General features: G+C 38.6%; 7 protein-coding genes, 4 long non-coding RNA genes and 1 other non-coding gene across 19 annotated transcripts; 8 read left to right on the forward strand and 4 right to left on the reverse strand.

Moving 5' to 3' along the window:
* The first annotated feature begins 5,461 nt into the window (after positions 1-5,461).
* Positions 5,462-13,520, forward strand: LOC117291969 (cell division control protein 42 homolog). The gene is made up of 3 exons (XM_033773990.1): positions 5,462-6,193; positions 9,101-9,159; positions 12,732-13,520. Exons 1-3 carry the CDS (start codon positions 5,842-5,844, stop codon positions 13,227-13,229), a joined length of 909 nt encoding a protein of 302 aa, XP_033629881.1. The 5' UTR covers positions 5,462-5,841; the 3' UTR covers positions 13,230-13,520.
* Positions 13,521-104,536: 91,016 nt separating this feature from the next.
* On the reverse strand, positions 104,537-148,896 carry LOC117294469 (RNA polymerase II-associated protein 1-like). 3 transcript variants are annotated; one of them, XM_033776898.1, is made up of 28 exons: positions 148,810-148,896; positions 146,882-147,095; positions 145,830-145,912; positions 144,761-144,827; positions 144,358-144,398; positions 143,886-143,981; positions 142,696-143,014; positions 141,828-142,058; positions 141,021-141,229; positions 140,372-140,473; positions 139,396-139,563; positions 137,994-138,155; positions 119,500-119,707; positions 118,770-118,873; positions 117,964-118,121; positions 117,384-117,584; positions 116,683-116,902; positions 116,010-116,119; positions 115,243-115,438; positions 114,422-114,571; positions 113,539-113,681; positions 112,699-112,905; positions 110,198-110,323; positions 108,504-108,667; positions 107,740-107,872; positions 106,762-106,927; positions 105,679-105,915; positions 104,537-104,693 (listed from the first exon to the last, which is right to left on the reverse strand). In XM_033776898.1, the coding sequence occupies exons 2-28, from the start codon at positions 147,066-147,068 to the stop codon at positions 104,571-104,573; spliced, it is 4,311 nt and encodes a 1,436-aa protein (XP_033632789.1). In that variant the 5' UTR covers positions 147,069-147,095; positions 148,810-148,896; the 3' UTR covers positions 104,537-104,570. The 3 variants fall into 3 exon arrangements, with proteins under 3 accessions (XP_033632789.1, XP_033632797.1, XP_033632781.1); XM_033776906.1 differs by lacking the exon at positions 148,810-148,896 and adding an exon at positions 148,317-148,396 and having other exon boundaries at positions 118,770-118,867; XM_033776890.1 differs by lacking the exon at positions 148,810-148,896 and adding an exon at positions 148,317-148,396.
* On the reverse strand, positions 126,052-126,908 carry LOC117294487 (echinoidin-like). Its single transcript, XM_033776918.1, has one exon. It carries the CDS (start codon positions 126,797-126,799, stop codon positions 126,290-126,292), a length of 510 nt encoding a protein of 169 aa, XP_033632809.1. The 5' UTR covers positions 126,800-126,908; the 3' UTR covers positions 126,052-126,289.
* Positions 148,897-156,306: 7,410 nt separating the features above from the next.
* LOC117295008 (echinoidin-like) lies at positions 156,307-156,810 on the forward strand. Its single transcript, XM_033777606.1, has one exon. It carries the CDS (start codon positions 156,307-156,309, stop codon positions 156,808-156,810), a length of 504 nt encoding a protein of 167 aa, XP_033633497.1.
* A 3,403-nt stretch (positions 156,811-160,213) lies between these two features.
* On the forward strand, positions 160,214-160,720 carry LOC117295105 (alpha-N-acetylgalactosamine-specific lectin-like). The gene has a single exon (XM_033777707.1). It carries the CDS (start codon positions 160,214-160,216, stop codon positions 160,718-160,720), a length of 507 nt encoding a protein of 168 aa, XP_033633598.1.
* A 2,942-nt stretch (positions 160,721-163,662) lies between these two features.
* LOC117298812 lies at positions 163,663-176,119 on the forward strand. Of its 2 annotated transcripts, XR_004520000.1 has the most exons (4): positions 163,663-164,624; positions 174,877-174,958; positions 175,064-175,119; positions 176,041-176,089. It is a non-coding gene; the product is annotated as an uncharacterized LOC117298812 (long non-coding RNA). The 2 variants fall into 2 exon arrangements; XR_004519999.1 differs by lacking the exon at positions 175,064-175,119 and having other exon boundaries at positions 176,041-176,119.
* On the forward strand, positions 166,357-166,429 carry Trnan-auu. The gene has a single exon. It is a non-coding gene; the product is annotated as a tRNA-Asn (tRNA).
* A 1,062-nt stretch (positions 176,120-177,181) lies between the features above and the next one.
* On the forward strand, positions 177,182-180,639 carry LOC117298803. 2 transcript variants are annotated; one of them, XR_004519997.1, is made up of 4 exons: positions 177,182-177,491; positions 178,183-178,309; positions 179,538-179,598; positions 180,553-180,639. It is a non-coding gene; the product is annotated as an uncharacterized LOC117298803 (long non-coding RNA). The 2 variants fall into 2 exon arrangements; XR_004519998.1 differs by having other exon boundaries at positions 178,183-178,304.
* Positions 180,640-181,327: 688 nt separating this feature from the next.
* Positions 181,328-186,167, forward strand: LOC117298820. The gene is made up of 5 exons (XR_004520003.1): positions 181,328-181,407; positions 182,215-182,279; positions 183,054-183,142; positions 184,375-184,660; positions 186,077-186,167. It is a non-coding gene; the product is annotated as an uncharacterized LOC117298820 (long non-coding RNA).
* An 18,367-nt stretch (positions 186,168-204,534) lies between these two features.
* LOC117299276 lies at positions 204,535-226,298 on the reverse strand. Of its 3 annotated transcripts, none has more exons than XR_004520056.1 (9): positions 226,215-226,298; positions 212,999-213,116; positions 211,729-211,837; positions 210,199-210,364; positions 209,227-209,335; positions 208,352-208,476; positions 207,242-207,342; positions 206,424-206,518; positions 204,535-205,967 (listed from the first exon to the last, which is right to left on the reverse strand). It is a non-coding gene; the product is annotated as an uncharacterized LOC117299276 (long non-coding RNA). The 3 variants fall into 3 exon arrangements; XR_004520057.1 differs by lacking the exon at positions 226,215-226,298 and adding an exon at positions 214,654-214,945; XR_004520055.1 differs by lacking the exon at positions 226,215-226,298 and adding an exon at positions 214,557-214,945.
* Positions 215,172-226,546, forward strand: LOC117299267 (dynein regulatory complex subunit 5-like). Its single transcript, XM_033782754.1, has 5 exons — positions 215,172-215,255; positions 215,822-216,163; positions 216,676-217,533; positions 218,862-219,025; positions 226,219-226,546. Exons 2-5 carry the CDS (start codon positions 215,899-215,901, stop codon positions 226,399-226,401), a joined length of 1,470 nt encoding a protein of 489 aa, XP_033638645.1. The 5' UTR covers positions 215,172-215,255; positions 215,822-215,898; the 3' UTR covers positions 226,402-226,546.
* A 32,907-nt stretch (positions 226,547-259,453) lies between these two features.
* On the reverse strand, positions 259,454-267,751 carry LOC117298110 (transmembrane protein 151B-like). 2 transcript variants are annotated; one of them, XM_033781338.1, is made up of 2 exons: positions 267,292-267,751; positions 259,454-261,711 (listed from the first exon to the last, which is right to left on the reverse strand). In XM_033781338.1, exons 1-2 carry the CDS (start codon positions 267,406-267,408, stop codon positions 259,873-259,875), a joined length of 1,956 nt encoding a protein of 651 aa, XP_033637229.1. In that variant the 5' UTR covers positions 267,409-267,751; the 3' UTR covers positions 259,454-259,872. The 2 variants fall into 2 exon arrangements, with proteins under 2 accessions (XP_033637229.1, XP_033637228.1); XM_033781337.1 differs by having other exon boundaries at positions 267,283-267,751.
* Between the last annotated feature and the right edge of the window lie 20,607 nt (positions 267,752-288,358).

Consider the following 288,358-nt stretch of genomic DNA (forward strand, 5'->3'; position numbering starts at 1 on the left):
TCTTACATACAGAAAGCTTCTCTTGTCTTGTCTTATTTTGTCTTTACTGCACAAACCGCTGCCACTCTGGGCTATAACTGTGCAGACCCTCATGCATGCATGCTCCTACTCAAATTTTATGCTAACAAGGAGGGAACTACGGCTTTGTAAGAATGTTACACATTGTTTTTGTAAGGCTACATTTTTGGGGTTTTACTTCCCCCATTCACAAGTCAGGCCTTGAAACAGTCAAAAGTAATTAACGATTTATCATCTTAAAGTTGTTGTTCTTTCTATTCAATAAGTTTTTTTAATTATTCAAGCAGCCCATCCCTAAAACCATCTCTTACACGGGTAGCCCTTTTATAAACAAAGGTAAAAGAAATAAATTGACAGAATGAGAATGCTCGTACAAATCGGCTTAAGTGACACATTATTAACATTTACAAGAACTCTTATCTTCTTCTTTGTTGAGTCTTGCAAGATACAATCAGCTAAACAACCAAAGAAACTTTCAGTTGAACGCCTTTATCTGTCTGTCTTTCCACAAAAAGAAACCAAAGTAAAAGCATCCCTGTGGCTGAAAATAACCCCATGTCCGCCGGAACCAGCCGGATCTCATTGTTTTGCCGTTTTTGCTTGGAGGCGTTTTCCTCTTTAGACGTAAGATAAACAAAGCTTTGAAATACTAGTTATATAATGGGATAAGAAAGATCAATGATGCGCCGTGCGTTGTCTTCCTCTTCAGAACATTTCAAGACTCTTATGATTTAGGGTAAAGATAAACAATGCAAAGTATAGGCCTATTAAACTCTGTATGGCCACAGACACTTAAAATAAATGAACTTTCAAAAGAAAAGTCCCTTTTCCCCACCAGTGTATACATGTTCTTTGAAGACATTTTACTTCATTCTTATTGAATCGAAGAAGTAAAAAGAGAAGCTCCAGTAAGAAGTCTCAAGGCTAAAACCTTAGACGGTGTTGGAGAAAGTGACACCCCTTTGTTTGTTGCGCTACCAACGTCTTTTATCCATCTAATCAATAGGGATTTTAGGGGAGGACTCAATGCATTGCAGAGAGTAACTAGAGAGAAATCTTTGCCCTCGCTTTCTCTTTATACGTGTAGATAATGTTGTTATTTATTTAGGACCATGTAGGTATTTGTTTTGTGTGTAGGATAATGTGTTCCGATAAAACAATATATATTTATTATGCCTATGTTGTCTGTAATAATATAAACAAAACTTTATTTACTGTATAGTACAAACGCTTTTGATAACATTTTAAATACCTTTTTGTTTTGAATTAAATATAATACCAAATTATTATAAATTACAATGAAAACTGACTGGGTAGATTTTAAACGGTTTGGGGTTGAACAAAGACAAATTGACTAGAGTGTAACTCGAACGAAAGACCTCCGAATTAATGTGCTGGTGTCGCATGCAATTATGTCCTCTATTGCATATGCAATATTGTCCGCCGGAAGGTTTGGCATATGCAATCGTGTCCGCCCGGACGCTGCTGCATAATGCAATTGTGTCCGCCCGGACACATTTGCATATGCAGTTGTGTCCGCCCCGTGCAAAACCGTCCTTGCAGTAAATTAAACGCACTTGGTCAACGCATGGATGTAGAAATGTCGACGGAACACGTTCGCCATTTTTTTTACAAGCTAAGTACATATCATGAATGACATGGGAAATGTTCGGCCGTTGGGTATTTGCTGATCATAATACGTGAATATTCATGTTGGATACGTGAGTTCAGTCATGCACGCTCGCTTACGCGCGCACGTACAGTCATGTGTTGTCCGCCGGACGGTTTTTGCATAGCCCGGACACGTTTACATATGCAAAAGTGTCCGGAGCGGACAGTATTGCATGGCGGACACAGTTGCATCCGACACCGGCGCTCTACGAATTGAGCTATCTAGCCCTACTAATGGTGGTCTCCCCACTTGTTTTCTATTTTGATACTGAAAACAAAACAAAAGCCCCATCAGAAATACATGGTGTTCAAGATTGAACAGTATGCGACCATGGAACAGAAAAGGCTGGACTTCCGTCTCTGATCCTTTAAGTATGGGTTAACTGTTCCCCAAATATAGGGGTTAACTCCTTTGTCAATGCCCCTGTCCTTTCACAAGAAAAACCTACTGGAACTGGTTTGGATGTTACATACAATACCAAGATCACCAATTAGGCCTATCCCCATAATATAGCGAACTGGCGATCTATTCTGGTCTATGCTGTGAACCATGAACCTATTGTTTACACTGTTCTACTTTTGCCAAAATAAGTTCATTGTTTTCATTATAGGTTTTCAAAACCGTTAAGCTTCAGAGCTCACTGATGAATGTGATGTTTTGCCCGTGATACCGGGGGGGGGGGGGGGGGGTCGGCTAAAGCCCAAAACCTTTAATTGTCCCCCACAAAATGAAGTCAGCCCTGAAGTGGTTTTCATGTTGTAAACATCACCGGAATTACTGCAACTACAACATTATGGTCGTAAATGAATTGGCGATTACGTTTCGACACAATTGCTAGGGCTATATCTTCAACTCAAATTGTAAGATGGAGAGCTAAACAGGACACCCCGTTCTCAGACCGATTATGACAATATTACAACGTTTTGGGCCGAAGGTCACAAACAATAAAATGGCTCTCCTGGTACAAAAGGGTTGGAGCTACCAAAGACAAGGCAATCCCTTCCGAAGTATGGGCTTGATTTCACAAAACAATTAAAAAATTCATCTAAAGGTGAGTTGTCGATATCAAAATGATTTGTAGTGTGACATCACACTTTGCTTAGCAATTAAAAAGATGAATTTGCATCAATAATAGATCAATAATATTAACTATTTCTAAAACCGCATTCCTCCAATCATAATGCCTGCAATGACCTCAAATAATGTCAGAATAACGACCAAACTTTCACATAATAACTTGAAACACATAATCTTTGCTGGTTACACTTTCATTGCGTCCTTCAACTAAACAAATGTAAACTTTTAAAATAAAAACAAACTTTGAAGGAGTTTATAAGGAAGTTCAAACTTAAAAGGCCTTAAAACAACGGGCAGTTTTTGCTAAAAACCAAACCCTAAACAAAGACGTCGAGGGAAACACAATCTAGAAATGAACAACGTGGATGCCACGTTGGTTCTTTCATGGAGGTTCCATGGTTTATTTTACAGAATTTTGTTTTTCGTTTTCGATACGATCCTGCCAAAAATACACACTCCGTAAAAAACCCGGACCACCCTCTTCGTTTAATCCTTTAAAATTCTAAACTTTGCCAAGACGGAGCAAAGTTTTGACAAGACGAGGTAAAGTGGTGCGCACAATAGAGGCTTAAGACCTCGCCTTGAGATTATCTATTTATTCTGCAGTTCTTTCCCCTTGTAGGATGCGATTAAGCACCCATCGATCCCTGGACGTAATCCCCGTGGTAATCTTATAGAAAGCTTCCTATTTATGACCTCTTTTAGCTTCCTTGTGAAAGCGGAAATCACCTAATCTGCTTCTATCTGGACCGTTTGAATAAATCAAACCGTACTGGCAAATCAACATGTTTAGGCAGTCCTATCATAGAGTAAGTGGTCCTATATAGTATTATCATAGAGCAAGGACCTCCTCTATGATCACTTTCGAGAAACTCATTGACAATTTCATACCTAGATATAAATAGACGCCCTTTTCACACGACAGCAATTATAGCAGGTGTCCCTTGCTTAATTTTTTTAATGAATGGGCTGCAAGAAAGTGAAATCTCAAATTTGCCGTCCTAAAAGTATTGTAATAATATTTCTTTTAGTATCATTTGGATTCAAGTGCTTTGCCGAAGTCCCAGTTAAAAAAAGGAGTTCAAACAGTGTAAACATAATATGTGGGTGTTGACAATTTTTTACTTTAGGATAATGAGTGATGCAATTTCCTAAAAAAACTCCACCAATTTCTAACATAAAAAAAACTATAGGACCATAGCCGATCCCAGTCAAAGATCGAAACAAAAGTTTAAGAGTCCCCCAAACCAACACTAATTCACGATCATTCATGTGTTCCCTCGTGGCTAACGATAGACACTTATTAATTGCGGAATTACATTCGGAGGCTGAGGGCAAAACCAAGTTTGTTTGGGAGGAAATTTATGCTGCACCAAGAGAGACCATAATGCAAGAAGTGCAAGACATCTGTCTGCAAGTTGATGCACTAAACCACAGATAAAACACAAACATTTTCCAAAGCAGATGTTTGAATTTCGAAAAACATAACAAATTTTGATGTTTTCAATCTACTTTGTGTGTGGGTGGTGGTGGGGAGGGGGGGGGGGGGGGGGGCAAGGGTTCTAAAGCCCCCCCCCCCCCCGGTTATGCCTCTTGCTAAACACTAATGGTATAATGGAATCCGATTAAAAGGTAAGCTAATCACACGAATGCAATGGAGAAAGTTTGAAATAAGTGCTTGTTATTTCAAGTCGGCACGCACAGATAAAAGTAGGCCCTATTCGATTAGTTTCGATCGCTGTTTTAGACCAAAAGTAAAAAGGTGGTCTTCTTCACTCCTCCATAATCCACAAACATTGTCTCAGCGATTAAGAAGTAGTCTTGCCCTCAAGGCATGAAGACGAGAAATGTCCACCTACTCAGGATGTAGATATCCGGTAGGCGTCTTCAAATGCGGATGTTCATCCTGCTGAATGGGGAGGGGAGGTGACTCATGACACCCTTAGGTTATGGAGTGAAGTCCACAGCGAACGAAATAGGGATCGATAAATAACGGTTTATTTTGTCAACCATTCCTCCTTCCATTGGTCAACATCATATGCGAAATACTGGAATGTATGGTATTGAACTAAAACTAATCAAATACAGCAGTGGTGTCGTATGAGGCTAGCAGGGCACTCATACAGAACATCAAAGAACCTGCGTCTCAGCTTATCACCAGGTCACCAAAACATGGAAGGAGAAATTGAATGAAATCTTTAGCAAACGAAAGCAAGATCGATAACTAACGGTTTATTTTGTCATGTCAACCACTTGTGGCACTGGACCCTGGTGGAGTCAACATATATTAATACTAAAACTGTCCACTTAAATACAACAGACAATTTTTTAACGTCTCGCAATATTTATGAAACAAATAAGGCGACCTGCTTCATCACACACAACAAGAATAAAACAACTTGCTGTCATTTAGCACTAGAGGGCGCTTAGTCTCGCCGTTTTCTAGTCGCTTCACATGCGCGCATACCTACACTGAAATGGATCATCCCAATACTTAATGTAGCTTGCATGCAAATACAGCATAATTTCTCATTAGCATAATGCAGTGACATGACGCTGTTAACACACGACGGCCGATCGATGACGTGCACAGTATGCTATACGTCACTGGTGTGTCAGTGATGTGGCCTCCATCATGAATATCATGCATATTGATGATGTATTGAACACATACACTTTTTCATCAGCAGCACACGGCTGTTTTTTTGAAAGCTATTGTGATCACTTCTTCTGAAGGCTCGCGTGGGTGATGTTGAAGCATCTGACGAGAGCAAATCCACATCTCAGTAAAATCAGCACATTTCAGGAAACACTTTCCTTTTCTACATCTCTGTGGAATTATTTCAACAGAACTATTCTGGATACTACACTCAAGCCGGTAGAACAAACATGATTTCAAGTTTTATATGGAGAGAAAGTTACTAAACTTTCAAGGAAGCTAGCTGACTCAGTGATTGTGGTCTTCAAGTTTCTAAACTAGAGGCCAGCAAAATACACCAATGTGATCATCGTTGTGGAACTATTATTAGTTACATCTCTTCAGTGAAAACTGGTTTCTTTATCCTGATTTGCAAATGGTTCTCGCCGGGTTTACGAAGGAATATCGCGATCTGGAGTCTTACCATCCGTACAGTCCGACTATAACATCCAGTGCAATGCCGCCCCAAGCGCAATCGGCTAACGACCACCACCACCACCAGCCCGCCGTCCCAGTCGGCGTGGTGACGGCATCGTCTCGGTCGCGTGCACCCACCACAACATCCAATATCTCGAGAACTGAGTCTGCCAACGAAGAGGACATTGAAACCAAAGTGAAATGTGTGCTAATAGGTGACGGTGCGGTAGGAAAGACTAGCCTAGTCGTGAGCTACACAACGAATGGATACCCATTGCAATATGTGCCAACAGCATTCGATAATTATTCAGGTTTGTGAAATTTCTAACATACATAAGAATGCTGTTATATTTGTTATATTAACAAAATATTAATTTAAATTTGTCTAATATTTATTGTTGTTGTATGATAAACCATTTGTTTTGTTAAATCGTTTACTATGTTTAACTTCACATATACCATTGACGTTGTTGTTGGGCTACATTTATTTAAATCATCATTGATGTAAATATTTTATTTTCACCTTTTTAAATTTATTTGATTTCATAGAATTTGAGATTCAAATCGGTTAAAAACAAATTTACTGTAAGAACAGCTGTTTTTCCCATCCATGCTGATGCAGAGCAAATTTACAAACGTACTTTTTTTTTTTTTTAGAGATGCACATGGTGGCTTGGATTATAACTTGAAATGGTACATTTAAATATTTACTTAAGTACTAATTAATTGGAATGGTACTTGAAGTTTGTAGATTGTGATGGTGAATTGAACTTTCAATTGTGTCCAACAATGGTTGTGGGAACATTAAAAACCATCTTCTAAATCGCATCCTTGTAATTTGTTGGATCTTCAACCTCTTGAACATTTAATTTGATGTGAACTAAACCATGTCCTGTTCCAATTCTAGTGTGATTGACCTCTTCAGATCTTCACTGATCTCTTTCAAAATCCTCATTGAAGTCACTTGAGCCTACCAAGGCCTATCCTGTGTAGCCCCTGAACCCATGGTCAATTGTTCACCATTGCATAAGCTTAGCATTGTCCGCAGCTAATTTAGGGACAGTAAGCACAATGGTTTGAATAGGGAGGCAAGTCCTTTGATGTGGGCAGCGCTTCTGGTGTTTAGAAGCTTCTAATCTGGGAGGTAGAAATTGTTATGAAAACTCATCATAGTAGAAAACTCAACACACCAGCATTGTGAGTCACTACATTGTATATGGGAGGGGAGCCCATCACAAACCACTAGCTGGGTTAATCATCAATGTGGTTTCTGTCACAAACAGTTTTTTTCTGACCCTTGTTGACTTTGAGCTTGAGTCATTTTTAAAGATGTTGAAAAGCAGTTACACAAGACAGAAATCAAGTAACCACACTGCTGGTCATGTTGTGGTTACTGGTTTACTACAAATGTTGATACAATGTCAAAATCTCTGGTAAGGATGGGCTAGTGGTAACCACAGCTACATAGGACCTATAAGATAAATATACAGCACCATGGTCAAATTTTTACATTATTCTAAAATCTTGCAAGACAGTGTGACCATTACTAGTCAAAGGGTCTTGGGGGGGGGGATCCTTACACACTGTATAGGGTTACACCATGCCTGCACCATCCTGCACTAAGGAATGGTTGCTGATGATTGTAAATTTGTATTATCCCCCGCACTTACGCATACGTCAGCAATAAGAGTATTTGTTACACTTTTTATCACAAAAGCCATTCCCACTGTGTCTGCGTCCGTGCTTTTCACACATTTGTACTCATGTTCCTTGCTCTATATTCTACTTTGCCTTCCCCACCCTGCTGAGCACAGATAAAATATTGTAATTTACTCTTCAAAGTTCGTTGGCATATTGTCCTCAAGCCCCGACACCTTTTACCATTAGCTGATTCACTACTCCAATGTGAATCCTACACCTTGTAGTTTTTACACATAATTGGACCCAATTGGTGGCCTGTAGCCATTTGGTTCAATCCTGTAGTGAACACCATGCAATTCGAGTAGAGCTCTACATGTACTTGTGCTCGTATTTTACCAGACGCTATCATTAGTAAACAAGACAAAAAAAAACACTTGGGAGTTGACCCAGGAGAAAGAAGTATGGAAGCTTAAAGTGGCCAGCCATGACATTTATTCCTGTAACTGTATTCCATCGCCGAGTGTGGCCCTGTATTCTAAAGTTACTCCACAAGAGTGGTCATTTAAGGGGTCCATACAGATTAATACTGAATACAGGGAGTCCAAAGATAACCTAAAGCAATAATTGTATAGCTATCACTCACTGCTGCAGGCAGTACACAGTACGCTACCAAAGATATGCCTGCTATTTTAATGCACACCAATTTCAATCATGAAAATTTGCAGGAATCTTTATTTCCCAGCTGTGGTTCGTAAATGGTTTACCAGATGAATTGCCAAAGTACAGTACACACAACACATCATGAGGAAATTACACATGAGTTAGCAGTGAATTAGTGATTAAATACCATAAATTGTAACTCAAACAGTAAAATTTGTTTTCACACAACACTGCAGATCTTTTCATTAACAGAGTTGTAAAAACTGAATTTCTGTTTATAACAAAATCATGTACTAGGGTTGGTTGTTATGATTGCGTACAATATGTTTGTTATTGTATGCACACCCATTGGGGGGCCCCTTAGATATTGTTGTCAATTGCAATGCAATGGAGCACAGCCTTGTTATATATTGATTAGTCTAGCGATACCTAATGTTCTGTAGGAAGCCAAACAAGAATAAAATCATGTTTTAGATTGATTGAATACACAATTTCATCAAATGCGCATTAGGTTTGGAAATCCAAAGTTTTTATTTCTGTATGTTTTTGTTTAAGTACGACTACTGTATTAGATCCAGCTTGACACTTCACTTATTTATCAAGGAAGCAAATTCCTATAGGCCCCTGATTACTGCCTTGGTGCCCCTTGAATGAAATATTCCAAAACAAGTATGAATAATCCTATGGCCTACTGTGCCCTTCACAGTTGCCCTGCCCTTACAGGAACAAAGTGCATCAACTGATTCAACTGCAAGCTACGGAGCATTGTAACCACAGAAACTATACAGCAATTTGAATGTTCATTTATTTACAGAAACCAATTTGTAAGTTTGTCATTGACATTTTGTGAATCCACAGCCATAAATAAATACATTATTTATTATTGTACATTCCTTTTTTTCTTTTCATTTCTACAGTTGTGGTGAGAGTAGACAGGAATCCCATCAAAATCCAAATATGCGATACAGCTGGCCAAGTAAGTAATATAAACGTCAAAATAAATTCCCTCCTTTCTTTTAAAAGTCAAGGTTTGCCTTTTTATTAAATAAATTCTTCCGTTGGCGACAGGGCTGCCAAATGTAAACCTGATTAGCCTTGAGGTTCTGTGGACTGCATGCCAGAAAATGGAATGCTAGGCTCCAGACTACATGTTCAACCATAGAGCCTTTCTTTATGGTTGAATGGTTGAACTGAGCACGCATTTAATTACATTCAAGTATTAGAATTCAATGACTCTGCTTGGATTTATTTTTGTGTGGTTCACCCTTACCCCAGAATGATAGCAAAGGGCATTACAAACCGATAATAACCAATGATCCTTTTGCTAATCCGACAATCGTAGCGATAAAACAGATCAAATCGTAATCACTTTTGTCTATCTGCAGAATTAGTTGACAACAAAAATCTTCTTTGTCTGCGACCTCATAGGATGAACTTTGACCTAGAATGGTTTTCCGAGCTGAACAATTTTGACAAAATGTTACCAAATGCAACAATTGTTGAATCCAATTGATAAAGCAGTTAATCTCGGATTGTAATTTTTCCCATGACACATATCTCCACTACTTAAACCTTTAGGCTAATTGAAAGATATGCATCACCAGTGCCATTACGTACATCACATGTGGGTGGAGTGGATAGTAATTTTTAAGCATTGCATAGATGGGGGTGTGGGTTGAACTTTGGACTAACTCGTGAAGAGTGGAGTTTCTGACATTTGTATCTGAACTAGAGCTTCAACTACAGTGTGATAACTACACGAATAGTAATAATAACAGTTGTTATTATAATTGATGATAAAGATTAACATAGTGCATTAAAGAAGTTGCTTTGATGCATTCAGCGGAAGCAAGATCTTTTATACAATATTTCAAACCACAGAACATTATTGTGAAGTGCACAAAAAAGAAGGAGAAACCAGTTAAACTCAGCGACTACATTTCATTTGTACATTTCAATAAAAATTATCCGGTTTACAGAGACCCTGGTTCTGTTGCCTCAAGTGGTATTGGCCATATTTGTGCCCCTTCAAAAGTTTCACGTTTAAGCTTTTAAAAGACTTTGCAAGGGAAGTGTTCTCTTTGCAAAATGAAAATGGTCCTGCCCTCTCAAAGATGAAATTCCAGGTCTGTTAGTGGTTATCGTTGAGTAATAAGTAGTTTTCTGCTGTATGATTTTATTAAACCATGCTGTACAGTGTCGATGTACATGTATGGGGTCTACGGTGGTTGGGGGGGGGGGGATGGGTGCTTTCAGCATTTGCAACCCTAGTAGTAAGTGATCACCGTGCAATCATTCTTAGTACAGCCCTTTCACTTTCGGCCCGCTTCAAATAAAACACCCCAGCGAAAAGACACTGCAAATTGCCCCGAGGCGAAATGGTAGCCTAGCCTGTCCAGTTGACAATAATACCCAACGCCTAGCATTAACAACGTCCGACAATAGCGACTGCTTAACGCTGCTTGTCACTGTAGAGGATTTCATGTGAGGGTATTGTTGACCAGTTTTTCAATCAATGGTCCGGAGTTTTGGCCAGAGTCGTTTGGACATCGATCAATAGATCTGAGGTGAAAGCATCTCCTTGATCAGATCATAGTGGATCTGTATAGAGACAGGACAGAGACCTCGGGAGGGGGGGGGGGGGGGGTTGGAGGGAGGAGGCGAGTGACTAGTGGAGGTTAAACTCTCAGTGAAGGATTCTTATGAAAAGCTTCCTTCTAAAGTAACGAGATGAATGAAAATCATCACAGCAAGTTATTTTTTTGGACATACCTTAACACCAATTTGCACTTTATCATGAAGGTTTTATTCTCAGAAAAGAATTCTGATAAAACGCTTCCTTTTAAAGTAAAGAGATGAGTGAAAATCATCACCTAGCCAGTTTGACAGTTATTCTGTACCCCTTCACATCAATTCAATTATTGCTATCATGGCTTGATTGAAAATGCCTATATTCAACCCTTGTCATAAAGAGCACTGTTATAAAAGAGGTTCTGCTTATAAACAAAAGTACATTCTGAAGTCCTCAATCTCATTTTGTACTTTGTGTTTCTTTCTTTTGCTGTCCTTTTATAACAATGTCAAGCTCGTAATTTGGCCAATCCAAGTGACCGGCGCAATTTCATAGAGCTATTTAAGCAGAAAATATTGCTTAATGGTTTCCTGCTAAGCAAAAATGAGGAGGATGCCAGTTACAAATGATTGCATTTCGGCCGGTAACCTTATTCTACTCGGCACAATTTGTTGTGCGCTAAGCTACCTCTAGGTCCCACATCCAATGATCATTAAATAGAATTAATAATACTGGTGGGGTTTTCAAGGGAGTGTCTTACTATAACTGTTTATGGTCAGTAGCTAAGCCAAACAATATTGAGTTTATATACCAATGACCTTAGTGTTATCTTAACATCAAAGTGACCTGGAAAAAAATAACAGTGTACAATCAGAAGCAGACATCCACCAATAAATTACTTGAGTCTTCAATTGTTAACTGACCATGAGTCGTGGCGGTGTTGCTGATACCAAATTGAGAAGAGCATTTCTCAATATCAGTTGGTCCTCGTTAATCAACAAATATTATGGCTTTACAATATTTGTTCAGTGTTGCATACAGAATCCATATCAAAACCATGATAAGATTCTAATCTTAACATCAATTGTCCTGATAGTGGACCATAAGGCCTTGATGCTTTTGCCAGGGATGGAGGTTGCACAGCCTCTGTCCCAGGGGGAAGTGTGTTGCCCTGTGGTGTCAACTCTGTAATTGTGTAGTGAGAAAACATGTGTTTGTTCTGCTGGAGTGGAGCATAGACAGTTGTGGCTGGCTCTAATGAGTTATCCAGACAAATGACCTTAGGGAAAAGGTCAATGTAGTTTTGTAAAGCAGTCCAACTCCAAAACCAATGAGCTTGGAGGAACATTACTGAATGCAGTGAATTATTTCCCTTGTATAGCAGAACTGGACTTAAAAGAATCTGGTTTCCTTTCTGTTTCTGCAAATAAGGATTCCGAAGAAACTCATAATGTTGTGTCCTGCCACATCGTAATTTATGTTACTGTCATTTAGAATACCCCCCTCAATAACTCATCTTAATGAAACACTTAGTACCAGACTACATCCTGATTAAGGTGAAAATTATTGCACAGGGAGTTTGTCACATTTACAGCTCCATGGTGACACTTTGGAGCTTACATGTTCACTCCTGGCTACATTGGCTGGAGCCTTGCCAAGAGTGGCTTATTAAAAGCCAGTCTTGCAGCCAGTGGGCGTCATGGTAATCAAGTTCAGAAAGTTGTCAAAAAAGTTTTAGGATGAAATCTCAGGCCTGATATTTCACGGAGGCTGCAACGAAGGCGATTGCCTCCATGCCCCCTGGTCATTGCCTTGGTGCCCTTGCAATGCTACAGTTGAAATTTACAATTTCCTCATCTAGAAGGCCTTTACTGAGGAGAAAATGTCTTGGTGCCCTTGCCCTTTGAAAATAAAAAAAAACAGGCCTGTTCGTATTTTACTAAAGATGGAACTTTTGTTATGTTTTTCTTCTCCAGGATGATTTTGACTCCTTGAGGCCGCTCTGCTACCCCCAGACAGATGTCTTCCTGCTATGTTTCAGTGTAGTCTCACCAACATCGTTTCACAACACACTAGAGAAGTGGTTGCCGGAGGTACGAAGACACAACCCCAAGACTCCTATAATCCTAGTAGGCACTCAGTGTGACTTACGGACTGACGTCAATGTCTTGATTGATCTTGCTAAGTATCATGAGAGGCCGATAACGGAAGAGGAGGCCATTTACCGTGCGGAGCGTATCAATGCTGTCAGTTATGTTGAATGTTCAGCGTTGACACAACATAACTTAAAGGACGTTTTTGACACGGTTATTTTAACTGCGCTGCAGTTTACTGGGCCTCCTAAGGGCAAGAGTAAAAACAGCTCCAAATCCAAGAAACCTAAAAGTATAAAGCCAACAAAAGTCAAGAAGGATAAGCCATTGCCGTCTAAACCTAAATCTTCAATCTGGAAGAAGCTTTGTTGCATCGTTTGAGTTCCTGAATGTTTCTTCATCCTGCACTTCGCACATCCCCCCCTCCGTGTCTTTCCGTAATCTTGTGGAATTGTGCCATAAATGTTCAGCTACTTGTGTCCACATAAACTTAACTCTGGATTATGGACAGGAGAACAGACTTTGGTGAACCTTATTACCATCATGGCAGTGTTGTGTTCGGCTGTAATGCCAGATTCTTGGAGACTAGTTGTTCTCATATATACTGTCGGCGGAAGAGTTATTTTTGACTACGTATCGAGACTGCATCATGTGACTGTTGAATAGCTGATAAAATCACTCATAAGGAATTACACAAAAAACAATGAGGTTAACAATGGGCTTTTGCATTTAGAACTCAATAACAGTTGACCAATTGAATGATGATGACACTGAGGAAAATAAAAGACATTTTCAAGTTTTCCCCAAAAGTCCGCCATAATGCATTGTACTAACTAGTTCTTCCCTGGTGTATCATATTAAAACAATTAAATGTATATTGTATTTCCATTATAATTTATTGTTTAAAAACCATATTAAGTACTTACTGGAAATACTACAAAAGAACTTAGGAATTTGTTTTCCAATCAATGATTAATAGAGGAGTGTTACTGAATTCCATTGAATTTACCAAATTATCAACAGAGGGTAGTAAACATTCTACAGGAAAATGGAAAGAAATTCCTTTAGCCCCTTTCACACTTTAAGAACTTTCCCCGGGATAATTCCCAGGTTGATATTTCATACTTGAACTGCCAACCCTGGCTAACTCCTGGGGAATATCTAGCCCTGCTTGTGAGTAGGGTTGATAACCCACGGGTAGGAATACCCGAAACTCATTTTGTATCAAAAGTAAACAATCACAGGGGTTAAGATACCCCAGGAGTTTCCTGAGGTTTTATCTCCTAGGTATTGGATTTGTATAGTGTGAACAGGGCTTCTGTTAAGCCCTGCCTAATGTTGAACCGGGTTATGGAGTTTTATATAATACTTCTCTAAAAGAATTTTGCCAAATAGAGTATGTTAAGAAATAAAAAATATGTAAATCAAATATTTGGCAGACACTAATTCTATGAAGTCTCACAAGTTTTAAATGTTTGGTGAACCATTATTGCCTTTTAAGTTAAAATCTGTTACTTGAAGTTATTTGTTCTTTTTAAAAGTATACTTTTTCCAAGCTTGGTTCTCCTGAATGTTAATTACCTAAAAGCAATCAATGTGTTATGTTATGGGCCTGTTTGTTCCGATCTCCTTCTTACTTTGGGATAAAACTGAGAACCAAAATTTCAGGTCTGTATTTTTTTCTTCGAGAGGACAGGGCCATCATCCTTTTTCAAAGGGCACTTTCATTGGGAAACTTTTCAAGGGCGAAAGGCCAAGACCAGGGGCAAGCAACTGAGGCTGTAACAAATATTAAAAAATTAAAAATACAAGTTGTATCTGCCACCAAGATTTTGGAAAGCTAAAATTTTCAAATCATTTTACTTTTTATCTTCTATTTTTTGTGTGATATTTATTTATTTAAATAAAGCTTTAACTCAAAATCAAAATCATTGGTGTATACATTGGTCATCTTTTTAAAGAATTAAATATTTACTGGATTTTAGATTAAAATATCTAAGAACAAGTTTAATATTTGTGATGACATAAAAATACCGAAGAAATCAGACAAGTTTTATGGGCACATTTTTGATATTATAAATGAAATTTGAACAGAATGGAACTAATGTGTGACTAAGCATGTATGTTAAAATAATCAACTGAAGGTGATTTACATTGTGAACGTTGTGAATGTGAATTTGGTTAACAAAATTCTTTGTAAAAACATGCAACTTGCTAAGCTAACAAATATTGCTAAGCAGAATCAGGCTTTTTGATATGTAGCTTTCGAAAGTTGGTCAAGGTCAATGTACCTAAGTAAAATTTATTTTTGATTTGATTTTAATTGATCTAAATTTATTTGATTTTTTTATTTTCTTCTAAGTTTTTCAATTTTTTTATATTTTTTAATTATGTTTTATCAATATTATTTATTTATTATTTATTATTAATATTATTTTTTTGGGAGACATGTTATTCTTGTTTGCCTCGCCTTGGCAAGTTAATTCCAACCTTCCGTTAAAAAGTTGCACATAAATTAGTTCATTTCATAATATGCAAATGTCTGTCAGTAACCCAGTGAAATTTGTGCTTCCAAACCGAAGAAGCTGAAAATGTGTAAAAAATATTGTGAAGTATAAAAAACGTGTCCCTTAAGGTTAAAAAGATTCCAGTTATATGTATATCGGCAAATCGCTGTAAGTATTCTTTATTTTATAAAAGCCATAAATGGAAGATGGAACTTGGTGACGTTTGTTTTTTCTCTATTTGTGTTAATAATTTTGTAATATTGTGAAATAAAACAGAGCAAACTATTGAAGTAAAGAATAACATGTTGTTGAGTTTCTTCATTTAAAACTAGAAGTGTCAAATATGAAAACTAGAATTATGAATCCAAAATTCAGTTAACATATAGTGTTTCAGAAGAGCGATATGTTTGGAAACTGAATTTCATTAAACAGAATTATAAAGTGCAATGCATTTGTTACTGAATCATCCAGATCAATAACTACATTCATGAATTGCTGAAAATTTATCCAACTATCAGTTACTATAAAATTATTTGAATCATCCAAAGGTCTTAAAAGACCTTTGGATCCCCCTCCTCCAAAAAGAACCCCTCTATATTCACTATATAAGAAAAACATCCTTTTAAATATTAAATCAAACCAATAATAATAAGACTTGTAATGCGCACATATCCACCCTGCTGGGTGTTCAAGGCGCATTAAAACCAAAACACAACGAAACGAAAGAAAACGGATGCAACAAAATTAGTCCTTGAAAACCTTGGACATAAGATTTGGTTTTGAGAAGAGACTTTGAATTACAAAGACACGATTAAAGATTAAGTGGTAGAGAGTTCCAGATGCGTGGTGCAGCTGAAGAAAAAGACCTGTCACCACAGGAGTGTCAAGACTTTGGTTCGTTAAGGAGAAGCATGGGATTTTATTAATGTTATAAACACACCTCCACCCTCTCATATCATGGAGGAAACCAGTGCAATTGAAGTCATTGGTTGAGCTACACACACATCTTATTGGGGATTGATCTGCACTTCTTAATGTGTCATTTTCATGATGCTATCAACACAGTGTTGATGCCACTAGGGTACTTTACTAGCTTGTGATAAACTCAACAGAAAAGCACAACATGAAATCCCAAATCCTCATTGTTTGGGTTTTGCAAGGATAAGTCAAAATGACAATGGTGTGACAGGAAGAGGACTCTGAAATCACTAGGGCAGTGTGGGGGTCTTTAATCTGTCCTTAGAGATGGCAGGCAAGGTGTTATCAGCATTATCACAGCCTAGATCCAACAATATGGGATTATCTTTCTGTACAAAGATGTGGCTTACAAGGAACAGAGCTTCTTATTTTAGTTTGGGTTATTGAAAGGGTCTGGGTGGAGCTTTTTTGGGGGTCAAGACAGTAGTTGAAGAAGATGATTCACTGGTGGCATAATCATGAATGAATTGAGGGTGGGGTTATTTTGTTTATATCTAATTTGTGTCAATCTCTCAGATGTCCGTCACTTCATTACAAAAGTATCTTGAAGCACCTTGGACATTGGACAAAATAATGTATGCTTTTTGAGTATTGATCGTGTTGGCACTTAGATACATCAGTTCTAAGTAAAACTTATGTTTGAATAACTTTTTACAAGTGCTTCAAGGCACAGACAAATGATTACAATTTCAAAGAGTGCACATGGTTACAATTGTCCGCACGGCACAATCAAAGTTAAACTACAAAACATTCTACACTTGACTCTCGTTATAACAAGATCGCAGGGACCAGCCAAGTTACCTCTTTAAAATATTATAATATAGAAAGGTAACACCATGTAATGGTAACCTGTAATTGAGTTGGGGTGGTTCTGAAATGAACCATAGGTTTCAACTCAACGTTTCAATCAGTATGCTCTGATCCATGCATAGTTTCAAATCCTACTTAACAGGAATATTGTTCTAAGAGGACAGCAAAAAAAGAAACACAAAGCAGAAATGAGATTCAGAACTTCAGAATGTACTCTTCCTATAAGCAAAACCTCTTTATAACGTACTCTTTATAACAAGGGTTGACTGTTTAACCCACATCACATCAGGGCATTCTTTTGTACAGCAACCTCCAGATTAGAATAGACTGGTGTCATTGTGCCCCAACAAATTGGGTACAGTATGTTTTTCTATATGAAACTATGCAAAAGCTTGCCCCAGACAATGTGGCATAGCAACACTAGATTTAGTCAGAGGAAATTTCCAGTTGAGCATTCACTTTGAGACCAAACAAGGCTTTGTGCCAGACATCATTCAAACCAAACTCGTAAGTGGCTTATTTTTGTAGGCTTTCATCCAGAAACTGTTTTGCATGTCTCTTCTGAAACTGCAACACACTCAATATGAAACAACTCCGTCCACCCATCATCAATGAAAAGACAAACTGTGTACAGAATCAACACCTCCAACATGAAACAAGCCGCCATGTACCCCAATGCTGGCCATAAGCAAACACTTCAACCCTAAGAATATAGTCACCTAAGAATGCAAGGTTAAAAAAAAAACCAACTGTGTATCTTCCAGCAACATCTTTGGTAAATACGCCCGGTTCTAGGCGTAAACTCCCCAAGCTTAGCGGGTACACTGGGTTAATTGAAAAGTCAATAAGGTGAAGGGATCTGGCGGGCGTAAGAGCATCCAATGGTGATATCTTAATGAGACTCGTCAAGTTGGATGGTAAATAGTGAGGTGGTGTGAAGATCTATTGACAAGACAAGGGCTTTTTAAATAGTTTGTGCAAGCTATTGTGCGACATTGTTGCATTGACATGAGATGGGGGGAGGATAATGCAGAGGATACCTCACTGGCGCCAGATAAGAATTTGACAAGTAACAACCAGACGAAGACAAACAAGGAAACGACAAGCGGGAAAGTGTCAAGGATTAATAATTTCTGGATTATATCAAGAAGATTAAAAACAACTTCATGATGTGGCAGTAAAACTCACAATGAAGTGTTGGTTTGTCGGGAAACATGAAAGCTAGTAACAAATGTTGTTTATGTAACATGATGGGGATGGGTAATAAAAAGATAAGTAAGCTGAATAATATCTCCTTTAAAACTCTGCAGTGAGAGCCTGCTGTCAACAAATGCCGACGTATTTTAATATTTCCAGCACAGCGTGGTTATACGCCATGATATCCTAAGCTGGACTATACCACACATCCTAGAGGGGGTACATTCAACAGGAGTCTGTGATTTGGTTAAGAGTAAGGACAAAACTCTGCCAGCATCCTTTGAGTACAAACTCTGTATTTCAATTGTCAATGGTAGATTAAACCAAATTATAAAACATAATTAATTAAGCACAAAAATAAGCTTAAAATTAACCCAGGCAATACCTGGAAATGTAAACAATAGTAGAAAAAGAAAAAAAATTGAAAAAATACAAAACAAACCTTCCTAACATTTGTTTAGAACCACAGTGCCATTTAACCAAACAGGCCTTGCAGCAGGGGTAGTGGTGGCTCTTAGAGCTGGTTTGTACTTGTTGTTTTGACCAGAATGCTCTGGTCCTCTTCTTGAAACAAATATAGGTCTTAACATAGAGAAAGGACCAGCCTTGCTCTATGGTCTAGACAAGTACACTACATAACCTAGTATACTGCACACACTACATTTAGTATACTACACAAGTACACCAACTAAGTACACTAGACACTACCTAGTCTTGGCCCAAGACTATGGTGCTTGATATTGGATAGTGTACTACGCGCAGTTGTAAATTGCCAAAGCGCGCCCGCCACGGTATGATTTAGTTTACTGGACGGCTTGAAGTCTAGACTATACTGGCAAAGTCTAGACTTCAAGCCGTCCAGTAAACTAAATCATACCGTTGCGGGCACGCTTTGGCGATTAACAACTGCGCGTAGTACACTATCAAATATGAGGCACCAAAGTCTTGGGCCAAGACTACACACTACCCGGTACTAGGTATACATACTACACGAGTACACTACATAACATAGTAAACTACACACACTACATAAGTATTCTACATGGTGCATACTACACAAGTGCACTACATAATTCAATACTCCAAATCAACAACACTGGATCAATAAATAGACTGTAAGACACACTCGTTGCATTTCAATTCCAGTCAGTTTATTTAGCCTGCATAAATCTATAATTTTTCTCTAAATGAAACAAACAATATTTATTAAGTTCAGTTCCAAGAACCACTTGTCCCATATGATATTTAACAAAAACAAAACAGACTGATTGTAAATAAAAAAAACACAGACAGTTTCGTATTAACATTTGCAACAGCATTTTATGTTGCAAGAGTTTATTTTGCATATATGATGAAACACATGTGTATATTTGATTGTAGCTTGAAATATAAAATTATGAAAATAGAGGCTGAAAAAAAATGATTCTCGCAAAAGGCCAATGGCAAAGAGATACTAACGGAATTAAACATGCTCCTTAAATTGTATGCAATGATTGTTTATCAAGTAATAAACCCGTAGGGAAACTGACTGGGTGAATTTTAAATAATTTTGGGCTGAAATAACTTGACTAGAGTGAGTTGGACCTGTGACTTTCGGATTAACTTGCTGGCTCTCAATTACCGACATATAAATAAATTTGAAACTTCTTTCCAATGCTGTTGTAGATTTTTTCCCCTAAATAATTACTTACAAAATACAGTTCAGTTTCTCCTTTGATACTCTCTCTATGAGAGGAGTATTCAATTTCATTTTAAAATTGGAACAAATTTGACCTCAGTCCAGAACTAGGGTGAGGAACACTTGATTGCTCATCCGAATCTCCTTGCTGAATGAAGGAGCAGTAAAAACGCAGTGCTATCACCAACGATAATGCATTGATGTATTACGCCCTTTGTAACCTGGAAGTGCTATGGTCATGCTTGGTCACAGCTTTTGAGAACTCCACATATTTGTACTGTGTCAATTTCAAACCGGTATGGGAATTTTGCTGTAGGGGTAGTGTGGGTTGTGAATGAGTTTTTTTTAGATGAAAGAAAGAATTGTATGAACTTGTTCTTTTCGGTTGGCGGGCTAATGGGTTGGGTACTTTTTAAATCAGGAAAGAAAAGAAATAGTAAAAGGATAGTAAATTATTTTTTATTATGTTGGTGAAAAGAAGTAATGTGGCAACGTGAAATGGAGGTACAACGACTAAGTTCATGGTTATGGATATTAAAAAGTAAAGTGCTCCCTTCAAAATTGGAAGAAGAGAAAGAAAAATAGCAATATAGTAAAGTTAAATGGCTCTGGCGATATTTTAATGACAGTTTTATGTAGTCATATAACGTACACAAGGTTTTACGACACTACCAGTTGTGCAAGCTGAATGGCAAATGTTGCTCGGCACTGAGTCAAAAGTGGGGCACATATTGATTACCAATTTACCATGGTGATAAAATAAATGGTTTGTAAAGAAGAAGGGCGGGGTGCTGAGTATATATTTCTTTGGTATGAGTCAATTTTGTAAAAGAAAATTGTACAAAAACTAATTGTGTATAAGTATTGTTTTGAATTGTGTATGGAAGGGGGGAAATGGGGCCCAGAGCAGGGCCCTGCCACCTCTGGTTATGCCATTGGAATACACTGGAGCTTGTTATTTCTTTTTGTGGATTTAGGTATGAAATAAAGCTTTCAGACTTGTATTCCAGCTTTGGAGACATAAGTAGCATACCCCTTGAGAATACAACAGATGTGCTCATATGTGATGTACTGACTAACCACCTAAGCCAAATTTCATAGAGCTGTTTAAAATACTTTCTGCTTAGCAGAAATGAGCATGAGACCAGTCACAAGGTGTACATGTGATATAGCAGTTTGCCTGTATCCTTATTCTGGTAAGCAATTGTGCTTAGCAATTTTTTTATGCTTAAGCAGCTCTATGAAATTATAATAATAATAATAATAATTTGGGGGGTTAATCATCCTTACTCGCAGCTAAGAGCTGAATTGCGAAGGACGCGGCTACAACGTGTTCGAGAAGCAGGCATGCAAGGGCGCATTCAGCTGCCAGCCACATCAACCCATTATGACCACGGAGCACAGCCAAGATCGAAAGTGTTTGATTTTTCCTGAGGGAGGAAAACCGGATAGTCTGGAAAACCCTCGTGGCACAGCAGAGAACCAACGCACAACTCAACTCACATATGGGCCCCGACCGGGAATCGAATCGGGGTCACCTTGGTGAGAGGCGAGCGCTTTACGCACAAGCCAACCGTGCCACCCAAAACTGAAATTGAACCTATGATACTGACCATGAGTTTTCACTGCCTCAGCCACCAAGGAAAAAACCATCAACCTATCAAGGACCAAGTAATGACAGAGTTGATATTAATGACCACAGTTGATATTGACATGAGCTATGCCCAGATACCCTTAGCGTCTTCCCAGAATATGATAAGACTGAACTAGAGTTGTCAGATGGAGTCTGCTATCTTCATCTATGCTTTGATGACCTTCAAGCTGAGATAACTGCTTCTCGATAAAATCATTTCAGATATGTATCCCTGATATATTTACCATCCGATGATGTGACATTACCAACTATTGATAATCCCTACCAACCACTCGCTGACTGATGAAAGTTCAAAGTGTGATGTTCATTTGACATGTTTTTTCTTTCTGGAATTGTAAAAAACAATTCTAATGCCTAGTTCATTATCCCTGGGTACGCAAACATGTCAGGAATCTGTGGTGGATTGGCTACTTGCCAGTAATATTCACCCAAGAGGAAGGTTACATTTTAAAGTTTATCTACTGCTACGGGCTGGAGCTTTGCAGACCTTTTCCTAGAAATTGTCGGTAAATATTTACTTTGGAAAGCTTGACACTTTTAAAACAATCAAGAGGGTCACTTTTCATGATGCAAAACCAAACTTAATGTGAGTGATTAATGTTAGTTTTGATCTATACTGACGGGTAACTTTACATGCGCCCCTTTCACACTGAAGAAATTCCCTAGGAAATTCCTGAGTTCATTTACTTGCTCACCCTATAACATGGTAAGCTTAATGTCTCATTTGAAAGACTGGAGCAATTATTAAAGGACACAAGCATCATGACCAGCAAGGCCAGGATTCGAACCCACACTCTGTGAATGACAGAACTTGAGTATGGTGCACTAGACCACTCGGCCATGATGATACACAACTAAATATACGTCTGGTCAAATTGTCTTTGTTCAACACTATAATTTAATTATTAAAAAAACTAACCATTCAGTTTCCCATGTGGTTTATAACTTGACATTGTAAATCTCAGTCATGATATTCTAGCCAAAAAAACACTGGTTAGATGTTGGGTTATATATTAGACAAGTAGAGAAAGCCGATTTAAGGTTCTACAAATGCCTTATTATGAGAACAATCTTAAACTGCAGTGTACATGGAGTGCATTGACCCTAACTTCTCCCAAACTCTTCAAGGAGAATGCGTCACAATTCCACACTGTGAAATCCTTCATCGGACACCGTCTTTGCTAATTTTCTTAACTAAAGACAACTAGTTGAGGAAACAACCTTGTCGGTCTCAGCACCTGCTCAAGTATGCTGGTGTCCGACTACCGGGTACCTGTGGAGACTCCCATCTCATAGTCTTCAGATGTTTGTGAATTATTTCCGCCATTGGCCTTCCCGGGGGTAAGTCAACCTTCAGTACTTCAGTCCCCCCCTGTGGAGGGACAATGGCCAGAAGTCCTCATCAAGTAGCAGGGAATTTGAACTTTAATTTGAATCCTGCATAAATGAAAAAAAATAACAAACACTTTGAGATATATCATTAAGGCGTGTATGCTTCGTTTTTGAAAGGGCATGGACACCAAGGCATTTTCTCCTTGGTAAAGGGCACCCTGTAAGGAAATAATACATTTCTACAGGAGCCATTTCAAGGGCACCAAGGCAATGACCAGGGGGCATGGAGGCAATCACCTCCGTTGCCTCAGTGAAGTATCAGGCCTGATCTTTAGCAAGTATTGGCTACTAGAACATTCAGGTATGCTTGATAACGCTCGGAAGAATGTTAGTTTATTGAAAAGTCAATCTTGGTGCGATTTGTTTTTCTAGTATGTCGGAACGATTGAAAACCAAAACCCTGAGGGAGATATAATATAACAATTACAGCCAGCTAATCAGTACAAAAAACACACACACCTACTCTCTAATTGGACTTGCCTCGTAGTGTACTGGCCATCAGTCTAGAAACAAGCACGCAGCGTATCGGCCATTATTCTCACAGTAAACATGCCGAGTACTGGCCATTAACCTACAGAGAGGCACGTTCGTCCACTTTTGGATCAGCCTGGCTCTACTCCCTGTGGGCTGTTGATGAAACGGGATCAGCCGCGTGGTATATTTCCTCCTAGAATCGGAATCCTCTTTAATGAAACCTCCCCTGGACTATGACTACCAGGTGCGTTGTCCGTCCAGCCGGTTTGTCCTTATTTTGGAGGCAGAATGTTAAACCTTGGATCACGGTCAGTGGTTTGACGTCCAGTTTGACCATCATGGTCAGTGGAAACTTGAAAAACATTGACTTCTCATAAGAGAATGACCAATGAAGACGATCAGAGCATACTGATTGAAAGGTTGAGCTCACAGCCACAGGGTCTTTTCAGAACCAACATAACACTTAAGAGATGTTCACATGGTGTTACCGCAAACCTTTCCGAATTGTGAGAAATAAACAACTACAGTCACCAAGTCCCTACATTTCTTGCAACTCCAATAACAAGAGATTGAAGAAGTACTACTTTCCCCTCTTTCTTTTCAACTTTTTTAATATGCAGAATGCAGAAACTGACAACAATTTTGTATGGGGCACCTGGATATAATGTACTTAGTGTCACTTCTAATATACTATTCACTTGTCCTATTGGACTTTCTGAGTCAGTACTTGTTACAACAGCGGCTCGTGGTCAGATGTGAATTCAAGTTGTCACATTCGGCCTGCTTCATATCCAACTACAATCCTGTACTTGACAGACCATAGGTCTAACCATAGATTGACAGCTTTGTGTTCTAACATGGTGTAAGCATAGGAGGGTTGTTTTTAAGCATCCCAGGTCATCATCACCAATCATGACAAAAACATGTTCACCAAACTACTTAGACTTGAAGTAAGTGTCAGTTGTTTAAATAAGTTTATGTGAAAACCAAAATCGACAGTTTAAGCAGCATCTAGCAACAGAGTCCAGCATTCTCCTGAAGACGACCATAGCATACTGATCGAAACGTTGAGTTATCAAACTCTTCTAAGAACCAACACTACTACTGCAAACCTCCCGGTCTAATTATTATACTCCCACCATGCAAAGCTTCAAATCCTACTTAAGATAAATTCTTGCAGTACCCTCTGCTAAAATGTAGGATTTTCTATACTTTTCATGAGCTTACTTTTTTTTCATTTCAAGGCGAGAGAAATTGCATCAACTTATAACTTGATGTGTCTCAAAAATAGAACATTTCAGATGGTTATAATTACACGATAATTGGTAACCAGTACAAAATGTACATCAAGTAAGCATTAAGATTAAATATCACTATGAATTCAAGATGGTCGCACGAATAATGTTAAATGTATCAGTTACAGACAGGAGTCATACATGACACAGTATGATGAGACATTCCATGAGGAGACATGCAGTTGCTTCAGTTATCACACTTATATAGCTGGCATGACACTGCTCTAGAATTTGCAAAGGTCGTTGGTTCGAATCCCACCCGAGTAATATCCTGTGTTTTGTTTTCACAGAACTCGGGAAGAACTCGGGAGTATACAGTGCTAACACACGTACAAAGAAACTCAGCAACTGTAAATTATTGAAAGATGATCAAACCATAAATCAAGGACAAAAGCCCTGTTCACACTGCACAACTTCCCCAGGTATACTTGACATTTTCACGGTTGAATTTTAACCCTTGTAATACTCCTGGGGAAAAGGCTATTGCCTGGGAAATAGCTACCCTTGCTTGGGAGTAGGTTTAAGCCAGATAACAACAGGGTAAGCATCTTGAGTCTGCCCTAAAAAAAGGCTTCAGGTCTGCAGTCTTTTTATACTTCTTTCTCAAAAACTACATCACTTCAGAAGAAGTCTATACTATCTACAGCTCTCCATTGCTCATTACCAAGTAAGTTTTATGCCTTAAATTGGAACATTCCATCTTTCAAGTCATATTCTCACTAACACTAATTATTGGTATCCTATTTATAGGGATACAACTTATTTCAGTCCTAAATAAGAAATCAACAAAATCCCAGCATCTTTTCTAGGAAGGTCAAAGTGAAGTAGACATCTCCAGCAACTAAACCCTATAGGCAGCTATTAGTAGCAACCGCATACTCCACAGACTGTGTCCCCATGGGGCTTACATAAATAACAGAGGATGCATCATGCTGGGTAGACCATTCCTCCACAGCCAAACTTTATATGGCTTTGCTAATAAGCTGATACGTGGGCATGCCTTGAAGACAGCAGGAGGATAGAAGCATAGAGGAAGGATAGAACCATGTATTCACAGCATTACATGAAGGCACTGTTGGAAGTATCTGTAAAAGGGTTTTTAAAATGTCACCTGAAATTTATTTATCTGGACCAATGGTCTGTTTATAAGAATGTTTCAGTTATCTCAAAATGTAGCTAAGTACAACAAAGATACTTAATACGAGAATAAGCCTTACCAGCCAAAATACCATCATGTCACGTGTACATATTGTGACGGGTATCCTGCTAATTTTTGCTAAGCACCAAAATTGTAAGCATGATTCTGTTTGATAAGAATGCTTCAGAGGCAATTGTTAGCTCCAAACTTTATATGGCTTTGCTAATAAGATGATACATGGTCATGCCTTCTAGAGCAAGAAGATAGAAGCATACTAGAGAAGTAGGATTTGAAACTTTGCATGGTGGAAATACGATATAGAAAGGTTTGCGGTAACACCATGTAATGACTATCTCTAATGAGTTGGGGTGGTTCTGAAAGGAACCGTTGGTTTCAACTCGACGTTTCAATCAGTATGCTCTGATCATCTTCTGGAGAAAGCAAACCTTTCTATATCATACTAGAGAAAGCAATACAACCAATGGGACCTTGAATTAATAAAGGCTCTGTTGGAATTATCTCGAAAGGATTTTTAAAATGTCATCCAAAATTTATTTATCTGGACCTTGAGTCTGTTAATAAGAATGCTTCAGGGGCAGATGTTAGCACACAATGTTGCTAAGTACAACACAATTATGCTTACCAGAATATTATTTTTCAGTTTTTGTAAGCGCTGTGATATAGTTTTCTATGGGGAGCGTTTCTAAATACCTGTTATTATTATTATTATTATTATTATTATTATTACCAGCCAAAATACCATATCACAAGTACTGTACCCTGAAAAGCCTCAAATTTGCAAGCAAAATTATCTGCTTAAGCAGCTCTATGAAATCGGGCTTGCTTGAAAGAAACAGGTGACCAGACCAAATTGCATTAAGTTTACATTGTTGTGACTGTGGCTCCACTCAGCTTAAAACAGCTTCATGAAATTATGCCCTGGTGGCCATTCTGATATTGAACTAAATTTCTGCCCTTTATCAAATAATTCGGTCTGAACAGAGTTGAAACTGTGTCATTTCCGAGAAGACTGCATTTAGGTAGTGATGGTGTGAAAGCTTTATCATTTTATGTGCAGGCAGCGGCTCGTTTGAGATCACTACTATTGTACGACCATGGAGCATACTCAATCATTCCCTCCCATCATGGCAGACTGTTTCAAACTATGGTGATTTGGGTCTTTCTTCATCAAAACAACTTCAGAATTCACCGACAATGAGAGACGGTACAAAACAGGGAACAACAAAGTTGTTTGAATCTGGGACTGATCTTATACAGCAACAGATGAGAGTCAGGGGAATGACTTTACAATGATGTCGTTTAGATCTTTTGGGAATGGTAGATATCCTGTATACAGGATCCTTTCTCCGCCCTTTCAGGTTTGTTTCCTGCCACAATACAATGAGAATCACCTGCCTGAATAACATGTGGCCATTTGAAGTATTTAGAGGTGTAATTAACGTCAAAAGGTAACCTTTGTAGAGAAAGCACAATTGGGATGGATGTTAAGAATAGAAAGCACCCTGAAGGTTTGAAAACTGTGTGGTCTGAAAAGCAAAGACCAGCATTTCAGGTGTTAGCAGTGGTACCAGTAGATGATTCATGGAGGCAATGAAGGCGAATGCCTCCATGCCCCCTGGTCATTGCCTTGGTGCCCTTGAAATGCTCCAGTAGAAATTTAAAATATGGATGCCCTTTACCAAGAACAAAATGCCATGGTGCCCTTGCCCTTTCAAAAACGAAGCATACAGGCCAGTGTATTCTTTTCACCATCAAACGCCAAGGAGTCAGGCCTAGCTGATACTTCACGGAGGCAACGAAGGCGACTGCCTCCCTGCCCCCTGGTCATTGCCTTGGTGCCCTTAAAATGCTACAGTAGAAATTTACAGTAACCTCATAGGGTGCCCTTTACTAAGGAGAGAAAATGCCTCGGTGCCCTTTCAAAGATGAAGCATACAGGCCAGTGTTTACTTCAGTGCCTAAATTGGGTCATACAGAAATCTACGGGCTTCAAAACCAAGCTACACTGCAACAACATCTGCGATGGGCACGTAGTTTTGTTGTGGAGGTGTTAGGTAGATCTATAGATGCTAAGACTTGTATATATCAAATGGACTCTGAACAACCGCAATATAAACAGAGTATTTCCGAGGTCAGAAGCGGGGTCAACGTTATTTGACTGGAGCCTTGGTTATATTTACACTCAACAGACATTGTAAGGGGTGTGAAGTTATACTAGCAGTAGTTATGTAGTCTGTATATGCCTAGATGGAATAATTGACGACTATTCTTGAAACTCAAGCTAGAATCAGAATGGTTGTTGAAGAAGACAGAAGTCAGCATTTATAAGGGCTTTTTATAGTAGTATGCCATTCTTGTTTTATTTACTTGTTTATTTATTTGATGACATATCCAACAGCACAACTAGCCTAATAACAAGCTGAATAGGGAACAAACAGAAATGTTCAGTTTTAGATGTGGGAGGAAAACCCCAAGGGGGGAAAACCCACACAATCAGGTAGGAACTAAAAACCCAATCCACATGCAAGGTTCCGGTCTGTGGGATTCGTACCAGGGCCCAGAGACAGAAAAGGCAGAGAAAGAAACCACTGAGTCAACTTGGGGTGGATTTCAAAAAGAGTTAGGACTAGTCTTATCTTGAGTTAGGACCAGTTACTTGTCCTAACTTAGGACTATCCATGCAATTTGTGTATCTCCTAAGAATAGTCCTAAGTTAGGACTAGTCCTAACTCTTTGTGAAATCGACCCCTGTTCCCCTTTATTCTGTATCTCTCTCCTGGCCTGTCTGGCCATTGGCATAAATCTAGCTTATTGTTTTCTATTTCTCTAATTCATCAATTAACTTCTCGTTTATAGTCAAATATTTGAATTAATTGTTGTTCATTTGCACTGCCTGGATGATAACAAGTTTACAAAATAGAGTCTAGTATAAGCCCAATTGGTTTGCGATATTTTAATGATGGCTAAAATATGAGAAACAAATGCTACAATGATTGCAACGAGTAATACATTTAATGGTAACATTGCCATTGTATCATACACAGAGCTGTCAACATTTAAGCATCTTGCAATCTGTGAGATTGTGTACATCTATCAGAGGGACTTTAAGAACTACTTTCAACAAAATCGGAAAACATTTCCATAATCAGGAAGATTTTCAAATTTGTCCATCAGAACATAGAAAGATATTCAGAGACTTTCTGCAGAACCAAGGAGAGTTTGCAGCTCTGCGCACATCACACCAGGTCTTGATTTTACTCAACTTCCGTGTAAATTGTATTGTCTTGACTAATCTGTGGTTTGCCATTATTCATTCATTATCATGTATATTAACTTTAATGATGTACCGGTACACAAATGCAACTTTATGGCAACATTGAAATCATTGTATTGAAAAAAAAAAATGTAAATAATTCTCAATATTGAAGGTGCACGGCAACTTTTCTCTGGTACTTTGTGAGGAAAATTTAAATTTGTATTGGAACTTTGCAAAGGGCTCCACAGCAAAATGCACAACGGGAATTACTGTGGGTGCATTGGGTTAATTCGAGGCCTGTCACAGCGCTAGAAACTCTACACAGAAACCCTTAGCGCTCAGCCTGAGACAGCCTGCATAAAAAACCCTGGGACAGAACCTTGTACAAGAGCCAATTGAAATCAATACAGTCTACCTCCAATGCCTTCTGATTGCTTCCCCTGGAGAGACACAAACACAGACCTGGCTGGGTGCCAAGGACCCGGGCCTTCAGTGTTGTTTCAATGCTCTTTTGATCTGGTACCTGCACTATATACCACGTATAAAGGCTAATGTTTATTTTTCTGATCCGTCAATGGAAAGGCATAACATTAGTTTTGGGGCAGCGTGGTTTATTCCTATCCTGTTTTTGTTTGTCATGCCGAATGTCGTAAAAGTTGTTTGTGTTATTAGAAAATGTCATGGTGTATGGAACTTCAAGTTTTGACAGTTATTAACAAAAAATTGTACAGGCACATCAAAGCAGAGTTTCTTTGCTGGATTGTTGAGTAAACTTTAAATAAACTGACGGAGCAGAAGTAGAAATGAAATATGTATTGGATGGAGTTGTATTTTCCCAGGGTAGTCTAGCAGGCTTATCGAGAATGTCCTAAGGATACCAGACCATCATTTTAAAAGGGAGTGCAATCACTTTCCTCTCAACTACTTCACCTTTTCTAAGGACTGCGAAATATAGTGTGCCTTAAAATAAATAAAATAAAAATATATATATATATATAATCTGGGAAAAAACTATCCAAAGCAGAAAATTAACTTTTCTCAATAATGTGGAGCAGTTGCTGGTTATCCTTGTATTTCACAAAAGAAATGTCATCTTTAAGTAATAGGTTACCAAAAAGAACCAACAAACAAATGATTCTTTCTTTTTATCTATTATTCATAAATACCCCAGACATTTTTTTTTACTCCTATTGGTGGAGAGCGCGTCATGTGGGGGGTGTTTAAACGGTTGATAATGACAAGTGTTTATACCGGCTGGCTTCCGCGTGTCAGGCACGCAAGATTATCACGCGCAACGCAATTCATAGCTATTAGTAACAGCGCGTAACCTACTTCTAAGCTCGCGCACATAATCTATTTCTGAGCGCGGGCGCGTACACACAACCCACGCGCAACAGACTCTCCACAAAGTTTTTGAAAAATATATTTCAAACCTCGAATTTTCAACTGTCAAAGTGTCTGTAATTGTATTTTTGTATGAATGGGAATAAAAGAGTAGTGACTCATTCTTAAACGTTCGTTTAAAACCTTGCAGGGTCGTTGCCGTGCGCTAAAGGCCCTAGCCTTCGGCTTGGGCCTTTATCAAACGGCAACTCGACCCTGCTGGCTTTAAACGGCCGTGTAAGAAATCGTCACTACACTTTTATTCCCTTATTATCATCTGTTCATAAAGGTGACTTGCATCATACAAACGACTTAGAGCAGAAAAGAATGGGTATCTGAAGCTAATCCCAATTTGTTTTTGTTCCTCAACGGTCTACCTGAGGAATTTGCAACATCATACATTGTTAGGGACCTCGCTCCTTCGGTTTGACTATCTGATAAAAGATGAGCCTGGCTGGAACAGTGTGTCACAACAGCTTCATAAAGATAAGCTGTGAGATTGTTTCTATGGCGTAATGAAAACATGACGTTAACTTCTGATGGGGATGATGTGGCAGCCAGGATGATATTGCATCACATTGATATTGCAAAACATTACCTTTAAATGTCATAATGTGTTTTTATGTTTTCCTGGCGTTGCGTGCACAGTATAAATATAATGGTTTGCGGTGACAATTGACTTCCAAAGCATTCAAAGTCACACATTGAGAGCTGTTATGGTGATCAAATTGACAGAGACGAGAGTTATTACTGACGCAAAAGTCGCAAACTGAGATCAAGATCCGAGTAGCTACTTAAATGATAGAAATTGCACCTTTTGATCACCCCTGGAGTTTTAGATGTCAATCAGATTTTAAGAACAATATCCTCAGTATGTTTGAGGTATTGCATGGTGAGGTATCAATATATGTTTGGTTTGCAGTAATACCATGTGTAAATCTACTTGCTGGGTATATTATGTTCTTTTCAAAACAGGGCTAAATAGCTCAATTTGAAAAGTGCTGACACTTTAATCTGAGGTTGTTGGTTCAAATCCCGCTCTAGTCAATTTTCTTTGTTCATCCCCCAATCAATGAAGTAATTAAAGACACTGGACACTATTGGTTGTTGTCATAGACCAGTCTTCTCTCTTGGTGTATCTCAACATATGCATAACATTGTTCTACAACAAAACAAACTATGCATAGAGCTCACATCATCAAACAAGTAAAATATTATTAATTTGAAACTTTGGAAGAAATCTAATTGCTTCTTTTCACCCAGGGGTATAAATGGGTACCTGTTAGGGTAGAGATTGAAATTGTTTGAAAAAGCCTTCTGAGCGTCACAAAGCTCGGGGATGTATACCCCACAGGGAGCTGAGAAAGATTAAAGGAATGTTATTGGCCCAATGACCAAGGCACTTATGTGAAGCGCCTTGAGACGTTATTGTGAAATGTAAGAACTAGTTATTATTAAAAATATGAATTTGAAACTAAGGAAGAAATCTTGTTTAAAGGCCTTCAAACTGACCCGATATCAAGTCAGATTTCAAACAGCAATCTCACTAATAATGCAAGATTGTAAGAACCAACCCTTTTTATCGGGCATTAGTACTAACAAGTCAACTCGATTGTTCTTTCAAAGAATAGCGGCGGAAACAGCTGATGTAAAGGCTGCCGCATTACTAATCCCTTGTTGGGTCACCCTACCACAAAGGCACGGGAAATTGGCAAAGCTTCATAAAACAAATTTCCTAACACCTTCGGGGAAAGACAAATAGGTAGAAAACTGTCGATAGGCCTGGGGGTTGGAAGTTTCTGCTTAGGGTAAGCATGTTAGTTTGCATGACTGCACTGGTTTGAGGAAACAACAAATTTCACGGATTCACTGTTATTTTGACTGAGGTCATTGCACTGGGTCTGATCTGATCGTACTTAATTGGGCAACCAGGGCCGAATTTCAGGGAGATACTTGAGCAGAAAATATTGCTCAACATTATTATGCTAAACAAATATGAGCAGGATATCAGTCACAAATTGTACTAGTGACATGGTAGTTTGGCTGGTAACCTTATTCTGGTAAGTACAATTTTGTTATGCTAAGCTACTTGTTGTGCTTATAAGCAGCTCTATGAAACATGGCCCAGGTTCTATGCTTATGACAGTTTCTCACTGAATTTAATCTAAAAGCTGACCAGGGCCCAATTTCATAGAGCTGCTTATAAGCATAAAAAGTAGCTAACACAAAATTAAGCTTACCAGAATAAGGTCACCAGCCAAACTATCATTTCACACGTACAATCTGTGATTGGTATCCTGCTTATTTCTGCATAGCAGACAATTGTCAAGCATTATTCCCTGCTTAAGCAGCTGTATGAAATTGGGCCCAGAAATTAACCAGAAAAATGTGAAATATTTGTATAAGAAGATCAGAAAGATAGCACACATGTGTTAAGCAACATTCTCTGCTTAGGTATGCAGCTTTATGAAATTTTGCCCAGAAATTAACAAGTTATAGCCTTGTTCTTGTTTCACTTTAAATTTGTGTAAATCCAGGGGAAAAATGTGGACTATTTGTATAAGAAGATCAGAAAATTTCCTATCGAATAGGATGGCCCACCCACTTTATTTGTTTCAAAGCTAAACAAACAGATCACACTTAAATCCGATAACTCCAGATCAGTGGATGGCAAATAAGAGTCCACTGGCAAGGTTCGATCGCTTAAACAAAACTTTGTAGCTCTGCAAACAATCCTCAAAATCAGAAGGGCAGTAGGTGCTACGATTATCACAAAACCTAATAAAATAACACCTTAAAAATATTTCTGAGTTATAAAGCTCTTAAAATAGCACAGGTTATTGCGTTGGCGGCTGTAATGCTCTAACTCTCTGACGTAGTTTATTTCTTTATTTGGAATCTTATTTGCTATTAACAACCCACAGTATCAGTTGGACATTCCTCAGCGTGGTAAAACTGTTGGAGTCACACCTTTGAGTACTGCGCTTGCATGACAATTATAACTGTTTATAGTTGATGATATAACTTTGAATTTAAGGCACTGGACACCTCTGGTATTTGTCAAAGACCAGTATTCTCACGTTGTGTATCCCAACATATGCATTAACAAATCTGTGGAAATTTGGGCTCAATTAGTAATCAAAAATGCAAGAGAGTAATAAAAGAAAAAACACCCTTGTCGCACAAGTTCAAGTGTTTTTAGATGCTTGAATTCGAGACCTCAGCTGAGGTGAGAAATTACTTCTTTCTCAAAAACCATGTTAATTCATCAGAGGGAGCCGTTTCTCACAATGTTTTCTACTACCAACATTTCTCCATTGCTTCTTACCAAGTAAGTTGTTATGCTAACAACTATTTTAAGTAATTACCAATAGTGTCCAGTGCTTTAACGATGGATGAAGAAGCCAGATATAATGGAATGTCCAGCTTCGAACACACCTGGGGAAGGTCTTGTGATTCGCCATACAAAGTTCCTCTTCCTTATGGTTCCCCGCTTCCTCCCAAAACCCTTGAGAAACGTTTCTTTCCCCAAACCTCTTTGTCTCATTTGACATTTTTCAGTCATCTGTCTGACTCTACACTGTGGTTTTTTTTTCTATAAGGACTCAATACACCGAACCCACATAAACTACTAACAACATTAGGAATTCAATATGCAGGATCATGCACAGTGCATGATGGCAGAGCTTTTGGCTGCTGGCTGGGTTTCATTTCAATGTATAGCTCTGTATTTTGCTTTAGTTGTATTCATTTCTTGTTAGTCTACTGAGTGTCACGACCTTACAATAATCACCTGGGACAGATTTCCTCAATGGAGAATGCTAAGCACAAAATCAGGTACCAGTTACACACAAACATCACTGTCTCTTGAAATGGCTGGTAACCTGTTTTCATAAGCAATTTGTTTCATTGCTTAGCAGATTTATTTGAACAAAAGCAGTCCACAGCGAAAAAGGCTGCAGGTCATTGCTAGAAGGAAATTTGGATTCTTTCAATAAATAGACTGAAATCAAAGAAATTCCTCCAGAAATCAGAGCACAATGATCTGTTGATATCAGTTACAGATTGTCAACACAACAACAATTAGGTCAAGCCAGCCCTGGCCCACAGTGGACAATAATTCCCCACCAAACTTTCTCTAGAATCGCAGGACATCAAAGCCACAAAACAATTTGCGCCTGCATTGAATCCGATGTATAGCCCTCCCTCTTTCCGCCTATTCTATTGTTGGATCAAGATTGGAGGAAATTGACCCTTTTTTTTTTTTTTTTTTTTTAGTCTTTAGGGGTCTGTCTAAAGGTGAGAAGGGCAAGGGGTCAATGGTATGAGATGATGGAGTGTTTGGTTGTCAAGGTTGAAGGAAAGGTAGAAGATTTAGGGGGAACTGACACATTCTCAATCCACCTGAAAATAAAAACTTCTTTCAAAGAAGTTTTAGAATAGTTGTGATGATTGATAAATGCTGATTGTTGAAGAAATAAAACTATTGATTACAAACCATTGGCTAGAACAGACATTACAAATTGTCACAAATTTCTACAGAGCAATTTAAGTTTTCAAAACCAGTTATTCTTTGTACAAAATGTTCAAACATTGACTAGAACTATCACTATTATTTTGAAGGCCTTGGACAAAGTACTCCTTTCAGAAAAAAAAAAAAATGAGATCGCGATCTCAATTCTTGCGACCTTGCAAGGACAATTAATCCAAAATGAGTAAAATATGACCCTTTTGAAATTTCATTTCCGTTTGCAGTCGGCAAACAATGAAATGAAATTGGGCTAAATACACCATTCATATCGAACCAATTGAAAATTCATATAAAGTGTTATGTCTACACTTGAGGACTGTTGGTTGGCGCTCAACAAATGGCAGTATAGTCAGTAATGGCATCCCATTATGTGGCATCCTTTCACTGCATCCAGAAAGTGATTAAACTTCAGCAGGACAAAACACGAGAGAAAAAGCTTCTTTTTTTTTCTCTCAAAAGGTTCCGATTGTGGCTCTTTCAGATTGAGGAACAATCTGGGTTTTTTTTTCTTTTTTGGAACTTGTGGTTTTTATTAAGTAGTTGTTAACAATGACTTCAAGTTTAATATAAACCAACTAAACCCAGTCTGTAGAGGTAGACAATTAAAGGGAAGGTATATGTTTGGTAATCACTCTTAGAAATGGCAATACTAACTATTGGTTAGAGGTCTACATGTATAATAACTATAAATAACTTTCGATTTATATAGCGCCTAATAACTAACACTTAATTCTCTAAGCGCTTTACATGTATAGCAGCTTTCGATAGTACAAAGCATTTTGAGATACAGTTAACATCAAAGTAATGTGATTATGTGAAAATATATCAGTTTATATAGCCCCAAAGTGTGAGTCTGAGAACGATTCCCAGATTGTATATTATACACATAATGAATGTTTATGAGTGCAATGGTGCGAATATGTTCATGAGTTGAGAGATGGAATGTTCTATTCAACGAGGCGGAGCCGAGTTGAATGGAACATTCAAGCTTTCAACGAATGAACATTTCGCACCATTGCACGAATGAAAAAAATTCATTATTTGTTTTATACAACATCCAAGTAGATCTTTGTCATTTTGATTAAAAGATACAACTTTCAAAACAAACAACACGTAGGCCTACAATTTTTAGTTGTAGAAGCCGAATGTTAAGTAATTTTACTACCTTGCAGTAACACTGCTGCGTTATCAAAGACACGCGCACGCAGTGATATGTGTTTACTCAGCTTTTTCGTTCCATCCGAAAAGTACTATTCGGATGGAACGAAAAAGCACGGTGAGTGACTCAGCGTGCAATGGCACTTTTATTTGCTATCACGTGACGGACAATCCTCCAATCAAATGGCAAGGATCTGCTTGGGTGTTATATAAAAGGGATTATTCTTATGCATGGACATATTCGCTCTGGATTTTCAGCAATATCTCAAAAGCGTGACCATCAAATGAAATTTTCAGATGCTACATGCTAGTTTTATTGCATACATCTAAATGTATATATAGCATTATTAGCATTAAACCGATTGAACAGTTCCAGAAACCAAATGTACACTTTGCCTTTAACATTTATCTAACCTCAACCCTCAGTTCATTGTGGTTGTCTGACCAGATTCTCAAACCCACAAACTACTATCACAGATGGCGGTACTTTCCAGTGGCTGATAACACTGGTTGATAACACCGTAAACTCAAAAGAACCAGTTATGGTTTCAGTTCAAAGGTTAATAGGTGGTCAAAGTCAAACCATGGATGTTTTGGTTGGTGGAGGGTGAGGCAAAGTTCACTGTTTATTACTTTCTTAATAAATCTACAATTCAGGGACTCAGAAGTGGGGGACAATATCGGATGAACATCTGAAGGGGCTATTTGTTGAAATTATTTTGTAAATTGAATTAGCCCATAAAAACTATTTTAAAATCAAATTAACAGATGGCGGTGATGTATGATTTCAAATTAAAATGCAGACAGGCACAGAACCACTGTACTTAATATTTATTAAGGATTTTGTTTTCAGTGAGGGCATTTACCTTCTGTCCAAATAGTCAGTATTAAAACAAACTTAAAATACAGTCACTTCCAACAATATATGGTTCCATTACTAGTACTTCATCAGCTGTGGGTCTTCGCTGCAACCTCCACCACTGTAAACCTAGACTTGTAAACAAGTCTTTGAAGTTACGAGTAAGGATGATTGCACTCCTACTCTCTCTCTGCGATTCTCACGACACTGGCGATGTTCTCGCGAGACTGCTGGCTTCTGTGAGACTACTGCTCTCGCGACTGTAGCAGTCGGGAGCCAGCAGCTCCACATGAGAACAGTGATCTCGCGAGAGCAGTCTTTGATCGCAGAGAGCTTAACAGAGTGTATTACGCTATAACAGCGACTCGACTATCACGCGACAAACATTAACAACTTGTCCACAAGTCTATTGTAAACCCTACAACAAATCTATTCAGACTAGAAAAACAAAAACTAACCGTAGAAAAATGTCATGGCTGAATTGCCTTAAGCACCGAACTCAAGTGTAGGTCTTGTCAGAGTGCGAGTTCAGGTCTCGGACATAACACTTCAGCAAAGCATTTAACAATAGTTGCTTTGTCCTTTAGACGAGACATAAAGCCATAGGTCCCAAGTGTTGTGAACCCAGTACACTCATCATTAAAAGAAGCGGTTTGTCTCTGTGTTTCTAGCCTATTTGGCTGCAGATTGCGCCAAATCACCTTGTAAACTCTTATCTTACACAAGGCGCTATATTAATGGGTCTCATAATTCATACCTAACTCTGCATACATGTCGTAAAAATAACCAGCGCTTTGAGATTGGCCAGATGGGTGTGATGAAACTCTGTATAAGAACTATGTGATATTATTGTAATAAAATACTTAAAGCCTCCCCTAGATTAAAATGATCCAAATGATTTAACTTAGATGATTATTATTGTTATTATTAGGTGTTCCGCTATAGTCGAAAACCTATTGTTATTGTACTGTTTTGTTCCCCCCTGTCCTTCTCCTTCCCCCTGAACCTTGTCATCAAGCCAATGTAGGAAGCTCAGTTTTAGATGTGGGAGGAAAACCCTAACTAGGGAAAACCCAGGCAGTCAGACTGGGACTGATAACCCAAACTGATCCATGTGTGAGGCTCCCGTCTGAGGTGGGATTCAAACTGAGAACCACAGAGGTGAAAGGCAGGGCAAGAAACCATTACACCAACTTGACAGTGCAATTGTACCACTGTATGGACACAACTAACAAGTTAAATAGGAGTCACGTAAAATTATAGGTGGGACTCTGAAAGGTAAGAAACCACTGAGCCAATCTGACAGTGCAGTTGAAGCACTGCATGGACACAACTAACAAGTTAAATAGGAGTCAGGTATAGGTGGGATTCGAACCCAGGACCTTAGAGGTGAAAGGCAGAGTAAGAAACCACTGAGCCAATCTGACAGTGCAGTTGAAGCACTGTATGGACACAACTAACAACAAGTTAAAAACAGATTCGGATTGATGTGGAAGTTCACTGCAAGGCCCTTTTGGGGGTTGGAACCTAGGACCACAGGCGTGAAACAGTGCAGAAACACAAATCACTGAGCCAACCAGACATTGCCGGTTAATATTTCCAAACCCCCCAAAATATCATGTTGACTAAAATATGCCAAATATAGATCGATCGACACATTAACAACAAACATGAGGATATTTCTCTCAACCCCTGACCCAATTGAATCGAACTTTGGACTAAATACAAAACACAAACCATTGAATTCAAGATATCAGATCAATAACTCAAACCACAGTCACACCAATATTCTTTACAAGATCGCCATCTAACTGCATGCCAATTCAATGCTATAAAACTACACACTAAAAGCCACTTGATCTATGCACTTCGTATCAATGTATACACAGTCACTGAGCTCTACCTGTCCCCTCAGAAGGAAAACAATACGATAAATGATCACACTGAAGGCGGTAAACTACAAACGAGCCGAGTAAAGGTTCCAAGGTTGGAATTTTGATGAGTTGATTTCCTCTTGAATAAACATTGTAAGATGACATTAGGATGTTTAAATACAAGAACAATTGTCATAATTATTATTGATTGCGAGATCCGGAATGTAATCTGCTATTAATATCAAACAAATAGTTTTCAATTGATTAATTTTTGAGAGATTTTTATTGGAAAAGAAAAGTCACTTTATTATCCCAAAGTCATGATAAAAATGGATGTAGTAAACAAGAGTGTCCTCTATCATGGGAACTTGCATGAACTATTTTTTGGCTTTGAGAAATTTGTTTGAATATGATCTGTCCAATCGGGACCCAATTTCATGAAGTGCAAAATAAATGCTTACCAAATACAAAAAGGCTTAGCAGAAGTAAGTTACCAGCTAAAAGACCATAATATGATTGTTGTTTGTGATTGGTTTCTTGCTAATTTTTGCTCTGCTACACACCATTTTCTGGTTACAGCTTTTTGAAAGAAACTGATATCAAAATGCATAGCTTTTATTGTCTTGATAGCACTGTTGGTACACGTAGAGCCCAAGCATGTTAATCCGGAGGTTGCAGCTTCAAATCCTGCTCTAGTCAAGTTTTTCTCTGTTCAACCCCAAATTATTGACAATTTACCCAGTCAGTTTCTTGCGTTTTTTTTCTGTTTCAACTTCCAGGAGTTTCACAAATTTCATATTGAATTTTTTATTAGATGTTAAATTTGCATCGGGGATAAGAAATATTATTTATTTTGTGGTTTTTACCCATACACCGATGTGTGTTAGCACTGTATACTCAGTAACTTTCCCGAGTCCTGTGCAAAAATGTCACAGGCATGTTACTCGGGTTGGGATTCGAACCCATGACCCTTGCAATTCTAGAGCAATGTCTTACCAACTAGACTACCGAGATTGCCCGGTAGCTAGAGGCAGTTCGAATCCTATGTTTTGGCAGCGGGTACTGCAACGATATAATAGATGGTAATTTTTTTATTCTTATACAATGCCACCTTTCTATTCTTAGTGTACAATCATACTCGAACGACGCCCCAATATTGTTTGCTTTTGATGACAAAATAAAAGAGATCGGAAATGGCTGAATCTTTGCACAACTCGGGTCACACTTGATCAAATATTTGAGAAAGAGAAAATCTCCGATGGTGCCTGTCAGTGGAGCATTTGGCTAAATCCTAAATCAAATACGTGATCTTTTCAATCAGAACCAGGCACGTTACACAATGAGCAGGAAGCTACTAATCTTTGAAAAAGAAAATAAAAGTTTTACGAGGTCCATTTGGCTTGAACAGCTATTGAAGAATCACGACTGAGATTTTTCTATTGATTGGAGTGCAGCTGGTGCAAATCAACTTGTGATGACTTTGAAGTTCAGATAAATAGTTCACAACATTTTTTAAATTATCTATTAATTCTGGTTGTGAAGCCAGCAAGGACTCTAAGAAAAACAAATTTCATCACTTATCCAAAGGAGAGAAGACAAGGAAGGAAGTTTAAATTTTACACGTGAGAGGAAAACCAAGAGAATTATTCCAGGGGAAACACAGGCAATTAGGTAGGGACTTACCCAATCCATATAGTGCCGTGAGATTTGAACATGGGTCCCAGGGGTGAGAGGCGAGGCAAGACACCACTTCGCAAACCTGACCGCCAAAAATCAAACTCAATAACCAAAGAGTGAATGGCAAATTGTAAGTTGTAAAATGGAAGAAAAATGAAACGTTATAATTGGAGTGTGTTATCCCTGGCTACACGGCATTAAACAGTTGTGTAGGTTTTGTCTGGCACCGCCAACAGAGATATTTACAAAATAGGGTGACCGCCTACAATCCCCCAGATAGCACAGTTGGTAGAGCGCCAGTATGTTAATTCAAAGGTCGTTGGTTCATCCCACTCTGTTCAGTTGTTCTCTGTTCAACCCCAAATCAAATTAAATGTAGGTCAGGCTCGTATGCTTCGTTTTGAAAGGGCAAGGGCACCAAGGCATTTTCTTCTTGGTAAAGGGCACGCTATGAGGAAATTGTTAATTTCTACTGGAGCATTTCAAGGGCACCAAGGACCAGGGGGGCATGTGTTGCCTCTGTGAAGTAAAACTGTGAAGCTGGAATCAAACTATTAGGTAAAGTTTTGGAGTTTCATGAAATCTTAGTCTGAGCTCCTACAAAGTGATTATTATTAACTCATAGAATAATAACAATAGCTCAAAGTAACCCACTGACTATGCACAGCATCCAAAGAGCAATTGTTCCTCTATTGTATTCTGAATCCATGGTGGTAAGAGTCCATCCTGATCATCTTAATTGTCAATACACACAACACTATGGTCCACACTAACATCCTCACACTGAGCCGCTTCAAAACCACCCAAGGTGCAATACAAGCCCCCAGTGGTCCGTCTTGGGTCTTTAAAGAGAGCTTCATCAATGAGAGCAAACAGAGCATCTTAGTGGTTACCAGGAGAGGTCTTATACAACTGGCCTCCTTACCTTGTATTGGTCCCCTGCTTTGAACTATTATTACTCCCATTGTAACTGGGTTAATCTGCAATGCAATTATGCTGTGAGGCACAAAGGTACCAACCCATAGCTAACAGAGGCTGGCTGACATGATAAAGGAAACCAAGGGGAGTTGTGAAGCAGGGATAAATGAATATAACAGGAGGCACACAAACCACATGAATAATGAATCCTTCTGTAAAGTGGGGGATTGGCTTGAGTGATAATGGAATGAATTAAGGCCCAAGGGGGTGAAGCTGAGAGGTTATCAGAGGTCAGGTTATCGATTGGGGTTTTCCTTAATGAATAACCTACTTGATATTATCAAGGTTGGTGAACAAGATAAGAGACCCTAGTTAATAGACAACAGCATATTCTTTAATAATAATATATACTAACACTCATATCTGTCACTCAGTGACGCTGCTCAAGGCACTTCAACATTTAGTATTTTCTTGGAAGGTATTGTAGATTCTAGGTTTATGAAGTACAAGACTTTTTTCCCCTTGACATATCACCATGTTATGGTTTACAAAGTACTGTGGCGTATATGCTGCCAATCAAACCATGAACACCAGGGCAAACCCCTTCTCTTTACTTCAGTTTAAAAAAAACTATTTCTTGATTTCAATAACAGTAAAACCCAGACCTGGGGTGGATCTCACATAGAGTTAGGACTAGTCTTATCTTGAGTTAGGACGAGTTACTCGGACTAGCTATACGTTTTTGATATCTCTTAGGACTAGTCCTAAGTTAAGACTGGTCCTAACTCTTTCCTAAATCGATCCTAAGTCCTAAATCGACCCCTGGATACTTAGCACCAGGGCTCTAATTTGGGGGAAAACCCACAAGACTGCAGGCCGTGTTCCTCAGAGTCTTTACTGGGCCGGGATTTTATTTACAAGACCAGAATCAAAATGAGAAGAGACTAAAATCAAAAATCAGTAAAACTGTTTCGTTTGAAGGAAACACTTAGAGAAGAATTATCTCTTTTTTATGGGTAATACTCAGCGGGATTGAAAGATATTTTTGCGACTCAAACTCAACAACATCGTTCTTTTGAGACAAAGATGTTGAAGGTAACCATTCCCCAGACTTGACTTCAACCCCTTTCCCAACAGTTGTTCGGATTTGAAACAGGCTACCAGTGGCTGCAGTTACTGCAACAAATCTGGAAGGGTTCCAGGGAGAGAAATGGAGCTCTCTCCAAGACAAATTGACAACATCACCATCTCATAAGCAAAATCTTAATGTCAGCACAAGCACAGAGCACAATGGGATTTGCAACCCACCCTCTCCAGGACAGCAGCAACTCTTTAAGGAGAGTACACCGATGCAAGATGAAAATATTCCAGGTGTACAAGCAGATACTCTGTAGTGACACTTGATACACAGCTAGGATACACTGGGTATACACTGGGGGTATGCATTGAGTATACATTGGTTCCACTTAGGGTATAAGCCAACACTTGATAAGACACTGGGTATACAGTGATAATACACTTGATGAAAAACTGGTACCTACCACATAACTGGATAACACATTGGGTATAAGACACTGGGGATATACCACATCAAATAATGTACACCAGCTATACACACCGATATATCGTACAGCACTGCATACATCGTATTACTCCAGAAACACCAAATTAAATTCCAGATTTATACCACACCCTAAATCAAACACAAATGATCTTTAGAAATTGAAATCAGCAGAAAATTGGAAACATTCTAACAGAATGTCTGCATGAACAGTGTTTGAAAAGAGCATAATTCCCAAAGCTGCAACCTAATGGATGTGGCATCCCTTGGACTTGACGTTTGTGCTGACATAGCATGTGCCTTGCCTCTGATTTCCCCGGAGAACTACTTGACAATTCAGCAGGAGCCAGACTGGAGATTCTCATCATATTGGGTTCATAACTCTTAAGTGTGGCAAATTGCTTGACATATTTGCAATACTGGAAAGAGCTTTTCCTCTAAGAAAAAAGTAATTCACTTCGCAGATAGGTTGGGGTGGAAGTATAAAATGAAAACAAGCCTGCAGATATTTGAAACGGCACAACTTTGTAACATCAAAACATATGCGTGTATGTCATCGCAGCATTTTTGAGCTTGAGGTGTTTGAACTAGTTTCCAAGGCTCAATTTCATAGAGCTGCAAATGTTGCTTAACAATTCCCTGCTTAGCACAAATTAGCAGGATACCAGTTACAAATTGTACATGTGACATGGTATTTGGGCTGGTAAACTTAGTCTGGTAAGCATAACATTGATGTGCTTAGGTACTTGTTGTGCTGAAGCAGCTCTACCACTTAATCCAAGATCTTGTCTTTGTACCACAAAATTCAAATCTCTTCTCAAAACTTATCTTATGTCACAGGTTTTCAAGGACTAATTTTGTTGTGTCTGTTTTCCTTTGTTTTGTTTGTATGTTTTACTGCGCCTTGAACACCCAGCAGGGTGGATTCTGCGAATGACAAGTCTTTATAATTTGTTATTATTATTATGAAACTGGGCCCAGAGGCACAGCTTCTATCATGACCTTGCCTACCAGGTCATTAATCCCACAGATATATACAACTTTCTACACAGTTGAAAACATACACAATCTAACCTCAGTCAATTTCTCGATTTCTTTATACATTAGGTCATATCTGCATGGACAAAGCAACAATTATTAATTAGCGGTTGCATTGTGATCGTATAGGAAGATCCAAGAAGATTAAAGACTCTCTCAGGTAACAAAACTGAAAGTCTTTTGTAACCTTCTTTGATGGATCAATTTGTTGCTCATTCATTAGGAAGTGTTATGTTGGAAAAGCTTAAGATTATTGGCAACCAGGATACAATAAAATAAGGAGACTCAGTGATAAAGCATTGGACATGCATTGTGCATGGTTGAAATGATCAATGCATCTTCTTCAGATTAAAGAGCTCACAGTAACAATTGAGGTTGTAAAAACTGATCTAATACGTTCAATCGCTACTCAGGAAAGTCAAATGAAGAAATAAACAACACATAAATCTTTCTGGTTTCATTGAGCTGATATTCGGTCATTAGACGGTAACAAGCAGTTTGCGAATTAGGTTTGAATACTGTCTGGTACAATGACTTGCTCAGTCACAAGTTAGCACTTTAACTTGAACTCCTCAGACCATGGAGAGCTCCATGATCAGACTATAGAGACAGTTGCTTGATTTGGGTTTCTAAAAATGACATCTATGAATATATCTTCTATACATTGAAAAGTCTATTTAAACAAACTCCAGGCCTGGAAATAAATTGACGCCATGAAGGCTGGCCCCCACTGTTGCCAAGGGCCCTTGGTGCCCCTTCAAAAGTTTCTCACAGACATAACCATTTTCCGACGGGAGTGCCCTTTGCAAAATGGAATAGCCTAGCCTTCTCAAAGAAGTTTGGACGAGTTACTTGCCTAACTTAGGACTAGCCTTATGTTTTTAACATCTCCTAGACCAACTCTTTGTGAAATCGACCCTAGGCCTGAAAGAAAATGAAAAAGGGAACTTAGAGTTTATGTTTGGTGTACTCATCAATGTATGCAGAGGGTGTACTGTCTCCACCATTTCAACAGCTCAAAATATCTTTCCAAATTTACCCACCCATAAATCAATCCAGACACAATGCAGAGGGCTACATCAAACCATACCGTCCCTACACAACCTCCCGCCATACAAAAGATTCAGTTAGCGCCACCCACTTATAGCAAACAGTTATAAGCAGTTAATCCCTTGCTGGAATACAAACTTAATATCAAGATACAATATTTTAAGTCGAACGACAAACTCCTACAGTCACCTTGTCATTCCCTGGGACATGTCTTTGATGATGCAAGACTTAGCTTAGGCTCTATCTACTATAGCAAGAGTAGATGTATAACTCGTCTCTGTGATTTCATGAACTCTTTATGAACTTTGATTTGTTAAAGTCCATTATACTAAACAGCTTAGCTCTCAAACCCTTGCCATCTTTCTCATTACAATATTTGTGATGTTTGAAAATTTGCATGGTGTTGCTCTAAAAACAAAAAACTTTAACTAGTAATCTTGCGGGTACAACCATGTGTATACAACTCTTTTGGGAGGAGTGTTGGCTCTGAGAAGAGCTGATGTGGTCTCAACATTTCAAACAGTACACTCTTCATCTTCATTCCCCTGAAGGAACACCTTTTTAAAGGCACCTGACACCTTTGGTATTTGTCAAAGACCAGTATTCTCACTTGGTGTATCCTGACATATGCATAAAATAACAAATCTCTGACAATTTAAAACTCAATTGGAAAATTGTGATTCCTGTGAACTTATAGCAACCCCTGCTTGGGAATAGGGTTAAGCGATAGAACCCTACAGTTAGTATTTCCCTTTTCTCCAGGAAAACAGCATCAAGTGCGAATGGAACATGGGGTTGGGGTGGGGAACTGGCTTCTGGTAGCGTGAATGGGCTATACATACAGGCTTTAATAGGCCTCTCTAATCAACCACTTACACACTACCTACATGTACAATCAAAACTTGATAACTCTATAAAACTGACTTGTAAATAAGTTGACTGAATACATTCCCTAGAACACACACAAAAAAAAACAATTAAAAAAGAAATTCATCACACAATTCGAAAATTCTTGAACTGTCTCATTATTACACATGCTCCCAGCAAGAAAAAACACTTGATGTTTATCTAGATTATTATTGCTGCCTTTCAGCGCAGCGTTGTTGACCATCGAGGCCCCAAGGATGATGGTATAGCCTCCCTGTGGGGAGCCGACATTGTACCCTCCATCAACAACCATTACTGTTACATTTTCGGCACAAAACAATCCAAATATTGGCGACTAACACGCCCTAGGGTTCCTCCGAGGGGAAGGTAAGGGGCCAATAGATGTCACCGATCACCCCAAGGGGTTGCTTTCACACCTTGTATGTGTTAGACGTTTCTGTAGGCTTGAAGTTACCACTCTCATAAGTCACTATCACTAGATGGTTTAAATTCATCAAATTTTGAGTGAAATTTGAATATATTCTTTGGATGATGGTACTTTTATAATCATATGTTATGACAGTGGTCCGCTGGTCACAAAATTCACTCCAAGTGGTCTGAAAGGCTAGTTCAGTTTGATATTAGTTTGATTCCATTTGAAATATGGACCAGTGAAAAAGGTGATGGACTAGTGAAATATGCAGCTAACTGCTCCTGCTGGCCAGTCACTGACAAATTTTTAGTACAATCTGAATATTCTTTAGAAGATGGTACTTTGATGATCATATTAGTGTTCTCTTTTAACAGTGGTCCCCTTGGCCACAAGTTTGTTATAACACCAAGGGACCAGTTAAAATTCACTCCAAGTGGTTTGAATGGCTAGTTTTCAAGCTTCCCTATTTCATTTGAAATATGGACCATTGAAAGAGTGATGGACTAGGGAAATATTCAGCTAAATGGTCTTGCTGGCCAGTCTAAAAAAAGAAGTAAAGGGCAAGACCTGCATATAAATGGTAGCGCAAACAATGTTCTGGGTACAAATGCGGCCCTTGTAGCTATAGACCAATGGTTTGGAACAATCTTCCTCAGCTGTCATTAGGAACTCTGTTAGTTATAATTTTGGGGCATCAAAACTGACATCATTTTACGCAACCACATTTGCTTTGAAGTTGAATGTTTCTCAAAATTCTTTAATCAAGCAAAAGCTACTGTATGCTTCTAACCAATAGTGTTTGTTGCCATCGATTTTAAGAGAGATTACCAAATGTATACCTTCCCTTTAATACTCACCTCTATCCATGTTAATTTCAATGTGCGCTAAGATCTTGATGAAATAGCTCAATATAGATTGTTATTGTTATATTATGTAGTTTTGTAAACATTAGTATCATAAACGAAACATAATGAACCCTAGAACATTTCAGGACCATTAAGAAACAATTTGTGTCTGACACTGGAAACCATTAATCACTCTGCCCTACGTCCTACCAGGGCTCTTTAACCTCTGTGTAATTATTCCACCATCCAGACCCTAAACACTGTCACAAAGGCTTCACTTTCCACCACCAGGGTGCCAGGCAGGTTGAACCCTCAACCACTCCACCAATCGCAAGCTGTCACTGCCTAACCATTATTCAAATATCCAGCCAGAATTCTCCTTAGAGGCACTGGACACCTTTGGTAATTGTCAAAGACCAGTATTCTCAATTGGTGTATCTCAATATATGCATTAAATAAGAAACCTGTGAGAATTTGGGCTCAATTGGTCATCAAATTTGCAAGAGATTCAATGAAAGAAAAAACACCCTTCTTGCTTTACTTTTGTGTGCTTTCGGATCCATAATAAAAGGCTTCAGCTGAAGTCTTATCGTTATTTGAGAGAGAAATTACCTCTTTCTCAAAAACTGTGTTTCTTTAGAGAGAGCCATTTCTCACAATGTTTTATACATCAACATCTCTCCATTGGTCGTTACCAAGTAAGTTTTTATGCTAACAATTATTTTGAGTAATTACCAATAATGTCCAGTGCCTTTAAAATAGCAATGATGTCATTCAAAGCTCCATGTTCATAGCAACCTTGTACCAACAAAGAGAGTCACTTTTCACGGCCTTTTATTAAAATATTTTCAGCTGCTCCGACGAGAAGCTTGCTCTAATTTGAACAATACAGTTTGCAAACAAAGGCTTTATTACTACACTTGGAGCACTTGCCCAGGAATAAAACCAACACTCGGACAAAAACAATCCATTTTCAAAAATCAATAGCTGGCCTGACCAACAGCACCTGACCAATCAGCCTACATCAGCGATTGTTCACAATATTCAAAAATTCATATTTTTCCAGTGGCACACCAAAGGATGTGCCACTGTTGTACTTCCACAAGCCTGGAAGCGGGCTGGATATTACCAACAAAAAAACCACCTGCACATTCAAGCTGCTGCTTGTCAGCGTGCTAAGTAACAATATCACAACAGGAAATACACAAGTGTCAAGAGGAATTGATGCACCGTCACACCTAGAACCATGTAGCCTCATAACATGAAAGAATTGTCTAAGCCATAAGCCCCTAATAAATTATCTAGACACACCCAACATTCATAAATAACTTCATCTTTGTAATTTGCTATTAACTCAAGTACTGCTGGTCCAGCCAGGGGCTACAGTGGTCTGAGCACAATGGATAAAAGTAACAGTCAGGGAGACCATGTAAATGGCCAGTTACACTCTAAAAACTCCTGAGTCAGACTTGACCTGGATTCCTGGTCGTCCCAAGAGGCCTGACCCACTTCTGGGTCAGACTGACCTGGAAACTGGTTAAAAGATCCAATTAGCCGTTTGTGAGTTAGATTTAAATAATGTCTGGTACAATGACTTGCTTCGTCACAAATTACCGCTTACATTTGAATTCCTCAGACTATAGAGATAGTTACTATGTCAAATGGTTCGGCGCAAGCCTTTGCAAAGCAACTTCCAGATGAGCAGACCCTGGTACTATTGTGACATACACATTCATTCAGAATTGTGTATGGGTGTTTGCTGTCTCTTACGTTACTACGCAAAATATCGCCCTGAATCATTTGACATAGCAACTGTCTCTATAGTCTAAGGAATTCAAATTTAAGGGGGAACTTGTAACAAAGCAAGTCATTGTACCAGACATTATTCAAATCTAACTCGCAAATGGCTTATTCTGGGTCATATTGATCCAAACATGGGTTGGGTCTCACAGGACTAATCAGGGTAATTTCTGACCCATATAGAGTGTATGAAATTGAATCCTTGAGCATACTCATCAAAATATGGTTTTTGTTTTCAACCCAGATCAACGGGTGAGGGGCTGAGATGGTAGTTTGTGGTTGATAAATCCCTGAGGTCTAATTAGTTTCTGAGGTTGTATGTTTTGAGGGAGTTCCGAAAGGTTCAGGAATGAACTCAGTATGCCTAGTGACCAAGCCGTTAGGAATGTAACCATTTTTAGGTATTTACAAGTGAGTAATCTCAGTTTTAGCCAATGAATTTTGATGGCACTGAACAAGAACTGTGGGCCAGATTTCATAATAACACAAAAGTTGCCCAGCATTGATTGAAACATTTTTGCTGCTCAGACTTAGCAACCAGCCAAAATACCACATAATTTGTATGGTTTGAGGCCATTTTCCCACCCATAAAAATTAATTAGATACCTATTTTGCTTAAAGGCAGGGTATACTTTTGGTAATTGTCAAAGACCAGTATCCTCACTTGGTGTATCCCAACATATAATGTATAAAATAACAAATCTGTGAAATATTGGCTCAATTGGTAATAGAAGTTACATGAAAACATGGCTAAGAAAGGTGTCATGCCTGAAGCCTTTCTAAGATTCAATTTTGTTTCTGAAAATAACCTCATTCTACTTACCTACATTCGATCAAATGGTTTCATTCCTAACAAAGTTGTCTTACATCAACAGCTCTCCAGTGCTCAGAGCATGCTCAGAGTAAGTCAGTTTGGGGGTAGTACCAATGGTAAACCCTCCCTCCCAAACAATGCAATACTTTGCCCTGGTGTGGGTGTGGTATGATGTCGGGGAGTGATTGGTTAGTCACTGGATAGGTGTATGACCAGACAGCTTACCCGACTGATTAACTAAGCAATGTGCTTAAATTTAATTTGGTTAATTGAACTAACTAGATGTGAAGTGATGAGCTGATGAATTGCAGAAAGACAGACAATAGTGGATTGCTCTTAACACTTCTTCAAGAGTGGCACAAATTAGCTTCCATAATTAACCGCGTTGTGACCTCTTTAGAAACACCTAGAGTGCCATGACCAGCTGTTTCAAAAACATCCACCCACAACGGAATAATGACATTATCTGTTCAACGATCACTCATCAAACATTAGAGGAAAATAATGACATATTCTGAGGTCATGAGAGGACATTCCTAGCATATAATTGGTAAATCGCTGGATGGTACATTCATAAACTAACCCCTTCCCAATTATATCAATTTCCAAATAACAAATGAGGCCTAAAGTGTCAATGGATTTGTCGTTTATTCACACCAGTTGGTGTGGTCGAGTCGTTAACACAAAGGATTCTGGGTAACACCTGGTAACTACCAAGGCTAAGTACACGCAGCTATTGAATTCTAGTTTAATGGCGTACATTTACATGTCATCAATACAATACAAGGGCATGTTGCCTTGCAGTTTAGTTCCTTTGTGAGTAACAAAGAACAATAATGCACTACATGCTATGTTTAGATGCTAGATTCATAATACTTAATAAAAAATATATGGGTACCGTAATATTTATTTAAAAATGTCGTAGCAACGTCCATTGTGGCATAGTTTACAGTTATTAAAAATATTACAATAAAAATAACATTATGAAGTGCCAAAACAAAAAAGCCTATGGGATAAAAAAATTGACTAAGAATACACAATTAAAAACCAGAATTAGAAAAATTTCAATATTAGTACAAACATGGTTTTAGGCTTGTAGGCCTACCTTAAAGTATTGTTGATGCTCTCAAAGAGAAAACAGAAAAACACAGGCAACTCAGGAAAAGCCTAAGTCAAGTGTACTAAGGTATGATATCAGTGTACTGGTGGTACAAACAAAAGTTATGTTAGATTTAGTGTTCAGTCTCATTATAGCATACACCAAAATCAACTCCGTGATAGTAGAATATATAGCAAGACAGTTCTTTAAAGAACAAACCCTACTTGGCAAGTAGATACACACATGGTGTTACCGCAAACCAAATATATATACACCAAAAGGTTATAAAGGACAACTTTATCCGGGATGAGATTTGACAGATGTGAATATTACTGAAAAGTATTTAATTTGAGTCGTAATTGGGATTGGAATCTCAAACTTGGTGACCAAGTCATCTCTTGTAATTTAGCTAGGAATAGAAATGTGTCTTACCATGGAGGTAGAATTAACCTCCATGGTCCTACTTACTTTATTTATCTTAATATTTTTTTTTCAATAAAAAGTTATTTTTCTTAGCTGTATCTTCTAGGAAAATAGCTGACCACTAAAAAGCGCAATTTCTCTGAAACCTGATGAATCACTCTAAAACTATCTAGGCCAATTTAACATCTGTTTCAAATGGCCTGAAGGTAAATAACATGATGCAGACAGAGCCTCATCAAAACATGAATGTATATCAAAACAAATAAACCAGGGGAAAACAAGGTGACAAGACCCTTGGGCCCCTTTGGCATGAATTTGACCCTCCGCTTCAGGGTCGCAAGGTCATCATAAGTCACTTACACCATGCTTAGACCATGATGTAATGACCAAGCTATGTTGATTGATAGAGACCCAGGAGTTCCTATTGGTTCTAAGTTTGGCACTTAAGTCCCAGAAGGCATGCATCAAAAGTACTTTTGAGGTTGGGGTTAGGGTTAAAGGTCAAACTAGGTCAAGTGTAATGACCACATCTGCCAGTTTTGTTCGGGTATCTTTTCACTGTAAACTGTTTATCACAATACATTAAGCAGAGAAATAAATCTGATATACTGTACTGTCCTCAATTCATCAAGTAGTAGGTAGGGCCTGTGTTATTGTTGCTGCAAAAGTGTACTGGTCATTGATACAGAGGTTATCTATTCCTGGTTTTAGTGACTAGACAGAAGGAACGGTCTTTCAGTAGCATGCCAGTTATTAAGGTACTGGCTCTCCTATTGGTTCTAAGTTTTGACAATTTAGTCCCAGAAGGCATGCATTAAAATACTTTTGAGGTTGAGGTTAGGGTTAAAGGTCAGTTGAGGTCAAGTGTAATGACCATTTAGCTGCCACATTTTCATTGGGTATCTTTTCACTGTAAACTGTTTATCACAATGATTTAACCAGAGAAACCAAAATCTGATTTACACTGACTGTCATCAGTTCATCAATAGTAGGGCCTGCATTATTGTTGCTGCAAAGTGTACTGGTCATCCTTACAGAGGCTACCTATTACCAGGACCCTGGACCAGTCTTTCTCTAGCCTGCCAGCTCGTTTCACAGCTCCATATTTCATATTCAATGGGGTTGCTGTTAACAATGAACAAAAGTCTCAACACTTTAAACCATTGAGACTTTTTACAGGTCCTTGGGTGTTTAAACATAGCATTTGGCCATCAGACCACAACAGAGAAATTAATCGCTCTTGGTATTAGACTTTTGTTTAGAAGCCTACAGCAGCGTTTGATAGTACAAAGCAATATGACTCGAGTAACATTTTTCTCCGAAGTAATGTGGTTATGTAAAAAGATAACAGTTTTTATCCAGTTTTTATATTTTAAAATTTGACCCTGTAATGCTTCTCAGATTGTGAAGACCTATTAGGGAATTATCCTCTGGCATGGACATGTTCGCCGTTGGGTGGATTTCACAAAGGTAGTCCTAACTTAGGACTAGTCCTAGGCAATGCTAAGAGATAGGACCAGTCCCAAGTTAGGACCAGTAACCCATCCTAACTTAGGACTGGTCCTTTCTCTTAGCATTGCCTAGGACTAGTCCTAAGTTAGGACTACCTTTGTGAAATCCACCCCTGGATTTTCTGTGATATCTCGAAAATGCCACCTTTAGAAATGTAATTTTTCTGATGGTAGTTTAAATGTGTCCATCTACATTTATAGGATTAAAACAAACAAACCATTCTAAAAACCAAAGGTATACTTTGCTTTTAAAGGAAATAATTGACTCTTTTCCATGAAGATACCAGCTGTTGTTCAGATTATTTATTCTGAATCCAGCTCCCAATCTTCCATATTCAGACAAATTATCACAACTGCCTACAAGTCATTTTGTAGCTCAAACAGTACACAGTAAATCTATTCCAGGTATCAAACTCCAATTACCTGTTCATTTCACACACAAGTCAATGCTTTACTTTAATTACTTAGTCCCTGGAGCTGGGCAAGGAAATCCTCAAACCTCTGGTAGACTTTTTTCCTGGAAACTTTGTTCTGAACTTTGAAGTGGATGTATTCCCCCTTAACATAGGTTTTGTGTTTCAGCCTTCAGAGCTGTAACCATCATAACTCAAGTTGTTTTTACCAAAAATAGCAGTAGTGGTGATGTGAATATGGACAATAAAAAGCTTCATTGCCAAGGGAACTATTAAATCTTCTTGTTGTAGGAGTTTAGCGAAAGGAGGTCAGACTAGGTGCTTGTCAACTCTCATGGTCACCATCATCTCAAGGTTCTAATACTCTACTATTATTAGAAATTAGTCATGGCATTTGAAATGAACTTTCAGTCACTTATAAGTCTGCAAAGTTTTCAAGAGTTGTTATTCTCTCGATTAAAATGAGACACTATTTCATAGAGAGCCCTTTTGTGATTCACAGGTTTTGTAAGGCTGTCTGACTTCAGCTATGGCTATAACCATGCTGCAGCGGCCAGGCTTCAGTGAAAATGCTGAAGAATGTGCCTTTTCAGCGATCCAGCGATCAGTTGTCCATTTGGTCATGGCCTATAATTGAGACTATGGCAATTTTTAAAAACCATCTTGAGCTATGGCTTGTGGATTGCTAACCTGTTTGAACTCTTTTGTCTCGAAAGCACACAGCAGAACTTTTGGGATGTAGGTGGCAGCAGACTTACCAGGTAAAACCATTGTTCTAGGTAATGTGCAACTGAGTAAACAATGGAAAATGCTGTCACCTTGCGTTCCAAAGTCTCCAATTATAAATAACTAAGCGGGAGCCAAAGCCGAAGCCGAAGCCATGGGCTTTATCCAAACCTTTGCTTCTGCCTCCTACTGAAGGCTCCGTTTGATGTTGGAAACACCATAGAATATGTAAACTGTACAAGGGTACCCATCCGATCTGGTATCCTTCTATTTGCCTGTCTAGATTTACAAGGGGAGTGGTGAGGTTTACCAGGAATGCTACTGCATTTCCTGCAACAATGTTTGCCTTAAGCCAAACATTTAGGTTACTCCTTCATGTTAGGGTGATTTATACCCCGTTTCAACCACCAGGGGAACTTTGTGAATCTCCTGTTACTTATGGACAACTGCAGTGTAAAATCCACTCACTTTAGCAAACCAATTACCATACTGTATAAACTTTGTAATGGCATATGAATACAATAGTTTTCCATCAAGTTGTAGATGCAGACTGTGATGCACACATGCAATCATACGTATATTACCCACATCCGATACAGCTTTTGAGGTAAGATCTGCTAGAACGCATCCAAGCTCATTCTTAATTCAAACAAGAAAGGTAGTGGTAGCACTTCAAGACTAACTAATTAAAAAAAAACCTGCATGGGTTCTCGTATCAAAAACTACATCATCAGATGCAAACAGTATATGTACACTCCTTTAAACCATGTAACACACACACTGGCAATCATATAATGTACGTTACCCACATCCGATACAGTTTTGAGGTAAGATATTCCAATGCATCCAAGCTCATTCTTAATTCAAAAAGCACACTCCTTTAAACGCCATGCAATACAAACCATGATCTAAGGATCATAGGCTAATCCACCCCCACCCACTAATCCAACCCCCCACAGCCCATTGCCTGGACGAGTGATTATCTCACTTCACCAGTCTAACAAGTTCACAACTGTAAAACAAATCAATCCCAACTCCCCAGGGATCAAAATATTGCAGAGAAAAACAAAGTTTGGAGTGACTCATACAACAAGCACCAAGGCTTTCTTATGGCCTCAAGTTGAGAAGACTCCTTCATTACATTCATGTTACATTCTGGTTGAGTGCCAATGTGATGTCAATATAAGTAAGATTCTGACAATTACTGGTTTAAGCAGATAATGGATTTTTAAAGATCAGTCAAGATCCTTAAAAATGATCAGGGTATTCAGGTTGGCTTGGTGGTTTCGTCCCTGCCTTTCACTTGGACCCTGGTTCGAATCCTGGACCGGGGCCTAGCATGTGGATTGGACTTTCCGTCCCTGAATGCCCCAAACTGATTGTGTGGCTTGATATTTTCCTCACACATCTAAAACTGAGATGTTTTCATCATTTGTATGTTACAAGGGATGGTGCTATCAAATTTTGATTACCAGTTTTCTTCAGATATTCTAGAAACTACCTTCAAAATCACCTGCCAGTGCCACCGTTTCAAATTCATATCATAATTGTGGTCTAATAAGTTACAAAGTCTAACAGATTTCAAATCACTGTAATTCTGTCAAGGGAAGATGAACTTTACAAGAGAAAAGAGACTCCATGGATAAGATACTTTTTGTTTAAATGGGGAGACTTTGATCACATGGCCCTCTAACAGGCCACTCGAGTTGAGAGCTAAAAAGGGGGAAGGAGATAAAAATCAAGGGAATCCAAAAGTAAAGATGAATGAATTCACTGCATTTGACTTGAGACGGGTTATAAGAGGCAGGGAAGCAGAATACAGGAAGTGAATTCTAAAGTAAGGCAGTACGTGGGAAGAAGTTTGATGAGAACCACTGAGTATTGGGAGAGCTACAATATAGGGATTTGAAAGGGCAGAAAAACGTGTGGTGCGGCCTAAGGTACAGTTAAAGGGATGCTGCAGTGAATTAAAATAAAACAGTTAATTTTGCTGTCATTTATTTCTGATATATGTATTGAACCTCAATAAAATGTGTTTTGTTTTTTCCTCAACATACCTCACCTGCGTAATTAGCGAATAAGTCAAGCCCCCCCTTTTGTGGATTGTTACCACCCCCATACCATCGACGTCACGTCGGGAATTCAAACATGTCGGCGGCAAAAAGAGTCTGGTCCCTAACTACACGTGCCTAGGTACCAGGCCACACAGTGCACACGTCTCTATATGCACACAGCCAGGGGGCCCGACGGCTCGGGTTCCCGACATGACATCACGTTTTTGCCCCTTTTGGGGGCAGGGTGGGTTCCCCTAATCTCTTGAAAACCATTTTTAAAATACTTGCGCATTTAATACAAAATAATAAAAAATATTTTAGGTTTAAAAAGTCATGTTTAATCGTTTAACTTATTTAAATAAACACTGCAGCCACCCTTTAAAGTGCAACAAGCAGTGAAAGCAATGTGGTTATGGAAAAAGATATAATTCCCCTTGAATCTGAGAAACATTACTGTCAAAAGGTTTCTCAGATTGTGTATTCCTATTACGGATTATTCTTCTTGCCTGGACATATTCACTCTGGATCTAAAAAAAAAAAAAAAGACTACCAGCACTACCTTTTGAAACATTGTATAGTAATAAAACAATTGAACGGTTGCAAAAACCAAAGGTATACATTCCCTTTAAGAAGGTTACAGAGCGACAGAGTATGAGGGTTCCAGGGATGAAGCCTAGTCAAGTCCAACTATTCCGAAGTCTGAACCGCGCCAGTTATTATGCATTTCTGCATGCAATAACCTCACAATAAGCGATCAATCATAGAGGTTCCCAGATGTCAGGCAGTGGCCCCACTGTAATGAAGACAGTCTGAAACTTCTACAGAGGGTCATAAATAACCAATGGGATTCATAAACACACAACAATATGAGAGGAGATTCAAAATTCATACTTAGCAAGGTTGATGAACTGGGGGGATAGCTAAGTTATGCATTAAAGGATAAGTCTCAGTGAAATCTTAGAATAATATCTTCATTGTTTAATTTATCTACCTTGTTAGGCACCTTGAGCATCCCTTGGGGTGGATATGTGTGCATTATGAATTTTGATATTATTTTTTCTTGTGACAATATCTTCATAAGACCACAGCCTAATATAAACAGATTGCCCGAGGTACATAGTTCTACTTCAAGTTGGGTTACAAGTCTGGATCGCTGATCATGGAAACTTATGCTTATAGTTAGTCTTGGTTCCAAGACCATTGTGCGGTCACACACACAACCAACGTTCCGATCTATGTACGGCAACAAACTGTACACGCTTGTTATGAACGAACGTTAGCGGGCGCTCTTTTTCTGTGATTTCCCGCAGAGAAACAGAGCGCCCACTACGTTCGTTCATTACATTCGTGTACAGTTTTTGCCGTGCGTAGATCAGAACGTTGGTTGTTTGTGACTGCACAACACCAACGGTCTTGGAACCAAGACTAATGGTTGGACCATTCACAACAGGACTCCTATAATATATGGCCATATATTAAACAGGAATTTTCTGTAATGTGCATATTATAGAGAATCTGTCAAATCAAAAGAAGTGCATTTCCACCCCAGTTTGAAAAAAAACACACCTCTGATGGTCATAAGGGAACCAGCCCATAGGCATACTACTTGAGTGGGCAAGTCTATGCGCCTCAGCGTCACAGCAGGATTCTAAAATGAAACAGTGCAGATCACAGATCGAATGGTACAGTGTAAACCCCATACAAGATAAGATATTTAAAAAAGTAAAGTTCAAGACCAGGTTTTGATTTATAGAACTCATGCATACAATGAACATTTGTTTTTGTAGGAACACATGTTTAAAAAAACTAACAAATTATAAAGACGAACCTTCTCGGTGGAAATCCTAAACTGACTAAAAAGTCCTCTCAAAAAGTGGTCCCTAAAGGGGGTGAGAGGGGGGGGGGCAGATCTTCTGTGGTGTCAGGTGCAACAGGATTTAACAGAAATTGCAATCTGAGAATGTCATCAATTAATGTCAGAATACCTCAGGGCCTTCAGAGTTTCACATCAAGACAAACAAGGCCATTTCCAACCTAACTTTAATTGGTATTTTATACCAGCAAGACTTCCTGGTAGTGGTAACAAAGGTGTCAAACTCTGATAAGAATTGGAAACAGGGTGCGGTTGAAAACTCTCAGAAAACACAAGAGATTAAAAGGTTTGAAATTTGAATTCATTGATTTTAGTTTTGCATTTATTGCAAACTGATCGCTCATTTGATTTGATATCATGTATTAATTCTGCTTGTGAAGCCAAGGACTCTCATAAAATCAAACTTAATCACTGCTGCCAGTCAAAAACCACAGGGAGGCCTATAGAAGACAATGAGATAAGTTGTTGTTTCAGATGTGTGATTATTTCAGGAAAAAACATAAGCAATCAGGTAGGGACTGAAAATCCTATCAATATTGTACCCCTAGTGGGATTCGAACAGGGGTCCCGGAAGTGGAAAATTCTTACAAAATGTACTTTGGTGAAGTACTTTAATAATATTAAATAGAATGAGGGTCTGTTGTGGGCATGCTAGTCTTTCTTAAAATAATTGAGACCTTTTTTTTAGTTGGCCGACTCGCTTTCACACAGTCTTCCAAAAGGATTGCCAGTCAGCAAAGTGGCTTCCAAATATACCACCCCTGACCCCCAAAATTATGCTCTTGCACACGCCTAAAAGTAAGATTTTAAAGTATGACGATCATTAATGCCTATTTGAATATAACTATTGTATAGATTATAGATGGAAGCATGTAACAACATCAGCAACACCTGTAGAGGAATGTACTCTTTGATGTTGACATAATAAGTTAAAGTTAATAAATAAAAAGGTATAGGCCTAGACTTTAGACTCCCAAAAGATGACAACCCTTCTAATATAATGATTGAGCGAAGAACTTGGAGTTAATGACCCACCCGTCCTGGGTATCTTCAAGTTCTTGATGGGTATGATGAGACTTGATAATAAAAGCCAGCATCTCAAAAGGTTTGTGTCATCTCACAGCCACAATGTGAAGATGGTATTAAACAAACTAAAGCAGTCTCTGTGGATTTAATGAAATCTTCTCCCTGAAGTGAAACTTGATAGTCTTCAATTTCTAATCAGACAGCCTCCTATTTCAAATAAGATAGTCTTTTATTTGTAAGGGGATAGCTTTCTTTCCAAAGATGGGTTTCAATAGCCCTATGTTGCTGATGAACTCTCTTTGATTACAAAAGGTTGTACTAAGTCATTTAATATGGAATGTTAATGTGGGAGTTAAATAATAACAAACAGTGCTTATATATAGCGCTATTCCAAAGAGCATGATCATTATAGAGCTTTACAAAATGAAATCATTACGAAAAATATACAGACAAATTGTGTAAATAAACGAAGCAAGTCAATTATAAATAAATATTACCAAAGCAATCATAGATTGTTATAGAATTATAGGCAATAGTGTCGGTTGGTTTACATAGCAAGCCTTGATCTATGACTAGAGCAGCTAAGCACTAAATAATTATGCTTACCGGAATATGGTACCAGCAAAAGCACCAGATCGCATGTACAATTTGTGACTGGTATCTTGCTTATTTATGCTTTGCAGACAATTGTCAAAGCAATGTTCTGCTTAAGTAGCTCTAGGAAACTGGGCCCTATATCTGCCTAGCAGAAAATTAAGCAAATTTTCTGTTTAATAAGCAGCTCTCTATGATATTAGGCCCAGGCATGCAAACATTTCTAAGCATTTCGACCAGGGTTATTAGTTTCCCAGGCCATTACTGAGCTGATTTGTAGCTAATACTGGTTCCCAGCATGAGCCCAGTCTGCCCCAACCCCTAGGCCTTGTTTACCATGGTAACTAGCACAGCTCCATTGTCTCATGATTATGATGATTTGATAGCAATTGACTGACAAATTGGCGTGGATGTATCCTTGCTGTCATCTATCAATAATCTCAGTGGGTTTAGACTGGGGGGAGATTCCCTCAAGGTTAAAACCATACCCCATGGGTCTGTGGGTGATTTGTGTTGCTACTGTTAGAACAATGTGAAAATAAACACAAGTATCAACTTCAAGTAGGAGGAATGCCATCAATAAAGTAACTTTTGTTTCTGTACTTGATAATACTTTTTTGGGGGGAGGGGGGGGATTGAGGGGCGGAGTATGGGGCGGAGCAGGGGTAGAGGGGAAGGGATAGAGGGAGAAGAGGAGGTAGCAGAGAGGAAGGGGTAGAGGGGGAGGGGAACAGAGAGAAATGAGTGAAGGAAGGAGAACCCCGAGGAATGAGAAGAGGAAGGGTCAGAAGAAGGGCAAAGGGGGAGGGGCAGAGGAAGGGGGAAGGGGGAGGGGCAGAGGAAGGGGGAAGGGGCAGAAAGAAGGGGAGGAGTGGAGGGGGAAGAGGACATATAAAGGAATTGCACAAATAGTGGGCAGAGGAAGGTGTACTGGCAGGAGAAAGTAATACATACAAACTTAATACATGTATTGCTTAATTTATTTGTGCATTTTCTAGAATCACTACAGCTTTGTATGCCAATCGCATTCGCAGGAAGTATGAACCAGGCTTCAGTTTTGAATAGTTTTGGTTTGAACAAAAACAAATGGACTGGAGCAGGACTTGAACCAACAACCTCTGGATTATCAGACTAATTCACACATGGGGTAGAACATTTGAGAAGCTGTTGTCTTCCAACTCAAGGAGTAACCAAGCCCTCCCCAATCTTCCCATGGAGTTGATTAAGGATCTCTGATCCAATTATGTATTCAACCCTGAATCCCAAGGAATTTCTAGCTACCAAACCTAGCGACCTTCATGCCAACATGTCACTCCAACCAACTGACGTCATTTCATTTCAACGAATCTTCAATATATGCTGACATAAAAACAACTGCAACAAATGACATAATAGATTGAGAATGTTGCAACAGGAGAAAATATGTTTAGAATCGGATGCGGTTGAAAGGTTTCTTAAAAATTCTATTGATGCTTTTCAATCAAGAAGGAAATGATCGATGAAGAATGAGCTAAATGAATCGTGAGAATTCTCCCCAGATGATGGTGAACTTTCATGCAAAATGTCAAAGCGATTAATACTGGAATACTTCTTTTATTAGAATACCAATTACTGTGGTTAACCAGACACTGAGTTTCAGTTAATCCCTGACTTTTTATTTCACTCCCGGGATTTGCTTCCCTGACTTCACCTTCACGGACGTGATTTGCAATTTCTCAAAAAAAGTCTGTATGATATTGTCCGTCTTTGTTCCGGGACAATAGAACTACAAGGTGAACCGGAATATTCATCACGTTTTCTTGATTTGAATACAGTAACTGTAGCGACAAACAATATCTGCCTATGTCACTGTACTGGTTGTTGGATCATCATCAAAAATAGCAGGTATTGTATTTGCCAACCTTGCTAATAGATATTTAGCTGCACTATTGTGGGGAATACAGGGGGTATATATATGTCACTAATTGAATAGGGTTGCAGGAGGGTTCAGGACAGACGGGGTGATGAAAATCTCTCGGCCGTTGAACCCGGGGTCTGTGACAGTTTCTATGATTGCACTATCTAGGGGCATGGGAGTGACCACAGGGTTATCAACTTCATAGGTGTTGCTTACTTAGGCTATATGATGAATTAACACTAAAGCAGAGTGTATTCAGGGTGTTGAGCAAGGAAAATCAGGTAGTTGGGTGTTGTTTCTACCTTAGGATTCCTTTCTCTTGTAGAGTGTTGTCAGAGTGTTGAGCAAAGGATATTTGGCTAGTTAGAGGATACCTCTATCTTCTACCTTGTATAGTAGATATATAACTAAAATAGCTACTTTAACCCCCCCCCCCCCCAAAAAAAAAAATAAATAAACAACCAAAAAACAAAAACAAAACTAAAAAATTAACTGTTCATAACTTTGTCGCGAGAATTACTCCTAAGACATGTTTTTCCATTCCCAGGCAGAATTTCCCTTTCATACATTGACTTGAATAGCTGAAAACCGGCATACATTCACACTCAGTTTTTTTTTTAACACAAGTTGCTCATAATTTTCTTTTGGTCTTTTGCTTTACACACTTTCGTACCTACTTCCATCAGTCACAGGTGACAATTAATCATAACCATCAAGTCACATGATGAACCTCTCAAACTTTGACTGACAGTCCAAGGAGCAACGACTTGTTGCCCTTACTATGAGACACGCATCACCATTGAGCCGGTTCATTAATATCAGCAAATCTAGAAACACTTTCACAAAACAAATCGAAAGACAGCGAAAGGAATAATGGATGTCTGCAGCAGTCTGGGAAATTCCATTCAATGGAATTGATTATAGGAAGGAACCCCATTGGGTCTTTAAGGTACGGATTCCTGGGTTTTTGTTATTACATCTCAGTGATTGATACTAGTGGTAGACATATGCAAAGGCTCATCCATGTAGACAGTCAATAACCAGTGACCTCACGATGACCTCAAGCCAAGGTCAGTGACCCCTTCCCCTTGGTATGTTTACCTTGTAATGGTTACACACAAACACCAGCTGTTATACAAGTGTATATTTACAGTGCCACTCACATCATGGTCTTCAGTTTCCTTGTATGTGATCATGATACAGGAAATATAAATGAAACAAACCAAAGAAAAAACACGGATGCATGATGGAACCCTGAAATACAATCCTCAATATTAATAAGTGATACGTGAGATTTACAAAATATTGTTTTCCTCACTGCATGCCCAAAGAAATGTTTCTGAATGTTTCTGAAATCGCAAAGGGTTCGATACGTGAGATTTACAAAATGTTGTTTTCCTCACTCAAAAAGAGCTTTGAACGTGTCTGACATTGCAAATGGTTCGTTCATGGAGGACTCACTGCATGTTCTGAAAAATGGCTTCACAGTTGTTTAAACCACTTGATGACTAATGAGGCTGAAACTTCTACAGGTAAATTAGATTCCATACAGCTTCAAACCAATGATTAAAGATGCAACTCATGGCCAAAAAAACAGAAGTATAGCTTCCTTTAGAGGTTCTTGAAAATAAAGAAATGCTTTGAACGTGTATGGCATTGCAAATGTTTTGATCATTGAGTTCAAAGCATGTTCTGAAAAATGGCTTCACCGTTTTCAAAAATGTTTGACGACTAATGAGGCTGAAACTTCTACAAGTAAATCATAATTCCATACATCTTCATTCAAAGTGAGTATGGAGGCAATTCATGGCCAAAACAACAATTTAAGTAAAGCATCCTTTAGAGCTTCTTGAAAAGAAAGAAATGCTTTGAACGTTTCTGACATTGCAAAGGGTTCGTTCATGGAGGGTTTACTGCATGCTCTGAAAAATTACTTCACAGTTTAATAAAACACTCAACGACTAATGAGGCTGAAACTAAAATTATACTCCATACAATTTCATTTAAAGTGATTAAGGGGCAATTCATGGCCAAAAAAACAGATCAAGTAAATCACTTTTTGGAGCTTCTTGAAAAGAAAGAAATACTTTGATTGTTTCTGACTTTGCAAAGCATTCGTTCATGGAAAAAAAACTGAAAAATGGCTTCACAGTTTATTAAAACACTTGACGACTAATGAGGCTGAAACTTCTACAGTTAAATTTATTCCATGTAGCTTCATTGTAAGTGATTAGGGGGGCAATTCATGGCCACAAAACAGATGTACATCACCCTTTAGAGCCTCTTGAAAAGAAATAATTGCTTTGAGAATGTTTCTGATATTGCAAAGGGTTCGCTCATGGAGTGTTCACAGGATGTTCTCTAAAATGGCTTCACAGTTTATTAAAACACTCACGACTAATGAGGTATATTATACTTTAAAGTCCCTGGTAAGCACACAATTCTGCGGTAAGCAGCCCCAATAAATTAGGCTATGGGGTACAACTAAAAACTCAAAGACTACATTTCCACAAAATATAGATCTGGACCCATTTTGATAAAGCCTGTCAAGCACTAAAACCCACTAATACGGAAAAGTCATTGCTTATCAGAATCAGATTACCAGCCCAAATTACATTAGGTTTGCATGGTTGTGGCTGTGCCCCACTCAATTTCTGCTGAGCAACGAAATTTGTCAAGCAGTATTTTCTGCTTGAGAGCTTTATGAAATTGGGCCATGCAACCTATGTTCTGAAGCCAATATGCTGCAACACATTCAAGCTAATGTGTACAGGGACAAATGCCATCATACATGCACCGTATGGCTCTTAATGTCTTACGGTTTATTAGTCAAAATGCCATAAATTCTGGGAAATCCTATTATCATGTCAATTTTTTTTTTAAAGAGCTTTTATGCCAGTAGATGATACCAGTAACCATGAAGTAATTTAATTGTTTTTATAAGAATGATTCATCAGCGAGAATTAGGTCACACTGAATAGGGTCGATTCTAAATGCTTCAATGAGGTTGAAGCAGTTACAACCAATAGGGTAAAAAAGGAACTAACGTCATTAAAGGTTATCTAAATAATAAGGTCTTTCTTGAGTTGTGTATGTAGACTCTCTTAAGCTTTGACTTCCACGAAGTACCTAGGCCATGCTGGTATGTTCATCTGGTTGGCCTTTTTGTTTGATTTTAACCAACATGTTTTTCACAGTAACAAAAAGTACAGCAGTTACAGGTTGAATGGCTTTTGAATGGCACATTGGAACAAACGTCTTGACAACATGGGGAGACCGCAAAACAGGGCTAGATAGATGGTTGGTAGAGCGTCGACACGTCAATCTGGGGGCAAATCTAGCAAAATATCTTTGCTCAAATTTAGTAACAAAATATACATAAATTTTCTTAAAGGACAACACTACATAATATGATTTCTTTGCTTTAAATTTAAAAAGTACCTACGGAAGTCTCAACTCTTCATCAAACATTGATATAAGCATTGGCCTAACACGGTCTTCAAACTTACTAACTTGACAATATTTCTCTTTTAAAAGAAATAAAATAACCAGCAAAAAAATTACAGTCCTGTGCTATGCTCGATCGTGGCTTCTAATGCCAAGTCAGACAACCTCCATAAAACTAAGTTCAAATAATGTTTTTTAAAGCAATATTTCAGACATAAATGTTTTCAATGGTACCAGTACAAATAATATCTATACTATCCTTTTACACCAAAAAGAATAGGTTTGTGGTGCCACCGAGTGAAGTTAATCTCTTTTGAGTATCAAATAATAAACCACAAGGGAAACTGACTGGGTAAATGAGGGAGACTGCCAACATAGGGCTAGACAGCTCAGTTGGTACGTTAACACCTGGACAAGCCCAAAGTTCTCTTAACGATACATGTGGGTTATTTTCTATGCATTACAGAATGCATCAGACTAACAGCTTTCCAGCCAATCTGAGAGTAGCCCCCCCTTCAGAACCCCCAAATCGAGACTTAAAAAATACGCAAATGAACAGTAACCCCCCCCCCCCCACCCCCAACACCCACATCAAGGTCTGGGTGACACCACTGTTGAAGCACCCACACATCAAATAAACTTTCACCAACTTGTGTCCATTATATATAAACAAAACATATAAATTTCCTATAACACAGGAAGGAAATAACGTCCATTTATCATAATGTACATTTTGAGTGAGTTAAAACAGAGAACCAGTGAATTTATAAATAACAACCTGTTTCATGTCTGTCTTGAGATGCACTTTAAAGCCTTTCAAGTCTAAACATCAGCCCCATATTAAAAATGTAATAAAGCATAAGTGCTTAGCACAAATAGATCTTGCTTACCAGAAGCAGGCATCAAGCCAACATTCCATAAAGTTAATATTGTATTGTTTTGTTCCGCTTAGCAAAGAAATTTGTAAAGCAGTAAGTTTTGCTAAACAGTTTTATGAAACTGGGCCTTGGTCCAAGTTCATAGAGACGCTCAACAGCCAATTTTATGCTTACTACTGTGCAATTTCCATTTTATAGCATTGCTAACCATAAGCACACAAAAAGGCATGCTAACTTTCTTGAGCTTACTGTATGAAAATAAATGACGTAACAATGTAAATCCATGCTGAATGCGCAAGCTGGCTGTCTAATTTTCTTGCTAATCTGTGAAATACACCTGCGCTTCAGTAAATATTTCTGCTATAGTTAGCAACAAAATTTACTTGCCGTTAAGCTGCGCTATGAAATTTTCATAAAATTTCATAATGCACAAAAACTTGCTAAGCACAGAAAAGTTTTGCTTAACAGAAATAAGTTACCAGCCAAAGTTCTACCTCCACGGTTGCGCCAATGTCACTTTTTTTTGCTTAGCTAAGAAGTTTGTCAAGCAGTATTTTCTGCTTAACACCTTTATGAAATTGGCCCTAGAACTCCAGAAGGAATCTGGCAATCATCAGCGGAATCAGACCACCATATTCACAACTCCTTGACCCTCACCAAGGGATATCCTAATCCTCACCTTCAAGAACCTTTTATGATGTCACCCATGAGAGTAAATAAACACTTTCATCCATCTTAATGCTATTTGTACAGCAACCTGGCGATTCTAATCCAATATATCATTTTCAAAGCTATCTGGAACCCATTGTTCCCTCGCCTCCTAACTTCTTAAGATCCTTTTCCTGATTGTGTCGGGATAGGTGGATAATGTGAATCCTGAGTGAGCTAAGACAGACAGATATTTCCCTCGTAAATCCCAAGAGTGCAGTTTGTCTCTGGATTTGTTGATCTTCTGACTTGAACTAAGTTCAAGTTTATCATTACAGGATGCTATCTTTCCTGTGTCAGCCACAGATTACCATGGGTATTTTTTTGCAAGTTAACCAATTTTACTTTTAAGGTGTAGTCATACATTGGTAAGTACTCAAATGGTTAATAACCACAAAAGCTTACTCGGTAAGATGCACATTCAGCTGTTGAAAGAATAAAATGAATTTGGGACAGGTTTCTTTTTGAAATTATATGGTTGATATTTTTTCACCCCAAAACATCTGAATCTGAGAAAAGATTCATGCACGATTCCATAAAATAAAATAAAATAAAAATAAAAATTCTGTGGAGTCTGTTTGGGAATACTACGTCAAGAGATGCGATTGGTATCCGCTGACCTCGCTAAACTTGGATGTAGGCACTGTTATCAGCTAAAACTTTCACATAAATCGGTGTTTGTTGACAAAACACAAAATATGACCCTACCTTTAAAAGAAGTAGACTGAAGAAAGTTTATCCAAGGTGGTTAAAATAGGTGAAGATAAAGTTGTACGCAGGGACAAACTGAGAGGCAGATGGCACAGTATTACCGACAACCTACTTTCGCATTGTCAAATAATTGGCTAATAATTGGTTAATAATTTCTGTCGAGTGAAAAGAACTTGTTTCACTAAGGGTAAAGTTGCATTAATCCCCTGAGTAAATAACCATTTGGAGTTGGAATGAGTTTTCTTGCAAGTTCAAATCTAACTCGCAAATGGCTTATTCAACCCAAAGATTTAGGCCTATTGGTTGCAAACACCAAAATACACCCCATAATGATTCCAATAGACTAGAAAGATGGCCGCCCACACAAGCAAAACATGAGCTGATCTTCATCATGTATATGAACCATATAGGCTATCAGTCATCATAAAGAAAGCAAGTCAAAATTATGATGATTAATGAAATGACAATGTCCAAATCAGTAACGAAGGTGGCCAATTAGCGTGAAAAAGGTTTGAGAATCAACACACAACTGTGACAAATTATGATAAACATGTGTAAAGTCCATGAATGATGGCCCACTTCACAATGCAATGGGGTGATGGTGTAAGCAACAACCAGAAACCCCACCCACCACCAAATAAAAATACAGCCTTGTCACACAGTGCATTTTTTTCAGGCAGCTTGGAGGCAACCAACTGCACTGCGTGCATTAAGGAACTCGGCGGCACAAGAGAAAAATACCTTTCAAAGAAAATGACAACAAAATTAACTGTGAATGATTTTTCTTCTTGGCGATTGCCTGGAACTGGTTACCTTTGGATTGCCTCATTTGAAATGACCTTTAGATTCTGATACCACATCTTTTAAAAATACACAGTCACACCAGTACGATAAAAAACACTACCCTTTGTTCGTCAAATGATAAATAATCATACATCAAAACAAGTAGGTATTGTTTACATGAAATATCCACAACAGCTTTCTCCTTGTTACTTGGTCACATTGAACATTTTCTTTGCTTTGACGAAAGGGTCAATCAAAAGCTTCAATAACCTTAAAGGCACTGGACACTGTTGGTAATTACTCAAATAATTGTTACTAAATTACTTAGTATTGGGCAATGGAGAGCTGTTGATAGTATAAAACATGTTGAGAAACGGCTCCCACTGAAGAAACATACTTTTTGAGACAGAGGTAATTTCTCACTCAAATATTAAAAGACTTTAGGCCTGAAGTCTGTTTTAAACATCTGAAAGCACACAAATTTGTGTAACAGTGGTGTTTTTTCTTTCATTGTTCTCTTGCAAATTCAATGACTGATTGAGTCAAAATTTTCACAGATTTGTTATTTTATGCATATTTTGGAATACACCAAGTGAGGATACTGGTCTTTGATAATTAACAAAGGTGTCCAGTGCCTTTAACTTAAATTTACTTAACATTCCAAAGAAGGTTGTAAGAGATTTTCAGATAAATATTTGAGATATTTGTTTGTTGTTGTGGAAGAAACAATGGAAAGGTCCAGGGTACAAAAACAAGCCGCTGTTCCTCCCAGAGTGTGGTCAACATTTTTCATCATTTATATTAGAAAGCTACTACTACCCTGGATGCTTCAATTCAATCTGCCATTAACATGTCTGTCATTATAGAATGACACAGGTCTTAAGAATCTACCACTAAACCACAACGAGCTGTGTGTGGTCCATGATAAAAAGCAAAAAACAAGCTCACTTTCTTACAAGACTGGTCATGATATCTTCACACCTTCTGTAAGTGATCGGCGTAATAAGTAAAACTTTATGATTTATAAATCCTTCATTTCACTTACTTGTTTTGAAGTAAGCAATCTCCAACCAGGTGGATGGAACTTATCACAACATGGGAATTTGTTGACGCATTAACTAACGATGCAAGGGAGGGGATAGACAGTTTGACCTTAGTCCTCAGGTATGCTCTGATTTAGTACTTTGTCAAATTAATGTTCTACAATCTTTCCTGCAGGTGCACAATCAACTTTTTTTCTTTCTTTAAATCTTGTCTGTTTAGGCAGAGTGGTCAAGTACACTGGACTCAAGCTCTGGTGTTTCTGATCAGCAGGGTGGGGGTTCGAGTCCCAGTCTTGACACTTGTGTCCTTAAGCAAGACACTAAACCTAATATTGCAGTGTCCTTAAGATTGGACCTAAAGCTGTAGGTCCCTGTAGGCCCTATGTGTTTTGTAATGCACATAAAATAACACTTTTTGTGAAGAGAACGAGTTGGCCCCAATACAGTGTTTCTAGCAGTGGCTGCTTAGTGGTAGAGTGCTGGCATGGTTATCCGGACGCAGTTGATGCAAATCCCATTCTGGTAAATTTGTCTTTGCTCAAACCCCAAACCATTTAAAATTGACCTAGATAGTTTCCCTTGTGGTTAATTATTTTGATTACAAAATAATAAGCGTTTTTTTACCGCCCCCAGATAAAGCTGTAAAATGTTGACAATTAACAGAGGGTAGACTTTTCAGGATTTTTTTATCTTCTAAATTGTTCATCAAATAGGCCCAGGCCTGATGCTTCACAAAGGCATTTGCCTCTGTGCCCCATGGTCATTGCCATTGTGCTATTTAAGTTTAAATGCTCCAGTATTATTTCACAATTTCCACATAAGGTGCCCTTTACCAAGGAGAATGCCTTGGTGCCCTTGCCCTTTCAACAACGAAGCAAAGGCCTGTAGCCCTAACCAACAGTACTCACAAACAATGTACAAAGCTCGCTATACCCTACACCTGCCCCAATAACATGATGCAGACCACATTTATTAATAAATGTATGATTTATGATCTTTCATGGAACCGAAAATATACAAATAAGGTCCTCTGTGCCATTTTGTTGTGACCTGTCAGGATCTTGCCAAAAAAGGTGAAGCAGTTAAATAAACAAGTGATTAAGAAATGACAGGAGTGGTATTTATTTTCTAAAGTAATGGTCTGATAAGCAGTGTATACATGTATGCCAACCTGGCCTGGTGTTCTATTTAGAGGTTCCTGGCCACACACAGTCAGTCACTTCTCATGACATTGATACAAATTGTCATCATTGTCTGAGGGAAGCTGCGTGCCATTAAAGGCACTACACCTTTGGTAATTGTCAAAGACCAGTGTTCTCACTTGGTGTATCCCAACATATGCATACAATAACAAATCTGTGAAGCTTTGGACTCAATTGGTCATTACAGTTTCTAGAAAATAATGAAAGAAAAAACACCCTTTCAGATGCCTAATAAAGTACTTCAGGCCTGAAGTCTATTATTATTTGAGTGAGAAATTACCTCTTTCTTAACAACTATGTTACTTCAGAGGTAGCCGTTTCTCATAATGTTTCATACTATCAACATCTCTCCATTGCTCGTTACCAAGTAAGTTTCTATGCTAACAATCATTTTGATTGTTTACCAATAGTGTCAAGTGCCTTTAAGATGCAGGCAAGTTTCTGTGTTGATGTTAGGAGGAGATAAGAGGTGTGAAAGAGAGGATACCATCAAAGGTCTCTTTAATTGGGATAACAAGATGACCCTTGACTAGGGCATCTTGACGCCTGAAAGACAAACAAACTGTCATCATCAGGGCCCAATTTAAGCCTGCTAAGCACAGAAAAGTATAGCCTAAAAGAAACAGGTAACCAGCCACTAGGTTTACATTGTTGTGGCTGGTGTCCAACGTAATTTTTGCTTAGTGAAGAATTTTGTCAAGCAGTATTTTCTGCTTAACAGCTTTATGAATTCTGGCCCTGGGCTCTACCACTATGTCCATTTAAGGATATTTGAACCTTCTACTTTAGCTCTTTTGTAGAGTCAACACTTTGGATTGTTATCATGAAGTATTGGTTTAATTGTTGTGATTTGAAGTATTCAAGAGGGTTGTACATCAAACAGTGATTTGAGGGCAATACAGAAGTGAGTGTTATCTTGTGGTTTCCTTATCACTGATGGGATATTTAAAAAATTGTGTTTACTCCTACAGGGCTTCCAGCATATTCATCATGCAATCAGGGAGGTTTTGTACAACAATCATGGAGGTATTTACTATTAGAATGACATTCAACATTGGCCTAATATGGAAAAAGGTGTTCATAATTAAGGAGGTATTCAAACTGTTCACCAGAACATGATTGGTTTAATTCCAGTGACTGTTCCTTAAATGGGAGAGAGCAAAACAAGATAGAAACTGTCTTTCAAAGATAATAAAAAAAGGGTAGTCAGCATTTAGGAAGCGAGATGGGTTGAAATGTAAATTGCAGCCATCTAGTACAGATGTAGGTAGATGTATAGGGCTTTGGATAAAAATCACTGTTATGCCACATTTGCTTTCATCATGCAGCAGTGGATTGTGAATAGTTGAAATTATCAACTGTAGTTAGTTGTTCTTGATCTTCTTGATCTTGTTCTTCATATCAACACTTCTAAATATTATGGGGGTCATGGGTTTGAATCTCACTTTCTGTATTCTGTGTATAGTTTGCAGGATGGTTTCTAATTTTGTATGATCCAGGAAAGAACGGCATATCCATATCAGTGGTCATCAGTTTGAGTGTGAGGATAACAGAAAAATATTAACACTTCCCAGCTTATTTTAAATGCTGGCTGTTCCTTTGTTTTCTTTTAAACACTTCCTCTTAACTAATCAATGGTAACAATCTGGGCAACTTTTGTCAATTCATAATAACATCGGAATTTGTCAAAGACAAAGCCAAGACTTCTGTAACTAACACTGCAACCAACTCAAATATCTCTAAGAGTCTCGGCTTGTTAGAAAACATGTTTTTTCGATTCAGCTGCCCCAGTTTTTCCCAATGTTTTGACGAACCTCGCAGACAAACAAGAGCTTACCATTCAGCAGGGCAGTAAAACCAAGCCCTAATTTAACCTTATGTCTCGACAAAAACAAACAAACATACATCTGCAGTAAGAAGGGAGACTAGGACAGTTCAAAAGGAATAAACCCTTGTTGAGGCATTTATGTTGTGCAACGCATAAACACAGATGTGGTCCATTTAGAACCGAACCCTCTCGTTTCATCTAACTCTCTACTTTGATTTACCGCATAATTGGGCAAGTCTTAGGGTGCAGGTAAACTAATCATAAATCTATCACATCCTACCACCCAAGCATACAACAAGAAAACATGGAATGCAGATGAGAACAAATAAATAGTAGAACCTAAAACATTTGCAAGGCTCTAATGAAATAATGTGGGTCCTGTCAAAGGCACTAACACTACAAGTCAACCAGGTGGTTAACTTTCATAGGTCATTTAAGTAGCAGATAGAAACTTTGGATAAAAAAACATGGATTGTGGTATTTTTGACCCAAAAATCAATAAATCTTAGTTACACCATCTTAGGAGTAAGATTTCCCTGCAGTAAGCGCAAGTGTTAAAGTGGGCAACAGATATTTTAAGTGCAATTTGAATTTAAGTGCAATATGGCCAGACTACCAGCAGACAGCAAATGACGTCAGTGCAAGGGTCTATACTCAATGCTTCATCAATTATTCAAAACGATATCTAATGCTTAAATTTTAATAGATTGAGACCAAAGGGCCAGACAGGCGCCTTGAATTGTGGATTGGGTTTTTCAGTCCTTGCTAGATTGAAGAGGTTTTCTCTATGATTTGAGGTTATCCTCTCTGTAAATATACCTTCACTATCTTCTCTTCCTGGGCATCTTCATATTTACAGGTTATTATTTTAAAAAGTTAGCAGCAATTTTGATGATATATGATTCTTTACTAAATGAAATCTAATGATAGAAGGACCTATGCGCCTTGAAGGCTTAAAGGGAAGGTACACGTTTGGTAATTACTCAAAACAAATATTAACTTGACTTCTAGCCAGAAGTCTTTTATTCCTATCTGAAAGCACACAAATTCATCCAACAAGGGTGTTTTTCTCTCTTCATTTTCTCGCAACTCTGATGACCAATTTAGCTCAAATTTTCACAGGCTTGTTATTGTATGCTTATGTTGGGATACACCAAGTGAGAAGACTGGTCTTTGACAATTACCAAACATGTACCTTCCCTTTAAAATTGACTTCATCAAGTTCATCTTCATGTCTATGGGTTAACAGTGCCAGCAAGTGTTGAGGATCTCTGGGTTTCTTAAATAAAATAAAACAATACTAGAAGGATCCTAACAAAAACATTCTGAAACTACAAACTACCGTACATTTTAGGAGGCATCTCGAATGATGGCATTTCCACCTTTTGGTAACCCTGGAGTTAAAGATTCCAAGGATCTTCTGGGAGCAGTGTCCTTAGTGCTAAAGAAGTAGATCAAAGAGCAGGATTTATTTATATTTATTTTAGAAAATAACAATGATTTTTGTCACACCAAGCAGACACATAAAATCTTCCAGTTCATCTTCCAGTTAGACAATGTCATTCCAAAGAATAAATATATATCCTGACATTGCTGAAGTAAACAAACATATTTGACCTAAATAGAGAAAGGAGATTAGACTTGTTTTTGATTGAAGCAACTTGGGACCAATTACCCTCTTTAGGTCAAGGAGAGACATTTAAAACTGGGTTTGGCTGTCAGGCAATGTCAAGGAGACAGATACAGGAGTTGTCACAAACCCTGAAAAACTTCATATCAAATTTGTGCTGAGTAAAACTGAGCAGCAGACCAGTCACAAATGGTACATGTGACATTACATTTTGAATGATAACCTATAGTCTGGTAAGCTGAGGTGTTTTGTGCTTAGTTCCTTTTTGTGGTTAAGCAGCTCTATATGATATTTGTCAAAGTTGGCACCAGATGTATGGCGATGCTTACCAAAAAGTTCTGTGTTAACATCGCCCTGTAAAGTATCTATGTGCAGTAAGCGCTGAATTCATGGTAAGCAGCACTATGAAGTTGGGACAGGTTAAGATTTATCACTGAGATACTTTGTGGAGATTCACAGCTGATTGGGACACACTATGAGGTGATTCAAGGGAGTATAGTTTGAAAGACAAAAGAAGGAGCAAGCACCTTCTTAGCAGAACTGCCAACCAATGCATCTTGCAACAGGAAGATTTTGTACAACAATCACAGAGATATTTGAAATTACATTCAACTGAAAGTAATATTCTTTATAAAATTAATATTCTTTATCCCCGGTGCAAATTTAACATCTATACTTTCACCATAATAGAGAAAAGGTTCACACAGTCTCAGGGAGTTGTTCAAGTTTGTTCATCAGAACATAAGATTGGTGATCAGAATAGAGAGGCACTTTCTATACGGTCTTAGGCAGAGGGTGATGTAGCTTGCTTGTAGAAGGTTGTATGTAACATTGCAATATATTGGCTAGGATTGGAGAGTTAAAGCATAAAGTGCAATAGTTATAGAAAGGCCTTGGACCAACGCTGGTAAGACAACACTTCCGCTTCTAAACACACATCACAAACGCAACCCAAATAACAACAAGACCATCCCTGAACTTTAATCCAAATGCAAACATGACAAGTTTCTTCTGGACGTAGTCATTTAGAAGTAAGCACATATGCTGTTTGATGATGCGCATAATTTATATGTTCCCTCTGAGTGGAGGACTCTTTTTGAAATCAGTCGAGTGAAAAATGGATTCTGAATAGAGATCACTGTGACGGCAGACGGCTGGAGCCACGATACATCACAACATAAATCAAACAGGACAACAAATATCACCAGCTTTCCCTGCTACTTAAGATAAACTTTTAAAGGTTATATTAAATAGAATTAGGTAGTGCAACCTGCTTACCAACCAAAAGGACCTATTGGTAAACATGCAAAGAATTGATTATGTCCCTGCGTTTTGACCCAAGCAAAGTCTTTCTCAAAGGCTAAATGAGGAAATAGACTGTTGTGTTACAAACTGCTTACCAAAAGGACCTATGAAATACATGCAAAGAATTTTTAGCCTGGCGTTTTGACCCTAGTAGTAGTCTTTTTCAAAGGCAAAACGAGAAAATAGACTTAGGCCTTGGTGTTGAAACTGCTTACCAACCTAATAAAATTAATAAAATGCAAAGAATTATTAGTGGCCTGACGCTTTGACCCTAGCAGAGTCTTTCTCAAAGGCTAAATGATGAAATAGTGTTTAGATGTTGCAAACTATTACCAACCAGAAGGACCTATTGTTAGTGGCCCGATGTTTCGACCCTGACAGAGTCTTTCTCTGAGCCTTCGAGAAAGACTCTGCTACGGTCAGGCCACTAACTTTGTTTTGCAAGGTTATATTTACATACAAAACTGATTGTCTCATTTCTGTGTGGGTGATAGCAAATTGTAAACAAAACCTTTCAGAAGAATACAAATCTGAGTTGGCTGTAGATTATGCAGTGGAAATTGATCGCCTTTGATTTGGTTCTGTTTTGGTGGGATTGGAATCAATAGTAGAGAATCGCCTAAGGTTGTAAGTTACAATGATTAACTGGGCAAACACAAGGTGATTAGGCAACCACAATACTGTACCATGAAGTGGTGATGAGTCACTGAGGAGAATAACCTGAGGTGGACTCACACTTCCACAACAATGCACCCATTCTAAAAGGAAGACTGCATCAATGACTGGAATTAGAGTCAGTCCGGTTTGTCATTGCTCAGTCATTATGTGCATTCATTAAAGCATTATGATTATCATTGGGTTGGTTAGACACTTGAGATGAGATAAATGTGTGGTTATTTAGACCATAGAGAAAAGAACCACTAAGATCACTCTAAAGTTGTGAGTCACTGTGCGGATCCTTGATCGGGTGAAAAGGGCTGAAAATTGGTGTGGCTTTTTCAAGACATTTTAGATTCACTACATGATCAAGTCAGGCCAGAGGTCGATTTCACAAAGAGTTTGGACTCGTCTTATCTCGAGTTAGGACGAGTAACTCTTCCGAACTTAGGATTAATCTTAAGGTCTGCATGCTACAGTGCAGGGTTGGGACTCGTCCTAAGTCCTAAGATTAGTCTTAAGTTAGGAAGAGTTTTGTGAAATCGACGGCTGGTACTTCTGTTTTGTCAGGGCAAGGGAGTGAAAGGGCAACTCTATGAGAGAAATTTGAATCACTACCTGGAACATTTCAAGGGGCACCAAGTCAATGATGGCAGCCTCCATCGCTTCCATGATCACTGGCCTGATGAAGGGATGTCTCATGGTTGTATACAGTTTACACCTTGATAATATTTATGAATTATTGCCCTACATTTCAATGTTTATTGAAATGTAGGCCTAATGACTTGTATTACAGTTCTGTGGGTCTGCTACAGTCGGCCACTTTCCTTTGGAAATGTTCAATAAAGTGATTAAAATATTACTATTACCAAACATAGACCTATTCTTTAAAAAACAAAGCACCAGTGAAGAAAATCAACCTTCGATGACTTAAATATTGTCAAGTCTTTGTAACAATAATCTTGAAACATGGAAAGACAAGTGTTTGTTGTCTTTCTTTAATTTTTTGTTGCCTTTTTACTCAAACTTGCTATCTAGGATAACATACAAGGAAATCATCTTAATAAGCCTAGCTGCAATGACATTAGAATTGTTTAAAACAATATTTCTCTCATTTCTTAAAGATTACAGAATTTATGTGGTTGATAATTTCCTTTAAGAACCCAATACATTTTGTTTATGATTCAATCCATGACTAACAGTCTCAAACTCTCTGAAACCCCCAAACATCCCAAAGATTCCTCTACCGTTCACCCTGTCACTGATACTGGCTTTCAATAAGCTCCTCAAATCCCACAGATTCATTCACATAACACATAAGTTTTTAAACAGAAGCCAGAGAGCTTTGTTATTGTTTTCACTTCTCAAGTTCATATGGTATGATTGGACAGGACGTTAACCACAAGTTGACAGTAGAGGGCTGGCCCATACCTTATGAATGAGTAACCCATAGAAACCAACAGTGAAGATCAACAGACATGAGTTCATCTCTTCATAGACTCGGTTCGACAACAACTTGGCAACCAAAAGAATGTTGCACCTTTTATGCAGTCATATCACCTTGAATCACGAGTTGGGTCAACATTCCCTAAAAATCAGTCACAACTGACGAAGGTCATAGATCTTGATCATGTTCAAAGAAGAATTGGTTAAATTACATTTCATTGTCATCCAGTTACATTTTACTTTTTAAAGGGAAGCTTGGCATTTGGTAGTATAAAGCATTTTGAGGGACATTTCACTTCAAATTAATGTGATGTAGAAAGAAGGTTTACTTTGCCTTAAAAAAAACAAAAAGATTTCTTGGATTATAAAATAACTAAGTTTAAATGTTTTTGAAAATCCATCAACCTTGACAGGACTTGTCACCCCAGACAGGACTTAATGATGAATTAAGAACAAGGTGTCTACTCATAATGAGAACTCAGTACTGTAATTACTAAGTTAATCAATTTCTGAATTAGGACAATTAAATGGTGTCAAAATAATTAAGATACAAATGGTTTATTCAGGGGCTGATTTCACAAAGAAGATTGATCTTAATTGTGTATTGATCTTAACTGCTAAGCAAAGTGTGATGTCACTATACAAATCACTATGTTATTGTGAACTCATTTTGGGGATCAGGTTAGTATTCCCTGCCTTTCACCTCTGTGGACCCTGGTTCAAATCTCACCTCAGACCGGAGCCTTGCATGTGGATTGAGTTTTCAGTTCCTACCTGATTGTGTGGGGTTTCCCCCCTTGGGGTTTTCCTCCCACATCTAAAACTGAACATTTCTGTTTGTTTTCTATTCATCCTGTTACTGGCGCTAATTATAATGTTGGATGTGTTATCAAATAAATATCAAAGATGGATGTAAGTGCGGGGCCTAGATTTTTTCCAATCCTCATGAACTAGCGATACATTTCTATAGGCTGCCCAAATTGAGAAAAAAAGATCAATACAAACACAGATGTGTTATGTGTGTACGTGCCACGCACAACTCTTAGCCAATGGTAACTTTTTATTGACCTCAGTGAGGGGAATGTTTGAGCTTATGAGGTCATATTATGCAAAGGGTCTACAAGACAAATGCACGTACTTTGAAATTCAAGACAATGTATCAAACTCAAATCATCTCCATGTTGCAAAGAATACACGTCTAAACCATTGAGCATGGCATATCAAATAAGGCCATGCCTAAATTTGCGCCTGTGGCTCAGCTAAAAATTATGATTTCACACAAGTCCCTGCCTCTGTTGGAAGATTTTGTTGACGGCTCGGACCTCTGACAAAATTTAGCAATGTTTGAGAGGATTTCACTTTTAAAAGATCTTGGACAGTCCGATAATGTTGCCTTTTCACACAAAGTGCGACTTGTAAGACTTTACAACCAAGTTAAAACAAAGCAAGTGACCTGTGCTAAGTTGCTCTTGTGTGAAAAGGGTTTATGAGCCTCATATGCTTGACCACATGCTTGTTTTGATTGATTGAGCTGAGCTTCCAGGGTAAGCATGGGGTCTTTACTTCAAAAGAATCCATATGTCTGGTTAGGCACAAACACCAAATTCCCTGAAATGTCGGAATTGTTACTTTCATCGCTGCTGAGGCTTACATCTTTAAGTGTGCTCTCTTGGGCAATGAATTGTCAAACAGTTGGTTTATGCATAAAGGTTGCTCTATGGATTCTGTTATAAGAATGGGAGTGTGGTAGTTCTAATTAACATACAACTGGTGCAGTTAAGCTGCAATAATAGTGGTGTTGATCCTAGATGTAGGTTGAATACACAGTGTAGGTATAACTGTAAAATCAATCAATATGGAGTGTCTATATAAACCCTTTTGAATGGTACAATGACTTGTGTAGTCACAGTCAACATTTAAATTTGGATTCATCACAACTATAGAGACAGTTGTTTTGGCAGTTTTATACGATGCCGAGTATGGGCAGAGGGTTCACTAAATGCACATTATTTTCCTCTTGCAGAAAAATTCTTGCTGAGGAATTCAAATTTCAGCAGTAACTTGTGATTGTGACCAAGCAAGTCATTGTACCTGCCCTAATTTGAACTTTACTTGCAACTGGCTCTCTTTTGCATTTCTTACGCTTACCACTGAATTCATTGCTAACAGCCTCTTGCTTCCTGTAAAATCTGACATTTCACAGGGTGCTGTAAGCTTGGCATTCAGTGCTATTAGCAGTAGTGAGCCCTGCTTATAGACTTTATGAAATATTTAGACTTGACTTCTAAACCATTCTGATGTATAAACCGTATGTTAACTCACAGAAGAGTGTGGATGGTTGACAGCAGTTGTTATCCACTGTGTCAATCTTCCCATCATGTGATAGATCTGTTCAACCCTTAGAAATCAAAAACAAATGTTCAACGCTGAACTTGGTTTTATGTCGTTTTCCAAATGGGGTAACCATATGGGTGTGAAAGATGACATTTGGAAAAGCTGTGTATGGTTCTAACAAACTGGAACATATGGCGTTTGGCAATGAGATGTATTGAAGCATAGAGTAACAAAATATCAAAGAATCTCTTTGTGTACAAACATCAAAGGGCACCGGTTACCTCCCACTCAAAAGAGAAAATGGTAACGCATGAATGGCGTGCATACAAACTCGGAGTAACAACTTTCTTTGGCGCACTTTTACGTGGTTCAATTGGCATCTGAAGCAATATGAGTCAAACTGAAGGCAATGAATTTCATGGAAGTTTGTGACAAATTCTGACAGTCTTAATAAAAATTTAGGCTATTCACAACGTTTATCTGTTTGGGTATCCTTTCAAACAGATAATTGACCTATTTATGATTTACGACCACAAAATAAGGATATAATCTGCATAAAAAGGGGGGGTTTTAATGTCTTTGGTTAAGTTTGAAACAACCATTCAAGTGGTATCCATAACTGAGAGATGCAAATATCACTGAAATGTGCCAAAACTACTGACAAATTTTTGTTTTGGGGTCAGGCGAAAAGACTTTCATTGTTTGAAACTTTTAATCATATTCCTCGAATATCACCTGAAAGTTAAGCTGTATTATGCTTATATTTATACAGGAGATCAGAAACGTTCCATACAGTTAATAGATGTTAAATTTGCATCGGGATGCTAGTTTAACATCTATTATCAATGCGGTACCCTCTCCCAAACATAGGATTCAAACTGCCTCCAGCTACCGGGCAATGGGTCATGGTGCAAAACTTCCATTGAAGTATTTATGCTTGAAGTGCTATAGTTTTTGATAAATGAGTGAAACAATTAGTTCTTATCTTGTGAGTCCGAAATCCAATGTTTGAAAACGGTAACGGTAAAAAAAAACAACTATTTTCTTGTGACTCCAACGACTGATTCAACTTTCACAGGTTTGTTATTCATGTGTGTTGGGTCACATAAAGTGCAGATACTGTTCTTTGACAACTGCTGTTCATGTACTTTGAAGGGACTGGACACTATTGGTTATTGCTCAAAACAATTGAAAGCGCACAACTTTGTGTAACAAGGGTGGTTTTTCTTCCATTATTATCTCGCAACTCCGCAAAACCAATTGAGTTCAAACTTTCACAAGTTTGTTATTTTGTGCATATGTTGAGATACACCAAGTGAGAAGACTGGTCTTTAACAATTACCAAAGGTGTCTAGTGTCTTTAAGGGAATTTTACAACAACAGTATGAAATGGCAATAGTGAATACTATAGTTAAATTCAATTGAAATAATGTGCAGGAAGTCTAGCAGGATTTATGGTAATCCCTTCATCTGTCATTCTGACAACCACAAAAATTCCAACATTTGTCCATCAGAAATCTTTTATTTGAAAAGTTTTATCATTTTCCTCACATATCACCTGAAACTTATGCAGTATTATGCTTGGGCTGTCTTGTGTAACGTGGGTAGTCTGTGTCCAAACTCAACAGGAAATGTATAGAGCCAAAACTAGAGCCTTGGGCATGATAGTTAAAGTTTTGAATGCAAGTGAAATTTTTGGGGATGTTTAGCACTTTTGGGGATTATTTAGGGTCATGAGTCGTTAAATCATATAATGTTTTTTTTTTGGTTTTTATGGGGTGGATACCAAGGGTGGTTATAGTGCCGTGGGGCTCACAGTTTGCATCAGGTATTTTTCAAGCTATTAAACTAGACCTGATGGTTTCATTGGTATTTTATTGGGTTTATTTGGCTTAAAATTGATCTGAGGTGTGGTAGATTAATGTGGTATTGAAAGCAGACGCTATAATACAGTGAGGTTAAATCACAGGCAATGAAAATGCCATGCTGTGATGGTTAAATGATACAAATTCAATCTGATTATTGAAAGTAACTGTTAGAGGGTCATGTTACATGTGGAAATTTCACTAGCAACCAGTTTCAGGCAATCTCTAAGAAGACCAAACAGTCACATTCTTATTAAGTTTTCTAGTTGGTAAGACACTGCTCTAGAATGACAAAGGTTGTTGGTTCGAATACCACCCGAGTTATATGCCTGTGATTTGTTTCCACAGAGCCGGGAAAGTATTGAGAATACAGTGCTAACACACATCAGTGTATACAGGTAAAACCAAAAAGAATAATCTTCATCCCCAATGCAAACTTCCATCTACGTCTTAGATAGTATAGTAAAATATAGTGATATTTTTCTCTGGTGCTGCCTTATACATGCAGTGCCATTGGTTTTATATAAAAACTTAAAGACAAGTCACAATAACCAATATCAATGTGGTTTCTCATTTGAGCTATTGACTCTGTTTGAAAAGGAAAACCCTTATTTTTTCACCTTTTCAGTCTCATTATACGCTTTTATTTTTTCAATATAAGTCAACAAATGTTTTTCTTGTTTGTAAATTTGTTATGTATTGCTTAATCCTGATTGTAAAAGTGTGCGGTTTGATTGATCTTTTTATCGCAAGAAGAGTAAATAAAAGGTGGGATTTATCGCTCGGTTTGAACGACTGGAAACAACAAACAAGCAATCAGGAACACCTCCTGGGTAGAGAATTGGAATTATTTATCAGCTCTTCAACTGGACAGGGGGTAGGATTGTCAATAATAGGACCAAAGTCAAGTTGGTAATTACACATCAAGTACTTGTATTATGTGTAATATTTCAATTGTTCCGACACTCAATAAAGGCTTTGGTGTCAGTAATAGCATGACCATTAGTGATTATTGTTCTGAGCATCATTTGAAATACTGTGATTTATGGCTTGAATAATGACAACTGTATCCAAATATAGAAACTTACATCATCCTAACGAGAGCTGATATGATCACATGGTTTAAACGCAAGCATGATGACATGCAGTAACTATTGGTACACTTTGTTGACAGAAATAATTTTACTACAGAAAAAAAAACATTCTGAATTTTGTTCAAGTTTGAGTTCATACAAAAGCCAAATATTTTAAAGTAATAATAAATTTAAACTTACTGTGTCTGATTTACAAGTTTGCAATCAAGTAAGGTTTGCAGTGAGGCTATTACATAACACTAGCCCTGTTTGTTTGCCAATTCAACCATTCGTTCAGTATGCTCTGATTGTCTTCAGGAGAATGCTGAAGGACTATGTTGCTGTATGCTGCTTTATACCATGATTAATGTACACTATAATTTTTCCTTTATCAGACTAACACAGCAATTTTTGTTGTATTTGTTGGTTAGTATTATTTTCTCCTTGTACAGAAGTACTCCCTAAAGCCCTCTGAATTTTTTTAAAGATTCCAAACACACAATGAAGACACAAAAGAGGGGGGGGGAACAGAGCCGTGCCCTCAGACCACCATGCCGATATTGAGCTAAAAAGCGCTGTTTAGTCTTGCAGGCCTATAATTCCGTCTTTGGACACCTTTGAAAGGGCAAGACCATTTTCATTTTGCAAAGGGCACTTCCATTGACAAATCTTAAAATCAATGGAAATATTGTGAAGGGCACCAAGGGGCAACGGATGCCATAGCCTTCATGGACTGTGTGGAATTCCAGGCCTGGTCTTGGAGGCATCACACTGGAGACAATCAGGGCATACAGATCAAAACGTCAAGTTGTCAAACCACCAATTATTTCAGAACTACCACAACCCATACACAGTGTCTCCACAAACCTCACTAAATATATTGTTCTCCCACCATGCAGAGTTTAAATCTGACTTAAAATTTGGCAGGGATTATGTTGAAGTCATTTGGGGAGTGGGGGGAGATGATGAAATTATTAGTGTTATCACAATGTCCAGTGTCAGTCATAGATCATTCCTGCTTAGTGCTAAAGAACTCAGCCCATAGAGAGATTTATTGCTAGTGTGTATGATACTATGACCCTGTTGTTTTATCAGCCTTAGGGCAGTCGTAGCTGGTAGCTAGACCTGGGCTACTTTTTTTGTTATCCCAGTGAACTTTGGCAAGGTTGAAACCTATCCATCATCAAATCATATGGTTCCCGAGTACTCAGGTTGCAATAGCCAACCGTTTTTCTTCTGAAATCCTGATATGTTTGTCTAATCTTTGATAAATGATCTTTGAAACCTGGAAGTTTGAACTTTACTGTATAACACAAGCACAGTCCTGAATACAACATAGCAACAGACCCACACATTCTTAATCCTTCTACTTGCAAAAACACAGAGGGTGCACCACCAAAGATAACAATCTCTTCTTTTAAAACTTTTCTGAAACTTGGTTGATTGAAAATCTTTCTGAAAAACGTAGATTGGTTTTGAGTGTAAAGTTTGTCAAAGCTACAGAATTGTTAGCTTCTATTTAAGTCTGAACCCTGATACTTTTAATCAATATTCACTCTCTCACAAATACTTCCACATAACTATGTTAAATCTCTAGGAGCCAAATTTGCAAAACAGAATGAGAATACCGACCAAACTTTTGACTGGCTCCCTTCAAAATTCTTCTAGGTTTATAAACTTTTTACAGAAGCTTTATGCACCATAAAATTAGCCCAATAAGTGTATAGATTATCAAAAACATTTAGTTGATTTTGTATCAATTTTCGTTTGACCAGAGACCAGAGGTCTCATGATCAGAATTAGTTTTGCAAGCCAGTCTAACCTTTTTCTGTTTTCCATTGCAAAAAAGAAAGGAAAAAAGGGACGTCAAGAGGTGTTCGTGCATGTATTGCAGGACCACTTAATAATAGCTGACCCAGGTCTAGAAAGAGCCCACAGCACCCAAACCAACTGCACCCACAGCACTCGCCATGGTGCCCTATGCTTTTGCTGTGGTGCCCATAAAGGTGCCCCTTACCAGAGGGGCATTGCTGTGCCCTTCAAAAGCAAAGTTCAAGGCCTGCTGATCCATTGAAAACTTGCGTGCTTGATAAATATTGCAGTAAACAACATAAAATACTTTCTGCTGAAGTGTTTGACACCAGCCAGTGAAGGGCTTTATTTTGATTCAGTAAGAAACCTTCAGACTGTCATAATAGACCCATTTCATATGACGTCACACTCTCAAAAAGGAAGCAGATCATTGGACAATAGCTGTTCTCTATGTGTAAAAACGTACGTGTGACCTCAAACGTACCTGTAGCGTTTTGCGTTATGCAAGGGGGAGCTATTGATTTCTAACACAATACCGAACGCGCCTCCGAACAATGCGCGTAATTTTGGGTGTCAACTCTCTTTTGTGCGCGTTTGTATACAATTTTGACACCCACAATGACACCCAGGATAGGCACATATAATGAGTACGCTGCGCGTATTGCAAGGGGTCTATACACAACCTTGTTAAATCTCTCTTTGATCCTTCCTGTGCAGTGTGTTATACCATGGGTTAATACAGCCCAAAACGGAAAGTACATACAAACAAGTCGGTGTGGATTTTCACACTAGATTCCTAATATCCTAAGCTGGACAGCTGATATCCCATAAAGTGTTTACCCACTCAGCATTACACCATTGTAGAGCAACCAAATAACATCCGTATTTGACAATATGAAACCTTGGGTTATTTCCCAAGTTGGCGCTGCAAGGAAAGTCAAAGCAAAGGAAATTTCTGGTGAATGTTAACACACCACTCAGTGGCGTAACCAGGGAGTTGGGAGGAGAACTCCTGCTCAGAATCCTAGCACCCCAATCCAACCCTTCCTCCAAATGAGATTTAAAAAATAATAAAAATGATTGGACCCATACATCAAAAGTTTCTCAGAATTATGTCTTTGCCCCCGCTCAACCCCCGCCCCCCCCCCAAAAAAAAAAAACCCCATAATAGTAATGAAAGTGTCTGGTTAAACTACTGCCACCACTTTGTGTGGCAATCTGTAATGATAACATTGACTAAGTTACAATATTGAAAGCTGAGAGAGAATGGACCTCACCTAACCCTATCGTCAAAATTGTAGATTGTCCCCCTTTTTTTTGGGGGGGGGGGGGTTTAAGTTAAATAAAAATGTTGTATTTAAAAAGGGCAATATAAAATTACTTTACCCATTTATTGGATCAGTCAGAGTTGATTGTCTAAAAGTGTAGGACAAATGTTGTACTTCAAATTGGTTACCTGAAAGAATTATCATTTAGTGGCTTAAAGTTGATTGCCTAAAAAGTGTTTTCCATTGCATAATAGTGTCATTTCCTTGTGGCGCAATGGGAGTTCCTGGGATTTTCCAGGGCTGGCAGTTCAAGATGAAATAGCAAACCAACATGTTATAAGATATTCCCCAGGAGGGTTGTTGCATTATCGATTATGGAAAACACAACATTGATTTCCTTCTTAGTGTATCAGAAAAACAGGATACAGATACATGACGTCTGTTGCATCCTACAAGCTGCTATTTTAAAAACTGACTCTTTAGATTGTAACACCAACAAAAAAAACCTTATTCTTCCTTCATGGACATTATTACTGCTCTGAGAAAGAGTTGTGGGACTGAAAGAGTTGTATTTAATTCATTGATTTTTGTAATCAGTAACATAATCAGCCTATCAGAATGCATGAAACTGCAGCTTTTTCCAAACCTCTTTTTAGGCTGCATTTCCGGGCTTCGTTTGGTGCTGAGAGACACTGTGAAAAATATACACTGCTCCAAAATTGATAGCGGAGCCCAAGCCAAAGTCAGAGCCCGAGCCAAAGTTTGGGAAAGGCCCCCAAGTCACTGAAGCTGCCTAAAAACAGGATTTCCAGGTGCCTTGCCATTTACAGCTCAACCCCACCTGTTTCCCATGACATCCCCCAGACTGTCCAAGTCAAGTAAAAACCCCTGGTGTGTTTTGACGTAGTCTAAAGTCTCACACCCATAATGCTGATTTGAAAACTTCTGCACTTTTGGGAAAAACGCAACAACAAGCCAAGCCCTGTCATCTCCCCAATGCAGGCCCTACCCCACCTGTTCCAGAGAAATGTCACTTGCTGTGTGATGACGTGAGGTTCCATAGACAGGGCTCATAGGTTAAGGGGATAATTCTTGTTTTCAGGCTAAAAAGAGAAAAGAACTAGAACAAGTCTGTTTTATCTACGGGACCCCAATGTGGTCTCGTCCTTGCGTAAGAAATTGACAGTAACCTTGAGCTATTAGCAGATATTTTGAAAAGAAATGAACTTCCTGCTGGGATTTCAGGCCCAGCCTGGGGGATTTTACCACGAGACAGCTGGGAAGGATGTGAAAATATCTCGTCTGTGGTAAACCACGTCAATGTGAACATTCATGTTCACATTCATATTCTTATTGACGTAAACACCCTACCAGATGCGGAAAGTGACAACGTGGATGAAGAGCGGTGGGAAAATGGGATCTGGGTGAATATGGAAATAGGTGGTGCTAGAAAAGGGGGTTTAATGCTGTAAAATCAATGCGTAAGAAACAAACAGTCTGAACTCAAGAAATACAGAGGGTTGTGATAAGGAATTACTCCGATAGCAAAGTCAATGAAAGATCAGATGTCCAACCAAAGATTGCATCGCTTAAAAAATCAAGTTAAACTAACGCTGTGATAAGAAACTTGCGAGAAGATTAAATTATTGAGACATGGAGAAGGGGAGACATGGCGACTTAATGAAAGGGAAATATGAAACTGCATACAGAGAAGGAAGATGACAAAATTAACGTTTAATGTTTCAATGTTTATTAGTTTCCATGCAGACAATCTCAGTAACGTTTCGTACAAACATTATTATCAGGTATCCCGAGTTAATATCAAATACTGCTGCAGTGCTAGACAAATTTGGAATCATCAGGGGTTTGGAAGATCAAATGTGAGCCTGATGTCTGCCTTTGGAGATGGCATTCCGTATTGATTTGAACCTTTATTGGATTGCATACATGCACGCATGCAGGGCTCATCCACGCATGCATGCCAGCGTAACAACAATCCTCCAGTGACCAAATTAAAGCAAACACATCCTTCAAATTTAAACTAAACATGAGTGGATTTCTGTCCACTTTGTGGCGGAATACAGAGATCTTTCAGGTGTCAAAAACACCTGTTGTTAGTAAATTGCTAGCAGTGGGCGACTTCAAGTATTTCATCCATGCTCCATTCTAAAAGACCTCCTAGGTGTCCATCTTTTTTTATTAAGACACCTCCCTAGACCTCCTCAGTGACCATTTTCTGTATAAAGACATCTTCACTGGACCTCCCCTGTGTCCATCTTCAGTTTTAAGTAATCTCCATGAGACCTCCTCAGTGTTGAATTTATATTTACTCACAAAGCTTTCTAAAAGCAACAAGGTCCCTCCTTGACTAAGGTCAGAGTTCTTATTAAACTGGTTATTATGAACACACAAACTTGCTGATGCAAAATGGTTTTGTTTTTGGTATCTTGTATCTGTAACTCACCAATGACCAATTTTAGCCATTAGCTTGTAGCACACAATAACAATTAGCCATGTAAGCTTATAACCTACATGTATGTGTTTCAAGATCAAACCTAGTCACCTTATCACATTGTTTTCCTGTGTTACTTGTGGGGGTTATTGAGAAATAAACAGACCAAAAAGAAAGCTGTAACGCTGTTATTTTTCATCTGACTGATCCAGAACTTGATCTTCACTCTTGAAGGGGCACAAGCAATGTTCCTCTCTAGTAAGACACAGACACTCTATGAGGAAAATGTAAAGTTGTGTTGGAACTTTGCAAAGGGCACCACAGCAAAAGCACAGGGCATCATGGCAATTGCTGTGGGTGCCTTGGGTTATTTTGAGGCCTGCACTTTCGACCAAGATTGTGGTACACAGTCTACAGCATAGAGAATGAATCAAGATTGGTTTGAGGCTAGGATAACAGTAAGACGGAAGGTGATAGGGTGACTGATTGGGATAATACAGGATCTACACCTCCGTCAAACGACTACAATATATCCTAAAAGTCACCGGGAAGTCAACCCTAAGGTGTGTTGTTCTTTCTCCAAAGCTCAAAATGGAAAAACTTCAAAGGATTCTTCCCCCCTATGAATGGATTACTGTATTCTTTATTCTAATAACAATCGAAAGTAGAAAGAGAAAAGTCCTGGCTCGGATTCCATGAAGGGAAGCTTAGGAAAGTAAAAAGGAATTTCAATGGGTCAGTAAAATGAGTACATACTATGATTAGCTCACTGTAATCCCTTTTCTATAGGAGTATGGTGAAGCCATATCAGTGAACTTCAGACTATTGTTCCCACTGTCTTGGTCGTGTTCCTTGTATCCAATAACAGTAAAGGATGCTAGATTGTGCAAAAGGAACCTGACTATTTGTCCTTCCAGCCTCAGTTCAGTTACATTGAATTAAATCAAGATGGACGCACCATGATGAAGGTAAAAAGACCGGTGTTCCAAATTAGTTGAAATTGTAGATTTATTAACTGTTCTACCCCTTTGTGCAGACTGCTTGCAGTTATGTTAGAATCTACTAAAACACACGATGTCTAATTTTCTTTTGATTTAAGGAAACAAATACGTACCTAAACATTTGTTTGACCAAGTAAAGTTCATGAAAAGACCTATAGGGCCTAGTTACCCTTGAGTATTAAACAAATACTATGTGAAAATCTCTTGTAAAATCATCTTTTAACATACAAAAAAATGTAGGCGGGCGTTTTTACCCCGAGACCCGGTGTGGCGGTTTCAGTTATCCGCCGTGTTCAGTTTTCCGGGTGACGTAGTCGGACATATCAACACGTTGTTCGAACGGTTTTAGCTTTCCGGCGTGTTCAGTTTTCCGGGTGACCTGTCAGATACCGCCGCGAGTACCCTGGCGAGTACTGTAGTTCTCTCAGCAGTGACCCCCAAATTGTTTATATTACGATTCTTTTCTGTGTAGTCACATAATCTCTTGCCCCATCTTTACATGTATTCATGGGTACAACTTTAGGCAGGTCACACTCTGCTTGCATAAAAAACAACTCATACGATCCACGCGTTTGCCGCTAGTTGTACTCGACTCGTGGACGCCGCCATGACAGCTACCGGAGGGTAATGGATGACTCAATACGGCACTAAAAATGGACTACTTTCGCTTGCTGTGCGCAGGCATCGCATGACGTAATGCTACCGTATTTGGTCATTCGGAAAACTCAACACAGCGGAAAGTTGAAACTGCCACACCGGGTAAAAACGCCCGCCAAACTTCCTTCCCAAAAGGGTGGAAAATTTCCCCTGATCAGCATGATTACAATAAGTTTATATTTGCACACATTAGAGGAGATATGTAGCGGAAAAAACAACATGTTTGTTTCCTAGTTTCTCCTAGCAATGCTTAGTTATTTTGCAAAAACTAGAAAAACAGGCGTTTTTACCCCAGTTTACCCTTAGTAATGGTTTATTTATGGATAGCTTGGCTTTATAGGCTCATATTACTTGTAAATAGTCAAATTCACATGATGGGTATTAGAGTTTATTATGACTGATGTATATAGTTGCGCTGCACTACATGCCAACGTGAATAGATGTTATTCAAATAAAACCAAAATAACCTTGATCCACAAAATCTGACTGGGTCCAAATCAAGAGTGCACTATAATTAAAGAAAGGGAGTATAGTGGGTCCAAGCAAAGCCATTCCTATACAGACCCGGACATTAAACAAAAGCTAACACCCTTTGAAATACGTCATTCAGTAGTTACGGAGTGGTTATGGTATCGGTAGTCCAGCGTCAGGCAACTGCTTTATAACCACTCATGCAAATCACTCCCAATTGTGACTTTGAGATAAAAGGGAACCGGTGGATGGTTTGAACCGTGAGCCTGGGTGGGCCTGCGGCGTGAGAAAAACAAACAGTGTTTATTTAACACAATCCACTGCTGCCTACTGCGCAGAGGATGGCAGACTTATGGTGCCACTTTCAAAAAGTTAGATTTACTCTAACGTACTTTCTCTGATTCTTGCTCTATGTATTTCTATGCTTCGCTTCACATTTTTGACAGTTGACGAGGACATGGTATGGTCCACTGCTTAATTTTTCTACAAGTGGTTTACATTCTGGCGACTGGACTTGTGTGAAACGTGCCAAAGGCGGAAGGAAACATGTGAAACTGTCAACTAAGAATTGGGAAGTTGGTCTCCACATCAACAATCCGATCTTGAATGATATCTTAATCAGTAGAGTGCACTTAACAATTGTCCACTGTGCATGTATACCTCGATTCATAGGCTTCCTATACACAGTGCCACTTAAGAGTTTCAAATGGTCGTCAACAATCTTACTTTGGAAGAGCTTTTCTTCCATGAGGGTCTGGTCATTAAAACTGTCACTGTCATTTGTTGAGGGCTAACAACTATATAGAGGGTTTTAGTGAGGATAAAAGGGAGTACAACTTTCCTCAACTCAAACTACGATTCCTTGAACTTCAAGAAGATCTTGCTACAAATGAAGAGGATTGTAACTGTCCTAATATTTGCTGAACTACAATCTTACTTTGGAAGGGCTTTTCATCCATGAGGGTCTCTGTTCATTAAAACTGTCACTGTCATTTGTTGAGGGCTAATATATAACAACTATATAGAGGGTTTTAGTAAGGATAAAGGGAGTACAACTTTAGCTACAGAAAGGCTTACCTTAACCTCAACTCAAACTAAAATTCCTTGAACTTCACGAGGATTTCTCTACAAATGAAGAGGATTTAAACTGTCCTAATACTTGCTGAATGTTAATTCAAAGAATATTTGTACTTTTGCTAATCCTGTTGGCAGGGTCATGGGTTTGGAAAGTTTCACCTTGTTCAGATGGGACAAAGGAGTTGATTGCTTTACGGCTCCTAACTATACGGATCTTAACTAACGACAACAAAACCAAAGCCAGTCTTTCATGACTCCCAAGTCAAGGTTGCTAACTTGGCTTTGTTTGTAATAATCGTCTGATCAAGTTTACGCTAACTATCTCTGACTAATCGTAAACAACTGTCTGACTGGAATTCTTCTCACAAACAGGACATGACATCATCATGATGACATCATTGATTATAATACTAAAAATCACAATGATTCATACTGCTGACACAAAACATTGAGAAGAAGAATTATTTCACCAATTGTTTGGTTTTAAAGTTTTAACATTAAATGTGGAATGTTCCCATGTATTAATCAATCAGGCTTTGGTTGCCATGTGATTGTTCAATGTTGGCTCTCATTGCGCAGTCTGGGTTCCTATCAACATTTAGTAAGGGAGCAGGGGAACTGGGGAGGATTTGTTTAATGGCACCGTGCGCAAGCATTTTGGTCGGGATTGTAAAAATGGAGAAGACCACAGTGCAAAACATCTTAGCAGATGATAAAGGAGAAAATGAAACAGAGCTAGACACATCGGTTGTACTTAGTACAGATGACTCTTGGAGAACAAACATACCACACTGGACACTGGACACCACTTAAGGGAAAATGGAATAGGGGATTCCAGTGAAAGAGATGGACAGATAATAATAAAGACATTTGTTAAGTGCCTAATGCAAAAAGCCTTTAATCGTATAAAGAAAACTATAAAATATACAATATGATAAAGATACAATTACAAATAAGCAGATTACAAATTAGCAGCTTCAAACAAATGAGTTTTTAACAGAGACTAAGAACTAGCCTGGCGAATATGCACAGCAATACTATTCCAAAGTAAACGAGATGAGCTGCAAAGGTACAGTGACAATGTATTTTGGTACCCAATTGTTGACATCATGCCTAGGCTTTCATTCTACAGTGGAATTGCAACGGCTAAAACACAAATATATCTAGAGTTACTGCAGTGAATGAATGCATACCACTTTGTAAATTTGTAAGCATACAGCTGCAGAGGTCTAGTAATGAAGAAGCTGGCGGTAGCAATTCATGCTCATTACCCTCAATGAACCAAATCTGTAAGAATGGACATCTTTTGTTGAGTGATCCCAGCAAGGGGTCGCAGTGAACTCTGCATAAAGTACACCTCGATTGTAAGTAACCAGTCAGTGGTATCCAGTATGGTTGTCCGGTTACCCATCGGACTGTAATTACAGACGATGGTGAATGGCTTCATTTAGACCATGATCCTCATTCTAACAGCATCTTTAAAATTAGTGTCATTCAAGTTCAAAACATCGCGTGAGTTGGGCTGAGAGATAAATGACGACCCTAAGAACTTGAGCTTTTTAAGCATGGCAATGAGCTAAATGGATGGTTCTGATATTTGGCAGTGGAGAGAAAGGGGCAAGGGACTCCTGCTTAGACCAGATTTGAATACATATGTAATCTTCCTAGAAATGACCTACAAAATTACCTCACTTGGTGTATCCCATCATAACCATAAAAGAACAAGCCTGTGAAATTTTGGGCTCAATTGGTCATCGAAGTCGCGAGAAAATGATGAAAGAAAAAACACCCTTGTTGGACAAATTTGTGTGCTTTCAGATTCTAGCCAGAAGTCTTTTGTTATTTTAGTGAGAAATTACCTCTTTCTCAAAAACTACTTTATTTCAGAGGGAGTCTTTTACCACAATGTTTTATACTATCAACAGCTCCCCAATGCTCATTACAAAATCAGTTTTTAAGTTAATATTTGTTTTAAGTAATTACCAAACGTGTACCTTCCCTTTAAATTATTATACATCTGATCTCCAAAATGAAGTGTCTTAAATCCAAGCCTAACGATTTGTTGCATTTGTGGCTATTAACTTATCAAAAAACAAGTTTGTCTGATCAAGTTGAAGTAGACCCCTTGCATTGGCCGCCATTGCTGAGGTAAAAAAATGGAAATGTTCATGCATAAAGGCACCGCGCATTACACAAGCCAACGACAGGTATTCATTGACATCAGAGAGGGGGCTGTTTGGGTCTTGTGGCCTATCAATACATTTCACACAAAATCACTTCTCTAAAACATCACAAGAAAGCAAAATATCTACCAATACAAAATAGGAAAAAATAGGTTGACAAATCGGTGCCAAGGGGGCAATTTTGTAACGAGCTAAATGTACACACAAATGATTACCTAATGTAGGAGATATCATCTTTCAAATGAATGTTTGTTGTTTTTGTCAAAAGTTAATAAATAAATAAATACCCTTGACTCCAACTTTAAACATGTACTCATATTCCCACATGAAATAGCATAAAGCAGTCACAACAAAAACTGCGAAACTACCTTATAGCCAGAGGGTTATTTCTTCTAACCTAGAAAGTGTCGTAATTCTAAACACGGATTACGCCAAACAAGAAACAGAAAATAGAACTTGGTCAAATCCCCCTCAGAGCTAGATATTTATATTGTACCTTCTACACAACAACACTACATTGAATTCTTGGAGCCAGACATTCTATTCTACCTCCCTCACAACAACACCTATACACCCAGTCTACATTCAACATTGACAACACATCGCCTTGAGTTTAGAACTTGCATCAAGTTGTCCCTCCCACCCCGAGCGACAAATGTTCAACGATTGTGATGTGAAGATTAAGTCCAATGTTCTTAATGAGATTGGGCAGTTCCCTTTCATCCTGTGTAAGAATTGGGGCCAATAACACGGAGTGATAGAGTTGTAGGACACAGTTTGTGATGGTAAAGATAGAGTTTGTTTGTTCCGAGTGTACAGTGTTACACCGTCTAGTTCATCCTTTCTCTTAGGTTACTCCTGTTACGCCAAGATGCTGCAGGCAATGGCTTATTACATTACATCATGCGCTTATGGGATCCAGGATATGGAATGCTGCGCAATAACTTAACAATTTCATAGCAGTTTTGGAAATATCAATTAGATTGAGAAAGCGTAGAATTAGAAAGTTAAGGATGCAATACCGATATCAGATCTCAGAGTAGTCTTTCAAGACACCATATTTCTGATTTCTGTTGTTACAGCAGAATCACTCAACCATTGGTTGTTAACAAAAAAATCCACATTCATTCATACTTTTTATAAAAAAGCAATAGAAAACAATCCAGACCTGCAACATGGAGGCAAAAGAGACAATTGTCTCCATACCCCTGGTCATTGCATTGACACCCCTTGAAACGGGCAAGTAGACATTTTAACTTCCCCATAGAGCTTGAGTGCCCTCATAAACACAAAGTATCATGCCTGACAATCAAAAGGAGACTTTCTAATACAGTGAAATCAATTAGGAGCTAAATTGGAGTCTGTTGTGTTATCTTAACTTAAACTCTAACAAAACTTTCTTTCAATCACTCCTTGCCATTATTGAATTTTCCTTTTAAAAAAACACATGCTCAAAAATCCATTACAAAAAGAGATTATTATTGATAAGATGTTCCTTTTTGAATCCAGAGTTCGTTGAAGAGAGGGTAAAAGGCTTACAGTCAGTAATGTAATACCCAAACGATCCCAACATACAGCACCCAGTTCCTGTAATTCATTATGTTCAGTCGACGTCAACTACTTCTTACTTAACTCTGTATTGCACAGCTTCAGGAAGTCTCATCACGTTTAAAGATTGACTTGTCAATATTCTAGATGTTTCAAGTCATGCATTAATGGATGGAGCATTAAGAAAACTTAGTTCTGAGGACAACTTGTTCCGGGTGATCTCAACAGAAAAACCATCACTTTTAAATTTACGCTACAATTTTTTTGGAGGGGGGGGGGGGGGGGATTGTGAGAGACTGTTAATATAATATATTTCGAGCTACTGAAGTGTTCCTTTTGCATGTTCTGGAGTTGATCGCCTTCAAGTTTACTGTGCAAATTGCCTTTTGTGACAAGAACTTAGAACATCAGAGCTTGATGTTGAACTTAACATGGAGTGTTTGCCATTACTCCTACTAGGAGCCTCCTAGTTGCCTATTTCTTATGCTTCATCATGTTGTTTATTCACCTGTACATTTCCAAGTGTCACTTTTGAGTGTACTTTCTTCATTTTGTTAACAATCGTAGTTGGACAAATTTATGAGTTGGCTATAAATTCAGCTCAGTTCAGTTTATTATTACAGGCTATATAAATTATTTTAACAGGAGATTAACAAGAGGAATACATTGGTGTATTTCCTTCCAATATGCCAACATTAGCTGCAATTTACATATGATGTAAACCCTGTATAAAATGCTACATAAATGGGTCTCATATTTCAAAAATTTCAAAAATCTTGACTGATAAATAATAAGTGCTTCGAGATCGCCATATTTAAAGTGCTATTTAAAAACTAGTTATTCACTATATTATCTGGCAAACATGATGGTTTTGAAATAAAATTCTTTTCAAAACCGCTCTCTTATGTATGAGAAAGTGCAATCCTTGAGCTCTTTTACCTCAGCCTAGACAGCTGCTCACAGCATTGATCACTTTATAGTGCATCATGGAGCAAGCCCATACTCCAGTTCAGTATTGACAAACAAAACACAAGATTTAATTGCATTGCTCTTTATGAATTCTTGATATCCTAGATGTCTCAAGGCAAACCTCCACCGCCAAAGACAATATCAGACGTAATCTAAGACGTTAACGATGAAGCGTCTTATTTACTGACATTAACATTGATGTTATGTATTCAAGCCTTGGGCTCATTGGGTTGCATAAGTTCTTATCATATCACAGATGAACTTGCTTGACTGCAACAACAATGTTGGGTTACTGAATTTTCATGATACTCATTCAGGATCACTGGATAATGGCGCCTAATTGGTTGATGATATTAGGTTATTCATGAGATCTCTGTTGTTGGGTTACTGAATATTATGATTATACTCCTTCAGGATCGATAAATAGTTTAAAGATATTCATGAGATCTCTCATGCTCCTTATTATTTGCTCATTATTGTGATAATGATTGTTATTGAATGAAACACCACTGTTGGGTGTTTGAACAAACCAAGATGTGGATAACTGAATATTTATGACACTCCTTTGGGATAACTGGGAATCATGGTTCCTGATTGGTTGATTGTATTAAGATATTCATGAGATTTCTCATGCTCCTCATTCTGTGATCATGATGGGTTTGTTATTAAATACATTTTACCACTGGAGGCTGATTGCACAAATTAAGATGTAGGCTACTGATAATCGACAAGGCAACCGGATAGCATTATGCACTGACATCATTTCAAATTAAGATCTCATTTTTTTTTATGAGTTCAGAGACAGCCAAAAGCAACTTCATGCTCAAGAACTTCTAATCAATTGCATTACGTGTTTTAAAACAAATTTGCAAAAAAAGAATTGACAAATATTTGTCAAAAATAGTGTGCGTTTGATACAGCTTCAAATATGAGTAACCTTATAATAAACTTTATAATCCTAAGTCACTACATTGGAAACATCCAAAGAGAGAAATTCCTTTTACAACAAAAAAGAACTCCACATTTTTATGATTTTACTGTATTGCCAAAGACGCAGTTTTGATCATTCCTAGCAGTAGAGAGTAACCAACATTTGCATCTTGCATACAGGGAGATATACAACAATCAGGGAGATAAGTAGAACGTTCACCATAACAGCAAACAAGTTTCCATAATCAGGGAGTTTCTCAAATTTGTTCATCAGAACACGGAAAGATTGATTAATTTTCAGGGAACTTTCTGTAAAATCAGAGAGTTTTGGCAGCTCTGCTAGTACAGGGTCGAGAGTCACTGTTGACAAAAATCTAAAACTGAAATCAAGAACTCCACCTTTTTATAACCCCTGGAAATATAGATTTGAGATGCTTTTGGGAACAGTATCCACAGTGTGAGAGATGTAGGTTAAAGAGCCTGTCCCATTTAATTTTGAGAAAAATACAGCAATTTTTTACAGGCAGACTTCAAAAAGTCTGAATTCAGATAAAATTCATCCCTGCTATTAAGACAATTTAGACTAATCTCTATGAATTTATATTGACGTGTGTGAACCCTGTTGACTCAGAGATATTCTGAGGGTTAATTGCAATATGTTTTCTTGTCAAAGTCAAGATGACCATGGGAGATATTTTGATTGGTTTGAGAGTTTCACGATGCAGAGAAACAATCTCCTTAACTCATCTTCTCAAGATCTCATTAGAGCAATACCTTGACCTTAGTGAAAGTACAACACTTGAGATGCATAGAGAGTCTTTGATGCGTCAAAGTGCAATGGTTGAGTTAAGATACCTTCACAGTCCTTGACGGATGCATATCCCATTATGATCAAAGTACAATGCTTGATTTCAGGTACACATCAACCTTGGCTAATAAGTAGTCTTGATTCAAGACCCTCCTGTCAAGTATTTCAATATCCTTTGTCAATAGAGGGCGCTGTCTCACTTGACTAGCTCAAAGTCCCAAACTGCAAACACAGGATACAGTTTGTGAATGACTGCAGTTAACAACTACAACCTAGGTGTGCAAATAGCACCATCATTCAGTGATGGATTTCAAAATACCTTGAACCAAAACTAACGTGCTTCCTATAAATCTGACATTTTAAATTAAATTTAAAAAGAAAGTATACTTCTGGATATATAGTGCAATGTTCAACTAGTATTGCTGAAGAAATGGTAACAAACAGAAGCTTCGATATTCAAACTAAATAATAACCAAACAAAGACATTGACAAAATAGGGAGACCACCAATATTTGGTAAACGCCGGTACATTAATCCAGAGGTTGTTGGTTCGAGTCACACTCTAGTAAACTTGTCTTTGTTCAACCTCAAATAATTTAAAATTTACCCAGTCATTTTCCATTGTGGTTTATATTAAATAATAAATGATAACAGACCAGGTGCACACACAATCTGTGGGAAAAACTTCAATGTTTCATTGTAACGTCAGAGGTTTAATTGTCTATTACACCGCCTATCACACATTGATGTTGTGAGCGATTAAATCACATTATCTCATTTATGTAAAGCTCAGGCCTTAACAATCTTAAGAATGTCTTTAAGATGTCAAATATTTTTATTGGAGGAGGATGAAAGGTCAGGTTTGAATACAGCAGCCTTAACAGCAGGAAATTGAGATAATTACTGCAGAGTGTTGTGATGATTTGTAATTAAGGAAGGCAAGAGATAGCATCAGTGATTAAAGATGACTTTAATTAGTGGCCTCTGCAATGACGAGTGATGATGTCAAACATGTGGTATGATGCAGTAGTATTTGGTTCGCTCTTTACTCAGATAAAAAGTACCCTGATCATCCACGCATAAAAGAGCATCACAAAACATGTCTCAGCTTGGAAGAGGGGATAGCACAAATTTGATTCGAGCAGTGTTGGGAAAGGGTAGGGAAATACTTTTAGAAGGAATATCTCTGTATTTTAAAACAGGGAAGTGTATAGTTAGCAGACGTCTTCTGCAGACAACAATGTCACCTTTAGACAGATCAATCAAGGACATCAAAGGTCAATGAATACTCTTATGTATGTGTCTTTAGGGTGAGAGCGCACTGGTTTTTCACATTAAAATTGATTTAGTGAGGTGGTACCTCAGGTTCTCAGATGATCCATGGAGGTAGAGAACCTTCAAAGCAGTTAGGGATGAGGCAAGTGTGAGGGTAGACCAATATAGGTCCAGCCAGGGGTGGGATGGGGGTGAATTGATAAGCATACATGTTTGTGAGAGGTTTGCTACTGTTGCCTCTGGAGAAACTACAACATTACTATCTCATAAACTACAACATTAAATTAGTTCAATTTAGAAGTAATTTTCAATATCATGCCCCCACTCCCACAATACCATTTTACAGGATGTTGCGATAAGTTGAGCTAGGGGACATTTCCAATTCACCCTCCTCCCCCAGACTAGAGTAACTTAGTTATCACTAATAAAATATCACCCTGACAATCAGTCTTCGATACATTATTAAATTAATGTCAATCTTACGTTATTACATTAATGTCAATCTTAATGCCAACGTAACAAAATATCTATGACAAAATGTTCTATTGAGGCTAATTTGATTTGGAGTTAAAAGCATTTACCTCCAATGTCACTCACTCATTAATGGACATACAACATTCTAAATATGTTTCAAATGAATTTTCACCCAACCTCTCTTGAAAAGACATCAACTACCCTTGGAACTTAATCTAGGTAGATGTAGTGGCCCTAACAGTCTTTCAACAAGACACTCTTTGAATATTAAAATTCACAGACAGGTAAATCTCTACAAGTGTTTCAGCATCGACAACGGCGTTAGGAGACGGAAGTCAACCTTTCAGACAGCTCCACTTCCTGACATTTCAATAATTTAACTTAATGAGTACCCTTGGAGCAAGGAGTTAGAATAAGACTTGGAGGCACAGTAGATGAAATCTTGGTTACTAAATATTCATAGGTTACTGAGTATTCATAGGTTACTGAATATTCATGACCCTCCTTTTGGATCATTGGACATCCTGATGCATGATTGGTTGATGGTATTAAGATATTAATGAGATCTCTCATGTTCCTCCTAGGAGGTAGAATTAGACTCGGAGGCACAGTAGATGAAATCTTGGTCATCTTGTGCTAAGTTGTTTGTGGGGGTGGGTTGGGTTGGATGAGTCATCCAGTGCTAGGGGGGGGTTGTGTTTTCCTCTCCCGGCTGCTTCGTCTTAACTTACACCTTCAATCTCATCTTGAATCTCGGCTTTCCGTCCCGAATAATAAGACAGACTTGAGACCCTGGATGTATTGATACTCATGTACTGCTGATAACAGATATTACATTATTCGGCGAGGCATGTAATGTTATCTTCAAGTTGTCTGTCCAGACATGCATGCCATCACTCAGAAATTGTTTGCTGCATTTTTCAATACTTAATGAAGCAAGCTCAAAGTTGTTGCAAAAACATGCCAACACTATAAAATGCGTTTTGATGTAATATGCTGACGAAGGTCCGGTTTGGATCGAAAGCGAATACACTCACTTGTATTTTTTGTTAAATGTATGTGAAAAACCTCTAGCTAGGCTTTATGATCTACAATAATCTAGAATGGTTTGTGGTAAACATCCACGGATATAAATTATCTCCCTATGACTTGTGGTGGTTCTGAAAAGAACCGCTGATTGTAACAACTCAATGGTTTGATCAGTATGCTCTGATCATCATGCTCTTCAGGAAAAAGCTAGCATTTCTGTAAATAACCAATGATACCACATCTCAATGTTTCGATCAGAATTTCTGATTGTCTTCAGGAATTAACTGGATTCATGACCATTAACTTCACCTTTAAAACAACTCTAAATTTCCCTACATATCTTAATTTGGTTTTCGTGAAAAATTGTTGAAAGTTCACAAAAGTGCTGTGAACCTATACTATTTCTGGAATCTCTCTACACTTTGCTGAATTAAAATAAGTGAAATACAATTGGGATGAGAACCAATGCATCCGGATTTTAAACTAAACCACACCTGGGAAATAAATAGAAAAGAATACATTCCAGAAGTCAGACTTAATAATGGAAGAATATGAAGGCGACCTATGTACAGAACAAGGCTGTTAGAATAATTATGGACCAAAAAAAATATGACCAGACATCAAAGGAAGAATTACGTGTAACAATATCAGACTTTCGAACTTATAGTATTTTTTAAATCACTCTTTTTGTTACTCGACAATCCATCCCAAAGTTTCTTAGACCTATCCCCCAACATCTCTGGGGGAAATAAACAATATTAGACTTATAAACTTAAAGTATTTTTGAAAACAATTGTTTTTTTTTACCCGACCATCCATCCCAATGTTATATATTTTGTTCTTGTTTAATTAATTTTTTGTTTAATGTTTCCAAGACCTATCCCCCTACATCTCTGAGGGGGAAATAAACAAATAAAAATGTTAAAACACTTCCGACTTCAGAAGAGCCTCTAAGCATGGAATGTTGTTAAGTATGAAATATAAATATCTGGAATGACATTCATGACACTGTGTGCAGAATATTTGTGTCTCATTTGATGTGGGAATTAACCAAGCCGAAAGAGAATGTTGTGCAGCATATGGACTCTGGATTAATTCAGTATTGGGGCTAAGAATTATCAAGTTCCGGATTGCCCAGTTCCGGATTGCCTGAATCCTGATTGGAATACCAAATCAGCTGTTGACGTCACTGAACTGAATAATCACTGTAGTCTGGATTCTAAATGCGACATGTTCCGCTACTCCAAAGTACAGCAAACACCATAATGGATGGGAAACTCTACAATAACTGATTGGGTGTACAAGATCAATCAAGGAGGGTATACAAGGCTAATGATCCCTCACTGTGTATTTATACTATGAGTATAAAATCCTTAATCCTGGTGCGCCATTTCGATTTTTCTCCCTTTTCAAATCAATGTAACCAAACCGAGGCTGAGAGGAGAAATAGTCTGGTTCCTTTTTGTAAAATGAATAATAGCATACATTACTTTTATTGGATACAAGGAACATGACCAAGATGTTGGTGGCAAGATCCACCAAGGCCAAGGATACCTAGCTTAGGTCACACAGAGAAAACTTCTCAGACCTTAAGAGATTTAATGAACTATAAATACACTGGACTGATGATCTGAACAGATGATTTTGTACTTGGGCTTCATCACAACAGACTTCCAAGGCAATGGTTTATGTCATTATTAGATTGGTCGGCCAGATTAATCTAAATATTGATGGATTCGGCAAAGTCGCTTGAGGATATAGCTTGCCAGAAATAGATCTTTTCATTATGAATAGGATGTAAACTGTGAATGAAATAACACCGGTTTGGAAAGTGATAAAAAACTGTTTGTGATGAACCGGGTTATAAAGTACAATGTTTTGGCTAGGTAATCCTGACTTCCTAAGGAAGAAAAGCCCTCACACAACTGAAACTTTGATAGAGCAAACAGGGAGGGTAGTTTTTTCCTTAGTAAAAGGCAACTCAATGCCAGAAATTTAAAATTGTTACAAAACATTTCAAGGGGCACCAAGGCACTGACTAGGGAACATTACCTCTATGAAGTATCAGACCTACATGTAATGACCTAGGTAAGTTCTTATTTTTATGGTCGTATATCTTTTATACCTCAATAACAATTAAGAATTTTAATTTTGGCCTACATTTAAACACTTTTTATTTTTACATTATAACTGAAACTGGCATGCTAGACAGCATTTAGATTGCAATGCAGCATCTTGTAAACTGTCATTGGGTGTTAAAAGCACAAACATGTAAAATGGGTTTATAATTCCAAACACAGCTCTGCATACTGGTCGAAATAATATTGAGCGCTTTGGGATACCCTTTGGGTGTGAGAAATACACTATAAGAGCTGATGATTAACATTATTATTATAATGCAGGCAATGCCTCCATGGGAACACGACTGCATTCATCATGGGTAAATGTTTCAAAATTATCAACAGTTTGTCTGATATTAAAAAAACTTTGTTTGTGATGTAACAAATTACAACGCTTTAATGGCTGGGTAATCCTGACTTCCTAAGGAAGAAAAGCATTTACACAACTGAAACTTAAGGGCATTACGGGCAAGTCTGTTTTTCCTTAGTAACACACCTGGATATGATTCTAGGGGCAATGGCATCAAGGGCAAGTCTGTTTTCCCTTAGTAACACACCTCGTTATATTAGGGGCATTAAGGGCAAGTCTGTTTTTCCTTAGTAACACACCTCGATATGATATTAGGGGCATTAAGGGCAAGTCTGTTTTTCCTTAGTAACACACCTCGATATGATATTAGGGGCATTAAGGGCAAGTCTGTTTTTCCTTAGTAACACACCTCGATATGATATTAGGGGCATTAAGGGCAAGTCTGTTTTTCCTTAGTAACACACCTCGATATGATATTAGGGGCATTAAGGGCAAGTATGTTTTTCCTTAGTAACACACCTCGATATGATTCTAGGGGCATCAAGGGCAAGTCTGTTTTTCCTTAGTAACACACCTCGATATGATATTAGCTACCATATCAATAATTAAAATGAATGATTCTGTCGACACAACAATGCATACCTACAGAATACCACCTTCTTACTAAGACCAAAGCCCAAATCATTGAATAACTGAGATGTAATAAAAACGATCCTTAAAAAACTTAAGATGACGATCAATCCAAAAGCATTCTGAAGGCTAATACTAACTTATAAGGCAACAATGTCAATAAGATTAAAAAGGAACTTGAAGTTTAAAGTGAGGCACAATCTCAGATATCCCTTCTCACATAAGATTGATAATTATAAAATTGATCACCTCATAATAAAGTTAATCACCATATATAAAAGAAAAGAGTAAAGTATTTCAACCTTCATGAGGTTGCACATAGCATTACAGATCTTATATAACATGAAATCATCACATGAACAATATCAACCAATTAGGAATAATTACTGATTCCTTTATGAATAATAACCAAGAATAATGACCAAACAAAAAGGTACTTTTTAAAGGGCACCTCTATGCCCCAAGGTAGTGTCATAAGGCAACGGAGGCTATTGGTTGCGTTGCCTCCTTTAAAGGGAATGTACACGTTTGGTAATTGCCAAAGACCAGTCTTCTCACTTCATGTATCCCATCATAACCATAAAATAACAAGCCTGTGAAAATTTGGGCTCAATTGGCATCGAAGTTGCGAGGAAATGATGAAAGAAAAAACACCCTTGTTGGACAAATTTGTGTGCTTTCGGATAAGAATAAAATACTTCTAGCTAGAAGTCTTTTCTTATTTTAGTGAGAAATTACCTCTTTCTCAAAAGCTAAGTTACTTCAGAGGGAGTCATTGCCCACAATGTTTTATACTGTCAACAGCTCTCCAATGCTCGTTACCAAGTCAGTTTTGAAGTTAATATTTGTTTTGTGTAATTACCAAACGTGTACCTTCCCTTTAAGTATCAGGCCCAACACTTTCTTGTTTTATTCCAACTATCAGGTAGGATAAGAATGAGAGCAGAACTTACCAGAATAGTGACAGTTGCTCGCTATCTCTTCTGAGCTGCTTGTAAGATGGAAGATCGATCTGAAGGAATGGATGGATACAGACTGAAGCCAAGAGGGGATGAAAGATCTACTCCTTGGTAACATGTTATGTGGTGTAGTAACACCTGATGGAAAGGGAAACGTTGAAACACAGATTAGAATTAGAAATGTTATTGTCCGTATCGTAGAAAAACATAAACAGAGTTCCTTTTGCTGCATTAAGAATTGACAAATTAATTGAGATAAACACATTGATTTCCCATCAAAATTACAAAGATTAATAATAGTAAAGCTATACACACTTCAACAAATAACTATTTACACATTAAAGTTTTTTTTACCATGGACAAGGAAACTTGAAGTGAACATACAAATAAATTCCCATTTTTATGTACAGCTGATGTGTTAAATAAATGAATGGAGATGGGGACAAAGAATTGCCTGTATCGCATAAGGTTTGTACGAGGAACACAAAGTCTAAGACCAGATCTATTAAAACTGTAAAAGCAAAGCAATCAAAAAGGTTAAATTCAATTCAGTACTTAGCCAATGGCTACCACTTTCATTTCATTTCGGATTTAACCACTAAAGATAAAGTCAAAGAACTTAAACTATTTGGTTTAAACAACTCTAACAATTGTGCTGAAAATATAGCTTCATAGACATCTTACAATATTGGGAAAATAGAAAAGACACAAACGTAATTATTACAACTTTTGTGTAAACATTAAACAATGAAACAAAGAAAATATGAATGACCATAGTTTTTTGTGTTATAATTTTCTACTTGATGCCGACGGTTCCGCCATAGCCCCGGCCAATTGCCGGTAAACCCGAGGATGACTTGAAATAGCTTGTGACTTAACTATTGATAGCTTTGAAAATTGGGAAAAGACTTGAGAATTCATCACTACCTGTGGTTCTGATCAACAAGAAACTTATGACATTTTGTTAGAATGCATTGACATTAAGATTCTTTCCCTTCCTACCCAATTTAAAAAATTCAGTTCATCCGATCGCAAAGACAAATTTATAATGAGCAAGCCAGAGAAACGCTGCCTTATTTTGCAATTTATCCTCATTGCAATCTTCACACTGACATCTACGTACCTGATCTTTGCAAGCCATAACAAGCCTGAGTAGCCTCAATCTGGTTCGAACCGCTTCAATCTGGTCTGAACCGGTTTGGCTGAAGAGGAATACGTTGAGATGATGCAGTGCCACAAGGTACATGATTGGGGACCATGTTTGTTTGATCACACCACTGATTAGAGAGCTCATGTAGATGCTGAGAAGATCCGGGTTGGTTTCTTCAGGATGAAGAAAGTTATCTATCGGCAAGATGAGCTGGAAGATTAAATGGAAGACAAACAAGTTATGTTGGATGTTATCTGGGCTGCTTTACCTTTGTAAAGCCCCCTGCCAAAATCGGGCACTTCTCAAAAATAGTTAAATGGCATTGAAGGGATGGGGTACTTTTTGTAACACAAAACACAATGTCCACAGATTTACATTTAACTTACACAGGTAGAAGATAATGGTGGTAGAAAGCTTCCCTTAAGCTTCCCTTGTTTTACTCATTTCTCAAAAACTGCAACATCTCAGCAAGTAATATTGGAAGGGAAGCTTTCTACCATCATTATCTTCAAACCATGTCAAGTTTAATGTAAATCTGTCAACATTGTGTTTTGTGTCCTACAAAATACCCAAACCCTTTTAAAGAGAAGACAACTGAAACATCATCTTTGTTATTAATGTGATGTGATGTTTTAAACATTCTATATGTTGAGAAATACTTACCTTATAAGTCTTATTTAGATTTATTTGAAAGTGCGTATTCTGATCTATTTGATGAGCAACAAAACTCTGTTTTAAGTTTTTGCAGGAAGTGCTTTGTTTTGGAGTCACAAAAATATATTATTTGTAAAAGAATAAAGCCTTTAGTTTTATAGGTTGAATGGATGTATAACTGCTCATGAAAGTTTAAAAATTAAAACCAAAAAGTTGTTTTTATGTAAAGTGTGGTACAATAGGAGACTTTTGAGACGCTGGCGGCAGCAAACATACTGGTCTTTTTTTGCTGCTCCGAGCGTGCGCGCGCCTGCTCAGTACTTCGCGCGTAGGTCTGAGCAAGTGCAATACTGTGAAAAAAAAACTGACTAAAACTCTCCCCTTTGATATGATAAGAATTACCTGTGCTATTGGTAGGCCCAGAGAGCGGAGTACAGCAGCGTGTTCACCCCACAGACCCTTACGTATCCCTAGGTCGAATCTCTGCTGTAGTGGGAGTAGTATGTAATGGGCAAATAGTGCATCTCCAAATGACACAGCTTCATATTGCGTCAGTAACTCCATAAAGCTGCATGGAAACAAAATTTGTCAAGTGTCAACCCATTTGGTTAAAATACAAGAATATCGAGGAAAGATCAAGAAAACACATTCACATGTAAACAAACCCAGGGAACTTTGCACTTTGAAAACTCAGTGTAAAAATAATTGTATTTATTCTTTGTTTTGTATACGTAAACTTCTTGATAAGGACAACAGTCAGTCCAAGCCAATTTCTGAACAGACCGTCCTACAAAAAATATCAAAACAAAGGTGATGCCTTTGCTGCCGCTTCCCAGGTTGTATTATGAACTTGAGTGTGATCCCTGGCTACACAGCAATTACAGGTAAAATGGCTTCTGACTGGTACTTTGAATAAAGATATTGATAAAATGGGGAGACCACCAACATCAGGGCTAATTTAAATAGCTGAGTTGGTAAGCAAATCCACGGACAACAAAACTACCCGGTATGTCAGTCATATTATGGTTATAAATCAGCGTTAGATTGTGAAAAGTCATGAATTCAAATCCCATGTAACGTGTCTCTCCGACTATACATGACAATCATAGCTCTGGCTGTGATGGGCAAATCTGTCATAATGATCTCGCGTCAAGTGAACTCAGCAAACTCCCACAAGGTGATATAAACACAAAGCTGGCAACAGGCAATCTCCTTCATACAAACATTGGTTTAACGTCTATGATTATGAGTTGCACAAATCAAGAAGTTGTGATTTCGCAACTAGACACGTCATTGTGAAGTTAATGGTCAGCTTGGTAGCATTCAAATCAAACAAATCTAACATGAATCTATAAGATGGAGACTAGGACTAAAACTTACAGATCATAGAAGGATGTTACTCCAGGCACAGGAGCATCAAAGTCAAGAAGTTTGAGATACTCTGGCTTTGTGTAGAGTCTCAGCAGTGGGTTAAGATACTGACGCACTGTGTCTTCCAGAAACAGGTCACTCCCTACAAGTAATAAAGGATTAAGATCAGTTAGCAAAAGTAGAGAGGTTTTGAGAGCAAACCAAATCGATCAAGTTCTATGCTTCTCCTCATTGAACCCAAGTCTCGACACTCATGGGGTGACAGGTCTTTTTCTTCAGCCGCGCCACGCATCTGGAACTCTTTACCACTTAATCTTCGATCTTGTCTTTGTACCGCAAAATTCAAGTCTTTTCTCAAAACTTATCTTATGTCACAGGTTTTTCAATGACTAATTTTGTTGTGTGTTTTTTTTCTTTGTGTTGTGTTTAGTTTTTGGTTTTACTGCGCCTTGAACACCCAGCAGGGTGGATATGTGCGCATTACAAGTCTTATTATTATTGATTATTATCTAAATGGTAGTGTCAAGTCTTAATAAAGTAGCATCCCCTTAAAGTGATCCCTCTGTTTTTATTTGTCCCTTTTTAAAAACTGTTTTAGTGTTTTTAATGTGATGTTGCCCAACATCACAATGACAGAAGACTCTGCCCCATTCGAAACGTCGGGCCATTAACTGTTTTTTTTTTGTGTGCATATAACCCTAGTTCCCTTGGGTTGGTAAGAAGTTTGCAACAGCTAATTATATTTTCTCATTTTAATTATTGTCATATCCTACCTATGAGGAAGACACAAAAGATGCGAGCAATCTTGGCTGTCTGAGGTACCATCTTTAGACATTTAGGTCTCCATGTTTCCACCATGAAGATCCATCTAAGAGTATCCACTAAAGCACTCAGGATATGTGAAGGAAGAGCCTTGACTGATTTTCCATGAAGCTCACTATTTAAAATATAAACAAACACAAGAAAATTAAGCTGTTTTTTTCCCCCCGCTTTGAAACAAACCTATATATACTTATAGCTCTGTGGTTAGGGTAACAAACAGAAAGTTATTACAGGCCTTTAATTTCGCTCATGAAGGGGCACAGAAATTTTCCTCTGGTAAGGGGCACTCCTTTGAGAAAATGTTTAACTTGTATTTTAACTTTGCAAAGGGCACCACAGCAGTTGCTGTTGGTGCTGTTGGTTATTTGAAGGCCTGTATGAAATTATTGCATGACCCGATGCTATTTACAGGCATAGAGCTGGCCTCTAATCAGCGACCAGGTTGGTGGTCTAGTGGTAGGATATATTTTCTAGAATGGCGGGTGTGGTGAATCCATTAATAATAATAACGCGCCTTTTGCAAAAGGATACAAAGCACCAGGTATTTTTACTGAAAGATGAATGTGACAAAGTTTTGAATTATGAGACCTAATCCTTAGCACCATGTAATGGTTTACAAGTTGCTGTGGCGTAATATGCTGCCAATCCAGCCAGGAACACTGGGGCGAACCCCTTCTCTTTTCGACAAGTGCACTGTGTTCTTTTACATGCCTTTACGTCCCATCAGAAGGACGAAGCAATGGCGTGTCATGGCCGAGTGGTTAAGAGCAGCGAGTTCAAGCTCTGGTGTTTGATCAGCAGAGTGTGGGTTCGAATCCCAGTCAGGACACTCGCTAGGTAAAATTGGGGAGGTAGTGCTTTCTGCTCTACCAGCCAGGCGTCGGATTGGTGATACCCAAGCCTACATCCGTATGGACTGTAAAAGGGGTAACCCTGTTTCAGCCCTAGGAGTAGGTGGCAATGGCCTCTGGGAAAAAAGTAATTGTAGCCCACACCTTGAAGTGGCCTTCAGGCCTTGTGTGTCTGGCGAATTGCATAAAAAAATAAATAAAAAAAAAAATAAAAAATGGTTAAGTGTCTTGCTTAACGGCTGGGGATTCGAACCCACACTCTGCTGATCAGAAACACCAGAGTTTGAATTAGGTGTACTAAGCCTGTGGATTTGTTTCTGCAAACTCTGAAAAGCACATCAGTGTATGGTTAACAAAAATAAAACGAACAAACTAAAAAATAAAAAATCATTATACTGTCTGAATTCTTTTTCAATTCCTTATCATTTTTTAACATCCGATATGGAGTGGTTTTGAAAATTGTCAACTGGTAACAGTTTCAGTTTTGGGAAAATTAACAATAAAATATTCAGATAACCATGCTGATAAGTGACCTCAAACAATACAGGAACTAATTTACAGCTTCAACTATGAAGCCAAATGCATTTTTGGTACTTCAACACTTCTCCAAAAGATATCGCGAGATTCAAGGTTCCTCTCAAGAAGTACATTTTCCCACCTGGGTGAAGAGAAGCAAGTTATGGTGAACTAACCCGATGGTCAATACTGACCTTAGAGACTTTATTTTGTATTATGCGCTATATAAGAACTGTTTATTATTATTATTATTATTATTATTATTATTATTTACTTACGCTTTCTGTGCTTCTGTATGCAAATGAAGGAGTGGTAGAAACATCCAATCAACTGGTAGCAGGGGACCAGTGAATGCAGGCTGAATGTATGTATCAATCTCATGGGGCTGATGTATACATTTGGATCTGAGTACCATTGATAAGTCAGAACATATTAAAACAATGAAATACGAAAGAAATTGGTTAATGGCACATGAAGAAGTTTTAGCAAAATAACAGAACAATTTGGGTGACCTTTTATTATTTTAGTTGCTCAATGTAAGACAAGAAATTCATTCACAGATATAAGCAAAATAGAATAGAAAGAATACACACCATAGATAGAAAGCAAGTTATTCAGTCACAACAGTTATGCACAAATTGAAGAAAACAGGTAATTCAATCAGAGATACACGTATATATAAGTAAAATAGATAGAAAACAAGTTATAAATTCAGAGCTATGCACACACTGTTGGAAAACAAGTTATTCAATCACAGATATATATTGAAAGCTATATACATTGAAAGAAAACAAGTTATTCGTTCAGAGATATAAACAAAATAGAATAGATAGAAAACAAGTTTTTCATTCACAGATAATATAAGCAGAATAGATAGAAAACAAGTTATCAGTCACAGTTTTGCACACATTTTTTGTAAACAAGTAATTCATTTACATTTTTATGAGCAAAAAAAGATAGAGAACAAGTTATTGATTCACATATATGTAGGCAAAATAGATAGAAAACAAGTTATCTATTCACAGCTATGCACACATAGTTTCGAAATCAAGTTATTCAATCATAGATGTTCATTGAAAGAAAACAAGTTATATTCATTCACAGTTATACACACAATTAAGGAAAACGTGTTAATCATTCGCACACAGTTGTATATTTCATTGTTGGAAAACAAGTTATTCAATCATGGATATAAATTGGAGGAAAACAATTTGTTCATTCACAGTTACATACCATTGAAAAAGAAAAAAAAGCTATTCATTCACTTAAACACCTCGATAGAAAACAAGTTACATATTCATTCACAGATATGAGCAAAAAAGATAGAAACAAGATATTCATTCACAGATATGAGCAAACTAGATAGAAAACAAGTTATTTATTCACAGATATGAGCAAAATAGATAGAAAACAAGTTATTCTTTCACGGATATAAGGAAAATAGATAGGAGAAAAGTTATTCATTCACAGATATAAGGAAAATAGATAGAAAACAAGTTATTCTTTCACAGATATAAGGAAAATAGATTGAAAACAAGTTATTCTTTCACGGATACAAGGAAAATAGATATGAAAAAAAGTTATTTATTCACAGCTATGAGCAAAATAGATAGAAACAAGTTATTCAATCACAGATATAATCAGAATAGATAGAAAACAAGTAATATATTTACAGATTTTAAGCAAAATAGAACAGACAGAAAACAAGTTATTTATTCACAGATATGAGCAAAATAGAAAGAAAGCAAGATATCAGTTTACAATATGCACAAGTTATTCATTCACAGATATGAGAAAAATAGATTAAAAACAGTATTCAGTCACAGATAAGAGCATAATAGAAAGAAACAACTTATAAGTCCACAGTCATGCACACATTGTTGGAAAACAAGTAATTAAATCACAGATAATCAGAATAGATAGAAAACAAGTAATATATTCACAGATAAGCAACATAGAATAGATAGAAAACATGTTATTCATTCAGAGATTTGAGCAAAATAGAAAGAAAACAAGTTAAATACATTCACAGTAAAGCAAAAATTGATGGAAAACAAGTTATTCAATCATAGATACTTTGAAAGCAAACAAGTTGTTCTTGCACAGTTATATACAAATTGAAAGAAAATAATTTGCTCATTTACAGTTAAGCACACATTGATAGAAATCAAGTTATTCAATCACAGATACATGTACATTGAAAGAAAACAAGTTATTCAGTCACAATTAAACAGGCATTGATAGAAAACAAGTTATTAATTCATGGTTATACATATATTAATAGAAAACAAGAATAATAAAACACGGTTTTTAAAAAAATGATTGAAAAGGAGGTTTAACAGCAATATTTAAATATGTATTGTCACTAAGTTTCCACAAATTTATCTGACTCCTAGTAATTCACTTTGCATCCACAACATCTGACATTTACTCATCTTTTCACTCAACTTGATGTAGTTGCCTATTGAGGATGATAACAGTTTTTTTTAAATTTAATTGAACTTTTTGGTGGTTGGGTTGCATAGTAGTATCTTTCTCCACCTTCCACCTCTAGGACCCCTGGTTTAGGACCTCTGGTTTGACTCAAACCAGGAACACTATGTGGATTGGGTTTTCAATCCCTACCTGACTGCTTGGGTTTTTCTCTGGAAAAATTCTTTGCGATTTTCCTCCCATGTCTAAAACTGAAACTTCTTTCCCTGTCTTCTCTCCATTGTGAATAAGTTTGCTTTTCTGAGAGTCAATGGCTTCACATACAGAAATATGAAATGAAACTTACTTTGATTTAAGGATTGTGTCCTGCCCGGACCCAAAGAACACCATGTACAGGTTCCGTATGCTTGGTAAATGCTTATATGCATCCTCAAGAAGCTCCCCACGGGTTGGTCCAGCCTGAAGAAGGCTTGGGATTTGGGAATCTTTAGATGAGGTCATCTGAAGACGCTCAGCTAGATCAACAGCGATAGGATCTCCAATCCTTCCCTCGCTGGAATGAAGATTGTCAAAAGAAAAGGATGAAGAAGTTAGTTTTAGAAAATGAGTGGTAAAGGTTTGCTCATAGAATGGTAAATACTCAAAATATTTATGAGCATAAAAAAATTACTTGGTGGGAAGCACTGCAGCTGTTGATAGTAATTCCTATTTTGAGAAAGGATTCCCTTTGAATTAAGATGGTTTGGATAATTTTTCACCTCAAAACATTTGAATAACAGAAACAATTCATGCACGAACCGTTTCTCAGATTTCTGAGGGTTGGTGTCCAATCGTGAATGCTGCGCCAAGAGATGCAGTTAGTATCTGCTGTCACCTCGCTTAGCTTAGCATGGATTTGACATTCTTGTAAAAACACCACTGCATTTTTTAAAATGTTTTCTCAGCGACTAGAAACCGCATTCAGCTTAAATTTGCACATGACTTTAAATAATGTACCTTTCTTTGTAATTTCACCAAGAAATCAGAATTACAATGAAGAGAAAAACAGTCAATGATCCTACCTTTAAATTTGCAGTCGAAGTGAATGTAGTGGGACTTTGGTAATCGGAACCAGTAATATGTTTGGTCACTTGAGTAGCATTTTCCAAAGTTTGTAAACTATCTCGTAAAAACACTAGTTACTCACGCGATGAAGTCTGTGTTGAACAAGATGCTTGACATAAGCTCCTGGACATAATATTCATCCCCTGGCAGTAAACGAGCAAACACGGTTAGTGCAGCACTGTGGTATACATTGCTGAACTGATGACAGCTTTCTGCTTGTTGAGCCTGAACATTAAACAGTAAAGTAATGGTCAAGATTAAAAGCGGACCTGGAATTACATGGGGGCAATGGCAACTGTTGCACCTGGCCTTGATTCCCCTGTTTGCCAAGGAATTTAGGATTTTCCAAAGAAAGTGCCCTTTAAAAATGAAATTTCATGCCTGAAAGCTGTAACTGAATCAACCGACTTTGCAGCAACATTGACAAATGGACCTTTTCTCAATTCCAGACATAGCCACTGCCAAAGCAGCTAAACTAAAAACGGCCTCCAAAATAGATGAAGGAATACCTAAAATTTCAGGCACCATGGAGTAAAATATTTTTCAGGTATGGTCCCAACTTCATTTAGTACTGAAAGGTTTAGCTTAGCAGAACTGGGTTGCCAGCCAAATTACTGTAGGTTATACACTGAGTATCACATGCTCCCTGCTTAGCACGTTCAATTGTTAAGCAAGTTTCTGCTTCAACACTTATTTAAATTGGGCCCTAGTGCATGTTCGTAGAGTAGGAGAAAGTATAGATACAAGTTATGGTTCCAACATTTGAAAACTCTCTCTTATGATTTCCTCCAACATCTATAACTGATTTTTCCATCATCTTCTCGACACAGGTATCTTCAATATCCTAGGGGTCACAGAGCCAGGTAATTTGAGAGTCCCTAGGTCTCATAAGATTAAAATATAATAACTTAATGAAAAGAATCATCTGTCAGTCAGTTGATCAGACTGTCTCTTTGCTTTCTTACCACACTATGGTAGAGTCTCAAGAGATAATGCAGAGCCTGATGTTCAAATCTTGCAAAGTTGAAACACAGTCTTGACGAGGGCTTGTTAGAACTCTTGCAGATTGCTTTCAGATATGCTGTGACATACGTGTTCTCAACAATGGGACAAAACTGCAATAAAGAATAATCATAAAAGTGAAAGGGTTAAATGAATTTAAATAAGACATACTCGTAACAGAAATCGAGATCCAAGATCTGCCTAAACACTGGCGTCTTGGTTTTTAAGGAACTATTATATTAGCATGGCGGTATTTATAAATGTGTATTTTTCTATTGTATGTATCAAGGGTCCCAACTCCCAAGGGAGAACAGTTAATTCAAAACTGCTTGGGCTACCTTGGTGAAACAAATCAAAATAATTAAATAAATAGCCAAATAAACACAATCTACCATGCTGTTAATACAGACTAGGGAGTCTCTTTTGGCGCCATCTCGTTTTTCCGGAGACTGATCTTATTCAACATGGCTTTTGCCGGACTTGTTTTGGACCAATGCTGCTGGCCTGGTCATGGTTTCCCACTTGGTTTGTGATTTCTTTCCCATTGTTGTTGTTGCTTTTAGATGGTGTTATTGTTATCATTATTATTTATTATTTTCAATAGATATGTACATGTACCGTTTTGTTTACATTGTCCCTGCTGCGCCTTGAACATCTGTTAAGATTGATTTGGCGTATTACAAATGCCTATTATTATTATATAGTAATTCAAATCAACGTATCATCTATTTCAACTTGGTGTGTTGTTAAAATCGAGCCCAGAGTAGTGAGACAAAGTTCCTACCTTAACAGCTACACCTTTATGAATCTTAAGAAGGATATGCACCAATCTCAGCAGACCAATCGCTAACCCACACGTTGAATCAATCCGCACTGATGGATAATTACTATCTGCATCAGACGGATCACAACCAAAGTCGGGTAACGATGATGGATATATCGATTTCTTATTGTCTTCATATCGCAGCGATGACTGAAACCTACAAATGAGGTGAAAAGGCAAGTTTTAAAAGTTGAAACACAATGATACCAAAGACTGTTGGACAACTTATTGGAATGGTAAAGACTGTGCAATGGTGTGCTCAATGGCCAGTGATCAACCAATGGAAAGCTCAACTGAAACAGTCATTGGTTACCACAGCATAAGCACACCCAAGTATTGGAGCATGTGAGACTAGACCTTTAACTGTGTGCAATTCTGTTTCTTCATATACTTTGGTTTAACAGAGTGTATGGCCATATAACATATTGTTGGGAAATATAATGTATCCATGGAATATATACAAGTAAAATATATTCAACCAATCAACAGAGAAAACCAGAGAATAGGACTTAACTTTTTAGGCGTGAAAAATTTAAATTGTATTTATATAAATTGATGTAGGTCATTTTATTTTCAAAGCCTCTGTATGAATAGAATTTTAAAGATTTGATTTCTCTGATTCAAGCAAGACTTGCAGAGTCTATGGTGAAATTGATCTGTATTAACAATAATATGACAAACATTTATTTTGTGAAAGGTTAAAATATTAGGAGACTAGGAAGACTTACTTGAGGTTCACCATGACTGAGTAAAACGTTGCTGACGTCATGAAGGGAACCAGTGAAGTATGAACCAGCTTCTCTATAGTCTGCAAACAATCTACTGGCCGGTAACAAGCCTATAAGGAATAAGCGAGTTGAGGAATAGTTACTTTGGAGAATGGAAAATTACATAAGTAAGATCGACAGAAACATGTATAATTGACCATGATTGATCAATAGATTAATCTTAATAGATTTGCTTTGAGATAAAGTAAAATTAATTTAGATTTTATCCATATATACCGATTTGTGTTAGCACTGTAAACTAGGTACTTTCCCGAGCTCAGTGAACAAAATTACAGGCATTTTACTTGGGTGGGATCCGAATAATATGCCTGTGTTTTTCTTCACAGAGCTCAGGAAAGTATACAGTGTATATGGGTAAAAACAAAATTGTTATGCTTGTACTTTTTAACAATAGACCGATCCAGTAGGCTCTGCCCACGACACACGTGTGAGCAAGAACACGTGGGGCTCTCCCATGCCTTTCTGCACAACTCTGCCGTGCGCACCAAGCATACGCGCACGCATGTCGGACCTTCGTTGCGTTGTGATTGGTCAATACGCAATGGGGCGGAGCTTAATGGATCGGTCTATTGAAGAATTTATTTTAATAGCAGTCTCAAGGCTGACAGCTTACCTGTTGAGTGTATTTATCGTAGAATGACGCCAAGAGGTTCATGAGGCAAGACACCATGTCCATCACCTCAGGATTTAAAGTCCGAGTTATGCTCGTCAATTCAACCAACCACCTGAAGACACAAAGCTCAACTGGTGACTGAAGACCACTCACATGACTCCAACTGATGCAAGGAGGTACAGGCTGGGCATCAGAAGATGCAGTCTCTGTCTTATCGTTACTAGGAAGGAAACGTAAGACATCATTAATTACACACACCATAGTGACCAAACTTTAACATACTGGACACCATTGACTCTTTTTTTTTATGAGAGATCGCCTTACATAAAAGCCTGGACAGCCACTTCAAGGTGAGGGCTACACTTAACTGATTCAGGTGGTCAACCAAAATCAACTGTCACCAAGGGCACGTTGCAACACTTCTGGGGCTGCAACAGTCTATAGAGCAGGGATGTGATAGGCTGTTGAAACAAAAGACTGAACTATGAGCGCAAAGAGTGAAAGCTTGCCAGTGAAAAGTTTGCGGGTATGAAGCCTGCTTACATACATTTGTCTTTGGTTTTGAAAGCCCTTCTCTGCAATCTGGGGACCACACCAAAGCTAGGGTCTTGTGAACTAGACCACAACATGCCACAAAGAATAATGGTAGAATAATGCACTACCAAAATGCATTATACTATGACCTCATTAGAAACACTCACCTCATTTTCAATTTAGCCTGCAACTCAGTGGCTGTTCCAGCAACATTCACTACTCCCTCCAATAGACCAAAGAGGGCACAGGCTCTGGTCATCTGCAATCTATGTACAGCAACATCGGATTCTTCTTCAGTAGATGCCAAAGGGTGGACAGATAATCTCTGGAACAGCTGAAGTTGTTGCATTAACAATGGATAAAGCTCCCTGTAGAAACAATATAAATGTCATTGTTTGATTAACTTATTTAGTATTGTTTGAAGCATTCTCCTGAAGACGAGCAGAGTATACTGTTCGAAACGTCGAGACCAAACACATGGTTGTACCAGCAATTTTACTATTTATTTATAGTTTCTCGGTATAACTTATTTAGGTAGTGTTGCCAAGGATTCTAAGAAAATTGAACTTAATAACTACATGTATACCATGTATACTAGCCAAGAACCCTATGTACAGAAGACAAGGCAGAAATTTTCAGTTGTAGATATGGAAGGAAACTTCAGAGAAATATTCCACAGAATTCAATACACAATTGGGTAGGGACTGCAATTTAATAGTGCCCCTGTTAGTACACAAAAGACCTTACCTGTATTCATCGCATGCCAATCCATAAGACACACATATCCTCCATGTATGAAGACTGATTGTACTGAGATGATATGCCTCAGCGATGTTCAGTTGCATATCAGCTGGCTCTATGGTGATATAACGCATAATCACAGACATCAACTTACCACCTGAAAGCTAAACACAATTAAACCATTTTCATTAAAAACAATTCTTTGAATACCCTTAATTACATATACCTTTTGTATCAAAATGGGTGATTTACAATACAGCAATAGTTCACCCAAGTGAGGTATTTTACCTAAGAGGGCAACGACACAAATCACAATCCTAACTCACCACTGTGCGGCAGTTTGGGACCTTCAAGCAAGCAGCCAAGATGAATGCAGTTAAACCTACGTATATAAACTGGCCTCAAAACAAAATCTTATTCATTACAGCAGAGATATTCCATCTAACCTCAAAAAACAAACAGTCATAAACAACTGGGTTTTAAAGTCTGCTTGTTGAGAAAACACAATAAAAACTGTAAGCTCTATGATAAAAATTACCCTTTTTTCATCCTTGTTTTTGGGGGTTTCTTTTTTTTTTGGGGGGGGGGTGGGAGAAGGGGTCATTAACAAAGTATAATACCCTGCTCTTAAGAACAAAAAAAACTATGATAACCTGTAGCATTGGTTCCAAATAGTTTAAAAGAAAAACAATGATGGGTGACCAGACACTATTCAAGTCAAGTTAGTCCAACAAAAGTCTTTGGTAGTCAAAATTGTTGAACTAGTGAACCAAAAAGAATAAGAATTTTATATGCAGCGATTTTTTACTTACTAATGAGGCAGTAATATTCCTTCCAGACAAGCAGAGTACATGAATTAACTTCATTGCTGAAACCACTGGATAGCCATACACATCACTGATGACATCATCTAAGATTAAATAATACCAAAAATTGTGTAAAAACAACAACCAAAATTATGAGACCTACTCTATTTACAAAGCACCATGTAATGGTTTACAAGGTGTGGTGGTGCAGTATGCTGCCAATCAAACCAGGAATACCGGGGCGAACCCCTTCTCTTTATGATAAGTACACTGGATTCTTTCTTTTTTTCGTTACACAACAAACAGGACAAGCGGCTTTACATCCTATCTGCAAGACTATTATGGTTTTAAAGTGTCTTGCTTAAGGACACAGGTGTTATGACTAGGACTTGAACCCACACTCTGCTGATCAAAAACACCAGAACTTGAGTCCGGTGCTCTTAACTACTAATCCATGACACGCCACTAAGGATTACAGATGTTACTTTTCAGAAACAAAGGCAAGTTTTGTTGTAGAGCAAAAAAGATGGTGATCATAAATGGGTTTTCTTTGTTTTATGGTTTTCCTGAGAATTGTTTGTATTTTATTTCAATTTCTACTGGAACATTTCACAGGGCATCAAGGCAATGACTAAGGCCATCTGGTGGCAATTTCCTCTGCCGCCTCCATGGAGTATCAGGCATGTGTTTATTTTAGATAATCACAAAGTGATAGCCTCGTATGATTTGTACCCACCTTGTTGTTTCCAAGATGACATGGGAAGGAACTCAGTAAAGATGGTTTGAAGAAGACGAGGACATCTCATTACTTGATGAGATGCTTCTTGAGAATGACGACATATCCTTATCAAGATTGCTAAGGTGTGCAAGACGACAGGGGCTGGGGGTCGGACTACTTCAAGAATGTAGCGAAGCCTGGGAAGAAGTGTCATTCGTAACAAACCCTGCAAAGAGAAAATATGACAGGTTTAACAATCACTGCAAACATTTTTCTTTGAGATTGTTGTTCAAAACATACTTAGGCGTGTCGTGGCCTAGCGGTTAAGAGCACTGAACTCAAGCTCTGGTGTTTCTTATCAGCAGGGTGTGGGTTCAAGTCCCAGTCGTGACACCTGTGTCCTTAAGGGAGACACTTAACCATGATGCTTCATCCTTTGGATGAGACGTAAAGCCGTAGGTCCTGTGTGTTGTGTAACGCACATTAAAGAACCCAGTGCACTTATCGAAAAGAGAAGGGGTTTGCCCCGGTGTTCCTGGCTTGATTGGCAGCATACTGCACCACAGCACATTGAAAACCATTACATGGTGTTATTTAAAAGGAGAAGCGCCTTGAGCATCACTGAGTGAATGTGTGCTTTATAAGAAGCCACTGTTATTATTTTGTATTATTATATTGAAATTGTTAACTTTTTGTCAAGCTGCAGGGGTAGACTAGGCCTGGAATTACACGCAGGGCACAGAGACCATGGCCTCTGGCCTTGGCCTTGGTGCCCCTTCAAAAGTTTCCAATTGACTTTAAGATTTGCCTATGGAAGTGGCCTTTGTAAAATAAAAATGGCCTTGCCCTTTCAAAGGTATAATTCAAGGCCTGATAGACTGTCTGAACCATGGTCTGATACTTGGACTTTCAGAATTAAAATATTGAGTTGCAGATTTTATCATTAATGTTATTTTTTATTAACAATACAACAACCACTTTTTAATTTTTGTGTGGACAATTGTAAAAAATCAGACTTAATTTGATGCGATCAAACAAAATGAGTCATTTGTCGACCCAGAAATTTTTTCATTTTTATATACATCTGAAAAGAGATGCTTAAATACTTTTAAAACCCCATGTTGGTACCACGATTGATTCAAAAGTAGAAGCACCAATTGAAACGCGAAGGAATAAAACTGCGCATAAGAGGTTTCCAAGTCGAGTGTTTATTTCAAACACATTCAGCATTTTTCTTCCAATGTCAATTTGTTTCCTGCTAATTATCAGGAAGGAAGTTGCCAATTTAAATAAAAAACAAAGATTGTCATTTAATTTTTTTCTATTTTTTTTAATATTTTTATTTCACCCCTGTTGGTCTGTTTTGGCTTGTTTCCTCACACTGATATTTTCGACCAAAAACACAGACTCATTAAGCAAGATCGCATCCCATGCATTGGTCAACCCTCTAGTCCCTGAACCGCTCTAGTTTGCTGAAAGGTAACTTGTTTTCAAGACTCTTGCAGTGAATTACTAGAATCGTGGTTAAAATTAAAAGAGAAAGCCAAGGCTTATTACTGATGTTTAATTTGTGTCCTTTTTGGTAATATTTGTTCAGAAGTAATAAGTCCCTAAGGAACAATTAATGCCTCTCACTAATGGCAACCGGTAATTTTGTTGGCGATTAATTCTTTATAAGGTTAAAATGAACATGAATAGCTTTGCAAGGCTTTTATCTGGCTATCATAAATTTTTATGGTGATTATTTTTTCATAAGGTTAAAATTAACACAAAAGGCTTTCATCTGGCTCAATGCTCATATTAATTAATTAATTGCTAAAGAGCAATTTCATTTTTGTTCACAAATGAGCGTTTCGTTGGGTAAGAGCTAAATTATTTCATAACCACTAGCGTCGACATTTTACAAGTAAACTCAAGGCCTAATACTTTACAGAGGCAATGAAGGCGTTCGCCTCCATGCCCCCTGGTCATTGCCTTGGTGCCCTTGAAATGCTACAGTAGAAGTTTAGTTTTCTCCATTAATGGGGTGCCCTTTACCAAGGAGAAATTGCCTTGCTGTATAGATCTGTCAGAATATAGGGTTATTGGAACATCATATCATGGGTGTTTAAAAAAAACAGGGATTTGTATCTCAAATGCAAGCCAACAGAGCATCATGCCTGTGTAAAATGAAAAGCAGGTTCAATAACAAACCTGTGAAAATTTGGGCTCAATTGGTCATCGACTTTGCAAGAGAATAAGTAAAGAAAAAACACCCTTATTGCATTACTTTTTATGCTAACAATTATTTTGAGTGATTACCAATAGTGTCTAGTGCCTGTAAGTTTTTATTATTATGTTGATTTAATTAGGAAAATTTAAGACAACTTTTTTAACAAACATTATGATCATACTAATCACACCAATGTTTCTAGAAAATACTTGACATACACGATCAAAATGATTTTCCAATTTTAATCTAGAGTCAACAAACTGTACCACATTTTTACAGCAATTACAATCAGTTTTCATAATAATGTTTTACTTCAATTAACAAGCCACAAGGTAATTAGAAATCATGAGATCATGCCCAGTTTAAGACAAAACCAGGGACCAATTTCATTGGGCTGCGAGCGGTAAGCACATTTTCTATTGCAGAAATATTTTCTCAAGCGTTACAATATTTAACAGGTTAGCAAGTATACAGTAAGCACCGGAAGGTTGGCATACCTTTCATGTCCTTACAGTTATCAGCGATATGAAATGGAATCTCGCACAGTAGCACAAATAAGCTGCTTAGAAATTGGGCACTGGTTGTATTGTATATACTGGGCATGATCGCTGGCTATACAGCTGTAAATGAATACGGTTGTATGACTTGTGACCCTATTATTAAAACATCAAAAAAAGAGCTTAAAATCCAAAATGCGATTTTGACAAAGTCTTAAGTCTATCTACAAATTGAAAAATATGAAATGTTGTCTATGATGGTTGATTCTAACAGATAGGATCATCCTTTTCAAAGACAGAAACTACTTTTGCAATTTACTACAACAACTGACATCCAAAAGTATGTGCCAGTGGTTTACAAACAAATGTTGTTGAGTTTTATTATACATATACCTCTTTCTCAAAAACTATGTTACTTTAGAGGGAGCTGTTTCTTACAATGTTAAACTATCAACAGCTCTCCATAGCTCGTTAACAAGTAACTTTTCATGTTAACAATTATTTTGAGTAATTACCAATAGTGTCTGGTGCCATTAAGTATGCTAATAACGTTCTATTTATCAAATTGGTGAACAATAATGAATTTTTAATAGGATTAGTCAGGTAGTCTGTAAAACTAGAAGCGTTTTGAAATGAAAGAATATTACTAGCAAGATCTGTGCAAATTTTGGCAAAACAATCGTTGAAAAAAAAGTAATTTCCTCAGTTGAAACTACGTTGCCATCAAGTTTTTGCAAATCTGTGTTTGTTCAAAACTGAGGTAAATACCTTCAAATTGTTTTGAAGGTATGGTGAGCATAAACCATTTTCTCAGCTGTCATAAAAGTCTAGCTTGGGTTTCTGTATTTAGCTGACTTATTTAATATGAGACCGTAGGATTAGATAACTATTGGCAATAACATTTTTCTCCTTACCACAGTCCCAAATCTTTCTATATTCAAATGCCAGAGTAAAGGATTCAGAAGGACTGGGACGGGTAGGCCCAAACAATTACTTACTACTGGATCTGGCATTCCAATCATATTTAAAGTTTAAACAAATTATCACAAATGCCTTGAACTGACACACACCTACCATTCTAGTAAAAGTTAGCAATTAAAGACAACACTTTTTAAAACACAACTAATTTTTTTTTTTTTGGGGGGGGGGGGGTTTAGTATTTTCAACTAGTTTTCTTAGAGTGGACACTTGATGCTTCAATCTTCATAAAAATATTGTTTGTTTGCCTAAAATAATAAGCAATAAAGTAAGAAAGGTTTGTGTTTGATCGAGAAACTGCAATAAAAACAGACAACTTCCGTTTTCACAAAGTGATTATTTCAAATGTATGACCTGTGTGTCACTTTGTAAAATGGAGGTCCACGCATGCACTCTACACATAGGGTTTGTGTCAATTTTCGAAAACGCATCGTACAAATAGTTAAACTTTCCAATCAAGGTGTTACCAGGTGTTACCTTGTCTATCAGAGTTGCAGAAATATCAGCAATATGGACAGGCTTACCAATTCAATTAATACGGGACATTTGGGTCGTTAATACACCAATAAAGAACAAGGAACTAGCATTTAAATAATTAAATAAGTAAAATGATGATGAAGTCACCCAAGAGTAATATACAACATTTACTAGCTTATGTTCAGCAAAAATGTTTAAAGTGGTCATAAACTAACCATAAACAAAAAAATGTGCTCTGCAACAACACCTGCAATAACAGTTTCAGCTTTTGGGAAAAATTTTTGACAAATGATGATTTAAGATAGTCATCTAGATTAAACGGTTCTGTGTAGCTCTACATTAAATAAAGTGCAAGTACACGTCCAGCTTTATAACACCCGGTCTGTCAAAAAAATTATCTTTTCCTTTCTAGTAAGACAATGTACAGCCCTTGAAACAGTGACATCAAACTGAAGACATTAACAAACAACTAGTCAATCACAGTTTCACTAATAACCTAACTACTCTTTTACAAACAGAACGTTTGAGTCTGTTACACGACAAAGTCATTCAACCCTTTTCAAGTATTATTGTGCAGTTTTCGGATATCCTCAGACCAAGTTGGTGTAGCCCATCGGACCAAAAAGTTAAGGCGAGGGAAAGCTCCCCTCAAACAAGAAATACCAGTTTTCATGATGCCTTGCCCAGAAGTGGATGCATAGGCCTACATCTTTTTTTAAATTCATCGCAAAAGAACTTTCAACAAATTCTGAATAAAGTGAAATAAAATGTTTAAATCCTCTCTTTTTCTACAACATTAAAACCATTGGAGGTACACAGTGCATAATGAAACCCATATCCTGCTTTAAAGCACTCTGGTAAACAGCACTCTGTCTGTTGTTCGTAAGTAATGCAAAGTTGTTTGTTCCTTTACCATGAGACACTGCACAACGCTTAAAGCTATGATATCAAACTGAATGCATTGAGCTATCGTCGATGAGTTATCACAGTTTCACTTAGAACCTGGCTGCTATTTTACAGACGGAACTCCTTGGTTTACTACATGTCAGATCATTCCAAAAGCTTGTATTAGTTGCAGGTTTCTGAACTATCAAGCCGCACTGACCATTGCCGCTGGGGTTGCCAGATCCCCAGTTGTTGTAGCCCACGAAAGGGTTGCCATCAATAAAATACCAGGTTGAAGAGCCATTGGATCTGTCCTCGCGGTAGCCAAACCAGGATTTCGTCTCGTCTTGGTTTGAAATGGATCTTGAGAGAAGGATGAGGAAGTCATTTTCCTCTTGGCTCATAATGGATGCCAGATGAGATGGTCTGCCAAGGCGTGACAAACTCTGACAGTACTGTTCAGCTTCATTAAAGGTTTTTTCTTCCATCACGCTAAGGTAGCAATGATTCCCAAAACTTGTCCATGGCCTGATGCAGGACATGCAGGGAGATACGATCAGGAAATGCGACTGAAGGAGAGCTACAAGAATACTGAAAGTGATGACACTGAAAGAACTCGCCATACTCAGGAACCAAATGCAGTCCACTTTCAAAGACTAGAGGAACTGATAACTTAAGCAAAGACGTAGGTGACTAAAAGAATTCTTGCTTTTAAAAGGTTTATAAATATAACGATAAAGACATAACGATAAAGACAAGGCTTTGCTGTTGCTGGCTTGAAAACTTTGTACCCAATGTTACATGTAGCTGGTTAATGACAGACAACACCAATGATGGCTAATTATTGTGAGATGGTTTCATTGGCATGGTGCTTGTGATGACACCATTAATTCATTTTTTTACCTGGTTGCCAGACACATCAGTTTAGATTTATTGTTTTTAGAAGGCATCTTCCGTTCCAGTCAATAAACCAATGCACACAAGGTACCAACAAACTACATCAATTAAACCAAATTGATGAGACTCGTTTGATTAAAAAAAATCCCCTTTGTTCAGCAGAATTGAAAGCTAATTGGTGTATGGATTGTCAAATTAAATTAGAAAACAATTACGAACAACCAAAGCTTTGCCTTAATCAGTTGTTGTTAATGAATTATTCAGGTATAATCTTTTGTCAGTATCATTACGGAGAATTTGTAAACTATTTATCTTTCTACCGGTACTTGCTTTTGGGGCCTTGTTTCATTTTTGCTAGGTTTTGCATAGAGTTATTGCGCGAGTGTGTATTTTGAATTGGTTTTTTTTTTTAACCGCGCATAAAAGGTCTTTACATTGCACTTACTGTTCATTGCATTTTTTCTATTTGCGTGGCAAAACAATGCAACAACTGAGGTAAAGCAACATCTTTAAGTTTTTGGTTTACAAATTTTATAGCAAGATATGTATCATAGGAAAAGTCCTCCATATTAGCAAGAAATACCAATTTGCATGATGCCTTGCCCAGAAGTGGATGAATCGGAAAAGAACTTTCAACGAATCATGATTCAATTGAGATGAAATGTTAAAGTCCTCCATTGCTATTACGTTGAATCCACTGGAGATACACAGTGCCTGATGAAACCCACATCCTGATTAACTGTTGTTCTGTCTGCTGTTCGTAATTAATGCAAAGTTGTTTGTTTACTGCACAACGCTTGAAGCTAAGATACCAAAATGAATGCATTACTTTACAGTGTCAATGAGTTTGCCACAGTTTCACTTAGAACCTGGCTGCTATTTTACAGACGGAATTTTTGTTGTTTTCAGTACATGGCAGGTCATTCCAAAAGCCAGTTGTCGCAGTTTGAACCAACTCGGCGCAGTATCCATCGCCGCTGGGGGAGTCAGATCTCCAGTTGGTGTAACCCATGAAAAGGTTGCCATCAATAAACTGCCAGGTTGAAGAGGCATTGAATCTGTCATTGTGGTAGCCAAACCAGGATTTCGTATCGACTTGGTTGAAAGTGGATCTGATAAGAAGGACAAGGAAATCATTTTCCTCTTGGCTCATAATGGATGCCAGATGAGATGGTCTGCCATGGCGTGACAAACTCTGACAGTACTGTTCAGCTTCATTAAAGGTCTTCTTATCCGCCACGATAAGGTAGCAATGATTCCCAAAACTTGTCCATGGACTGATGCAGGACATGCAGGGAGATACGATCAGGAAATGTGACTGAAGGAGAGCTACAAGAATACTGAAAGTGATGACACTGAAAGAACTTGCCATACTCAGGAACCAAAAGCAGTTCACTATCAAAGACTAAAGGAACTGACAAATTGAGCAAGGCCGTAGTTGACGTTACAGGATTCTTGGTTATGATGGTGACATATAACGAAAGGGCAATTTAAGCATGAATGTTGCTGGCTTCAATGTAGCTTGAAACGACAGACTACACCATTGATGGCTTTTGTGAAGATAGTTTTGTTGTCATGGTGTTTGTGATGACACATTTAATTTGTATTTTTAAACCTGGTTGCCAGCCACATTTAATTAGATCTATCTGCTTCTTCCGTCCCTGTCAGGGAACCAATTTGGTATAAAAATTAACATTAAGTTGACGTTGATGATTGATGATAGTCGTTCGATTTGACAATGGCTCCTATGTTCAGCAGAATTGCTTATCGTTAAGAGGCATTATGGTGTATTGCTTGTCATTTAAACCAGTATACAACTATGAACATGCAAAGTGGTGCCTTGATTAGATGTTCATAATGAGAAATTGTTCAGGTATAATCTCTTGTCAGTATCATTAAGAAGAATTTTTTAAAATTATTTATCCTTTTTTGAGTGCAAGGAATGAAAAACACTACAGTAGTTTTAATAACAATCAATTAGTCGTAATTAAACAAATTTCCACTAAAACCATACTACAGTATCGAATGCGCAGGGAGTCTAGTTTATTTTGTTTGAAACTGTAGTCTTACAGACGGAACAGTTGTGTTGATTACATGACAAGTCATTCCACTCTTTTCAAGTAACATTGTGCAGTTTCCATCGCCTCCGGGATATCCGCAGACCAAGTAGGTGTAGCCCACTGGGCCAAAAAGTGAGGCTGAGAGAAAGTCCCCCGTATTAGCAGGAAATACAAATTTGCATGATGCCTTGCCCAGAAGTGGATGAATTGGAAAAGAACTTTCAACAAATATTGATTCAATTGAGATGAAATGTTAAAGTCCTTCATTGCTATGACTTTGAATCCACTGGAGATACACAGTGCATGATGAAACCCACATCCTGATTAACTGTTGTTCTGTCTGTTGTTCATAATAAATGCAAAGTTGCTTGTTCACTGCACAACGCTTGAAGCTAAGATACCAAAATGAATGCATCAAGTTACTGTTGATGAGTTTGTCACAGTTTCACTTAGAACCTGGCTGCTATTTTACAGACGGAACTCCTACGGTTACGACATTTCTGGTCATTCCAAAAGTCTGTTTTAGCAGTCTGAACCATTGCGGCGCAGCATCCATCCCCCTTGCAATTGGGTTGGCCAGATCCCCAGTTGGTGTAACCCATGAAAAGGTTGCCATCAATAAACTGCCAGGCTGAAGAGCCACTGGATCTGTCATTGTGGTAGCCAAACCAGGATTTCTTCTTGCCTTGGTTGAAAGTGGATCTGATAAGAAGGACCAGAAAATCATTTTCCTCTTGGCTCATAATGGATGCCAGATGAGATGGTCTGCCATGGCGTGACAAACTCTGACAGTACTGTTCAGCTTCATCAAAGGTCTTCTCATCCGCCACGATAAGGTAGCAATGATTCCCAAAACTTGTCCATGGACTGATGCAGGACATGCAGGGAGATACGATCAGGAAATGCGACTGAAGGAGAGCTACAAGAATACTGAAAGTGATAACACTGAAAGAACTCGCCATACTCAGGAACCAAATGCACTCCACTAGCAAAGACTAGAGTAACTGACAAATTTACTAATGAGAAATGTTGGCTATGATGGTTAAATTTAACGATAGAGCTAAGATATAACAGTTGCTGGCTTCAAAATTCCTTACTAAATGTAGCTTGTTAAATGACAAACTACACCAATGATGGCTAATTATAGGGAGATTGTTCAATTAATATTACCATGGATGCTAGCTGGATTATGATTGCATTGCTTAATTTAGTTACCTTCCCTCCCTGTCTTTAAACCAATGCACACACAGTACTAACTACCTACCTATCTCAATAAAACCAACATTAAGCTAATGAGAATCCTTTGATTGACAAATAGCATACACTTTTGAACAACCAACCCCTTGCCTTGATTTGTTATCATGAAGAATTTTTATAACTTTTGTTTTTATGAGCACAAGGACAAAAAGAGCCATCAGCAGTTTAATAGATTGCAATTTTGGTTGATGTTTAGGCAATAATATTAATGGAGCGGTCCCTTAACAATGACCAGCAACCAACCACGGTCTTTTACACGCAATGAAGATCATCTCCTTACACTGTTATTGCCATAAAAATACCTATGCCTATTAAAACAATTGAACTCATACTCAAATTCAAAGCAATTCTTATTAAGGCTGCTCAGCTTGCATGGGGCCTATAATCTCAAACACATACTCAAATCCAAAGCATATTCTCAAGAACCAGACTATGAGCTTTGAAAATTAACGGTTGACAATTAGAGAATAACAGTGCGAGTACCCGGTCTTCACTGCGTGGTAATGACCGGGTTGGTGGCTGGCGCTGTTAACGGACCGAGCCGGAGACGAGGTCCGTTAACAGCGCCAGCCACCAACCAAGGTCATTACCACGCAGTGAAGACCGGGTACGAACACTGTTATTCCCATTAATAAATACCTTTTTTAGCAAATTAATGGGCTAAAATTTTCCAAATTTTGTGATTTTTCTCTCAGCGGTACTTCCAGACATGTTCAGGGGCCGTATTTGAGCTTTTGATGGTTCCCATCTCTTTCATGCGTTAATCACGTTACTGATCTTTGAGACCAGTGACTCTTTTAAATAATGATCTGTACAGCGCCTTCACTGGGTTCAAAGGAGGCAAATGATTGGACGATAGCTGTTCTTTGTGCATTAAAACGCGCACACGATCAGGAAATGCGACTGAAGGAGAGCTACAAGAATACTGATAGTGATGACACTGAAAGAACTCGCCATACTCAGGAACCAAACACAGTCCGCTATCAAAGGCTAGAGGAACTGACAATTTAAGCGAGGACTAAGAATAATAATAGGCACGTTTTGGTATAGTTCACTATAAAGCAAAGGCTGAGGCCTTAACTTGCGCTGACTTAGTACCCTACTCAGTGTAGCTTTTCTTCAACAATAATGGCTAGTGCTGTGGTTACTTTTTCAGTTCCACTGCAGAGGCAACTGTGCTGATGTCAATTACAATCAATATTGTTTTCCCTTTTTTTGCAAATACAAATATACACCCGCCACATCATTGGTATCGATCTATTTGCTGATGAGACAATAACTTTCATCAGTGTCCATACCAATGCACACAAGATACCAGCTACTTGTACCAGCTACTTGCGACAGCAAACTGAATTATGTTAAGTTGCTTTCACATGAAATAACTTCAAATAAGCATGGTGTAAGATATACTTGGCTCCGGTCAGATCTTGTGTTTGATGTCTGTCGATCCGGGAGCTTCCAATTTTTTTTTTTGTGCCAGCCCCCCTCCCCCCCCAAAAAAATGTAACTCAAAACCAGAAACTCAACCCAAAATAAAAAAAATGCGTTAAATATCAAATCATAAAAAGCCACACCGAAAAAAATAAAGAAACAAAAGGCCTTCTGAGGCGCCTTACGAAAACTGAGCATTACTACGCTTTCTTTACCACTCGCTAAAAAACGAGTATCAAATTCATTATTTAAAAACTCTGTAAATTGGAGTGCTTAATAATTAAGTAACTCATTTTTTCGATATCAGAGACTAGAGGAACTGACAATAATATGACGACACAGCAAGGGCATTCACTATCGCTAATTTAATGGTAATGAAAACTGTTTCAGTGCGTGCCAAGGTGTGACAATCTCAACACTATTGTCAATGCAACCCCCCCCCTTTTTTTTTTGCTTTTGCAACTAACCTGTTCACCAGCAATCAATGTTCAATGGTTACTTTCATCTCTGTCTGTCCGTAGACCAAATCATACAAGGTACGAGCTACATTTGTTTTGCATCGCTTTTTGGCTGTCATATTTTTGTTTTGGGGTTAATTTTCATGTTGCATTGCGCCTGATTTTCATTTTGCTTGGCTTCTTTGGTTTTATGTCTTATATGTCATACTTGATGTTCATTGCACCTTTTCTTTTTTTCTTTGCTTTAACAGATGCAAAAATAATATCCCCAAATCGAGGTCAAAACAAACTTTAAGTTTTTGATTTACAACTTTTACAGCAATATAAGGCACATGCTGTGTTGAAGAAGGTCACAAGGCTGTTACGTCCTTTTTGAGGCACACAAAGAAGGCTACAAGTTTTTGCTGCAGCAAAAGGTCTTTTTATAAGCAGTAACTCTTTTAAACAAAATTAGTTCATGACGGTTAGAATGTTAAAAAGGCTCAAAGAATTATTTTTCCTTCCCCATGTGGATTTTAAGTTTTCTGTAAAGACTTATGAAGGGCAGGACAACCACAACACTTTGACGTTCAGTGTCTTTGAGACTCAGTTTTCTTCATGACACATTTTTGGACTACAGTACTTCCTTGCAACCTGTTCCCAGTAACATTTTCTATATGACATTCATCCAGGCACATGATGATAAATAAATCACAAAGTATCTCTTTCTCTCCTAATAGTCACCCATGAAGCCAGTACCGGTAGGTAAGTTAGTCACAGTTTCACTCAGAACCTGGCTGCTATTTTACAAGCAGAACGCCTGAGGAAATTACATGACAGGTCATTCCACAAGTTGGTTTCACTCGTAGCAGTTTCAAAGATCTCGGTGCAGGGTCCATCGCCACTGGGTTCAGCAGGGTACCAGTTGTTGTACCCTCCGGATGGACTGCCGTCGAGCCAGGCAAAGCTACCGGACCAGTCCTTGCGGTAGCCGAACCAGGTTTTCATGCCGCTTTTTCCGTAAACGGATTTGATAAGCAGGACGAGGAAGTCATGTTCCTCTTGGCTCATAATTGACGCCAGATGAGATGGTCTGCCAAAGCGTGACAAACTCTGACAGTACTGTTCAGCTTCATCAAAGGTCTTGGCATCCGTCACAAGAAGGTAGCAATGATTCCCAAAACTTGTCCATGGACTGATGCAGGACATGCAGGGAGATACAATCAGGAAATGTGACTGAAGGAGAGCTACAAGAATACTGAAAGTGGTGACACTGAAAGAACTCGCCATACTCAGGAACCAAACACAGTCCGCTATCAAAAGCTAGAGGAACTGACAATTTAAGCGAGGACTAAGAATAATAATAGGCACGTTTTGGTATAGTTCACTATAAAGCAAAAGCTGAGGCCTTAACTTGCGCTGACTTAGTACCCTACTCAGTGTAGCTTTTCTTCAACAATAATGGCTAGTGCTGTGGTTACTTTTTCAGTTCCACTGCAGAGGCAACTGTGCTGATGTCAATAACAATCAATATTGTTTTCCCTTTTTTTGCAAATATACAAATATACACCCGCCACATCATTGGTATCGATCTATTTGCTGATGAGACAATAACTTTCATCAGTGTCCATACCAATGCACACAAGATACCAGCTACATGTACCAGCTACTTGCGACAGCAAACTGAATTATGTTAAGTTGCTTTCACATGAAATAACTTCAAATAAGCATGGTGTAAGATATACTTGGCTCCGGTCAGATCTTGTGTTTGATGTCTGTCGATCCGGGAGCTTCCAATTTTTGTTTTTTGTGCCAGCCCCCCCCAAAAAAAAAAAATGTAACTCAAAACCAGAAACTCAACCCAAAATAAAAAAAATGCATTAAATATCAAATCATAAAAAGCCACACCGAAAAAAATAAAGAAACAAAAGGCCTTACGAGGCGCCTTACGAAAACTGAGCATTACCACGCTTTCTTTACCACTCGCTAAAAAACGAGTATCAAATTCATTATTTAAAAACTCTGTAAATTGGAGTGCTTAATAATTAAGTAACTCATTTTTTCGATATCAGAGACTAGAGGAACTGACAATAATATGACGACACAGCAAGGGCATTCACTATCGCTAACTTAATGGTAATGAAAACTGTTTCAGTGCGTGCCAAGGTGTGACAATCTCAACACTATTGTCAATGTAACCCCCCCCCCTTTTTTTTTTTGCTTTTGCAACTAACCTGTTCACCAGCAATCAATGTTCAATGGTTACTTTCATCTCTGTCTGTCCATAGATCAAATCATACAAGGTACGAGCTACATTTGTTTTGCATTCTTGTTTTGGGGTTAATTTTCATTTTTCATTGCGCCTGATTTTCATTTTGCTTGGCTTCTTTGGTTTTATGTCTTATGTCATACTTGATGTTCATTGCACCTTTTCTTTTTTTCTTTGCTTTAACAGATGCAAAAATAATATCCCCAAATCGAGGTCAAAACAAACTTGAAGTTTTTGATTTACAACTTCTAGAGCAATATAAGGCACACGCTGTGTTGAAGAAGGTCACAAGGCTGTTACGTCCTTTTTCAGGCAAACAAAGAAGGCTACAAGTTTTTGCTGCAGCAAAAGGTCTTTTTATAAGCAGTAACTCTTGTAAACAAAATTAGTTCATGACGGTTAGAATGTTAAAAAGGCTCAAAGAAATATTTTTCCTTCCCCATGTGGATTTTAAGTTTTCTGTAAAGACTTATGAAGGGCAGGACAACCACAAAACTTTGACGTTCAGTGTCTTTGAGACTCAGTTTTCTTCATGACACATTTTTGGACTACAGTACTTCCTTGCAACCTGTTCCCAGTCACATTTTCGATATGACATTCATCCAGGCACATGATGATAAATAAATCACAAAGTATCTCTTTCTCTCCTAATAGTCACCCATGAAGCCAGTACCGGTAGGTAAGTTAGTCACAGTTTCACTCAGAACCTGGCTGCTATTTTACAAGCAGAACGCCTGAGGGAATTACATGACAGGTCATTCCACAAGTTGGTTTCACTCGTAGCAGTTTTAAAGATCTCGGTGCAGGGTCCATCGCCACTGGGTTGAGCAGGGTACCAGTTGGTGTACCCTCCGGATGGACTGCCGTCGAGCCAGGCAAAGCTACCGGACCAGTCCTTGCGGTAGCCGAACCAGGTTTTCATGCCGCTTTTTCCGTAAACGGATTTGATAAGCAGGACGAGGAAGTCATGTTCCTCTTGGCTCATAATTGACGCCAGATGAGATGGTCTGCCAAAGCGTGACAAACTCTGACAGTACTGTTCAGCTTCATCAAAGGTCTTCTCATCCGTCACAAGAAGGTAGCAATGATTCCCAAAACTTGTCCATGGACTGATGCAGGACATGCATGGAGATACGATCAGGAAATGTGACTGAAGGAGAGCTACAAGAATACTGAAAGTGATGACACTGAAAGAACTCGCCATACTCAGGAACCAAATGCAGTCCACTTTCAAAGACTAGGAGGAACTGATACTGCAAAGATGTAGGTGACTAAAAGAATTCTTGCTTAAGGTTTGTAAATACAACGATAGAGCAAAGTCATTATTGTTCCATGCTTCAATGTAGCTTGTTAAATGACAGACTGCACCAATTATAGCAAGTATGGGGTGATGGTTTCATCGGCATGGTTAAGTTCATAATACCTTAGTTGCCAGCGATTTAGTTCGATTTGCTCATTAAGGTCCCTGTCTGTAAACCAATGCACACAAAACCAATTAAAGGCAGTGGACACTATTGGTAATTACTCAAAATAATTATTAGCATAAAACCTATCTTGGTGACGAGTAATGGGGAGACGTTGATGGTATAAAACAATGTGAGAAACGGCTCCCTCTGAAGTGCCATAGCTTTCAAGAAAGAAGCAATTTTCCACGAATTTGATTTCAAGACCTCAAGTTTAGAACTTGAGGTCTCGAAATCAACCATCTAAACGCACACAACTTCGTGTGACAAGTGTGATTTTTTCTTTCATTATTATCTCGCAACTTTGATGACCGATTGAGCTCAAATTTTCACAGGTTAGTTATTTTATGCATATGTTGAGATACACAAACTGTGAAGGGCAGTCTTTGACAATTACCATTAGTGTCCACTGCCTTTAAGGTGATGAGAGTCCTCACTTGTTCAGCACAAATGCTTCTCAGCTTATTAATTTATTGAATAGTATTGAAATTGCAATTTTGAATAACCAAGGCCTTGCCTTGACCAGTTAAAGGGGGAGCTACAAGAACCTTGCCTTGACTCGGTTTTTTACTCTCGTCAAAATCTTTAAAGAGAATTTTAAAAAATTGTTTTATGGAAAGAAAGACATGGCCATAGTTAATTGTATTGCTATTTTGATTAGGCTTACGAGAGGTCCATTAACAATGGCCAGCAACCAACCATGGTCATTAACATGCATTCATAAATACCTGGGACAGTTTCTCCATTTTGATTGGTTGAGAGGAAATCACACCAAGAAGTATTTAAACACAGTTAGCCTATGTGTGGTAACTGAATCAGCATAAGAATTGTACAATTTGGATTTCTGACATAATAACCTTGTTCATCTCTTTGTATTTTAACAAAGCAAGCTGAATTTATCCCAAGAAGTTTTAGGGTTCTGAAGCTTGGTGAAAATTAACAGCACCCACAATTACAAAACAAAATTGGATGGTGTTGAGCCTTATGTTTTGCATGAAGTTGCTTCAGACGAGTATGAGTTAGTGTAAACTGAAACATTGTCTGTGTGATCATAAATAGGTATGCATGGGATACTGCTTCATTCAATGTTGATTACAACTTCCTCTTTTAGAAAAAAATAACATCATTGGAATGCTATCCAGCAGTATTTTTTCACCACATTTAAAAAAATGTTGATTGCAACTCTTCAAAAACAGAAAAGAGCTTGAGCTGTCAACTTATTTTCAGTTTTTCTGTTGAAAAAAAATGGCATGGTTTAAAGTAGAATTTTGTTTAATTGAACCCCCCTCCCCCCACACATTTGAATTAAATCTTATTCTTCAAAGGAATCAAATTGGCAGTCGAAAGATAGAAGACTTTCATAATATTATAAGGGGGATGACAGCTTTTTTTGGATTTGACAAATGAAAAATATTACTTCTTACTTTGTCTTACTTTAGCTGGCAACAACAACCAAGGGACAAAATCTCACCTCAAAAAGTCTATGAATTATTATACAGATATTGTGTCCATGTGGAAGGTAACTGACTGTATTTGTGTTTGCATGCAAGTTAACATAATATAGATGAAATGTGGAAGTCATTTGTAAGCACAAAATAAAAATAAAATGCAGTGTAAACAGGGTCTCTATTTCACCATGTTGTTTTAAACTTTAGACATTCATATAATATGCGTTAACCCCATGGTCCAAAATTGAACAGCTACAAAATTCTTCAACAGCAAGAAAGTAAACAAAATTGTCATAATATTTTGTTTTGCATGCAACACTTATGAAATGAAAACTGATGCACATCCAACATGAACAAATTCAGCATTTTATCTGTATCAGTGTGCTTGCAAAACCATTCTATTTTATGTATCATTTTATATTTCTTATGTCCTTTCTGTATACTGTCTGAAAACAAGTTGTTGGTGAAGCTCCTAGACTGTGTGCGCACAAAATTAAAGGTCACAAAATTTATCAAGTTAATTGCTTAGCCAACCATTATATGCTATTCAATTTCTCCCTAGTGGTTATCGATTGAAGACCAAATAACTGAAACGCACCATAATGGCGGTTTAAGTAAGATTTCTATATCAGGTCTGCATCAAATTATAAAATTTCTATATTGCAACTTTGTTGCAAGTTAACTGCACTTGGAAAAAATTATGAAGGTATAAACTTGTCCAGCATTCACATTACAAGCTCCAATAAACCTTTATTCCATTCCATACGGTGAACTTTCGAGCTATCAAGCTACGTATCAAAGAAAACTTGTTTTAAACAAAAAACAAACAAAAAAACAGCTCAGTTTTACCTGAAGACTTTTCAGGAAAGAAATTAACCTAATTTTTTCCAAGGGTTATTTAACACAAGACCTGAAAAAGCGCTATATAAACTCAAAATATTATTATATTATGTTAATATTAAGACCTGGCCAGCCCATTCAGACATCAAGTTAATTGATTCAATATTGCGTGACTAGTTGCCACTGTGCAAGAGCCATTAAGGATGAAAAAGGTCTCGTTATTTAGCAAATTGGATACAACCACAAATAATTCCCCAAATAACTCATGTGTAAACATTTGTGTAGTCAACCATAAAAAGGATATTTTCCCGTAGATTAAATTTTTTACATGCTGACTACTCTTCCCATCATGTAACTAGTAAAACATGTTGAGTATAATGCCCGGTTCGGAAATTATTTCCTGAAAATTAGTAGCGTGATGTTTTGATGCGCGTCTAGTTCACAATGGCACAAATTTCATGTAGTAGCCATATTATTGAACCCAATGTGACCATGTTTCAGCAGGATAGAAAACCTGTTATAATTCACCCTTAACTTATGCCCTAAATTTGTGTTGTACCTTTATATATCACCTTGTGGTGCACTTTCATAATGCGGACCTTGGCATCGGATGACAATACACACACAGTGGCAATGCACATTCCTTACTATTTTTCTCTAGCATGCTTCACTCAGCAGTCTTCCAAAAGAAGTCATGCAAAAAGCAACAATAAACCTTGACGGTGTTTTCAATATGACGAAGGAGGAATATCTAGAGATTTGTCCAACGTAATAGGACATGAAGGTACCTAAGTTTGTCTGCCAACCGACATTATGTTCCTAGAACTACGTCACCAATTCAAGTTTTTTGCAATATACACCTCCAATAAATTCTGAAAGAAAAAAGCCTTAATTGGAAATAATTTCGAATTCATAGGATGGGCATTATGTTCTGTCCAGTCGTTCTATCGTTTTAAGACGTTGAGCTCTATGTGCTCTTGTAGCTTATTTTTAGTAGCTGCTTTTGTATTGTATTATTGTGTTCTTTATTACATGTATCCAGGGCCCCCAGGAAGAACAGTTCATTGACAACTGATGGGGCTACCCTGGTTAAATAAGACAATTTTGTTTATTAATGGAATGAGACTGTGATACAATAATAATAACAAATAATAACAGTGGCTTCTAATATAGCATGCTATCCATCACTCAGTGACGCTCCTGGCACTGTATAATAACATACAGTATTTTCTGCAAGGTATAATGGGACTAAGTTTGATTTATAAGACCTAATCCTTAGCACCATGTAATGGTTTACAAGGTGCTGTAGCGCAATGTGCTCCAATATTATTAAAGCAAATCTTCTCCAGCCACTCACTTACCTTGATAGCATCTTTCTCCGCAATGTGAGGATCCGATCGATCTTTCTCCTGAATCTCTTCTCCTTCTTCAGTTACATCTTCAGTATCATCATCTGATGAAATTGGAAGCATTGGAGGAACCTCCATACCACGATGCCAACTAAATACACGATCCAATGTACCCTGAAAAAAAATAAACATTGGGCTATTTAGCATTATTTAGTTTTAGTGATAGATGTTCGCGCTACATAATTGGGTCTCAGTGTTCATCACTTCATTAACCAACCTTTCTGAGAGTTTGTATATATAATTCTAAGCTACCCAGTTAGGTAGATATGTGCGCTATATATACATAAGACTTTGATATTATTATTATTATTGTTATTATTATTATTAATGCTTCAAAACTGTGTAGCACTGAGATATTTATAAACCTAACCTCCAGCATTCTGACTTGACTTTCATGTTATCAGGGTTCTCAGTGCCTCGGTTTAGGCATGTCACTCACTGACTTGTGAGCATTTAGTACTAAGGAGAACTCCCTTCTCAAAATGAGTTTCCTTAGCTTATATCCAGCTTGCACAGCAGGGCCCTATTTCATAAAACCTGTAATCACAAAAACTTGCTAAGCACAGAAAACTCTTTCTTAGCAAAATTAGGTTACCAGATAAAATACTGTACATTTACCATTGCTGTAAGTGATACACACTCATTTCTTGCTAAATAAAGCAAAGGAATTTGCAGAGCAGAATTTTCTGCAAAACAGCTTTATGAAATTGGGCCCAGCACTATTAAGGCCTTAATGAAAGATGATATAATTCCATCATTGACTCATGAGTATCTCTTACTCAGGAGAACTCTTTTTTTTTCAATATGAGTTTTCCTTACTTCATCTCCAGGCTGTATGAAAAGCACACATAAGGACTCAATGGAGGATGCTATAGTTTCATCATTGACTCTTAATGAGTAATTTCCTACTCATGAGAACTTCTTTTTCAATATGAGTTTCCTTACTTTCTCTACAGGCTGTATGAGTAAAAAGGCCACAAAGGAGGATGCTTTAATTTCAATATTGACTCATGAGTATAGTATTGACTCATGAGTACTCCCTAACTCCCTAAGTTTCCTTATTTCATCTCAAGGCTAGCGGTAAGATCCAAAGGCCCCAATGGAGGATGTTAGTTGTAATTCAGTCATAGACTCATGAGTATTGCTTACTCATGAAAACTCCCTAAAGCCTGGTTCATACTTCCTGCAAATGCGAATGCGATACAAATTTCAACGTCACAAACTCGCAACGAATAAATTGCAACAGTTGAAATGTGCTCAACTCCGGCGAAACATTTCCTGCAGGGGCTGTCAAAATTTGATTCGCATTCGCAGGAAGTATGAACTGGGCTTAACTCATCATACGTTTCCTTACCTCATCTCCAGGCTGTATAAGTAGTGCTGCTAAGGCCTCCATGGTTGAAGCTATAACTCCTTCATTGACGCTGTCCAACGACCATCTTAAGAGAAATAGTATACCAGACTTCAAGAGCTGGGGAAGCAAGGGCTCCAAGAGTTCTCCCCCTAGTTGCTTCAGTCGACACTAAACAAAAAACAATCAAATTAATCATGATAAACTCATTAAAATAGTGATTTTAATATGGACTTATATGATGCGCTTATCAAAAACCCAACCAAGGCATCTACACAAAACAAGCAGTGTTTAAACTAAACTCATGCTCAAGTCTATGGGAGAAAATAACAAAGCAAATGAGATTTCATTTACCTCTTGAAGATTTTTGAAGATGATGTGTACAACCAAATAACTATTAAAAACAATGGTTATTTTTCCATGAAAACAAACTACATTTTATCAACAATACTCACTTTTTTGTGGGACCTGGGGCCGATTTCACAAAGAGCTATGATTATCGTAATTCAAATCAATCGTAGTTGCTTAGTAAGTGCAAATCACTATGGTGATACTGATAATTTGTCTTACAATGGATTTTATTGCTTTGTTAAATCCAGCCAAGGTTGGCTTAGGGTCTTCTTTGCCTGCCTTTCACACCTGTGAACCCTGTTTCAAATCCTATCTTTAGACCAGAGCTTAATGTGGATTGAGTTTTCAGTCACTCCCTTCCCAATTTCATGTTATTGCGTGGGTTTTCCCTACCTGGGGTTTTATCCCACATCTAAAACCCTTCTTTTTTTTCATCTCACTGTCAGATGTGCAACAAAATAGATACATCTATCTGAAAGGAACAAATTCAACCTTTCAAGCACCTTAAAGGATTACTTAGTTGCAGACAACTATCTTCTCATAGTTTAAATGTAATACTTTTTTCTTTGATGCTGTCAGTGTTTGTTAGTTTGATCAAAAACAAAACATTATCAGTATTTTTTCTTACATTGTAGATAATTCTTGCTAGAGTCTGCAATGCAAGAACTTGTTGCTGAGTGACGGCACTGCGTGATAATGTAAACAATTCCTCCAGAGAATAACCTGGTACCTGGAAAATATACAGAAAGCCAGTTGAAGTATAATCAGTTCACTTTAAGAAGGTGGGCGGTCAGAAAGAGAGAGAAAGAGACAGTGGGGAGAAGGATGGAGGATGTGGATGTAAGAGGCAATACTTAAAGACATTGTGCACCTTTAAATTTTGTCATGGTCGAAAAGAAAAGGGGTTCGCCCCGATGTTCCTGGCTGTGGCTGCTAAATGTGCAGTAGCACCTTGTAAACCCTTATAAGGTGCTACGTAATTGGGTCTCAGAATTCATTACTTTCAATAACCTCTCTGTATAATTGTTATTATTATTATAGTGGTACAAATTTTATGAAGCTGCTTAGCTGACAAAAGTAAACTAAATGCTTACAAGAATAAAGTTGCCAGCCAACATACCATGTCATGTGTACCATCTGTGACTGGTATCCTGCCCATTTCTTCCAAGCAGGAAATTGTTGAGCAATATTTTCTGCTTAAGTCTTAACTATAAATTTACTTCTGTCCACCCAGGAATAAATGGGTACCTGTGAGGAGAGAGATGTTTCTAATCTACCTCTTGTTCATCACCATGATGATGTAATCCTGTCCTAACTGATATATCAGCATCTCTAGCTATCAGACGTCCATTGAAGTCAAATCTAGCTTGGGATCCTTCTTTGGATTTTGCAGATGGCTTTGGTAGATCCTTCATCCATTCCAGTTTCTCTGGCTCAGTCTTATCCATGTGGACCCAGTCTTCCTTGATGGTGACGCGGGCTTTCACTAAAGAATCAAGAAGATTTCATTTTAACTGCAACATTCAAGTACAAGTACAATAACTCCTAACCAGCATTCTTAAAGTCTTTTCGCACAGGGCAACTTTTACATGCAACTTCAAGGCAACAACTTACTGTATTCACAAGGAACACTTTGGCGGCACAAGATACAATGATCTAGCTGTTACTCATTATCCCCAAGAAAATAATGAGAAAACTGACATGTGAATGAATTTTCTTATCGGAAATAGTCTGGAGCTGGCTGCCTGTCAATTGCTGCATGTTGCACAGCCTTTAGGGTTATAATCTCTAAGAAGAAAACATATCACGCTTCAATCTTCCATAGTTTTTTTGGAGAGCAAACTGAACAGGATTGAACAACATATTACTAAAGGTGGTGTCGCCATGACCAAAGCAGGCCTCTGGCCTTACAGGCTTTATGAACTCTCACCAAGTTACTGCATGAGTGTGCATAAGTCCGTGATTCCACAGCCACATGCCTCTTTTGATCATGACGACACTGCTCCTTTAACCAGTGAAAGTTTAATTCAATTGAAAAAGAACAACCTAGAATTTGATGGGGGATAGCATTAATGTAAACTTACCACTCTGCCCTGAACTTGCTTCCATTCTATCAGAGTCCTTGATGTCAGAAACTGGTTCAGATACAACTTTTCTATCTGCAGATCCTTGGCTTCCACAGTTTTCTTGGTTTGTCGGTTCGATGTCCATAGGTTCTGATGTGTCACACATGTCAGTGTAATTTTTCTGGTCTGGTTTTGATGCAACTGATTTGGGAGTATTTCTTGACTGCATGAATGATAGCAAGCTAGGATCTGCAATCAACCAATGTACTCTCTTAAGGCTCGGTCACACAGGCCCCGATAACGAGAAACAAAAAGAGAACGATAAAAATGCACGCCCTCGATTGATTGAATAAGTGTGTGCATATTCTGCGAGGAGAAATTCAACCAACCGAGGGCGTGCATTTTTATCGTTCTCGTTTTCTTCTCGTTATCAGGGCCTGTGTGACCAGCCCTTGAGACTCTTTCTAGAATTTAAAAGGATTACCAAGTGACACTTTCAACTATATTCATAATGATACAGATAAATTTAATACTAATATTGTCAGGTGCCAGTATCCTTAAAACCTAATAACTTGTTGTCCCAATAGAAGAACATAAGGATGAAATGAGCTTATTTAAAAGAGAAAAGATCAAAGCAAATAAAAACACACTCCAACTTTCACACACATTGCTATTGAAAGACAAATCTGGTCACTTAATGGTGTAAAGATCTCCATAGTCACTTTCGTTCAATATTGTTTAATAATACAACGATTACAAACATTTGTCCAGAAGGCAAATAATTTGACCATCCTGCATGTTTGCTTATTTTTTTGAAAAATAAAACAGAAACAACTCAAATTTTAAAATCAAAACTGGACTAACTCTATTAAAGAAAATTTCTTACCAAGCATTGCTTTTAATTTCTTCTGTTCTTCAAGTATATCTGCCTCCGTCATTTCTGAAAGTTTGCTCAAATTCTCTTGATGAATCCCTATCCTATCATCAGTGAGACTGCTTGATGGTTGACTTGACTCTACAGACTCTTCAACTGAATCAGCTTCACTGATGCCTTGAGGATCGTGTTTACTCCTGGTGTCTGGTCCCATGGATGGAGTTAATAGACTAGGGGTATTAACACCAAAGCTAGACGGAGATGAGCTCTCAAATTGCTGGGCGAATAAACTCTGTTTCTTGTTTGCTTTTGTACCACCCTGAGATGCTGGCTGTAACATATTCAAAGAGTTCAAAGAAACTATTATAGTACAAAGTGTTTCGATTTTGCCCTCACACTGATGTGTGATAGAGAGGTTCTCACAGGTCAGGTATATTCTAGGCGTAAAGGAACATGTCGGGCTACTGGATTGCAGGTGATGCCTGCAATCCAGTAGCCCGACAGAATTCTCAAGATTGTGTCAAACTACAGTAAACCATACACAAAGGAATGTGCACATACGCATTTTGAAAGTCCCAGCGGAATGTTCCAGCAGTCCAAAGGACCGAGCTGGAATACATGTACTTAACCGATCCATTTAGAACTCATATTGTTCAGACTTTAGCGGCATTCTCTAAGCACTGTATACTCAGTACTTTCCGAGTCCTGCCAATCCAAACTGAGACAGAGCTTTGCAATAGGAAAGAGTTTTCACTCTGATTACGTGGTTTTCCAACTGCATCTCTGAAGCTATGTACCGGTAATAATAATAGTGGCTTTTTACATAGCGCTCAAACCAGTCACTCAGTGATGCTGAATGAGCTTTAGCATTCAGTATTTTTCCTGCAAGGTATGTGGAGCTACGTTTTGAAGAATGAGACCTATTGACCCAATTCACCTGACATCATCATCAGAGTAATCTTGGATGCGCAATTTGGTGGGCAGTGTCACTGTGCGTTATTCAGTAAATTGCGCATTTTGAGTGACGCGACATTTACACGTAAACCTATTGCCCACCAAAATGGTGAGTGTGGCACAGTCGCCGTGTGTGACGGATATGCTTGCAAAGGGTCAACTCCTTTACAAGTAGTACCGTGTACTGGTTAAGAAGGTGCTGTGGCACAGTATGCAGCCAACCAGATTACAAATAGATGCTGACATACCTGTTGTCGGGGAGTCGTACCCCTGTGCGGCGCAGTGGGAAACCCCTGATTTGTAGTTTTAGGAAGAAATCTCGGGGATGGATTTGCTTCACGTTCCTTTGACAAAAACAACAAATAAAGTAACAGTTGTAAACAGTTAAAATATTTGAATTCTTCTGACAATGTTTTTAGATAATAATCTTAATAATTCGCCAATTTTAAAATGCATTCTGTTCATTCATTTCATTCTTGAAACAATCTCAGCTCCCTGAGTATATAATGCAACAAGCTAAATCAAACACAAAAACCATCTCTGCACAGGTACTCATTTACTCCAGGGTGTAGAGAAGCAATTTAAGCTCATGGATACAAGTGTCATTGTCGGTTACTTTGCTACCAGAACTAAAGTCCAGTGCATTAAACCACAAGCTACAATACTTTCAAATGTTTTCATGGAAAATAAGAGAAGAGAGCGCTTTTTTCAAAAACTTACCATGATTTTAGATAAGACAGATGTTACGTGAGTATCACGCCCTGTACAGAAAAAACACAGAATTAAAAGACTGATTGACATAAAACAATTACATTTTCAGACCTCGATTTCAGTGTTGAAGGGCCACAGCAATTCTCCTCTGGCAAGGGGTTTAAATTTAAAATTGTGTTGGAACTTTGCAATGGGCACCACAGCAAAAGCATGCCACGACAATTGCTGTGGGTGCCATACAGGTTCTTTTGAGGCCTGCATTTTATTCAAAATATTCTATCAACAATAAGAAAGTCTAAACATATTACATTCTACAAACAGTAAATCTTGGAATCAGACATGTTCAATGACCTAGTGAAATAAATAATTGCTTTACTTAAATTCCAGAGGAACAAACCAAAAATGCACTTACTGTCCATTGCTTCTTCTGGGTCTTCATCATCCTCAAGGTCAAAGGTCACTCTCTGAGAACCTCCAGTCTATAGTAAAACATGCAATGAAAGGCAATGCCATAAATTTAATTGTTTGTTTGGGCATTTGGTGGGGTTGCTCAAGATATGTGGATGAATAGTTTATACTTAAGATTGGAGCTCAGCTACATGTAGAAGAGGAGTAAGCCATTGTGAGTTAGGCTTCATCAGTCACAAGGAAGCACTCAAATTTATTTCTCTAGACTAAAGACAGCGCTGCTACGTTACCAGGTTGTAGCAAGCTTGGGGAAAGATGGTAAAGCCTGGTAACATTGTGCCACACATGTTCTTTCAGAATTGTGTGTGCAGGCCTGATACTGTACAAAGACATTTGAGGCAATAAACCATGGTCATTGCAGGCCTGATACTGTACAAAGACATTGGAGGCAATAAACCATGGTCATTGCCTTGATGCCCCTTGAAATGTTCCAATAAAATTTAAAATAATGCTCTCATACAGAGTCCCTTCACAAAGGAGAAAATGCAATGATGTTCAAAAGTGAGGCATCCGCCTTGGTGCTGTTGTCCCTTAAAAAGTGAAGCATTCGCCTTGGTGCCCTAGTCCTTTCAAAAACGAAGCATCAGGTCTGGTGTGGCTGTGGGTTTTCCCCATGTCTCACATTTAACTATGCAAAAACTTGCCCTGAATCACAAGAAATAGCAACTTTCTATAGACTGATTAAATTAAGCATTCACACGTGACTGAGCAAGTCATTGTGTACCAAACATTATTCAAATCTTTAAAAGGATAAAAAAAAACTTCTGAGCAGAGATGTACAGAGCTGTGCTAGTGTCGGCTTCCCTAGATGTAAAAGTCGCAGGAATACCACATACCGAGAACATTTATTTCAAGATGTCTGCATTCTTAGGTAAATTATCTGTGACGTCATCATACAACTTTCAAGTTTGCATTGTACTAAGATAAACATTTCAGGATCTCAACAAGTCGGATGGCACTTCCAGAGCTCCGGGAGAAATGAAAGACATTATAAGATAGTTTTTGAGACTCACCGTTGCTGTTTGTTCTTTAAATCGTGATTTTTTCTTCTGAGGATGAATTGATGGTTCAAACATCGTAGACGTCATCGACAATCCTGAAAAGCAGCAAACAATCCATAAAGTAGTGAAAGCTTTGTTTTGAGAAGTATGGAGTGAGTGTCATGGGTGAGTTTTAGTGCACTTGACTTGAGACTCTGCCCTCCTACTTGGTGATTTCTACATAAATTCCTTCAGCTCAAGTAACTTACTGTTTCGGGGCCACACAAATTAAAAACGTTTGAAATTCCTGCCCATTGGCCACATAACATTACCAGAACTATGGTGTTGTCAGCATGTGGACTTGGTTCCCGATCAGAACAAGGCACATGTCTCTAACCGTTTGAACAGGACATAAGTAGTAGGCCTATGTCCCATGTGTTGTAGTGTAAACAAGTGAAAGAACTAAGTACGCTTATCATTGAGAGAAGGGGTCTTGCTGTGGTGTTTCTGATCTTTGGCTAAACCACATCACAAGGTACTGCATAAATCTGTATCATAATTAGTTGAAACATACCTCTGCATATCACTGCATGCTTTGAAATGCCAATTGGATGTGATAAAACACTACATAGGAACTGCATAAAATCATTTTGGCTTGTCATACACTAACTTAAAGAGAATAATAAGACAACACTAAGAGAAGTCTGATCAATCAGATTGCAAAAAGAAAGAAAAAAAAACATTTGAGAGCTATGTCTGGAACAATGACCTGCTTGATCACAAGTTACTGCTTATACTTGAATTCCTCAAGACAGTTGCTACAATGATACGCTTTGCGTAGTTTATAAAGAGATGGCAAACACCAATACACAACTCTCAATTAATGTGAATGGCACAATCAGGGTTTGCTCATCTGGAGGTTGCTTTACAAAAGCTTACCCCCAAACCATTTTACATAGCAACTGTATCTATAGTCTGAGGAACTCAAACTTTAAAGCAGTAACTTGTGACCAAGCAAGTTTTTGCACCATACATTATTCATCATAACTTTCCAATGGTTCATTGGCAAGAGATGTTTTTTGTACCTGGAAGTTGCACCACATCCTTCTCCACTGTGACCTTCTTGGTGTCTCCCCGTCCTTTCTCTGTGGTCGTCTTACGTTTATCCCCTCGCTTGACAACAGTGGCTGACGCAGTCTGCTGACGTGAAATGAAATCTTCCTGCTGTCTCAGCAAATCATCTTCAGTTTCTCCTGGTTTAGGGCGCTTCATCTTGGATTAGCTGACAAAAGTCACCCCCTAACATAAACAGTTTAAAGGAAAGGGACAAATGAAACCTTTAACAATCTGACCTAAAATTCAATCTAAATTTTCTCCTTAATTTCAATTGCAGCCACCCCCTTTGGTAGCTTGGAGGGGGGGGGGGTATTTTGCGGGAAAAATTGGAAAATCATTGGTTTATAATCAAACCACATTACAAAAAAATTACCAATATTGTGAATAACCCGACGCTTTGATTCTAGTAAGTAGTGAGTAACAAGTATGGTTTTTTTCAAAGGCTAAAATGGAGAAGTTCAGAGGGTGATCCCTGTACACAGATAGGTTGAGTGTCTGTCGACTGGCACCCCAAACAAATATACATTGACAAAAAAAAAGGAGCCCCAAACATACATAGGGCTAGATAGGCCAGTTAGCAAAATTGCTGTGCTGCCCTTACGGCTTCAGTAAGTTCGAGACATGTACGTTTAATATGGTTGCATGGCATGGCATGTGTGCTTAAATTTATAAAATGACGGCGGTGTTTGGTACTTCATTGTAAAGGTCAAGTTAATTAAAATTAAAATATTGCTACCAATCAATCAAGTCTGAGAACAATTGAACAAGATATTGATAACATTGTTTTATCATGTTCTTTTGTATTTTTACATGATGTTGACCACACTGTTCAACAAAAAAGTAGTATTTAACTATTATTAAACACAAATTTATTTGAAAAACATGAAACAGGGAGTGCATTTGTAGTGTTTGATACGTTTTCTATTCATTTTCAAAAAAAGACGAAGTCCAAATCCAGCTCATACAAACATGACTGCCAAAAATGATTAATTATTAAATTAATGAGGATGAAGCTCTTGAGTTGAAGACTTGAACATGTTGAACAATAATTTACAAGTCACCCTTTTGATGAGGACGAACGGACACCATTACCAGCATTTTATGAAAATGAGAGCCAGTCATAGTATAATATAATAATTGATAAACGAGCCTTACGGCAAGCCAACGTCCACGGGACAAGCCCGCAAAACGTCACAAAAACACCCACAACAAAACTGCTGTACCACACGGTCGGTGACGGTCAAAACTTCCTCGAACGCGAAAGACAAAACACGCACAAAAATCTTCTTTTTCGCACTAATTGTCGCAAAATAATCAATAATTTCTTGAAAAGAATTTGTCAGTGATTCATAAAATGCTAAAATAAACACAAATTAAGGTCATTTCGAGGAAGAATTTACTTACTGAATACTTCAAGTGGAAATACTCCGTGTCTTTGCAAATGTGAATGTCGTCTGCTCGCAAAACTGCCAAATTTGTCCGCCATGCTTGAGGCTCTGCGCATGTGCATGGCAATATAAAACCGACTGCTGTTTGATGAAAGGTGTATAATTCACGATCGCTTTTTTCACAGTTAAATTTTAGTCGCTCGTCTTTTTGGATTGAATCGCATAAAAATAGCGACTTCTTCTGGCGGAAATACATTTCCTGACCTACTGGATCATGGAAACATCAACTTGACTGTTCCTTTGGCAAATACCAGCACATAGCCGAAGCAAAATAAGCCGAAGAAGTTGAGACTGTGAGTGGGAGGGTTCAGATTTTTCAGGTAAGCTAGTGTAGTGTTGAAAAAAAAAAATTCATCACTAATAAAGTTTTTATTTTCTGTTTTTCTTGACTATTGTTGAATAGTATGTAAGTTTATAGTGTCACAACAACAAATAATTATTGCATTTACCTGTGTACTGCGAGTTTTTACTTTTGAGTTTCTCCGTGTTGTTGCTACCGAAAGGTTCTGTTTGTCGTACAAAAATCAGACGAAAACGCGTGTGCGCAAAAAGTAGTTACTTAGTCAAACGCCCTCTCTTGGCCAAAACTGTTTAGGTAAATTTTCAATGCAACTTTCTCATAGAGCCCTAGGTAGCCCTGGAAGTGCCATCCAATATCGTAGCGTCATACGTTATCGACCCTCATATGTTTTCGAACCCCAACTTTGATTCCCGTTCACCGCGAGATTGTGCAAGCTGCACCGGTCTGTATTTTCATCAGGCGCAATCATGCTGAGAATAAAGTTTCCTGTCGTTGGTTATGCTCAAACATTTATAAAATGATTTATTTTTGGTACAAATCACAAGTGCATTATTATGCCAACATTCAAATGAGTCAAAGAAACATCATCCAACCTCGAAAGTTAAAAACTATCTGCTAGATTGATTTTTTTTTTTAAATTCCGATAAGCGTAATAAATATTAAGTCTACATTAAAGAGAAAATATCTTAGATTGGTTTCTTATCTCCCGAAACCAAACATTACTGGTCTGATGGGGGATAACGGATTGTTTTGAAATTTGTGTGCTTCAAGGGGGGTGGCGTGTGTTACTTTCATGCCTTATGATATCTCTGGATTCTAATATAGAAGCCATAATGCCTTAGGACAAAAATGTAATTAAATTTGTTAAGTAATAATTGAATAATATTTTTGATTTATTTTGCACGCCATACTAGATTCTGAATATTCAATAAAATACCAACCAATGAAAGGTGTGAAAACATATGACGTTGCTCCAATGTCGTGCATGCATAAGCACTGTCAATGGCGGACTGTCTCTCGCAACGTAAAACCAAAACTTTAAAAATTTCAACACACCATGAAGTGTAAGTGTTATTGTTAAAAAAATTGGATAGATGATTTGAAAAAAAAACATTCAGTTTTTTTATTGTGAAAAATTTTCCTGTTATCCTAATGTCACTGTTTCACCCTCATGGGCGTGTCAGCCTCTAAGATCGACACAAACAATTGTGTGTGCATTTAAAAAAAAAAAAGTTAGCTCTTGTCCAGTATGATTATCTTGAGCCCCTTATTCTTGTGTGTTTTTAGTATAAGGAGCAAACAGAAGACTTTGGTAATTTTTATTTCGCCTTCCATCTCTTCAATTTGGATAAACATGAGTGACGTGTCTTTTGCCATATCAGACCACACAGTTTGTAGATGGCATTTGGAGTGGGGTGTTGAACCACACTCTTTCATAAGCATAGGCCTAAAAACCAAGGCGATGTTTTATATTCAGTGGGTTATATTTTCTGTGTTTGACATGTGATATGTGTGCAGTATAGTTTTCTACCCTTCAAAAAGAAAACATCTCTGAGACCCAACCCCACCCCTTATTTATATTATTATTATTATTATTATTATTATTATTATTTACTTTTTTGATAATTTGAATAGCCAAGTCTAGTAGGTTGATGAATATGCATTATACGTGAATCTCCCATTAACTAAAACCTCTGAATTTAGGGGCCTACTCACCTGTTTATTACTTACATTATTGCCTTCACGTGAACAGATACCGAGATAGTTCATCATAAAAACGTGATTTAATAAACCATTTTTATTTTATAAATACCAATATCAAGGGCATCGAAACCTCATGGTTATACTTTGCATTGTAACAAAAAAACGGGTAAACTACAGGAAAGAAAATGAGACCTTGTCTATAAAGCCTTGATAAAAGGGCCACAAGCTAATTAAATTAATAGGGCCACATTGGATCTTCAAGTGCTTGCCAAGTTGTGTACTTTTACCAATAAGTTTGAAAAAAATGTATAGTGAAACAAAATTAGCTACCATGGCTGCTTTATAGTCACTCAATGGTGGGTAATGATGAGAGCACCCTATAACAAATTAATCTCTGCAGACTGAAAGCAGATTAATTGAAAGGCAAATAACTAAAATTCCTCAAATTAAGAATGGGTAAAAATAACTAGCGAAACGATTCTGAAAAAATATCCTGATAAAAAAAGCTCATTAAAGGCCATGGACATATATTGTTAAAGACTAGTATTCTCACTTGGTGTATCCCAACATAATGCATCTAATTACTAATCTGTGAATCTTTTTACTCAATTTGGTCATTGACATTGCAAGAGAATAAAATATAAAAAATTAAGAAAAAAACCGTAGTTGCACAAATTTAAAATTGAATGAGAAATAACCTCTTTCTCAAAAAAACTATGCTACTTCAGAGGGAGCCGTTTCTATGTTTATATTCTATCAACAGCTCTCCATTGCTCAGAGTGTCCAGTGCCTGCATTAACATCACATAATATGGATACTGTCTGCATGGATGCCACCCTTGTCATGATCTTTTCGAGTTATACAGCAAATGAAGTACTAGTCTTGGTTCCAAGACCGTTGGTGTTGCGCGGTCACACACAACCAACGTTCCGATTATGCACGGCAAAAACTGTACACGCTTGTAATGAACGAACGCTAGCGGGCGCTCTGTTTCTCTGATTTCCGGATCTCACCAATAGAGCTATATAATATATTGACTAGAGCGCTAACACCCCGTTATACTAGTCTTGGTTCAGGACTCTCCTGGATTTGTAACAAGAAAGCGCGCTATCACCCCCAACGCGCTATCAACCACGAACCGCTATCACAGGAGAGTCTTGGAACATTCGTTAAATCTCCCCCCAAAATCGGGGGGAAACATAATGCGCGTGCGTAGGTTTCCCGCAGAGCCCGCCCCTTTTTGGGGGGGAGATTTAACGAATGTGCCAAGACTCTCCTGTGATAGCGGTTCTCGGGTGATAGCGGTTCGTGGTTGATAGCGCGTTGGGGGTGATTGCGCGCCCTGTTGTGACAAATCCAGGAGAGTCTTGAACCAAGACTACGTTATACACGCACTAAGGTTTTGAAGCCGTGTGGGCGCATCCATGTTTATGTACAAACCAATACAAAAGCTTGAAATTTTGTAAGGCAATTGTACGGCTATTTGCATGATCGTGCGTCTGTTCTTTTTTATGTGCCATCCGGGAAGCAAAAAATGCAGCAAACGTGAACGCACAATCTGCTGATCAGCGCACAAACTGCGAGCGTCATGTGCGTCATGATTAAAAGGTGCGTTTACCTTTTTTTTAGTACGGCAACCAAGTCAAAGTTACGGTTTTCGTAGCGCGGACGTACGCGAGTGGACAGTTGCGTACGTAAGCGCACACGCTGAATGTAAAATAATCGCGGCAATGTGTGTTCTCTTAAAATTCCGAGTTCACGCAACACATCAAACATGTCTGCGCCCAGGGTGGTTTCAAAACGCAGAACAAGTTAGCGCTCTAGTCAATATATTTAGCTCTATGATCTCACCATGTCTGTGCTCACCAATGTGTTTGCGTTTCCATGGCAACCTGAGACTACTACAGTCACCAATAATTGGCACTTGCCGTAAGGTTGATTCTATGTATGTCCCTTACACTGGAATGATTGTCACGACTCTCATAATCAATCGATAGGCATACTATTATTATAATATGCAATTCAATTCGACCAAAATTTATTTCCATATTGGTCAAAAAAGAGAATAATATTTTTATTTAACAAATTTGTTTGTACAATTATTAAAAGGAACGTTACAGAATTGGTAAGAAACAAAAATCGTGAAGATCACAGATTTTCATAAAACTTACACGGTCTAATTGATGATGATAGTAGAAAACATCCCTTGAAATATTTCTCTCTGAAATTTTATTTTTTATGAAAAATAAATAATCTAATTTCGCGTTTGGAGTTTATCGCTCAGTGAGCGTTTTATTCACTTTTGTTTTGGCATCGATGCAATGCAAAATTCGTAATCGGTTTTTCACTATTCTTTCGTGACCCAGATGGCCGATCTATCTCGAACTTCTGGAGGTTTGTCAGTTTATTTATTATTTGGTGGTTACATAAAGTGCTTACACTGCCAGCACAGCAAAACCAATTCTGTAATGTTCCTTTAAGTCAAAGACAGATCAAGAAAATAATGAACGAAAGTTAAATGAAAAAGTATAATATATGGATACAGAGCAAACTTTGGAGCATTTACAGAAGCTAGAAAGGTTGGATCTTGAGAACCATAATAAAAACATGATCTAATATCGTACATCATGTTTGCACATCATTACCCCCATTCGACTTCTGATCGAAACCGAACTCAAGATAAAAGTCCCTTTTAGGTAGGCGATATCGGCGGTAAAGCGCTCAAGGTTCAGGCACTGAACACTATTGGTAATTACTCAAAATTATTGGTAAGCATAAAAGCTCATTTGCTTGTTACAAGCAATGGGAGCTGTTGATAGTATGACACGTTGTGAGAAACGTTGTATTGGAAATAGAAATAATTTCCACGATTTTCATTTCGAGACATCATTCCTAAATTTTGGGGTCCCGGAACAAGTATATGAAACCACACAAACCTCGTGCGATAAGGGTGTTTCCTTTTTAAATTATTATCTCGCAATTTCGATGACCGTTTGGGCTTCAATAATCACAGGTTTGTTATAACACATGTTGAACTATCCAAAGTAACTGGTCTTTGATAATTATCAAAGGTCCAATGTCTTTTAAAGAGTGCCAATTACCAATAGTGTCTTCACCTGTCTTTAGCTTCTTTAGGGGGCCACTTTGTTCTTCATGGCTCCCGGGGATGGATGTATTTTCAACATGAAGTATTTATCCGCAATTATTAAAGATCCATATTGAAATTTGGCAAGGTGGTCTTTTGGGTACGTACTTAAAGTCATGGTGCCCAAGTAAGAAATCGGGCGTATAATAAACGTTTTAAACTAGAGAGAATTTGCCATTGTGGTAACTATTCTAGACATAATTGTTATGTGGAATAGGGACAGGTTTGACGGACCGAAGCCTAACATTGACTCTGCAACAGCAGAAGTTAGTTTCGTCGAAGGCAGGCAGTTTGAACAGTCAATAAAAAGCCCTGAGCCTGACAAAACCAACCGGCTCTACTTTTCGGAGCCAACACTGCTTCTCAGAAGAGATTATTTACAAAGTTTGCTCGCAAGAAATTTGTTGTCACTTAAAGCCATATACAGTTTCGGTAAACAGTATTGTCCAAGTCCCACACTTCGGGTATCACAACTTATATAACATAACAAACCTGTGAAAATTTAAGCTCAATCGGTCATTGGAGTCGGGAGAAAATAACGGGAAAACCCACTCTTGTTTCCGCGCGTTTCGACGTGTCATGACATGTGTTTACTATAAATCCGTAATTCTCGCTATCGAAATTGATATTGTTGTAATGTTTTCTCAAAAAGTAAAGCATTTCATGAAATAATATTTCAAGAGAAGTCTTTCACCATTACCTTCTGTAAACCCTTGTAAATTATTTGTACCGAAAGTGTATAATGGCTTTAACAGTCCAAGAAGGGGGAGTAGTTTGAGTAACTACTTTACAAATTATTTTCCGAACTCACTTGATTTGCATGTCGCACGTGCTACAGAATGTCGCATACCAAATTTCACGTATTAATTTTTGTTCAACCTTGAGCTAACCAATGGGGCTATTTATAGCTCCATTGTTGAAATAGCTCCGTTGTTAAACTGTACCATAATTATTTGTCACTTTGTTTTTTGTTTTATTTTTTATAGGGGTTGTGATTTTGGACACAAATAAAAGTGCTTTAATTTGTTATTGGTAATTGTCAAAGATCAGTGTTCTCTTTCTCTGGTGTATCTAAACAAATTTTGCTTAATTTGTTATCGGAGTTGGGAGAAAATGATGAAAGAAAAAAACACCTTTGTTGGACGAATTTGTGAGCTTTTAGATAGGAATAAAACACATTCTGACATAAAAGTATTTTATTATTTTAGTGAGAAACTACCTCTATTTCGAAATCTATGCTACTTCAGGGAGCCGTTTCTCACGATGTTTTATACTATCAACAGCTCTCCAATGCTCGTTAGTCAGTTGTTAAGTTAATATTTATTTTGAGTAATTTCCAAACGTGCACCTTCCCATTTAAGGCATTTACGAGCATCTTGGTATGATTTTTTTTTAATTATTTAAAGGCAGTGGACACTATTGGTAATTGTCAAAGACCAGATCTCCACTTGTTATATCTAAACTTATGCATAATAAACAAACCTGTGAAAATTTGAGCTCAATCGGTCGTTCGGAGTTGCGAGATAATCATGAAAGAAATAATCACCCTTGTCATACGAAGATGTGTGCTTTCAGATGCTTGATTTCGAGACCTCAAATTCTAAATTCTCGAAATCAAATTCGTGGAAAATTACTTCTTTCTCGGAAACTACGTTACTTTAGAGGGAGCCGTTTCTCACAATGTTTTATACTATCAATAGCTCCCCATTACTCGTTACCAAGTAAGATTTTATGCTAACAATTATTTTGAGTAATTACCAATAGTGTCCACTGCCTTTAAGAGCTTCATATAAATTGGAGTTCTTCATTGATATTCCCTATAATAGGGACTGTAGGAACTGACCTCAGTATAACGACTGAACAAAGGCAACGACCACTGACCTGAAAGTGGGTACTGCCATTAATTTGAAGAGAGATTGTCAAGCATAATTATAACCTTTCCTTTAAACGGTCGATACAACTAAGAGTGCTTAATTAAATAACTTAGTAATAATTTAGTATTCCCGTCCACAACCGTGCCTCCACTCACTGGACTCATTTAAAACCGCTCTCAAAACACACTTATTTGAATCCATCTAAGCTGTTCAGTTTTTGATATTCCATCCAACTTTAATTGTAATTTTTCTGTTATCGTATAAACTTCTTGTTGCAGCGCGTAGAAACCTGGTACTAAGCTCTCTCTCTCTATATATATATGCTATTGTTACTATTATACCATTAGTATTATTATTGCATTGTATTGTATTATGTTTTATTCCAAACTATATAGAACACACCCCATAACCATGGGGAGGGTAACACTGTTATAAAAACAAAATACAGTTAGTGAATAAGTCATTCGGAAAGGAATTTAAAGGGAAAAAAAACAAATAATCACACAGTTTGGATGCTTTTTGTTTGTAACTTCCTTTTGTATTATACGTATACCAATAGAAAAAGGGCACCAGCTACATGCTACAAGCTACCTGCGTTAGCAAAAACAATTAAGCATAGTTCACTTTAGCTGACGTAGCTGGTACCTTGCGTTGGTCCAGCGAACGCATGTATATAGATCAATACCGATGATGTAGCCGGTATCGCAACTAATATTAATAATCAAATATATTGCGGTGAGACAATTTTATACACCACTGACCTCCATTGGTGATCAAGGCTGCATTGAGTATACGGTATCTAAATCAGCGCTACAGTGCCTCTGCTCTGTACCATTAGTAATCCAATAAGTCTTTAAGTCAACTAATTCCTTGCTCAATTTGTCAGTGGACTTTGATAGTGAGCTTCTTTTGGTTCCTGAGTATGGCGAGTTCTTTCAGTGTCGTCACTTTCAGTATTCTTGTAGCTCTCCTTCAGTCACATTTCCTGATTGTATCTCCCTGCATGTCCTGCATCAGTCCATGGACAAGTTTTGGGAATCATTGCTACCGTCTTGTGACAGATGCCAAGACCTTTGTTGAAGCTGAGCAGTATTGCCAGAGTCTGTCACGCCTTGGCAAACCATCTTATCTGGCGTCCATTTTGAGCCAAGAGGAATACGATTTCCTCGTCCTGCTCATAAAATCCGTTTACGGGGAAAGCGGCATGAAAACCTGGTTCGGCTACCGCAAGGACGGATCCGGTAGCTTTGCCTGGCTCGACGGCAGTCCATCCGGAGGGTACACCAACTGGTACGCGGCTCAACCCAGTGGCGACGGAGATTGTGTTGAGTTTCTAGATACTACAGGTGATTTCAACTTCTTGTGGAATGACATGCCATGTTACGAACGCAGAAGATCCGTCTGTAAAATAGCAACCAGGTTCTGAGTGGAACTGTAACTATAGCTGCCAGGTTCTAAGTAGAACTGTGACTATAACTGCCTGTCAGGACGTTATAAGTTTAACTGTGACTAAAAACTACCAGGTACTAATTGGAACTGTGACTATAACTGCCAGGTTCTGAGCAAAACTGTGAATAACTGCCAGGTTCTAAGTGGAACTGTGACTATAACTGACAGGTTCTAAGTAGAACTGTGACTATAACTGCCTGCCAGGTTCTGAGTGGAACTGTAACTATAACTGCTAGGTTCTGAGTGGAACTGTGATTATAACTGCCAGGTTCTGAGTAGAACTGTGACTATAACTGCCAGGTTCTGAGTGGAACTTTGACTATAACTGCAAGGTTCTAATTGGAACTGTGATTATAACTGCCAGGTTCTAAGTGAAACTGTGACTATAACTGCCAGGTTCTATGGAACTGTGACTATAACTGTCAGGTTCTGAGCAGAACTGTGAATAACTGCCAGAATCTAAGTGGAACTGTGACTATAACTGCCAGGTTCTATATGGAACTGTGACTTTAACTGCCAGGTTCTAAGTAGAACTGTGACTTTAGCTGTCAGGTTCTAAGTGGAACTGTGACTATAACTGCCAGGTTTTAAGTGGAACTTTGCCTAACTGCTAGTAGCTTCTGAGTGGAACTGTGACTACAACTGCAGTAACTAACATCATTTTGTCTTATAGGCGAGAGAAAACCAGTTAGTGGTTTAAAGTTATCACCATGTGTCCGGAAGAAATTTTTGACCGGCAAAGAGGTTGCAAGAAAGTTCTTTCCATAAAATGAGATTTAAGGAAACTAAGTGTGAATATTGTTTGGTTGTTTTTCATCATTATAAGTCGTTGCAGGAAAGTTACATTCCGATTGGAAATTGAAAACATATTCTTTGTGAGTACTTCTTGCGTAAAATAACAGCCAGAGATCGCTTGTGACTAAGTTTATGTTGCAACAAAATTGTGTTTTGTGTTCCCAGGACGGATATACATCGTTGCGACCTGGGCCCAATTTCATGGCTCTGCTTACCGTAAGCACAGAATCGGCGCTTACGGAAGCAGGGAATTCTGTGCCTACAGCAAGCGTATTTCACGGGTTAGCGGCGAATTTTGGCTTCTGCGCGTGCGTACTCCACGTTACTGGGCATTTTGCGCTTACAAGGCTAGCGCAGAAATTCGGCGCTTGCACGTAAGCGGGGAATCGTGATCGTAATTCAGCGCAGAATTCGGCGGTAAGCAGAGCCATGAAATTGGGCCCTGCAGCACCACTTGACGTGAAAATAACAATGGCGGCGCCCTTGCGATTTAAGCGCTATTATAGGATGCCGTCGTTTAGCTTCCCTGGGTCTACCCCGTGGTGCTCACTCAGGTGAGCCCCTGAAAAGAGCTAAAAAAACGACCACTCACCGCTCTCGTTGTGACGTCGTTTACCTAGGGCCAGCCCCCAAGTGACCCACTCCGCAAGCAGGGCACCGGGGGCTGACCTGGGTGAGCCCCTGGAATGACGTCAAAAGCTATTGGAACGCACTGGGGCAGACCGGGGATGACCCAGGGAAGCTAAACGAACGCACCCATAGTATAGATGTGTATGTTTATCACCCAGTTAAATGTAGTTTTATATTTGCATAGTTTTTAATTGTTTGTACTTGTATAGATCTATAAAAAAAAAATAAGGCCCCGACCTCAAGGTTTTGAAAAAACAGAAACACTGCCATTGACGGCGGGTGTCAGATGCAATTGTCAGATGCAATTGTGTCCGCCATGCAATACTGTCCGCTCCAGACACGTTTGCCCATGCAATCGTGTCCGGGGCTATGCAAAAACCGTCCGGCGGACACAGCATGACTGCAGGCTACATGTATGTGCGCGCGTAAGCGAGCGTGCATGCACTGAACCTACGTATATGCAGCATGAATGTTCACGTATTTTTAATTGCAGCGAATACCCAACGGCCGAACATTTCCCACGTCATTCATGACATGCACTTAGCCTCTTGTTAAAAAAAAATGGCGAACGTGTTCCGTCGACCAAGGGCGTTTAATTTACTGCAAGGACGGTTTTGCACGGGGGCGCACACGACTGCATATGCGAATGTTTCCGGGCGGACACAATGCATTATGCAGCAGCGTCCGGGCGGACACGATTTCATATGCAAAATCGTCCGGCGGACATTACTGCATATGCAATTATGTCATCCAGATGGTATTGCAAAGAGACACAACTTTGACATCGTGTGTGGTGTTTTGAATGTTATAGTTTGCATCGGGGATTCAGTATTTTTTCGAGCTCTATGAAAAACAAAATGCATAGACAAATCACTCAGTTGGGATTCGAACACAAGACATTTGCATTGATATATAGCAAACCCACCCCCCCCCCCCCGAGAAAAAAATACTCGTTGCAAATACACTGATTTGCGTGCGAAACATGGTTGGGGAATGCAGAGCATCACAAAACAATAGTTTACTTGCCATGGCACAGGATTTGGACTTGAGTCAAGTCTAACTTTCAGCCGAGCCAATGTGCCCTATATCTTTAAATAACCATTCCAGACTTTAAATCAACTGTAATGTAATTGATTTTTGCTGACATAGAGATATAGCTGGTACCTTGTGTGCATTGGTCAACTACAGACACGAATACAAGTTACCACAAGCAAATCGGTGATACAGGTGCCGCTGGAGGTATTATTGAAAAGAAACTGGGGTACATATTATATTTATTTACAATAATTGACATCGTCACATTCATCTTGCTGTGACAGTTGGCGCTATAGTGAATGCCTCTGCTCTCTGCTCTATCGTCAAAATAGTATAAATTATTTCATGTCATTTCATTGTATTTGCCAGCACACATTAAAAATCACATTAAAAAATTGGACATCAATTACTGGCAAGGACAAGCAATACGATAGTTTTAAGAAGAAAACAAATATGTAAAACAACTACAATAAGCAAAGTACTGAGAAACTTGGCCTGGCAGTTGGCAGAAACATGTACCGAGAAACCATTACAACATTTTGTCTCGTCACCTACGTCTTTGCAAGTGTTGGCCTACGGACACGGATAAAGGTGACCTCAAGAAAATCGACTGATACAGGTATCGCTGGTATACCAAAAGAATTGTGATGAATATTATAATTATTCACACTAATTGACTCGTCACAATCGATTTACAGTGACAACGAAACGGTGTCCCCAATTAAGCCAAGAAGGTCTCCCCAATTAAACGCGTTGATATTTGGTGAACAAAGGCTAAACTGAAATCGACACCAAGTCGGCGCTACAATGCCTCTGCTCTATAGTAGTATACATTATAAACGTTTCTAAAGTCTCCTATACGCCTTTGCTTATTGTGAGTTCATCTAGTCTAATCTTTAGACTTCTTTTGGTTCCTGAGTATGGCGAGTTCTTTCAGTGTCATCACTTTCAGTATTCTTGTAGCTCTCCTTCAGTCACATTTCCTGATCGTATCTCCCTGCATGTCTTGCATCAGTCCATGGACAAGTTTTGGGAATCATTGCTACCTTCTTGTGACGGATGAGAAGACCTTTGATGAAGCTGAACAGAACTGTCAGAGTTTGTCACGCCTTGGCAGACCATCTCATCTGGCGTCCATTATGAGCCAAGAGGATTCCGACTTCCTCCTCCTGCTTATAAAATCCGTTTACGGAGAAAGCGGCATGGCAACTTGGTTCGGCTTCCGCAAGGATACATCGAGTGGCTCTCCAACTTGGCGCTTTATTGACGACAGTTCTTCACAGGGCTACACCAACTGGCATACGGGACAACCCAGCGGCGATGGACCCTGCGCTGAGATACATGGATCGGGTGGTACCATCTTGTGGAATGACCTGCCATGTAATTCCCTCAGGCGTTCTGTTTGTAAAATAACAGCCAGGTTCTGAGTGAAACTGTGACCAACTATACCTATATGGCTTCATGGGTGACTTGCATAAGAAGAGAAAGAAAAAAAACTTTGTAAAACGTAATCATTCTGTGCCCGGAAGGTCGCAAAGAACGTGCAACTGGGAAAAAGACTTAAGACTAAACATGCGACGCAAAACCAAACAAAATGCCACCAATAGCTATACAGCACTCTCTCAATAATATAGCTTCATGAAAAAAAAGAAAAAAACAATTGGACGCAAAACAAACATTTTGTCCAAAAGGCGCAAGTGACGCAAAGCAAATGCAGCGCAGTACAATAATCGAACCGGACTTATCGCGCGCGTTTCATAGCGTGGATCGAGGTACATGCTGGTCTATAGCTATAGCGATATCATCAGCATGTATAACGTATTTTCGTTGTTTTACTCATTTCTGGAAAATTGTAGCACCTCAGCAAGTAATATTTTAAGGCAGCTTAAGCTTTTTTTACCATCTTCAAACGGTGTAGGTTCAATGTGGACATCGTGTTTTGTGCTACAAAAAGTAACCAAACTCCACACGAAAAATTGAACGCAATGAAGAGTTAAAAGTGATCTCAAGTGCAAATATATCTCAATTGCAAAATGTGAAGTCACAATACAAACTACTATGGCGGTTAATGACAATAAAGTCAACTTAATATGAATATTATTGCCTTTTGAATGCTAGCCCTGACAGGGGAATAGGAATAAAACGTTCCTCAAGATGCTGACATCGATTGGCCAGGCCTCGAACCAAAGAATAATGGAAGAATAATAAATATGAAACAAAAAACCTTGTCGCACAAGCTGTGTGCTTTCAGATGCTTGATTTCGAGACCTCGAATGAGGTCGCGAAATCAGTTCAAAATTATTTTAGTGAGATTTTTTTGTTTAACTTATACGTTACTTCAGAGGGAGCCGTTTTTCACAATGTTTTATTCCAGGGTGGATAATATGTGCACATTACAAGTCTTATTAGTAGTATTATTATTATTAAAGTAGGACGTTCAACTTATTTATGAATCTTATAGCGTGAGTCAGTAGCGTTTCACAGACTGTGTGTTCCTATTAGAGGATCATTCCCGTAGACACAATATACTCAAGATTGTTAGCGGTTTATAAAAAAACGCGACCTTAGGGCCGCTTTGGGATTAAAACAATCGAACGGTTTAAAGACAACACAATTAAAGGCACTGGACACCTTTTGTATTATTTTGTCCAAAAAAAAAAACAAGTGTCCTCACTTGGTGTATTCCAACATGCATACAATAACAAACCTGTAAAAAGTTGAACTCAATAATTGGTCGTCGATGTTGCGAGAGAATAATGAAAGAAAACCCTCGTCTCGCAATTAGTTGTGTGCTTTCATGCCTTGAGTTCAAGACCTCAGCTGAGGTCTCGAAATCAATTCAAATATTTAAGTGGGAAATTACTTCTTTCGAAAAGACTACGGTACTTCAGATGGAGCCGTTTCTCACAATGTTTTGTGCTAGCTACTAGCAGATTTTCACTGCTCGTTATACCAAGTAAAATCAATATGTGCCTTTAAATGTAAAGGCATTCTTTGCCTTTATCTATAGCCATAGAGAAAACACACAGATACTCGTTTTCAAGATGCTGTGTACTAGTTTAATTAGTTTAAAGACGATATAGTATTATATTAACCCTCTAGTCCCTGCAACGCCCGAGTTTGCCGAAATGATTTTTCAAGATTCTTGCAGTAAATTACTGGAATCATAGTTCAACATTTACCAAGGCTGATTATTTATAAATAAATGCATTTTTGACCCTTTCGGTGATATTTGTACAAGTCCTTATGGGTGGGGGGGGGGGGGGCACACAATAAACCCCCTCGTTAATCGCCTACGGTAGTATTTGTGGCGATTATTTGTGTATAATGATAAAATGGACAAAATAGCTTCTCAAGGCTTTTATCTGGCTCAGTGCTGATTATTTGCGGAGGCGTTACTTTTCGACAATATCACCATAAAAATGATAAATACCGTTTCCTTTGTGTTTACTAATGGTCGTTTTGTTGGGTAGGAGCTAAAATTATTTCATCATCGTTAGCTTCGACAAGTCAACTGTGAAGGGATGAATCAATAATGATCTATACAAAACTAGATGGATTCACCAATGCGTAGACCTACTAATGACTATCTAGTTTTATTTTGATGTTTCTTTTTATTCTACAAACAAAAGCTATAGCGAGGTTTCCTCCTACCGCATAATACAGTATATCGCTTTAGGTGGCCGGGCGGTCCAGTGGCTAAATGGTTAATAAGGCCTAATTGATTGTGTTTTTAAAATATCGCTATTGTAAGTATATGCATCAAAACAGTGCGGTGGACGTTACTTTGATTTGTAATTGTAACTTTTGTAATGAGATGTGGCTATAATAATACTAATTTGTATTTTGCACATTCGTTCAATCTTAGAATTAGATTTTAAGTGGTTTGCACTGAAAATTGAAGAAGGTTGACAATTGCTGTCTGCCCAGATAGTGGCTTACTTCATAGAAACTGAAAGAAATTACTTGTGCAAAATTCATAATTAGATTAAAAAAATTGCCTTAAAGACACTGGACACCTTTGATAATTTTCAAAGACTAGTCTTTTCACTTGGTGTATCTCAACATTTATGCACAAAATAACAAACCTTTGAAAAGTTTAACTCAATTGGTCGTCAAAGTTGCGAGAGAATAATGGAAGAAAAAACACCCTTGTCACACGAAGTTGTGTGCTTTCAGATGCTTGATTTCGGGACCTCAAAATCTAATTCTGAGGTCTCAAGATCAAATTCAAATATTTTAGTGGAAAATTACTTCTTTCTCAAAAACTATGTTACTTCAGAGGGAGCCGTTTCTTACAATGTTTTTTAATATCAACAGCTCCTCTCCGTTACTTGTTTAGTAAGTTTTGATGCTAATAATTATTTTTAGTAATTACCAATAGTGTCCAGTGCCTTTAATAAGGATAAATCATAATTTGCAATAAAAACTCAGAAAATAGAATAAGCTGATGCAAACTGCTTACGATTCCAACTGAGGAACTATAAAGTTGATAAATGCTAACAAATAAATGGCGTGACGTTTCAACCCTAACTGATTTTTTCAAAGACTAAAAATTAAAAAGACTCTGCTAGGGTCGAAAAGTCATGCCACAACATTGTTTTTGTTCATAATAAAACTCAACAACAACGGCACCATACTTTCGATCAAAATGTTGCAATAATGGAAAAGGGAATTCTTATTGTCAGATAACCAGCTGGGCCCAGTCTCATAAACCTGTTAAGCAGAATAATTCTTAGCTAAAGCAAGCAATGACCGAGGTACCAGTTGAAAGCAATGGTGCTGTATCAGACTGGTAACCGATTTTTGCTAAGCAAAGGTTAGTTTTGTGCTTACAAGGTTTATAAAATTGGAGCCTACTAACTGAGAAGTCTAATTATTTTTTTAATTTGAAAAAGATCTTGTTGCTTGAAGTGATACTTAATTTTGTGTTATGTAAATTTGTTAATAAAAAAGCTTATTATTAATTGTTAAAGTTGACATTTTTTGCCAATAGTCTCAAACGAAAGTAATAACTATAAGCCATGTTACTTTGATTGATACAACTTTGTGACGATCGTGAGGATTTGGTTATATAAAATATCCACTGAAAAGGGGTACTCAATATTGCTTAATGTTTAGTTGACCCTTTTCGAATACAGGGTTTAAACTTTCAGGCTTTGGCTTATGCTCATTAAAAACCGACACTTTCATTATGGGAATTCGGTGCCCATAGGCCGAAGCAGTTACCCGCAATTTCGAAAACGGCCACAATTAAAGGCCCCTTGGCCGAACAGCGCCCTCATGTTCTTTAAACGGCCTCTTCCCAAAGCAGCATGGTTCGAGCAAAAAGTAAGTGACAAGTTCTTGCCGGAAAAAAGACCTCATTCTACCTGAATAAGAACCCAATTTGCTGCAAAGAGCACATATTTTCAAAGGTACGTACTCTTACATTATGCACGTAGGTGAAATTCTGACATTTCAGCTTGAAGTTTTGCAAAAATAGTGAAACAAAATCGGTCAACTGAGTCATGGTTGCATGCACAAGCCCGGACCGGATGACAAAAGATGGCGCGGGTTTTAAAAATCTTTGGTGAGCTTTTGTAAATAAAACGGCAATTACAAAAAAAAGATATCCAGTGATTTGAGCTGCTTAGGGTGTGTTTCTGTCCAAGAATTGTACAATTCTCGCCTAATGAATGGATTAGTATTAAATCCCCTCTTTTTCTTCTGATTTGTGCTTTTTGTGGGCGTGTCAGCCTCCCACTTAATCCGGACCCTCGCTCTCAGCCTCGGCTTAGCCCTGTGTAATTTACTTCCTGGAAATGCATTTTTTTTTTTTGACATAGGATATTTATATGCTAACTATTCTTACTCCAAATTTTTTGTTTTTAACTAAAAAATATATAGAGTGCAAATTTACTCAAAAAAAAATATTGGATAACTTTCTGTATGGCGCCACCACTTTTTCACTCATTTTTACAAAAGGGGATATCTCATTGAGGTAAATTAGATACTATATTATTTCATATTGAATGAAAAAGTGGTGGCGCCATACAGAAACTTTTCCAAAATATCCGAGACCCGACCCCCAACCTATGTGGAATGGCGCAGTTGAAAATTTTGATTGATATTTAACTTTGTAATTGTATTTATTAAAACTATTAATCTTAAGTACGTCATTTTTCTTGTATATATATGTTTCAAAATAATAAAAACAGGTTTCTGACAATCTTTGTGACTGAAGTATCAATTGAATAGTCTGTTTGACAGAAATTATAATTTAGTAAAACGTTCACTACAGACACAGTATTTTACATAGCCCCACTTGTGTAGCCAAGGCTAGCTGAATCCTTAGCCACACGTCCACACCATTTCCTCATGCAGCTAAGAAATAAAAACATTCTGGCGCCTTATCTACGAGCCACCCGGCAGTATAAACCGGCTGAATGTGTTCACCTAACTCTTAGATTGCTTTGTGTGTATTTAAATAAAATTTTAAAAAGAAATTTTTAACGATAACTTTGCTAACTTTCGCCGACTCTAATTTCATTGATTCGTACACGGCGCAGCCATCTTGGAATTTTCGAATCAGCATGACGTCATCGGCCTGCCGAGCTGTGAGGGCGTGTACAAATCAATGGCTGTTTTGTGTGAATTAAGCTTGGGTATTTTTCGTGAATTACGTAGCATGTGCACCCCCACACTCTGTCGTTCTTTATTTAAAAGTGTGACCCATAATTTCTCGAACCCATTGGTTCATGAAATGTTTCTCGAAAAGGCTGAAGGTGAATTGTCAGCAACAACACAAACATAGTTGGTGGACTTGGATTTGTTAGGCGAGTTTGCAATGACTAATATCATAAAGGATCTTTCAAATGGGATACGGTGGTATTATTATACAGGATTGGTAAGGATAAAAACATTTGACTGAAACCCAGTCAGCTTCCCTTGTGGTTTATATTGATATCGTAAATTTTGTTTGTATCGTAAATTGGGTGTGATCCCTGGCTACACGACACTCGGTTAGTGACTGGCACCCCCAAACAAAGATAATGCCAAAATAGGGACACTACCAACACAGGGCTAGATAACTCAGTTGGTAGAGCGCCAGAACATTAATCTGGAGGTCGTTGGTTCAAATCCCACTCTAGTCAATTCTTTGTTCAACCCCCAAAATCATTTTAAAATTTATCCAGTCAGTTTCCCTTGTAGTTTATATTGGTAATTAAAAAAAACCCAGTTATTAATGACTGATTAAGTAAGCTCATTCTACAACATAAATTGTATTTTTCTTCGAAATATTTTATTCTGAAACAAAGTCATATTTAAGAAAACCGGTCTGAGAACCTGAAAATAAATGTAACAGCTAATTTTTGTTGTTACAACCAATATTAAAAGCGTTATGTTTACATGCTGAAAAATGATTACCACACTTTGCTTCTGGCTAACACAACAGATTAAGCCCAAACGTTCACAGGTTTGTTGATCATTAAAACATAAATACTACTGTGTGTGACAATATCAGGGCTGTATGCTTCATTTTTCAAAGCGCAGGGACACCAAAGCATTTTCATTGGTAAAGGGCATCCTTTGAGGAAATTGTTTATTTCTTCTGGAGTATTTCCAGGGCACCAAGGCAATGACTAGAGGGCACCAAGGCAATGACTAGAGGGCATGGATTCAATCGCCTTCGTTCGTTGCCTCCTTGAAGTAGGCCTATCAGGCCGTAATATTATCAGCTTTATCAATCCTGTATAATATACGTAGGTTTTCTCGGTCAAATTCGGCAAATGAGCAGTCAATTTCATTTTCATGCGTTTGAATTAAAACTGCTTTTTCTCTCCAGTTGTTACTGCGTTACAAATTCAGAATTCGGCCGTTCAATTTCGTTTTGAGTCGAGTCAAATTCCTTTAGCACTCTGTTCAATTAAGCGTATCGTCATTCTTTTTCGTGACACACACGCCTCAAGAAGCGTCTGTGAATTTGAATGCTGCTTTGATGATTTGTTCAATCGAATAACGTAAAAGTACATTTGACTAGTCTTAAAACGAAATCGAATGACCCTTTTCAGTATCATTCAATTTCGTGTCAAATAGAATAAGCTGGTGGTTAATTTGGCTGCTCATTTTCCGAAATTGACCGAGAAAACCTATACTTTGATTTTTACTTAAAATAAATTGTGGCTTTCAGGCACTGATCATCCTCATCTTGTGTTGTAACAAATATATCAAGTATTAAAGCCATTGGACACTTTCTGAACAGAACGAAACTCAAAAGTTCACAGATTTACAAATAACTTAGAGGGTGTACAGATTCAGAAGGTAATGGTGAAAGACTTCCCTTGAAATATTATGCCATGAAATGCTTTACTTTTTGAGAAAACATTAAAACAATGATCAATTCTCGATATCGAGACTGACAGATTTATTTTATAGACATGTCATGACACGGCGAAATGTGCGGAAACAAGGGTGGGTTTTCCCATTATTTTCTCCCGACTTTGATGACTGATTGTGATACACGAAGTGTGGGCCTTTAGACAATACTGTTTACTTAAAGAATGATATTGACAAAAAAGGGAGACAACCAACAGAGGGCTAGAGCCCATGGCATGTTGATCCAGAGGTGGCATGTTCAAGCCCCGCTCTAGTTAAGTTTTCTTTGTTCGACTGAAAATTAACAATATATTTATACTTCAAGACACTATTGGTAAGCCTCACTATTCTCACTTGGTGTATCCTATTGTATAAAATAACAAGCCTGTGAAAACTTTGACTCAATTGGTCATTGAAGTTGCAAGAAAATGATGAAAGAAAAAATACCCTTGTTGTACAAAATAGTGTGCTTTCAGATGGGAATAAAAGGCTTCTAGCCAGACATCTTTTATTATTTTAGTGAGAAATTATCTCTTTCTCAAAAACTACGTTACTTCAGAGGGAACCGTTTTTTTCACAATGTTTTATACTGTTAGTTTTTATGCTAAAAATTATTTTGAGTAATTACCAATAGTTTCTTTAATATGTATTTTTTTTAAGAGTTAAAGAGATTAATGTGAGTTTATGACATTGCTCTACAATATAGTCCCTACGTTCATTTTGTCATGGTCAAAACTTGCTGTTTAAGGTATAGTTACTGTAACGCTTGTAATTTTCAATTGTGGTTATGTTTGAATTTGTTATTGTCCCTTCATATGTTTTTTTTATAGTGCAATTTCACAATAGAGAACAAATAAACTTTCCCAGATAATCTTTATGTGTCTAAAATGTCTCTTTCATTGTTTTTTTCCAAAGTTATGTTAATTTTCCTTGACAGCCCTAAGTGAACATGGTTCATGGTGCAACAAAGTGGTGCTGCACTTCGATGCCTTCAACTTAGCTGACCAGGAGCTACTCAAGACCATTGAAGTTGCTCAAGAGAGTTTCAATCCTATCATTCATTATGGGCTTGGAAGAGATGTCAAAGTTCGGGAGGTCTTCCCTGGAAAGCAGTCAGTGATATGAAGAATATCTGGACCTTCAACCACTCCCGATGACTCGAGAAGCTTCAAGCATCTTCATTGCAGCAATAGAGATATTTCCTCCTTACGAGGGAGAAACTTTGATTTTTTGGCCTAATCCCATGCTGGCTGCTGGGCTTGAATACTCAAGATGACCAATGATCTATGGCAACCTCCCCAAATAAACCAAGATGATAGGACAATCTCCACAAGTTAACCAACAATTATAGTAGGAGAAGGTCTACATGTATGGCTGCAACATACAGGGCGCTGCAACACAAATGATGGCTGCAACACGTCAGGCACCGTCTGCAACACCAAGAGTTGTGCGAGCCATCTAAGTCAACATCAGGGTACCAACCCAGGAGAGGATGAACTGTGGGTGTCTTTCTAGAACCATGGCCTAGACCCTGATGCAGGACAGTAGCACCTCGAATGCTGATGAACTCTACTATCCCAGCCATATCTCGTTGGGCCCCCGGCCCCCCTTTCAATTTTGGTTCTGATTGTACGGATTGCATGGTCGTCTGCATTCCAGTCAACGTTGAGCGGGGGGATGGGGGAGATAATTTTTTTTGTCAAGGCGAAGTGGACATGGAGTGGTTTTATGTAACGTTTGGAATGGGTGGCCCAAGCATTTTGTCTGATTGTAAACACTGCCGACATCCAACGGGTTACATGTGGTGCATCCAACATCATGCTAAGCTTATAAACAGAAAATACTGCTTAGCAAATTTCTACTCTAAGCAAAAACATTTTTGCGCACCAGTCACAACAATGTAAACTTGATGAACTTTCAGCTGTTACCAGTTTCTGCTAATAAATAATTGTCTGTGCTTCTAAAGTTTTTTTGTGCTTCAGGCTTTTTGAAATTTAATTGGGCCTAGATTGGTAATGATGATGATTACAGGGACCAATTTCATGGCTCTGCTTACCGCAGAAATCTGCGCTTACTATCACCATTCTCTGATTACTTTGCAAATGCCAAGTTTATGCAAATGCTCTGTTAAGCAGCTCTGTAAAATTGGGCCCAGTTTGGCTAAGATTTTCAAAGACAACGTTAACGATGAGGCACCATTCTTAAAGTAGCGCCATGAGCCTAATGGACCCTTCCCATGAAATATGCTAATTACATTCACGCATGCGTACAGACCCTGATGGTTGGCAACGCCATAGAGTTGTGCACTACACTCAGAAAAAGAATGGTAAAAAAAAGTTATGTTAAATGTGTTAAGTGAAAAAATACTTAACATAAGTAAAAATTAATGAAAAATTTAAACAAAATGTTTGTGTAAATAAAAAACTACTCAAATAGTTAGTAAAACTAATAGTTTACATAACTTAGCAACTTTAAACACATATTATGCAAATTTTACTGAACTGGTTGTAAAAGTTTACATGGTGTTTAGTAAACCACGATATTTTACTCAAGTATTGTGCAAAATACGCAGCGTGTGACTTGTCTGCTGGGGTCGCGCTCTGCAGTACCACAGTGTAACCACACACAACGTAACGAAATGGATCTCATGAAAAAAAAACCTTCTTGAGTGGAACTTCCCTCATTTAGTTGAGACGTTTGAAGGTAAGTACTATAACATATTTCTGTATTGATGTTATTATCTGTAGTGATAGACTATACACGACTCGTTAGCACGAGTTAGCACAGATAAAGGGACAGTTGAACGTCATATTTTGACTGACAACACTTTTGAACAGTGACTTGAATATCACAAATACATACGTAGGTCTGATCAATGGTCCCCGTATTGTGCACATAGTACACGTACAGCATGCATCGTTGAAGACCATTGTACACATGTACATCGCCACTGTGTTAAAGCACCACCACTGCATACAGCCACGGTGCATCAGGCCAATGATTGGGCTAACTTTAATCTCTCATTTGTTCAGAAGAACAATCAAATAACTTTTCAACATTTTGTCTTTACAAGATACTGACAAATGATACAACTGACTTAAAATGCAAATTCTGGGAGAGGGGAATCGCACAAACACATCTACCCTTTGTTTATTTTAACCTGTTAAAGGAATTATTCAAGAAATCTCACCCCCCCCCCCCCCCCCACACAAAAAAAAAGGACGAACGAAAAAGAACAAAAAGAAAAATCAGATAAAGATCAAGAAAAATCAAAGTTTTCAGGTAGCCTACTGTTATGTGGGATTGCATATATAGCACCAAAATTATCTCTCCTCCTGGGATCCTATCGCCTTATTCCAGAACTGCAAGTCTCCATCATTGAACCTTTTGTTGATTTGTTTATTTTTTAAGCCCCTATGTATTTGTTTATTTATTTTATTTTATTTCAATTTGTATTTGTACTTTTTTAAATTTATGTGCATGTACATCATGTACAAATTGTATTGCACATACATTGCAGTACTGGAACGTTGTCTCTATTGATCTATAAGTGTTGTAATATGATAATTAAACCACTATTGATATAAAATAATGGTTTAATCTGACATTGTGTGTACCCCATCCTTAAGACAATCAGATTAAATCATTATTTTACAGCAAAATTGGTTTAATTGTAATATTACAATACTTTAAGTTCATTACAGACAATATACACGTGTCATACAATTTGTACTGCACCCCCATTGAAATTTAACCTATTGTGTTTAATATTATTCCCCTTTATGCAGGAAAACACAAGTTTGGACCAGTATTTGAAAGACATCAACAGGGACACCAGATCGCAACCATGCTGATATTAGGTGGGTCTGCACTGGCTCCACAGCAAGTGTTCGTAATTTTTGAGCAAATGCATTTGAACAGTCATCCCTTGTGAAAGCACTGGATGTGTGTTTCAAAACACATTTTGTCTTCGACTTGAGCTACCAGGAGGAGTGTTCTGGCGTTTGGGAGTTCATTGAATTGGTTGTGTTTGAACTCAAAGGCGGTGTGAAGAGCAGCACTATTCGAGAGTTCAGGGCTTACTAGTTCATCTCATGATGCATCTGATTAATGTTGACCATTCCATAAGCATTGTAGTTAAAGAAGTTCTTGCACAAAATGTTTGCAAATACGTATCAAAATCATAAGAGATGTGATAGTTGTGATAGTTTGGATTTATGGAACAACCTTACAGTTTAAATAGGAACTCAAAGGTCAAATTCAAATTTGTATTCAACACCCTTCCAGTTTTGTCAAATTTGTCAAAATGTCAAATTCAACGCCGTTTTGATTGCTTAGCGACAATGAGGATAAACCAATAATTCCCCATACAAATTGTTCAAACCCAAAATTGAATTTTTACCTTGGAGTTCTTCTTTAAGCTGTGTTAGCCTGGAAGTATTTATTCTGACCTTGCCAATTAATGTAATTTGACCATTCCAGAAGCATTGTAGTTAACCCTCTAGTCCCTGCTCCGCCCGAGTTTCTGAAAACCAATTTTTCAAGATTCTTGCAGTAAATAACTGGAATCGTAGTTCAATTTTTAAAAGATAGCTTAATATTTATGCACAATTTTTTACCCTTCGGTAATGTTTGTATAAAAGTCAAGCTCCCATTGGGAAAAATAATCGGCTCTCGAATATTTTTTTGGAAGGATAAAAGACACAATAGTTTTTCAAGGCTTTAATCTGACTCAATGCTCAAACTAATTAAATGCGAAGGCGTTAGTTTTCGACAATATCAATATTAATGATGAATAAATACAGTTTCCTTTGTGTTTACTAATTGGTATGAGCTAAATTATTTCATCGTCATTAGCTTCGATGAAATAATTTAGCTCATACTAATTAGTAAGCACAAAGGAAACTGTATTTATTCATCATTAATGATTGATGATATTGTCGAAAACTAACGCCTTCGCATTTAATTAGTATGAGCATTGAGCCAGATGAAAGCTATTGTGTCCATTTTATCCTTACAAAAAAATATTCGAGAGCTGATTATTGTTCCCAATGGGAGCTTGTACTTTTATACAAACATTACCAAAAGGGTAAAAAATTGTGCATAAATATTAAGCTATCTGTTAAAAATTGAACTACGATTCCAGTTGTTTACTGCAAGAATCTTGAAAAATTGGTTTTCAGAAACTCGGGCGGTGCAGTGAAAGTTCTTGCACAAAATGTTTGCAAATACGTATCAAAATCATAAGAGATGTGATAGTTGTGATAGTTTGGATTCATGGAACAACCTTACAGTTTAAATAGGAACTCAAAGGTCAAATTCAAATTTGTATTCAATACCCTTCCAGTTTTTGTCAAATTTGTCAAAATGTCAAATTCAACACCGTTTTGATTGCTTAGCGACAATTAGGATAAACCAATAATTCCCCATACAAATTGTTCAAACCCAAAATTGAATTTGACCTTGGAGTTCTTCTTTAAGCTGTGTTAGCCTGGAAGTATTTATTCTGACCTTGCCAATTAATGTAATTTGACCATTCCAGAAGCATTGTAGTTAAAGAAGTTCTTGCACAAATTGTTTGCAATAAAGTATCAAAATCATAAGAGATGTGATAGTTGTGATAGTTTTGATTTATGGAACAACCTTACAGTTTAAACTGTGTTAGCCTGGAAGTATTTATTCTGACCTTGCCAATTAGGTAGATTTTTTGTAATTTTTTAAATTCACTGAAATTGTTGACTGATTATGAAACATACAGAAAACCCCATTTTGCACATGTGATGTTTTGGATTGTTAATATTATTACCATTAAATTTTTATTAAAAAGTTGTTATCTTGAAATTCATGTTGTAGTCGCCAAGTCTCAGTATTTATGATGTGTCCATTTATTACAGCCCTAAACTCCATGAAATAACACTTTGCTAGTATTCAACACAAGCATTGTGTATATTATTACCAGTTTTAAAGGCACACAGTTTACATTAAAAATCGGTAAAATCTATACTTCAAAATTGAGTAATTATTTTACATGAGTGGATTTATACCCAGCAATTCAGTAAAAAAAAATACCCAATATTGATGTAAAGTTTTACACAACTATTTACATTGTAAAGCGGTAAAGTCTTACGTCACAATATTAAGTAATATTTTACATGAGTGGGTTTACCCAACAATTCAGTAAAGAAAACTACCCAATATTTATGTAAACTTTTACACAGCTATTAAGCAAGATATTACCCAACGCCTGTTGGGTAAAGTTTTACCTAATAGTTATGGTGTTCGCCCACTACATCTAAAACAGGTAATATTTTACACAAGTTGTGTAATCTTTCCTCTGTGTGTAAGCAGAGGCACAATCGCATCTGCGTCATGCAGCCATTAGCCGTGTACAAAACAGCGCGTTATTTCCTCATTTTGCTAACCAAAATGGTAGTGCACATGCGCTGTGTGCAATTTACATATTTCATGGGAAGGGTCTATTAGCTACACAACTGTGCAATACCGGATAAAGTAATAGAGCTGCTATAACCCAGAAAATATTGGCTAATATTTTTTCTGTTTAGCAAAAATTAACAGGATACCAGTTAGATAAGGTATATTTTCAATTTTCTAGTAGCTTTACTCTGGTAAGCATGTTTTTGTTATGCTTGGCCACTTGTGCTTTAAAAGTAGTTCTGTAAAATCACTCTGCCATTCTCAACTATTCCCTTGTGATTAATCTGATCCATGTCATTTTCAGTCAGTTTTAGTTTTATTTTGTTGCCATCTGAATTTTTGTAAATCTTCTCTCCTGAATTAATGATTTGAAAAATAAATGATATTTGTTTTTTGATTGTGCACCCGGCTATCTTGATTCATTCTTGAACGCTAAAATGTGTCCCCGTTCAAAATGAGATGTGCGTACATGCTGCATTGTTTCTTGTGCAAAATAAATTGTTGTCCCTGAAAATTCTTCATTAAATCTGCAAATTTTGTGATGTTAAGAATTATGAGGACTAAGGAGAATTGAATGCGCTTTATGTTTATTAGGGTTCAATTTTCACAGAAACTCAATGGTTGTTGGGTATACTTTTGGGAAAAATGTGCTTTCGGGAAAATTTTTGAAGCTTTTAAGAATGCAGGTTTTTACCAACTGTGTCCAGTGCCTCTTAACACATTCTTTGCCATTTTGATATTTAGTCATTTTCTTGCATTAACCTGTAAATTATTTCTCTCTTTTTTCAAGTTGGTGAAAATCAGCTGGGGTGCACCAGTGCACCCACCCCTTAATCTATACCTGGCTCAGGACTGACTCAAGCACTCAATCAGTAAGCTCTCATGATAATTTGTAAACTTTGTCCATTCTTATCTTTAAAAGTACAATGGAAAGATTCACTGCAATCAGTTGGCGAAAATCATCTGGGGGTGCACAGGTGCACCCACCTCTAAATCTATGCCTGGCTCAGGACTGACTCAAGCACTCAATCAGGTAGGCTCTCATGATAATTTGCTATCTTTGTCCATTCTTAACTTTAAAAGTACAATGGAAAGATCCAGCTGCAAACTATGTCTTAGCAGTAAAATTATAAAACTTAACCCTGCTGTTTTTGGTGTGAATGCATTTAACTAACCTTGGATGTACAGGGCCAAAATTGATATGACTAGCCCACAAGAAGGGCTTGTACCTTTACATCTGAACTGGACCAGAACTACTTTTACAAGACCTGAACGAAAACGTGAAAACACTATAATTATACAGTTGAACATAGAAGACTGTTTTGATTTGAATTGGCACTTTTAAACAAATAGTTCTTATATAGCGTATTTCACAATTACCGTCTCTCTCAGTGCCCTGGTCATTGGGCCAATAACATCACTTTTATCTTTCTCAATCTTAGCGCTCTAAAGACTTTTTCATACACAATATTAATATCCACCAACTTGGGTTTCCTATTTACCCCTGGTTGAAGGGTGGACACAGGTGTCATGACCAGGATTTGAACCCACACTTTAACCACCAGAACTTAAATTCGATGCTCTTAACCACTCGTCCATGACACCCTACAGTTGTACTCTTGAATGCAATTTAAACATGCTCATTTTATGTTAACAATTTAATTAGTCTGACAGGATTTTGTTGTTTGTCAAAAGGTCGAACCCATGACCATTTTGATTGATTGTCATGGAAATTCAGGTATGGACAAAAATTAAGAGACATTGGATAATTGTGGGTGTTACAAAGTTTGCACTGGAAGGGTGTCAAATACATGTACCTTTCAACAATTGATGACATTTTCCCCCCACTTTTTTTTCCCACTTTTAGAAAGACTTGGGTATATCATAAGGGTTTGTTAGCTTGCCGACTCCTTTACTCTGGTTTTATTTTTCATACCATGTTTTTTTTCTTCAGAAGAGGTAGCTGGGGCGATCAGTTCATTACATGGTGTTGAAACTTCTGCAGTGAAATACCATCAAGAGTGTGACAATTGGCAAGTCAAAAAAGGAAAACATACAGTTGAAAAGAATAACAACCAGGCATGAAGTAGAAGCAAATAATTTTTAATGTTTGGACAACAATTTAAAAGTATTAAGTTAAAGGAACACGTTGCCTTGGATTGGTCGAGATGGTCTTTGAAAAGTGTTTGTTACCGTTTGTTATAAAATGCATACATGTATGATTAGAAAGATGTTTTAAAAATAGTAGAATACAATGATCCACACAAGTTTGCCTGGAAACTGTGTGGTTTTCCTTTTACTTTGCGAAATAACACGGTCGGCCATTTATGGGAGTCAAAAATTTGATTCCCATAAATGGCCGACCGTGTTAGTCGACTGGGTAAAAGGAACACCACGCAATGTCGAGTGATACTTTCAAAGACCAACTCGACCGATCCAAGGCAACGTGTTCCTTTAAGCTTGTGGGGAACACAATGAATTCCCTCAGTGAAATAAAGAATGGCAGTATTATACTAAAGTCTGCATTCCTTGAGTGCCAGTCCTCACATTCAAGTTTGAGTCCCGAGTCACCTGGACCGAGTCCGAGTTCAAGTCACAAAAAAAGTGACTTGAGTTTGAGTCGTCAAAAGTGACTCCTGAGTCTTACAACACTTGAGTCATCTTACATGACCCGAGTCCAATGTGACTCGGGTCCGAGTCATGCAAGTCTGGAGTCATTAAAAATGTGACTCAGGTTCGAGTCCTACAACTCTATAACCGTATTCTAGAGTTGTACAAAATTTGACTCTGGGGTCCGAGTTATTGATAACTTGATTTGAGTATGAGTCATTCAACTATGAAAGGAAGGCTATCCTGACTTGAAATAATTTCCTTCATAGCAAAAATGAAAGATTTTTGTATCCCATTTCAAAGAGATTTAATCAAAGCTTGCTTTAATCAAAGCTTTGCTGAGAAATTCCCTGTAAGGTGAACTTTTTCTATATTTTGTTTATTGGGGGGGGGGGCGTATTATGACTATGTCCTTTGCCCTATCGAAGAACTTGACTAATGATTTACTTTGTTACATTTGACCTTATCTCCACATTGCAGTAGATCGTGGGTCATGTGGATGGAGTGGAGACAGAAAGCATAATATCTATCCTGATGTCCCGCCGTACTCTGGTAGCTACAGTCAGTCAGCCAGTTGCACTCGAGATGTATTCCTGATTAGACAGCAAAGCCAGTAATGATTACCACATCTCACTATCGGTGGGCCATGTGGATGGAGTTGAGACAGAAAGCATATTTACCCTGGTGTCACGTCGTACTCCAGTGGCAGCAGTCAGTCAGCCAGTTGCACTCGAGATGTCTTCCTGATTAGACAGCAAAGCCATGTCATGATGACCACATCTCCTGATGAGTCCAGTGAGTCAAACTATTTATTATAATCTTTTAATGCAGACACTCCTCAACTGTTGAGCTGATCAGCTGATTGCCTTGTTTTTCATTTCTCAGTTGTGCCATTGAACCCTGGAAAACACACTGTAAGGTCTTGGCGTTCCTGACACGATTAATAATTTTTTTTTTTTTTTTTCAGACTTCAGTTGCTTGGTTTGTTTATGTGAAATGAAATTTGATCTTTAAACCAATGGTCATGCTTTTTTTATTGCAAAACAAAAAGTTTGTTTTAGTGCACATGGAAGATTCTTTGTGCAATAACTAGTATAATTCTGTGTATTGGCACGATGGATTCATAGGGCAGAGTAAAAAAAACACATCTTTTGCCAGGGCCATACTCAACAGAAGGGTAAACGCCTCGGCAAGGCAGAGCAAACTTCCTTTGCCATGGCCACACCCATGAGAAGGTTGGCTAAAGCCTGGTTCATACTTCATGCAAATGCGATACCAATTGAACAATTCACACAATTTTAATAATTCGCAACAGTTAAGATGTGTTCAACTCCTGCGAAAAATTCACTGCAAAATCTGCTAAATTTGCTTCGCATTCGCAGGAAGTATAAACCGGGCTTTAGCATGACTCTTGTTCGGAGATCACCATGCCCCCAAAATTGTCCTGGAATGATTGATGCCCCAAAATTGTCCTTTTCATTTTCAGCTGGCAGGGATAATCTTGGTGGTCAGCCCTCACAGTCAAGATGTTTCAACTACTTGAAGACAGACACTTGGATGATGATGATGTCTGAGACAGGGAGAAGATGCTGATGAGCTATGGTCATGGTGAGGTAAAACTAAAACAAATTGCAAACCTGTAGTTAATTGTGACAACAATTTCAAACCTCATCTTGACAAGTTACTGTAGATATTCGAGACATGGTCAACCAAACTTGGATAAGCTCAACCACTCTAAGTGTACAAAGCTTATAGAATGCTGGGGGCTAGTCAAACCTGCTTCTAAAGTAGCCCTAAAGGCTACAGGGAAATAGAACCAATTAGTTTGTCATGAAAATATTAGTTAGGTTTGTCAAAATGTATGCAAATTGTTTAAATGTACAGCTGACTGGAGTTAGGACAGGGGAAACAAATTGAAGAAGGCCTGATGATGCACATATATTGAAAACGTTTGTCACAAGTTTGAGTCCAAGGCACTACTTGACTGTTCAGCAAAAATACTTGTTATAAATTTCACTAGAAGGATGTCCATGAAGTTGCCTTATAAGTAGGATTTGAAACTTTGCATGGTGGAAATACGATATAGAAAGCTTTGCGGTAACACCATGTAATGACTATCTCTAATGAGTTGGGGTTGTTCTGAAAAGAACCGTTGGTTTCAACTCGACGTTTCGATCAGTATGCTCTGATCGTCTTCTGGAGAAAGCTGTCTTATGTCATGGTAGCTGTCATGAATTCTTGTTATCATGGAAGCTTAAAGGGTGGCTGCATTTTTTTTTTTTTTTTAAATTTAAACGATTGAACATGACTTTTTAAACCTGAAATATTTTTTTTACATTTTTTTTTAATGCGCAAGTATTTTAAAAGTGGTTTTCAAGAGATTAGGGGAACCCAACCCGCCCCTAAAAGGGAGCCTTCATGTGACATCATGTCGGGAACCCGAGCCATCGGGCCCCTGGCTGTGTGCATATAGAGACGTGTGCACTGTGGGCCTGGTACCTAGGCGCGTGTAGTTAGGGACCAGACTCTTTTTGCCGATGATATGTTTAAATTCCCGACGTGACGTCGATGGAAGGGGGGCGGTAACAATCCACAAAAGGGGGGGGGCATGAGTTATTCGCTAATTACGCAAGTGAGATATGTCGGGGAAAAAACAAAACACATTTTATTGATGTTCAATACATATATCAGAAATAAATGACAGCAAAATTAACTGTTTTATTTTAATTCACTGCAGCATCCCTTTAACACAGACAATTTCTTTTTACCTAGATGTTTTTGCATTCAGCATTTTGATGTTATTGTGTCTTTATTTTGGCAATGTTGTATGATTCTTTGCAGGGGATGACTGGACAATCTTCAAGGACTGAAATGAGGCAAAGTATTTTTCTTTGACATTTTTGTATGTTATTTGACAATCGATTGAGAGGGAAATGGCTGGGTTGTAAAAATTTGGGGAAGTCTATTAGGAATATTCTTCATATTCGAAACAGAAACATCTTGACAAATTCTCTGTGAGCAGAAATTATGGTTTACCACTTACTAGATCTAATTAATTCTGCGAGCTTTCTGATAACAAACATTCATACCAGCACCAATCCTCGAGATCTGTTTGAGGCATTTAACCTCACTCAAAGTTACTGTTGAGAGATTTTGATAATAGTTGTAATGGTTTGTCACTGACTAGATTGGTTTCAATCTGATCGAAAGCTCATTGATCTGTAAAACTTATACCAGCACCAATCCTTGAGATAATTACAAATTCTTATATAGCGCATTTCACAGTAACCGTATCAATGCGCTTTATATTGGTGCCCTGGTCATTGGGCCAATAACATTCCTTTAATCTTTCTCAGCTCCCAATAGGGAGTATACAGCCCCGTGCTGCCGTGGTGCGGCGCTCCGAAGGCTTTTCCATTCACAATATCAACCTCTACCCTCGCAGGTACCCATTTATACCCCTGGGTGAAGAGAAGCAATTATAGTAAAGTATCTTGCTCAAGGACACAAGTGTCACGACCGGGATTCAAATCCACACTATGGTGACATAGCACCAGAACTTAAATTTGATGCTCTTAACCACTCGGCCATGACACTCTACTCTAGATCTGTTTCAGGCATATAACGTCACTCAAAATTACTGTAGCTTATTTTGTTGCAACAATAAAAACAATGATGAGCTTCTCCCGATAGAATTTGCTGCTAACATTGTTGGCCCTGTTCACTTCTTTTAGGTTAAAGGTATAAACTAATGATATGTAAAGGTTAAGGCAAATTATCTTAACCTAACTGTTTTAATGATGGATAATGTTTAAACACTAAATGTTGGTCATTGTTCATTTTCTTTTTTTTGCAGTCAGGCTTAACATCACCGAACCGAAGACATCTACCCATCAATGATTAGATGTCCAAGACCAGACTAGCTGCACTCTCAAGTAAAAAGTGAATTAAAATGTATTAAATGGAGCTGTGTGTTCGCAGTATGTTGTTGCTCCTTTTTTAACAGAAATTAGTAACTGTCATATTCTTGTAGTATTGTAACTCATTCAAAAGATATATGTAATGTCATTTGGCAATCATTTCACCATTGAAAGGTTGTTTATTTCTGCCAGTTTTTTCAAAAGATTTGATTGGAAAACTCTTAATTAAAGTGCGCTTCTAGCTAAACACAAAAAAACAAATTTTTCAGATTTTCTTGTTAACTTTTTGCCTGCCAGTTGTCAAATAGCTTGCTAAAAATTTAGTACCAGAACTAATAATCACTCTAAAAGGACACCTCAAGTATTTGACGTTTACTGAGGTTCCACCAAACATTTTAATGTTCTAAGTTTATGTATTCTTATTTAATACTATTGAATATTAATTAATTTATTTTTTGTGGTAATTTATTTAATTTTTGGGGTTTTTACCCATACACCGATGTGCGTCTGCACTGTATACTCAGTACTTTCCGCGAGTCCTGTGAAAAAATACCACAGGCATATTACTCAGGTGGGAGTCGAACCCACAACCCTTGCAATTTTACTCTTGAAGAAATACTTGGGTGGAAACAATTTGTTTTAATGATGGGTTATGTTCTTAAACACTTGCCTATGTTGCTATTTGTGCATTTTTGTTTGTGTTGCAGTCAGGCTTAGCATCTTTAAAGATATCTACCCTCCAACAAGATCTACTTGTCCAAGACCAGTATCTGCTTGGGTCTCCAGTAATGGTGAGACCCTGAAATGTTCAATTTTAATGTATTACCCTGGTCCTAAATGAAGCCAGATGTAATAACTGCAGATTGCATGTTGTTGCTCCTTTTTGAACAGACGTTAGTATATGTTGATCTTGTAGCATTGCAATTCATTCAAATGTTTTTTATGTAATGTTGTTGCAACATTGGAAGACTGGCTTGTTTATTTCTGTCAATTTTTCTTTCAGATTTTATGGGAAAGACCTTAAAGGATGCCTCTGGCTAAACACAAATGCTCATCTTTTTAGCTTTCTAAGAGCTCATTAAATGTTCATACCAGAAACCAATATTCTACAGGAGATTCATTTTAATGTTTTGTGTTTAAATAATTTCTTATTTAATGGGAATTGGTACAACGTTTGGTAATTACTCAAAACAAATATTACCTTAAAAACTGACTTGGTAACGAGCATTGGGGAGCTGTTGATAGTATAAAACATTGTGAGAAATGACTCCCTCTGAAGTAGAATTTCTCACTAAAATAATAAAAGACTTCTAGCTAGAAGTCTTTTATTCCTATCTGAAAGCACACAAATTCGTCTAACAAGGGTGTTTTTTCTTTCATCATTTTCTCTCAACTTCGATGACCAATTGAGCCAAAATTTTCACATTTTTTGGTTAAGATGGGATACACCAAGAGAGAAGACTGGTCTTTGACAATTACCAAACGTGTACCTTCCCTTTAAAACATTAAACCAATCTCAGGTGAAAGCAACTCATTTTAATGAGGTATTTTTTATTGAAGACTAAATGTTACTAACCGCCATTTTGTTTGTGTTGCAGTTGTTGTTAGCATCTCTAAAGACATCTACCCTTGAACCAGGATCTGCTTCATTCTCCAGTAACAGGTGAGACCCTGAAATGTTTACTCTTAATATCTAACCCTGGTCCTAAATGAAGCTCTGTAGTAACTGTGCAGATTGCAATGTTGTTGCTACTTATCTGGACAGAAGTTAGTAACAGTCATACTCTTGTAGCATTGCAATTCATTCAAAAGATATATGTAATGTCATTTGGAAATCATTTCCACATTTTCCCTGCATGCTTGCTAGCAATTGTTTAATTACACTTGATATTATCTTGTAAATTTGTAAAGACTTTATTGGTGAGTTAATTATGTGGCATCCACCCCCTTCACAATGGACCCTTCCCATGAAATATGCTAATTACATTTACGCATGCGTACAGACCGTGTTGGTTGGTAAACACCATAGAGTTGTGCACTAAGCAGACGCGCAATCGCGTCTGCGTCACGCACCCATTAGCCGTGTACAAAACAGCGCGATGTTCCCTCATTTTGCCAACCAAAACGTTAGTGCGCATGCGCTACGTGCAATTTACATATTTCATGGGAAGGGTCTTTTATAATCATTGTTATTCTGTTTCAACATGATTATTTCTGTCAATGTTTCTTCTGAGAGCTCACTAATAAGTTCATACCAGATCCAATATTCTAGAGAAGAGTATGTGGTCTTCTAAACTCTTTTGTTTTGTGTTTATTAAATTTCTTATTTAGAGTATTAAAACAATCTCAGGTGAGAACAATTTATTTTAATGGTGTTTATTTTTAGGTGTTGTTATTAAACACTTAATGTTACTAATTGTGCCTTTTTTTTTTGCAGTTGAGCTTAACATCACCAAAGACATCTACCCATCAACAAGTAGATGTCCAAGGGGAATACCAGACCAGCTGCACTCTCTCAAGTAATAGGTGAATTCCCAAACGGTTTACTTTTAATAGATAGATAGATTTATTTATTGTCCACGTTAAAAAACATAGAAACTTGACACCCACTGGCCAAATACAAGTATACACAATCAATATCAAAACTATATAAATTACAAAATAGAAAGTTAGAAATACAAAGCAACAAAAAACAAAAGACCTGCACACTAAAAAAATGCACCAGCCAAAACAACGCCAACCGGTCACAAATAGGACATCAAGACAACAATAGGCCGGGTGGAAAAAACCCAGTCCTACCCCCGTATAGCCACCCATTATGACCAGCTAACGCTGCCCCGACCAATCCATTCCAACAGTGTGAACAATACGTTATATACAATGTGAAGCGCTTTGGGACGCCCTCCGGGTGTGAAAAGCGCTATATAAAAACGGGTTATTATTATACAAGACCACGGTAAAAATTCTTACAACCCTTAGTAACCCTGCTAGCATTGTTGTTGAACAAGTGAATAGCATTAGGAACAAATGATCGTCTGGTGCGGCATAGTGAAGTCCTAGGAACAGAAAGACGAATACCTGACCTATTGAATGTAAAACAGTTGTTAAGTGTATGAGAGACGTCTTGCATTATTTTGTGCACTTCAAGCATGAGTCTATGTCTATGTACTCTGTAATAGTTGTTGTTGCTCTTTTTTGGACAGAAATTAGTATGAATCGTATTCTTGTAGCATTTCGATGATCAAAGGGGCAATCTGCGAACTAACACAGTCGGCCATTTTAAGGAGTCAAAAACTGGACTCCACACAAAATGGCGTGACGTTTTAGTTCATGACGTATAAGGGAAACCATGCAATTTCGAGGCTTATTAGTTATATTCTACTATTGAAACATCTTGCTAAACATAGGCATTTTATAACATCTGGTTTCAAATGCTTTTCATAGACCAATTCGCCCAATCCGGGGCAATATGTTATTTGGCAACCATTGCAACAATGAAAGCCTGGGTTGTTTAATTGGTCAGAATTTTTAAACTCAAATATTTAGACAAATGGTTAGCTTTACTAGTTGTCAATTATATACATTCATTCTGAGAGCGCAGCAAATAAAGTTCCTCAAAAAGAGAATGCTGTTTTAATGTTTTGTGTTTATAACTTTTCTTATTTAAGAAATACTTTGGTGGAAACAACTTGTATTAATGATGTTTAATGTTCTATAACACTTCATGTTTCTAATGGTGCATCTTGTTTTTGTTGCAGTAAGGCTTAGCATCAGCAAAGTAGATCTCCAAGACGAACCTATCATGAAGGAGCTACAGTCATCATCATCATCCTTCGGCTGCGGAGCAGGGGACTACAAGCTTCTTCCAACTACGACGATCTTGGGCAAGTGTGGAGATTTGGCTTGGTTGTAGAATGCCTTCATCATCTCCAAGCAGACGTTGTACATATGTCAGGAATGATATGTGTTGCCTTCCTGGTCTTCTTTTCATGTGGGTGTGTATAGAGTGTAAACCTTGACAAGCTTTACAGTCTTCAGTCATAGGTGAGTTCATAACAAGACTGCTTCTCATATTTACCCATAGAATTACATATAAGAACTAGAGGGCTCACTGGCCTATATACGCAACCCGACATGCGCACAGGCGCCCATTTTCTAAGTTGACAAAACAGGCAGCGCACAGCATGTGTTTGTGCGGCCATTTTGTAAGTTGACAAAACAGCATCGCTTAGCATTCAATAAACACAAACTCCAACGTGTGTTTTATATGCAACGTGCAGACAGAATGGCGCGCACGTGTCTCCTCGCGGTCCTGTCGCGTTTGTGCAAAAAGCATCACCAGTGCGCCCTCTAGTTCTTATATATATCTCTATGTATTTACCCCTGTCCTGAATGGAGCTCTGTAATAAATGTGCAGAATGCATTTCGTTACTCTTCCAAAACATGGCTCGGATTTTATTCTACGCCTAGCAGTGTTGTTGACCCGAGTCGGTGACTTGTACTCGAGTCACCAATTTTGTTGACTTGTGACTTGACTTGACTTGGACAAAAATGACTTGTGACTTGACTTGCGCAAAAATCACCTGAGAGGTTATTATCTTGAAATGGTTTATGAAAAATCAAGTCACTTCCGCACACGACATTGTTTATTAGAGATGCAACTTTTCAGATTTCAATCAGAAATCCACCTTTTTTTATTTTTAAAGCCATTGGACACTTTCGGTAAACAGTATTGTCCAAAGCCCAAACGTCGTGTATCACAACTTTTATATAAAATAACAAACTGTGAAAATTTAGGCTTAATTGGTCGTCAAAGTCGGGAGAAAATAACAGGAAAACCCACCTTTGTTTCTGCACGTTTCGCCGTGTCATGACACGTGTCGTGTCTTGATATCGAGAATCGATATTGTTTTAATGTTTTCTCAAAAAGTAAAGCATTTCATGGAATAATATTTCACGAGAAGTCTTTCACCATTACCTTCTGTAAACCCTGTGAGTAAAATTCTGTTTCGAAAGTATCCAATGGCTTTAACCCCAAAATCCAATTTTCTTTAGGGTTTTTTTGCTTAAAGGAACGTTACAGAATTGGTAAAAACTTACACGGTCTAATGTTGATGATAGTTGAAAACATAGTCTGAAATGTCATATTTGATGAGAAATCAATAATCTAACTTCGCGTTTGGAGTTTATCGCTCAGTGAGCGTTTTATTTTTTTTATTTTTTTGCATCGATGCAATGCAAAATTTGTAATCGGTTTTTCACTGTTCTCTCGTGACCCAGATGACCGATCGATCTAAAACTTCTACAGGTTTGTCAGTTCATGTGATGGTGGATTACATAAAGTGCTTATACTGCCAGCAACTGTTTTGGCAAAACAAATTCTGTAATGTTCCTTGAAAAAACATGTATAAATCGGATCGAAAATATCAGATTAATTTTGTTTGTTTGTGTTGCAGTGAGGCTTAACATCTGCAAAGACGTCTTCCCCTCAACGCAAGTAGACCCATCCAAGACCAGCAGACGATGAAGGAGCTACGTGTACACTCTCAAGTCAAAGGCGAGTTCATAACAAGATTACTTTTAATATTTACCCCAGTCATGAATGGAGCTCTGTAACAATTATGCAGAATGCATGATGTTACTCTTGTTTTTAAAAAGGCACTGTACATGTCTAGGCCTAGAGTCCTGCGTTGGTGGACTCAATTTTTGTATTTTACGAAATATGGGTTCCAATCCTAAATCCTGGTTAGTCGCAACAATTGTGTCCTTGAACAAGGCACTTTGCCTTAATTGCTTCTCTCCAACCAGGAGTACAAATGGGTATTCCCTACGGTTGCCTTTAGTGGTTTGCCAGTGATCGCCGGCGTCTATTCTTGAGTGACATTCCTCTGGTGCTATGTCATGGTTGCCGATGTCAGTTCACTTTTGTTTCTTGAGCGACAGGCCACTGGTGCTAGTCACTGGTTGCTGATGTCGGTTCACTGTCGTTTCTTGAGCAACAGGCATCTGGTGCTATGTCACTGGTTGCCGATGTTGGTTCACTTTTATTCCTTGAGCGACATTCCTCTGGTGCTAGTCACTGGTTACCAATATCAGTTACTGTCGTTTCTTGAGTGACAGGCCATTAGTGCTATGTCACTGGTTGCCGATTTCGATTCACTTTCTTTCCTTGAGCGACAGGCATCTGGTGCAATGTCACTGGTTGCCGATATCGGTTCACTCTCATTTCTTGAGCGACATTCCTCTGGTGCTAGTCGCTGGTTGCTGATATCGGTTCACTGTAGCTCTTGAGCGACAGGCTTCTGATGCTAGTCACTGGTTGCCGATGTCGGTTCACTGTTGTTTCTTGAGCAACAGGCCTTTATTGGTGCTATGCCATTGGTTTCCGATGTCGGTTCATTGTCCTTTCTTGAGCGACATTCCTCTGGTGCTAGTCACTGGTTGCCGATGTCAGTTCACTGTTGTTTCTTGAGTGACGGGCCAATGGTGCTATGTCACTGGTGCGTTGGCGGTTCACAGTCATTTCTTGAGCGACGCGCCTTTGGTTCTATGCCATTGGTTGCGGATGTCAGTTCACTGTCGTTTTTTGAGTGACATTCCTTTTGTACTATGGCATTAGTTGCCGATGTCGGTTCACTGTTGCTCCTTGAGCGATGGGCCTTTGGTTCTATGCCATTGGTTTCCGATATCATTCACTTTCGTTCCTTGAGCGACAGGCCTCTGGTGCTAGTCACTGATTGCTGATGTCCGTTCACTGTCGTTTCTTGAGCGACAGGCTTTTGGCGCTATGCCATTGGTTTTCAATATCGTTCACTCTCGTTCCTTGAGCGACATTCCTCTGGTGCTAGTCACTAGTTGCCGATGTCGGTTCACTGTCATTTCTTGAGCGACAGGCCTTTGGCGCTATGCCATTTGTTTCCGATATCGGTTCACTTTCGTTCCTTGAGCGACATTCCTCTGGTGCTAGTCACTGGTTGCCGATGTCAGTTCACTGTCGTTTCTTGAGTGACGGGCCTTTGGCGCTATGCCATTGGTTTCCTATATCGGTTCACTGTCGCTCCTTGAGCGACAGGCCTTTGGCGCTATGCCATTGGTTTCCAATAGCGGTTCACTGTCGTTCCTTGAGCGACAGGCCTTTGGCGCTATGCCATTGGTTTCCGATATCGGTTCACTGTCACTCCTTGAGCGACAGGCCTTTGGCGCTATGCCATTGGTTTCCGATATCGGTTCACTGTCGTTTCTTGAGCGACAGGCCTTTGGCGCTAATATTGGTTTCCGATATCGGTTCACTGTCATTTCTTGAGCAACAGGCCTTTGGTGCTATGCCATTGGTTTCCGATATCGGTTCACTTTCGTTCCTTGAGCACATTCCTCTGGTGCTATTCACTAGTTGCCGAAGTCAGTTCACTGTCGTTTCTTGAGCGACAGGCCTTTGGCGCTATATGCCATTGGTTTCCAATATCGATTCACTTTCGTTCCTTGAGCGACATTCCTTTGGTGCTATTCACTTGTTTCCTGATGTCAGTTCACTGTCGATCCTTGAGCGACAGGCCTTTGATGCTATGCCATTGGTTTCCGATATCGGTTCACTGTTGTTTCTTGAGCGACAGGCCTTTGGCACTATGCCATTGGTTTCCGATATCGGTTCACTTTCGTTCCTTGAGCGACAGGCCTCTGGTGCTAGTCACTGATTGCTGATGTCCGTTCACTGTCGTTTCTTGAGCGACAGGCTTTTGGCGCTATGCCATTGGTTTTCAAAATCGTTCACTCTCGTTCCTTGAGCGACATTCCTCTGGTGCTAGTCACTAGTTGCCGATGTCGGTTCACTGTCATTTCTTGAGCGACAGGCCTTTGGCGCTATGCCATTTGTTTCCGATATCGGTTCACTTTCGTTCCTTGAGCGACATTCCTCTGGTGCTAGTCACTGGTTGCCGATGTCAGTTCACTGTCGTTTCTTGAGTGACGGGCCTTTGGCGCTATGCCATTGGTTTCCTTTATCGGTTCACTGTCGCTCCTTGAGCGACAGGCCTTTGGCGCTATGCCATTGGTTTCCAATAGCGGTTCACTGTCGTTCCTTGAGCGACAGGCCTTTGGCGCTATGCCATTGGTTTCCGATATCGGTTCACTGTCACTCCTTGAGCGACAGGCCTTTGGCGCTATGCCATTGGTTTCCGATATCGGTTCACTGTCGCTCCTTGAGCGACAGGCCTTTGGCGCTATGCCATTGGTTTCCAATAGCGGTTCACTGTCGTTCCTTGAGCGACAGGCCTTTGGCGCTAATATTGGTTTCCGATATCGGTTCACTGTCATTTCTTGAGCAACAGGCCTTTGGTGCTATGCCATTGGTTTCCCACATCGGTTCACTTTCGTTCCTTGAGCACATTCCTCTGGTGCTAGTCACTAGTTGCCGAAGTCAGTTCACTGTCGTTTCTTGAGCGACAGGCCTTTGGCGCTATATGCCATTGGTTTCCAATATCGATTCACTTTCGTTCCTTGAGCGACATTCCTTTGGTGCTATTCACTTGTTTCCTGATGTCAGTTCACTGTCGATCCTTGAGCGACAGGCCTTTGATGCTATGCCATTGGTTTCCGATATCGGTTCACTGTTGTTTCTTGAGCGACAGGCCTTTGGCACTATGCCATTGGTTTCCGATATCATTCACTTTCGTTCCTTGAGCGACAGGCCTCTGGTGCTAGTCACTTGTTTCCTGATGTCAGTTCACTGTTGCTCCTTAAGCGACAGGCCTTTGGTGCTATGCCATTGGTTTCCGATATCGGTTCACTTTTGTTCCTTGAGCGACAGGCCTCTGGTGCTAGTCACTAGTTGCCGATGTCCGTTCATTGTCGTTTTTTGAGCGACAGGCCTTTGGCGCTATGCCATTGGTTTCCGATATCGATTTACTTTCATTCCTTGAGCAACATTCCTTTGGTGCTATTCACTTGTTTCCTGATGTCAGTTCACTGTCGATCCTTGAGCGACAGGCCTTTGATGCTATGCCATTGGTTTCCGATATCGGTTCACTGTCGCTCCTTGAGCGACAGGCCTTTGGCGCTATTCCATTGGTTTCCAATAGCGGTTCACTGTCGTTCCTTGAGCGACAGGCCTTTGGCGCTATGCCATTGGTTTCCGATATCGGTTCACTGTCACTCCTTGAGCGACAGGCCTTTGGCGCTATGCCATTGGTTTCCGATATAGGTTCACTGTCGTTTCTTGAGCGACAGGCCTTTGGCGCTAATATTGGTTTCCGATATCGGTTCACTGTCATTTCTTGAGCAACAGGCCTTTGGTGCTATGCCATTGTTTTCCGATATCGATTCACTTTCGTTCCTTGAGCGCATTCCTCTGGTGCTAGTCACTAGTTGCCGAAGTCAGTTCACTGTCGTTTCTTGAGCGACAGGCCTTTGGCGCTATATGCCATTGGTTTCCAGTATTGATTCACTTTCGTTCCTTGAGCGACATTCCTTTGGTGCTATTCACTTGTTTCCTGATGTCAGTTCACTGTCGATCCTTGAGCGACAGGCCTTTGATGCTATGCCATTGGTTTCCGATATCAGTTCACTGTTGTTTCTTGAGCGACAGGCCTTCGGCACTATGCCATTGGTTTCCGATATCATTCACTTTCGTTCCTTGAGCGACAGGCCTCTGGTGCTAGTCACTTGTTTCCTGATGTCAGTTCACTGTTGCTCCTTAAGCGACAGGCCTTTGGTGCTATGCCATTGGTTTCTGATATCGGTTCACTTTTGTTCCATGAGCGACAGGCCTCTGGTGCTAGTCACTAGTTGCCGATGTCCGTTCATTGTCGTTTCTTGAGCGACAGGCCTTTGGCGCTATGCCATTGGTTTCCGATATCGATTTACTTTCGTTCCTTGAGCAACATTCCTTTGGTGCTTTTCACTTGTTTCCTGATGTCAGTTCACTGTCGATCCTTGAGCGACAGGCCTTTGATGCTATGCCATTGGTTTCCGATATCGGTTCACTGTCGCTCCTTGAGCGACAGGCCTTTGGCGCTATGCCATTGGTTACCGATATCAGTTCACTGTCGTTTCTTGAGCGACAGGCCTTTGGCGCTATGCCATTGGTTTCCGATATCGGTTCACTGTCGCTCCTTGAGCGACAGGCCTTTGGCGCTATGCCATTGGTTTCCGATATCGGTTCACTGTCGTTTCTTGAGCGACAGGCCTTTGGCGCTATGCCATTGGTTTCCGATATCGGTTCACTGTCGTTTCTTGACGCTATATGCCATTGGTTTCCAATATCGGTTCACTTTCGTTCCTTGAGCGACATTCCTTTGGTGCTATTCACTTGTTTCCTGATGTCAGTTCACTGTCGATCCTTAAGCGACAGGCCTTTGATGCTATGCCATTGGTTTCCGATATCGGTTCACTGTTGTTTCTTGAGCGACAGGCCTTTGGCACTATGCCATTGGTTTCCGATATCATTCACTTTCGTTCCTTGAGCGACAGGCCTCTGGTGCTAGTCACTTGTTTCCTGATGTCAGTTCACTGTTGCTCCTTAAGCGACAGGCCTTTGGTGCTTTGCCATTGGTTTCCGATATCGGTTCACTGTCGTTTCTTGAGCGACAGGCCTTTGGCGCCATGCCATTGGTTTCCGATATCGGTTCACTGTCGTTTCTTGACGCTATATGCCATTGGTTTCTAATATCGATTCACTTTCGTTGCTTGAGCGACATTCCTTTGATGCTATTCACTTGTTTCCTGATGTCAGTTCACTGTCGTTTCTTGAGTGACGGGCCTTTGGCGCTATGCCATTGGTTTCCGATATCGGTTCACTGTCGCTCCTTGAGCGACAGGCCTTTGGCGCTATGCCATTGGTTTCCAATAGCGGTTCACTGTCGTTCCTTGAGCGACAGGCCTTTGGCGCTATGCCATTGGTTTCCGATATCGGTTCACTGTCACTCCTTGAGCGACAGGCCTTTGGCGCTATGCCATTGGTTTCCGATATCGGTTCACTGTCGTTTCTTGAGCGACAGGCCTTTGGCGCTAATATTGGTTTCCGATATCGGTTCACTGTCATTTCTTGAGCAACAGGCCTTTGGTGCTATGCCATTGGTTTCCGATATCGGTTCACTTTCGTTCCTTGAGCGCATTCCTCTGGTGCTAGTCACTAGTTGCCGAAGTCAGTTCACTGTCGTTTCTTGAGCGACAGGCCTTTGGCGCTATATGCCATTGGTTTCCAATATCGATTCACTTTCGTTCCTTGAGCGACATTCCTTTGGTGCTATTCACTTGTTTCCTGATGTCAGTTTACTGTCAATCCTTGAGCGACAGGCCTTTGATGCTATGCCATTGGTTTCCGATATCGGTTCACTGTTGTTTCTTGAGCGACAGGCCTTCGGCACTATGCCAATGGTTTCCGATATCATTCACTTTCGTTCCTTGAGCTATGCCATTGGTTTCCGATATCGGTTCACTGTTGTTTCTTGAGCGACAGGCCTTCGGCACTATGCCAATGGTTTCCGATATCATTCACTTTCGTTCCTTGAGCGACAGGCCTCTGGTGCTAGTCACTTGTTTCCTGATGTCAGTTCACTGTTGCTCCTTAAGCGACAGGCCTTTGGTGCTATGCCATTGGTTTCCGATATCGGTTCACTTTTGTTCCTTGAGCGACAGGCCTCTGGTGCTAGTCACTAGTTGCCGATGTCCGTTCATTTTCGTTTCTTGAGCGACAGGCCTTTGGCGCTATGCCATTGGTTTCCGATATCATTCACTTTCGTTCCTTGAGCGACAGGCCTCTGGTGCTAGTCACTTGTTTCCTGATGTCAGTTCACTGTTGCTCCTTAAGCGACAGGCCTTTGGTGCTATGCCATTGGTTTCCGATATCGGTTCACTTTTGTTCCTTGAGCGACAGGCCTCTGGTGCTAGTCACTAGTTGCCGATGTCCGTTCATTTTCGTTTCTTGAGCGACAGGCCTTTGGCGCTATGCCATTGGTTTCCGATATCAATTTACTTTCGTTCCTTGAGCAACATTCCTTTGGTGCTATTCACTTGTTTCCTGATGTGAGTTCACTGTCGATCCTTGAGCGACAGGCCTTTGATGCTATGCCATTGGTTTCCGATATCGGTTCACTGTCGCTCCTTGAGCGACAGGCCTTTGGCGCTATGCCATTGGTTTCCGATATCGGTTCACTGTCGTTTCTTGAGCGACAGGCATTTGGCGCTATGCCATTGGTTTCCGATATCGGTTCACTGTCGTTTCTTGAGCGACAGGCCTTTGGCGCTATGCCATTGGTTTCCGATATCGGTTCATTGTCGTTTCTTGAGCGACAGGCCTTTGGTGCTATGCCATTGGTTTCGATGTCGGTTTACTTTCGTTCCTTGAGCGACATTTCTCTGGTGCTAGTCACTGGTTTCCGATGTCGGTTTACTTTCGTTCCTTGATCGACATTTCGCTGGTGCTAGTCACTGGTTGCCGATATCGGTTCACTGTCGTTTCTTGAGCGACAGGCCTTTGGTGCTTTGCCATTGGTTTCCGATATCGATTCACTTTCGTTCCTTGAGCAACATTCCTTTGGTGCTATTCACTTGTTTCCTGATGTGAGTTCACTGTCGATCCTTGAGCGACAGGCCTTTGATGCTATGCCATTGGTTTCCGATATCGGTTCACTGTCGCTCCTTGAGCGACAGGCCTTTGGCGCTATGCCATTGGTTTCCGATATCGGTTCACTGTCGTTTCTTGAGCGACAGGCATTTGGCGCTATGCCATTGGTTTCCGATATCGGTTCACTGTCGTTTCTTGAGCGACAGGCCTTTGGCGCTATGCCATTGGTTTCCGATATCGGTTCATTGTCGTTTCTTGAGCGACAGGCCTTTGGTGCTATGCCATTGGTTTCGATGTCGGTTTACTTTCGTTCCTTGAGCGACATTTCGCTGGTGCTAGTCACTGGTTGCTGATGTCCGTTCACTGTCATTTCTGAAGCGACAGGCCTTTGGTGCTATGCCATTGGTTTCCTCTGGTGCTAGTCACTAGTTGCTGAAGTCGGTTCACTGTCGTTCCTTAAGCGACATTCCTCTGGTGCTAGTCACTGGTTGCTGATGTCGGTTCATTGTCGTTTCTTGAGTGGTGGGCCTTTGGTGCTATGCCGTTGGTTTCCAATATCGGTTCACTTTCATTCCTTAAGCGACATTCCTTTGGTGCTATTCACTTGTTTCCTGATGTCAGTTCACTGTCGCTCCTTGAGCGACAGGCCTTTGGTGCTATGCCATTGTCTTCTTATGTCGGTTCACTGTCTTGTTTCTTGAGCAGCAGGCCTGTGGTGCTAGTCACTGGTTGCCGATGTTGGCTTACTTTCGTTTCCTGAGCGACAGGCCTCTGGTGCTATGCCACTGGTTGCCGTTGTCAGGTCACTGTCGTTTCTTGAGTGACAGGCCTCATGTTCTATTCCACTGGTTGCCAACTTGGTTCATAAAAAATGATATTTTATCACACTTTTAATAAAGATTTAACACCCAATTAGGGGGCCTTCCCAGTTTTATATACCCTGCATTGTATTGGGTAAATTTAAATTGTTGGCTAATATATTTTGTTTGTCTTCAAACTTGACCTTTCAGAGACGGAGATGTGAGGAATGGTTTCCTGAAAAGAAATGCAGAATTGAATCACCACTACTGATATCATCTAACCCATCGCTCTCTTTAAGACATCTAAGCTGCAAGTAATTATGAATGTAACAATCAGCATGTTGTCTTTAACAGTAAGGTATTATAAATGTGTTTTTATGAACTGAATAAGCTACAATGTATTCAGAACACTGCTGCTTGCCTTGTGGAACGGTCTCCAAGAAATGAGCACATCTTCCCTATTCTTCGCTGTCTCTACTGGCTGCTGATCAAGGACCATATTGTATTCAAGCCAATGTTGCTCACTTACAAGTCTCAGTATGGTCTCACTCCTGCATGTATCTCCGAACTTATAACCTCGTATAATACACATCCTCGTTGTCTTCGCTTATCATCACAGTTTCTACTGCAAGCTCCCCACAGAGTCTCTACCTCGCAATATGGGGGTCAATGCTGCTCCCACCTTATGAAACAGTCTTCATCTTATTGTTAGCCACTTCCTTATCACTTCCTTCAAGAGTCGTTCTAATTATTGTTTTAGCTGAACATTCCTGTGTTGTTTTTATGGCGAGATGCTGAGGATCTTGGCCAAGGGTGAAAGTGCTGGTAACCTCTCCCCTTTTCATAACTTTTCTAATTAACGATGCACTTATTGTGCTTTTTAATTCTTGTTTTAGCTGAACATTCCTGTGTTGTTTTTATAGCCAGATGCTGAGGATCTTGGCTAAGGGTGTAAGTGCTGGTAACCTCTCCCCTTTTGAATATGTTTTCTAGTATTGGTATGTTACTTTTGTGTAGAGGTGTATAGGCACTGGACACTATTGGTAACTCCTCAAAATAATTTCTAGCGTAAAAACCTATTTGCTAACTAGCAATAGAGAGCCGTTGCTAGTTTGCAACATTGTGAGAAATGGCTCCCTCTGAAGTAACGTAGTTTTTGAAATAATAAAGACTTCAGCTGAAGCCTTTTATTATGCATCATTCTTAAAGCAGTCACACAAACTTATGCAACAAGGGTGTTTTTTCTATTCTCTTGCAACTTCAATGACCAATTGTGCCCAAATTTGTTATTTTATGCATACATGTATGTTGGGAAAGTGAGAATACTAGTCTTTGACAGTTACCAAATGTGTCCAGTGCCTTTAATAAGTATCTTTCATTATTGTTATGATTTTAAATGAACATCTGGTAAATAAGTACACCATTGCAAGCAAGCACAAATGCGATTTTGTTTGCGCTTTGAAATTGCGATAAATTGCAAAATTGCATAATGCGCTTTTAAGCAAAATTAGCGATCTTAGAGACTTGGTGGTGCGGCGGTTAGATTAAAGGGACCTGGACACATGCACGTGGCATGTGGGGTCCTACTTCCGGCTCGGGCCACTGGGTGGTTGATCTTAAAGGTGCATTTGGGCTCCTCATCTGTCAGGATGGTGCCGGTGTTATCAGAAATATGGTTGACCAACGGAAGTAGTCCCTAGTCCTTTCAACTAGGGACCGCGTTAGTACGAGTAGGGAGGCTGTCCTGGCGCCGAAGTTGGGACAGTGGACCGGACCCATCCCCTTAAGGGATGGTGCAATGGCTCTTACGATCTCAGAAAGCGTGTGGGGCTGGTATCCTGGAACCTGCACGTTGGTAGCCCTGCTAATTGAACTAAGCTAACCAGGATGACAATCAGCAAAATCTGATGACAAAAAAATGATTGCGATGGTGTACTTATGTATAATGGTTTACTTAAATAAATTAATATTTTAGTTTTATAAATAAAAGCTTATTAAGTACATGTGCTGCATTGCTATTGCATTAGCGTGTTGAAGGTATGTCACCCCAGTATGATGTCTTGCAGTGTATCCCATTATAGTCTGTCTCTTATCATGGGAGTATCAGCTCCTATAATGGTGACATTGTGAGATTGCACTTATCATGCGAAGGTGCGTGCCACTTCTGCATTGATGCGGAGGTGTGTGCCACTTCTGCCTTGTGTGGAGGTGCGTGCTGCTTCTTCACGGTCAAACTCCCTTAGGCTTAGGCAAAGATAGCCCATCAACCAACTAGGTTGAATAAAACCCCCCAAAAGAAATGTTAAATTTAAAATAGCATAGAACAGAATAACCCTTACCCTTATCTTGCAACAAAAAATACATGAGCGATGGGAGGCGACAGCGTTTTGAAGGCGTGTCACCCCAGTATGATGTCTTGCAGTGTATCCCATTATAGTCTGTCTCTTATCATGGGAGTGTCAGCTCCTATAATGGTGACATTGTGAGATTGCACTTATCATGCCAAGGTGCGTGCCACTTCTGCATTGATGCGGAGGTGTGTGCCACTTCTGCCTTGTGCGGAGGTGCGTGCTGCTTCTTCACGGTCAAACTCCCTTAGGCTCAGGCAAAGATAGCCTATCAATAAACTATGTTGAAGAAATTCCCCCAAGAAAAAATGTTAAATTTAATATAGAATAAAACAGAATAACCCTACCCTAATCCTAGCAACAAAAAATACATAAGCGATGGGAGGCGACAGCGTTTTGAAGGCGTGTCACCCCAGTATGATGTCTTGCAGTGTATCCCATTATAGTCTGTCTCTTATCATGGGAGTGTCAGCTCCTATAATGGTGACATTGTGAGATTGCACTTATCATGCGAAGGTGCGTGCCACTTCTGCATTGATGCAGAGGTGTGTGCCACTTCTGCCTTGTGTGGAGGTGCGTGCTGCTTCTTCACGGTCAAACTCCCTTAGGCTTAGGCAAAGATAGCCCATCAACCAACTAGGTTGAATAAAACCCCCCAAAAGAAATGTTAAATTTAAAATAGCATAGAACAGAATAACCCTTACCCTTATCTTGCAACAAAAAATACATGAGCGATGGGAGGCGACAGCGTTTTGAAGGCGTGTCACCCCAGTATGATGTCTTGCAGTGTATCCCATTATAGTCTGTCTCTTATCATGGGAGTATCAGCTCCTATAATGGTGACATTGTGAGATTGCACTTATCATGCGAAGGTGCGTGCCACTTCTGCATTGATGCGGAGGTGTGTGCTGCTTCTGCCTTGTGCGGAGGTGTGTGCTGCTTCTTAACGGTCAAACTCCCTTAGGCTCAGGCAAAGATAGCCCATCAATTTACTATGTTGAAGAATTCCCCCAAAAGGGCCAAGTTTCAAACTGAAATAAAATGCTTGCAGTGGTGTACTTATGTTTAACTATGCATTTTTGTGAATTTGGTGTTAAACTTTATCAGGGGTGTTTACATAAGTTTAAGTTTAACTGTATGCATTACTATTTGTGAATTGTGATGTTAAACTTTATCATGGGTGTTTACAGTACCTTTGGCTAGTTGTTAGATTTTAAATAAGTATCCACTGGTTAAATTTGTTGGTATAGAAACGAGGTTGCTGCTGATAGGTTTGAGCGTGAGTCGTGCGAACATAACGTTGTCGCTCGTTGAAAATGTTGCGGAAATATCACATTTGTTTCGTCAAATCGGTCTTTTTCTATGAAAGACTTGCACTGGAACGTGTTGTCGTGTTTTCTTCATAATTCACAGACAAATTATAAATTACAAAATTTAATCAATAAAAATATAAATCATGAAACTTACTTTTAATTATCTGGGCTTTGTAAATAACAAAGTCTGTTTCACAAAACAACTTATTTTGATTGTTTTTTTTTTTTACATTATACTAAATCTTACCACTAACATCGAAAAAATGAATTTAATATTTTTTATAGTTTAATTATTGTAACTACTATAACAATCTACCACATTACAAAGAAGCGTTATGAAATGTTAATCATACAAAAAAAATTTAAAATCAGTAGAGAAAATTACAATTTATAATTTACAGTTTACAAGAATGTCATTTGTCTAATTTATGAATTTGACAATATGTAATTAAGGGGTAGTGTTTTCTACTAACATTCCACAATTAAATTAGAACTACCATTTATCAATATCATTTGAATAAAATTGACACTTATAATAACATATCCTCTGGTAACATGTTTATGACAACTTTAAAATTACATTAACAAAAGGGGGAAGGACACAATTATTTCACTAAAATTAAAACAATACAGTTTAATTTAATTTATCACATGTATGAACTTCATACTATACAATCAGTGGGGGCCAGGCCTACGTGTAGATGAATATTATGGTTAAGTTTTTATGACACACTTCAACTTGAAAATTAACTATATATAAAATTATCTGCATTACAAAAAAACCATACTAACATAGCTGAATGTGTACAATATTCTTTCAAATTCATGGGCAACATTAAATCGAATTCAAAAATTAATGCTATAATATGAAACAAAAGTGTAAGATAAAATGGCGTGTAACGTCGGCAAAACAAAACGAGGCTTGTTTTTTATTAACCTGCGCTGCGGATATAGGAAATTAATATCCATTTAAAACACAGTCGATGCATCTATTAACTCAGGCAAAAAATATCCTATGATAACCTTAGAACAAAAGGTTGAAGGACACGATTATTTAGTTAATACTTACTAACTTAGGTATGAACATTATATATGATCAGTGGGGGATGCCAGGCCTACATGAAGATTAATATTATGTTTAAATTTTTATGAAATGGTTTTAGTTTTTATGTAACTGTTTAATTTGGAAATTAACTATATAAAATTATCTGCATTAAAAATAACAATGTAACGGAGCTGACTGTGTACAATATTCTTTCAAATTGATGGGTAACATTAAATCAAATTCAAAAATTAATGCTATAATATGAAATAAGTAATAAGCTAATTTATCTTTTTTATAAATCGAAAGTGAGACTAAAAGAGTTTCACAAAAGTGTAAGATAAAATGGCGTGTAACGTCGGCAAAAAAAACATATTGTTTTTTTTTATTATTAACGAGTGCTGCGGACATCGGACATTAATATGCACTTAAAACGCGGTCGGTGCATCTATCAACTCGGGCAAAAAATTTCTTATGATAACCTTAGGACAAAAGGGTGAAGGACACAATTATTTAACTAAAGTTAAAACAATAAATACTTATGAACTTAGGTTTGAACATTATATGTAATCAGTGGGGGGTGCCAGGCCTACATGAAGATAAATATTATGTTTTAGTTTTTATGAATTAGTTTAATTTGGAAATTAACTATATAAAATTAACTGCCTTCAGTTTGTGCATCACAAACAGATAACTTTGTTGTTACGTAAAACAATGTACATTATTCTTTCCAATTTATGCACCATAGTTAATTGTATTTAAAAGTTGATGCTTTAATATGAAATTTGTCGTAACAGCTAATTTATTTCAATAAATAGAAAGTGAAACAGATAGAGTTACTCCATAGTGTAATATAGGCTTTGACGAGTTAATAAAATCTCGGGTAGCGTCGGTAAATAAAAATATGGCTTGTTTTTTATGATCGTGCGCTGCAGATATCGGACGTTAATAAGCATTTTAAATGCGGTCGATGCATCTATTAAGTCAAGCAAAAAAAGCAGCCTCGCTTCCGTAAGGGTATCATGTGTTGTTAATAGAAATAAGAAATGATGTAATTAAATGCTTGAGTTTTAAATCTATGTGTTAATAAAGTTTAAGTAAGCTTTGATATTATAAAACCACTTTTATTGTATGATTACATTAAATATTACTTAAAGAAATGTTTTGTTAATGAGGCATGTGTAGGAGGGGTGCTGTTGGCAAGAATGAATAAAATGACAGCGAGATAGCGGAGCACCCTCTATGCAGTAACCAAATTAAATCTAAAACTATACATTATGCTATGAATATTGAAGTATGTATAAAACGCTTTAATATGAAAAAACTATTAAGAACTTATTCATTTCAATAAATAGAAAGAGTTACACTAAAGTGTAAGACTGGCTTTGACGATTTAAACAAATCTTGGGAATGTTTTTTTACGAACGCGCGCTGATATCGGACGTAAATGTGCATTTTTATACGCGGCCGGTGCATCTATTAACTCAGGCAAAAAAAGCAGCCTCGCTACTGTAAGGGTATCTTGTAGTACATAATCTGTAATTAAATGCTTTAATATTAAATTGGTGTGTTTATAAAGTTTAATTAACCTTTAAATTTTTATAAAACCACTTTTAATGCATGGTTACATGAAATATTACTTTAAGAAATGTTTTATTAATGAGGCATTTGTAGTAGGGGGTGCTGTTAGTAAGAGCGAATAAAATGGCAGCAAGATAGCGGAGCACCCTCTATGCAGTAACCAAATTAAATCTAAAACTACCAGATTGAAGTATGTATAAAATGCTTGCAGTGCGAGCTCTGTGTAGTTCTTGTTTGAATTAAAATAACTAGTATATTGTTTAACTCTGATGGAGTAAATTGGGGGGGGGGGGAGTAACTTGATAAGAGAACACAGTTTTTGAACTGTTATTAGAGTAAATTAAATTTTACTTTAAAATTATTAAGGAAGACTATGCCATGAATATTGAAGTATGTATTAAACGCTTGCAGTGCAAGCTCTGTGTAGTTCTTATTAGGAATTAAAATAACTAGTATTATTTTCAACTCTGATGGAGTAAATTGAGGGGGGGGGGGCAACTTGATTAGCGAATGCAGTTTTTGAACTGTTATTGGGGGAAATTAAATTTTACTTTTAAATTATTAAGGAAGACAAGTAACTTATGTAAATTTAGTTTGTACTTAAAATAAAGCACTAATAGACTTTAGATATAAAATGGTGGCAATGCGCACTTTGTAGTGGTTGGGCCAATGCGCAACCTTTTTTTGACCTGTAGTTGACTGCGCTTTACGCAAATGATGTCATGTGCATAAGGTCCATTATGGTACTCTGTTAATTATTTTGTATTATTTATGTTGTTAGTTTAAATTGTAAAATGACTCGTAAGGTTTGTAGTCTTTTTGTGATCTTTTTAAATGTTCCTATTTTTTAAGTATTAAAATATGTCTTAAAGGTGTATAGCTTTACTCGTTAAACACATCTGGTAATATTTGTATTGTTTATTTTTGTTTTGTAAATAAACCTTTATTTAACGTACACCAACTGGTATGTCTTTATTCTATCTTTCTTCTTGTGACTCTTGCTAAGGTCAAAGGTCATAGGGTTCATCTCAATTTTTTTTTTATTCAGCCTTTCCATTCTAAGGTTTAAATATTAGTTCCGAGCAATTTTTTTCAAGAGCCGCCGTAGCGCAGCGGGCTAGCTCACAGCCCCAGGAATCCTGGAGCTGTGAGCAGGGTGGGTTCAAATCCCTCCGGGGACCCTTTTACCATTAAAAAAAGACTTTTTTTTATAAATCTGATAAAAATGTGCAGGGCTTGAACCGGGGACCTTCCACTCTGTAAGCACTCTCTCTCACTGCTGTGCTACTGAGCTGTTATAAAAATCTAACGGTTTTTGGAGTGATGAAGTTAAAAATGGCTGACTTAGAAAATATTTCAGAATTTTATTTTCCCTGGCTCAACCCTTGGAATTCTAGCTGATCTGAGAGCTGACCAAGGGCCTACCAAGGGCCTTGGAGCTTGGCTGGAGGAGTAAAATTTCTAAGTGCTGAGGGGCCAAGGAGGTTGCTCAGTGGGCTAGGGTAAGGGTTGCCTCTGCTCTGAGACTCCCGGGCAAGGGGCTGGGAGTTTGCTGGTTAGCCAGTGGGCTCGGTTGGTTGGGATGAGGACTTGGGGTGATGGTAGGAATGATGATGGGCTGGACTGTTTGGGATGAGGACTTGGGGTGATGGTAGGGGTGATGGGCTTGACTGTTTGGGATGAGGACTTGGGGTAATGGTGTAGGAGTAATTGGCTTGACTGTTTGGGATGAGGACTTGGGTGATGGCAGGAGTGATGGGCTTGAACGTTTGGGATGAGGACTTGGGTGATGGCAGGAGTGATGGGCTTGACTGTTTGAGATGAGGACTTGGGTGATGGTAGGAGTGATGGGCTTGACTGTTTGGGATGAGGACTTGGGGTAATGGTGTAGGAGTAATTGGCTTGACTGTTTGGGATGAGGACTTGGGTGGTGGTAGGAGTGATGGGCTTGACTGTTTGGGATGAGGACTTGGGGTGATGGTGTAGGAGTAATTGGCTTGACTGTTTGGGATGAGGACTTGGGGTGATGGTAGGAGTGATGGGCTTGGCTGTTTGGGATGAGGACTTGGGTGATGGTAGGAGTGATGGGCTTGACTGCTTGGGATGAGGACTTGGGTGATGGTGTTGGAGTAATTGGCTGGACTGTTTGGGATGAGGGCTTGGGTGATGGTAGGAGTGATGGGCTTGACTGTTTGGGATGAGGACTTGGGTGATGGTAGGGGTAATTGGCTGGACTGTTTGGGATGAGGACTTGGGTGATGGTAGGAGTGATGGGCTTGACTGCTTGGGATGAGGACTTGGGTGATGGTGTAGGAGTAATTGGCTGGACTGTTTGGGATGAGGACTTGGGGTAATGGTAGGAGTGTTGGGCTGAGACGGGCATGATAAAGCTTGGGAGGACTAGGGGTACGTTGGGATGAGATGGGGTTTTTCGTATTAAAGGTGTGGTATGGTACTTTTTAGTCAAAGTATTAAATGGGGTCGACACTTTTCTATTAAAGTGGTTATTCTTAGATGTAATTTTAACGGTAGGGGTTTTTCGTATTAAAGGTGTGGTGTGGTACTTTTTGTTTAAAGTTTTTAAAGGGGTGGAACTTTTGTTATTAAATTGGTTATTCTTAGATGTAATTAAACGGTAGGGGTTTTTCGTATTAAAGGTGTGGTATGGTACTTTTTATTTAAAGTTTTTGAAGGGGGCGCAACTTTTGTTCTTAAAGTGGTTATTCTTAGATGTAATTTAACGGTAGGAGTTTCTCGTATTAAAGGTGTAGTATGGTACTTTTTATTTAAAGTTTTTAAAGGGGGTGGTACTTTTGTTATTAAAGTGGTTATTCTTAGATGTAATTTAACAGTAGGGTTTTTTGTATTAAAGGTGTGGTATGGTACTTTTTAGTCAAAGTATTTAACGGGGTGGAACTTTTTCTATTAAAGATGTTATTTAACGATAGGGGTTTTTCGTATTAAAGATGTGGTACTTTTTTTCAAAGTATTTATTGGTGATGGTAGGAGTAATGGGATAGGCAAGTAACCCTTTGTTTCGGAGGGTTTTCAGTCAATTATAAACAAATCTACATTTATGGTTTACTTATTTGTATGAAAGTATGACTCGATGGTTAAGGATAGGGACAGGGTTCTATGTCTTATTTTTAATACTTATAATCCAACACATTATATGTAAAACAATAGCACATTAAAGTAAGGGAATGAGAGAGATTTCTTTTTTCATTTATAGAATCATTATATTTGCCAACTCAAACTTCAAATAGTATATTACAATGTAAACAAGTAATCTTAACATTATCAGCGTAAGACAATAGTTTTAATTTAGGTTTTTCAAAAACTTTGAATCATTTGCAGAGTGATGTTTTATGCACTCTCATGACCCTTCTTGTAGCTAAGCACAACAAAGTAATCTTCACATTATCAGCATAAGACAATAGTATTTATTTGTTTTCAATAACTTTGAAGTTTGCAGAGTGATGTTTTAAGCACTATTTGGACACTTCTTGTGAAAGATTAAATGTTACTATTTTATTTGTCAATACATATTTCAAATTACTACCCTGGGCCTAATTTCATAGAGCTGCTTTTAGCTGAACATATTGCTTAGCAGTTTTCAGATCAGCATAAATGAGCAGGATACCATACTAGTCACCTGTTGTTCACATAGCATGGCTGGTAACCATATTTTGGTAAGCATATTTATGTTTGTGCTTAGCTACTTTATGGGCTTTAAGCACCTCTATGAAATTGTGCATGTTTTAAAATACCAGAAATCATAGATAAATCGTTTGCAACAGATTGTATGCTAGTAACACTTTTTACTATGAGGAATGTTTTCTTGCCCAATTGATTATGGTGCAACAGTTCTGTCATCGTATCAGGTATTCCTGTCAAGAAACTACAATGTCTGGTATTGGGTTTGGGTTTAACTCATGTTTTTTACTTTGTTAATTTAAATTAGATCTGCCAATAGCACATCTTGAAACTTATCTGCACTTATCAAGAAAATATCACAATACTTATTGACTCAGAGATTAGGGTTTCGTCAGCCAGTCGCAAATAAGACAAAACTTGTGAAGGACATTTTTTTTTAATGTCTAGCTTTTCATTAATATGAAATAATAATTTGCTTTTAAGATCTTTGTCCAATATGCAAACAATACCTCTTAAAGGCACTGTACACTGTGTGTAATATTTGAGTGATAAATTACCTCTTTCTCAAAAACTATGTTACTTCAGAGGGAGCTGTTGCTCAAAACAACAGCTCTCCCATGCTTGTTACCAAGTAAGTTTTTATGCTAACAATTATAATGAGTAATTACCATAGATTTCCAGTGCCTTTAAGTCTACAACATTAAATGCAAAGAATATGGCTACTTATAATTATTGAGTTATTTATTTACATTAAAGTTTTGTGAAGCTTTAAGTTTGTGGAGTAAAATAAGTGTACCTTGCAAGAAATCTAATTTTAAGATAAGGTTTTTTACTCCTGGTAACAAAAGTCTATACCAGACCCACTATCTTTCTGAAATCTTAAAGCCACTCTCTCGAGAAGTATTCCACCCCAAGAAACAGTACATTTCTTCCAACTTTGTGAGTTCAAAACACACACATTGTGTGCTTGCTTGCAAATGGTACACTTACTTTTTACAAGAATATTGACTTGAATGTTAGATTACATCTATGTCTGACATCATTAATTAACATGTCTACAATTTTACAAATGAAATCAACAAGCTGTTTCTCATTTATCATTCCTTCATTTAATAGAATGACTTGAATACCTTGGTGTTTCAATACTATTAGTTTTTCTCTCAAATCTGAAGCTTTCAAGATTGTAATGAAAGATATTTGCTACACAATGTAGGATACACGCTTTTTCATGCTGTGAAATTTAAACATTGAGATGTCCTTAGATGTAACAGAACACAAAAAAGGAAATCTAAAACTTATTTTGCTTCTGCATCTCTCCTGCGCCAGGAGTGTCTTGTAGACAGACATGGCACATTATAAATTTCCACTATTATTATATTTGTTATTATTATTTATTATTATTAAATGAACTAGCCCTAACTAGGGGCGTTTAATTTGCCCTTGTCATCAAAATATGGTGATCCATTAATGATGACTCCATTTATACATCATTTAAATTTTCAAATAAATTTTGCCAAAGTGTACCTTAAACAAATTGGATCTGATTTGCCTGAACAAAATTTTGTAAATTTGTTTTAGGTCAGGCATGGTGTTCAGCACATTCCAGATCTTTTGCTTATCATCATACGATGCAACATTATTTCATTCCTAGTTTATGGTATAACTTGAGAAGAAATATCAATGGATTGTACTAAAAACCTTTTTAATTATTTAAAATTGTAATTTTGTACAGTTAAAGGGGTTTTGTTAATCAAAAACATGTTTCCTATCTTTTAAATCTGTAATCAATCTGTAGGGACAGACCTCTCATTTCGGGTTAGGCTGGTGCCAGCATTTCATCCCCAAAAATGTTGTGGTATGTGACGAGATATTCTGTTGGTATGAGTGCTGCAAAAACAGACCACCCTTTGACGTTAGTGTAAAACAACCACAGGGATTTTACCTTCCTCTTGCGTAACCCTCACACATATTAACAGGTGATATGTAGACAGTGGGCTGACTATACGCAGTTGCAGGTCTCGGGGATCTTCTCTGTGACAGGTAGACACCATCTACAGATAATATTAAAACAAACAAATTTTTATTTTAAAGGTAAAGTTAGAATGTGTGTTCAAAAAAGTAACTTTAGTTTTTTAAGAAATCAAAGAATAAAAGCACCGAGTTCAAACTTCGGTGGTTCCGATCAGCAGAGTGTGTGTTTAAGTCCAAGTCTTGACACTTGTGTCCATAAGCAGGACACTTTTGAAACCATTGCTTCATCCTTCAGATGGGACGTAAAGCCTTTGGTCTCGTGTATTGTGTAATGCACATAAAAGAACCCTATGCATTTATCAAAAAGAAAGGGTTCGCCCCAGTGTTCCTGTTCACATTGTGAGCAGTTTCTCACAATGTTTTATACTATCAACAGCTCTCCATTGCTTGTTACCAAGTAAGTCTTTATGCTAACAATTACTCTGAGTATTTACCAACAGTGTCCAGTGCCTTAAAGAAGAGAGCAGTTCATTTACCTGATTCATCGAAGATTATTGGGAAGTTCATCGACTGCAGGTCTCAGACGTCTACTTGGTTGATGTGTCGATCTCTGCGGAGATGACAACCCTCGCTGGATCATGCAAACAAAACAAAATGATGTTTTAGTTGGTTTTACAAATATGAACAAGCAAGTAATATACAACTAAAGGTATTTTGAGATTATCCTTTTCCATTTTATTTAACAAACCATGCTATATCATACAAACAAAGAATATTATAATTTAGTATCAAGAGGTTTGTGCTGAAATACCATTAAAAGAGATGCATTATAATATCGGTAATTTTTCAAAATCGTACAGCAACATAAGGGTTCTTTCCATAAGCAAAATTCAAAATTGTTTTATAGTGGATCGGAATGCTGATTAAACCAGCAAAGGAATGACAATCAAACTCACAAAAGATCGTGGTCTTTTCCTCGAAGCATTAACAAGTGAATGACATGCAAACTAAGTTATTTTGCATCTGTGCATTACAAAGTTATCTAGAATTTCACCCAACCATTTTATTTCATTTCTTTTGATCTATTCTGGTTGTGATGCCCAGGACTCTCAGTAAAGCAAACTTAATCACTGAACTAGCCACGAACCTGGAGAAGTTTCAGTTTTAGATGTGGGAGGAAAACTGTTCCAGGAAAACCCACAAAGTCTCGGAGGGACTGAAAACCCAATCCACGTAGTACCCCACATATGATTTAAACCGGGGTCATAAAGATGGAAAGTGAGGAAAGATGCCACTATGCCAACCAAACTATTCATGTTTGGCATTTCCGAGATGTACGCGTTTATAAATTTACCTCATCTTTTGCCAGAAGAAACATTCAACATTCAAGGTTGTCATGTATAGTGAAGACATCCACGTTGTCGACTGGTGGATCTTATATCAGCAGTACTAACTCTGTAAAAATAAAATGAACAAATCATTTAATTCTGTCGCATTAAATCTGAACCAGTCCTCATTTGTTTTTTGTTTTGAAAATGAGTCGCTGATTCAAATCAAATTCAATGAGTTTGTTGGGGGGGGGGGGAGTATGGGAGTATATGTCACTGACAGCAAGATTTGCTAGTCACATACAGCAAGATTTGCATTTTGGCAATCACAATCTGGACTTCCCCTCCCATACAAACAAGAACCTGCATGCACATATGGAAGTTGGTTTCTTTTGTTTTATAACAAATCTTACTGGACAAAACTTCCTTCGGACTACAATTTCACATCTTCCTAAAAACGTTCTTGAAAATGTATTTGAAGTAGACTTGGGAGACCCAATTGCTCCACAGGGAGCAGCCAGCGGCGTAAAGCTCCACAGCGGAGCTATGCTGGAGCCCCCTACAGGCAGATCGACTTCGACTTTACATTACAGTGGTATTTAGATATTCAAATGCCTCCCTAAATATTCGCACCTCATATGCTGTACCCAACTCAAATGTTACGAGTCCAGTGCTGCCCCTGGCATTAGGTGGAACTGACAATAAGGGAAAGTCATGATTAATTTAAATGAAGGAAACCAGAACAGATTTATGACCAACTGTTTAATATAGGATTTGAGGCATTGCATGGTGAGGTATCAATATATATTTGCTTTGCGGTAACACCATGTGTGTATCTACTTGCCAGGTAGAGTTTGTTCTTAGAGAACTGTCTTTCTTTATTCTACTAATGCGGAGTAGATTGTTCGGGTGTTCGGGAGACTTCTCAGTTCCGAAAAGAACTGTCCTGCTTTTCAACTATTACCCGGGCGGATGGTATATAAAATAGGCTAGGACTTATACTCTAGCTTATAGGATCGAAATTAACTGTACTACCGCGAAGTCAGTTCTTAAATTGGTCTCAACGTTTCGACTAGGTCGCCCTATTCATTGTCATCTTGTATCACAACTGTTTAATATTCAGGAGTTTCCCTTACCTTTTCAGAAGGAGAGAGCAGTTCATTTTCCAAACTCGTTGTGCATTGTTATGAAGCTCATCAACTGCAGGTCTCAGACATCTACTTGGTTGATGAGTAGATCTCTGTGGAGATGACAACCCTCGCTGTATCATGCAAACAAATAAAACAGTCTCATGGATAATGAAACATAACAGTCAGTTTTAGATTAACATTTGCCCTCTCATTCATAGGTCCCCCTTTTTGTGATAAGCAATGTGTAATAAGTCAACTCAGTTTGCTCTGTTAACTTGGCTTTACAGGAGTTGGGAAGAAGTGAGTATGAACATACAGCACATAAATTGGTGCAAACCCAAATGTTCATAAATAAACCATTACCAAGTCTTTCACACAAGATATAAGATAAATAATCAATATAAACCACAAGGGAAATTGACTGGGTAAAAAGTGGCATCCCCTTAAGGTGATCCCCTAGCTGCCGCTCTTAGGTTGTATCATAAAGTTGGGAATGATCCCAAGCAATACTCAGCAGTTACAAGTTGAACGGCTTCAGACTGGCACCCCCGAAAAAAAATATTGACAAAATAGGGAAACCTACAATATAGGGCTAGATAGCTCAGTTGATAGAGCGCCGCCACGTTAATCCGGAGGTCGTTGGTTCGAACCCCACTCTAGTCAATTCTTTGTTCACACTCCAAAATGAAGATAAATAATCATACTTTTGCAAGGCATTGCAATTGCAAAATGTGGAACTGTGCATCATTGAACTAAACATTTTAATCTTGAGGTTTCAAATAAAAAATACATATATTTCTAGTATCATGAAACTGTCCCAAATCTCTTGATATATCTCAAATTATATTGAAGACTGTTAAAAAAAATGGTCAGCTATTTACCTGTTGATGGAGAAGACATCATTGAATCTTGAAGCTAGGCTATATTCCCATCATGCATCTACTTCTGGAGAGGTAGACTTCATCTTACAATGGTGCGTCTATAGCTAGCCTAGATGGGAATAAAACATGAACAATATTATGTACAAAGAGATGTATCTACTAATAAGACATTTAAGGTACAGGAAGAAAGAGAAACAAGCAGTAAAGGATTTGCTTAGAAGGAACTATTATGTGAACAATTAAAGCATGCAATGTGTTGCCAAACCATATTTATAAATACCTCCGACAGTTTCGCTATTCCTATTGGTGGAGAGCGCGTCACATGGGTGTATATAAACCTTTGTTTATGACTAGGAAAAAGTGTTGAAACATGGGCGTGACATGCGAGCTTGCACCAGTGCTTATTAAGAAAGTTTCTTCATTCCTATTGGCCGAGAGCAACGGCCGGGACAGTTGTGCCACATCACGCGATACGCGCGACGCGCACAGCTTTCCCTTATAAGGAGTTGTTTACCCGAGGGCTGGAGGGGTGTTGTGTTGAAAGAAATCATTGAACAATTATAATTTTTGCATTTATTTTACTTTTTGACCAAAAAGTTTTTATGTTTTTTGACCGAAAAAGTATTTTTGAATGGGAATCAAAGTGTGTTAAATCGGTTGTCAACTAGTGGTGTAAACCCATCGAGGCGTGGTTCTTGATAATTTACCTCGACTTCATCTCGGTAAAATTATCAAGAACCAGGCCTCGTTGGGTTTAAACCACTAGTTGAAAACCTCTTCATCACACATTGATTCCGTTACTCATGGACCCTTCTCTTTCAGGGTGAGTGTTCTGGGTTCTTTTACATGCTTTACATAACAAACAGGACCTAAGTGGTTTGAAAGTAACAGTACAAGTTTACATATTATTCTCAAAGCCTAGTATCATCAAACTGTCCAAACTCTCTCATTAATGGTTGTTCATAAATTTACCTGTTGATGGAGAAGACATCGTTGAATCTTGAGTCTTGAGGCTGGGCTCAGTCACATCATGCATCTAGAAGACATCATTGGAATCTTGCAGCTGGGTTATAATCCCATCAAGCATCTACTTCTGGAGAGGCAGACTCCATCTGACAATGTTGCATCTGCAGCTAGCCTAAATGTGAACAAAGTAGAAACAATATTCTGTAAAAAAAGAACTATCTACCAATAAGGTATTCAAGGAGCTGCAACAAAAAGAAACAAGCAGGCGAGGGATTTGCAAGGAAGGAACTATTATATCATCATAGCACCCACTAGGGAAATGCAGTGGTGCAACTTGCTGCCAAACCATACCAGAAAACAACACAGGGGCGAGCCCCTTCTCTTTTACTTTGAGTTTTCTGGGTTCTTTTACATGCTTTATATAACAAACAGGAACTACAGCAGTGGGCGGTGCTGGCTGGTCTGCAGAGGACTCATAATGTTTGCCCAGCACTCTGAGCCAAATGTAAATGCACCTTTCACCCCAGCACAGATTTCCCCTAGAATAAGTCAAAATATTGTCCATTGTGCATTGATCTGAGACACTGCTAATGATAAGGGGTATCAATTGTGACAGGGAAAGAACAAAAGTCAAAAGGCCATTCACTTCATTACATGGCCACCTAACGTGAACAGTTTGGAAACCTGGGGTGGATTTCACAAAGAGTTATGACTAGTCTTATCTTGACTTAGGACAAGTAACTCATACGTTTGAATATCTCCTACACTAGTCCTAAGTTAGGACTAGTCCTAACTCTTTGTGAAATCGACCCCTGACATCATGCCAGAAGCTTGCACTTCAGCAATAATGGCCCCATAATTAAACATGAATATTTTTGTTTATTTGCTCGCCCCTGGTGGACTTCAAAAACATTGGATCTATAAGCCCACCATTAAAATTGGTCTAGCTTCAATCCTGGCTACAGCTATTCAATCATACCAGGGGATAAAGCAAAAGTGCCTTGCTCACAAGAACATGAGTGCCACGTACAGAATTTAAACCCAGTGGTATAGCGGTTTAAAGACACTGGACACTATTGGTAATTGTGGTGGCCAGTCTTCTCACTTGCTGTATCTCAACATATATGCAGAAAATAACAAACTTGTGAACATTTGAGCTCAATCGGTCGTTCGAAGTTGCGAGATAATAATGAAAGAAAAAATCACCCTTGTCACACGAAGTTGTGCTCTTTCAGATACTTGATTTCGAGACCCTAAATTCTAAATCTGAGGTCTCGAAATAAAATTTGTGGAAAATTACTTCTTTCCCGAAAACTACTCCACTTCAGAGGGAGCCGTTTCTCACAATGTTTATACTACCAACCTCTCCCCCATTACTCGTTCCCAAGTAAGGTTTTGTGCTAATAATTATTTTGAGTAATTACCAATAGTGTCCAGTGCCTTTAAAGGTACAAAACATGTTTATATATATTTTCACAAAGCCTAGAATCATCAAGCTGTTCAAACTCTCTCATTAATGGTTGTTCATAAATTTACCTGTTGATGGAGAAGACATCGTTGAATCTTGAAGCTTGGCTGTACTCCCATCGTGCATCTACTTCTGGAGAGGTAGACTTTATCTGACAATGGCGTGTCTGCAGTTAACCTAGATGGGAATAAAATATAAACAAGAGTCTGTGAAAAAGGATGTGTCTTACAACAATGTGTTCAATGCAAAGGAAGAAACAAGTGAGCAAAGGAATTGCTACAAAGGAACTATTATGTGAGCACCCAGTAAGGAAGTGCAGTAGTGTGATGTGCTGCTAAACCATACCAGAAACACAGGGGCAAGCCATTCTCTTTCATGATGAATGTTGCTGGTTCTTTGACATGCTTTAAAGGCAGTGGACACTATTGGTAATAACTCAAAATATTTATTAGCATAAAAAATTACTCGGTAAGAAGCAATGGAGAGCTGTTGATGGGATAAAACATGTGAGAAACGGCTCCCTTTGAAGTAACGTAGTTTTCGAGAAAGAAGTAATTTTCCACAAATTTGATTTTGGGACCTCAGAATTAGATTTTGAGGTCTCAAAATTAAACATCTAAAAGCCAAAACTTCATGTGACAAGGGTGTTTTTTCTTTCATTATTATCTCGAAACTTCGAAGACAAATTTAGCTCAAATTTTCACAGGTTTGTTATTTCATGCATATGTTGAGATACTCCAAGTGAGAAAACTGGTCTTTGACAATTACCAATAATGTCCATACTGGACTCCAGTGTCCTTAAGTGTGTCAGTGTCCTTAACTGGCCAGTACTCTTAAAGTTTAACATTGAGTGAAAAACTTAGGCAAAAAATGCGAGCTCTCAGTTTTTATTGACAGGTCATCACAGTCCCTGATGGTGGGTACAGGCATGACAGGGGGGCTTCCATAGGGTCAAGAAGCTGTGGCTGGAGTCCAACATTTGGCACATGGAAAGGGGCTAAGCAACCACCCTGGGCCACAACACTTGTTGATGTTAGTGTGTGCGTTTGTTTAGGTTCGCTGGGTCAACCCCGTTCAAATAGCTTTGACATCATTCCAGGGGCTCACCCGGGTCAACCCCCAGTGCCCTGCTTGTGGAGTGGGTCACTTGGGGGTGACCCGAGGTGTATGACGTTACCACGAGAGGGCGAGTGTGATCGTTCGATTAGCTCTTGTCAGGGGCTCACCCGAGTGAGCACCGCGGGGTCGACCCGGCACCGCTGGGTCGACCCAGGGAAGCTAATTGACACACCCTCTGTAAAAAAAAGTAACGTATCCCACTCTGGGATTTTTACTTACCTCTGTTGAAGCCTCACACATCTAAATTGATGATGTGTAGAAATCGGGCTGATGACAAGCACTTGTACATAGTAGGTCACAGGTATTTACTTTGAGACATCATCTGCAGAGGGCACCCCTTCAAAGTACAAACAAATGAAACATATTTCACATAAGTCAGCCAACTATTTCTTTTAAGTGTGACTTAAAAAATTGTAATTTCAGTTTGTCAATAATACCAATTTAAAGAAATAGGCTATTGAAAGATGATTAATTGAAACAGAAACATGGGAAATAAACATTAGAATTCTTTAAGAGGTATGTGTTAGCTCAGGGTCTAGGGATGCATTAATTCAGATGATTTTTCAAAATCACTTAGGGCTATGACGCGAGGAGATGCAAAAAATAAGTAACAATGACTCAAAATGAAGGTTTCTCAAAAATAAAAAAAACAAAAACTATTGATTATATTCTATTAATCAGTCACCAAAAGCAGTATAAAACAATATTTAAACAGCTACCTGAACGGAATGTTTTCAACAGAAATGGTATTTTTACTTGTTTATAATGCACTTGTTCACCATTTTAATGTAATTTTGATATGTGTACACTTCTGAACTTTTCGTAATTATCGATTAAAAAATCAGGCCCCTACCTAAAGGTATTTTTGAAAAACTAAAAACACTTCTGCCGTTGAGAGCGGGCGTCAAAGGACAATGCCGCTGACGTCATTTGTGGGAGTTTGCTTTGTTATACATCCAGGCTGCAACAAAGCAGCTTTATCTACTTATGACGTTTTGAAAGTAATTACGTAACGGGGCTTTTCGCAAATCTCGCAGAAAAGCTCTGGATAAGGGCATACAAAATGATTGTTTTTTTACACAATTGAAACCTATTTATGATCATATGAATCGCTTTCCTTATTCATCGAAAACATTTTAAGTGGAATTCAGCAAAGTTCACGACTTGACATTTTCGTTCAAGCAGGTCTTTAAAACCTTTAGACTGAGTAAATGAAATGGATAAAAAAACCTGAAGTTTAACTTTCATGAAACCAAATGAAATCTACTCAAGAAATAACTTTAAAAAGTCTCAAAAACTAACACTAAAACACAACTAAACCTCAGAAAAACCCAGTGCCAAAGAAAAGCAACAAATTAAAATCAAAATGACTGTAGCGAACCAAGTCCATATTTATAGCAGAAATAAAATAATGCAGATAAAACCATGTATGTAGAAATTATTGTGGCAACATAATTAAAAATAACAATTCTACACTCACTAACGGGGGGTACAGCACAAGTTGACAGGGCAGGGGTGCTATTCTAAAAAAAAAACTTTAAAAAACCTTTAAAATGAGGAAATGTACACAAAACAGTGAAGGCAATTACTTGAGCCATGCTTTAAAAATTATACAATGGATTTTCCACCTCTGCCACACTTTGGTAATACATGGACTCGGATGAGGTAGGTACAGTAATCAGGTTATGTAATTTTCAACTCAATCAAATGCATTCTCCTCTGTGGCGAAAATCTTTTACCAAAATCATCATCAGGATCATTCAAATAAGCAACTCACCATCACAGTTTTTGGAAAGTCGAGTCCTTAAAACTTGGTAAATGCTTGAATTTGTTGTAGCATATCGAAAGCATACGTGTTGACACAGTCAGTTTACCTTTAAAAATGGCGGCGAAATCTGCTGCTTGGGTCATGTGTTCTCTTGAGACGGATTTCAGTTTCACAAACAAATTAACATAACAAAACATGGGCGTTTCATTCGACAAACCATTGCAAATGAACACTTTTGTTTGTTATCTAATATCACTATTTAAACTGGAACAGTGCAAAGTGAATCTCTTGACCTTTACCCACATGATACAATAATTCAAAATTTGCTGCATGAAAAACTCTCTGCTTTATGCGAAATAAAAGTTCGGTTTGTTTTCTCGACTTTGAGTTTGTTGACAAGGAGGCTGCCATCTTTAACCTCTTTCAAAATGTTGTAACAATTAAAACACATTAAAATAACAAAATCAAATGAACTTAGATTTAAAAAAAATAAAATAAATGCATTAACTAAGTTAAGTATTTTAAAAAGCAACAATTACTCTAAGAATTTATGTATCAAGTGTATAAGATTTACAGTTATATTTAATACCCGTCCTTTACTTACTAAAATCAACCAACAGAGGGCGCTGTAACTCTTGTTGTCAGGCAACCAAAACAAGTTGGCAAATTGAGTGTGCAGTTGGCTGATTCGCCTTAATGTTTTGAACGGTATGTAGCCCATAATCTCATATTTTGAAAATAAAGATGTTTTAATATAGATATGTAAAGGTGTTGTTCGTATTTATGAACATTATTGGTTCAAAGATATTGCTTACAATCCATTGAAAGTTACATTACAATAATGAGTAATGACCAAAATAAATAGTCGGCACAAAAACTTGTCAATGAAGTCATGATAAAAAGATATTGCCTGTCGATTGTTGACATAGGCCCTACTTGAGTCTTGTTGTAATATCCAATTCAGAGTCACAATGACACTCATGGCAGACATGGTCAGAGAGAAGGGTTCATGAAAGGGTTTGGACTGTCACTGGTCACTGACTGTGTGGGGGAGGGCGGGGTGAGACTGACGCCAGTGACAGTGACACTGACTACTGAGTGACAGGGACAGGTTTATTTTAAGCAAGATGCACAATCAATGTCAATGCACGTAAGCTTGATAAGAAAGTAATTCCAAACAGACTAATTTATTTCAAACAGCATGATTTATGCTTATTAAATGGTACAAAATAATTGTTTATTTTATTTGAGAATTCCTTTTTCTTTTGGCACAGGTTTTGAGCTATCAATCAAATCTAATCCAATCCTGCTGAATCCAAATACCCACGACCATCATCTACAAGAAGTAACCATGACAACCGAGCCACCAATCACAGATCAGGGTAGCACCCATAGTAAGGAAGACGTTAACATCAACAACAATGCGAGTAAACCGGGAGGAATACGCAGTGGAGCGCGTAAGTCCTTGCCGTCACCCCTCACCAGTGCGAGGAGCAATGCAGCGGCAGATAATCGTAACATGCGTCGGATTATCGCAGAGGATCCTGAATGGTCATTGGCTACCGTTCCTCTCTTGACGGAGCTGAGTGTCACGCACATTGTCAATAACTTTGCAGGTACATTTGAAGGGTGTGCACAATATTTGTGAGATTGAATTTCATATAACTTTTGACAGATTTGCATTGAACTTGATAAAACTTTGATGTGATTCCTGGCTAAAAGGCAGCTAACGGTTATAAGATAGCCTCTGACTGGCACCCCCAAACAAAAGTTTTGACTAATAGGGAGACCCCCAACATAAGGCTGGATAGCTCAGTTCATGAGCGCTCGTTCGTTATTCCCAAGGTTGGTTGTTCCAGTAAAACAAATCTTGTTCAAACCTAAACTTTAAAAATGGTATATATGAGAAATGAGTATGTAAGCAATTAATTTTGACCCTGGAAGCCCAAAAGTTTGAAAACAGTTTAATCACATGTTCATCCGACTCTAATTATATAACCACATCAATAAAGCAGAACTTTACAGCTTCTAAAAGTGGGTATTGGACACTATGAAAGTGACGTGATACATCTTTCAAATTTTCCAAGGCTCATGAAAAATTTTTCTTTTTCCTTTTTTTATCCCCCAGAGCATCCTAAGCTAGATGAACTTCTTCCCAAGTACAAATCTAAAGTCTTGGAGAAGATCTCCACCAACCTTCCTCTGAAAGTCATAGCTCACCTTGTCTCTGACGAGGGCTACTGGCAAAGATGCTGCAAATCAAGATGGCAAGTTTGTGACGTCTCGAAGTACGCCGGCAGCTGGAAGAGGATGTTCTTTGAACGTCACTTAGAGCACATCATCGAGCACTTCGTACCAGAGACAACTGACCCAACCCAGTTGAGTGAGACCTTACCACTTGCAAGTCCCTACATCAAGCAGTTAAATATCAAACAGTTATTGCCACCGGTTAAAGAAGAACTCTCCAAGCAAGTTGAGGACGTGTCGGACGCGGGGAGTGACGCTGGACTAGACGGACCCAGCATGGATCATTTTGAATTCAGTCTCGTCACTCAGAAGCTACCTTACCTTCAAGAGCTCCGTATCACGTACGGGGTTCAAGACTGCGGAATGAACTTCGAGTGGAACTTGTTTCAATTCACGTCCCGCGACTGCCTCCTTCTCTCCAAATGCATCAAATCTTGTCGCTCTCTGAAAATCTTTCAACTCCATAGGAGTAAAGTAGACGACGACAAAGTCCGCGTTTTCATCGCGCATAATCTGGACCACCCGTCGCTACAGGAGCTTGACTTGTCTCATAACATGATTGGAGACAGCGGGGCACGAGCCGTCGGCAAATTTCTGAACGGGCATTGCATCCTCAAGAAAGTTGATTTGTGTAACAATCGGATCCGATCCAGCGGGGCTGCTGCCATCGGCCATGCCTTGTCAAAGAATACAACATTGAAGCATCTTAACATTAGACTCAACAGATTGGGGGACGAAGGTTGGTATATAAATATGTAACGGTTTATAATAATAACCTTAAACCCTACGGTTGTTATTATCTTAATCCTGACGGTTTAAAATCTAAAACCTTAATCCGTAAATTATTCTATACAAAAAATCAGAACTATGGAACAGATTTGTAAAACAGCCTCTAAATTTTCTAACTTTCCAAGTATTTTTATATTTCAAGGATCTTTCCTGAGATCGAAAGATCGAAAATTCAGAACTTACACTCATAACTTATAATTTTCACATATGCAAGAGTTTTGGAGGCCACAATAATAAGCAGAAATCTTATGTGACACGCCGCAGTGATCTTTCTGGGTTTCAAGTTTACGTGCGTGTTTGGCCGTTGTCATGTCAACACATGTGATGAAGCACTGTGGTGGGTTGCGCGTGCAACTGATTCACAGAGTTCCTGTAGTCCCTAGTGAAAATGCACAACTAACAATAAGCGGATTAATTTTTCAGATTGATCTGTGCCTAAAGCCTTTGTCAAAGAACTTTTCTTTTCACAAACCAGCCAAGATTTTTGTAAAGACGGATTCTACTGCCTTGCCATGAGGCCTTTCATCTCTCTATGGGGTGCTAGTCTGTTTGACTAGGCAATGATCACCCAGTACACAATGGATTTCCAACAGTCTAAAAATACTTTGCAGAGACATGACTGAAACAAAATTTGTGCTACTTCTGCAAGAGTCATTCACAGCATTTTAATTTTAAGGGTGTCCAAACACAAGTTATTAAAGGCTAAAAAAAGTTTTTATTTGACTGAAAATAATCCTGCATGGTATGATACAGGATTAAGGTTTTTCAATCCTTAAGCAAACGGGTTAATCCTGCCAGAAGGACATTAACCTTCTCTTGCAAAATACTGCAGGGCCCATCTTTCGTGGCTCTGCTAACCGCCGAATTCTGAGCTTATGATCACCCTCTCTGCTTACTGTGCAAGCGCCAAATTTCTGCTCTAGCTGTGTAAGTAAAAAAAATGCCTAGTAAAGTGGAGTACGACTCCTTCTGAAGTAATGAAGTTTTTGAGAAAGAGAAACTTCTCACTAAAAGTGTTTGAATCCGAGAAAGACTTCAGTTATGATGAACAATTGGAGTGCTAAGCCCACAAGTACAAAATTCCTTGCTTACTAGTGAAAAACGCTTGACGTAAGCGCAGAATTCCCTGCTTCCGTAGGGGCTGATTTTTTGCCTATGGTGTGCTGATTCTTTGCCTATGGTAAACAGAGCTATGCACTTGAGCTCAGTTTGTTAGATTATGACTTCAAAGCTGTACAGAGTATTTCACTATGATATGTTTTTGATTATCTCATCTAGGTGGGCAGTCTCTTTGCCGAGCCCTGGTCAAGAACACAACCCTTGAGGAGCTGAATATCGGAAGTAATGAGCTGACTGAACCAACGGCTGCCATTATGGCTCAAGTTGTGATCTCTAACATCACACTAAGGAGAGTCAACTTGTCTTGTAATAGACTTGGACCAGTAAGTACAGACACTTATAGTTCAAAAAGAGTTAGGACTAGTCCTAGGAGATATTAAAAACTTCAGGTAGGACGTAACTCATCCTAACTTGAGATAAGACTAGTCTTAAGGGCCAGTCACACTGCAGCATTATTGAAAATGATCACGACGCATTCTATTGGTTGAATTGCTTCACATCGAATACGCGCCTGCTTACTCAACCAATCGAGAGCGTCCAGTGTGACCGGGCCTATAAAACTAGTCTTTGACAATTACTAAAAATATTAGCATAAAAACTTAATTGGTAATGAGCAATGGAGTGCTGTTGCTGGTATGAAACATTGTGAGAAACGACTCCCTCTGAAGTAGCTTGATTTTGAGAAAGAGGTCACTTCTCAATAAAATATTTGATTTTGAGAAAGACTTTAGGCCTGAAGCCTTGTATCCTCACAAGGTGCTTCAAACATGCGTAGTGCGTGTAGCTCTTTGTTCATGTACCTGTCAACAAATAATGAGCACTCTAGGACGACCATCCGATAAAACATAACATACACTGTAAGAAAAAACACTATCATACACTCTGCAAATGATTAATATTATATCTCATGTGTTGCTCATCAATTCCTAAGTGCAGTGCAAATTCCACATTTTTGAGGCATTGCATGGTGAGGTATCAATATATATTTGGTTTGCGGAAACACCATGTGTGTATCTACTTGCCAGGTAGAGTTTCTTCTTAGAAAACTGTCTTTCTTAATTCTACTACCGCGGAGTAGATGTTCAGGGGTCTGGGAGACTTCTCAGTTCTGAAAAGAACTGTCCTGCTTATTAACTTTTACCTGAGCGGAAGGTAGAAAATAGGCTGGGGCTACTACTATAGCTTATAGGATCGTAATTAACTGTACTAACGCGACGTTGGTTCTTAAATTGATCTCAACGTAATTTTCATTCGGTTTTTCAATATTCTCTCGTGACCCAGATGGCCAATCGATCTCAAACTTCTACAGGTTTGTCAGTTTATGTATACATGTATATGATGGGTTTATACATAAAATGCTTACACTGCCAGCAACTGTTTTGTTAGCAAAAAACAATTCTGTAATGTTCCTTTAAACACTCTTGTCCATAGTCCAACTCAGCTATCAAACAAAGTAGAGTCTATCAAAAAACATGATCACGCTGCGTCATATACAAATAGTGTGATGTACTAACAGTCAAACGTACATGTAATGAAAGGATAATGGTTTACAAAAAGTAACAAATTACTTTCTTTTAAGCCAATTTGTTCTCGGAATTCTGTGTCACTGAACTCTAATTCCAATCACTCAAGGCACCTGATTAAACTCCATGTGAATAAATATACATTTATCAGCATTGATATCTTCAGTACTATTCGGATTGGATAAAATAACAGTCAATAAATTTGCTACAATTCACTGACAATGCACCAAGGCCTGCTGTATGCAAAAGTCCATCTTAGAACTCTGTGAAAGGAGCTTTACGCCCTCTTGTGTTAAGAAACTGAAGAGCTTCGGTTTAGTAAGACTGTTCCCCTGCCCTTAGGTGTTGGCTTTGTATGTGTACACATATAAGTTAAATTTAACTGTGAATCTCCAGAACCATGCGGCCATTTTAAATGATGTGTACTTCAGTTTCTTATAATTTTCTCAAAATCAAATGCAAAGGGAACAACAACATCTCAAGCAGAAGTAAATGCCAAATCAGCATTTTAATTGAGTTGACATAAAGGCAGAAAACACAGAAAAATCACAAAGGATTTCACAAAATGATATAAAAAAACATACTAATTAAATGAGAAAGCAATAAGTTAAAATGATGGATGAATAACATGTTTTGGACATTTCAGAGTTTTAAAATAAAACTACTGGCGTCATAACATTTTATACTTAAGCTACAGTGTATTAAAGTCAAACATTTGCATAAAAAACAAGTCGACAAAAACAACAAGTCACTGTTTCCACAAAGTGTTACTTATAGCCTAAATAGTTTTAAAATGAAACTGCTGGCATCACAAGGACTCATAAGGACTCTCAAGCTACAGTTTTTTAATGTCAAACATTTGCATAAAAAAACAAGCAGACAAAAACCACAGTTTATTAAAAAGGTTTAAAATGAAACTGCTAATGTCAATCATAACATAGTATGATCGTAAGGATTGTAGCTAAAGTTTGTTTTATGTAAAATGTTTGCAAAAAAAAACAAGTTGACAAAAAACGACAGCTTGACAAAGTGCCGTTTAGGGTATAAAAATGCTATTAAAAATCTATCTTCCTTACACAAACAAATTAGACGTTATAAAATGATGTTGACGAAATGAAATTAAAACTGTCACTACCAATAAAAAAACCAGGCCTGTTTGTATCATGCTACATTAGAGGAGCACATTAGATTAATTGGAACGTAATCACACGCTTAACTTCACACAAAGTAGCTGCGAGTCCAAACCACCTGCAACAGGCAACGCTAGGTCATCATCAACAGAGTAAAAGTACAGGCCCTCTCTTTTTTTTCTACTTTTATCTCGCAATGGCAACATCAGGTGGTTGCGAAGTGAAACGTTTCTACATCATTTATCAATTTAGTAGTCAAGAAAGAGTGTGTGACGCTGTGAGGTATCGTAATACAGAAGGTATTACTTGAGCCCCTCTAGCCTGAGGATGTCTTCTTGAGAATGACCCCCCCCCCCCCTGGCAGGTACTTGCTAAATGCTCTGCCGAGTACGGTTCAAAGACTCTTTGCAGAGTGAACGCTATAAGGGTTTCAGTTTATTTCTACGTCCATGGAAGTTTCCACTCCATTCAAGACATTAAACTCTTACTTTCTCCCGAGTCGCTTCTATTCTTCAGAAATCTTTTATGTAGGGCTTGTGTCACTGACTTGTTGCTGATCGTAAAGAGTTTCAGTTATCTTCGATCTTCATTTGAAGTTGCAAAAAATAGTTTAGGCCTGATGTTTCGACCCTAGCCAAATCTTTCTCAAAAGCTAACTTGTAACTTAGAGAAAATTCATTTAGGACCCGAGTCACTGACTTGTTGTGGATCTTAAAAAAACTGCAATTATCTTCTGTTTTCATTTTAAAAGTTGCCAAAATTAAGTAACAACCTGATGTTTTGACACAGAGTCTTTCTCAAAGGCTTAACAAAAAAGTTCCAACAGTTTCCACTTCACAAGACATTACAGTCTTACTTTTTCCTGAGTCACTTTTGACTCAGAGAAATCGCATGTGCATTTTGTAGGTCACTGACTTGCTGTTGATCTTAAATAATTTCACCTTTCTTCTGTCTTCATTTGAAGTTGCCAAAAAATAGTTATGGCCTAACGTTTCAACCCTAGCAGAGTCTTTCTGGAAGGCTAAAAAAAATAAAAGTAAATCTAACTTCCCACTCCACAAGACATTAAACTCTTACTTTTTCCTGAGTCACTTCTAACTCAGAGAAATGTTATGTAGTCGAGCCTATGTCACTGACTTGCTGTTGATCGAAAATAATTTCAATTACCTTCCGTCTTCATTTGAGATTGCCAATAGTAGTTACTGGCCTTATGTTTCATCCTTTCTCCTGAATCACTTCTTACTTTAGAGACATTTTATGTAGGGCGTGTGTCACTGACTTGCTTTAGTTGCAAATAGTTTCAATTGTCTTCTGTCATCATTTGAAGTTGCAAAAAATAGTTAACGGCCTGACGTTTCGACCCTAGCAGAGTCTCTCTCAGAGGCTAAAAACATATAAAATAAATCTAAGTTCAAACAGTTTCCACTCAACAAGACTCTTACTTACTCCTGAGTCACTTCTAACTCAAAGAAGTTGTATGTAGAGCCTGTGTGACTGCATTGCTTCGATCACAAATAGGTTCAATTGTCTTCTGTCTTCATTTGAAGTTGCAAAAAATAGTTAACGGCCTGACGTTTTGACCCTTTCTCAAAGGCTAAAAATATATAAAATAAATCTAAGTTCAAACAGTTTCCACTCAACAAGACTCTTACTTTCTTTGAGTCAAAGAAACTTTAACTCAAAGAAATTGTATGTAGGGCATGTCACTGACTTGCTATGATTGCCAACAGTTTCTGTTATCTTCTGTCTTCATTCGAATTGGCCAAAAATAGTTAAAGGCCTGATGTTTTGACCCTAGCAGAGTCTTTCTCAAAGGCTTAAAAAAAAGTTATAAAAACTCTTCCAAAATTGACCCAAAAAAAATAGTTATGGCCTGATAGAGTCTCTCCCAAAGGTTAAAAAAGTAAAAATAAATCTAGGTTCCAACAGCGCAGTCTCAGAATTCTCTCTCAGTATTACTATTGACATAAACATATCCAGACACCTTTATAGCTTTCGGCAAGATGGAACTGTCTATTCTCTGTGACATATTTTGTTCAAATATTCCTTGATCCATTGTAGTGGAATATATTGTATAAGTTCCTTCATTATGCATATAACACACACTGCAAATGTCATCTAAGAATAGCTCTCAGTGTGAGATATCTTGAGATTATTTGAAGAGCAAGGAGTAATAAAACCGGAGTGCTTCCACGTGTAATACTAGCATTCAAATCTCAAGTGCATTAGATGTGATGATTGGTTTACTGCATGATTGCATGACAACATATGTACGACATTTAATCCAGTGTAAATGCAATTTATCACATATGGTGTCCCGAGTGTCATGTCATCTTCAAATAGCATTGGGCAGTCGGCAGCCAGCTCAACACATTGTATGCGATTATATGGTTGAACGGAGCAGTTCAGTTCCTTATTCAGACTGCAATTATGAACAACTCGCAGCTCAACCCAACACAATGTGATTATATGGTTGATTGGATCAGTTCCTTAAATTCAGACTGCAATCAAACATCTCAAAGATGAAAACCATCGTAGGTTGGTGCTTACAGATTATGATTTATGATCGTGGAAAGCATAGTCAGTGAAAGTCGTGGGACATCGTTCAAGCACTTAGCAATCTAACAAATTTATTCAGGAGTCTATTCTTTTATTAATAGCATTTGGGATTAAAAATGCTAGTTTGGTTTTACCCTGATGTGCTGTCTACACCTGGTGCCTCCCAAAAAAATTGAGAGGTATTACAATTATAACAATAACTAGTTGCGAAGTACAATGTATGTTTGTAGCGCATTTTGCAATAGCGTATCAATGCACTTTTCATTACCGGTAGTGCCCTGGTCATTAGGCCAATAACATTTCCATAATTTTTCTCAGCTCCCTGGGGAATATACAGCCTTGAGGATGCCTAGTGAAACTCTGAAGGCTTTTTCAAACACAACATCAACCTCTACCCTTGCAAGTACCCCTTTGTACTTTTAGGTGAAGAGAAGCAATTATAGTAAAGGACACAAGTGTCATCAGGGATTTCATTCCCACACCCTGATGACTTCATTAAGGCGTGGAATTTCATCTTCATGAAAGGGCAAGGCCGTTTTCTTTTTGAAAAGGGCACTTCCATTGGGAAATCTACGGGAAACTTCTGTGTGGGCAACAAGGTCAAGACAAGGGTAACAATGGCGTGTAACTCCAGGCCTGACCATCAGAACTTGAATCCTGTGCACTATGTATAGACCAGGCCTGTATGCTTCGTTTTTTAAAAGGGCAAGGGCACAAAGGCATTTTCTCCTTGGTAAAGGGCATCCTATGAGGAAATTACAAATTTCTACTGGAGCATTTCAAGTACACCAAGGCAGTGACCCGGGGGCATGGGGGGAAATTGCCTTTGTTGCCTCCGTGAAGTATCAGGCCTGCTCTAGACGGCTCGGCCATTATTTTGCGATTTATTCTTTAATGCAATTTTTCATATTAATTGGGATCAAGGAATCGATGCAAACCAATTACCAATTTGTTAGAACCATTGATGAAGTAATCGAGTTTAACTCCGTAGGTCGCTTTAAAAACGGACATAAAGAGCATCTTTAACACACTGTCTTAAAAAGTCAATACTCTGATAATTAGCAGCAGATGTTTTTTGGTTATCAAATTAATTGTGATTTCCGTCATCTTGGTGTCGATGACTGGCTTTATTGAAGCTGCCTAGTCATGTGTTCTTGGTTCAATCACGGAGATTCATGGGTCATTTCGGAATCCTCTTCCTAAAAGTATCTGGCTTCCTGGCGATCGGTTATTAATTATCATATCTCCTTAAATTTTCTTTTCATCTCAATTTCCATTTTCTTCATGGACATATGAGTTTTAACTGAACTGAATCTTCTCGATTTACTGTTTGGACATTACAGAGAAAGAAATTGGTAAAGCACGTGATTTTTTTATGATTCATGATCTTTTCTGATTGACACAGGAAATAAAGAATAAATTGTTATAATATCAACTTTCACAGAGACATCTGTCGTTGAGTGCGTGGTAATTATCACAAGGGCCCAATGGCATAGAACTACTGAAGCACAAAAGTAACTAAGCACAACAAAAGTATGCTTAGCAGAATAAGGATACCAGTAAGCCAAAATAACCCTATACTCAGAGAGAAGTTTGCTATGGGTGTTTCTGGCATGTTTGAAGGCAGATTGCACATTGTATTAATTCTTAAAAGATGCTATGCAAATGGGTCTCATAATTCAAAAGCTAAGCAAAGTTGTCTGTAACACTGGTAAAACAAATTACATGTTTTGGTATGAAGTCTACAGCAGCTTTCGATAGTATAAAGCACTTTGAGAAACATCTCATTTTTTAAAGTAAAGTGGATGTAAAAAGATATAATTTTTTATGCCCAAAAGTAAATCTGAGAAGCGTTACTGTCAGTGACCTTTCTCATATTGTGTATTCCTATTTGGGATTATTCTTCCGGTGTGGTCATATACACTCTGGATTTTTCGGCGATATCTCGAAAATGCGACCACCTTTTGAAATGAAATTATCACGAGTTAGTTTTATTGTATACATCTACATTTAAAATGGCTTACAACAACCAAACCATTCCAAAAACCAAACATATACTTTGCCTTTAAAACATAATAATTGCTTTGAAATAGCCAAAGATAAAGTGTTAAATAACAACTGATTTTTATTATTATTAATATATTAGATATTCTGATACATATAACAGAATTGGCAATATTTGAATGCACTGTCACTTTGTGATTGTTTTCTCTAACGCATCTCATTTTCAAAAAGTCAAAATTGTCCATGCATTCCATTTGTTTGTAATACTCGACTGATAACAATCTTAAATCTCTTACCCAGGATGGAGGCAAGCAGCTTCAAGAAGGCATGGAGGAGAATAAAACCATCTTAGAGCTGGATCTACGACTGACGGAGGTCGGACAAGAATCAGAGTACTGCATCAATCAGATCCTGAAGAAGAATCAAGAAAGAGAACGGGAATTAAAGCTGATCGAGAAAGAGAAGAGTTCCTTGGATAGATAAATTGTATCAAAGAGGACTGCTAATAGGAGACTTTCCATTATTATCAAGTTTATAATATTTACCGTCCAAATTCAAGTATTTTGTAAATAATTTTTGTAGCAGTTTGAAAACTTACCAAGGCCTGGAATTTCATCTTTGAGAGGGCAAGGCTATTTTCATTTTGCAAAGGGCACTTCCATTGGGAAATCTTAAAGTCTATGAGAAACTTTTGAAGGGGCACCAAGGCCAAGACCAGGGGCATCTCGGCCCATGACCTTCGTGTAATTCCAGGCCTGTTTATCTATAATATCTCATATTCACATTGTATTAATATTTAAAGTATCAATTGAAGTTTCTTGAAGAGGGTGCATATTAAGGTTGATTAATGTTCCTACTCTTAGTGCCATTAACCAGCGAGACGACCAATCATTTGAAACCATATAACTGCATGGTTTGTGTACAGTGTCTGGTGGCATAACTAATCACAGAAGTACTTTGTGTACTGTGTAGATGCTTTCACCACATGATAAAATTGCAGGCTCGCATAGTAAATCCATCAGTCAAAACCACAGGATATTAAATGGTCAAACAGTAGGAGGGTTGACTGTGTACTGTGTTGATGGAGTCACCACATGATATCATGCTACAGGCTGGCATTTTAAATTCTCAGTGGATGATATTGAATGGTCAGACAGTAGGAGGGTTGACTGTGTACTGTGTTGATGGAGTCACCACATGATATCATATTGCAGGCTGGCATTTTAAAACCCCAGTAGATGATATTGAATGATCAAACAGTAGAAGGGTTGACTGTGTACTGTGTTGATGAATTCACCACACAATATCATTGCAGTGCAGGCTGGCATACCAAATCACAGTGGATGATGTTGAACAGTCAGACAATCAAGCTTCCTGCGAGTACAAGTTGATTAGATATCTCTCTTTGATATATTATGGGCATCATTTTCTGTGTGTATACATTTGTGTCATAGTCTTAACATCCGTCCAATTTGTATATAAAATGCTTCCACGATTGCGATGTCATGCAATGATTATGTTTACTCAACTGCCAAAGAATTAGGCATTTCCAAATGATTTGTATATTCGGTTACAATTATTTGTAAAACATTATTAAAAAATTATTTGTAAGAAACCTGTGCCTTATGATTCATTGTCAGCCTTATTGGATATTTTTCGTGTAAGGCTTTGACACTGAAAAGCAGAGAAATAATTGCAGTGTTTATGATTGGAGATGGGTTTTTGGCAGCCCTAAAACTGCATTTTGTTCCTAAATTAAACATATAAATCACAATCCGTCCATGGTGCTTGCTTGGTGGGTGGATCTCTGCACTATTTGAAGTAATTTCATTGCCGTATTTTAAAGGTCAACCTTAATCTGTAAACCATAATTTTTTTTTGCTTAACTGCAGTTGGTTGCCTCCAAGTTGTCTGTAAAATTGCTTCATGTGACAAGGCCCTTCAAATCATGATGAGAGGCTGCCCTATCCATCACTGCAGAGGTACATTGTACAATGTTGAAGTGGGAGATAATGGCTTCATGTTTAGGATCGCCATTAGCGGGAAGTCACTTGTAGCAAATGTAGCAGAAACATTCTCTCCACGTTCACTCTTATACTGGCTTGACTAGATGAGAGTATGATGCCAGGCTAGTGCGGGGTACATTCTCTTTGTGCACTCACCAACCAGAGTGCCAATACTGACTAGGCCTATGTGTTACATCAATAAACTGTTGAGAGAAAAAAAAACATTTCTTCTGGTGTTCATGTTTGTACTTGTGTGGTGGATTATTGTTTAGCTTTGCCCAAACCTTTTTCAACTAAATCAATAAAACTTTGTGAGACTAAAATAGGGGATGTTTCAAGTTTGCTTCAAAATACATCAAAAGGAAAACAGAAATTTCAGACTGGTTTTATCCTTAGGCTTACACAAAGCTCGGTAAAAAATACTCTATAATTGCTCAACAAAAACTGTTACGAATTGTATCTTTGGTAGCCAGAAACCTTCATCTGACAGATATATTTTGATCATGGTGAAGGGACCATTTGAAGTCAATTTGAAGTTCAGTGTCAGATTGTATCTGGACGCTTGTAAGAAAATGACCTTTATAAATCGGATAATACATTGCTTGCCTCTTGCATCTCGTCTGTTTATTTAATCTTTGTCTAGAATTTAAATGTAGGTCACAGTGATCAAATGGACAGATTTGAAAAATTGTTGGCGTTCAGCTGTGGCGGGGGCTGGGCATCCCATACTAGGCTACACACAAGTGTACGAAAAATGGCACACGATGAGCTGGTTTGATATACCAATGCCGATATAGGGCAGGTATCCCCCAGTGTTCATATACTGTAACACATTCTTTTCCTCTTGTATGAGAGTTCTCCCTAAGCTCCTCGAAAGAATTCCTGAGGTTCCTCCTTAACAATGAAGATACAATAGGAGGGGGGGTACACCATGCCACATGTAGAAAACCAAAATGAGCAAGGGTGGCGATCCCTACTGGTAGGCTTATGACATAACGCACGAAAAAATGTTGTCTAGATAATGATGTGGAAGTCTTGAAAGATCATTTCCACAACACACAAATCAGGGTGCTAAATAGTGGTTTTATCTTTAGGCCACGAAGCTCCTTGAACTCAATATATACAAAAACCTGTCGAATTGTATCGTTGGTGACACTTTACAATAAATATCTCTAAATCAACCTACAAAAAGATAACATCTCGTTTCATTAAACAACTTCATGAAGGAAGGAAATGGCTGTCCACAATTTCTTAAGAGAGTGACGACCTCATCAAGATTACAGCTGATACAGTAGGCTCATCTGATCAGTGGAACTCAACCAAAGTAGGAGGAAATAAAGGACAAAAACTTATAAGACTTCTGGTCGACAGACATTTTAATCATAGTTTTAACCTTGTATAGCAGCGTGACTAACATGGTGAGGGGATTTACACACACTTCGCGCCAAAAGAAAATTGGTTTATTATCGCTAGTCGGTTACGGGAAACCATTGCTGGGAATAGGCCTATAAATTGAATCGCACATGTTATCTCAAAATGCAATAAATAAACGTAATTCATTCTAGTCGCTTCTCATGTGTTTGTTATATAAATAAATATTCATTCGTGGAAAAAGAAGGATAGCTGGTTTCATATTATTATCTTGCAAGTACGTGTGTGGGTTGATGGTGGTGCATTTGCCGAATAAATCTACGGGTGTCCCTGCATGAGGAGAAGGGTAAGATAGTAATCTTACAAGAATCAGTGTTTGAAGCGAGGAAGTTGATCATGCACAATGGCAGAGGGTGTGCCCCCCCCCCCCCAAACAAAAAGTGTGCCCATACTTTAACAATCTCTCTTGTACAGGGGTACTACCCTAAAATCCTTTACAGAATTTGAGATTCCCAGAATACATTGAAGACAGAATAAGAAGGGCAAAGGCCTACACCCTACCACATTTGAGCACCAAATGCTAAACAGAATCAATTTTCGAGCAGGCGAACAATGGCACCATGAAGCACAAATTGAGAACGAGGGCAAACTACTTCCCATCTCAGCCTCGTTTTAGCGCCATTGCTTTAAAGGCAGTGGACACTATTGGTAATTAATCAAAATAATTATTAGCATAAAACCTTTCTTGGTGACGAGTAATGGGGAGAGGTTGATGGTATAAAACATTGTGAGAAACGGCTCCCTCTGAAGTGCCATAGTTTTCGAGAAAGAAGTAATTTTCCACGAATTTGATTTCGAGACCTCAGATTTAGAACTTGAGGTCTCGAAATCAACCATCTAAACGCACACAACTTCTTGTGACAAGGGTGTTTTTTTTTCTTTCATTTTTATCTCGCAAGTTCGATAACCGATTGAGCTCAAATTTTCACAGGTTTGTTATTTTATGGTTATGTTGAGATACACCAACTGTGAAGGCTAGTCTTTGACAATTACCAATAGTGTCCACTGCCTTTAAAATCCATGACATCAAGATGGCTGCTTCAACTCCACACCGCGACCTAGCAAGCCATTAATTCACTCATAGTGCCTCTCCATCTCCAAGAACGTCTGAAGAAACCCACATCGTCTCTGCATTTACACATGAGCTCCTCTTTCTGTAATCTGCCACTAGCATCTTCAAACCCACACCATGTCTAGCTTCAAGCGAGTACAGGTGCACCAATCAGCGTCTAGCCGCCGGAACCAATTCCTCAAGTTGTAGGAGGCCATTTGATCGTCATCCGAAGTAAATAAAATAAAGTCGGTTGAAAATGCCCGCTCAAAATGAGGTCAAGACACAACACATAAATTCCTCAATGTAATTTGTAGCTTTCTTCTGCTGCCGAGGCGGTGGCCCTATTGGTTGCCCTGAGTGGGCACTGTTGGCCAGTTCATCATCCATTTGGTGAAATACTAACCCAGATTTCTCGCTTTAATTATTCATAATAAAAGGACTGGTTGGTGGACATTTACTGAACTGCAGTGCAATTTATGTTGCCGTCCATTCTGGGCATTCAGAGCGAAGTGATGCATTAAGTATTTGGGTCGATTGTGACATACGCCCCCGTTAGGGTCCTGCATTTTGAGTCCTAAAAGACGAAAACGCAAAAGCAGGGGGAAAAAAGCTTCACCAATAATATCAAATTAATCAATTAGTACCATGGGGCTTAATCAAAGTGAGCAGTTTTGACCATCGTAGTTTCGCTACAGTGATGTAGGTCATGATGATGTCACAGACATATGCAGGACTCGGGAAAGTACCGAGTATACAGTACTTATATAAACACACATCGGTGTAGGGGTAAAAAACAAAATTCTTTATCCCCGATGCAAATGTCTATGCAGGCTACCAAATTTATGTTGTTACTTGTTGATAAACTTGTATCGTCTACAATTATATTGCTTATTTCGGTTCATGCACTGTAAAAACACCGGGTCAGGATTGACCCAGATTCCGGGTCACTGAGGGGCCTCATGACCAAATATGTGTAAAACTGACTAAGAATTCGGGTTAAATCCCCATCTGTATCCAGTTTTCGGGTCAGCCTAAACACGAAATTGGTGTTGCACCATTGGATCATGAACCCAGGTCAGATCCGAGTCAGATCCCGGTCAGATCCCAGTCATATCCTGGTCAGATCCCCGTCAGATCGCGGTCAGATCTCAGTCAGATCCCAGTCAGATACGGGCTTCATCCCGGTCAGATCCTGGTCAATCCGGGTTAGATGCCGGTCAGATCCAGGTCTGTTTCAAAGTGTAATGCACAATTGTCACATTGAATTCCTTTATCAGCTTATTTTGTAAAAAAGGTCGCACTTTTCAGAGTGATCCCTCAAAACTTGTCAAATAACAAGCGATCCGTCATACTGGGCTACTGGAGACCAGACTGTCCGTCCGTCAAGGCCATTCTTATTATTTTCAATTAAGTCGAAGTTTTGAGAATTATTCATTATTAAACCATCAATCACTACTGCGGCAAAAGATTGTGTGATTCAGTATGGGCTGATATTGCAGTTCTAATGCCGAATTTGACTAATGCACACTTATCATTGCGATCGCCATATTAAACTGAAAGATAATGATATTACAAGAAACCTTATTTCACTAGATGGAAACATAATGAAGTAAATCATATCACTCTACATGGAAGCTGACATCTTGTTCTGATTGATTGCCTTCTACCATCCATCACGTTATGGACTTGAAATGGAAGCACGGTGCATCATCAAATCTAACGCCCTAATCATAACGAAGACAAGGACACTGGTTTGGAGTAATGCAGGGCGCTCACGAAACAAGGGCAAACTTGTTGCTGTACGGAAGGCGTTCACGAAACGCGGGGAAACTTGTTGCTGTATCATAATATATAATAGTGGCATTTTTTATAGCGCGCATACCCGTCACTTAGTGACACTCAAGGCGCTTTGACCCACACTCTGCTGATCAGAAACACCAGGGCTTGAATTCGGTGCTCTTAACCGCTCGACCACACCCCCTACTCGCGTCTACCCCTTGAGCGGGGGGGGGGAGAAATTTTGAAAATACATGGCTCCAAACCGAAGGTATAATATTACCCATCACTATATGAGAGTGAGATTGGGAGAATCCATCATGCTGCGTTTTAAAGCTATAGGCTTAAACAGATTTGAAAAAGGTCATCACGGGATTGTGTTGTGTATCAGCCTGTTCTATTTTGGGGCTGGTGAGACGGGAAGATCATTGAAAACTTTCACGATAGTGCCCCAAAACAAGGCTAAAAGCCACTCTTGGTATAAAGGGCTTTACAAGAAGGAAATATCTCAGATGGAAATAGGGGAGCTGAACTCTCTATGGCTTTAGACTATGAAGTTCAATCCAGTCGATTGAAATTATAGGGACTACATTATCAGTAGTTGTTACCAGTTTCGATAAACTAGAGTCGGTTCAAGTCTCAACGTTTAATAGTAGAGGTTATAATTGATGTTCTTCTTACAATGGGAGACTTTCTGGGACGATAGAGGGCAGCAGACTTACCGGGTAAATCCATTGTTCTCAGAATTATGCGCATGTTCAGAACTACGTAAACAATGGAAATTTACCCGGTATGTCTGCTGCCGCCTAGCGTTGGAAAGTCTCCTATTGTCTAGATTGTAGGATGGATGGAAACATGCAGCGAGTGGACGACCTTGCCCTGACAAGGGGGGGAAATGAGAAAATGAGATTTTAACTAAATTTATAACGCAGAATAATTAAACAATATATAGCCAGTTGCTAACTGGCCGTGTTTATCCTACTATATTATGGTAGACGCTTGGTGGGGTGTTTGAAAGTTGCTTCCAATCCAATGTTGTGAATGTAACATGAGGATGTTAAAGCAACTACTCGTAATGCACCAAGCCCCACTGTTGACAAGGGCATCCATCAACGATGTCCACCCTTTAACACATCCTCAGCCCAGTCCAACTCATCATTTCCTCTCTTCTCTCTTTGCTCGCTTGACGTCACAGATTAAACACAATAAGTTGATCAAAGCATAGTTGATATGTGGAACTAGTCAAGTGCAAGCAAGCTGTATAGATAACCATTGACGTGTTCTTGATTAGAGGCGATCTGTGAAAACAGTCTGTGCGCGGGAATAAGGTTCCGTTACTCTGTTACCGAGATAAAAGAGACACCGCCTCCTCTAGAATACAATCACATCGAACCGGAAGAGGAGAAATTCACCACAATGTCTTCAATTCAATAGACGCTTTCATGAACTCACAACTATTTAGTATGCGTTCGTCACTAAGTCATAATTAGTTTGGTGTACATTTTCAATCTACTTTGAAAGTAAGTAGGATTTGAAACTTTGCATGGTGGAAATACGATATAGAAAGGTTTGCCGTAACACCATGTAATGACAATGACTATCTCTAATGAGTTTGGGGGGGGGGGTTCTGAAAAGAACCGTTGGTTTCAACTCGACGTTTCGATCAGTAGCTCTGATCGTCTTCTGGAGAAAGCTAATCCGCCTCCACAGTACTCAAGCAGCATGCAGCATCAGAGTCCAGCTTTCTCCAGAAGACGATCAGAGCATACTGATCCAAACGTCCAGTTGAAACCAACGATTCTTTCCTGAACCACCCCAACTCATTAGATATAGTCATTACATGGTGTTACCGCAAACCTTTCTATACTTTGAAAGTGTTATTTTATGTGAGGTTTAAATGTCAGAGTAAAGCCCTCTTTCACACGACGGAAAAAAACATTCCTTGCTGAAGCAAAACATCGACTCGATGGGCGTTTTCGAAACCATGGTTTGGGCTTTGGATCCAGCTCAGGCTCCATCCACTGTGGAAATTCATTGTGCTGAAATCAGAATTAATTTAGAAAGACAAGGATAAGACGAGCAGAGTGTACTGTTCGAAACGTCGAGAGCACACCGGCTCTTTTCAGAGCCATCACTCCCTCAAAAGAGGTTTTACAGAATTGGTTGTAACCACAAGTTTCTTTACTAAATTCCACACAATTCAAAGCTTCAAACACCACTTTCTTTGTGTTAGTCCTACTATAACACGTAAAATTGTATAGCAGAGATTGGCCGAGATGAAGACAAGAATAACTTAGCGGGTAGACGTTCTGGAGTTTGCTATAACAGGATACTATTTATTTTCTATCCTGGACTAGTTACTTGAAGAACGAAGAGAAGACAGAGACGAAGACACTGGGAAAGTAAGGACATAATTTAGGAATTTAGTAGATTTTACAGAAATAGTTAGCATCCTGTCGACTCAGTGGGCGTTTTCGAAACCATGGTCTGGGCTTAGGCTCCATCCACTGCGGAAATTTGTTGTGCTAAGCACAAGAATATACTTAGAAAGAAGAGAATAAGACGAGTGTACTGTCTGAAACGTCGAGACCAAACCGGCTCTTTTCAGAGCCAACATTCATCCGAAAGAAAGTTTACACCCGCAAGTTTACTATTATAGTTTATTCCTATCTTATTATCACACCATGCAAAGCTTCAAACACCACTTTCTTTGTGCTGGTCCTACTATATACGAAAATTTAGAAACTTAGTAGATTTTACCGAAATGGTTATTCAATCCAGGCCATGCCTTCATTCCAGCAAGGTGTCTTGATTTCTCCCTGCGAAATGCCTAGATAACACTCGAGCGCCTACGGGTAATTCTCTCGCGTTCACACCGGGCGATATATCGATCCCCGGGTTGTACACGGAGAAGGTCGTGTCAAGTTGACGTTAAATTAAATCGCGCCAAACTGATCGAAAATAGCGTTAATGACTGGCGGAATATGCAGTGTGCAGTCGACAAGTGGCTGTCTAGTTTATAGGTCTGCATTATGCAAGAGGCTTTTATCCACCATGTAGGGCCTATCATTCACGTCCTCTGGAGTGGTAAAGGAATGCAATTTGACCTGAATTGAGGAACATACTTTGTGGGGTGAATGACGTCGACGGACTGAATGAATTGACCGATTTGCCATTTTGAATCGCTAGCATACAATTGTGCCAGAGACCTTTTCGCAAATACCCATTTCGCAAACGCTAACTGTTGAATGAGGTGCATGGTCGCTAGCTAGACCAGCATGCACCTCATTCCACGCCTAAGGGGGGCCTTGTACACGAGGCGACTTTGACAGGCAACTTGGTGGCAACCAACTGCAGTGCATGTCTCAGGCCCACTTGGCTAGCACTTGAGTAGTTCTTTGAACATTGTCTTACAATCCACGAGAAAAATAGGTGAACATTGAGATGTGAATGGCTTTTCTTCTTGGAGATTGCTTGGAACTGGTTGTCTGTAACACGCACGTACCGAGTATTTGGATAAGGTCTATATCAATTACAGTTTGGCGCCCTCTGTTGACAGAGATGTATGGTCTCTGTTTCATGTTTCAGACTTGTCACGTCTTCTAAAACATCAGCAAATACGGACGAGCTGAAAGAAGTCACTGAACAGACTCGCGCCTTTTCGCAAACATTTTAAGGAAACCGAGACAGGAAGAGGATGATGGCAGATGGAGACAGGTCAAAGGTCAAACTTGTTAAAGATATAACGACTGGAATTGAATGAAGGTATATTACTTATAATTACCCGCTTCCGTGCCCACATCCCTGTGTTATGGGCCAATTATTTGGCCTAACGCGCTGGAGGGTTTAGCAAGCACGGAGCCAATGTGAAGATTTCCTGTGTGTAGTTTGATGTTGGCACGTAGCGAAAGTTAATGGCGAACTGCTGGATTGTGATGTAGCTAGGAAGAGAACTGAAGGAGGAATGAAGAAAAGACTGTCCTTAATGAAGAAAAGAAGACAGATCGCAGACCTCTGCTGTGATAGTAAATGGTGTATGATTGATTGCAAGTCGCTTCACCATTCGCTCTCTCCCGCGGCCGTTCAACGTCAAGTCCACAACATTTTAGTTAAAGACACTTTAGGGCGGATTTCACAAAGAATAAAGACTAGTCTTATCTCGAGTTAGGAAGAGTACCCTTCTTAACTTAGGACTAACTTGCTTAGCTAGTTTTTAATAACTCCTAAAGAGTCCAAGGACTAGTCCGAAGTTGGGACTATCTCTGTGAAAGCGACCCCTGGACATGTTTGATAATGGACAAAGACCATTATCTTCACTGGGTGTAGGCCTATTCCAACATATGCACACATTGACAAATAGATGAAAACTTTAGCTCAGTTGGTCATCGAAGTTGAAAGAGAATAGTGAATGAAAAACAAACTTGTTGCACAACTGTGTGCCTTTAGATGCCTGATGAGAAAGGCTTGAAGATATCTCAGATTCAAATATTTTAGTTCTTTCTCGAAATCTACGTTACTTCAGAAGGAGTCGTTTCTCGTAATTTTTGTTTTTTTACTATCAACATCTCTCCATTGCTCGTCACCAATATTGAGTAATAGCCAAACGTGTTCAGCGATGAACTCGTGCAAGCAATGTATCTTCTCTTTGGAGAGTAATAAAATGTCTTATGTCTTATGTGCCTTTCAAAGGTACTTTCATTTTACATTGATAACAGGTGGTAACATTTATTCCTCAATGATCCTTCCCGCCTATTTGAGTGTAAAGAACGTCTGCCACTGTCATGTTGAGCTGAGAATCACATAGATGAGCAGTTGCACTCGTCCATCTTTATATAAACTTTGCTCTTCCAATACCAGGGGGGAATACTGACAAAATGATTAACAGTTAACATTCAACTCGGGCATACTATTAGCTCCACAGGGGTAATCATTGAGTTTTCATGCATTCCCATTTTGGTCGTTGCTGTCGGTATTTGAAGAGCCATATGAATAAACTTTGCTCTTCCAATACCAGAGGGAATACTGACAAAATGATTAACAGTTTAGTATTATTAACATTCATCTATGGCATACTCTCCAGGGGTAATGATTGAGTGAGAGTCCCATTTGCTGTCGGTGTTTGAAGAGCCAACCATCCATGCATGATGGCTGTTCATTCCTCTAGAGAGATCAACACGCTATGCATTATGCAGTTTATGTATGATCAGCCAATTTATAGACTTCACAGAGTGAAATAATTGTCATGATTACAAACTTTAGGAGACAGTTGAAGATTAAAGACAAACTCCCTGATCATCTTTGCAGAAAGTAGGATCGCGTACATTGTTCCAAAGAGGTACCACTTTCGTAGGGGGACATTTACCATTAGATTTAGTAGTGCTTAATGAACCAAAACTTTATGGAAAAGAAAAAAAACTATCTACTAAAACACAACAGCATCGCACTCATACAGAAACATAAAATAATCAGTGTCTCTCATCTCATCACCTGGTCACCAAAACATAAAAGGAGTAAATGAATGAAGTCTTCAGCAAAGGAAATAAGAGAGATAAATAACACTTTATTTTGTCAGCACCTCTATGACACTGGAGTCAACAAGAGAGAAGTACTGAGTAGTATGGCAAACCAAAACTTTCTACTAAAATACAATGAGACTCGCAGGGCACCCATCAGAAACATAAAAAAACCTGTCTCTCAGCTTATCATCAGGACACCAAAAACATGGAAGAAGAAACAGGGGAAGACAGAAGCTCAGCTATACAGATGTAGTTGCAAGGGACATCGGGGTGCTTCCAACTTATCTCCCAACTTAATGAGGGATAGACATAACTAAGCAGATCTTCACATGATTCAAAAACTTGGTCGACTGGAGCGGAAGGGGAGGGAGAGCTAACTTGTTTGAAAAAGGTAGGTGCCATCGTGTTGGTAAAAGTTGGACTCGATTACAAAACGAACTCGCACACTAATATTGCATGCCATAAGTCTTTATTCATGACTGACTTTAATGCTTAGTTTATATGCAGTCAATCTTTACATGCTCTGAATCTGATCAGGTTGTGCAAATAATATACGTGTTTCAGAGATGGAACAGCGTTGGGATCGAGGAACTGGAATAATTGGACCTTTTGTGGAATGATTTTGTCCAGCAAGGGGATCGTTTGAACCCCCGGCACCCCTACCTTCAGCCTACCGGGCCGACTGTTCTGCAAAAGTTTTCAACGTGCATGGAGACAAGCCAGCTATCTTGTTGCTGTAGACGTGGTTACCACTGAATGGGCCACCAAGGTAAAGTAAGAAATACACACAATGAATACTTTCCGGAAATGAAGACTGAAGATTCAGCTATTATTTTTAAACTAGTGAGTAAAACATCTTTCTAAAGAAATCCAAGAAACACACAGAATAGAAAAGTACAAAACCGAGTATTAAAATAGGGCAACTAGATGAGCATGGAGTACAGCCGAGTTATTGCTGGGACCCAGGCAAATAAAGGCGTGTCCATTCCCTTGTCTCGAGGAAGAAACTTCTTCCATTATTGCATTCCTTTAATCAAGTCTTCAAGATCCCAAATCCTTGACAAGGTTCCCTGCACTTTCACTTGTCCAAGCAGCCAAGGTTTTTGCACTGTCAATCTTTCCCCCAAAACCTTCAGTCTTTTATCGACCTTATCAGAGCGCAATGAGGAAATACTCTTACATCTATAAGAAATGTGACCAAGATTATAAGGAGAGGCATTGCATCCCATCTTTATAAATCATTGATTGATATCTACGACTGCCCATCCCTTTATCTGCAATACGTCACAGATACACGTCAGAATTAATATAATATCCATCTTTTTATTCCAAATGTAAGTGGAACGATCATATTGTCCTTGCTGGCGCCACGTTTACAAACATAGATTAAACTGCAGTCGTGTAGACTGGTGCTTTCCCAGACGTGTGATGCAGAAAAACTAGGGCTTCATAAATTTGCGCGCCAAACAAATACCAGAAGCAAGTACCATATGTTTTGTTCGGTTAAAGGCACTGGGGTTGATTTTTACAAAGAGTTAGGACTAATCCTAGCTAGGAGATATTAAAAACTTAAGGCTTCAGTCCTAAGTTAGGACTCGAGATAAGACTAGTCTTAACTCTTTGGTAATTGTCAAAGACCATTATTCTCACTTGGTGTATCCCAACATACACATAAATTACAAATCTGTGATAATTTGGGCTCAATTGGTTATCGAAGTTGCAAGACAATAACAAAAGAAGAAAAACAGCCATGTTGTACCAATTTGTGTGCTTTCAGATGCTTTAACAAATATCAAAAAACTCATGCCTGAAGCCTTTTAATTGAGTAAAAAATTACCTCTTTCTCAAAAGCTGCATTACTTCAGAGGGAGCCGTTTCTCACATTGTTTTATTCTATCAACAGGCTCCAAATTGCTCGTTACCAAGTAAGTTCCCGGGATAGAACGAGTAACTCGTCCTAACCGTGGATTAATCTTAAGGTTTACATGTTTGTAAGGCTGGGACTCGTCCTAAGTCTCAAGATGAATCCTAAGTTAGGAAGAGTTTGGTGAAATCGACGGCAGTGCCGTTAACTCGCGTTCTGATTACGCGATGAGCAAACAGTATTCATAAACTGATGTTCGACCATCGTTCACGGTGGTTCTCCTTAAAGACACTGGACACTATTGGTAATTACTCAAAATAATTATTAGCTTAAAACCTTACTTGGTAACGAGTAATGGGGAGAGGTTGATAGTATAAAACACCGAAGAAACGGTTCCCTCTGAAGTAACGTAGTTTTCGAGAAAGTGATTTTCCACGAATTTGATTTCGAGACCTCAGATTTAGAACTGGAGGTCTCGAAATCAAGCATCTGAAAGCACACAACTTCGTGTGACAAGGGTGTTTTTTTCTTTACTTGACCGATGACCGATTGAGCTAAAATTTTCACAGGTATGTTATTCTAAGACATATGTTGAGATACAACAAGTGTGAAGACTAGTCTTTGACAATATTATTACCAATAGTGTCCAGTGTCTTTAACTTTCGTTCTTATTACGCGATGAGCAAACAGTATTCCTAAACTGATGTTCGATTATCGTACACGGTGGTTCTCCTTAACATAGCGTGCAAGTCTCTAGCTATTATTGCTTTAGTCCCAGCTGGAACCTGATGGTGACATCGACAATATGTCAAGTGGAGTTTAGGGAGGCGAGTGGAATCCCACAGATCTACACTTGAGAAACATACCAGGGCCGTTTTGGTTTAATTTAAACAATTCCCTTGGCTTCACTCTCTGTGAGGAGGAATCTTCAATGGGTCTTATCTGAGGTTATTCACCTTCTTGGATGCATCTTATATATATCTTCACATTAGTAAGGAGGAGGATGTAAAATATGATGCAGGGCATACATCCCCCACAATCTAGACGAGATTATAATTTTTGAGCCTCAGTTATTATCCAAGCCCAACATCAATCTACACATAATACAATTTAATTAAAGGAAAGTTCGCGAGTAGTCAACAAATCTCTACAGGTTTTGGTGTTTTGTCTGAGATATGTCTGCCTTGTATAGGGCCTGACATATTTAGACTCATCTTCCATGTGAGAAGGAGGAAGGATGCGAAATATTATGCAGGGCTTTGATCCTCACAATCTAGACGAGATTATAATCTATGAGCCTCAGCCATTATTCAAGCCAAAACCCCGTTCACACATCGTACAATTAAATTGAAAACAAATGATCCACGAGTTCATAACAAAACCTAAACATGTATGGTTTATCTGAGGTTAACATTCACCTTCTTAGATTCATCTTATAAAGACCATGTGAACTTTGTTGACAATAAGCGCGACCTTGTACATTCCTTGGCTAGTCTGGCAGGCAAGATACTGCACTGGTCCTATGGGAAAGTGGTAATAATTTCAATTTCAATTAGCCCCTTGTGTACAAATGGGTACAGGGTTGAGGCTGCAACTAGCCCAGGGTATGTTTGGGTACAGGTTTTGGGCTACAACTAGCCCAGGGTATGTTTGGGTACAGGTTTTGGGCTACAACTAGCCCAGGGTATGTTTGGGTACAGGTTTTGGGCTACAACTAGCCCAGGGTATGTTTGGGTACAGGTTTTGGGCTACAACTAGCCCAGGGTATGTTTGGGTACAGGTTTTGGGCTACAACTAGCCCAGGGTATGTTTGGGTACAGGTTTTGGGCTACAACTAGCCCAGGGTATGTTTGGGTACAGGTTTTGGGCTACAATTAGCCCAGGGTATGTTTGGGTACAGGTTTTGGGCTACAACTAGCCCAGGGTATGTTTGGGTACAGGTTTTGGGCTACAACTAGCCCAGGGTATGTTTGGGTACAGGTTTTGGGCTACAACTAGCCCAGGGTATGTTTGGGTACAGGTTTTGGGCTACAACTAGCCCAGGGTATGTTTGGGTACAGGTTTTGGGCTACAATTAGCCCAGGGTATGTTTGGGTACAGGTTTAGCCCGTAGATTAAGTAGGTGTATGCCCTACATGTACTGTGGGTGAGTTTTAATGTAGGTCTCGTGCTCTATTTATATACCGTACTATATTTAACTGCCGTGCTATATTTAAATACCGTGCTGTATTTACTATGAGCCGCTCAAAAGAGTCGCATCGTTATCTGCTGAAATGTTTACATGTTGGTTGTAACAAAGTTTACAAAAACTAGCGGATGGAAATGAATAACTTCATTTACGATTGAGTCTACCTTTAATATTTCCTCATATTTATTTATACACCTCTTTATGTTTTAGAAGACAGAGCCACATTGCAGCAAAGACCGCTTCATACGTAAAATCTTCTCCCCCGTCTCCATTACCAATGCGTGCAGGCCATCTCGAGTTCATGCCTGGGAGACGTTTCTTGAGCATTTGGTATTATGGTTGACAGTAGATCGATGCTATATTACGTGACATGTCACATGATGCACGGTCAATATGACATAGAACACCGCTGCTGGATTTGTACTGCACCGTGCAGTCTTTATCCCCCAGTAAAAGTGTGAAGTCGAAGTTAGCTTCGGTTTAAAGGCACTGGGGTCGATTTCACAAAGAGTTAGGACTAGTCCTAACTTAGGACTAGTCCTAGGAGATAAACAAATTGCATGGATAGTCCTAAGTTAGGACGAGTAACTGGTCCTAACTCGTGAATTCCTTGTGAAATTTGTGAAAACTTGTGAAATCCACTCGACACCTTTTGGTAATTTGTCAAAGACCAGTGTTCTCACTTGGTGTATCCAAACATACCAAATCTATGAAAATTTTGACTCAATTGGTCAGCGAAGTTGCAAGAGAATAATGAAAGAAAAACATCATTGTTGCGCACATATACTTGTGTGTGCTTTTAGATGCCGAAAAGGGGCTTCATGCCTGAAGTATTTTATCAGTTTCAAATATTTGAGTGAGAAATTACCTCTTTCTCAAAAACTATATGTAATTACAGACGTAGCCGTTTCGAAAAATGTTGTATACTAACAACAGCTCTCCATTGCTCGTTACAAAGTTGCTGTGCTAATAATTATTTTGAGTAATTACCAAGTGTCTTCAAAGGCATTGTATACCGTTGGTTGTTATACTATATAAAATGTAGTTGAATACAAACAAATTTACCTATTAAATTTTTTATTTCAAAAGGTGTTGCGATTTTGCCCGAAAGTCTGGAGCGAATAATTATGTCCTCCCAAGAAGAATAATCCCAAAAGGAAAGCACGATCTGGGAAGCGTTTCCGCGGTAACGCTTCTCATATTCAATTGTTGGTGAAAAATGCGATATATTTGTCCATAACCGCAGTACTTAGAAGTGACATTTTTCTCAAAATGCATTTTGCCATCCGAAGTAGCTGCTTACCACGTACCTTTTTTATGTACATTAATTTTTAGAGGCATTACCAAACGTACGTATACAGACCCTATGTAGGTCGCAAAGACTTTAAAAACTAAACCGATATATATATATTTGATATATATATTTACTAATATTTTCTGTGTCATTTAGGTTAAAAATGAAAACCCAAATATATAATAAAATACAACGTCCCTTGAAATTGTTCGCGTTTACTTTCCATTATATGATATAAATATTCATTCTGCGGTTTCGGGAGAAATTACTTTCTACGATATGGCAAATTAAATTACGGTGTTATTAGCGATATAATGCCATCCATCATCGATGCTCAAGACTAGAACCACTAATGGTTATTGGCTTGAACGCAGGCATTGATCCTAAAATTACACAGTTACTGGAGCGATGATAATACTCAATTAGTGTCTGGCGTAAGTGCGGTAGCTCCATGGACAACCACTGTGGCATTGAGCTACAGGCAAGTGGAGAAGGTTGATATAAAATTGCAGTGGATGAGGCAAGGTTTATCATACATGGTGATTAAATTAAGATTCTTGGGTTCTCTGATGTGAGAACAATGACATTGGAAGATATTCCTAATCTATAATTTACTTATTAGTCCATTTAGTTTAGGGAGAATGGCCGTGTATAGATTCGTAATAAAGCTACACAATTAAGTGTAGATTCGTAAGGAATCTACACAGGTAAGTGTAGATTCGTAGATTCGTAAGGAATCTACACAGTTAAGTGTAGATTCGTAGATTCGTAAGGAATCTTCACGGTTAAGTGTAGATTCGTAAGGAATCACACAGTTAAGTGTAGATTAGTAGATTCGTAAGGAATCTACACAGTTAAGTGTAGATTCGTAGATTCGTAAGGAATCTACACAGTTAAGTGTAGATTCGTAGATTCGTAAGGAATCTTCACGGTTAAGTGTAGATTCGTAAGGAATCACACAGTTAAGTGTAGATTAGTAGATTCGTAAGGAATCTACACAGTTAAGTGTAGATTCGTAGATTCGTAAGGAATCTACACAGTTAAGTGGTGTTAAATCACTGGTGTTAAGTCAATTGTTGCTACGAAAGCACATGCAGTTTTCTGAAAATGTAATTGGTTGGTCTTTTGGACCGTTGTTGTTTGAATCATATTAAATGTCAGCAGTGGTGATATCATACAAGCTGATTCTTTTACAGTTTATGGGTCCTCATGTGAGAACAGTAACATTGGAAGGAATTCAACTCAACCTGCATTATATTTATACGTCCAATTCATATAAAAAATCCATATACCAGCTGAGAATAACTCACTAGTCTTTTGATCTCATGTATACCGTAATATTTGAAAATATAAAGTTCATGCAGTTTTTTAACCTAATATGTTGGCATTAAAAAGGCTAACAATGTCTGCCTTGTTTCCTAAAACTGCCATCATTATCTTGGTCGTAGGGAAGAATCATTTTGATAACTGTTCGAGAGAGAACATTTATGTTACGGATTTCCTTAATACGAACACATTAATAAACAACACAAAGTATTTCTTGCAGGGCAAGGGAGAACGTTGAAGACTCAATGTAGACAACAACCTTGTCCTCCGTGACACGACCTTTGGATCAACGGGGGCGGGGATCGATTATTTTGGAAACGACGCAGCGAAGCGTCCTATAATGATCGACATTGGACTCTTTTAAGTTACATTTTGGAGCGTCGTGGCAGCACATATGGCATTAAAAGGGTTAACGTGATCTATGTTCGATCCCCAGATCAAATGACAAGGATTCGTATTTGGTATAGTTACTAATTTCTCTTTAGTGGAGAGAACCATACGAACAAGTTACACACTTAAAGGCAGTGGACACTATTGGTAATTACTCACTGGGACGCCCTCCGGGTGTGAAAAGCGCTATATAGAAACGGGTTATTATTATTATTATTATTATTAAAAAAATTATTAGCATAAAACCTTTCTTGGTAACGAGTAATTGGGAGCTGGTGATGGTATAAAGCACACAACTTCGACTGACAATGGTGAAGTTTTCTTTCATTATTATCTCGCAACTTCGACGACCGATTGAGCTCAAATTTTCACAGGTTTGTTATTTTATGCATATGTTGAGATACACCAAGTGAGAAGACTGGTCTTTGACATCTACCAATAGTGTCCAGTGTCTTTAACCAACAAAAAGTATATAAGCAGGGTACCAGACTCGGGTGGCACATCGGGAATCATTCAAACATCATTCATGCATTGTTTGTGCTAAGTAACATTTGGTTCCTTAAACCTCCATACTTATTGAATAATCTACAGAGCTAGCTTGATGTTTCCTCCACGTTCCTTGTGGGTGAATTACTATCCAATTGAAATTGTCATGGCCTCCTAACTAAAAGCTCTTCATGACATGAAACATATAGGCATCACCGGCGTCAAGCCAATAAAAGAGCCTCTGTAATTAACGCCACGTCACCAGGCAGTTTGCTCTTTGTTTTAAGACAGAGTGTTTTTTCTTTTCATCAATTATTTAGGCTGGTCGGTAATCAGCGAGGCTTGGGTCTTCCGTAGAATCTATGAAGCAGAATTCTAGCGAGAATTCTTATCCATAAGTACCCTCTCCATACTAGCTTTATTTTTTTTTTAAGTTATAGCATGGTTGAAGGCACTGGACACTCTTGGTAATTATTTAAAATATATTTGTTAGCATGAGAAACTTACTTGGTAACGAGCAATGGAGAGCTGTTGATAGTATAAAACATTGAGAGAAACGGCACCCTCTGAAGTAACGTAGTTGTTTGAGAAAGAGGTAAGTTGTCACTCAAATATTTAAAGACTTCAGGCCTGAAGTCTTTTTAGGCATCTGAAAGCACACTCAATTGTGCAACAAGATTGTTTTTTCCTTTCATTATTTTCTAGCAACTTAGATGACAAATCAATTATTCACAAATTCGTATTTTGGGGGGATATGTTGGGATACGGCAAGTGAGAATACAGGTCTTTGACAATTACCAAAGGTGTCTAGCGCCTTTAAGAGTGACGCAGAAACCTTCATTCCTCTAGAGTTGTTTTGAGAAAATTCCAGAGACAATTATTTTCTGTCAAGTATGTGTCGACATCGTCTTGGGGAAGTTGTGAAAGAAAAATAAGAAAGCTGTTCATGGTTGATGACTTTTTAAGTAAACCACGACGACACCGTGGGATGAGCGGGCGCGAGTGGTTTACACGGGGGGCTCTGAAGCGCTTGAAGACGGCGTCATTGTGTCAATCTTACCACCGTCAGACTGTCTGGTCGATAAGAAATAAAACTCGTAGCTTTTAATATCAACAGGTGAATCCGATATGTGATCAGAATGTGTTGGGAATAACAGTCTTCATAACATTATCATAATACAAACTGTGCCCCCTGGAGGAGCTTCGCTAGTCTCTCTTGAATATCACAAGACTTTTGCCAACACAGGCCCTTAAAGACAAGATGCTTGGCGGGTTTCTTAAAGAAGGAGCCCCTACCCACCCTTAGGGTGTTAGAATTACACCGGCATTGGTTTCCTATTACTTGGAAAATGAAAATACCGAAATTAAGACTCGCGGGTATGGGGGCTTTTAAGTTCACCGCGAAAATATGAAGAGAAAATGTTGAGGTGAAATACAAATGTCTTGTAATTTCCAGGGAAGTTATTTCACACAGATTCGAGATGGGACATCTTGGCTTCGAAAAGATCCTTGGCTTGGAGCCGTTTTGTACACGAGGAAATTAAAGAAACGCTGGCATTGTGTGTGTTTGGGACTGCTCAAATTGTAGACGAGAGATCTTTGATTCGTCTTGACCAACACGCAGCAAAGTGAGTCTATTTAGGAAATGAATAAAATACGTGCTGAATTGCACGGAGAGCATCATCAAACAAGAATTCCCGAAATGGCTTGGGACATCTGAACACGCACAGTTTAACAGGAAAAGAAATACAATGGTTGTGGATTGAAATTGAATTGTTTGGGTTTGTCCCCACAGATCAAGTCCCTTTGGCAGACGAAAGGAATGGTCATGACAAAGAGGTATTTGACAGTGTCAGTTCATCTCAACCCATATGGAAAAGGTCAGGGGAAAAAATCACAAGCGGGCAAATAGATAAACTAACTACCTGGGACAAGGAAAGTTGTTGGGGTTTTGCTTCAAACTAGGTACCACTTCGTATTGAATCGTTACGGAGAGTGGACCTGAGAACAAAACAGGTCCACATTTACAGGGACTTGAAACACTATGTGGACTTACACGTCCATACAGTGTTTTTTACAGTGTTCACATGACAAAGGAATGTCCACAGAGTGTACATAAGGGAACTGAATGTACGGGTACGGAAATTGATTCTTCTTCAAGCAATATAACGATTTAAAGAAATCAGCAGTAGTCAAACTAAAGGCCATTTAAAACTATAATAAGAATATTTTAGAGTTACTTTGGTAAAGTACACAGGAGTACACAGAAGACTTGACATTAAGCAAACTTGAAGATTGACCTACGTTTAGTTTCCTCCCAGCGAGCAATGTTGCTGCCTGTCCGGTCAATGAGCTGGGCCCAAATAAGCAACAAAATTAGCTAAGCATAACAAAATTACGCTGACCAGAATGAGGCTACCGGCCAAACTACCATGTCATTAGTGCAACTTGTGACTGGCATCCTGCTCATTATTGCTTAGCAGAACATTGTCAAGGAAAACTTACTCCTTAAGCAGTTCTATGAAATTATGCCCTGGACCCGATGTTTCGTAATATAGGCCCTAAATTATGCTTACCGGATTACGATTCCTAGCCAAAATACAATGTCACCTGCACAATGTGTAAATGGTATTCTGCTCATTTCTGTTGAGCAGAACATCGTTGAGCAGTTTTTTCTGCTTAACCAGATCTATGAAATTTTGCCCTGGGCCAAATTTTTCATAGAGCTATAACACACAAAGCAGCTAAGCCCTTAATTATGCTTACCGAGTACGATTCCCAGCCAAAAGACCATGTCACCTGTACAGTTTGTGACTGACTGCTCAACTCGGTTTAGCAGAACATTGCTCGGCACTAAGCATTATTTTCTGCTCAGCCAGTCCTATAATATTGGGCCCTAGTTCAGACAGAGCATATTGGATGCAGACGGTAATTGCTAATTCGGTCTAGTCTTTTGTTTTTCAGTGTAATAAAGCTCTTAGTCTTGAGAGTAGTATTAGCAGAACATTGCTCGGCACTAAGCAGTATTTTCTGCTCAGCCAGTCCTATATATTGGGCCCTAGTTCAGACAGAGCATATTGGATGCAGACGGTAATTGCTAATTCGGTCTAGTCTTTTGTTTTTCAGTGTAATAAAGCTCTTAGTGTTGAGAGTAGTATTAGCAGAACATTGCTCGGCACTAAGCAGTATTTTCTGCTCAGCCAGTCCTATAATATTGGGCCCTAGTTCAGACAGAGCATATTGGATGCAGACGGTAATTGCTAATTCGGTCTAGTCTTTTGCTTTTCAGTGTAATAAAGCTCTTAGTGTTGAGAGTAGTATGGCTGGATGTACATCATGGACCAGTAGTTTAATCTGATGGCATGAAGGATAACGTGCGAATGGAAGACGTTAATGGATGATGGAGATGTGATTGGAAGGGACCCTGGAGCAACAGGAGGATGCGGTTTGTTCCTCCAGGAGATCTTGAGATGGCAAACCATCTCCCTGACTATTAAAGGCACTGTACACTATTGGTAATTACTCAAAATAACTGTTAGCATAAAAACTTACTTGGTATTAACGAGCAATGGAGAGCTATTGATAGCATAAAACATTTTGAGAAACGGCTTCCTCTGAAGTAACATAGCTACTAAGAAAGAGGTAACTTCTCACTCAAATAATAAACGACTTCAGCTGAAGCCTTTATTCGGCATCTGAAAGCGCACAAAGTATATAATGCAGCAATGGTGTTTTTCTCTTTACACCAAGTGAGACGACTGGTCTTTGAAAATATTACCAAACGTGTCCAGTGCCTTTAATATCGCTAACTCACTGATTCTGTCTTGATATCGCTAGCTAAGATAAGAGGCGTTGTTTATTAGGGGGTGTTTCACCGTTCCATTGCCGTACGATCTGTCTTTTTGTCAGTACTCCATCAAAACAATTCGTCCGTGCTGTCTTCGGTAAACCTCGACTGAGCGAAATTTGCATAATAGATGGGTGTTTGGGCTACACCTGTGTGCTAAGGTATGGTTGATTCAGTGCTAAATATCACAAGTCATTCCAGAGGAGCTGTTACCCAAGTGTTATCTCACTGCTGTTTTGTTATTCCAACTTTATCAACCCCCAAAAGAGACAACTCAGACTTATCAAATACAGATGTCAAACAATGTGATGGGATGCAAACATTAAAAAATATCCTTGCACTCAGTGCAATTTGCTCCTTGACAAATACAAGTCATTCGTGACAGTCTAGCGGAACTATGATATACAGGGCGAGTCAAAAAGAAATTGACCAAGATGTATAATTTAAAGGCAGTGGACACTATTGGTACTTACTCAAAATAATTATTAGCATAAAACATTACTTGTCAACGAGTAATGGGGAGAGGTTGATAGTAAAAAACATTGTGAGAAACGGCTCCCTCTGAAGTAATTTTCCACGAACTTGATTTCGAGACCTCCGATTTAGGATTTGAGGTCTCGAAATCAAGCATTTGACAGAATCCAACTTCATGTGACAAGGGTGTTTTTTCTTTCATTATTATCTCGCAACTTCGATGACAGATTGCGCTCAAATTTTCACAAGTTTGTTATTTAATATGCATATGTTGAGTTACACCGAGTGAGAAGTCTGGTCTTTGATAATTACCAACAGTGTCCAGTGTCTTTAAAAACAAAGTAACAACTGACACTCAAAACCCCAGTGATACACATTATTAAACAAGCATTCCTGCTTATCTGACAAAAAAATTGATCATTTCTAAGAGAAGTTATGTCTGTTTTACTGAAAGAACTCATGTTTGTAGCTGTCCATGGAATGTTAAATGCTAGACTGAATCTTAACATCTGAGTAAGTAGCAAAGGTGATAAAAAAAAGTCATTAATTTGTTTTGTCAAGTATTCCGTGGACAGCTTGCAAAATTAGTACCTTTATTAGGTATAACTCCTCTTACACGAGTTATCAATTTCTTTCATTCTTTTTGTCTAATAAGCAGGAGAGAGTCGTTGTTAAGTATATGCTTTAATGAACTTTTGAGTGTCATTTGTTTGTTATTATAAATATCAACAATCCCAGTCAACTTCCTTTGGACTCACTCTGTAGATTCTTTAAAATATTCTGACGGCAACTGTAACAGTTCGGTCAGGCAACAGATCGATTGGTTTGAATATTTTCGCTATTATGTGAACTGTTAACTGAAGATGCGACCTCGAATCACAATACTGTGGATATCCCTACGGGCTGCAGCTACTGGGGCCCACTCTAGTGAAAAAAAACTCAACTGAAAAACATGATGGTAGATATCAAGCCATGAACTAAGTTCATCTGTATTGCTGATATGTCACGAGTTATGATGTTCATTTTTGTAATACAAAGAAATAGATGTTACTTAGCTAATTAACAAACAATGGGTGTTCCTTTTTAAATGATTTTGATACACTCAACTGAGACATGTGATGGTAAATAAAATTTGTTTGGTGTATGGAATATTTCATCTCGTAGAACATAAACTGAATGGAAATATATCAGTTCAGAAGAAGTTGCAAGTCACAAGCTCATCTGTGCCCAATTTCATGCAGCCGCTTAAAGACAGTGGACACCATTGGTAATTGTCAAAGACCAGTCTTCTCAAGTTCTCACTTGGTGTATCTCAACATATGCATAAAATAACAAACCTGTACTCAATTGGTCGTCGAAATTGCGAGATAGTAATGGAAGAACAAAACCCATGTCACACAAAGTTGTGTGCTCATACATGATTGAATTGGAGACCTCAAAATCAAATCTGTAGGTCTCGAAATCAAACTCAAATATTTTAGTGAGAAATAACTTCTTTCTCGAAAACTACGTTACTTCAGCCGTTTCTCACAATGTTATATACTATCTCTCCATTGATCGCTAACAGTTGTTATGCTATTTTGAGCAAATACCAATGAAACATGAGGACATGAGCAATAAAACCTATGGACAATAACACATTTTTTTCTTTTCTTAAAACAGTTCCCTGTTATAATTAATACAAAATTGTCCAGCCATTCCCCCGGTATTTATTTCAAATTGAATAACAACTACCTATTTGAATTCAATTTACCAAAAGCAAATTGCCCTTTTAACCTGATGTATTTTTTATAAGTCAGAATTTTATCGGAGAGAAGAAAAAAGTAATCAATTTTGTTTTTTATATTTTATATTCAGCGCGCAGCTGGTCATAAAATATTTATACCTAAACGTACGAGAATAAATTGCGCGCCAACCAAACTTCCTTTCAGCTCGGGCTAGCTGCAATATCGTCTGCCATGACTACGCTTCCACACTGCCTAACAAAAAAACATGGACAAAATATATCAAAATATATTCAAAATATATCAAAATATATTCAAAATTACTTAATAGAAAAACTTAGTCACACTGCCTAAGGTTCATGGATATGATGAATTAATGATTGACAAAAAGGTATCAAAAATTACAGAAAAACTAAGTCATACTTGATGTCATTTTTGTCCAGATACTTTTTTACAAAAAGAGGGTAAATTTCTGTCAGCAAGTCTATGTATTTACTTATCACCTTGCACTTTGGGCCTACCGTAGCAATTGGTTTAAGCCCCACTCGGTTTCTTGTGTTTTCCCATTATGATTGTTCCCATCCATGTCAGAAATTTAACATTTCTTCATAGCTTCCCTTTACAAGAATATATATCATTTATTATGACAGTAAAATAAATATGACACAAGTAAATGACGCGTAAAGATACCCCGCATAAAAACGCCCACGATATATTTAAAAGTGTTGTTTTAGATTGTGCTTTAAAGGCAGTGGGCACTATTGGTAATTACTCAAAATAATTACTACCATAAAACCTATCTTGGTGACGAGTAATGGGGAGAGGTTGATAGTGTAAAACACTGTGAGAAACGGCTCCCCCTGAAGTGATGTTGTTTTCGAGAAAGAAGTAATTTTCCACGAATTGGATTTCGAGACCTCAGATTGAGGTCTCAAAATCAAGCATCTGAAAGCACACAACTTCGTGTGACAAGGGTGTTTTTTTTCCTTTCATTATTATCTCGCAAGTTTGATGACCGATTGAGCTCAAATTTTCACAGGTTTGTTATTTTATGCATATTTAAGATACAGCAAGTGAGAAGACTAGTCTTTAACAATTACCAATAGTGTCCACTGTCTTTAATACTGGATGACGTAGTCCCTTGAAATACAAATGTTGTACACTCCCAATTCCAGAATAAAATGAAGTAAGAACAAACCCGGTTTTTGTTCGTTATTTGTCAGGATTGAATTAGCTACCTCGTGTATGGCGTTCTTTTCATTTGAATAGAAAGCACAGCATAAAAAGAACGTGACTTTGTGAAGGAGTTACGCCATCTTGCAAGGATGCTGTTTATCTCTATGGCTTATATTTATAGAATTAAGACGAGTAATCCGTGTTCGAATTGCCGGCTTCGGCAGTGGCCAAAGTCGCATCACTTGGATGCCATTACGTATACAATGCAGGTATTGTTAGCATATGAATGTTGTTGGGATTGTTGTTGTTGATGTTTTTTATTTATTTTTGTGCAAGTTCGCCCAAAACAAGGCTAAAAACCACTCGAGGTAAAGGGCTACAAGGAAGAAAATATAGAAATGCAGACACTCAGTGGAGCTGAAGGTAGGAATTGACATTCCTCTTAAAAGATGGAAGATTATAGGATGAAGGGAAACATGCACCAGACAAGAAATTCCAAAGAGATGCAGTACGAGGGAAAAGCTCTTTGGGGAGTAGCTCTTTGTTCTACATCTCGGCACAGCCACAGTATAAGGATGAGAACAAACAGAAAGCCTGGTCTCGCGCTCAAACACCCTGACAGGAGGAACAAGGTTGGATAGACTGGTGGAACATTTACTATGGAAATATCTGTAAAACAGAGAGAGGCTGGCTATAGACCTTCGGTGATGTTGCTGATGTTGATGTTGCGAGCCTTGCCTAAACACCTTTGCAAAGGTCGTGGGTTCGAATCCCACACGAGTAATATGCCTGTGATTTTTTTGTCCACAGAGCTCGGGAAAGGACTGAGTACACAGTGCTTACACATCGGTGTGTATAGGTAGACAACCAAAATTAATTTAAACACTTTTGTTATTAAACACTGGATTGAGTGAACTGTTCGGTGGTGTCCCTTCACTGTGAACACTCTTTAACAAATGAAAAATTAATGACTCGATTTAGAAATGACAGTATTTCCAAAAAGATTACAGTCATGCGAGAGAGTTGATTAAAAAACGCACACGAACTCATTTACAAGATAAACTAATGCTCTCCTTTTCCGATTTGGTTTTTAATTTGCGAGAGGTTGCACGCAAAATATCCATTAAGGTAATGTCGACCAATTTCTCTGATGGGAGCTTTGTACGTCAACTGGACATTTGGGGATAAATATGCGAATTTTAATTAGGTATGCAATGAACACAGTACAGTCCTGTGTGTGGAAATTTGTGGAACTAAAATAAGTCTCTTGACGATGACTAGAGCAAGCTAGTCGAAACGTTGAGACAAATTTAAGAAATGACTCCGTGGTAGTACAGTTATTATCTACCTTCCGCCCAGTAAGTAGTCAATAAGCAAGACAGTTCTTTTCAGAAGTGAGAAGTCTCCCGAACACCGATAAAATCTACTCCGCGGTAGTAGAATAAAGAAAGACAGTTCTCTAAAGAACAAACTCTACCTGGCAAAATGAGTTACCGCAAACCACATTATTATATATTGGGTGCGTTCGTTTAGCTACCCTGAGTCGACCCCGGTGTGTGACAGGTTTTTTTTCCAGGACGAACGTGGGTAATTATCTGCACACGTTCGTCCTGGAAAAAGAAAACGCCACACACCGGGGTCGCCCCAGGGAAGCTAAACGAACGCACCCATTGATACCTCACCATGCAATACCTCAATTCATATATAAAATGAACCAATAAATTATGCACCTTCCGAGGGCGGAAGAGCTCCCGATCTAAGCACTTCTCATTGCATAAACAAAGTAAAGTAAACGAGAAGAGGAGTGATCTGACATTTTCTCTAAGCCATGGACAAGGTCAGAAAGATTATTACAGACTTTGAAAAAAGACCGAGAGGCGAAATTGCCAAACAGTCGCATCAGGGGGGAGACTGCGCCGTCAGTTCGAGTGATGACACCGGGCGTGATGAGGACTGAACACCCCGTAGCGGCTAGATTTTGATATTAAGGTTTTCTCGCCTTTGCGTTTACGTAACCTTGACCCCAAGGCGGCATTTGATCACCTTCAAGTCTAGTGTGAATTATTGCTCGATATGTTGACATCAGGATGCCTTAATCTACCGGAGCGGGTGTGAGAATCTTTTTCAATGAAGTCTGACAAAAATTAATCCATGGCTCTCTGGTGTGAGATTGATCATTTCGCGATTATATTGTCAGATTTTGTTTTGATGATATTGAAGTGGTCGTAGATTATGACTAGATAAACCATCATATTTGTTTTTTTCTTGAAGAGTAATATACGGGATAGGTAGTGCTGACAGAAAAGGTAGTCACCGCGTGTTCATGTTTTGTGTGTGATCATCACAAGCATGTCAACATTGTGGCTCAATCAGTTGTGGGGGTCAGGGGGAAAACATGCACAATTTTCAGCATGAAAACACGTCCAAAACAGATCAAACATGATTGGTATAAGCTGAAAAAATAGTCGCAGACAGTTTTCGTGTTTGTGTGATCAACCATTTACATGCAACAACAACAAACATGTACACATTTGGGCTGGTGGAAGTTTGAGGAATAAAAATAAAAAAAACAAAACCTCTGCGCACAATGTTCAGCACATTAACATTTAAAGATTTTAGAGTTTTCTTGAATATGCCTATGCCTTCATTCCATAGGAAAATATTTGACAGAAAAAATGGTTCTAGAATGAACTTCATAATCAGTTAGCTTTTAGACTAAAATTAAACACATGTGTTTTGCCTTCCTTATCCCGTCTTAAATATTCTGATACTTTTAGAATCAGTATAATCACAAGATATTTGCAAGTAAAAAACGAAATCTCATCGGGCTTTAAATGTATAGAGTTTTAATGCATTCGTGTGGCATAATGTGATTAAAAACACACAATCCTCCCAAAATACATCACTTAAAAAAACAGCTACAGTACGCCATCTCCGAGATCATTGTTTGCGAAGACAATCCTTTCTTAATATTTTCTTGAACTGCGATAGAAGGACTCCTCTCTCGTACATAATGTCGTTATAAGCCTTCTCTATACACTCAGCCCATGTAACTTAATTACCTCTATACTATAAGTTATCTTATTTATTCCCGCATCCTTCATGTCCTCTCCAATTTCAAGATGCCTTTTTTTCTTGGAGCAAAATCTTCATTTTGTCTATATAAAATACTATAGAGCGATTGTTTTTGAGGCTGGCGATGTGTGTGCAGTAATTCGCTCCTGAGGCCAGATAGGATGCAGGAAGAGGAGCCGGCTGTGGGACCCGGATACCCGGCTGGGACAGGGGTACCCGGCCGTTCCAGGACGATACACAAACAGTATAGAACCCCTCAAGATAGAATAACACTTGTTATGTTCGGATGTGGATTTTTCACGAGGGCAAAAAAAAAAAAAAAGCTCAAGTAATTGGCAAGTCCGTCACAACACACACTCGGTTAGAAAAACAAAGGATAAGAGTCTATTGAATTATACGGACGCCTTTTCATCGTCTTTCTTTTTTGTTCACCTTTTGAAGGCTGAAGGGGGAACTGGCTTCAAGCAGTGCATAGCCTTAAAGGTTTACATGCATTACTATGCATGATCAATCCAGTAAATAAACCTCTTACATTATTCATGAATTAATTCACATTTGTCTTAATCCCAGATGTATAAAATTATATTATTTAACTCTTAATAATTTTGGGTTGAACGAAGAAAAACGTAATAAACATGCCGGCGGTCTAGCTTTAACAGCCCCTATGTTGGAGGTCTCCCAACTTCTTTGGGGTGCCAGTCAGAAGCCATACAACCTTTAACTGCCGTGTATCAATTACTAGACAGTGATGTTAAACTCTTACTATAAATTATATTTGTTATTTAAGGGAAATAAACAACATCCCCCTTTTTCAGCAGCAACTGAAGACACACCTGTTCACACATGCTTTCCCTATAGAATTTGTTTGTTTTTTTTAGATTACAGTGCGCCTTTACAAATGCTGCGTTTTTATTTCAGCAATAATAATTATATACAATTTTCCCTCCTCCGTGGTTAGAGTAACACGTGGGCGGAGATGTCTCTCTCTCATGCATAGTATAATGAATGTGAATCTGGCCATGAGACTTGAATCCATGAGATTATATTAACTACGAGAAACAGATAACCTCATTTTAAAAACAAGATCAAAGTCCATACTGCAATTTCAGAAATGTCATGTGTATCTCTAAGACATTTAGGCAGAGAGTTCCACAGGCGGGGCAATTTTAGAGAAGGCCCTAACCATAAATAGCAAGGGGGGTTCGGGGTAACAACCAGCATGCTGCCCGATGACCTCAGACCTGGGGCCGAATTCATAGAGCTGCTTAGCACAAAAGTTTGCTTAGCATGAACTTTCTTCCTTGATAAAAACATAATTACCAACAACATGTCCATTTGTTGCAAATTGTTTGTTACATGTTTTCAGCTGTTGTTTGCTTATCTTGAAAATCACGTGGAAATTTGGTTGGTAATCCTGTTTTTATCAAGGCAAACAAATTCATGCTAAGAAATTTGTTGTGCTTAGCAGCTCTATGAAATTGGCCCGGCATTAGATATATAATATGGTCAGTTTGTGGTGAAATCTCCACAGTTCAGACAAAGAAAATATAAAGAAAAATGTATTTTTTTGTTAAAAACACACAAAATAACCCTAGTATTCAAATTCTCCATTACGAGTACCCTTTAATTGTTCTGTTTGTACAGTGTAAAAAAAAAGACAAAACAGCCTAAAATTTACAGGGAGAAAAACATATTGTGTTTGGTGTAACTGCAAAGTTCATAACTAAGTTGAATAAGGTTTACAATTATTCAGTTCTTACAGTCTCCAAAGTGAATAACAGGAAAGGCTTAAGTAGGTGATTTCCATTGAGTACTGCAATAGATGAAAGTACAGCTTTTAGTTTAATTGCAGATAATAAAAATGGATGCATTGAAATTCGAGCGTCATCAAAATATTGAGTTCAATAGGATTTCAGTTTCATTGTGAAACGGTTTTTATACATAATTTACTTCAGTAAAATGATGTCCAATTGAACGTTATAAGCCACGAGTGCACGCTTATTCGTCACAAATTGACATTAATATTAAAGGAAACGTATACTTTTTTGTTTAACCACTTCTAAAATAAATGGCAATAAAGTAGGCCTGACGCATCCGTAAGGTCTGTAAAAGGGGTGACCCTGTTTCAGCCCTAGGAGTAGGTGGCAACGGCCTCTGGACAAAAGATCATTGTAGCCCACGCCCTCAAGTGGCCTTCAGGCCTTGTGTGTCTGGCGACTTGCATAATACAAAATAAAAATAAAAACAAGCTTTCGAGCACTTTTAAAAGTTCATTTAACTTCAAAGTAAAGTGGTTTGGGAAAAAGATATCAGTGTTTATGCCCCAAACTTGAATTTGAGAAACGTTACTGTCAGATACATTTCTCAGATTGTGTATTCTAATTAAGGATTATTCTTCCTGCGTGGACGTAACTGCTTCGGATTTTCGACAATGTCTCAAAAACGGTAACACCTTTTGAAATGAAATGTTCACAGGTTTGGTTTTATTTTAGTACGTCTACATTTATATATAGGATTAAAACTCTCGAGGAAGGTTCCAAAAAACCAAAGTTATACGTTTCCTTTACAGACACTGGACACTATTGGTAATTGTCAAAGACCAGTCTTCTCACTTGGTGTATCTCAACATATGCATTAAATAACAAACCTGTGAAAATTTGAGCTCACTTGGTCATCGAAGTTGCGAGATAATAATGAAAGACAAAAACACCCTTGTCACACGAAATTGTGTGCTTTCAGATTCTTGATTTCGAGACCTCAAGTTCTAAATCTGAGGTCTCGAAATCAAATTCGTGTAAAAAAACTACGTTACTTCAGAGGGAGCCGTTTCTCACAATGTTTTATACTATCAACTTCTTCCCATTCCTCGTTACCAAGTAAGGTTTTATGCTAATTATTATTTTGAGTAGTTACCAATAGTGTCGAGTGTCTTTAAACAAGATCGTTGTCAAATCAAATTATAAAAACATATTTCGATTGCTGCTTGGGTACACAAACATTGGAGTTGAGAACAAGTAAAATTAAAACAACTGAAATACATTTTATAAAACCTATAGACAAGACAATCTGATGCCGAAGTTCTTTTTCAATATTTTCAATATTTTTCAATATTTTTTTTCACATTGAAGATACAACATTCCATAATTATAATTAATGATATATAGACTAGTACTGCATTGAGTTTCAAGTGCGAAAGACTATGGCTTGCAATTGTTATAAAATACAATTCCTTGGGACAAAAGAAAACAACTTTAATAAATCTGTGACTGTGTTATAATTTGTAGTGAGCGAACATGACATATTCACACACTTTAAAATGCACGACAGAAATCCATGGTGTTAACATCTACGCTTTTGGTGTCTAAACCGGATTCGTCCTAATTAAAGTAACACTGAATAAGTCGACACCGAGAGTGTCAATCTAACACCTTCGTTGTTGCTCGAAACAAGCAAATTGAAACTGAGATTCACAAAGTAAACCGGTTCAAGTTTGTCATACACCTTTTAAAAAATGCTTGGCAAATCCTTTTAACATTTCCCGAAACCAATTTTTAGAATTGTGAATCTCCACATTTTTCACAAACATTCCCGACGGGTGTTTTCTTTTACTCGTGCCGATTAAAGGCACTGTACACGTTTGGTAATTAGTCAAAATTTTCATTAGCACAAACACTGACTTGAACGAGCAGCGGAAAGCTGTTGAAAATATAACACATTGTGACAAACGGCTTCCGCTGAAGTAACGTAGTTTTTTAGAAAGAGGTAATTTCTCAATAAAATATTTGAATCTGAGAAAGACTTCAGGCCTGAAGCCTTTCTTGGACTATATGGAAAGCATACAAATTTGTGCAAAAATTGTGTTTTTTCTGTCCTTGTTCTTTTGCAACTTCGATGACCAATTGAGTCAAAATGTTCATAGTTTGTTGGGATACAACAGTGAGAATACTGGTCTTTGAATTACCAAAGGTGTCCATGCCTTTAAACCGAGGACTTCAACAAAAGGGACCCCGGTGTTTTTACTGAGCGAGGACTTTCTCGCTTCGCTTTCGTGTACAAAACCAATTTTTGAAAAAACATATACGATTGTGTCATGAAGATATTGTGTTGGTGTGTGCTATTATTTATATAGGTCTATATGTTTTTCTTCTACAATGTCCATGTATAAAAAAGGAAGGAAGTTTAGTAGAGAGTATGTTACAGTTTTTTCTTGTCCAAAGTCCTTTTGTTTCCATTTTAAGAGTCAATGGAAGCACTCATTATAAAGACATGTCGACATTATGTTCCGTTTTGACGTCAGAGTGACGTCATAGTGACGTCAGCTGTGACGTCAGAGTGACGTCTCCATGTTTACGTTAGTCTGGCTCTCGGACTCCGGTATCCTCCGCTCCTCGGGTCGTGGTACAGCCATTTCTAACGCCACTTCGTAAGCCGGTGGCGACCCTTCGGGCATCGGTGGTAGCTGCCGTGCTTGGGGTGGATTCTCCCCGGCACTTTGGGGCTCTTCCTGGGGTCGAATGACCGTCCGTACTCGCTGCTGTCCGTCGACAACGGCCCAAGTTTGCATGCATTGATTTGTTGCACTATTCTCATCGAAGTTGTCCGGGGTACCAAAAGATATGGGTAAGGAATTGGGTCTTTTCTTTGTCTTTCGTGCCTGCATTTCCGCGGCTGAAGTTTTGGTTTTTGGTTTTGGTTCATGTCTTGGTGATCCTGTTTTGGAGTTCACTCCAGCGCCCGTTCGGGTACGTTGTTCATTCTTCTTCTGTGGAATGGGTGTAAGTTGTATGGCACCAATTCCATTAACAGTCGGTGTGAGTTGAATGCTAATAGGAGACGCACGGCCGTTTGATGTCCCCTTCAGACGGTCCTTCGTGATCAAGAAGTGTGCCGAAGCACCGATAGCACGGTACGAGGGGCTACCGCGAGCGTTAAGCACTCCACTACCGTGCAGCGGTGCGGTAGAGGATCGTTTTGCATTCGTGAAAGAAAACAGCCGTCGGGTGTTGCTCCTTCTAGAACCGGTGGTAATCCTACTGCTGTTTCCGTTTGCGAGAAACCCATCGCTCCCGCCGACGTTCCGAGCTCTGGATTCGGCGAGGGATCCGTTGGGAGTTTGACCGGATCGGGGAGTGTTCCCGTTCGAGAGATCCATCAGGATCGCTTCGGAGTAACTGGGAACAACATGGCGATTCCCGCGTATCATAGACTCCAGGCTGCAATTACTCCCTACAGTGTTTACCCGTGTTAAATGCATAGTATCGCCGTTCCAGTGTTCCATGGAGAGCATGCCGCCGGAATAGTTGGTTCCGAAGAGCTTCTCTATCTGATAATCCACTATGGCTGTTTTGTAAGACACTAGGATCCTGAATGGCCAGGAGAGTAGGATGAAAGACATGGCCCAGAAAACGGACATTGAAAAATACCAAGGAAGCTTATTAGAACAGGCATAGGAGATCATGTCATCGGTGAATTCAACGTCCGTCAATGTCAGGCCCTCTCGGGTCTCCATGTTCTCGTCTCTACCGTCGCTCTCCCCGAAGAACCGGGCCCTCTGTGAGAGGTAGTCGTACTCAGATTCCTCATTCAGGAACATGAAGTTCTTAGAGAAGCTCACCCTAGTCATGGGGAACTCCTCAAGGTCAATGAGTTGCTTAGAGACATCCTTGACACCACACTCTGAGAAGTCGAACGCACTGGCAGCAGAATGAGTGTTGATCCTCTCGTAGTACTCCTGCGTGGTGGTGTAGGTATCCCCATGTCGGTATCTAGTAACCTGTCTCGTATGTCTGTTGTAGTGGTAGGAGATAGCACGCCACCATACTACCGGGAAAGACTCGCGTATTCGTCGCACTCGTTCGTACACCGCACGGGTATCCTCTCTGTAGTAGATCTCAATGCGGATTTCACTGTACCAGCATTCCAGTAAGTAGACAAGATACAGTAAGACAAGGAAAGCAACGGGGATGTACATGTAGCCATCTTCACACGGGCTGTCTAAGACAGTGACGGGGCTGTTGTGATAGGTATAAGCCACTACTTCCACCGTGGTCAACTCACACCATAAGACCACCGTCAGGCTACCGTACATAAGCACTGAGAGTATGAGGCATTTCCAATGGGCCTCATCCCGTAGTGTTGCACACAATGATCTCTGGATCGGTCTTTGCTGTAAATAGAAAGAAGAATCAAAGAAACTTTAAGTATTACATCAATTAAAAGCTGCAGCCGTCTGGGAGGAGCACAGTTTCTTGGGTGGAGGTTGGGAAACTCAGCATCATACTCAGGAACCTTGGCAACAACTAAGAATTTGGAAAGGAATCTTAGAGTCACTGAAAGACCAATGGAGAGAATCATGGTAGGAGTTACAAGAAAGGACAGGGTTAGAAATGGGGATACACGAAAGAAAACAAATGCCATGCAGGGACATGAATGAAACAAAAACAAAGAAATGGAGACGGGCAGACCACCTGTAAAGGCGTCATGACGCGTCCATGACAGCAGATGGACACATTGTCTATAGAGCAGGCCTGGTACTTCACGGAGGCAACGAAGGCGAGTGCCTCCATGCCCCCTGGTCATTGCCTTTGTGCCCTTGAAATGCTCCTAGAAATTAACAACTTCTTCACAGGTGCCCTTTACCAAAAAGAAAATGCCTTGGTGCCCTTGCCTTTCGTTTCAAAAACGAAGCATACAGGCCTGCGGCCGTGGAAGAAGCAGGCCAAGTAGGCGTTGGATGGACGACATCAGAGAATTTGGAAGCGTTATATGGATGCGACAAGCACAAGAAAGATCAAGGTACAAGAATGGTGATGAAGAGGCAATCCTTCTGCAGTGGAGTGACGTAGGGCCATTCGAATCCACGGCTTCGGCCCCAGATTCGGCTCAGGCGAGCTTGGCCCCGCGGTTGTTTTTTCAATTGCGCGTGCTGTGCGTACGTACTTGCTCAGGGGTTCAGACGAGGACGGAGCCTGAAGCCAAATTCAAAGCCGAACGAAAAGAGCCAATGGATGTATAGAATAGTATAGGTAGTATAGCCGTCTTGTGCTTTTACTGTTCTCCTATGAACTAACTCGTTGCACCGTTACGTCTTCTCTTCGACACTACATGTATTTGGTATAAACCTGACTGTCAAGTGTGTACAATTTTATCATCAATAGACTGTGTGTGCAGGGACGTCAATCCGTCTTGAAGTGTAGGGGAGGGACACATAACATTGACGGCGTGGGGGGCCCCGGAATTTTGTTTAGCCCGTAGATGCTCTCTGGTGCAATCTAGGGAGTCTGAGGGGTGATGTTCCCCCCTCTCAGATGTTGGAATTTAATGCCTATTTCAAGGTATGATGCACCTATTCTTGCTATCATGGTTATTGTACCTAAAAAGCAACTCAATTATAGCTTCGTTATATGAATATTGTTTCTGCATTCTAATGCTCAGACGGCGTTTCATCCCTATCATCACCAGACCTAAGACACAAGTTTTATGGGGCTAATCTGTCAGAATGGAACAGAACATCTGTAAAATGTGAGCAGCAGTAGAACCTTTTGGGTTGACAGCATCTTCAAGTGCGGATCTATGAACCAAGTTTATGGGGGAAATCTGTCAAAGAGTGGGCTCACGAGTGCAAAACCTTTATGCCATGGGTCCGGGCCCGCTTAAGGGCCCGAGAAAATTTTGCATTCTAGATGCTTTGTGGTGCAATCTTAGGCCAATAAGAGGCATACAGAAAGGAACAGAACATCTGTAAAATGTGAGCAGCAGTATAGAACCTTTTGGGTTGACAGCATCTTCAAGTGCGGATCTATGAATCAAGTTTATGGGCCGGGAAAATCTGTGAAAGAGTGAGCTCACGAGTGCGAAACCTTTACGGCATGGGTCCGGGCCCGCTTAAGGGCCCGAAAAATGTTTGCATTCTAGATGCTCTGTGCTGCAATCTAATAGGCCAATAACAGTCATACAGAACGGAACAGAACATCTGTAAAAATGTGAGCAGCAGTAGAACCTTTTGGGTTGACAGCATCTTCAAGTACGGATCTATGAACCAAGTTTAAGGGGAAAATACTGTCAAATAGTGAGCACGTGAGTGTGAAACCTTTACGGCATGGGTCCGGGCCCGCTCAAGGGCCCGGGAAAATTTTGTGTTTTTAGATGTGGTGCAATCTTTAGGCCATTTAGCGGCCAAATGGCAAACGAAACAGAACAATGAGCTGTGTGAATATTTGTGTTCCAGTGCTCCACAGTTCCTCAGTGCAAAACACGATTTTCATAATAAAGGTAGTCAAACGACACGGGGAACATTGATACTGTGTCCCTCACCCTTCGAAAATGGGGTGGGGTGGGGTGGGGTGGGGTCGGGTACACGTCCCTTCCACTCTTTCAAGGGGGAGGTGCAAATCTGTCAACGATGGAGCATGCGTGTGAGAAGCCTTTACGGCTCGGGGTGCGTGCCCGATTAAGGGCCCGGGAAAATTTTGCATTTTAGATGCTCTGTGATGCAATCTAGGGCCAATTTAGAGAGGGGATATTGTGTCATCCTTTGCCCACAGGATTAATGCCCATAGGGACACAGGGTTTCGTCTTACATAGTGCAGAACTTTGGCTTCATGATAAAGGTGGTCAAAAAGGTGGGGGGGGGACATTTGATATTGTGTCCCCCAACCCTCCAAAAGGTGGGGGGGGGACATGTCCCCCCTGTCCCCCCCCCCTGATTGACGCCCATGTGTGTGTGTGTACAAGTCTCGCGAGAATTCAAACGTTTAGCAACGTCAAAGTGCGCGATTGCGTTTCTTCAACACGCCAAAGGTACGTGGGAAGGCAAGGTTTCTCTAAAAGTTTCGAATATCACAAGCAAGCTTGACGAGAAAAGGAACTACTTCAAAAAGATTGTCCTAACTTAGGACTATAGTCCTATGTGTAACTTAAAAACTTTAGTCAAGTTCTAAGTTTGGACGAGTCAACCCGTCCTTACTCGTGATAAGACTAGTCTTAACTCACCCCTGGGGTCGATTTCACAAAGAGTTAGGACTAGTCCTAACTTCTAGGAGATATACACATTGCATGGATAGTCCTAAGTTTAGGACGAGTAACTGGTCCTAACTCGAGATAAGACTAGTCCTAACTCTTTGTGAAATCCACCCCTGGGCATCTTTGGCGGTGATTTCAGCTTGAATCTATGTCCTCATTTGAATGTTAACTTGGGAACCAGAGGAAACCAAACTAAAACGACCGTCATGACAAACCAAACCAAAACGACCGTCATGACAAACCAGAGCAACACAAGGAACTTTGTTCTGACAATTGAATAAAGTTGGCACAGCAAATAAGGTTAGAGTCGATTGACATGCAAGGACCCACCCAGAGGGTCCATGGTAAATGTCATCAATTTAAAACACGATGTCTGCTTGCAGTACACAACGGGCATTTCTCTCCCCCACGATTTCGGCAATAAGGGGAGAAAAAGTAGTCCATTCTGATTGGTCGAAAGGGCATCACATGGGGTGTTTGAACGGATGATATAACACCAGTAATATTGCATATTGTTGTTTTCTTCTCAAGCAAACACAGTACGCATTTGACATACCGTGCCCAATATGGGGCAGAGGGACCCCCCCCCCCCACTGTTCCCATGCCTCAACAATTTTATGCAACATGGTTATTTTTTCGTTCATTATTTTGTTGCAACTTTGACACATTATTTTCACAGCCTTACTTTACGCATATTTTAGGATACCCTTTTAAAGAGAGGACAATTATGCTTTTAAACCACACTTTTTTCCTCTTGCAAAGAAGTACCTCCTTAAAACCATCTTAAACGGTTCCCGAAATTCAAAGTACACAATGAAAACACAATAAAGGGCACACTATGCCACATATATAGCACCAAATGTTGGTACGTTAAAGGGAAGGTACACGTTTGGTAATTACTCAAAACAAATATTAACTTAGAAAACTGACTTGGTAACGAGCATTGGAGAGCTGTTGATAGTATACAACATTGTGAGAATTGGCTCCCTCGAAGTAGCATAGATTTTGAGAAAGAGATAATTTCTCACTAAAGTAATAAAAGACTTCTAGCCAGAAGTCTTTTATTCCTATCTGAACGAAAGCACAACAAATTCGTCCAACAAGGGTGCTTTTTCTCTCATCATTTTCTCGCAACTTCGATGACCAATAATGTAGCTCAAATTTGCACAGGCTTGTTATTTTATGCTTATGTTGGGATACACCAAATGAGAAGACTGGTCTTTGACAATTACCAAACGTGTTCCTTCCCTTTAACATATTTGTGAAAGTATGACATAAGGTAGGGCATGATAAATAACGGGCCTGTATTTATTAATAGGTGACATGGAGGCAACGGCCTCTGTTGCCCTGGTCTTGGCCTTGGTACCCCCTTTAGATTTTTCCTATAATGGTCTAAAGATTTTCCAATGGAAGTGCCCTTTGCAAAATAACAAATGGCCTCGTCCTCAAAGATGAAATTCTAACCACAAAATAAATAAAGTGTTTTTGTTTTAATACTCTTTATAAACCAATACCGTCGCCATGTTATCCTCAGACATTATTTCCAATACTGATTTCCACGAGGTAAGTATCCCCAACAATCAGTTAAAAACAGTTAAGAAAAATATTAAAGTCTAATTGGGTAAGAATCCTTGAAATATTTTAATTTTGCATAACATGTGGTTTTAAGAATACAGCGTTGCTATGAGAACGGGCGAGATTCAATACATATTTAAACGAGTGCGATGCTTCATTTCGTATTGTCTGTTTCTGATTATAATATTCTAACAATCTTGCCTGCATACATTAAATATTAATATCCATCCTTTGTTTGATTTTCATATATGTGCTTGAAAAAAAGCTCCCTTCAATGGCTTCCAAAATCGTAATCAAACTTTGCCTCTTGATTGTTTTTTTTGTGGCGGCGTGAGTGACCGAGTCACAGATTTAAAAGATGCATCACAAATTCACACAAAGTAAAACCATTACGAAAAAAAACCTCATTTTGATATTATCAAACTAGATAACATTTTTCAACTTGAGTAAAAAGCAAAATCAAAGTTAACCTCTTGTTTGGTTCTCGTGGCGACGCGAATGGCCGAATCACAAAATTAAAAACGCATCGCAAGTTTAATAGATGTTAACCTTGCATCGGGGATAAGGAATATTCACTTTGGTTTTACCCATATACACCAATGTGTGTGAGCACTGTATACTCAGTTCTTTTCGAGGTTCTTTGGGGAACAAATTCACAGGCATATTACTCGGGTGGGATTCGAGCCCACGACCTTTACAATTCTAGAGCAGTGTCAAACCAACTATAAGACCGTACCGAGATTGCCCGGTATAGCTAGAGGCAATTCGAATCCTATGTTTTAGCAGCGGGTACTGCATCACAAATTCAAACAAAGTGAGACCATTGCGAAGAAACAACTATAACAATACTACAGTACCTGAGTTATTTGACAAAGCCAAACTTTGCCTCTTGATTGGCTTTCATGGCGGTAAGAGTAACTGAATCACAGATTTAAAAACGCATCACAAACTCAAACAAAGTGAGAGCATTAAGCCATTTTGAGATCTGGTGGACACATTTTACTATAACACTGCAAAGTTTGAGTAAATCTGTCTGTATACATCTAAACCACACAGTGCAATCATACAGTGGTCACCATAATATCTCAAAAAGGCTATGTGAACAAATAACCACTCTTGATATGAAACAAAACTACAATACCTTCCCAACCTGAGTGATTTGACGAGTAAGCGCAGCAATTGAAGTTAAAAGAGCATTGATGTCGGTCCGTATTGCATCAAACTCCGTATTAAGCCGCGGTGGCTCGTCACTATCACCGGTTGCCATTGCCAGCTCACACACCCCGTCCAAGCGGTACTTGCCGCTAATACGAAATCGCTTCCTCTCAGCACAGGTGAGCTTTAGTCACTACTCACATGTATAGTGGTTTATTCTACAGTCCTCACACGCATAGGTCTTTATAGCCAATCTTACACTCGGTCAAAGAAAAATAACACACCTACCGAGATATGTCATGTCAGGCTTAGGTCGAAAAACCGATTCACATTAAAGGCTGAGTTCCACTGAGCCTGTTATTTCCCATTAGCATGATTGAGGGACGCTCACAGTTTATTTTATAGCACACTGCTATTTCCATCCAAGAAAAACGCGGGTAATAACTGGTTGCTAGGGTGGGTGTGAATTGGAAGTGCACATGGCGATCGCCCGCTTTTTAAATTGGCTACTTGTACGCATGCTCATTGCAGTTGGGTTTATTGACATAGAGTACGAGGCTTGCCGGTCGAGTTATTGCTGCGCGGTTGGAGCCTTTAATATTATAAGACTGTGTAAATGCCATTTACTTATATTCCCAATACGTACTGTCCCTAGGCTTAGCAGACTTATTTACGAAGAAAATTCGAACAGACTTTTGTTTGTGCTCCCAGAAGAAGACTTGTTATTTTGACCGCAAACCTGAAACTTTCAAATCATTATTTCGTAAGGAGTTACTCATTTTTAATGTTATACATTTTTCGACTTAAGAATTGTAAATGGCAAAATTGGTCTAACTAACTAATTAATTAATTAGTTATTCATTCATTAATGGTTTATTTTTTTACAAAAATCACCGATGGTCGATTTGTATGAGGGTGTTGGCACACTATAAATAGAGGTACAATTTACGATGTTATAAAACAACAACAATTACATTTACAATAAAATAGAAACAAACTTAAGTAGAAAAGATCATTCTATTTTATGAGTTAAACGCGACAGACAAAAAACGCGATCAATAGGAAGACTCAGCAAACCCACACAACATTTTAAAATGTTACAACAAATAATAATATTAAATAGGGAAAAACACAAAAAATACCGTAAACAAACAACCTCAGTTTAAGTTGTTCAAAAGATGGGCGAGATAAAAATGAGCTTCGTGATCATATATTTTCTTTTTGAAAACCCGATACTAATTTAGAACAAGTGTATATCATGCGGAAGTGGTCGACCTATTTGGTGTACGGACTTTAATTTGTACACCCTTTTTATTATGAGAGAATACACAGACCAAGCCCTAAGCGTGGATTAGGGGAGTCGGGTCGAACAACTGGCACGGAAGATATGGAATGCAACACTATGTGTGCTGGCTTAATAGCATTACCCTACAATCCACATAGCTTCGAGTCCGACAAGAGTCACGGTATGTGGAGAGAGGGAGTGGGGGCTTTCGGAGACCCGGTCGGTAGGCCACCTCAAGCGGGTGGATCTAGACAATGAATTCAGACACGAATGCATCATTTAGAGTCATTTCCGTTGGCGAACCTTGGAGAAACTCAAGCGCAATCTGTACACCTACTTGTATAAAATTATGAGCTTTTAGTGTAATACATCTAAGTGATGCACTAACAACAAATTACAAAAACATATTAAATTCCTTAAAAGGCATTGGACACCTTTGGTATTTTTTTGTCAAAGACCAGTATTGTCACTTGGTGTATCCATACAGGTATACCATTGGTAACCCATAATTGCTGTAGTGTTGACATTATCACAAATACAGATGTTGTATGAGTCTATGAGTGATTAGACCGTTACTTATTCCCATAAAAGGCTCTGGACACCTTTGGTGATTGTCAGAGACCAGTATTCTCACTTTGTGTATCCCAACAGATGCATACAATTTTAACAAATCTGTGAAAATGTTGACTCAATTTGTCATCGAAGGTGCAAGAGAATAATACAAGAAAGAAAAAAAGCACCTTCTCGCACAGGTTTGTGTGAGATGCCGAAAAAGGGCTTCAGGGCATTAAGTTAATAATATTCGAGTGAGAATTTACCTATTCCTCAAAAACTACGTTACTTCAGAGGGAGCAGTTTCTCAAATGTTTTACACTACCAACAGCTCTCCATTGCTCGTTACCAAGTAAGTTTTTACGCTAATAACCTTTGTGAGTAATTTAACCGCAACATCGAGAAGAACACTTCATGAAATAGAAATTTTTGAGAATTAATTTTGACGACTCGGTTGAGAAATGACAAGATTTCGTTTGGTCGTCTAAGTAATTACTGCTATCAAATTCTCTCTGTGGTTGACTCAACGGTAGTCTACTAGACGTTTTCGAACAAGTCAGCCGGTTTGTCTGTCAGATGCCTAACTTCATCCACAAGAGATCGCTACATGGCGTCCAAAAGAAAACAACTAATTTCCTTTTTCATTTCCCCTAGCAGTTCTAAAAGCCACTCGACTATTGACTGTGTGTGCTGAGCGGCGGTCTAATGGCGGCAAAAACTGATGTCACATATGCCAAGTGACTTTAAGGAAAAGTATACATTTGTCTTTTGGAACAGTTCAGTTGTTTTAATCTTAATCCTGTATAACTGTGGTTGTATACAACATAACTAGTATATGTGAAAATAAATCGCATTTCAAAAAGTGGTCGCATTTCAGAGGTTTCGCCGAAACTCCGGAGCGAATAAATGCAGGGAAAATAATCCTTATACGAGTACACGGTATGACAAGCGTTACCGCGGTAACGCTTCTTATTCAAACTGTGAAGGATAAAAAGGAATTTATTTTGTGTATAACCGATAGTACTTGAAATCCCTTTCTAAGCACATCAGTGACCGTGTCTTTTAAATCTCAAACTGGGCAATCCTTCAACGTTCCCTCTCCGTTTCTAATCTGTATATACTTCTAACATTACGATGACTTCATGGTTTCATTTACATACAAAGTTTTTTAAGTAACGGAAGAGCAAGATTTATATTCACAATCCACGGGCCTGTACGATCTCATTACATGAGTCTATACTAGTCATTCGATACCCAAGTTGATTCCTGCGCCATATCACTCCAACCAAAAACGCCAGCCATCTTTCAAACAAATAGCAAAATGCATAACACTCAAGTTCCACCAACTCGTTAGTGTGATGAATGCTCGGTTTCCATTTAAAGGCACTGGACACTAGTAATTACTCAAAATAATTGTTAGCCGAAAACTTATTAATTGGTAACGAGCAATGAAGAGCTGGTGATAGTATAAAACATGAGAAACTGGTTCCCTTTGAAGTAACGTAATGAGAACTTAGTAATTTCTTACTCAAATAATAAAACGCTTCAGGCCTAGAGAGTTTCATTGGGCTCAAGGGGGATTTTTCTTTTCAATATTTTCTTGCAGCTTTGATGACCAGTGGAGCCAAATTTTTCACAGGTTTGTTATTTTATGCATGTGTTGGGATACACCAAGTGAGAAGACTGGTCTTTGACAATTTACCTTAGGTGTCCAATGCCTTTAAGACCAGAGGTATGGAAGATAACACACGACCAATATTGTGCTTCTAGCCAGCACTGATTAACCCTCAGTCACTTGAGCCACTATGCAATGCCTTACGCCACCAGTTGATTGATACACGTTTGATTGCGAACTAAGAGTCTACGCCATTGCCCCCTTACGTTAGACTCCATTTCAATCGTCAAGGGCCAGGATTGCTGATAAATGAAAGTGTGATGATTGATACTACATAGAGTCGTGTACGTGTGTAGAATGCTGATCGTGGTTGACTTCAAGTACACGATGTTGTAAGGAGTGACACAGTGTTTACAGTTATTGTGGGGACGAGGTTAAGCAGGGATTCCGGGAAGGGTCTTTAATCAACTCTGATGCAATCAAGCACGTCAGATTCATTTAGAGTCGTTTTCGCACTCTGCTTTGCAAGCCACAATATGCACTGTACACTTTTGGTTAAAGACCAGTTACAATATTCTCATTTGATGTATCCCAACATGCATAGAATAACAAACCTGTGAAAAATTTGACTCAAATGAGTAGGATTTGAAACTTTGCATGGTGGAAATAAGATATAGACGGGTTTGTGGTATGTAATGACTATCTCTAAATGAGTTGGGGTGGTTCTGAAAAGAACCGTTGGTTAACTCGACGTTTCGATCAGTATGCTCTGATTACCAAAGGTGTTCGATGACTCAAATGGTCATCGAAAATGCAAGAGAAAGAAACACCATTGTCGCACAAATTTGTGAGCTTTCAGATGCATAATAAAAGGCTTCAGGCTTGAAGTCTTTAAATATTTGAGCGACCAATTACCTTTCTCAAAAACTGCGTTACTTCAGGGGGAGCCGTTTCTCACAATGTTTTATACTAACAGCTCTCCTTTGCTTGTTACCGTGTAAGGACTCAACTTGACATACATTACTCACTCAAGAACTGTTCAAAGACCTTCAGAAAAGGTTACTTGCAATGTGTAACAATCTGCGCATTATGTTCAGTAGATCAGCCAGTTGCTAGCCACTTTACTCAAAGCCCTCGAAGCTTGCCTGATCTAATCAGACACGAAACAAGACTAGCAAGTCTCAAGACTAGAGGTTCAGGCACGTGCTAGTCTTGTTTCGTGCGTTTATGTTTAGCATCCAAGCCGTCTTGACCAAAAGGCAAGGTGGCGGCAGAGTCGATTCACGATCAATTATTCGCAACAATTTAGACTGGCTTAGGTCTTTAACTTTCAAGAAAAGAAAATGATTAAATTACTATTATACAACAGGGAAACACATACTAGGCAAGGGGTTCCAAAGATTAACAAATTAAAGATTCAAAATGTTCATAGTTATGATAAAAAGGAGAATACATACAAGTGAAGGCAAAAGAAGTAATAAGAACATGATGCAGTGCGTAAACAAAGTTGTTGGAATGGCTGCTTGTTGTTATAAATCTCCTTTCAGAAAAGCAAGAATGTTTAGATGAGAAGAAGCAGAAAACCCGAATTCGTGCTCACCATAGTCAACCAGAGAGCGGTAAGAGAACATTATTTGAAATGTAGCACCATCAACGTTCAATTAGAATGAAACACTTAAAAGCAATTTTTTTTTGTCACCCTACCAGTTTTGTTCGAGCTCAGTTTGCCAGACCTAACGTCACCACCACTTCTCCCGCGAAGAGTAAAAAAACCGTGATAAATAGGTCACTATTTATTAACAAAATATGATGATCGAATAATAATTTAACCCGGTTCCCTGCATGCCGGAAACGTACACCTCGAAGCGAGACATGGTTCAAAACATCTGGACCAAAAAATACTCCTACTGGAAACTTGAGGCGTATATCAGCGTGAACCTTAAAGGCACTGGACACGTTTGGTAATTGTCAAAGACTAGTATTCTCAGTCAGTGTATCCCAACATGCATAAAATAACAACTCTGTATAAATGGGAAAAAATTGGTCATCGGAAGTGCAAGAAAAGAATTAAAGAGCGCCTTCAGACGCCCGAAAAAGGCTTCAGTCGTAAAGTCTTTAAAAGATTCAAATTAAGTGAAAATTTGCGTTAGTTTAGAGGGAGTAGTTTCTTACATTGTTTTTAATATACTATCAACAGCTCTCCCAAAGCTTATATATATATATTTGTTAATAATTATGACAATGCTATAGGTTCTTACAAAACAAACAAGGAAGCCATGTTGAACCCTTCGTTGTAAATTCAGTGTCTATAATTTTTGCCGTATACCATTTTTTAGAATCTTGCCAAATGCATTTATTCCCGCCACAAAATAACAGCAAACATTCCCCACCTGCTTCTAAATCATTCAATCTACATGGAAGGATTTTGATTTATCGAGTAAGCATCAGCTGTCCATATAACCCCCCACCCCAACCCCCCCCCCCCACTCTGAGTCATCGTGACGTCATTTCACTAAATAGACTTGACTCAATTCTCAATCCCGTGCCATCGCCAGAAAACTATTGTTTTGCAATGCTCTGCATTTCTCAAACCAGGGCCCAAATTCATAGAGCTACTTAGCACAGCACAACAAATTTGCTTAGCATGAAATTTCTTCTTTGATGATAAAAACAGGATTACCAACCAAATTTTCACGTGATTTTCAGGACCAGCAAACAACAGCTGATTACCAGTAACAAGCAATACGCAACAAATGAAGATTTGGTTGGTAATCCTGTTTTATAAAGGAAGAAATTTCATGCTAAGCAAACTGTTATGCTAAGCAGCTCTAAGAAATTGGGCCATGTTCTTGGGACCACATTTTGACGGCGAGCGCGCACTGCTATACGGCTTGTTTGCCAGTAATGTAGTTGGCGCGATATGCTTATAGGGACCTCTCTAACGAGAACGGGACTTGAAGCAAGTCTACGCCCTACACGGAGCTGCATGTGATGCACGAATTCGTCTTCGCATACAAATGGCTCTTTAAACAATATATAACGGCAGAGCAACTCATCCATCTAACTTACCATTAGCTCAAGATAATATTTACCGCTTCATATTTAAAGACTGGATCTTGAAAGGCTCTTAAATTGTCCACAAACAGTAAAGGTTGTCAGTCTCTGTGGTTTGAGTGGGGGGTTTTTCGTTCGAGAGAGGAAGTGATATTTATTTAGTCTGACCATGAGATGAGGTTTAAATCAACTCCATGCTTCCTCTGAAACTGTCGAGAGGTATCACGTTAATATGCTAAACACTCCAAAACAGGTATATGCATCCATATGTAGTTTAAAACCAACATATAGCCCGGGTCTAAAAACGGCATCACCCCACCTAGCTAAACTTAGCAATGTAGCAAAACCCTGCACCTTTTATTTACCCCTCGCGTGTGCCTATGAGTAACCCAACCATATGCTTTAATGTAGCCCAACCATGTGCCTATAAATGTAGCCCGAACACTGAACCAACATTTAGCCTGATCTAGGTATGTTTTACATTTGTACAAGGCTGGATGAAGGTATGGCTATACATTAAGAACGCTAAATTAAGGCACGGGATATTAAGGACCCGAGCTACATGAATGACTAGATCTACATTAAGGACCTGAGCTTCATTAAGTAATCGCACTGGGACTTGAGCTACATAAGATTGTATTAAGATTCATGACTACATTAAAGACTCGGACTACATTTTGGCCCGGAATACATTGGGGACTACATTAAAAACGTATGCACATTTAGGACTCGAGCAAGCTACATTAACAATTCGAGCTACATTAAGGACTCGACTTGAGCTTTACTAAGGACTCGGCTACATTAATGATTCTAGCTACATTTAGGAGCCTCACACAACACGGCAATGTTTAACCGGAGAGTTCACGTCAACACATTACACCACACGAAGGAAATGGCTCTGCTCAATGAGATGACATACTGCTATGTACTGCACCATGAACCGCCTCGAGCCAGCAGGTTGGAGGCGCTGTTGTAACTCTTTATGACAACATAGGCCCTTTTCGAAACCACGGTTTCGGCTTTGGATTCGCAGGCTAGCCTGAACCCGCGGTTGTTTTGACAAACTAAGTGTGCATTGCGGTTTCGGCTTTGGATTCGCAGGCTAGCCTGAACCCGCGGTTGTTTTGACAAACTAAGTGTGCATTGCGTACGCGCTCAGGGCTTCAGAAGAGAGGGCGGAACCTCAAGCTGAATCCAAAGCCGAAGCCGTGGTTTCGAAAAGGGACAGAAATTGCCTGGCAGTCTAGATGCTAAAAGATACGTACATCACATGAACTTGATTGAGTAGCTACTAGCTGCGTTAGGTTGTTTGTATTCCTCTGCAATTCCCAGCGAAGACAGAACACATCTATTCATAACTCCTATTCATTTTGCCAATGGGTGATATGCAAAGTGCAAGGGAGTGCATTATTCACAACGTGTTTATAAATAAAGTCACTGACTCTGTTCTTGGGGGTCGTCTCGGGTGAGATTAGTGCTGGATTTAGTTTTGACGGAATATAATCCCAAACACCATGATCCCCTGGGTGTTTTTGCAGCCCAGTCAACTCACACTTTAAGCTGTTAATCAAGTACAAGAGATTAAAGGTTTTGCTTTCGGTAACTAAAGAAGGAAAATAAGAGATGAAAATATTGTAGTTATAATTCATATTTTGATGTAAAGCGATCCCGTGAATTGTGAGAAATGTTTTTATTACAGTTAGGACTTATAGAAATGACAGACTACAATCATATCCGTTTTTGAGATATCCGTTATCGGCATGAACAAACTGAGAAACGTATTCTGACAGCAACGTTTCTCATGTTCAAACTTTACGGAATAAAAACTTGTATCTTTTCCCCAAAAGTGCACAGGTTAGTTTACAGCCTTTATCTACATTTATATGATTGACACAATCGACGGCAAAAAAACACCAAAGGTTTATGTTCCCTTGAAACATCATAGACGTTGAACACTAAAACACACGCCGATGCTTAAATCTTTTATAATGAGACAAGTACTATAGCTTTGTTGCTGAAACTATTGCATCCAAAACCACATTCCATATAAATCCATACCCACTTAAATGACGTATACATCTAGTATATGTTGACAATTGCAATAGATGTGGATAAAATCCCAACGGAGAGTATTATGCCAGGCCCGGATACAAATTACTTGTAACGTTATATGCTATGATGATTCCTGCGTCTTTTACAAGGGCATAGTCATGTCGTTATTCGAGATCAATATGCTTCCGATTAGTCCAGTTTCATTGCGACAAAATGAGAAGAAAAAAAATCAAAACAACAATCTTGACCAGGTTGTACAAAATTGTTAAAGTTACATTCTAGTCGCAAATGACTAATGCACACACCCTTACATTATGCTAGTAACAGGGTGCTCATTTTCAAAATCTTATGGAGACCAATGAGAAACAAATAAAGGGGAAATAAAAGGGCTCATTCTAAAGACTCGTGTCATTATCTGGGGTCTATCCTTCCAACGAGGCCTGTATTATTGCGACAAAAATTGAAAGGAAAAAGGCATCAAGTTCAGAGATTGAACAAAGTTTTTAAAAAGTTACATTCTATTCTCAATTGACCACTATAACGGGGTGCTCATTTTCGGCGAGCCTGCCTCATGGAGACCAAGGGCATAACAACGGGAAACAGAGAGAGTTCTTCAATTGTGTACAAAGTCTATGGAAAACTGTTCGGGGCAAAGGGTTTACGGGTTCTGGGAGGGCACACATCGCTTTGGTGTTTTTTTTTTTTTTTTTTTTTGTTGCCTTATACCTGGACGGCCCCCACAAAGAGTTGCGTCCGAAGATTTAAAATAAAAACTAAATAAAGTGCAGAACAAAATAATGCTCTACAGAGATGCATTTTTGAAGATGTTTGTATTTCTATTGTTGTTCTATTGTCTTTTCTGAAGTCCTTTGTGGAGTATCACTAGAACAAAGACACCATTGTGGGGTAGCATTGTTCTATTGTGTATAAAGCACCCACTATAAGTTGGCAGTGTATCCAAGCTATATCCACCCACGTGTGTGCCAATTAATTGACGCATTCGCCACACTTCATTTACCCAATCAATACACCGCCAATTACCCAAAGGAATTCTAAATTAGAAAGTCGATTATGAATATCATTACAAGACAATAGGTTGTCATTTACTCCATCAAACCCATTGTTAACGAATTACTCCATCCATTGTTGATCCATTGTATCCATTGGCCCTTTCTAAATATGTCAGAAAACATGGCATCGCACTGTTTGGTTTGCGTGTATATACAGACAGATTCACCCAAACCAAAGTCAGTTCAGTAGAGGTGTGTCCACCATTATCTCAAAATAGGTTATTGTTTTAAATAACGGTGCTTTGATTCAAATCGATCTGTCTGAGCCGAAACGGATCTCCTGAATTTACAATCTCATCATAAAGAAAACATATATGGGTTTAGTCTGAATACCAAATGTAGCTAAAGGAAGAAAGTATAGTAAATTGCCAGATAGTATTCCCAAAAGAAGTCTTTTTACTTTCATCAGATTCCGTAACAATTCAGTTTTCTTGAAGAAGAGTGTATGTAGGTTATGCTAAGCACGAACCTGCGGTCACGGTAGTTCCTGAGTCTAATGTGAAAGCCAGGCAGTGCTGCCGGACTTTTAATTTTCACGAGAGGAAGTTATTATATTTAATTTGACCATGAGATGAGGTTAAAATCATTCCATCCTTTCTCGAAAATTGTCAAGAGATATCACTTAATGCCGAACAACTTCCAAGACACATACGTGCAGCCACTATAAAATAAATAAAATAAAAAAATAATGTAGCCCAGCTCTAAATATGGCACTAGACATGTACCCACAAGCTTCTGAGGAGTTTAATGTTAACTAAGTAACAAAACAGCACTGTCGGATAGCTTAAAATAAGATGGCTTCCAAGACACCTGTTACAGAAACTTTATTTGGCTATCATCATGTTACTCAGTTTATGAGAAAAATTTTCTTAGAAACATAGATTAATTGTTTTCACGAAGAAAATCCATCTGAGATAAATGATAACTCACTAACATGCAATAAATTTAAGATTCCTTCGAGAAGATAGCTTCGAAGACACCTGTTACAGACGCTTTAATTGCCTATGTTACTGGGTTAATGTGATAATTTTTCTCAGAAACATGGAAATGTTCCCATTAAGAAAAAAAAAACATGCTTCTGAGATATATGATAACTCATTCACATGAAAGTAATTTCAGCTTAGGTAACCTGTGGGCACGATACTGAACACAATTTTCACACTGTGTTCCAAGCATCCAATCATGTTTACAAAAACCCTAGTACAACATGGCCCCTTATACACGTGACGATAGCAGCACATCAACATGATAGATGACTCCGGGGGTATTCGGAGCGTTAGACGGCACGACAAACTAGGGAAGAATTCAATTGAGACCCGGAGGGCTCGAGAAGAGGACAATTAGTGCCATGGGGAGGAAGACACTTAAGACGGTACCAAACTTCATCACGAATGAGCAGACTTTCGTGATATATTTGAAGGAATGGGAAAAGGGGTGACTTCATAAAGAGCAAGCTTAAGGGTGTTTTCCTTTGTAAGGCTTCAGTATCCTATGATAAAGCCACGGCATCTTAGATGTGTGATCACAAGTAATCTTAGAAACTGTCTTGCTGTAACGCCAGATGAGATTTGGTGTTGTTATACGGCCTTGTTTGCTGGAATCCCCTCTAGGCTTTCTCATTACATTACGTTAGATACAGGTAACTATAGAGTCTTGCTGGATTGGCATCAAGCGGAATGATATAAGGCCAGTAAAACATAAAACATGTTTAACGTCCTACCTTTTTGGAAAAGGAAGGATGATGTTTGTTTCTCTTTTTTTCAAGACGGCCGCCCGACACATTTGTAAAGACAATCGGCTAAATGCTTTAAAATAAAAAAGAACTCACAGATCTTTAAAATGTATCCGTTTAAATGAAATAAAAAGGAAAAAGTGGACGTGTCGTGGCCGAGTGGTTATTAGATACGAGCAACGTATTTAAACTCTGGTGTTTCTGATCAGCAGAGTATGGGTTCAAATCCCAAGTCGTGACACTTGTCCTTAATCAAGGCACTTAACCATTATTGCTTCGTCCTTTGGATGAGACGTAAATCCGTAGGTCCCGTATGTTGTGTAACGTACGTACAAGAACACAGTGCACTTATCGAAAAAAGAAGGGGTTTGCCCTGGTGTTCCTGGCTGTGGCTGCTGAATGTACCGTACACATTGTGCTACATAATTTGGTCTCAGAATCCATAACTTCAATAACCCATCTTTCCGTAAAATATACTAAGCGCCTTGAGTACCTTGTTGGTAGATACGTGCACTGCATAAAGCTTCGACATTAACACCCCCCCCCCCCCAAACAAACAAAAAATAAAAAAAATAAAAAATGAGGCAGCCTCACAAAAGGAAGCAGGAGGGAACGCCAAACAGGTTTTTCCTTTGGCCTAACGACACCCACCTGCATCTCATTGCAATGGTGCTGGATCGTTCCCAGAGGCTGCAATTAAAGTGAGCACGTGAATAGAAAACTCTTGCTGACGAGGTTAGACGTAATGATTGACCATGTCGAGTCTATAACCCTGACGTTACATTAATCAACTGGATCACACTTTCCGAAGAGAGTAATGTCCCCAGACGAATTCGGTTAAATATGTACATTTGAACATGACTATACATTATAAAGGGAGTTGATGTGTCAGAGTTATACGACCATGTAATCATCGTTGACATGTACGACTGCTCTCTCGTGGAAAAAGAGGGTCATAAAGGGTCACTGTAGAATGAGGGCGATGTCACTAGTTGCTATTAACATATACACCAGTGTTTGACGTTCATTTTTAATGCTGGTTCTCTCGACCCATTACAAGCTCGCCCCAAAAAGGTCCCACAAGCTTGTTTGGAACTGATATTGTTGGGGGTGAGCATGCTTGGGGGCGAGATGACCCAATTCCTTGTTCCAGGACATAACATGGTTTCCACAACTGGCTGAAATCACTCTTATTTTTATCTAAATTAAGATTATTCCTTGTAAATTGAAGCCACGGCCTAAGAATATTGAATCATTACATTCATACAACCGCATGTCTTCGAGAAAGTTGACGTTTCCCCATCTGAAAAGATTGCAGATTTACATATAGTCTTACTTTTCTTTTTGTTTTTGTTACGAATATTATTGAAGGATACAACTCGTTTTTAATAAGAGGTCCTAACATCACAAGGCCACCGTCCGGAATCAACTTCAAAGTGAGGGCTACACCTAACTTATTTGGTCCGTCGACCATAATCAACAGGGGCACCTTGTCACATCCTCCCGGGTCTGAAACAGGGTTACCCTCCTTCACATTTCGTAAGGATGTAGGCATGGGTATCATCCACTAATAGCTTGTCTGTTTGAGCAGAATGCACTTCCTTATCAAATTTCTGAAGAACTACAAAACAGATAATTTTTAAGCAATCCATGAAGTACTGGCAGACACACCTTCAAATGTATAATTAAGTTCTTGAGTGTTTTGTTATTTTCATCGAATCAAACACGCCCAACGTCATTTGTCATAACATATTTTGTAAAATGTTAACCACAGGCAAGGAAAATGCCCGGACCACACCACTATGTTCTTGAGATGTCCTGAGTGATAAAAAGCTTTCATTCGCTAATAAATCACAAACATTAACAAGGTTCGAAACAAACAAACAAACAAACAAGTCCTTTCGGAGATACCATCAACAGATGCCAGCAGCAGATAACAGATGTTATATTAACGCCCTCATGTCTTATCGAGTACACCAGCCTGCCTAGAGGACTGATTCAAATCTTTGGTGACGCAGAATTGGCGCCAAATGATACTTGTGTGTTCTTAGTTCGTCTGCTTCTTAAGTGTCTTGAAGATGCGGTTTGGTGACACTGAGAATTACATGAAGTTTGATTGGCTAAGTATAGAATTGTAAAACATCATGAAGCAACAGAACTATAATGAATCACAATTCTTTCGAACAAGTCCTTCAACATTTATGTGAATAACAACAGGATGGGTAATGCTCCGCTGACAAGAACCAAACAAATGAAGAACTAAAAATTACCTTTCTCGCTAGCGTTGCCGTTTTCAAATGTTGATGGGATTTAGTTCAACATGACAACATCAACCAGTGCTTAATTCGGTATTTCTTTAAAAAACAGTAGCCAAAACATTTCAGGTAGTAGGGGCATATCACTAAAAGTAATGCTCAAAATCCGAAGATGAAAGTTTATTCGTTTATAGACTGTTTAAGATATTAACATTAAGCACAGGGATAGAAAAGCTTTGAGTAAATTTAGCAATTCATGCATATTGTTAACAAATTTGTTGCTAGTTCTTTCCTTTGGAACTTATTTGACACCAAACGTGCCCCACTGAATTAAAAGGGCGTACGTCAAGTTAAGTTTCTCTGCAAGGCATCGTCCAACAATGAGAAAATGTCTGATGTTGAACCAAGACACTGGAAATCTCAGGGGAACAAAAGTGAAAAATCTTGCAACTAAAATGTAAAATGTTCACCCCTCTCATTCAATATAAATAATTATGACCACTCCCTCACCACATTATGCCAATTTCCATATATGTTTATCAAAGACCAGTAATGGATGTAAATTCAGAGTTGGGAAATTACTTGTTTAGCAAGTACTTTAGTTTACGGCTCCAAACTCTTTCATCACAACAATATATACAAGCAATGAATAGGTTTTTCCATGGTTTGCAGTCAGACAATACTATACAGCATCGTTAAATATGGTTGAGATTTACTATCTGACTTGATGCGACAATGAACTGAGTGATGGGAGTGTAATGTGAATGTACAATTCTGCAGTCGCTGTATTTGATGATGACGTCAGAAGGTTGTGTCAGTTTGCCATAGTACAACCATAGTGCATTGTCCGCTGGTGACAGTACACAGTTAGCATTGGGAATGTTTCAGTGTAGTAGATTACATAGAATCGGTATGGCAGTTGCATTAGAACACTGACAGTATGTTTGTCTGTCTGACTGTCTCTTTGCCTGCCTCACGTATACGAGAGATACATTGTGGACATGTTTTTTAATGAAAACATTAAGAAATATTTCATAACACAATTTGTAAAAGAAATGTTTTAAGAAGGAATCTTACGACAACACCTGAGGAAAGCCCGCAATGTCTCCATGTGAATGGTTAATCTTCCCGTCAAGGGAACTCATCAAGCTCCCACTAAGGGGATATAAACACATATCTGGCAGCAGCCAGTCTCTCTCAAACAAACATTAGTTAACGTCTATGATTAAGAGTTCAAGTAGGTATGATTCAGTAACTAGACTGAACAGCATACCTCGTCTTATCATTGTGAAATCAGCGGCTGGTTTGGTAGGAATCTAACCCACGACCTTTTGATTGCAAGTCCCCTGCACCCTGTACCTAAAATGTCTAACCCGTGAACAAAAACTAGAACTAGAGATGATTCCACAATACTATACAATGGTTGTATGTTAGGTACAACCTTCAATGATTTCCTCATACAGTTAAGACTGAATCGGCAGCAGGAACCTTTAGGTTATAAGAAATTATTTACATGTTTCTCCTCGTGTCTAGCCTTCTCCTTATCTTTTGTATGTCTCTCTTGTAAGTAATTTGTGGGGAGAAATAAAATAATAAAAAACTAAATATAGTTATTAACCAGTACCATACGAGTGAAAATTATTTATTACTGAATATTGTGATGTCAATGTCCGACACAAGGTAATTGGCCATGCAGCTTGGGCCTTGCAGACTGCAGACTGGGTTCAGTAATGACTTATTATTTGTACTGCCAGGTTGACCAGCGTGTATTGGCAATTCCCAAGAAGCATTCTCGAACGATCAGATGACGAGGTTCAGAAATTGGGAATAACAGAGTAGTAGATTCTCGGTTACGGATAAAGACCTTTTCGCACATACTCACTGCGCAAGCGCTAACAGTTTAATGAGGTGCATGCTGGTCTAGCTAGGGATCAAACTTGATCGCTAGCTAGAGCAGCATGCACCTCATTCCACGAGTGTTTGCGGTAAGGTATATACACCTGGCTGTCTGGGTGGTCTATTGTGCTTAGGTGATTGGAGAAGGGTCTGAATCTGAATCTAATAATAAATATAAATAACAATAATAGGATTTACATAGCGTTTCCGATATGGTGCAGAGGGTATTCCCCTTACGTCTTTAATGGTGACAGTTTAAAGGCAGTGGACACTATTACTCAAAATAATTCTTGATATCAAACCTCACTTGCTAAAGAGTAAAGGGGAGAAGTTGATAGTGTAATACATTGTGAGAAACGGCTCCCTCTGAAGTGACGTAGTTTTCGAGAAAGAAGTAATTTTCCACGAATTTGATTTCGAGACCTCAGATTTAGATTTTGAGGTCTCGAAATCAAGCATTTGAAAGCACACAACTTCGTGTGACAAGATTGTTTCTTTCTTTTATAGTTATCTCGCAACTTCGAAGACCAATTGAGCTCAAATTTTCACAGGTTTGTTATTTTATGCATATGTTGAGATACACCGAGTGAGAAGACTGGTCTTTGACAATTACCAATAGAGTCCAGTGTCTTTAAAACATCGAAGCAACTCTTCATATCAAATCATAATAAGAGTATTGGTTTTTTTTTATTTCTGAGCTACTTCCTGTTACTTACTGTGCCTGTTATATATTAGAAGTATTTACCGGAGTGTCTTTTGATAGTGTGTTTATTTGATGTATGCTTTTGCCGATGAATGTTGAGCAAACGGAGTAATATAACTCCACATCAAGAAGAAAAAAAATAAGAGTATTTTTACAGACATCCTTACGGCTTTTAAAACATATCACAGTTTCTAAATGTCAATTCCAAAGCTTTACGAATGCAGTATTCAGATAGTATGCTCTAGTTCTTTCATTAAAATGCTAGGACTGACAGCAACGCTATCCCCTCCAGCCATCTTTCTATGGTTTTTATTCTCTAGGCCCCTATATGATAGTAATTCGGTCAGTGGATTTGAACTCCCATTTCCCGTGCAATGAAAGATGTCTTTGATGCTGAATCACTGTCGACGCCTTGCCTGTGTTCATTACCGTAATGGCTTGAGATATTCACACCATGTAGGAACAAGTCCCCATGTCGAATCTTGTTAACCTTTTCAATGTATCGAGTAATGACCAATTAGAATATTGCGTTACTTCATCACAATACAGACGGTGTTGATTGACTTGTCCTATCTACGTTACCATGCTAGCTAGCATCTCACTGAAAAAAATCACCAGCTTGGCAAGTTTTCAAAAATCCATTCCGTAGGTTTTCAATTTAAAAGAAAGTCAATCCATCTCAAAAAACAACATCTCGGTTTTTTTCTCTCTTAGCTTCCGTGTGTTTTCCTGTCTTTCTTCCTGTGTGAGGATGTACCATGTGAACAGTGATAAAAGAGGAGACAAATTAAGTTATGGAGAAACCTTTCAACTGCTACGTGCCATGTACTTTGATGGATACAAGATAAGTTCACTTTGTTTTCATCACCGACGAATGGATAAAATGCTGATAAAGCTCGCACTGTGAGCTGATGCTTTGTGCGCTCAGACCGGGTTCATTGCACTCGCTACGAACGCCTGGATCTAACAGATAACCACGGCATACGAGCTTATCTTGATTGCAGATTCAAAGTTAAAGGAACACGTTGCCTTGGATCGGTCGAGTTGGTCTTGGAAAAGCGTTGGTAACTGTTTGTTATAAAATGCATATGGTTAGAAAGATAATTTTAAAGTAGAATACAATGATCCAAACAAATTTGCCTCGAAATTGTGTGGTTTTCCTTTACTTTGCGAACTAACACGGTCGGCCATATTTATGGGAGTCAACAATTTGACTCCCATAAATGGCCGACCGTGTTGGTCGACGAGGTAAAAGGAAAACCACGCAATTTCGAGTGATACTTGAGAGGGTCATTATATTCTACTTTTAAAATATCTTTCTAAACATATGCATTTTATAACAAACGGTTACTAACGCTTTTCAAAGACCAACTCGACCGATCCAAGGCAACGTGTTCCTTTAAACATGTAAGGGGTTTATTATTTTAGCCAATCGGGTTTCAAAATCACCAGGTAACCCGAACCTTTAGAATGAAATAACTAAGTTGCATGTTCGAATTTCACAAGATTTTAGAACCCAAAGCTGACAAAAAACACTCATGTATACACAAAGCTGATGCAATTGTGCCCTAATACGATAGGGATCTGGTGAGTTTATAGTGCCGCGTGCTCATGGATCTGACCAAGTCAGTTCAAGACAGTCAAGTGCTGGCCGGATGCATCAGTATGCACATCCTCACACAGAGACAAAATGGCACTGATGAAAATCTTTTTTTTTTCAGCAGCTGAGCAAGTAGCTTCCAAGTATACTCTACAAAATACAGCGTTTGAAATGCAATACATGCATTCTACCCGCAGCTGTACTTATTAGAACAATAATCAAACAAAATAGCATATGGTTTTTTGTTTTGTTTTCCTTTGTGGAGGGTGGTATTGTTGTTGGTTTTTAACAAGAACATTTTATATATTCATTGTTTATCACATTGTGTGAGGAGACCAATAGATCACATTCATTATTTCCAAAGAACATAAGACTAATGTTCAGCTGCTACGTAAATATGCACGTAGTAGTGCAATAGCCATCAAAGGCAGTGGACACTATTTGTAATTACTCAAAATAGTTATTAGCATAAAACCTATCTTGGTAACGAGTAATGGGGAGAGGTTGATGGTATAAAACATGTATAGAAATGGCTCCCTCTGAAGTAATGTAGTTTTCGAGAAAGAAGCAATTTTCCACGAATTTGATTTCGAGACCTCAAGGATGCCACATCACATGTACAATTTGTGACTGGTATCCCGTTCATTTCTGCTTAGCAGAAAATTGTTAAGCAATATTTGTGACCATGTTTACTTAATGTTCCTTAACTCATGGTTTCAGAGACAAGCATTTGGTTATTTCGTACATCTCAGTTTGTGCACGAACAGATAAACCCAAGAAATGCCACCAGTTGTTGACATAGGCCCCCCTACCGAGGTAACCGAATCTGCCAATATTCTGGCAGGGAATACAAATTTAATTACACTAATGGTAAAAATAGGTTAATGAAGTCGGCCTCTCTGTCTAAGGTGCAACCTGTGGGGGATTTATCCCAAATATACTGAATATAGATTGACATTTCGACGCAATAATTTCCCCGTGCACTTTCCCCATGAGCTATTTACCTTTCTGAAAAAAAAGGTTCCTTGCTTAGATTATATTAATTACAGTAGGATCGATGTATGGAACGCTCCGGGTGAAAACAAGTAAAATGACAGCTCGACAAGGTGGCACGGAGCATAATGGGAAGAGGTTGGGGGTATTCCTAGTGTTCCGTCTCTTGCCAGGGGTTCCGAAACCATCTTCTTGCTCCGAGGAACTCCGATAAAGGGCGTGGAATCAATCTATTTTTTTTTCACTCGAAAGCGGTCGACATTTTCAGCAAGTAACAAAAAAAGGGAGTTCAGGCCTTCTGGGTGCATTCGGGAAACATCGATCGTTTGAAATAGTCTGGAGTTTGTATTCAGATAACGACAGACTAGTATTATAACATTATAAGCAGTGCAGGAGTATTATAGTGTGCTGTTGCAGTACAGATAGTGTGTGGCATGGTGAACTATAACTCGCCTGTGCGCGGCTGGATAGTAGAGTAAACGCACCTTTCACTGCCCGCAAATGGTACAAACTTACAACTGGGTTTACAAATATTGATATAAGTGAATTAAGACGGTGACTGCTCAATGTTTCTTCCTTAAAAAATCCTCAAGAAGAAACTTCTTAAACAGTAGGATTTGTAACTTTGCATGGTGGGAGTATAATATTAGGCGAGGCTTCCGGTAGCACCATATGTACATCTCTTTTTGTTACAGTGTTTGTTCTAGTGGTGATCTTGAATCGTTTTGTGACAGTAAGAGAAGTCTTTTCTTATGTTCAACAAGTCCAAGCTAAATCCCCCCTTTTATTTGTGCATTTTTAAATCAAGTGGTAGTAATGTTTACAGGGTGACACCACCATGTTTCGACATCCATGTTTCGACACTCCTATGTTCTGATACATATTGGGTTTATTTTCTCATCTTAAAGGAACGCGTTGCCTTGGATTGGTCGAGTTGGTCTTTGAAAAGCGTTTTGTAAAACCGTTTGTAATAAAATCGATATGGTTAGAAAGATGTTGTAAAAGTAGAATACAATGATCTACACAAATATGACTCCCATAAACGGCCGACCGTGTTAGTTCGCGACGTAAAATGAAAACCGTGCAATTTTGAGTGATACGTGTGTGGATCATTATATTCTACTTTTAAACCATCTTTCTAACCATATGCATTTCATAACAAACGGTTTCAAACGCTTTTCATAGACCAACTCGTCCGATCCAAGGCAACGTGTTCCTTTAACCCTAACCTTAACTGTAACCCGTGTAAATCGTAAGGTGGTTTCGGGAATACTGTCTGAAAATAAAATCAAATTAAGAATAATGCTCTCCAGTGAGTGCTGTCAACTCAATGACACAATAATGTATCAACTGGTGAGACAGTGAACTGCTCTCATGTCTCTGATGTGGAAATAAAACCTGCATTTATTTATCCCGTTGATGTATTGTACCTGTTCGCTCCACATGACTTCCCATGCAGTAAATACCTAACATACACGGTCCACTGACTAATGCTGCATGTGGTAACTCGAGCCTATACATGGGGGTTAAACAGCGTGTATGGACAAGCTACAAGACAAAACCACCCATCGAAAACAATCTATGCTAAATCCCCTTTCACACGACGGGAAAAACCGACATTCCTGGAGAAATGTTATCAATGGTTGTTAAATGTTACAACGTAAGCCTAGTGTGAACGGACAGCAAATTTGTACATGTTCTACATTCCTGGATAATTTGTCTCAATGGTTGTACACAAATATTACAAAATGAGCTTCTTGTGAACGGCCATGGTCCACATTTTTTGCGAAAATGTCTCAAACATTGTGAATTATGTTTCAGCATGGTATCGACCTACGAAAACAAAAACATATGCAAGCGAAAATTTCGAAATTACAAGTCGTTCAGATCATGGAGGAAGGAAACTAAATACAGCCTTCATCCAGTGTCAAATCTATCATTTTATGCGATTTATAAGCAAGATTAAAGGATTGTTGTCCCATAATTGCGAAAAGTCACTGGCGTCTTGTATAAATGCTCTGCCTGATAAATTGCACACATTTCAAGGGTATAGTTGCCGTCTGCAGACGGGTAATTTATTCTACAATGACCTGCATAGACATCTTATTCTTAAAGCAGCCACATTGTCTGTTCCTCATACACAGAGAGGATGTCAACCTTATACGATATCAAAATGAGCAGACTTCGTGTCCATAAACACAACCATTTCCGTGTCTGTCTATATACAAGCAACGCATAATTCAACTGTAACTGAG

The sequence above is a fragment of the Asterias rubens genome, chromosome 1, assembly GCF_902459465.1.
Source record: "Asterias rubens chromosome 1, eAstRub1.3, whole genome shotgun sequence".
Classification (NCBI taxonomy): domain Eukaryota; kingdom Metazoa; phylum Echinodermata; class Asteroidea; order Forcipulatida; family Asteriidae; genus Asterias; species Asterias rubens.

Excerpts from the sequence above, each read along its gene's own strand:
- LOC117291969 (XM_033773990.1), top strand. The coding sequence starts at position 5,842 with ATGGTTCTCGCCGGGTTTACGAAGGAATATCGCGATCTGGAGTCTTAC. Across the intron at positions 6,194-9,100 it reads AGCATTCGATAATTATTCAG|TTGTGGTGAGAGTAGACAGG; the intron begins GTTTGTGAAATT and ends TCATTTCTACAG. Across the intron at positions 9,160-12,731 it reads TATGCGATACAGCTGGCCAA|GATGATTTTGACTCCTTGAG; the intron begins GTAAGTAATATA and ends TTTCTTCTCCAG.
- LOC117294487 (XM_033776918.1), bottom strand. The coding sequence starts at position 126,799 with ATGGCAAGTTCTTTCAGTGTCATCACTTTCAGTATTCTTGTAGCTCTC.
- LOC117294469 (XM_033776898.1), bottom strand. The coding sequence starts at position 147,068 with ATGAAGCGCCCTAAACCAGGAGAAACTGAAGATGATTTGCTGAGACAG. Across the intron at positions 145,913-146,881 it reads GGATGTGGTGCAACTTCCAG|GATTGTCGATGACGTCTACG; the intron begins GTACAAAAAACA and ends GCTGCTTTTCAG. Across the intron at positions 112,906-113,538 it reads TTCAACACAGACTTCATCGC|CGAGGGAAGGATTGGAGATC; the intron begins GTGAGTAACTAG and ends TCTTCATTCCAG.
- LOC117295008 (XM_033777606.1), top strand. The coding sequence starts at position 156,307 with ATGGCGAGTTCTTTCAGTGTCGTCACTTTCAGTATTCTTGTAGCTCTC.
- LOC117295105 (XM_033777707.1), top strand. The coding sequence starts at position 160,214 with ATGGCGAGTTCTTTCAGTGTCATCACTTTCAGTATTCTTGTAGCTCTC.
- LOC117299267 (XM_033782754.1), top strand. The coding sequence starts at position 215,899 with ATGACAACCGAGCCACCAATCACAGATCAGGGTAGCACCCATAGTAAG. Across the intron at positions 217,534-218,861 it reads CAACAGATTGGGGGACGAAG|GTGGGCAGTCTCTTTGCCGA; the intron begins GTTGGTATATAA and ends TATCTCATCTAG. Across the intron at positions 219,026-226,218 it reads CTTGTAATAGACTTGGACCA|GATGGAGGCAAGCAGCTTCA; the intron begins GTAAGTACAGAC and ends TCTCTTACCCAG.
- LOC117298110 (XM_033781337.1), bottom strand. The coding sequence starts at position 267,408 with ATGGCAACCGGTGATAGTGACGAGCCACCGCGGCTTAATACGGAGTTT. Across the intron at positions 261,712-267,282 it reads AAATCACTCAGGTTGGGAAG|CAAAGACCGATCCAGAGATC; the intron begins GTATTGTAGTTT and ends TTCTATTTACAG.